The sequence below is a fragment of the Phoenix dactylifera genome, chromosome 12, assembly GCF_051530095.1.
Source record: "Phoenix dactylifera cultivar Ajwa chromosome 12, Ajwa_hap1_PhDact_Kaust_v1.1, whole genome shotgun sequence".
NCBI classification, from domain to species: Eukaryota; Viridiplantae; Streptophyta; class Magnoliopsida; order Arecales; family Arecaceae; genus Phoenix; species Phoenix dactylifera.
The window spans coordinates 18,565,100-18,804,407 of NC_143201.1; the positions used below are offsets into that span (position 1 = coordinate 18,565,100).

General features: G+C 37.9%; 10 protein-coding genes across 38 annotated transcripts; 5 read left to right on the top strand and 5 right to left on the bottom strand.

The window, feature by feature from the left end:
- Nucleotides 1-330: 330 nt before the first annotated feature.
- LOC103705755 (Tetratricopeptide repeat (TPR)-like superfamily protein) lies at nucleotides 331-33,321 on the bottom strand. 5 transcript variants are annotated; one of them, XM_039129991.2, is made up of 16 exons: nucleotides 33,053-33,321; nucleotides 31,821-31,967; nucleotides 30,699-30,751; nucleotides 29,322-29,359; nucleotides 28,453-28,543; nucleotides 26,644-26,749; nucleotides 26,467-26,537; nucleotides 21,589-21,658; nucleotides 19,272-19,334; nucleotides 14,278-14,349; nucleotides 14,056-14,157; nucleotides 13,634-13,708; nucleotides 9,188-9,310; nucleotides 4,261-4,377; nucleotides 2,623-2,679; nucleotides 331-934 (listed from the first exon to the last, which is right to left on the bottom strand). In XM_039129991.2, the coding sequence occupies exons 1-16, from the start codon at nucleotides 33,074-33,076 to the stop codon at nucleotides 875-877; spliced, it is 1,269 nt and encodes a 422-aa protein (XP_038985919.1). In that variant the 5' UTR covers nucleotides 33,077-33,321; the 3' UTR covers nucleotides 331-874. The 5 variants fall into 5 exon arrangements, with proteins under 5 accessions (XP_038985919.1, XP_038985918.1, XP_088564892.1 ...); XM_039129990.2 differs by having other exon boundaries at nucleotides 13,634-13,711; nucleotides 33,053-33,212; XM_088708766.2 differs by having other exon boundaries at nucleotides 13,634-13,711; nucleotides 31,821-32,954; nucleotides 33,053-33,183.
- Nucleotides 33,322-39,744: 6,423 nt separating this feature from the next.
- Nucleotides 39,745-83,302, bottom strand: LOC103705692 (uncharacterized). 8 transcript variants are annotated; one of them, XM_008789506.5, is made up of 19 exons: nucleotides 83,101-83,294; nucleotides 82,915-82,976; nucleotides 81,545-81,706; nucleotides 81,013-81,154; nucleotides 76,567-76,718; nucleotides 70,637-70,720; nucleotides 70,463-70,525; nucleotides 62,088-62,219; nucleotides 61,788-61,991; nucleotides 59,893-60,009; nucleotides 59,143-59,192; nucleotides 55,873-56,032; nucleotides 55,638-55,760; nucleotides 44,177-44,305; nucleotides 43,969-44,067; nucleotides 41,929-42,018; nucleotides 41,684-41,768; nucleotides 40,388-40,518; nucleotides 39,745-40,308 (listed from the first exon to the last, which is right to left on the bottom strand). In XM_008789506.5, the coding sequence occupies exons 3-19, from the start codon at nucleotides 81,671-81,673 to the stop codon at nucleotides 40,180-40,182; spliced, it is 2,019 nt and encodes a 672-aa protein (XP_008787728.1). In that variant the 5' UTR covers nucleotides 81,674-81,706; nucleotides 82,915-82,976; nucleotides 83,101-83,294; the 3' UTR covers nucleotides 39,745-40,179. The 8 variants fall into 8 exon arrangements, with proteins under 8 accessions (XP_008787728.1, XP_026659910.1, XP_008787727.1 ...); XM_026804109.3 differs by having other exon boundaries at nucleotides 82,915-82,979; nucleotides 83,101-83,245; XM_008789505.5 differs by lacking the exon at nucleotides 82,915-82,976 and having other exon boundaries at nucleotides 83,101-83,302.
- A 21,295-nt stretch (nucleotides 83,303-104,597) lies between these two features.
- Nucleotides 104,598-113,548, bottom strand: LOC103705690 (isopentenyl-diphosphate Delta-isomerase I). The gene is made up of 6 exons (XM_039129994.2): nucleotides 113,370-113,548; nucleotides 108,877-108,932; nucleotides 107,529-107,620; nucleotides 105,347-105,449; nucleotides 105,119-105,256; nucleotides 104,598-105,035 (listed from the first exon to the last, which is right to left on the bottom strand). The coding sequence occupies exons 1-6, from the start codon at nucleotides 113,456-113,458 to the stop codon at nucleotides 104,782-104,784; spliced, it is 732 nt and encodes a 243-aa protein (XP_038985922.1). The 5' UTR covers nucleotides 113,459-113,548; the 3' UTR covers nucleotides 104,598-104,781.
- A 3,795-nt stretch (nucleotides 113,549-117,343) lies between these two features.
- On the top strand, nucleotides 117,344-141,091 carry B73 (molybdopterin biosynthesis CNX1 protein / molybdenum cofactor biosynthesis enzyme CNX1 (CNX1)). The gene is made up of 13 exons (XM_008789497.5): nucleotides 117,344-117,767; nucleotides 118,557-118,683; nucleotides 121,761-121,891; nucleotides 125,808-125,909; nucleotides 125,992-126,075; nucleotides 126,242-126,469; nucleotides 126,901-127,091; nucleotides 132,994-133,098; nucleotides 133,186-133,509; nucleotides 139,062-139,219; nucleotides 139,319-139,425; nucleotides 140,306-140,362; nucleotides 140,539-141,091. Exons 1-13 carry the CDS (start codon nucleotides 117,576-117,578, stop codon nucleotides 140,746-140,748), a joined length of 2,016 nt encoding a protein of 671 aa, XP_008787719.2. The 5' UTR covers nucleotides 117,344-117,575; the 3' UTR covers nucleotides 140,749-141,091.
- Nucleotides 141,092-146,610: 5,519 nt separating this feature from the next.
- ABI3 (AP2/B3-like transcriptional factor family protein) lies at nucleotides 146,611-151,096 on the top strand. 5 transcript variants are annotated; one of them, XM_088708772.1, is made up of 7 exons: nucleotides 146,611-147,498; nucleotides 147,700-149,718; nucleotides 149,823-149,934; nucleotides 150,049-150,149; nucleotides 150,391-150,437; nucleotides 150,542-150,605; nucleotides 150,720-151,096. In XM_088708772.1, exons 2-7 carry the CDS (start codon nucleotides 147,847-147,849, stop codon nucleotides 150,930-150,932), a joined length of 2,409 nt encoding a protein of 802 aa, XP_088564898.1. In that variant the 5' UTR covers nucleotides 146,611-147,498; nucleotides 147,700-147,846; the 3' UTR covers nucleotides 150,933-151,096. The 5 variants fall into 5 exon arrangements, with proteins under 5 accessions (XP_088564898.1, XP_088564897.1, XP_088564900.1 ...); XM_088708771.1 differs by having other exon boundaries at nucleotides 146,611-149,718; XM_088708774.1 differs by having other exon boundaries at nucleotides 146,611-149,718; nucleotides 149,823-149,915; nucleotides 150,720-150,848.
- Nucleotides 151,097-161,943: 10,847 nt separating this feature from the next.
- LOC103705689 (NADH dehydrogenase ubiquinone complex I, assembly factor-like protein (DUF185)) lies at nucleotides 161,944-192,207 on the bottom strand. Of its 4 annotated transcripts, none has more exons than XR_015972095.1 (15): nucleotides 192,053-192,206; nucleotides 191,896-191,972; nucleotides 191,681-191,793; nucleotides 190,526-190,607; nucleotides 184,716-184,781; nucleotides 182,192-182,292; nucleotides 179,421-179,539; nucleotides 177,421-177,461; nucleotides 177,050-177,138; nucleotides 174,063-174,243; nucleotides 173,839-173,955; nucleotides 166,336-166,380; nucleotides 163,319-163,450; nucleotides 162,301-162,508; nucleotides 161,944-162,227 (listed from the first exon to the last, which is right to left on the bottom strand). XR_015972095.1 is itself a non-coding variant. In XM_088708775.1 (14 exons), the coding sequence occupies exons 1-14, from the start codon at nucleotides 192,108-192,110 to the stop codon at nucleotides 162,374-162,376; spliced, it is 1,383 nt and encodes a 460-aa protein (XP_088564901.1). In that variant the 5' UTR covers nucleotides 192,111-192,207; the 3' UTR covers nucleotides 161,944-162,373. The 4 variants fall into 4 exon arrangements, 2 of the variants coding, with proteins under 2 accessions (XP_088564901.1, XP_088564903.1); XR_015972094.1 differs by having other exon boundaries at nucleotides 162,000-162,227; nucleotides 173,839-173,982; nucleotides 192,053-192,207; XM_088708775.1 differs by having other exon boundaries at nucleotides 161,944-162,508; nucleotides 173,839-173,982; nucleotides 192,053-192,207.
- Nucleotides 192,208-195,112: 2,905 nt separating this feature from the next.
- LOC103705686 (4-coumarate--CoA ligase-like 5) lies at nucleotides 195,113-202,272 on the top strand. 3 transcript variants are annotated; one of them, XM_026804106.3, is made up of 7 exons: nucleotides 195,113-196,594; nucleotides 196,702-196,891; nucleotides 199,662-199,807; nucleotides 199,893-199,960; nucleotides 201,253-201,355; nucleotides 201,622-201,720; nucleotides 201,860-202,272. In XM_026804106.3, exons 1-7 carry the CDS (start codon nucleotides 195,566-195,568, stop codon nucleotides 201,983-201,985), a joined length of 1,761 nt encoding a protein of 586 aa, XP_026659907.3. In that variant the 5' UTR covers nucleotides 195,113-195,565; the 3' UTR covers nucleotides 201,986-202,272. The 3 variants fall into 3 exon arrangements, with proteins under 3 accessions (XP_026659907.3, XP_008787716.3, XP_088564904.1); XM_008789494.5 differs by lacking the exon at nucleotides 201,622-201,720; XM_088708778.1 differs by lacking the exon at nucleotides 201,860-202,272 and having other exon boundaries at nucleotides 201,668-201,720.
- Nucleotides 202,273-205,467: 3,195 nt separating this feature from the next.
- Nucleotides 205,468-213,472, top strand: LOC103705753 (zinc finger CONSTANS-like protein (DUF3537)). The gene is made up of 5 exons (XM_088708782.2): nucleotides 205,468-206,018; nucleotides 208,372-208,647; nucleotides 208,753-208,803; nucleotides 208,905-209,208; nucleotides 213,189-213,472. The coding sequence occupies exons 1-5, from the start codon at nucleotides 205,545-205,547 to the stop codon at nucleotides 213,332-213,334; spliced, it is 1,251 nt and encodes a 416-aa protein (XP_088564908.1). The 5' UTR covers nucleotides 205,468-205,544; the 3' UTR covers nucleotides 213,335-213,472.
- Nucleotides 213,473-217,689: 4,217 nt separating this feature from the next.
- Nucleotides 217,690-227,756, top strand: EMB2421 (FAD/NAD(P)-binding oxidoreductase family protein). 6 transcript variants are annotated; one of them, XM_017842396.4, is made up of 12 exons: nucleotides 217,690-218,113; nucleotides 219,380-219,430; nucleotides 220,668-220,750; nucleotides 221,027-221,162; nucleotides 221,266-221,759; nucleotides 221,937-221,984; nucleotides 222,668-222,842; nucleotides 225,126-225,238; nucleotides 225,349-225,445; nucleotides 225,587-225,806; nucleotides 226,583-226,745; nucleotides 226,852-227,756. In XM_017842396.4, the coding sequence occupies exons 3-12, from the start codon at nucleotides 220,745-220,747 to the stop codon at nucleotides 227,263-227,265; spliced, it is 1,866 nt and encodes a 621-aa protein (XP_017697885.1). In that variant the 5' UTR covers nucleotides 217,690-218,113; nucleotides 219,380-219,430; nucleotides 220,668-220,744; the 3' UTR covers nucleotides 227,266-227,756. The 6 variants fall into 6 exon arrangements, with proteins under 6 accessions (XP_017697885.1, XP_008787713.1, XP_088564905.1 ...); XM_008789491.4 differs by having other exon boundaries at nucleotides 217,707-218,113; nucleotides 219,373-219,430; XM_088708779.1 differs by having other exon boundaries at nucleotides 217,707-218,113; nucleotides 221,027-221,175.
- Nucleotides 227,757-228,542: 786 nt separating this feature from the next.
- LOC103705683 (Acid phosphatase/vanadium-dependent haloperoxidase-related protein) lies at nucleotides 228,543-236,235 on the bottom strand. Of its 4 annotated transcripts, XM_088708784.1 has the most exons (6): nucleotides 235,866-236,235; nucleotides 234,032-234,188; nucleotides 231,893-231,943; nucleotides 230,944-231,036; nucleotides 230,790-230,860; nucleotides 228,997-229,127 (listed from the first exon to the last, which is right to left on the bottom strand). In XM_088708784.1, exons 1-5 carry the CDS (start codon nucleotides 236,006-236,008, stop codon nucleotides 230,831-230,833), a joined length of 474 nt encoding a protein of 157 aa, XP_088564910.1. In that variant the 5' UTR covers nucleotides 236,009-236,235; the 3' UTR covers nucleotides 228,997-229,127; nucleotides 230,790-230,830. The 4 variants fall into 4 exon arrangements, 2 of the variants coding, with proteins under 2 accessions (XP_008787710.1, XP_088564910.1); XR_003385391.3 differs by lacking the exon at nucleotides 230,790-230,860 and having other exon boundaries at nucleotides 228,543-229,127; nucleotides 230,944-231,104; XM_008789488.4 differs by lacking the exon at nucleotides 230,790-230,860 and having other exon boundaries at nucleotides 228,543-229,127.
- Nucleotides 236,236-239,308: the final 3,073 nt, after the last annotated feature.

The window sequence follows — 239,308 nt, forward strand, 5'->3', positions numbered from 1 at the left end:
GCTAACTTGGCATTTGGATGATTTGCCCAATACCTGAGTTGCACATATCTCCTCCTACGATATTAACATATAGGGCTCGATGCCATCCATTGGTGGATTATATCCTGTCCGAGGAGCTAGTGAACATCTGAATTGAGCATAGGTTAGAAGATTTCCATCAGCCTGCTAGCACCTATGGAATACAAATAGGAAACCATCTCTTAACTTGCCAATTCTTTGTGCCAATGGCTATGCAATATTTGTCTTGATCTGCGGGCACAATGATCTTCGCAGTTGAGGAGAAGCCTCGCAACTAAATAGATCAAACATGGAGGGGAAAATGACTATTAATTTGATAAAAAAGTTCTTCATGATGAGGCAGTTGAGGAGAAGCCTCACAAGGATGTAGATTTCTTAGAAAACATGTCCATATGATACATTGAACCTGTGATTTCAGATAAAATGCACAAAATAGAATAACTAAAAAAATCTTACTACATGGAATGAAAGAGGCATACATCATTACTAGCACATCCAGCAATAAGAAAGTACATATTTTACAATCATTTGGCAGGTGACTGAATGTACCGCAAGAGCATTTTTCACATCCCTTCAGAAATCAACTCCATATCCATTCAGAAAACAATTCTGATTTTCAATTAAGCTTTGTAAATTGGCCTCTTGCTTCTGATATTAACCTGTTCCATTTTCCTATACAACCATTGATTCCATGAAATTACACCTACCAAACAGAGAGAGCCATAAGATACTGTACTTGATGCTGTCCGAGATGGTGCTTAGGCAGTGATGAAACCATGCAGTCATGACACAGACAGAGCCTCGACTAGCATGCATGCCTTTGTCCATCTTGTGGAATAAGAGGCTTTATAATCCATCATTTTCTTGAATATTGATCAACAAGTGCCTTTGCATTGTCTGGTGCAAAGAACCTTGCCTGCAGGAAGCATAAAAATGACATCAGACCACAACATACAATTATGTATGATGGTAAGGGCATTTGGATTGTCATTTTTTGCCCATGTTGGGAAAATAATCAATAAGCATGGTAAACTTTATTTTATGGATAATTTTTGCATGGGAAAGAACATGGATTGGAATAACATGCTCCCGATTTGGTCTTATTGGTAAAATTCGCAGCCCAAGCCAATCCCCTTTCTTTCTTATGGTCTGATCCAATTAGTGTGTTCTCTCTTCCTATCCCAGACCTATTCTTCCTTCGCTCCCTTTTCTAAAACTGAACAGACACTGCTATACCTTCCTCATTACCAAAATTTAAGAATTTAAATTATATCCAACAGTCACATGGAAAATGCACTTGGGTACATACCCATATTAATAAATATGCTACAGTTACAAAATCTATTTTTTTTTCCATGCCAACTTGCTAGAACTATCTGCTACTTCTCCCTAAAAGATCATGCAATTTATTCATGCTTAAACCACAATATTTAAGATTAAGAAATATAAAATCTAGTCACTCAATTTTACAGATGGTTCCCGATTTTTTCTACCACCCAGAGTAATATTACCATGCTTTTTTTTAACTCCACAAAAAAAGTATACTCGGTATAGTACCCAATTCATTGTCATATATTGCAGCCTGGCTCCCATAACTGCTTAGTTCGCTAGCTTGTCTTGGTATGGCAGTGCACTAGAATACACAAAGGCACAGTTTGGTTATGTCTGCACTGTCATCATTGAACCTATTTGGTCAGTGCAAAACAAAACCAAACCAAAACTGTACCCTCATGTATTCTAGCCTCAGAAGATTATACTACCTGCTGATACATCTAGCTAGAACTACCAAGCTTTACCTATTTGGTTAGGGACAATCTAATTCATTCACATTCACCTGCAGACCATATTTCACAACTGAAAATAATTGTAAAGTCAAATTCTCATTCTTAATGGCTGCATCTTGCTTTATCATAGTTGTCATGTGTAATACCGGCTCAAGAGAGTTGGAGAATATAAGAAATAGGTACTAATCCTACAATATCGACCATCAAAACTATTATATATTTGTAAATACAATTTTATAACCATAAGGCACCACCAGCAGAGGTTATTCCATGGACATCTCTCTCACTCTCTCATGCATATCGCATCCTTTTCTTGCTTTCTCCTTCACACTTCTTTTTTGAAACGTTACTGCACTATGTTTACTAATGAATAAAATTGAACTCACGACCAAAATATAAACAAGGCTTACTCATCATAGGTTGATATATTTAAATTTTTCTTTCATAGATAAAACTATTTGTCCATGCTAACATGACACGGTGGATTAAACCTTCTGTTTTGTTACTGAATTATAAGATATCCCTCATAAAATCCTTGTTTGAATACTAATAATAATTTTATCCCATTTCACAAAAGAATATAAATATCCTGTTCAACAAGGAGAAAACTCATAACGAATAAATGGCTATTTAAATAATAATTAAATATAGTCTTTCCATGTTTGTGATATGTCATCATCTTTCAATTCAAGTTTTTGTGACATATCTCCTCCTCACCCTCCGCATTCCCCCTGCACCCATCCACTCCTTTCATTTTTTGTTCTTTTCAGATAATAAATAATGAGAATATGCAAGAAGCAATGAGAAGACTTATACATACTTGAATAAACATCCTTTCGGCATCTCCAACTTTACCATTTTCTTTCAATATGATCCCCTGGCAAAGTATCAAAGAAAAAAATTCACTCTCATGTAGGAAGTTTGCTCCATAAAAGATCATTTTGCCTCAATCATCTTTCAAACATTTAAAGTAGAATCTGATTCATAATAGAAGATCGAGGAATATAGACTCATAGAGAATGGAACTGAATATTGGAATAGCAACACAAAAATATTGAACAAAGATTCACATTATGAAATTCATAACAAAAGGAGAAAAAAAAAGAACACTACACATCTTATTTTATTTGTGTAGTTACATGAATCACTAATTTGTTTTAACATGCATAGCAAGTATGATGCTCAGTTTCCTTAAGCTATTTATGGTCTCTCTTCCAAAGACGCTTTTGATCAGACTAACAGTTCAATGTCCATCGTAACGCCAATACCGCATTATATCGATAAGGCACTAGTATGATACTGAGGTTTGGATCGATATATGAGTCGAACCAATCCGACCCCAACGGAACTACTCCGTACCACTTGATACTGATCCGTATTGACTAGTTTCAGACAGAACCATAGTTGGGAGTGAGAAAAAGCATTGGAAGTATGTCTTGGTATAGGGTGCATACCGTACCATAACGAATCAATAATATACTATACGGTTCTTGCCACCTATTTGTTAATATATTCTTCCCTTTTTAAAATGGGTTTCTTAAAGTTTTGTCTTGCATGCAAAGTTGTATAACTATTGCTGAGTGTGTGAATTGTATTCCATGAAAGACAATACTTGAGTCCCACAATCGGGTTGCACCAAACCAGTCAAGGATCGGCATGATTCAAGCTATTTATTCGAGATGGAGCCCGTTCACTTATTAAACCCTCCTCCCCTTCCTTGCTCGCGATGTTAGAAAAAAAATGATTCAACATCCAAGTTTAATTCTTGATAAACATAGATCTTTTCAATCTGTGCATGCAAATAGGAGTGAGACCAACACATAAAGAAGAGATAGACTTTCAGGTCATAAATCACCGCTTGTCAAAAATTTAGCAACTGAAACATGCTTTTGAATTACAGCTGGTGATTCTTGAGCACGTTCAGATTAATGTGAAGGGGAATGGCATTTCTTTTGTCCTAGAATTAAATAAAAAATACCATTTATAAATGCGATAAAATATAGTTTCTAATAATTGCTAGTCACCAAGAACAAAATAAAAAAGAAGATCATTGCCTAGCTTCTAAATTACCAAAAGAAAAGCCACGTAATGCAGTATACTTCTTAACCACCCACACTGACTCTGATTTGATAACTTTCTGGAGGTTTTAGGAAACAAGCAGTAATATAGGACACACACCAACACAGCCTTTTGAATGATCTTCTTGATAAAAGAAAATTTATTTACTTTAGCAATAAATTTATATTCTTAGTTGCATTCAATTCTACTGGCTAAAAATTCTGTCAAGGGTTCTCTTTTACATAATTAAATACATAAAAATTTAATTACATTGCACTTAAGTGTTTCCTGCCTTCCATAATATAAACACGACTCTGCAAAATGTTGCAGAAACTATATTTAGAGGAAACAAAATGAGAATGTAGAAGATAACCATATGTAAAGCAAATCTGAAATGCACCTTTGCCAAGTAACCTCGGAAGTCATTCGGATGCTCAGAGATGAGTTGATCATAAACAGCCACAGCATCACTTATATGACCCCAATCAGAATAAGCTTTTCCCAGAAGCAAGTCAACCTGTATATTGCATCTCATGCATATTTTTTTGGAATAAAAAAAAGAAAGTAAACACCAGATAGAGAAAAATCTTTTAGACAAATAATTTTCATCTACACCTATAGCAGCAATACTATGGAGATTATAGTGAATTAAGGGGATATGCCCTACACAGCTCTATAAAGCATATATGATATTGACAGAATAATTCAAAAGGACATGGTTCTCATCTGCCAAAAGTAATGAACCCCTATAGTTTCAGAGAGACAGCAATTGATTACAGACTGCCGTGTTAACTAATAGAAAAATGGCTGACCATTCATAACTAGAAGAAAACCAAGAGATTTTACCCAGACTACATGAGATCTTCTTTATTGCAACAACACATTGAACTGCATAAAATAGCAACAACTTCTAAAATTTCCAGCTTTATTCCATTAACATGGTGTTAGCTATGAACTGCAATCGTATTCCTGGCTGTCCTGTAGGCATTGACCCTCCCATGAGTTGGCACAGACAATTGGCAAATAGCAGGGGCTATCAGAAAGGATGAAAGTGAGACAAAAGCAATGTTCTAATTATCCCTCCACCTGCTACCTTATTAGAAATTTTTTTAGAGACATGCTTCCCTAAATCCACACAGAATCTATTCCCACACCCACAACCCACCTGTTTCTAGTAATTAAGCCCCATACCTATCAGTACCGTGTTGGTGACAATGTTTTAAAAGGCAGCTGTTGTATGTGGATGGTCAAGGGACCGGATAGTGCCTATGCATTATGTGGGCCACATATGAGGACCCATATAATAACTAGAAACTTCTTAGTAGTTAATTCTTGCAGTAATGACCATAGCATAATTAGCATATTGACGTTACTAATAGACACGTATCTTGAATCCCTATCTAGCCAATTATATCCACATCCTCCCCAACCATTAGCTCGACCACCTTGTTTTCATGGGCCTACATGAGATTAGCTATAGCATAATTAGCATATTGACATTGCTAATAGACACGTATCTAGCCAATTGAATCTACATCGTACCGAACCATTAGCTCGAGCATGCCTTGTTTTCATAGGCCTACATGAGAATGGCTAAATAAGCGGTTGCATAATGCTAAAAGGGCCACAAATGCGATCACACAATGATAAGTAGGCTGCACGTGTAACAGGACAATGCTAATCCTGCTGTGGATGTGTTAGCAACATGCTTAAGCAAACCTTTTAGGCCCATGTGCGACCCAACGACATATAGAAGACACATATAAGGTATATGGTGCGGTCAATAGACCATATACGCATAAATGGACGCACATGTGGCCTTATGCACCATTTTAAAATACTAGTTGGTGAGGTATTTTCCCAACACTGTTCATGTACCAGCTAGCACTGATACACTGAAAACTGTTTTTCACTTTTTGTTTCTTTTATTGTTTCTACGTTTCTGAAGTTGCTTTCCAGATTTAACAGTTTTTGGGGTTCTAGGCATAGAACATAGAAAAGACCCAGGAACATATAGTTAAGGCTCCAATCGCTATTATTTGAAATTTGAAAAGGTTGAAGACAATGATAATTTGAGGAGAGCAAAGAAGTCGTGCCTAGGTCTCCCATGCTAGCTCTATGCCCTGGTATTGGTTATTTCCATTGTGGAACACAAGTAGCAAGAGGAGATTGGTCTCTTTGACCTCCTGAGAAAGAAACAAAATATTTCTGTTGTGCCCTACCTATTTACCCTCTCTTCTCTATGTGCATCTCTCCCTCTTCCCCTCCCATTATGGTGCTTCCCAAGATCCGCCCCATAACCCAACTTCCTCTACCTCACATCTACCCATCTCTATCCTTATATTTTATCCTCCTAATCTTCGAATCTTGAAAGAGATGAAGGCAGGCATATAACAGATGCTAGAGAATCTCATCTCATGCCAAAATCATAAACTGAGAATTAAGATCAATCTTTATTATCTTATGAAAAGAACAAATGGATGTGAGGGAAATATAAGAAAAGTCCTCTTTGTACTCTTCATTGTCTTCTATCTCCTCTCTTCTTACTTCCCTTCCCACAAATAGTTAGGCCCTTATCTACCCTTTTCAATTATTTGGATGAAATAGTAGTAAAGGGCCGGTACCGGCCGGTACATACCGGTATCGGATCCTACCGGTACGGTACAGCTACATATTTCGGTACCGAACCGTACCGGCCCGTACCGACCGGTACCGACGCATACCGGCCCGTACCGATCGGTACCGACCCATACCGACTCGGTACTGGCCCGTACCGAACCGGTACCGGCCCGAACCGACCAGTCCATACCGGCTCCAATTTTTTTTGGCTTTTAGCCCCATCGGTACAGTACCGGTTCGACTCGGTTTGGTTCGGTACCGTACCGGTACCGATGCCCACCGGTACGTCGGTACAATCGGTACCGCGTACCTTGGTCCTAAGGGTCTTAACCCCACAAATCACAGGCTCAAACATCAAAAAGTAGAGCAAGTTTCTTGTTAGTTCTATTGCTAAAACATTATAACAGAGCTTCCTTAAACCCCACCCATGCAAAAGAAGTGAAATAGAAGTTTTAATCGCGATCAAGAGTTCTGGGTTCAGTTGGCATCATTTTCCTACGTGAGGAAGCATAAGGAAGCACCAACCTTAGTTCTCCACCTAACACATTTTATTTGTTTCTACTCTTTTTTCCCATTGATATTACTCCTTCCTTGAAATCTTAATAAAATCGGTATAGTCTTCTAGGTCTCCTCATGATGAGTGATGATTGTGAAGGGTAGATGCATATAATGGCAATCGTTTTTCTCGCTAGGTCAAAATTGTTAAGGGAAAGAGGCAAGGTGGAACGATGCTTCAAAAGGTATATTTGGAATATTGTTTTCTTTACTAGCACAATTGGGAAAGCGTCAGATTCACTGTACGTGGAAAGCTTGGAAAGAAAGCCAACGTGGCTTCCAAGCTTTTTTCCCCAATAGATCTTAAATAAAACTTGACTTCCAATCATAACCTGAACAAGAAAGTCTTAAACATTTTTTAAAAAGCAACTAAAGATCATTCAACATTCTAGTTTCATTTAGAGTGTGCATGGAACATTCAAGTCACGTTCATAGTCAGGGCGTTGGTTAGGATGCCAATCTAGATGCTATCCTTCCTACTATTGTTACTGTGGTTGATACTGCCTATGATAGTACCTGATATCTGATAGTATATGGCCATCTTAGCTCGGGGAAATAGGAGATAAAACTGTAGTGTGATTTTGGAAGACATCCTCATTGATGCTAAGACCATGAAGAAACATATTCCCTAAAATATAATGACTGGGAGTATGTGGGTTATACATTGGAATAGGGCCATAATGCCCACTCTAGTTATTTGACGCACCACTGGATCCAATGTATCCAATGCACGATGAAGAGAAGTGCTGCTTAGATCCTCATACATCCAAAAGTTCCTTGGCATGCGAAATCATCGGTACCATCAGATTGGTTGCATGCTCAAACAATCCTGGATCCCCACAGATCGACTCAATGTGCGACATCATTAGTAGATAAATAAACAAAAAGGTTTTATGTGATACACTGTAAGAAAGGAAGAAGAATTAAAAAATAAAAGTATAGATAAATCCTTCAATATATACTCATTTTCGAACCTAGCTAGCATTCTAAACCAAAAGCCTCAAATAATTCAGCGTAGGTATTTTAGTTTCTTCTGATCATCTACACAGGAACTATGCCTATTGTAAGATCAAGTCCCAAATTCTTTTATTCTCATCCACATAATCTAAACACATGCTTCCTGAACCATCTACTTGCAATTACATGCCTTTCTTTATGATGCTTTTTGGGTCTATAAGGCATGATGTAACCATCTCAGTTTGTATTCTAAAATTTTATCCTCTTCAGCACATGGCCCTAATCCTAGATGAAAAAGTTTGGTAAAGTCACATATATTAACTTCCCAAAATATTTCATCCAATATGGTGCTTATAAATGTATAGTGCTTCAACAGAATGACTAATTTTCAGTTTCTAAAAAGACATTAATTTCTGAGTATAGGTTGAGCTCTGACATCTGGAAGCTCTAAGATAGTAAGATAATATATTCTTCTCCAACATGATGACCATTGGGTTCTTATTTAACTTGAATAATGTTCTACTTCACCACCACGAGATTTGATGGCCACATGTTATTTATGATCATCAAGGATATAAGTGCTGACTGCTGACCATGGTGGTCCCCGACAAACCATGGTTTGTTGTGCCATGCCAACATGGTGCCAGCACCGGGCACACATGCGTCTTGTGATACGCTTATCATAAAGCATTCACTCAGCAAGCATCTCTATCAACCTTAGTAATTTGGCAATGGTTGAAAAAACATGGTATCCCTCGGTACTGAGACTTCATTTTTTTTCTCTTTTCCTACCCATTTAACACCACCAGCTGAAATATCCATCAGCATCGTTGCTTGGATTCTTAATCTCTATTTTTTTATAACCAGGATTCTTTGTTATCTAAAAAAAAAGAGTATGCTTCTAGGCTCCCCCCCCCCCCCCCCCCCACACACACACACACCGGGCAGAAAAAAAAAAGGCATGTGAAAATCCTATTCATGCTCGGAAACATTAGACCAATGGTATCTGTGTTGTCCGCAATGTAACTATTGTAAGGATGACTTACAAGATAAATGTACATTAAATGAGACCCAAACTAAGAAGTGTTGATTATTTTTTTTAAGCGCCCTGAGTCTGTAGATGCAAATACCAGACAAAAAGATACATCTTCAATAACTGAACATAAAGTTATCCATTAGTAAGACAAACAACTCACTTGGATTGGATCAATCTTCTGTGTTTTCTTTTCCAGGTTACCATTTGCATCCACAGAAATATCAGATCCTTTAAAGCTTTCTCTATTCAATTGTTCCCGGGATGATAAAAGTATCTGAACTGCCTGTATGAATAGAATTTCTAAAATACTTGCTAAAATAACATACTTCAGGAAATTACCATTGCATAAGGACAAACTATGAACGAAAGTTGTCCCAAGATAAAAGAATGGGCCAAATATCATGTCACATTAATATGTATAACACACTTTCCACAAGAAGAATGCTTAATCAGTTAAGAAATGAAATTTATATGCAATAAGGAAATTCTAGCATCGAAATCTATCATTGCATATTAATCCCTTGCTATTTTTTATGTACTTGGGACATACTATGGAATTTAGAGTCTTCTACAATACCAGTATAATTGATAGCCCTTTGTCGCAAATTGGGTAGAGTCTTTCAAAACTTGCTGGCACTGAGTGGTCCTTGGACTCAGAGATAATTATCGAAGAGAAAAAATAATGATACTCTCTAAACTTTATGTATTATGTAATGTTCTTAAATGATATATGAGGTACAATAAAGTATATAGCTGTCCAATGCTTTCTTTCATGTATGTTTCCATAATCTACCAAAGAGTCAAAATATAGACTCCATAGTCCATACAATTAAATCCAGTGTTTCCTATTTGATTGATGGATGTTTGCAAGTCTGGGAACATTGTATAGACTAAATTGTTGCCAGGTCTTAAGCTAATAAGCACCTTACAAAATCAATACACAAGACTGCATGGTCAATTTCAATGTAAAAGCATTTGAAGCATATGAATTTAGGGTCATCAATATGATTCAAGCAAATGGTAACACATGATTGACAATGATGGATGCTCTTGATGCTTTATCATAACATGATTTGCCTCGGTATCGGACCAAAGGTTTGAAATATCGAGGTGTGGTAGCATATCAAGTTATCAACTACCCATGGGCATGGTACATGCCATGTCGAGGGTCGCGACAGCAAAAGGTATTGATGGGTAATTGTTTATGCAGAGATACAGGAGTACACTACATTTGTGTGAATTTTATTAGCCTACAAGCTTTGGTTTTGGGCCTTGTAATATTTTCTTATCTAAATGCTATGTTTCTGTAGAAGAAAAAAGCTGGATTAATGAGTGGTGCCCTACTCAAGGTTTTTTTTGTTTGTTTAAGTCATTAACATGCATAAATATCCCACAACATCACATAACTTGCAATTAAAAATGCATTTAAAAGATGTGTTAGAGTAAGTAATTAAAATATAAATAAATAGAAAATATATTTATAATATCATTTAACAATAGTATCACCAAGAATCCAAAATCATTCAAGTAATTGCTACTATCATCAATGATATGTGCTAGACACTAGCTTATCCAAACTTTTTAACAATTTTTAAATTTTTCAAATTTATTTAGCATGGCCTGAAATGCAAAGTTCATTGTATGCACTTTCTTAGAGCATTCACCTTTTTTTGGTGCATTAATTTATCTTTTTTTTTTGGGTAACTTAACAATAGTTTTAAACATATATATTTTCAATTAATTAAAAATATATGATGAACATAAATTTATAAAAAATGCATTGTTGTTTAATCATTTAGACTAAACCTATATTTTCAATATATTTGTTTTTAAAATATCTTTCTATAAATAATTAGTTCAAGAAACAATAATTAAAAATCAAAATAATTTCATAATTATTTCTAATTGAGGGATTTTGCAGATTGGCCCCATGCCTTATTTTAAAAAATGCTCTGGCCCCTCTAGTAGTTTTGGTCCGAAACTACCATGCTAAGCTTCATTACAGCACCATGTGGTGCTTAAGTACAAGGCACCTGATCAATTTGTGTGCAACTTCACTTATCATTTGCAGGATTGTAAAGCTACTTGGCATGTGATCAATTTGCACTTGTTCTTGGGGATTCCATTAGTGGGTCTAGTTTAAGCATATCCAAAATTATTAACAGGATCAACCCTGTGCAGACTGCCAATTGTTTAGGAAGTTTTGAGCACCAGATGCTATGTTTAATGAGTAGAGAAAGAACCAATCTATGGTCCACATGACCCCTAAATGGTGGTTGTGCATGGATAGCATAGTTGTTTAGTACTAGTGTTTGGCACATGCTATATTGAAAAAAAATATTATGATTGTAAACGTCATCTGTTTTAAATATTCTAGGTTCGACTTTTAGATACTCCACTTTGGGCCATGTCACCAAGTAATCTAAATATCTGCTAGTTATAATGCCCCAATTTTCTATCAAAATGCACTCAAAATACTCATTTACTCCATAATCCTTATCATGGCATCAATAGGGATTTCGTAGGCTCCTTTTTGGACACCGATTCACATGCCCTGACCAAACCGGTTCACTTGACACTTACAATATACTTCCAAATTTTTCAATTTTTTTACGAATCTAAATATCGGCATAGTGATATTTGTTGGAAAGAACATCAAGGGAGAAGTCCATCACATTTTATGGAACTCAATTCTGAGTTCCGGGGAGAGAGTTTTGGTCATTTAACTAGAATTGCAGAGAATAACAGTATTTTTGTCAAATAGTCTCTAGTTCGAATGAGCCAATGAGAAGTGACCCAAAGTGACTTGGACTGGTTTCTAGAGGTGTTTTAGGTTTTTTGAAGTCTTCTTTGGACTTTAGAATCAATCCAAATATATGTTTTGCTCTTTTTCAGCGTCACATCAGATATGAACATAGTCTAACAAACCCCAGGTACCTATAAATAAACCCCCACTCCCCAAGGCTCAAACCATGCATAGCAAGCCCCAAGGGTCTCACCTAGAGCACGGATAGCTTGACTCCCAAGAAGGGCCATATTAAAATCTTATTCTGTTTGGCAGAGAATGGGCCCATGCAGGAGCCCTGAAGCCTAGAAGGCTGAAAGCTCATTCATTCAAGGAAGTTTATTATTCTTTTTCTTTTTTCTTAGATTAGTTTATTATTTTAGATTTTTTTTTGCTGCAGAGGTTAATTCATCTAGCTTATTCTTGTCTACTCCCTTCCCAAATTCTTGTCGATCGCTTGGGACACCACCCCGTTGGGCCATCGATTTGGTGGGAGTAGTTCTACTTCTCTTTTCCTACGGCACCTCGTTAGCATTGCAACAACACGAATAGAAAGCGAGATACTGGAATACTCGGGGAAGGAGGCATCCAGTTCGGTTGTCGATCTTCCCCAGTTTTTTTGGGGGGGCAGGTCCAGCCCGAAATGAGGGTTTTATTTTGGAGAAGGGGTGACATCCTTCACCTTCTTCCTTTCCCATCATCCTCCCAGGATAGTTTAGTCAAGCTTAGTCTCTTGATTTCTCTTAGTTCAAACTCTATGACTATACAAATTGTCCTACTCCATTAGTCTCTCTCTCTTCTTGTAGGGCACCTTGGCATCAGTAACACCATTGGATAAGGCTTACCCTATTCCAAAGAGGCAGAAACCATGACTCGAATCTCTCAAAGGTGGTGTCTCAGCAGCCAACAATAGCAAGATGTCAGGTGGTGATCCCAGGCTCAAGAACAACGGTAAGATCTTACAAAGAAGATGAATATCAACAACTAACGGCAATCCTCTAATGATTGGAGAGCAGCGCAACTGATCTTATACCATGCTCAATAAATATCATTTAATCCTCCTATCTAAAATCTTTAGATTGGTGGAAACCAAAGAAAAGAAAAAGGAAGAAAAGGGGAAAGGCATTGGAGTCGTACATTAATGTTGGACTGGGAACTTTGTTGATTAGGGTCTGCCAGGGCTTCCATGCACATCTTTTTTTTTTATTTGACGCTGGCTCTAAATGAGTAAAGAAGTGGAAAATATCAGCAAAAAATTGCTTTGGGAGACCATTGGTAGTATTTACTCCTCACTGGGAAAGGCTCAAGAACTTCCACATCGACTTTCATTATTTTTTTTTTTAAAAGGCCCAAACTTCAGATGAGCAACAAGTGGGAAACATAATTAAAAGAGTTGCTCAGGAAACCATGAATAGGAAAAACAAATAAATATGATAGTTGGAGTCCAGCTATAGAAGGCTACTTGGGTTACAAAATCAAATTTGGACACAAAATCCTTCTCTCATTAAAATAGTAGAGATATGTTGCTTGTGCAAGCTCCTACAACCATGATACAAGTAGTAACCCAAGTAAATGTTCATACATGAGTTCTGCCTCCCATTAGATGTTGTCACTGGATTCTATATAACATCTTAACACCTTAAGTTTAAGCATTAAGAATACAAAATTGAAATGCCTGATATAAAATTCAGAAACCTATATAGGGCTATTTACAAGAACATAACTTATATAAGTAGATGAAACACCTTGTAAAAGATAATAAATTAGACTATCAAGAACAATTATGCACGCTCAATTAATAGCTACAGCTTAAAGACAAACCTCATTAGGTCTTTTAGCAGCAAGCAATGAATTTGTGAGCCCACGAAGAACTTCGAAATCAATACCATTAGAGGCCTGCTGAAAAAGCACAAGATGAAGATAAAGATAATAAATCATAAAAAAGAAAAAAGGAAATTTTTACCTAGTTTGTAAGGCAATTTTTATGTTTTAGGAAATACGTTACAAGAATTTCTTTGCCGGGTGGGAGGAACTATTCATAGTCCACAATTTCTACAGGCTACTAGTTCTAATACATCCACCTACACAAGTCTAGGTTATAATAGTCAGTCTAAAGTAGATGAAAAATATCGTAATCATGTTAAATAAATAGTTTCTGCTGTAATTGCTGATAAAACAGATATAACTGCTGATGACATATAACAATTGACTAATTGCAGAACAAGTTTTTGATCCATACTAACAGATAATGAGCTCCTGTACGCTGAAGCACTCCCTTCATAATCCTTGAGTTCATATTTCACTTCCCCTAGTAAACGATATGCATCAGCATTATTAGGCCTTTCCTGGATATCAAGGTTTTGAAAAGAAAAAATAATCAGGTCAAACATTTCTCAATATATTAATGCAAGAAGAATTCTACAACAATTCTCTTGGCTTTGATAGTAGGATAACGCATATTATACCTTGGTCAGCTTATCAAGAAGCGATGATGCTCGTTCATATTTTCCTAGTTCTACCAATGTCACTGTGGCTCCCTGCAACATACTTCAAGCAATCATGAGGAGAAAAACAAAGACTAACAAAGGAAAGATGCAGTCCCAAAATTACTTTCTTAATGAAGAATTGATATCTAAGCACCTAGGGCCTATCCTACTGGAGATGAGCATTACATAAAAATTATATTATTCAATAGAAAAATGTTACTTTTCTTGTACAAGATCGATTTAGGATATAAATGTAATTTATATGAACTAATTGGTGGAAGGTCAAATGACAAGAAGTAACTTCAAAATATTGCTAATTCATGTACCTTGTGGAGGTATCAAAATATCAAATTCTCTATGTTACTTGTTACTAACTGAAAGGTCAATGTTGGAGGCATGTAATAATTAGATGTACTAACAATTACCATTCATCCACCCCACAAGATGGACTGAGGAAAAGCCTTATAACATCATCAAGGTTATTGATAGATGTGAAACCCCAATATTTTGTTAACAATAATAGTAAACATGACAAATATAAAATAAAGACTTTATATAATAGATTGGGTTGGGCTTGGTTGTTGAACGTCATTGCGATAGTCCTAATTATATAGAAATTGTATGAGTGCCTTTTTTTGGATGAATTTGAGTTCTGTTAGGAATTTTAATTATAATAGGCTATGTCTCTAAGTATTGGACTACAATAACCTAAGTTGTGTCCTATTACAAATATTTTAGGGTATTAAAGAGGGTTATTACCAAATAAAAAGTGAGGCTTGTAGTACATTTTGAAATGAAGAGCGAAAACTATATGAGGCGTGAGTTTATGCCAATATTCTAGAACTCAAGGCCCGGTCAAGAACTTAAATCATAGTGAGGTCAGGATTCAAAAAATTGGAGGGAAATATGAGGGTTAAAGAGGGTTATTACCAAATAAGATGTGTGGCTTCTAGTACATTTTGAATTGGAGAGCAAAAAGCTGAAAACTATATGAGGCATGAGTTTATGCCAGTATGTCAGAGCTCAAGCTTCATTAGGAACTTAAATCATAGTGAGGCCAGGATTCAAAAAATTGGAGGGAAAAGGAGGGAAGTCCTATCAAACTAGGATGATTGTGTAGACAAAGCAAATATTTGGTGCAAGCGAGACCTAAGTTTGAGTTTTGGTGGTAAACTCTTGTAGTGTGAGGTTTTGGATAGCAGTCATGTTGTTCGAGTAGCTATTAATAACCGAGTTAAAGTATGAAGTTGAGAAGAATTGAACTCTTCAAATTAGTTTCTAGGGGTGTTTCTGTCATAGAGTGCTATGTTCTTAGTGGTGCTTGGTTATTAAGCCTTGTGGTATTTGGAAAGAGAGTGTGAGTCAAGAGTAGCAGCTCAACTATTTGAAGGTTTGGCAAGTTTTTATTATAAAATAACTTTTCTTCTCTCCAAAATTATTTTAAATATTTAGAGAATTTTCTAAACATGTTATTTTTTATTTTAAAAATATAATTCTGCATAAAAAAGGAGATTTTTGCACTTCGTACCAAATAATTTCTAAAGTGCAAAAATCTCACGTGCTTCAATACAATGCATGCAAGCCTCGCTAACTTATGAACCACTAAGTAGCTTGACTATCAAAATGACCATAACTCATAAAAGATTACATGGATCCCTAAGGTCGGGAGCATGGTCGGCGAAACCGTCCCGAACTGCTTGGTTCGAGGCGTTCCGAGCCGTATCGGCGGCGGACCAGGATGGTTCCGGCGGCGAAATCGAGACCAACGATGGAGGGAGAGAAGGAGAAGGAAAAAGAGAAAAAGAGAGAGAGAGTGCGGAAAGGAGGAAGAGGGAAAGGAAGGAAGAGAGGCCAGTCAGGGCTGGCCGACGGAGGTCGGAAAGCCACGGAGGCAGGGCTCCGTCTCCCGTCCCCTATTTTGTTCGAAACAGGGTCTCGGAGGCAGAGCCCTACTTCTGCGAATCCCCGACCTTCGCCTTCTCCGTGCGGCGGCTCTCCGGCGCTCTGCCGGCCTCCTCCTTCTCTCTCTTTTATTCTCCCCCGTTCTCCCTCTTTTCTGCCTCTACTGTGTTGGTGCAGGGCCGACATGGCACGATGTGGGGCTGTACCGACCCGTGCCGCCGAGCATCCGGTCCGGGGGCCCGATACTGGTACAACAGACGTTGATTAGGAGTAATATAAATGCTACCAAATTGTAGGATACAAGCTGTTCTGAAAATGCAGTTTCAATCATATGTGTCTCGTGTGAGCAAATCAATGTGAAATAACATAGATAAGCATTAATGTGGAGTCTTTACTATAGCAATTGAAATGGTTGCCACCTTATGATCATCATCATAGTTGGCGGTGATATGAATGAGATCTCTTGCCTAGACAATATTTTAAAAGACAAATGCCTTGGCTACATTGACATTCTACCTAAGTGGGTCCTACATTAACATTTTGCTTTGTGTTCAAGTATGGCGGTGAAGATTGAATTATAAATTAGTATTAAATGTTTCCAAGCGGATATATCCCATTTAGTAATTACAATTTATTTGGTAAGTGATGTTTCACTTATTGGCTATAAATATTTTTTTAGGTTTCTCTTTATATTTACTAGATATTATCAATCTATTACCTTTTCGTCCATCTTCACCTCTGATCACCTACCTAGCACTTAGGTGGCCCCTTGGTTATCCATCTGCCACCTATAATCTTTCATATTGGCATCAATGCATTCTCAAAGATGAGTGAGGTAGTGATGAGAATGATAAAAGACTATGGGATCAAGATATTTAGGTTCCTCTTACAATATTGCAGATCCAAAAATGAACAAAATATGGTGACAAAAATAAACCTTACCCGACACAAATTCCTAAATCCAGATAAAATAAAATAAAGGCTATATCTCAACACATGAATATTCAAATATGCAATATAGTCAATAAATTTATGCTTATTTTAATTTCCTAATGTCTCCATATGACATGGATGTGTGTTAGACATGCATGTGAAACACTATGATATGGACATATGTTCACCAAACCATTGCTTTCACGAGAAAGAAAAACCTTTGAATTAAACATTTTGGATATTTTAAAAGAATCAGAGCATTTATATACTTTGAGCTCACATCAGCCATATCTCAAGTCCTCTTTCCCTGAACATAGCTGTTCACCCAAAACATTACTATAGTTGCCTAAAATATCAGTAATTTAAACTAAACAATAGTAAGCATAATCGTTAAAGAATTTATTTGCTTCTAAATCACTAACTTGAACCTTGTTTTGGAGAAAGGAAGGAGAAAACAGAATAAGGGGCTGTATCCATAACAATGATGTTTTCAAGTTTGATCTAGAGATTGGATATGATTACCTAGTTGTCTTGGAGAAGCATGGTAAGGGTGGCATCTTTTTTAATACAAATAAAGATACTAAGATAAAGATCACAATTGTTGTGGGCACTAGAGCCTAACCAATCAATGTGAGGTGCCAAACAGTAATTATATCATGCTAGTACTAACTATGAACATGAGATCCCTTACCCTTAATACAGTAGTAGGATTAGCATTTATCATTACCTATCTCGAATCTATAGAAACATGGTGCACTGTTACATACTACGTAGACATGATATGCATGTTAATTATGTTCAAGAATCAACATGGTGGCAACATACACCCATCTAGCCATATATTTAATTTTCAAACCTGCAATATCTATACCCATGTCTATGTTATGCATGCTTCGCATTTATCAGATTAGTTTTGATAATCTTTCATGAGATTAATAATCCAGAGCATAGGTTTGTAACATACAGTCGATGAAGTATGAACTAAATGGTACCTACAAATTTAAATTATTTGTAGATTTTTTTAAAAAAAAATGTTTTGGATTTATACTAACTTTAGATTTTTTTTGATCTTTAAGTTTTCCGATTTTAAAAAATTATAATAAGTTTATATTAGTTTTGCCTGAAAGTACTTAAATGTTTTGGTTCTGGGTGAAAAATATTTATTCAAGGCAATGCACTAAGTGAAACCAATATTCTCAGATTGTTTATACTGGGCTTGTACCACTCAGTACACACCATACCAGTTGTGGACCAGTATAGAACACCCCTCAGGACAGTTCCCCAAGTGGATCAACCTCATTGCCACCTGAACCTGACTGAGCAACCATGCACTGCCTTGCACTACTTAACACACTTGCTTTTAGCTCATATAAATCGGCCTTGTACTTCCATGTTGACATCATATCATAGTATGTACCTTATTGGACGGTGATGAGTTGGAGGCTGTACCTTGATTTTTTAAACCCTTGCTTTTATTTAAAATTTTCAACTTTGCAAAGGAAATATATGTTTGAAGTTTAAAAAAACAACTAGATGTGAGATTCATGGAAACCTTGTATTATAACAGAAGGGGATGGTAAAACTCTTTTTGTTAATGAAGTTGTTTCCATGCTTTAAAATTACCACAATTGGACCATGCAACCAAAGTCAATTAAATCTCCTAGATGTGAGAAACATAACTATTTTCATCTTGTTTGCTTGAAAACTGAAATCTCTTTCTTTAAAAAAAATTGAATTATGATCCTCCGTAGTTCATTGTTTTCTTCAAAACCTCTGACATGTATAGTTTGAAAAGGATATCGTAAAGCACAATGTTCATACATAGATCTACTTTACCCGTGACATACATGCTTCTAATGCATGTATTTATGTATTCTTCATAACCTTTGCTAGCACAAAAATCATGCCATGACCCATACTTTCTAAAAGTTAACTTGAATTTTGAATTAGGAAATTTTCCTTTTAGACACTACAAGATGGAGTTCAAGTTTAGTATTAGAAAGGATATATATAATCCAAACATTAATATATACTGCATATAGATGATAGATATATGAATATCAAGAATAGGATAGCACAAAGTAGTATGTCAAGTTATTGTCATATACTATCATGTCAAAGAACTCTTAATTACTCACTTCGAGAGCGGTAGGATCTTCCGGTGACTTGCCAAGCATTGCCTCGTATTCTTGAAGTTTTGTCTAGCAAGTAATAAAAACATCAATAAGCTTTTCATGAAACTTACAACAACTTACCTCTCGCTACAATGTGAAACAATTCAAACTGCAAAAGCTAACACAAGGTAAATGGTATATGTGAAACCTGACAAGATATGAGCATACAAGAAATAAAATGAATACAAAATTCCAGAAAACTGATGGCTGAATAACAATAAAAAATAGAATTACACAAATAGTTCATAAAAGTCTTAAGAAACTCAAATCAAGGAGGCCTGAGGCCTTTATGGAAGACATATGGTGAGCTATAACTTATAAATTAAAATTTAAGCAATATATGTGCATATTAGAATCAGTAATTCTATTTATAAAAAGGAAGATAAGTCCAAAAATCCATACCACAATTGTGATCTATAACATATAAACAAATGTTTGAAATACCGAAAACCGATACAAAATCGATCAAAGGTGGGTACAATATGTGCACCGTATCAAGGATCATGCTAATAAAAGGTATTAATGGGTATGCATAGCCGTGCCTTCAAACATACTTGGTATGCCCTTTATTGGTCTCTCAACTCCATTTCTGGATTTTTTTTTCTATCATGATTTCTTGTCTAAATTATGTTGTCATAAGAAATAAGGTGGGAGCATTGACTTAAATTACCCTAGTCAAGGTTTTCCGCATGCTGAAGTCAGTAACATGCATAAATATCGCATAACATCACATAGCTTGCAATCTGAAATACATATAAAACATGTGTATTAAAATTAGCAACTGAAATTTAAATGAACAAAAAATATGCTTATAATATCACTTAACAACAGTCGCACCTATAATCCAAAATCATTCAAATAATCACAACTATCATCAGTGATCACATGCCAGGCACTAGCTTCTTGTCAATTCTTAATTTTGAAAGCATTGACTTTATTTTTTTTTTGTGCAGCAATTTATACTCTTTTTGGGTGATTCAGCAATATTTTTTCAATGTAAATACATTTAATTCTTTAAAACAGATAAGTTGTAAAAATAACTTTTTATGAAAATGCAGCACCTATCTCAATGTGTGTACTTATCTGACAGCATAACTATATTTCTTCACCATATTTATTTTTTAATATTTTAATGTTTAATTCAAAAATATAAACTTCAAAATAATTTTAGAAATATTTGATTGAGGGCCTTTATAGATTGACTGCATGTGCATGAATGTGAAAAAATCAACCTGGATAGAGAAGTTTCTGTCAAGTTGATTTGAAATTTACAACAGTTTTGGGCCTTAGCTTGGGTGGACCCTCTTTCTAACCAATTGTAGGTCGAATTTTGGTAGCATCAGCGCATCACTGCAAACAAGCTATCTTTCTTTTGGAACTAATAATTTTTATTTTTATTAACTATGCATCAGGAAAATTGACTTTTTAAAAATCAATAGCTCAAAAAAGCTATTCCGGTGGGATTGTAGGTAGGCCCCTTTTTGATAATATATTCGAAAATCATCTCGAGAAAACCAATTCTCGGGTTATTTCATATTTACATAAATTTTAGTATAGGATTTGGGGATGCAAAAAACCTAAATTTTGTTAATTTTGATCTTGGATTCGTGCTCTAAGGCATGAATTCAATGATCAAATAAGTTTTAATCTTAATTTATGGAACTTCTCCTTAATTTTGCCAATTATTCACAAATTGGTGATCAGATTATTAACAAAAATAATTAAAAAAGATATATTGGAAGAAAATTATCCAGCTGGAATGAAATTTCTAGCTCAAAATAATAGACTTAGCCTGGTTGATTCAGTGTAAAAATTCTTGTAGTACATTGTGCCCTCTTCCTTCCTATCATTTTTACATTCAAATAGTTGGAAGCAAGAGAGAATCGCCCCTTAACCCACTTCCTGAGTGGTATCTAGGAGTACCATTTGGTAAAAGTGTTCCAGGATTCATTAGGGGCAGCCTTAGTATTGTATGTATCTAGCAGTACACACTACACATCAAACTGCTTGGTGTTCAAACCTTGATCTAAATTGCCTAGAAACAAAAAGCATGTGATTTGGAGGTTTTTACTTATGCATCAACTTAAGGTTACATTATGAAATGATTTCTAATTAAATAATCTTCTAGTTTTGTCAAATAAAAAGAGAATCAACAAGACGTCTTTTATTATTATTTTTATATTGTAAGAGAGTACAACGATGTTAGGCTTTGGTAAATAGGTCCCCGTAAGTATTTCAATGAAATTCTACATATGCCTGCATATCAAATCAAAGTTTATACCTCAAGTGTTGCTTTCTGTTTTTCTGTAAGTTTTTTCTCAACTACAGGAGCATCCTCACTAGGGCCAACACTGCAACAAGCAAACTAAACCGATAAGAGGTTCTCAAACCTTGTTGAAAGATAATATCTCGAATACAATTATTATAAAGGCAAGCATGAATTTCTTGAAAATTGTGAAAAGATTAAGTTGTTATTATGAAGATAATGATATGAAGACCATGATGATTATTTTCCTTCAATTTAAAAATATATGTAAAGACTTCTGATAGCTACAGATATTATTGAAAGTTTGAAACGCATGATATTATAAGAATTTGAAAAAACAAAGTTAAAACATGCCAGAAATTTTGAACCAAATGTAGATAGTCCAAATAGCAAGCTAAGAGAACACCTATACAATGTGCTTGAAACCATAGTCTGCCGTACCGGTCCGTACCGGCCGGTATGGGCCGGTACGTACCGGTCCGGCCTGGGACCGGTACCGGATCAGCGTGAAATCCGGTACCGGTAATTTATTGTTGAAGAACCGGTACGGAACCGGTACGGAACCGGTACAGGACCGGTTCGGACCGGTACGCCACCAGTACGGGACCGGTTTCGTACCGGTCCGGGACGCCACCGGTACGCCGACCGGTACCGGTACAACGGACCTTGCTTGAAACTACTTAGTTTATCACTTCTGCTCATGGAAATGTATGCAACAATAATGCAATGTCTCATGATCATATTAGTCAATTAATATGGTTATGAAGGATTCAAACACTGTGAGTAGAGTAATGACAAAAAATTGGCCACGCCAAATAACTGATAAAGTGTTAGTGCACATAGCCCACAATGTTTGATGCATATATAAGGCGATAAATTCTGAAACTTATAAGAGACATCATGTTCTTGAAACAATTGTCGCACAATATCTTATTTTATTGAAATACTATGGTATGAACTGTAGTGGAATAGGTTCATACAATGTAATCTAATCATATATGCAACAGAACCTTCCCAGATTCACCTAAATGGAATTTGGATAGATTCATGGCTATTCTTTTTCTATCAAACGAACTCCCCTCCCTTTATCAACAAAACTTGAATATAATCAAATCAAATGTAAGAGAAATATAGTTTAGAAGCAATAGATGTAGTACACCTTTCGAAACAGGTGAAGAAATTTATTAATATTAACTCGCAGAATGTACTTTAATAATCACAGATCACTAGAATTTTCAACTTGAGGCCAGTTTGCATGCTAATATGTTCCCCCCAAAACATTTCCTACACTTTCATTTAATGAGGTTTTGTGTGAATCTGATTCAATTTATAGCAGAGAAGATCAAGCTAGTATCACAGCTTGGACAAAAAACTGCATCACAGCTTAAACAATTTGAAAGTTACATACTCTTTAACAAATCCAGTAGTCTATAATTGATCCCAACAGAGATTGAACGAAGTCAAGTGAGTTTATTTTCTCTAATTTTTTTCTGTAAAACTTAATAGGTTCAGTAAACAACCCAACAGAATGCATCACAAGGTGTTCATGTTTTAATATCTCTTTAGAATATGGCAACTGACAAATATCAGAGTTGAAGACTGTCTTTACCTTTCAACCATCCATTTAAAAAACCCTTAATGTTATAGTCTTTGTTGATATTTTGCACAGAAAATATTTGAACTCATTTATTACATATGGCAAATATGATGAACCGTGTGTTGTCAAGCGAATTTTAAAATAATCATCACCAACATCATACATGTATGACTCGAGAATGTAATTTCGTTGATGAGTTAGACAACTCATTCATATATTAAAAAATCACCATTAGTCAATACAAAGCAATGAAAAGCAGTTCAAACAGTAAATTTTTCAATATCAAATATTGGTAACAATCGCCACCAAGGTGGTAGCTCAGTTAGAACAGGGCACTTACTCCCAACCAAGCGGTTCTAGGTTCGAAACGCGCGGGCGTCGATTAAATTTGAGGACCGGATGCCTCACGCCTGGACGCGGGGTCTGGGAGCGCTACTGGTCGGCTGATACCAAGGTGGCACCAGGATGACGTACTCACCTAATGAGGTGGGGAAGGGATGAGTAAACATGGGTGCCCCCTATTCCTGAGTCATGATGATGGGTAGGGGGTGGTCTCTCCCTGTATCGGACATGTCCTGGTGGGAGAGGGGCCCAGTGTGGGGTTGCTACGCGGGGGTGGTTCGCCTCCCCCCCTCTCACCCTTTTATTCAGCAAAAAAAATATTGGTAACAATCTATGTAGCATATCCATTTGTTCTAGATGTGCTACAAGCACTCAGCAAGAATGTCACATAGATTAATGGTGGTCATGAACCTGCCTTGTTATTTTTCAGAAATTGGAGCCCGTACATAAGCATTATGCATAGATTAAACACAGGCACACAACATGAAAAATGAAGGAAGATCAAAAAAAAAAAAAACATATATCTACTATAATGCGTATAACTACCACATGCCTATACACAAATTATACACGTTAAGTCTGCTATACATCATAGTCATTGAACCCAAGCCAGAAACTGACTTCACTGAGGGGCCGGGTCACTGAGTGACTAATCCGACCACCACATCCATCAGTTAGACTCTTTTATAATTAGAATACATTTAAATTTTCAAAAATATAGAAAAGTATTTATAGTATAAGAAAAATATCCATAAATATTGATAATTTTTCTGCTTTATATATTACTCTTTAAATCGCATGGATCTAAAGTCTACACTATATTTTAGTTTAGCAAAAATAGAAAGTATCTATGAATCATCTATTTTTTTATAAGGAACACCATACGTAGGAAAATATGTGGGATTCATACTTCTAATTCTTTTAAATAATAAAGTTTTGAAATATCCAAAAGAATAAAATGAACTATACTTATTTTTTGATTTTCAACCAAAGAAAAGGAATTGATAAACTTTTTTTGATGGGAGAATTGGCTATTAAAAGAATATCACAATCTAATTGAAACAACTCTTTCTAGTGGCATAGATATAAAGTATAATGAATCATCATAAGTCATAACTGAACAATCATGAAGTGTACCCTGCTGGTTTGAGTTCATGGTCATGTAGAAAGTTGGGGTCAAATCTGTCTTCAAGCATTATCCTCAAATTATTTTCCTAAATTCATTCCACTCACCAACCTGCTTCTCCACCCACACAGATTACCAATTTTTCTGAAAACAGTCCAATTCAAACCGGTTTTACAGGGTCAAATGCATTTCCTGTCAGATTGCAAAAGCTGACCATATCGGGGGCAGATTCACTGATTTTCTGGTCCAACTGGCCAGTCCAGTCCAGGTTTAATAAATATGATATACATTGGTGATCCGTTCTCTAATAGCTAAGTTTTGGGGGTCAACTTGAAAGAAAATAAAGCGACTAAAGATAAACATGAATCTGCTACAATGCTAATAACAACGGCATGCCTCTGCAAGTAACTACCATATGCCTCCACAGAAATCATACGTGTTAAACCTTGCATACATTGTTGACCCGTTTTTAACAACTTTCAGGACCCAGCATGATATATCAATGAACTGCTTGATCCCAAAAGTTTAAGCTGTTTGGGAATAGATCAACAATATATATCAGACTTAATCCCCCCTCCCCCGAGGACACCCTCAATGCAACACATGAACCATGCATGTGGAGGATAAATGAGTCAAGATGTGAGATTAGTCAAGATGGCAACCTGCCTAATAAATAATTTATTTTAGAGGGATTTAAGTCCACGACCTTCAGCAACATCATCCCTGATACCATAATGGTTTTTGACTAAATAAGTGTAACAATATCCAATCTCCAAGATCACTGACTTTAGGGGCCCGCTGTAGCTTGCTTATTATACAATTAACAAATGAAATCTCGATATTGTTGTATTGAAAGGATAAGAAAGAATGGTAGACAGAAAGTATAATAAAGAACAGAAGAAGAAATGGTTGAAAGAAAGAAGGGAGATGGCCAGACAGGTAAGTTCGGTCATCCAACCTTGCCAAATATCCTTCTCATTTTCTCAATATATTATCAAGTTAGGGCGGGCATAGTTGCATTTTACAGATGTCCCAGTTTGATATAAACATAAAAAAATACCAATCAGCTTGGACCGCATATACATAATTCATGAGAAATTTAACATGAAGCAGGCTGCAACCAGGTAATTATGGTGTAAGAGTTCAAAAGTTATGAGGTTAGCGGTAAACGTGGCAAAGGTGTTGAGCCCAAAGGGCAAGTTCAGACTGCTTAAAGACATATAATAATATAACCAACGACAAAGTACTGTAAGCAATGGAAAGACATTGGTGATCAACAGAAGTTCAGATCTTACAACTGAGATAATGATCTGTAGTCAAGTTGTTGCATAGCGTGGCCAAACAAAGCATGTTAGCAACAATAGAAAGTAGAAACTATGACATTGATGAAAAAAACTTATCGAGTCACTGATGTGGTCCATCCTTTGATGAATATTGCAAGAGACAGCATGAGCAACCAAGTCATTTTTTGTATGACTTGGAGAATGCAGAATTCTGGAGGTTTGGAAATTGTCACTCTGCAATAGATTTCAACTTCTACTAATAGACTCTAATTTTATGATCATTACTGTATTGCTCCCATTTTTCTTTTTAAGAAGAGGAGCAACTCCACAAATAAATGAGAAAACTATACTCAAAAGGATAAAGTATGATTTTTCGTTTTCTTAGGCAGGCTCCTTACTAATGGCTATATGCCAGACAAAAGATGACCATTTAAAAGCATAGCGTGAGTCCAAAACAAATTTGGTGTGTCTCAGTTACTGTATTATAGAAATTAATGTTCTTTGGGAAAGAATGACATCATGAAATGGTATATGAATTTCATTACCTTCCATATGGAAGAAAGTCCCCGAAAGCAAAAACCAAACCAAAAACCAGAACAGCTGCTCCAACTCCCAACTATCTTGCATTCAAAGTCCAATCAGATGATGTAGCTGGCCTGTAGCCTATATACTGATGATTTTTCAATTAGAAAAATGAAAAACATTGAGAAGATGCCCTTTACCTTGGTACCAAGACCAATTGTATTCTGTTCTGATTCAATAGGTGCATCATAATCTATTGCTTGATTAAGTTTGTCCTCCTCAGCTTTTTTCTGCTCAAGTGCAGACCTGAGTATATTTTAAAAAGCCATGATATGTGTAATTCAAGGAGTGATGAATACGTAGGATATTTTCATGAAGTAAAAACTTGTCATGATTCAGCCTGTAGAGGTTAATAAAAAGAAATAAAAATGTACAGGAGCAAGACTGCATATCAAAAAACTTCAAATCGAGATTCATGTTTTGTTTTAGAAGAATAAGTGCCATAGATAGTATAGGTTTTTTCCAGCAACTCTTTCATTAGCCAAAACCTTATAATCATATAATAAAGAGCATTCTAACAAATAAGCCACATATTTCTCTCACACAGAATGTTTTTTTGGTAAAAACTCACACATAATGTTCAAGAAGCAAAAACATAGTCTATATTAAAGTACTTAAAAAACCATGGACAGGTGGCAGAAAACACAATCACTAATTTGTTGCAACTGCATGAACTAAGAAAAGTTTTCCCCTCCACTCTTGCCTATTACTCGAGTAAAAAGTAGCAGTTGCCAACATGGCATTGATTACATCAGTTTGCAGATTTCTATATTGCTATATGGATCCTACTTCTGGTTCTAGTTCAATGTCAAATGTACCACTAATCTAGTCCAACTCCTTGGACACCCGATCCTCTTCTAGTTCTTCACAAGTATCTGGACCATGGATTGGAATATGTACTGGACTAGTCCATGTTGGACATTCCGTAATATGTCATACTAGCAAGGTACCTAATATCTATACCAGTACACACTTTGATATCATACTGTTCTAACGTATGACACTACACTTTTGCTGTGTTGGCACCAACAAGTGTACTGTGTGTCATTATGGTACCGTATCTATCATACTGGTCCATACCTTATCGGTACCAGCATCAAGATTATAAAGTTTAAACCTTGTTCTAGACCCTCCTAACTAATGGCATCTCTAGCCAATGATGCACATGTTCAAACCATCCTCGAGAGTGTTTGGATGACCATACAAGTTATCCGATGATTTTCCACCAAATATTCACTACATGCACTTGTGAAATCTTGTGGATAACCTTTTCTTTCCATCGATTGGATTCACGTTTATCATGTGGATGATCCTAGGGAATTTTTTTAAAAAAGAAAAATATCATGGAATATGATTCAATTTAAGCAAACCTTTCAAGGAGCATTATCTTCCTTTCTTCTCCTGATACAATCAAACATCATAAAACATGGTACCATCATCACTACATTTTATGTTCTTAGCACTCATAAAATGTTGCTACCTTCCCATCACGCATAAATGAAATGATCTATAAAATGCAAAATTAACCATGTAAAGTTATTCTAAGACAAGGGTTCCAGCGCCTATGCCCATGGGCGAGGCTTGCACATGCTCTGCCAAAATAAAGGAAAATATTTAAAACAAAATTGGAGTGGTACAGGTCAATACCCTGAAATATACAAGCATGCATGTTCTGTGCCGACACAATGTCGACATAGCATGACGTGATACATGTCCAACATGGTCAAATGTTTGAATCCTTGTCCTCAGAGAAGCTTCGTTTTGAAATGACTACCTCCAGCATGGAGGAACTCATATCCAGAATCACCAGTTTGAAACATTAATAGAACTAACAGTAGTAAGTAGAGAAAACACAATATAACATATAACCAAGATGTTTTAAACCTAAGAATGCTGATTAAGCATATCTATATGTACTCAGAAGCAAAATCGAGAAGTAATGTTTTTACCTTCTGACAGTCTCCACTTTCTCCAAGAATTGCCGATCAAAGACTGCATCACTTGATTTTAGATCCATACCACTAGTTAATTGAGGTGCCCCTACAAGAAAGAAGTATTTTTAAGAAACACTAAGCCATATCCAGAGTAACATTAAGAAATGAATACAGATATGATAAACCAATAAACAAATCAAAGAAAAGAACAATTAAATAGTGATCTGGTACCTCATAAACAACAAAAGTGAGATAGTTTTCTTGAACACGCAAGTGAATAAAACCCAGATACTTAAGCACATAGAGAAATTAGTTTCAAATTACAGAATTGGAATTTGCATATGTTGCTAGAAAGGTGACTGAGAGAATGCTCAACTTGTATGGAACCCACTAAAGTACGGCAAATACTCACCAAACACACTGAACAGCACTCTTTTAGCAGCTATAGCAGCTATACTTGCATGCAAGACAGGACAAGATGTAAAACCCAGCAAGATGGTCTCCATGACCAGGCTGCTAGTGAGCTGGTCAAGGAAGATGTGCAATTGTGCACAAATTGAATAATACACTGAACAACAAGAGCTTCAGTTGATAATTTAACATCTGTTCCATCCAGCCCATCCGAGCTGTGAAAAATAATTTTATAGGAAAAAACAAACAAATATCTTGAGCCCAACTCAAGATTGACACCTGGAAATAGATACATGAGAGCAAATAATGAGATGCTTAAAAGTAGAAAATAAGAACCAAAAGTAGTGCAGATACCCTAAATTCAAAGTTTGATGGCATGTCTATATGAGAGGAAAAGAAAATCAATAACATCAAATACAACAGAATGAGATGGCAGGAAATCATGGTATTTAGAACAGACATAAAGAACTTACGCTGAATTCTCGATTTAGGCTTTCCAGAAAATGATTTGCTGCATCAAGAAGACACAACTTTCAATGAATACTTGAGAGAAAAGAATCAGAATGCTAACAAGAAAAATAAAAACAGTTCTAGCAAAGAGAAAAGCTAAAGTACAACTAAATCAGCAACCATTGACAGTGAAAAAAATATGAATCGCAAATTTGTCGAGTGTAAACTCATATTCTTAAGATACAAATCACTAACTTATTAATTACTAATAAAGTTAAAGGTTGTTGAACTTTCTGAAACAACAGGTTTATGGATAATATTAAAATTTGAGGAAATTCATAACACATAGATTTTTTCAAAATATATAATAAAATTAAAATATTCAATGTTCTGATAATAATTGTTCAAAACTTTGGGGAAAAGTACCAAGATTTTGCATTGCATGTATGTATATTAATGTCCGAGAAAACTACATTTCCTTTTTTTTATTTTGAACTAAAAATAGAGAACAGTTGAAATTTGACTTTTATTTTTTTATCGCAATTTGTGCCCTAAAGATCGAGACTTCCACAAAAAATAAGATAGTCACTATAACTTAACTGCTAATAAATAAATGGTTGAACAACATTTACCCAGTATTGACTCTCTTGGGACCAGACACCAAAATATTTCAAATTTTCTTCAAACTCACAAATAGGAGCGTAATCTAAATAAAATGCTCCTCAAAGATTCAATCTATCATGGGAAACTAAGTCCATCTCCCCAATCTCAAGAGTAAAAAATAAAAGAAGAAGAACCCAACAAGAATCATAGGCCTACAGATGTTGATTACTTAATTTCTATTTCAGCTAGAAGACTTCAAACCTGATCACAGCATGCCAATTACACATATTCTATTAAAGTTCCATATCGTCATTTTCCATGCATATCAAGTGTTGAAAATGCATAATATTTTTGTGTGCATACCTTGCCAAAACTTGAGCAGCACAAGTGCAAAAAATAACACTTCATTCCACAAGATATGTAAATAATCTATCCAAGAGTCTAGCTTATACACAGTGAAAATGAACTGCAATACTTACCATGAAGGGATTGGAGGATGTAGGAGATAACTCATGGTTTGTATGCACGTACACTTAACTGCAGATTTCCTACTTTCAAGGAATGACTATATAAAGTTTGGTTTAATGACTCCATAATTTTTCCACTTACTCCAACACTTGCTGCTTAAGCTCATGAGCTAAACAAGTAATCAGCAGAAACAAATGCAAATGACTAGTTTTCAAGCAGTATAAAAGGATGAAACCAAAAGGGACCAAAAGCATGCCAAAAAGAGACCATAGGCAAATAAATCGTTCAAAATAAAACATGCATAAACATAAGGCATAAACATAGTATACCTTGATTCTGATGAAGAAGGCATGCTCTCCTTCAATTTCTTCGTATCATTATTCTACAGGGAGAAAACAAATAAAAGACACTCAAAAAGATAAATATAGAAATATGATGCAATGTAAAGATGGGTTATAATCTATAATATTGTAAGCTGAAACTTAAAATTAAGGATATTATGTAATGCCACTTAAAAAAGAATCTTCGCTCAATGTCTAAGAAGAGGCAACTAAGTCGTATCCCAGTTTGGGTCCGTTTAGAAATATTTTGAGTTAAACTAGGCAGAAGAGAGAGTGTCTTTCATTGGAATGTGGAAGATATAACGACTAGATAACTTAAAGAAGCACAATATATTAAAACAAAATATTCTAATCTTTTATCATTGAAGAGTTAAAGAGCAGTTCTGCATGGACATGGACATATCCAAGTGTATGATGTGGCAAGCAGAAAAAAAAGGAGATAATGGAACAAAATTAAAGAAACAATTTTAACTAAGATGATAACATTAAAAGAAACTATATGTCAAGTTCTTTTCTCATCCAAATATCAGTATTAGCAAGGATATAAGAAAAACAGATGGCATTCCGCCACATTATTTTAGTACCTACATGATCTCTAAAAATAACAAAAGCCCACTTCCAAATGTAATTATAGTAATTCAAACTCATTATTTTTTTAAGGAGTTCAACTCTCTAACAATCTTTAAGTGCTACAACCAAAGATTTTGATAAGTATCCAAAGTATAGGACATGTATTGAATCTGGATATGTATCTTATAGGGATTCTTCGAGGTGGAAGCAAGTTTCCAGGTAAGACAATTGCAGAGGCCCGGTCAAGCAATATAGTACTTTTTTTTCAAACATATTTAGAACGGGATAAGATATTCTTAAACAAAATGAATCGTAAAATTATCCTATTAGAGAATTTTCATTATTTATATCCTGATCAAAAGACACTTTGTGCAGGAGAATCAATGAAAGTAGATGTATTATAAGGTAATAAATTTTCTCGAAATGTTAAGCAGCACAATTTCTAAAATGTGAATAAATTGCACAAACATGCAAATATATATATATATATATATATATATATATCTTCTTCTATATATAATCAAACTGCAAAAAAGTTACCTTTTCTTTCTTCATAGGTTCAGTCCCAAAACCACGTCTCTTTGAAGCCAAACAGAGTATATTTTTAGTCTCACAAATTTCACGATTCTTCTTGTTTGACATACATCTCCTGACACGAATGCTACTTCCAGAACCTGGAACGTATGCCTACAATTTCCAATGTTCAGTTATGAGAAGAAATGTAGACTCTTTCAAAGAAATATCAATTTGTTTGTCAGTGGGCTTGCTCAGTTATGAGAAGAAATGTAGACCCTTTCAAAGAAATATCAATTTGTTTGTCGGTGTGCTTGGGAAAACGAATTGCATGCAAGCAAATTAAAATGTTGAAAGTGTATTACCTTTCTCCTGTTGAGAGGATCCTAGACGTTGTTAATCCATCAGTGAGAAACTTTCTCTAAGAACATCAGTTAGAAATGATCTTATTTTCATCAAAAATAATTTTATCAAGCCCATCTATCAACCACCAACATTGAACTTAACTATCAAATTCATACCCGATGTAGTTATTCTACAATAACAGATAGTGCATGCCTTGTTTGGTTTCACAAGTCCTCAAAAGTAATCATCTACACCTAATGGAATATGCAACATAACCTCATACTTGGTTTACATACTGAACGCCAAAAATGTCAATGAACAATACAGGTACGTATGGATCCCTCAAGCCATAACAGCAAATATAGAGGCTTTCTTTGGTCCCCCTATTGCTTCTTCAGCTCTACCTACTACCTGACCTTCCCAGGGTCAGGAACAAACTCTCTGCACTGATCATAAACTTAATAAATTCTGCTGGCTTCTTTGACACCTTTTCTTCGAGAAAAATGGGCCATGCCCGATAACTACACAATAAAAGCAGTCTCTCCTGACAGCATGATTTCAAGCAAACTCTCGGGTAGTTTATCGATGTCTAGTTAAACCCAAAGCGTTGATGCAGTTTCATCAGTTCTGCAACTGAGAATGGTCGCCACCATCTTGCGACACCCGCACAAAATTAGTAGCCGTATGAACAAGTAAAAGGAAACAGCCTTTGCTATTCCCCTTGAATAGAATCATTTCCTTCCACAAGCTGAAAGTAATTCAATCAGCATCCTCTTCTATAAATTTTAATAAATTAAATTCTTCGGAGCAGTTCCGCTGTTTAGCAATATTTCACTAATTCAGCACAAGAAAGAGGTGAAAAAGAAAAGCAGCAGGTAAAGGGGAAAGAGAGAGCAGAATGGTGGATCGCTTACCGCTGCGGGCAGGCAGAAATCCATAGCCGGAGGGCGGATGCAAGGCGCGGCGTTGGCCAAGGAGATAACGGGAGCACGGGAAGTCGAGAGGTCTGGTTCCAGGAGAGGAAATGGGTCGCATCATACTGCGACCGCTTTCACTTGCCCACGCCACCGTGGATGCCTGGATGGGGGCGCCTGATAGCATCCAGCGCCCAATTGCATCGCCGGACGGGGTCGCCACAAATTGCGGTCGCAGCGATCTCAATCATATTGGACACGGACACCACAAAGTTTGGAATAAGAGAAACCAAAAAAATAAAAAAAAAACAGCGCTCTACCCTTGGATTATATTTTGTTTTCTGATATACACATATATATATATATATATATATATATATATATATATATATATATATATATATATATATATATATATATATATATATATATATATATGTAAGAAAAGAAAGGAAGGAGCCATTCTACCCATTAAAAAAAGCATTTAACTATTTAAGTAAGATTGTTATCCCATTATCATGGTTCCTGCATAACAAAAATTATAGCTGTTATTTACATTTATAGTATGTGTAAATAAACTTATATTTCATTTTAAAGTATAAGTTATTGTCAATTTTTTTCCTCCAAAAGAAATTGTACCATCTCAAAAATAGTAAATTTTATTGGGTTCTGGTTTGGATAATACCACTGATATTATAATGGTCACTATGTTAATGCTGAATAATTTCATCACTCGTTGCAAGCTTTAAAAAAAAGGCTATTTATGGATCAACAGTCCTGTAAAATGGGTTATTATTGTTACTAAAATCTTGGTTCTCGTTTGGTAGATGAGATATGCATAGTCACTATTAGATAGCTTAGCATATACATATATATATATATATATATATATATATATATATATATATACTCTTCCATGTGCATCTGTCTATTGGATAATCATGGACAACGGGTTATACAAAGATTGGATTTTCAATCAACCATCCCTAATCCTGTTTTAAAAGAGAAGGGTTTTTTTTTTTTTTTGCTAGAACGGATGTATCATGCATAATTGGTCCGGATACAACCAAAAAAATCAAAAGATAACAAGTCTCGGAGTGCACCAGATAGGTCCCTCTCCCTCACCCACAGTGTATCTCCAAAGTGGTTGGCCACATATGAAGCCACCCAATCTGCTGCCACGTTAGTCTCTCTATACACATGCTTTGCCTATAGGGCCATCCTACCACGGACCATAGCCCGAATGTTCCTAAGTAACGGGTGGTAGTTGCCCACCCCACCGGTGCACTGCTGGATCCAGCCAATGACAGTCGTCGAGTCGCCCTCGAGCAGAACTACTCTAGCTTGCAGAGCCCACTGAGCATAATTTACACTAGCCCACACCGCCCTCAGTTCTATCCCTGGAACCAAGGTGTCGAAGATCGGGAACCACCAGCCGCCATCACTCTGAACTTCGGACCTCTGATAATAAAGTCGGCACCTTCCCTTCTCCTACCATCCAGCATACAACTGTCAAAATTGACCTTAAGAAAACTCAGGGATGGGGGGTAAAAAATACTATACGAAACGTTCCACGAGCAGAAGTGAAGCCTTAGGTATCCCAAGCTATCAAGGGTCCATCCAACAGCTATGCCTGCGTAGCCTCTGCCACCTAGATCCGAGCCCGCTCAACCACAAACCCCGGTAGGGGACAGCTCTCATCGAAGGTCCAGGCATGCCTGGACAACCAAATTTGATAAGTTATATAGGTCGCCACAACATCCGCCTGTTGGGATCACGGGGCGACGGCCTAATGTCTGATCATCTGCAAAAAAGACGATGAACGACACCACACCTCCTGTGGGATCCTAGCGAGGTCCGATCCTCCTCGCACGCTAATACTGGAACAAGGCGCGGTCCACCAACTCGTCCACGTGCCAAGGAGACATTGAGGGTGAATATCCAAAATCCTACCACTCAGGACGAGTCTTGTCGGGAGCCGACCACAGGCGACCTTCCAAAGGAATAAAACCCCTCTCGGGTGCAGGCTGAAGCATCAGATCCAGGCATCGCCACCCCCGGGCGCTGCACACTCTGAAGGACACTATAGACATCGACCATCCCGACTCTAGCACAGCAAGTCAAGCTCCACACTCACGTCGGGGCTGGCACAACCTGGAACAGACATTGATCGAATCCTCTTCGCAAGCTGATCTCTGAAAAACTGGGCAATCCGGTCAGTATCCCATCAGCACCTTCGGGGCGAAGAAGGTCACAGACCCGTGGTCCTCCAAGGACCTCGACGCTAACCATAGTTGGCCACTGCCTAACTAAGAGTGAGTCCATCTAGGGGTCTTCCACTGCATCTACACTCTACCTATCTCCGATAAGCCATCTACAGTTGAACAAAACCAAAGGCACATACCTACGTATCTCTCGCCATATAGGGGCACAGCATCGGCCCTTGGCCGAAACCTCAACCATCCGAGCAAGGTCATACCGGGCTGCCATCACCTGACTCCAAAGACAATGCAGCTCCAAGATAAATCTGGCTGCGTGCCGGGCGATCAATGTTTCTCACCTCATCAGGAGGGATTGCACCCCTAGTCCAACTGCACGGGTCGGCGAACTCCCAGGCCACCATGTGCACCCCGTGGCCACCGCCATGGAACCCTCAGAGGAAATCCCGAAGAAGCTGTTTGATCCTCACCAGCATCGTCTTTGGGACCACAGTGTTTGACATGAGGTAGACTAGCATCAAACACAGCACCATCCTAACTAGGGTCACTATGCCCATCATAGACAGCAAGGCCACCCTCCAGCCCTCTGGCCGTTTCTGGACACGCTGCACCATACTGAGGCACTCTGACACCCGAAACCTCTTTCTGGAAATAGGAACTCCCAAGTAGCACCAGGGGCCCTCATGTTTCCTCTCCCAAATAGCCCTCTAATGTCCTGTCGCACATGCAACACCATACTAGGACTGAAGCAGATAGTGGATTTGTGGAAGTTAACCCTCAGACCTAAAGCATCACAGTAATAATCCAAAATTTCTTTGAGAGTTCGAGCATCCCTCATCCTTGCCCTGGCTAAGAGAAAACAATCATCTACAAACAAAAGGTGAGAGATTGGACGGGCCCCGAGGGCTAGAATATAAGCCTCCATCTCCCGCTCCCTACACACAGCCCACAAAGTGCGGAAGAGAACATCAGCACAAATGATAAATAAGTACGGGGACAAGGAATAACCCTGGCGGAGCCTGATGGAAGACCGAAAGAAGGGTGACGGCGTGCCGTTGACTAGGATCGAGAAGGATGGCCCCAGCACCCAGGCAATTCACGTTTCATGGAATCCAAAAATCTCCAATGCCCACCGAAGGAAGCACCATTGAATTATCATTAGCCCGCCCCAAGTCAAGCTTCACCACCATGAAGCAACGCTACCTCGGAGCTCACTGCAGATCCCACATTATCTCCTAAGCAATCATAATGTTGTCGGTGATGCTCCACCCTCCAACAAAAGCTTCCTGCTCCTGACTGATGAGACCGAGCAGTAGGGCTTCATTCTTCCAACCAGAATATTGGCTACCACCTTGTAGAGGGTGGTACACAGATTGATAGGCATGTAGTAGCTAAGTTCCGCCGCATCACGCCGCTTCAAAATTAGGGTAACTAGAGTGGCTTTCCAGTCGTCCGCCATGGCTGTCGTGCTAAAGAATAACTGGACCGCCTCCTTCGGGAAGAAGAAGGGTGGAAGCCGTCAGGTTTAGGGGCTTTGTCCTCCCGTAGGGCCCAAATCGCCCTCTAACCTCAGCCTCTAAGACTGCTCTGACCAATACAGCATTCTCCTCCGCCCCTACCGTAGTGTCCGACGGCGGGAGCGGGGTGTCGCCCTCAGAACCACCATCCTCTGTCCACCTGGATCTGGAGAAGTCCACTAGCACTGGGGGGGATCGAGCTCTCCTCCAACCTCTACTCAGCTCCATCCCTCAAGGACCGAATCATACTCCTCTGCCTCCTAATAATAGTTAACCCGTGGAACAAGCGAGTATTTCTGTCGCCCTCCTTCATCCACTGGATCTACGACTTCTGCCTCCAAAACATCTCCTATTGTCTTAGAAGGGAATGGTGCATGACGAGCTTCTGCCTCAAGACACTCAAGTCGGCCTCCGGCAGCCCTCCCAAATGGTCCTCCCTCTCCTGAAGCTCAGCAATAGATTCCTCGACCTTCAACCTCCTGAATGTATCTTCTTCTACTACGACACGATTCTACCTTCGGAGGCTCTGCTTCGTAAGCTCCAACCTGCACGACACCCTCTGCATGTTGTCACCCCGCACCGGCATCGCCCAAGCCTCCCGGACGATGTCCGAGGATTGGGGGTACGACAACCACAACTTCTCGAAACGGAATGGGGGGCGGTGGCTTACGCAATCTGCTATGGAGATCAGGAGAGGACAATAGTCAAATGCAATCCTGGCTAGATGACGCACCTAGTATGCCAGGAAGCACTGAATCCAACACGAGGATGCAACTAGCCTATCGATACTCTCCCAAATTCTGGCTCGGCCCTCGCAGTTATTGCACCAGGTGAACCGCGAACTGAATAAGACGAGGTCCACCAGCCCGTTCCTTGCCAAGAACTCGCGAAACTCCCTCCTCTCTACCTTGTCAGTATAGGCGCTACCACCTCGTTTCTCACACAGTCCCAGAATACAGTTGAAATCCCCTGCCACCACAGTCGGGACCTCCTAGGACATAATGCCAGTGGCCTTCCACAGCAGTCTACTCGATCTGTAATCAGTACTAGCATACACACCACACAAGACCCAAGGACAATGACTCGGGCGTGGACCCGATCGTCTTCCTCGGTCATGGTGGCCCTTTCGCAGCTTGCAGTGGTCGGATCTGGGTGGCCACCAACCACGAATCGAAGATCGGTCATCGGATCTCCTCACCAGAGCTAAAGTCCGGCTCCTCACGACCTACACCCATCTCCACGACCATCAGTATCCTTTGCCCCTCCTCCTCCTCTAGAGCCGACGTCATATGCTGACACAACCCCACTTCATGCCCTATACGGCCACACTGGTAACAAAACCCAGATGCATCCTCATAGACAAAGTGCTGCCAGAAAGTCCTTGTCTGACCTCGGATATTGATGCCAAGGAGCAACGGGGCGGTGGCATCAATGGGCACCCTCGCCCGCACAAACCCCATCACCCTTCGTTGCTCAGTGAAGCCATTCACAGCCCGGCATCGACCCGCCGCCGCCACAATATGGAGGATCATCTGGCTCAACCAGTACTCGACTGGGAGCCAAGGCAACCGGATCCGGACCACCATCGTTTTGACGATGTCCGGTTCCAGCACAAAAATCCAGCCTCCATGGTTCCACGGCGAGCAGCTGACCCGCTACCACCCATGGGCCACCTGTGAGCACCTTATCCCGATCCCCCTTTGTTTTGAATCGGCACCGCTGTCACCTCGGCCTTCGTCTTCGCCCTAGCTCCCAGGTCTTTCGCTGCCCAATCCGCTGGCACCCGACGGCCCAACCTTTGGACCAGATCTGCCCACTCCCTCCACGACGCCTCAATCGGCTCCTTCGACAACTCGAGGACCACCGAGAAGAGAAGTTGGAGTTTATCCACATCCGCCTCGGATATGTCATCCACCCGCCACCTCGGCCGACCACTCGAATCTCTCCCCTCGCCGGTGAGGCCCGGCGCGCCTCTCCAGCAGCACTAACACCCTTCTTCCGTAACTGGATCTTCTCTATCATTGCCGCTCATGCACGATTCTTAGCACAATCGCCGGAGCAAAACTAGCCATTAGACTTTTCCCCCTCTACAAGAGAAGGGTTTTAACCAACGTCATTGAATTAACAAGTTGAACTCAACTGAGCCGGAGACAGTTCAGTAACTAACAACCCTTACGGATTTCTAAACAAAAAAAAAAAGTCGAAGTAGAGATTAGCCGATCTTTATCCGCCTATGGGCATTCACCAAAAAGATAAAAGAAAAAAGACGAAAAAAAAAGAGAAAAAAGGCACTTGTTTATAAAATTCTTGGGATATCCAGCTCAAACTCAACTGATACAGATGAAGATGATTCAGAGTTTCAATTCCATCGCTTTAATCCTCAGGCAACGGGATCAAAGAGATGAGCGGGAGAAATAACCGAGCATAGCTCAGCTCAATGACAAAAGAATGTTGAGCAAGCATAAGCAAGTTCGTCAGGAGTGGCTCCGCTAGCAATTCATATGGAAAGAGGAACAAAACAGACCCCCTCCATCATGGCAGCTTTTTGTTTCAACGACCACAGCTTGCTACTGGTAGCAAGATTAGAGGCTCCCGGCAAAGTTATTTTTTTTCTTTTTTCTTTGCTTTTTCTTTGCCCCCTTTCTTTTTCAATATTATCTCCCCTCCCCTTTTGTTCGTGGAATTCTTCCACCATTTGATTGATTTCTAACGGCCTACAGACTTCCCTGTACTAATATAGTATTAGCAACATAACATCTATTTAATAAAACCAATATATAAATATAAATATTATTCATACAAATAACGCTGAACATGAACAGAAAACAAGCTGCGGATAGCTCATTCGTCTGAGAGCCAATTTATGAAACAACTATTAATTACGTAGTAAACGGCTTGGAGATCAACACGAGATAAGTAACATTTATAAATTGATGAGGCAGAAAGCACACAAACAAGAAACCAATACAAACATCTACTATTAATTATTTCAGCACGTATTAACAATAAATGGTCAAGAAATGCAAAGGCTGGATGAGCACGGTGCACAGAATCCATGCTCCTGCTGGTTATCTTCCCTTTTTCCCTTTATATCTTATTGAAGCTCTTCGATGTTCTTGACTATTGAAGCTCTACTATGTTCTTGACTAACCATGAACAAAAAATATAATTAACCGATTTACATGGGGCCTAAAATTTTATACAGGGCGGAGGCTTGTACAGGATTCAGACTGGACAGCAACAATTAGCACCATCCAAGGCTCACGGAACACTAGCAACCACTAGTAATTACACATGAACTACTGGAAACCAGACACTAGCAACAGGCGAATACCACTTTTATAAGAAGGCTGTAGTGTCCTCAGCGAACTAAACCACCATAGAATCACTCTCACCTTCTCCGATGCTGAAACTGCTGCGCCCGTAATATTCTATCTGCATACATTGGGAGGCGAACAATCTCTGCAATCTCATCTAGAAGCACTTCTTCTGTGATGTTGTCATTAATGCTCCGCATCACCTGTGAAGAAAGCAGCATTATTTGAAGAGCCTGCTACATTCTTGACAATCGTCCGGCAAAGCAAGGTCAGATTGAGTACCTTCCGATAAGTGTTAATATCGTTTGGTGTTGCTTTATCAGTTCTGATTCTCATGCACACCCAACAGCCTTCATCCGCATCCCAGGAGCACTCAATGATCTTTCCTGAATGGGACGAGACATCCTCCTCGCCTACACAAATAAGGATATAGCTTCCAATGAAGAGAATTCAAAGAAATTATAATATACTCGTGTTAATTTGACAATGACAATGAAAAAGACAGAAGATGGTGAAAATATCAACGACATAAACCTTACATCAAAAGGTCAATTAATGGTCAATAACTCTGAGCCTAAATAATATAACCACTATGCTACTTCAGCCAAGGTTGATGGAGGAGATTCTCTTTTAAGGATCCATCTGGATGCAGCAAGGTCAAGGTAGATGGAAAGAAGAATATGGGGTACTGACAGATTAAGAGACGATTATGCCTATGTAGCCTGTACCTAGACCTAACTTTCAATTTCTTCACTGGCACTAAACAAAGATTTTCAATAACCCAAAAATAGAATAGTGCCACCTCAAACCATGAACTCCCTGGTACTGACAGATTAAGAGATGATTATGCCTATGTAGCCTGTACCTAGACCTAACTTCTATTTCTTCACTGGCACTAAACAAAGATTTTCAATAACCCAAAAATAGAATATTGCCAGTTGCCTTCAATTTTTCGATGATAACATAGAATTAGGTTGCCCGATTTTTCCATGATAAGACAGAAGAAAGCTACTTTAAGCAGTTCTATGCAATGAAAATGTTAAATTCTTGTTCTTCCAACAGTCAAAATACACAACAACTACAAACTGACTTCAGAGGATTTGGAAGTTTCAGCGTGGAGGCAAACTTGACGATCAACATTGACAACATGAGATCCTAGCAAGGATTCATTTCAGTTTTCAATGGGCAGTGTTTTCCACACACACACATAATATTTTCAAATTTATTCACTGTTGGAGGATCAATTTTATTTCCAGAAATTATCATCCACTATATAAGCCCCCAATATGGTAGTGAATAGAGGTGAATGGGGCAAGCCTAGAGTTATTCGCTACATATTTCTTGATCTACATATAGAATTATGCATTCCATTAATCAATAAGAACCACAGATTCAATACAAAACAGTATCTATGTAACACAACATTAAACAATATATTAGATACACTAACAGCATAGTTTAATAACCTAAACAAACATTAGGCAACTGGACATGAGAGAGAATGGAAGAGATATCAGCGAACATCATAGAAAAGGATGTACAAGAGAAGAAGGATGAATCACCAAAATAATTACCCACCTTTAAATAAAACTTGTGCCCCATCCATGAGTTTCTTTTTACCTCTCTCAAAAAGAAAAAGTATTTGGCGGCCCTCACTCGCCACCTGCAAACATGAAACAAATATTGCAAGTTCTCTATTACCTATATCCAACAAAGAATTTAGAATCTTAAGTGCAGAGAACAGTATGCATCAACTTAAAATTTAAACCAAAGAAGAAATCATAGTATCGATTATTTTGCAGATTAAGAAGTCATGAACAAACCTCAAACAGAAAGTCCACTGAGTTCAGCTCTGGATATTTCCACTTTAGAAGACCTTCATGGGTACGAGGCACATAAGGATCATCCCAACCCTAGAAAAAGGAAGTAAAAATCATCATATTATGTGTTTAGTACAACAGTCAATATTGAAGCTCGTCAAATTAAAAATGCATCACGCTTCTTAGAGACTACATGGAGAACTTTTGAAAATACACATAAAATTCACTAATGCTTCGCGCTTCTTAGAGACTACATGCATCACGCTTCTTGAGCCCAACATTTTGTTCGTAACTTGCACCTCAAGTTTCACTAATGCACATCAGTTTGCCAAACATATAAACTCAGATTACCATGCTATTTTTTCTTATTATTTTTATAAATACTGAATAAACAGGAAGAGATTTAGAATACAGAAACAATTGGGACATTCCACTCACAGCTCAACCAGAATTCTTCAAAAAATCCTTTATGACAAAACAAACTTGATGATGTTGCTGAGTTTCCCTGAACTTACAATTGAACATTAGAAATTATTAGATCATTAAATGCACTATTTTTCAAGATGTTCATAAGAAGCTTTGATTGTTTTACATAAACAAATTGTGATAGATGTTGCCAACCATACTCAGCTATTGAAAGGTCACGACCATTCAACCTCACCTGACATTCAAGACATGCCAACTCACAAAGCGAGCTGCTCCCACTCAAGATGTTAAATTCAACACAACTTATTTTTCTCAAGAAAGTGATCAGGAATATAGTTGGCCTTGCTAAACGCTATTTTTTCAGTTCTACCTTTTGATTCTACTATTGTGGGCTGTCATAGCCTCCTAAGGTTTTCTTCAAACTGATGACAAGGTAACATTGGAAGGGGAGGATGCATGCTTTCGAAGAGTTGTAGTAATCAAAGATATCTCTTTACTAAACTCGTGGTATTCTAAAATGATAGGATGGTTTGATAAAAAGTGTCGAAGTAATTCTATTTAACAGATAGTAAATAAAAGCGGGTATATCTGCAAGGCCAGGAACCAAAATATGGGTATAAGTGTACTAGAGTAACAAAGCCAAAATTAATAAAAAAAAAGGTTGCTTCCTATACTTGAAAATGATTATTTCCTAAAAGAAGGCATGACTGTGTCATCCCAAGATGAAAGACATTAGGTTTCTTGATTGTTTGCATGAGATTCACATGTTTTGGAAAAGGGTAAGCTGAGTGATGCACCAGCCTTTAGTTAGTTATGGTACCTACTACCTAGGAAAATGGCCAATCGCGAAGGAAAGACAGAATGGAATAGGCATCCGATGCCAGTTCAGGTTATGTATGTCCCATATTGCATGCCCTCTTCTCCTCTTCTATTAGAAGAGGCCAGCGCCTTTGAACATTGATTAAAGAAATTGGTAACCCAAAAAATGAATAAACAAAAGGCTATTTTCTTCCTCTGGATACTGCCCAACTCCTCTCATTAGTCTCTTTTCTGGACAGCATCTTCTGATTTAATTTTTCATCTTGCACAATTTACTTGCTCGAAGTCTATTTAATTGCTTAATATCTTTTTCTACAACTTTTCATTGAGTTTTTGATTATTGCTCATATTTACATCAGTTGTTTTAAAAGTTTTCTTATGCATGCTCACTCTTTTGTTCAACCTGCCTAATTCTGTTGGCATTGAGATTGCCTGGTGAATCTTAGTTATTGCACGCACGTTAAATCCTTTTTAGCACATAAAAGTAAGTCCCAGATCATTGCCTTCTGGTACTTTTTCTGGCTTTCACATTCCTAAACTGTTTGAAGTATTTATTCTTCGTCAAAAATCATATGTATCTGTCGCCAGATTTTCAGGACAATAACCAAAATTTTTTGTAGAACATATTTAAGCTTCGAAAGGACCTTTACAACCCTATCTAATGCCTTCATTACATTAGGCTGAATCAAATGTGAGACAATTAAAATGTACTTGTGAAAGCAAAGCACTTGATAAGACAGCATGGTTTGTTTTCTTAGACATAAAAAAACTACAAAACAACCTTTTATGATCAAATACCTGAAATATAAGGCCATCAGCTGCATGTGAAAGCTTCGGAATGAACTCCTTCAGAAGCTTTACAACAGTAGATAACAACCAAAAGTCCTTCCTCCTAACCTGGTTAATTTTTCAAAAAATAAAATAATGGTATAAATAAAAAAGACATGGAGTATATGTAAATACTGAAGAAAACACGAACCAGCTGCACGGTTTTACATTTACTTACACTAAACGGTTCCATGTCGTATCTATAACTTGAATTGCATTTTCCTTCACATTCAAACTGCTTTCTCTCATGGTTCCGGGGCCGAACTACTTCCTCCTCCAGTAATTTCCACCTATCGGCAAAGGGCAGCTGCACCAAGAAATGATAATATAGCATCATGACCTGGTTATGCAACATCTTGATAACAATTTTAAAAAACAAAAAGTATATAACTCTTCATAGGGTAGCCAAAATCATGAATGCACTCTAGTTGTCAAAAATTTCAGAGCAACAGAGGTCACTAATAATTTATAAGTATAGTGAGAAAAAAAATGTCTGAAGTTTCAGCAGAAACCCTCAACCAAAACAGAGGTTGACTTCAGACTTTTGAATGAAAAGGCCTACACACACATATGAAAAGGCCTACACACAGAGAGAGGTAGATATATGCAACTAAACCATCAAGCCTTGTCCCAACTATTTGGCATTGGTTTTAAGGATCCTCATTCACCAAGCATTTCTATTCAAGCCTTGATGTTCCTTCAATGAGCAATTTCATGCATCTCCTTTATTCTTATTTTCACATGATTGCCAATCTAACATCAACCCTCTAACCTTTTCATAATCCAGAAAACAGATCAGCATGACCAGCTTTTACATATATGGCTTCTGTCAAAACTACCGTCATTTTCTTGACACTTTGAGATCGATTAAGCATCTTGTCATAATTAAACAAAAGATTTGTAAGAGTAGAATTTTGGAATCATTAGGTACTAGGTTTAAGAGAAGTTTAGAGAAATAAATTTGTTGCCAGATTTGATCACCCTCCAGAAACATAGATATTCAGATAGCCAACTACTACACAGTCACCAAACAAAAGAATGTCTATTATTCTTTAATATAACATCAAACATGATTAGCATCTTTTACAATTTAAACAAAAATTACAATATTTAGATCATTTCAGCATGAAATTGCTGATAAAAATGCAGTCAAATGTCTTCACCAGCATAGCATAAGTTTTATGGTTTGAAGTTTTGCCCTGAACTTTGAAATCAAATCAAAACCCTTCAGCCTTATCTAGGAATATAGTTGAGCCAAGCTTTGATTGAGCCTAGGTCGGCTCAAATCAGTTTTGAAATTATTTCAAGCTTGAATTGCAGAATCAAACTTGATTTGTTTATTGTTTATCAAGCCATTTGAGCTTATTTTCAGATCAAGCCAAATACCAGCCTAACAGATCAGTTTGATAGTTCCAATCGAGCTGAATTATTTCAAGATCAGAATCAAACATGGTTCAAACTTGAACTGAAGCTTTCTCCAGCTTGTATTATCATTTTAACATTTAAATGACTCCAACACTAAAACTTACAAGACAAATAAAATTTAATCACAAAAGACAGATTTAGAAAAAAAATATTAAATATACTATAGCATATATTGTGAGGACCGGTGTGGACGTGCGTTTAGGCCTACACTGGCCGTGCATTGAGTAGATCTTGGGAACTTATAAAGGATTAAGGAATCTAAATAATGCCTTCTAGCTAGTCTTTTTGGGTGACGTCCTAAGTCATTACAAATAGTATCAGGGAGATAATAGCATAGGCCCATTTTGGGTTAACCATGGGCTGATCGTGGTATTTATGATTGGATTTGGACCTTTAGCTAGGCAAGGACGACAAAGCTTAAACAAGGAGTATATGAGATGCCATACGAGCGTGTTTAGTTCCACATCGACTTGTGCATTGGGGAGATCTTGGATACTTATATAGGGCCAAAGAATCCAAATAATACCATCCAACTAGCCTTTTTGGGTGAGGTCTCAGGCCATTACATATATTGTCATGACATAAAAGATAAGAAGTTTGTAACTAAGTAATCAGTTAAAATTTTCATGTGATAGTCTATATTTATATACATGAAATATACCATCATATACATAAAAATTATAGTATGTACTATTTATGAGCCTTATCGAGGTGCAACCGATCAAGACGGGTTCATTTCAAGCTTGGTTTGTGATTAGTTTGAGCTTGAGAACCAGGTTCGAGCTTAATTCAACCTTGACATAGGCTCACACATCTTAGATCAATTGACAATCCTAGTTTTACCTAGAGCCAATCGGGAAGGCTCAATGGCGGAGTTTCAGCTGAAACTAAATTATGAAGCCCAATTTACTATATATATGCAGCATGAAGTGTATCTTATCATTCTAGGAAGGTACTGGTACCAACACACCCCTCAGTACCAATACCATAATGACAAACATTATTACATCTTCAATTTTGCTGCTTCAGCATACCAATAGACAAACCATGTTTCGGTACAATACAGCCCATTCCGGTAATGTACCCATACTAGACTTCAAACCCTGAAATTTACTGTTGTCAAAGGCATGCCAAGGCGCTTCCACATTCATCCTTCATGCCTCATCTCATTGGCTTAATCAAAAAGGACACCCTATCAAGTCTCATTTAGGCATCAACTCACAGAAAAGGTGTACCATCATGACTGTCTTGCTTGTCATGGTGGATGAGTGCAAGTTTGTCAATGACCATCCTTCTGTGTACGTGAATTCTGTGTGCATCAACTGTGATAGGTATGTTTGTCCGGTCACTTGTTGCCATAACTAAATTATTTATTATGTTTGTATGCGGATTTGTGTGTTTTCTGTTTGTTTTTTTATTGTAAAATATGTTTAGCATCTTAATTTCATATTGTTAATATGTGCATATATCTATATCGATGCAACAAATATTTCACAAACCTACGCATATACACATAAAAACATATACATATATACACATTAGTTATAGTGCATGTGTTTATGCACATATACTCAATTAAGTTAAATCACAAAATGACTTAAGCATACTAATTTATAAATGAACAAACTCAAGGTCGAGAATCCTCAGGGTTCGCTTTGATATGTTGTATCATATTGGAGTTTTTAAGAACATAGATGCATAGAGAAATTTTGGTAGTGTTTAAAAAGCAAATGCGATATGCAAGCAATTAAGGGACCGCATAATGCATATGCAGTGCTGGCTGTGTATGCGGATGAATATACGGTTACTATTTTTTTAACTATTTAAAAATAAATATAACAAGTGCAATAAAAGCAACAATAGTGACAGTAATTTTTATGGATAGATAATAGCAATATTAATAAGAAGATAGCTTAGTGCTTATTGCTTAGTATCTAATACCAAATAGCAACAATAACATAATTAAGATTTTTGCACTATTAATACCCATACCAAGACCACCAACATCTCATATGAAGTCTAACCCTCAGATGAACCTGCTTCACTTACATGAACCCACATAAGAGTGGGCTGTATATGCAACTCTAGAATGCTAAGTAGGTTTACATATGCAGCTGTAAGATACTAAATAGGCAGCATATGCAGCCCTTCAATGCTAAGTTGACCATCTTTTTGTCCATATATAGTATGATCGCACAAAATACTGTGCATAGGCAATGTGATACGGTCAAGGGACCACATAAGCATATGCATGCGCGTATGCAGAGATATGCGATGCATTTTAAAAAAACTGCATTTCAACAATGTGAAAATGTTCACATGGAAGCAATATTGATGCTTTTATATCACTGAAAGGATATATAATGCATACATACATACATACATACATACATACATACATACATATATATATATATATAATGTGTATATATATATATAATATGTATAATACGTATAAATATGTGTGTATATCCTTAAACTATATTAGAATGGCTCATTTTCTCAATTTTTAAATTTCAGAACTAACCCTAATCAGATTACTCTATTAAAATTTAAAACCTTTGTATGATAACTCTAGTTAGATCTCTTTCTTGAAAGTTTCTAATAATGTTGGACTCTGAGAAGAATAATAACTACAACTAAATTTCTTTCTTGAACAGTTTAAAACATGCTAAACTTCTACATAATAACACAACTTTGAGAACAAAAAATAATGTAGGAAAAAACCCACTCTCACTAACTTCTAAACTAACAGTTAAGAGAAAATATGAAGAGGCAAGGGTAAGATATAATGCATAAGAAGAAAAAGTCAATTATAAATGAATTATTCCAGATCTTTTTAAAATTTAGACTTCATTAAATTGTTCCAAAACCAAAATCCAAGGTGTGCCGTCTCAGCAACAGACCCTATACCAGCACCATCCTATTACAGTATCAGTATGCAGTATGGTATCGTAAGGTTCGGCGTACTGAGTGTCGGTACAGTATGGTACAACGCACGAATATGGTATAATACACCCAGTATGGTACGACGCCGATCAGTACAGCAAACCTTGCTAAAATATTCAGCAACTACTTGCATCCATACCTGCATTATAACTAGTATACATAAATATTGCCTCGATTTATGCCTTGTGCCTAGGAATCAAGAGACTGTGGAGCCTTGGCATACCTTGGGACTTCGATAACTTTATGTATATGAGCTATCTACAATTTTGTATCATCACTTATATCTTTCTGCATGGGGTATCTCACCAAATTATTTTACACGTTTTGGCAGGATTTGGATACATTGAAAGATTAAGTTTCAATCATACATTAGGTTTGGAAGGTTTTAAGCTAAACTGCCATCAATACTACTTGGCATTTTACTCTCTAGATTTTTTTTGAATGTCATATATTAAAAAACATAACAATATTGTGATTGTCTTAGTGCGATGTCAGAGGAGATACATCAAAAGGTTCAAACCCAATTTACATCCTTCACATCATATTTGAATAAACATGTTGATTTATTTTCATTTCTTTTCTTTTTTTTTGAAAGTTTAACTGAGCTCTTTTCCTTTTTATCTAATCTTTAATTGCATTTACCAACAAGGACCAAAACCACAGAGATCAAAACTCAAATGTCTCAACGAACACTGGGACAAAGTTCAAAGCTTGCTCAATATGATGTCCTGTTAATCTTTCTAATTGTTTTATTGTTCTGTTTTACTAAAGTTGCATACGTTTCTGACATTTATAATTTTTGGGGATAAAACAACTGAAAGTAGAATCAAAACTTTAGAAACGGCCAAAACTATTAAAAAGACTCCCATTGGTGGTCATGTAATTACACTTTCAAGCCTTAGACACTAAAGATGCAAAATAATGGTAATTATTGTTGTATTCAGGGCCTGCCAAACCAGCCCGAACCGCCCAATTCAGGCCGTACCGAGTCGAATTGGCACGGGACCAAGCGGTTCAATGGTGAGATTCAGAACCGGCCCCAAACCGCTCGAAATTGCGCCAATTCGAACTAGTCCGAATTCGTTCTCCCCTCTCCTATCTCATTTCCTCTTCTTTTTTTTTAATGCCAAAAGATGCCGAGAAATTTTCTAAATTAGGGAAGATCATGCCAAAATTTTTGATTTTGGAATAATTTCATGATATGTTGTAGATCCATAGATAATCTACACAATCCCACAAAAAATTTTAATTTTCAGATTACATAATTTTTCACATTAAAAAATATATTTTCGTATTAAAATTTAAAAAATAAAATAAAATTCAAAAAATGACTGTAAAATTAGAAGCTTCTTTAGAGGCATGCAAGCTACTCTCCAATTAAAATTGGTGTCCATTTATTCAAATATTGATGAGATCATGCGCACATTGGCTTAGGCCTAAATTAAAAAATATGAAAAATAAGTAACCTTTGATGCATGGCCATGAGCTTAGAAAAATAAATATAGCATCCACGGTGGTTATACATGGATCTGAGGGCAAATTAATTTTCTCACATATTTACAATTAAAAATTTTAATTTAAAAAATAATTAAAAATATATAATTAATACAAAAAATATGAAAAATTAATAGTGTGTATTACATAATTCAAAAGTATATTCTGAAGTAGAAATATATTTTTCAATATTTATGATACTTAAACATATTTTTAAACATTATTATAAATATATAAAAAAATAAAAAAAAAATATGAAAAATTAATATTATGTATATGTTAAGTCGGAAGTAGAAAATATTTTTTCATCGCAATGAAATTTTACAATTTTAAATAGCTAATAAATTGACGGATTTGAGAAACCGACAGAAATAGAACCATCCAGGAAAAAGGACCAGAGTGTGACATCGCTTGGGATCATGGGCAGCTCTCGAGTCGGCAGCACTAGAAGTACAACTAGTGCAACATAAAGTTCGAGAGAAAGGTAACCAATTTGAAGCACCATCAAACTGGTGGTTATCCCGACGTATCTATATACCGAAAATGTCTGTTGGAGGTCCGACAACTAATGAAGAAACACTTCGCTGATTTCAGAGCGGCGAAGGAGACAATTGCCAAGGAGGTGGTCCGCCGAGCGACAGAGCCCCTCCAGGAAGTCAGAGGCGTCCGCTCTAGAAAACGAGGCACAAACAAGGTTTGCTGTCTCAGTACCGAACCCCATACCGGTGTAACACTAGCACCGTCGGTATGGTACGGTACAGTATTTTCCGCATACCGAGTGTCAGCATGCCACCTGTACCGGATACCAGTACCAAATTGGTACAGTACGGCCCGTACGATCCAATTCAAGCCGATACGGCGAACCATGGGCACAAATCCAAACGACCATTCAAGCAAGCCTGGATGATCAGTGGCAACAAGATGAGGTGGCCAGACATACGGCTCAATTTGGGCCCTCACTACGAGTCGAGCTCTGGTTCTGCAATCAGCAGGGCAGATCCAGAGTTCAAAAGAACCTCCTTAGTTAAAAAGGCCGTCAGTAGAGGTTGTGGTCGTATTGCATCTATGCGAGGAGCTTTTGGTAGCAGAAAGAAGTCCTCCAGGAAGATTTCACCAAAAGCTACCATCCATGATTTAGATCCACATACCTTTTCCAGCAAAAATTCGAAGCAGCAGATGGTTGACACCATGCTAACAAAGGATAAGAAGAAGTATATGTGGCGAGCTAATGGATTTCGATTCCACTTCAGCCACACCCCACCGAATGTAGCAGACAACACGTACTATAAGTGATTTCCTCCATACAAGCTGTCGGTCTCAGTGTAGATCCTCCAGGATCGAATGACATATATGGTGAGATTCTCAGCAATAATGAGCTAGAAAAGTGAATAAACTCATACAAGATGAAGTGGCCCATATATGGACTGACGGTGATGTGTGATGATTGAACCGGTCCTACCAGACAAAGCATCATCAACTTCTTGAGATACTGTAATCTGAAAACTTTCTTTCAGAAATTCATTAATGCTTTCGATCAGGTGCACAACGCCATGTACATCCTTAGATTGATGAAAATTATCAAAGTAGAAAAAAAGAATGTTGTACAGAACATCACCGATAATAGGTCACAATATAAGGCCGCCGAAGAGATTTTGATGGAGCGACAACCAAATATTTTCTGGAGCCCATATGCTGTAAATTGTATTGGCCTCACGCTGATGGACATTACGAAGATTCGTAGGGTGCAGCAAACAGTAGAGAGCCCAAACCATCACCATATATATATTTATAGGTATATATGGGTCCTATCACTGATAAGAAGGTATGTAGAGGGAGAGATCTTCAGACCATGTATGACAGTTTGTTACTAACTATGGTGTACTTGATAACCACCTTGACAAGAAAACAACCCTATGTCAAATGTTTGTAATACCGAATGGTAGAAAAGCATATTTGCGAAGGTCGACACTGAGAGCATTGTGGAGGACTTGATGACGAGGCAGACATTCTAGTAGCATGACGAGAAGATGTTTAAGGCTATCAAACCATTGTACGAAGTGCTTCAGGTCATGGACGGCGAGAGATACCCCCCAGATGGACTTTTTGTATCATATGATAGAGAGGGCAAAGAATCAGATCAGGGAGGCAAATTCCATGCATACCCAGGAGTATATCGACATCATTGAGTGACAGTGAAAATACTAGATGGGTAGGGACTTGCATCTAGCAAATAAGCAAGAACATTAAAAATTAGACGGCTCCTGCTTGTACAATTTTACTAAAATAATTACGAACTCTATTTGTAGCTTACTACCTGAACCCAAGGTTCCGATACACAGCATCTGGAATCTATATGAACGACGAACTTCTGACCGTTCTACATAATGTGATTTACAAGATGGAGCCTAATCTAAAAGTCACGTCCCTATGTCTAAAAGAGGTAAGTTAACTTGAGCAACATGCGCAAGTTAACTCGTGTTTTCAACGATTAACATATTACAACACGATTCTTTTTTACAGACAAATATTTAGGAAAAACACTATCAGCTTTAGAGTCTCAGTAGCTATCATAAACAAGAAAAGTATGAATCCAAGTATATTACATATCAATATGACTATTACCTAATGTTAAATGGTTACTAATATAATACTATCTTATATATAATTTTCTTTGATATTTTTGCAACTAAATGGTGGATTCATTTTGGTTTGTCCATGAGAAATCTTAAGCAGCTAGCTATCCGGATCCTCCCAAACAATCTCCTCAAGTGGCTATAAGAGCAACTGGTTCACCTTCGCCCTCATCCATAGCAAGCAAAAGAACTGTCAGACATAGAAGCACCTCAACGACCTTGTATATGTTCACTACAATATAAATTTGAGGTTAAAGTGCATTCAGGAGGAAATAGAGCTAAAGTACACAGATTCGATCCGCAACGCTTTCGTTGACGATGAGGATGATCCTATGATCGATGGACTTGTGGGCCAGCAGCAAGAGTCGAAACTTGATGAGCCGAATCGCCTCCACGACTAGCCAGTTTTGTAGCCAGCTAGGGGCGGATGCAAGGCAATGGGCAGATTGCAACATTCAACGCATCCTTCCAACTGACCCGCAACAGCCATAGAGGTCACTAGAGAGCCAGTCATCACATGACTCCGTGCCTAAGACATACTTCCAGAGATATGATCAAGAGTTGCTTAGACGAGGCCACCACACTACCTAGTCAACTCAATCAAGAGGTCGACATCCATCCTCCCAGCGTAGCCAAGTAGAGGGGGGCACGAAGAGTAAGCAAGCAGCTGCTCAGCGCAACAAAAAAAGAAAAAGAAAGGTAGTTGCAGCCCTGATGGAGATTGTCGAGAAGGCAATTCACTCGGATTCAGAGACCAAAAAGAGCAGAAATGACAGTTCTGGTGATTATAGATTTGCGGGCTAGAGAGAATGGAGGACATGAGACCATTTATGAGACAACCGTAGGGTGGTCTTCGATTCACTGGTGAATCTCAATTTACGTATGCTACACAGAATAGGAACTACGGTGCACGATCTGGTAAAGCTCGCAAAGATACGATTGTATACAGGAGACGGGCTCCTCGAAGTCATTCAGGAGGACACGATGCAGATGCAGATGACCACGCACGTGAGGTAGAATCTATAGACGTATCAGGCATAGTATTCTGAACTGGCCCATACCGATTGGTTCAGCACGTACAATATCAGTCTGGTCCCTGACTGGTATGGTACGGGGATGGAAAACAGTACCGGCAGAGGCCTCTCCTTTTTCCTCCCCGCTCGCTCTCTTCTTTTCCGGCTTCGGCTAGGTTCTCTCAGTACGGGCCCGATACTGAAGCAGTACCCGAATACATTGAAGCAGTACCGATACGGCATACCTTAGTATCAGGTTTCGAATTATATACTAGATCCTATTACCCACAGCCACAAGCAGCCTATAACCCATATAGATACAGTATGGATATGGTACGTTTGACGCATCGTCTTCTGGTGGCTACTATCCTAAATAGGTTGGATTTTACTGTCGGCATATTTGGATGGGGCCCTCCACAGTCGTATTATCAGTCAGAGGATATTTTTCATAGCCAAAGCATCAGTAAGAGATCCAAAAGTGGTTAGAACCCAGAGCGCGTTCCTTATGGAATGACCATACAAGACTTACGCCGCCACTTGGTTATAGGGACAGGCTAAGGTGCCTCCTGATTATGCTAATGATCGAAATATCTACGAGAGGCATCACCACCCGGCGAAATTTTAGATATCAGTATGTATGTTGTACTTTAAATATACGTAATTGATTGTATCATTTTATATTTTGTATCTCACTAATTGATTTTAAAATATTTTATATTATGTCTTATAGTATGCAACATCTCACTAATCATTTCATGTTTTGCATCACTCTAAATATCAAAAGGTATCATTTAAGTTGTATCGAGATCATAGAAACATCAAGAAACATCAAATTATACTTAAAATCATTAAAAAAGTTTAAAAAAATGATTACCAATAATTCAAACCTAAAAATATTGAAAAAAAATGGCATGTCGATTCACCTCTATGTACCATGTGTCCATACGGTACCGAACTAGCCGCCGACTGACACGTCCCAGTATCGGTTCGGCGGACCTTGCATACCATGTCTAGGCAGGAACCTCTTTTTGCAATACTCTCCCACAGGGTACGCGGAACCGACCGAATCGACGTACCGGTTAAGACAGGTACCGGTTCGTTCATAAAAAAAATGAGCGAACGCATGCGCATCCGCGTTATGCTAAATGCCACTCTGTGGCATTAGAAACCCGCGCAGGGCAGCGCATGGGCTTGCGAGCCAGTGCTGGGAATCACGCGCGCGCGGTTTGCACCACGTGGAACGCACTCGCACCCGCGGTTCGCACCACGTGGAACGCGTGCGGGCGCGAGTTCCCCACTCGCGCCCACGCCCCTTCACGCGGGCGCTATTCCTCTAGCCTCTTTTTTTTATTTTCTTTTTTTTTCCAATCTCTTCTTCCTGAGCCTCTGTCTTCTTCCTCTCTCTTCCTCTCTCTCCTCTCTTTCCCCCATTCTCCCGCGAGCAAGAGAGGTTTTCTTCCCCGCGAGGTGCTCGGAAGGAAGAAAGGGGCCCGATAGCGCAAGAGAGGTCTTCTTCCCCTCTCTCCTCTCTTCCCCCCTTCTTCCCCGTGAGTATCGGTGCCAACCGCACCGGTACGGGCAAGGAACCGTTCGGTCCCGACCCCAAAGAGGTCGGAACCGAATTCCATGGCTATACCGTACTAGTGGGGCCGGTACCGGTACAGTACGGGCTGAACCGGTCAGTTCCGACCGATTCAGCAGACCTTGCTCTCCTACTAGGATTCACAAAGTTGCACCTCAAAAGAAATCTTGGCGGTAAGACGGCATGCAAAGTATTAAATGCACCTAAAAGTGCATTCCCCTATACTTGTAGTTCATGTGAAGCGAAAAGAATTTCAGCTTCAAGGAGAGTTCAGTCTTAGCAAAATACCACCATGGAAAGATAAGAATTTCAGCTAAATTCATACAGAATTTTTTACTTGCATATACCCCTCCCCCCACAAAAAAAATATAAATAAATTAAACAAAAAAATATTATAAATAGAAAGAAAAGCAATGGACAAGATTATTAACATTTAACTAGTTGTGGCATACAAATTGGAAAAGCAAACAAATGGTTTAAGAATACCAAAATAAAATATAACAAATTGTTAACAATTGACAAATTCCTGGTTTTGAATCTTACCTTTACAACAGAATTAGAATTAAGTGCCACCAAATCATATGCTAAATATCTTCTCTTCAGTCCTGTATCAGGTAGTGTGTCGATAATCATTTCCCCATCAATCAAAGTCAGGTTATGAGAACCCTTGCACATGATAATAAAAACAGGTTTTATGTTGTGCATAGAAGTCAAAACAAATACGCTACTAAAAGTACAGCATAGCTTATTTAAGAACTAAAATTTTGTACAAACTAACCTCATTATTCTTCAAAGGAAAACGCATTTGAACCCTTCGAAAGCAAAAATTTCGGTCGATTAAGTAACAACCATGTGTGGTAATAAGCATCATATACCGGGTCCCATCAGCTTTCCATGTAGCATAATAATACCTCTGTCTTAATAATTGCAGATTATCCCTGCAAAGATAATGTTGATCAAGTATGAGCTGAGAATAAAAAATCACAATTAAACATGGAGCAATAAGTACACAATAAACAATCAACTCAACAAACCAAATCGATACATTTAGTATTTTATATTAATGCATTCATTAATCCATCTGATGAAGATGCCTCTTGGATTGATAAGCAGTGAAAATATCACATAATTAGCATGGATTTGCAGGAGTTTATTCAAATTCATCTTAATCATCTATCTCGAGAAGCTTTTCTTCAGTTGAAATTTCATAGGTGATTTCAGAAGTCCATTTTTCCCACTGTGCAGCTAGGAGTTTAAGGTGAGAAAAATAGTATAGGGTTTCAAACATGTTTGGAATTTAACCAAAGTGATGACATGTCATGTTGCTTATAGATGAGTAAAATCGACTTGACTTGTCATCCAACAATGAGGAGAAAGATAATCTGCTCCAGAAAACCAAAAAAAGAATTTAAACATGGAGAAAAACAGAGACAAGACGGTTGGACACTCTAATCAAGAGTCAGGCAGATTAGGGACCTTCTGAAGATGAACAACATGAACCAACATGGATTGGGAAATAGATGGTACTTCAAAGTAAAACAGAACAAAACTCAATCCCTGGAGATCAGTTTTGCTCAAAGTACAGCCCTTACCACCGGCCCCCCTCTTCCCAAGAAGAAAATGCCACAAAACAACTCTTCTATTATCTCATATTACCTTCATGGACAGTGACCACTGTAGTGGCAAAATGTGTTTGACCTAACATATCATTCCTTTTCCATATTTCTCCTGAGAAAATGGACAGAAAACAAGATGTTGCCTTTAAATTGCCCAGTGATAAAAATCACACATGCAAACCATTTCAGTATCATAAGCCTTTCCAGTCAGTCTAGCAAATAATTATAGCTTATTTTCCATTAAGGAATACAGAGTGACAAACAACACTAAAATCATTTCACCATAGTTTTGCTATCCACCAAAGCTCTCGACCTCACGGACCCTGCTCCCCCTCCCCCCCCCCCCCCCCCAACAAAAAAAAAAAAAAAAACCCAATGGCTTATACCAAACATACATGCCCTCTCCTACAGCCCCCACCATGAACAGCCGTCCCCTTCTACCATTCACAACCCAAGGTCCCAAGCCACTCCTCACCAGCCACCAGCCTACAGCCCATGCACCATCATAATCATGCAGTCATATTCCATCGAACACCCTCACAACTTTGCAAGCTTCCCCCATTCCACTTAGTTTTTTATGTTTTTTAACATACTATTTGTTTCTCCATATTTATTTCATTTTTCCAACAGCCATAATTTGATTAGCTGACCCAATAGTTAACTTGCAAACCTGGTGACCTGGCCAAGCCCTCGCTCAGGTCAATGTCCAGTTCAGGTCTAATAACAGTCACCTTGAAAATTCCAGCTCCAAAATCCAAGCATATAAAAAAAACTACCTCATGCAATTCAGATGGAGCTTCGAAAAGAAGAAAAGTCTTTAAAAAAATTTTGATTCTCCCGATAGGCCACAATTACCGTGAGCAAACATATTAATGACAAGGATAACCAATTGCGTAAGAAAACTACATAAACAATGTAGTTAGAGAAGCTGCACTAGCTTGGGAAAAAAAGTCTTGAGACCTTTATTGGTTACAACAATATTCTGTTTAATAAACTCAATTATGTATTTAGTGCAAAAGCTTACTACTCATACAAGCTACTAGATCAATGAATTTATTCTAGTACTTAGATAAAGGATAACAAGTCTCATGATTTTGTTTGAAATCAAGAGATAATATCAAGCTTAGCCAAACCAAACTGTCCAGGAACCAAGATAGCTCAAGCTCCCAAAATGGGATAAGGTCGAAACCAAAGTTTGCAATCTCGATACCAAGCACCATACCAACACATTACCGGTTCGGTATGGTACGGATCGATACGATACGCACCCAATACCAAAACAGCTCTCAAGCCATTTTTCTTACTTTTTATCTCAATATGCTTCAATACACCTTGGTACGAGGCTAGTACCGAACATGAGTTTTGTACCGGTTCAAACCCGATATGGTACGATACACCCCATACCAGGTAGTTCGAGGCGGTATAAAAGTCCATGGTCAAAACAGTTAGAACCTTGCTGAATTGACCGATTCCACCCGATCTCAAACAGTTATAACTTTGGTCGTGCAAGTTGACCCAACCACCTTTTAGTAAAATACCGTGAACCCTAGACCCACACCTCATCTCTAGCTTCACTACAAGCAGCACAACGCTCACTTCCTCCGATTGATCCCCCTCTCTCCGATCTTGATGGCAAGCCGCACCATTCCTATTGCTCTAATTGACCCTTCCAACCAAAATTGATGCTGCCACTACTCCGGCCATCCTTTGCCATCCAATATGAAATCGTGATCCAACCCAATGGCCCCTCCAAATTTGTTCTCCACTCCCTCTAGCCCTCTTCTCCCTCTCAAAAAAAATAAAAAAAAATCAAAAAACAAAACTAGGTTACTAGTACCTCACTACATACCATGCGTCGGGGTATAGTACAGTACCCTACCATGTTGACCCGACCCGATAGTAACTAGCATGTGTCATGGTAGTGATTCGGCCAACCTTGCTAGGTATGATCCATATTTTATCAACTAACTTACCACTGTCTACGCTTTTATTGGTAAACTGATGACAGGAAGATAATTTTATTGCAAATCTAAATTGCCTATTTAAAAAATAGAGATGTCAAGAGTCCTTGGCACCTGCTACACAGCAGGGAGAACATTAGCCACAGCAAGGAATCATAAAAATGCAAATTAAGATGGTAGCTTGCATAAACATTAACCTAACGAAGACCCAAGAAGAGGAAAATATCGGAAAATGCCCAAGGTCTCAAAGGTCATGCCTTTACAAGATAACTAATTACATTGGTTTTAGCAAGTTTCTAAAGCTCATGAAAATCATAAACAGGAAGACAAAGGTAGAGTAGAATAAAGGATCGACATAAAGTGGCTACAGAAAGCATGATATGGTCCTTAACAATAACATACACCACAAACACCCTTTGCTATCTACAAAATATTAATAAGAAGGATTTTGAATTGAAAAAAGGAATAGACCTGTTGAGAGAAACAGGGTGCGATCCTGGAAATTGTGCATTACCCCTTACCTGAAGACCAATAAAAACAGGCACAGAATATGAGATAATCAATCAACATTGATTGTGAAAAGCAAAGTATTAGAAAAACTCAACTCATATGCACCAGTTAGTAGCATGAAATAAAAATATTTTGACAACATTGCAAAAAAAATACTTAATATTGCAGCAAGGTGTACCAATGACAGCATGATTAAAGTTGGTGATATGTAAGGCTACATTTTGCAATGTTCAATTAATATATAATTACTCAGGTAAAAAAATAAATTATGTTTGTATCACAATGTCAAAGTCAGGATCTAGGACCAAACTGACGTGCAACAGTTCACAACTTAAAAATTTTAAAACAATTTGCAAGAAATTGGAGAAGATGGAGATGGAGCTTCACAAATATTGCAAACATCTTGATAGAAAAGCAGAGTACAAAAAAGTTCAGAGTAAACCCAGAATACATTCACAAAAGTCACAAACTATTCTAAGGAAATTAACAAAAAAAATCCAAAATAGTGCATTCTGACATCAATATTAAGCTTGGGAAATCCCGTAAAGGAAAACTTCAAAAAACTTACAGTTACTCAAAGATTCAGACAATTATTTTACTATGGTATATTAAATGGTGAACATAATATACAGATACAGCAATTTTGAATGGATAACTAAATAGAAAAGCATGAATATTGAAAAAGTAGAAGACAGGTAACAGATTTCTTACTGAAGGAGTTAAATCAAGTAACTGGTAACAAATCTGACGCATAGAGTCTTGCTGATCATACGGTATTGCATCCCCCAAAACATCATCATTTGTTATAATTTTGTTTTCCATATGCACCTACCAGTATTATAGGATTCCCAAAGTCAAAAAACTTACCCGAGATAATTAGTAATAGTTAGAATTGTAAGAAGATAAAAGTTAAAACAATCAGAAGCAGGATAAAATAAATGGAAGTCATGAATGTTGTCAGAGTTTATATCAGAATTCTAACGCCTTTCAAACTGTTTTTCAATTGTTATTTTTACAACTGCTGCTATAAAGAAGCCTCAAATCCATGATCTGCCACAACTGTTTTTCCATTCCTTTTCTTCCAACTGCTGGTATAAAGAAGCCTCAAATTCATGATCTACTGTACTGCCCCATACCACTTGGTACGGGGCATGCCATACCATACCAAGTGGAACCGGTACGAAACTCAAATTTGGGTCAATACAGGCCCCATTCAGCCTGATACAGAGGTGTACTGACCCCTACCAAGACGTGTCAAGATGTGTCATGACCTGTATCGACATATACTGAGATAAAATGTAAGAAAAATGGTTAAAATGTTGTTTCGGTACAAGATACATATCGTATTGTACGGTCGTATCATACCAAACCGGTAAGGTACCGGTATGGTACCCGATACCAAGATTGTGGTCCTTGCTCAAATCTAATCTCAGATTTCTTTATAAGCAAGATCACTGCTGTTAAAGTAGTGTTTAAGCAAGGAGAGAAGACGTTGAGAATTGAACAGAATAGGGGAGGAGAATAGAATAAAACGGAAAAAAAGGGAGAAGAAAGAGAAATGTAGCCACTCCTAGTCTCCAAATGAATTTACATACGGATTTCCCAGACACAAACATATCTCTTTTAATAGCCTAGCCTAATCTCCTAGCAAAAACTAATTAAAAGAATAAAAAAACAAAAAAAGACTACATCCCACCCAGGTAATTCTGGTCAGATCCCTTTCTTGGAACCCTGTTATGACTCCTAAAATGCAAAGATATCAGCCAAATCCTTTCAATTTTAAGAGAACCAACAGGCTGTTTTAGTTCCCCGATTTTTGACTCCCACTAGGACTCTTCAAACTAAGTAAACTGACACCCATGGGGTGCCTAATTACAACCTATTTCGACAACAAAAAAAAGACTTCTAAAATGATCCCAAAAATCAGCAAAATAGATTCTATCACTACCTGCAATGCAGGCACTAATCTTAAGTACAGTATTTAATTCTAGACTCCGGTCTCAAGGAAGATAAGAACGCAAGAAACCAGGAAATGCTTTCAATAGATGGAGCATCTGAAGCAGAAGAAAAATAGTATCAAAGAATAAAAAATTTAAATAAAAGAAATTAACCAGTAATCAGAAAAAGTTGCTTGAACATTACTAACTCTTATTCCCTTGCCTTTCTTTCACTTCAAATTGCAATAGCTGATCTAAGCACATTAACAAATGTCACAGTTATATTTCAGCAGTCCACAATTTCCTTCACAACATAGGCAAACCTCCATTATCAGAAAATAAGTAACTTCAGATGAATCAGGAAGGCATGTCACGAAGCTCACCATAAACTGGATAATAGGGAAACAAGAAATAATCATGAAGAGATTTATCATCTCATCACAAATTTTGCACGACCGAAATCTCAAGACTGTGTGGTGATCAATCAGTTCTTTAAGTTAATTCAGTTCCAATTAATGATGTGATACAAAAGAGATCAGGTGTGATCCTGTGCCACAGGAATCAGGGAGCTACGACGAAAGTTTAGATGTTAAAGCTCAACAAATAGAGGCAACAAAGGAAATAAAAACGAATTTAATACGACAATTCTACTTTCTGCGCAACACCTACATTCGAGAAAGTTGCAGGGTCCCCATCATCATCATCATCCTGCACAGCTTCACCATTCAGATCAAGATCAGAAGACCTTTTCCACTCTGGAGTGGGAGGGCAGACCAAATTTTCAGGACTTTCATGGTAAAACAAATACAGGGATTCAATATAATCCTGCTTATAGATCCCTGGAGGACGTGCTTGAGCAAATATATGTAATGCCTGGCCAGTAGAAAATCAAAATACAATGTTGAGGAAAAATAAGAAGCTAACAGGAGACAAACAAGGGGAAAGCTAGGAATATACGAACATACATACATCAGAGACATGCAACAACTGTGTGCGCATGAGGAAATGAATAATCATAAACCCTGTACGATTATGCCCATGAGTACAGTGAACGAGAATATGCTTCTTTGAATGCTTTTGGCGGGACAGAAACTGCATAACCTGAAATAAGAGCATCATGGCAAAATAATTGCATAACCATGGATTAAATTCTTCCAAAAAGGATCTTCAAGAGAAATTTAGCAAAATTAGAAAATATATAATAAGCTCTAAAAAAAAGCAGCTATACAATTATCCATGATAAACAAAATTTAAGATTGCAAAATTTAAAAGCAACAATTTTGATGTATACAGCTCTGAGATAGCATCCAAGAACTGTGAGAACATATATTCACACAAAAATTTAAATACACGATTAAGTTTCTGTTCAAAAGCCAAAATAGTTGCTGGATTTAGTTATGTTATCCAAGTCGAACAACCATTTAGCATAAATCATGAAACGTGTGTGGATGCCCACAATCTTAAGGCCCGCCAATATTCAAAAACCATCATTTAAAATCCCCAAGGAAAAAACCATTCATTGAACCCAAACTTCTTGGGAAGAAAGTATGCAGCTGAGCTCTCTGATAATGAAGTTGAAGTTTGCAGTGGGCTCGAAAGTTGTTATCTAATTCTGAATTGTGCTTTCTCCCTTCCTTTTGCTTGGAAGCTTCTGTCTCAGTAGATATAAGAGTGGTGGATCTCTTCTCAATATTCGCATATCACAGTCACGGGCACTTCAGATCTTGAGATGTCTTGTTTTGTTAGCTATAGTCATGTATTAGGTTTTGTCTGGCCTTCTTCTTTCTTCCAGTACTTGGTTAAACTCCATTCTCATATGACTAATGTTCTGTTGTAAGCAGTTAGTAGGTTTCCATGAACAGATCCCATTATCTGGAGACATAAACAGATAAAACCATTTGACAATATGCAAATTTTATGATTTTTAAGATTAGACCTATTTGGTTCCCACTGCATTATTTAGTTTTCGAACTATGCATAGTTTATAATTCATGAAACTTACAGATAAATATAATGGATATTTAACTGGATTAGAAGCTCTATACGCAGTACTCATAAGGAAGTTAAATAGGTAAGCATACACAACCTCACACTTTTAAGTTATATGAGTGTGAGGTTCTTATCATCGATATTGGTTATGGGCATTTCAGATGTCTTGCTTCATTAGCCAGTAATTTCTTAATGAGTTGTGTTCAGCCTTCCTTCTTCCGCCCAATACTTCGTTGGCTTTCTATATCGTCAGTAAATTATCTCCTGACTGATATTGGGTTATAAGCAGTTCTGCAGGTTTTCATGGACAGGTCTCATTGTCTGAAAACATAAAATGAACATTTTTAGTTTAGACCTATTTAGGTTTGACAGGATAATTTATTTCTCAAATAATGCAAGGGTTTTAGCCCATGAAATTACCAAAATTGCATCAGATGTTTGATTGCATCAAAAGTTCTGTAAGCAGTATTGACTGTTCAACAGCACCCAGATGATCTGATCTCACTCTTTCAAGAACAAGTATTTAATTGTAAGGACTTGTTACGGAACAGACAGTAGTGCAAGGAGGCTAAGTTCGTAAATCATTCTGCAAAAGCTACAAAGATAACCTAAACAAAGCTCAAATTAGTAATCAATTAAGATCTGTCATATAACTTCAATAATCTTGTGGGTTTATCATTGAACACATCAGAACACTATAGCATAGATCCACAAATCAAGTATTATGGTAACAGGGGTTAAGATCTCTCTTGAGATCTGCCTTAAGGCTCTACCTCCAAGGCATGTGCCACAACACTGTCCATTGCACCAACACTCCTGAATTTTATTCAATATACCTCATACAGGAGGAGGTCCAGAGCTTTCCGCAAGACTGTTTGTAACACATTCTCACAAAGATGAATATGGTGTGGCTGCAACAGCTGAGGATTCAAACATTGGGAAGGTCAAAGCCCTCAAAAAGAAAAGCTTCTATGCCAAATGGAATCTTGGCATATCCCTGGAAGTCATGTTTCATTAGCTTTCATGGTGGGAGCTTACAGATTTTTGTAGTACTTAGGTTACTTATTCTTAACAAAAACTAGATCAGAAGTGCCATTCACTGGGACATCTGCTATTACATTCTTAAGAAGCCAGGATCAATTCTGTTTTCATTGAGTGATTACTACATACACTATTTTACTGATCCTCTCTATCACAATAGGTCATCAGCTGTTGTATGTCTATGCCAAAAAATTCACTGAGGACTTTGTTTCTTATTTGCACAATACATACACAGAGCATGATTGTTCAGGGGTGATAAATTCCATTATTCTCCATGATATCTAAGCAATAAATAAAAAAGATCCAAGTGATAAGTGGGTTTTAGGCAACAACTTGATCATGTTGTAGCAATGTTTTCAAATCTACACCAGGATGTCCTGTCTCATAACCTAAATAGGAATTTTATTAGTTGCCTTGTGGTGGCTACTGAGATATGTCAGATAGATATATTAGAAAGGTTCATAAATTGATTTTGGAAAATCCAGACAAAGTGGCATTGACTAGACAGGACATAACAACCACTAAAATGGAAACTGCATAGCAGTGACACGATCCAAGAAAAGACTTCAAAGCACCAAGGAAAACTTTATTTCCTAACAGAAGGCAAATCAATATAAAAAAAGATTGTTATCACCAAGGTTTGTCATGCTGGTGCGTACCACCCCATACCAGGCATGCGGGTACTAAACCAAGACTCTATACGAAGTGCGTACAGAACCAAGCTCCATGCCAAACGTATCAACACTGTATCAGCATGGAACGATACAGGGTCCAGAACCGAGATCACCAGGGAAATGATCTATGCAAAGAAAATTTTCATATGGAAACATTAGGAGGCCTATCTTCAAAATGATTATTAGAGCGAGGCAGGTGATTCAGGAAGGTGCTCTTCAGAAGGCAAAAGAAGCCTTTGCATTGCTAGACTGTTTCTTTGAGTTCAAACATGATGATAAAAGGTCCATACAACATTTGACTTGTTTCCTAGACATAAAACATGGTGCTACAAGGTTCATTATTAATCTAATCAAATTATTAGGTCAAGAATGTCGTGGTTTTCATATTTTGGTTTTGACACGACTTGTAGGGCTTCTTGATCTGGACATGGAAATTTACAAAATTTTAATGAATGAATTAATACATAATACAATTTAATTTGTATGCCACCATTTTCCAACCAAAAGGACTAATCAGCCAACTATTATGACCCATCTCAAAAGTAACTAAAAACATACCCATATCATTATCAAAGATTTAGTTCAAAGCACTAAAGCCAAAACTAGAACTTCTCAGTTTTTCTCCAAATTGATCCAAAGTCTGAACCATTTGGAGTGGAGATTCAGCCTATACTAGCTCGGGCCAAATATAGTAGACATGGTCGATTCCAGGAATCATATTTGCAAGATGGCGTTCCAACATGAAATGATTGGGAAACATTTTGAAGCACTAATATTGGGTGCCAAACAATTTTAGTGAATTACAGGAGGATAATCGTGTATGCATTAGTTATTAAAATACAAAGAGTCGCCATAGTCTCTAGCTGATAACCCTAGTTTATTCCTGGACAAATAAATATTGCAATCCTCCCATGTCAAGATAACTTCATATACTAGTTCATGGTTTTAAATTTAAATTATTGCGATGTTATGGTGGTGTCAATGATAATTTATTTCTTTTGTGGGGTTGCAACTAAATCAAGATGACTAATAATTTGCTTCAAGCAAGTGCCACCAATCATGACAGTTTTTGAGTTACTTTAGCAATGTTGAGAAATGAATTTAAGTAGGTTGTGATAAGAGCCAGACCATGTCAAATTGGATGAGACTAACAAGTGATATATGACAAGGTTGCTTAGGTGTAGAAATCTGCAGTCAAGGTCAAATGAATCAACCAAGGACCCAAGTACCAACCAACATGATCTGTACTTATCATAACAAATCAACTAATGAAGAACCCGCATTTATGACCTCCATATAGGATTTTGGGCAAACCAAGCTAAACCAAGGGTTACCACTCACTATCAAGCAATATGATCTGTACTTATCATAACAAATCAACTAATGAAGAACCCGCATTTCTGACCTCCATATAGGATTTTGGTAAAACCAAGCTAAACCAAGGTTACCACTCAGTATCAAGCAATAACAGGCCTTGCTGACCAGCATGTGATGGTATTGCTGGGTAGCAGTCAGTACTTAGTCAAAAAGCGATTTTGATCCTTTTTTCCGTTTTCTTTCCATTTCACACACTTCTCTTCATGTCAAGCAGGAGAAAGAGAATAAGGGAGGGGAGGGAACTCTTGCTTCAATCTGATGGATTCAATGAAGTTTTGGTTGGATTGAAACCTAGAAACACAACCCACAAGCTAAGAAACTCTCTTTAATCACTCTTTTTTAGAGTCTTCCATAAAAGAAGGTCAAATAACACCAGATGCAAAAAGGCAAAATTGTCAAATTTTGTCCATTCAGGTCTATTTTCAGATATCTTGTAGGTTGCGCATCAACCTCAAACATTGCATATGTGCTTATTCTACTGTATTTTCTGTTTTTATATTAATTTTGTGTAAAATAATTATTCAAAAATAGCCTTAAGTTATTTCTAGCAAAAAATGGTAGCATTTTGCACTATAGATTTGCAGATGCTACCCTAATATTACTCCCATGCTGGGATGAGGTAAAATCATCACCATACATTTTTGTTTTTTTTTTTGTCCAAGTAGAAATTAGATTATAGATTAAGTTGATGTTGATGTTTAGATGTAAAAGTTTGCATCTTTCACTCTTAATAGGAACCATTGCTCCCATTGTTCTGTCAGCACCAATTACTGTGCTGTGTATCAGCATTGTACGTACCGATACCATACAAGACCAATGCCCAGTACACACTGATGTCGATACCAAGATTCTAAACCTTGGTATTGGCCATTCAGGTCAAACTTTATGTTAGCTCTGATTATTAGATTTTGATTGTTCTTCTATATGCAACCAATCCACTTGCAACCATATGATCTCCATCCATTGACAGTTTTCAAATTGAGCTGCCACACTATCTCCAAAGAATCAAGCAAATGGCATCTGCTTCATGTCCACCATCGAAAGTAGGATGCATAAAATAACACAAACTATCTCCAACCAACTAGAGCCTAATCACCACTAGGGTTTGCAACAGGCTGCATCAATCAATCTCTTGAAACAGTATCTTGTACCTTGACCACCCAATGCAACCTGCTGGAGGGTCACAAGCTTATTGACAGACCATATCCTAAACCAAATAGGCAAATACAATTCTGAATCCGAATCAATAAACTGAATCTATTGCAAATTAGTTTTTGACTAATAGCCCGGTGAAGTCACGAATATGTTTGACCTGAAAACTGATCGTATTTAGATTAAGTGTTGATCCGATTCAATAATAGCCAAGTCAGGCCCAACTAAGATAAAATTTAGAATAATATAACTATATAAAATAATATAAATATGCAGCTGATCAACCCCTTGACCACCAACATATCCTCTCTCCTGAACCCCACTTCATCCCAGTTCCCCTTCACCTCCAGTCTGCACCCACCATGTGAAACCTAACAGCTCCTACCCCCACCAGCAATGCCACTGCTCGTGGGTAAGAGAGATACAGTTCCAACAAGGAAAAGTTCCCCACCTCTTTCTAACCACCCTAACCTATCACATCCCACCTCTTTCTAACCATCCTAACCTCTCATATCCTCCACCACCACCCTCCTCCATCCTTCCCATCAATATTTCCACACACTTCCCACACTATCATCCCCCCCCCAAACCAAGAAAAAAATAAAATTCCACCACCACTCTCTTACCCCCTTTCTTAATCCTCCCCCCTGCACTCCCTCCTCCACCTTCCCTGACTACCCTCCTCCACCCCCTTTATCCTCCCACCGCCAACCCACGCCACAACCCTAATGCCTTTTCCTTCTCCACCAACAACCTCAGCATATGCCATTATCCGCCAACAACATGCCTCTCACACCTTCTCAAATAAATAATATAGCTGACCCCCAAGTATTGGATTGAAGGAGGTCATTCAATTGAAAGATTAAATTGCTAGCAAATCCAGATCTGGAGCATATGTTTAACGATGCATTCAATGGTCCCATTAGACAATATCAATGTTTCCTCATTAAAGGATCAGATAAAGATTACTATCAGACTGACCAAAATCAGCTCCGCCCGTAAGCCTGCGCTGCGAGGATAAGAGAAAAAGGTATCAATATCCAACTGGATTTACAGCACATTCCAACCAGCCTAACCCAACAGACAAATCACGTCATCAACAAATCTAACTACTAATACAATCACAAACTAAAACAACGAAAAACAAGATACCCCAAAGTTGTGCTTTTTTGCCTAATTTTACTCCCAAAAATAAATCTTAGCATAGGCTAGAGAAAGTGAGCGGTAGAAGGAAGAAAGCAACCCATCCTTACACATGTCCAACGAGCTTAAAGAGCTTGTTTCAATTTGACACTGACTGGAAATATTTTGTATTACCCTTTCTTTTTCCTTGACTTCTTTTACTTAGAATTGAAGACCGGATCCATAGTAGGGAACAACAATCATTAGAAAAACATAATTCTACATCAGAACAAAAGATCACCAAACACAGTTTTATGATATTATTTTATAATGGCAAATTACTTGAATAGCGTACATGATAAACAGCAATCAGTAGAAATATCTAAGATGGACAATGATCTTAAATATCTATGCACTAGTTAAAAACTGTGTTCATTTGCGTATACTTTTACACATGTATAAAGCAGTTAAAATCGGGCTGTGGTTTAAAAAAAATAAAAGAAGTGTAATAGTGTTATCTTAATATGCTAGTTGATAATCTGAAACTAATATATACAAGCCTCAAATTTTCCCAATCGTTTACACTTCTAGTCCAATAATTTCAGTATCCTTAAAATACCCTCTTAATTTATCCCTATTCGAAATTTATAAAATTCACACTTTCCTATTTTCAAAATGCCTCTTTGTTAACTTATCTGTAAAGTTACACAAAACACTGTTCCATCTCCGATTCTGTTGCTCCTCAAGCATTCCAGTCTCCTTTAGTTATAAGAATTTCATGACCCAGTTGCTCCAAAATCTTTCCTATTATGGACTACTCCAAGTCAAACACCATTTTTTTCCTTATCGAGGATCCCAATTTCACTTCTGTCCTGCTTCTTCCTTCTATGTTGCTATAGGCATGCATATAATTTTTTAAATTTTATTTAGTTTTATTTTTTAGGAGTACATAAAGTCTTCTTATTTCAATAAATAATTTTTTTTGCTAGGCTTAGGTACTAAATTGGTATTTGCCAAATTGCCATTGCAGTATAGTATTATTGTTTCTGATTGTTGTTGTTGTTGTGGTTGTCACTGTTGTCATCATCGCACATGCATGCGCATGTTATAACTAGTATTTTTATAGAACTCTGCATCTTTCCGTACTAGTGTGTATCAGTGTCATGACAAGGAAAACATGCCTGCTCTTATCTGGTACGTGCACAATACACAATATTTAATCATTGCTCCACAACCACAACGAACAGCATAGTGGAAGCTCACATTATGTCCAAGAGAACTGTACTAGCTGTATATTAAACTAAATCCATGCAAATGAAAACCAAATGGGGACCAATATGTCACACATAAAGCATCTAAATTTTCTCAAGTATGTTTTGATTTTGACACCTTGATGTACTTCAAGCAATAGATATGATATTCTATAAAGAAAATGCTAAAATTATATGTTGCTCAAAAGTTCTGAGTGGCACAAGGTATGATACTGAGAAAAGGGATGGGATGCATACTTGGCATTAAGTACCATAACAATATCCATTATCTTAAAACTTTAAATGGTTACCATCTTTATCATCATTAGCCTCTCGACCTTCCAGCTTAACATGACTAATTGGTGACTAATTACATGGGTACGAGAAAAAACAAGTCTAATTACATGACTAATTGGTCACAAGTCTGCCTTCTCAATTTTGATAGTCCAATAATTATCTTCAGTGTGTTATGGCATCAAGCGAATCACCAACTCATTAACAATTGGTTGCTCCTTCCGCTGATGGTAATAAATCTAAAGAAAACATATATCTGTCATGATACAAGCCATAAGATGATTTCATATGTCACAGAATATCTGAACCATTTGTCAATGCTAGTCTGATAACAACGATTAAAGAATGGCATAACATGATGGGGATAATCAGAAAATATGCAAATATTGCTTAAAATATTATAAAGAAACTGATAAATTAGGAAGGGGCATTATAGTAAAACTACCTCATAAACAAATGTGTTTACAGACTCGTTATCTGGTACAGCATCACGTCCCTTACACGGGATCTATAACAGTAGGAGAAGATCAAATTATATAAGACCTGAAAGTTACATAGATGACAACGACAACAGCAATAAAAATAACAACAGTGACAACAAGACAAAAAAGTTTCTCACCTTAACATGCTTTATACCTTGATTTGTCCATTCTGATGGCGAATAATAGCGAGTAGTATTTGTCAAATCAATTACCAACCCAAGCTGGAGAAAGAAACAGAAAAGATCTTAAATAGAAACATCATAGACAACTTCAAAAAAAAAAGAGCATCAGGTATCAAACATAGATGACCTCATAACAGTATTCAACCATAAACTGCAGCTCATAATGCTGCTAAGTGTTCAGAAATATTGAATTGTGTTCTAAACATTGTCAAGGATAGTTCAAGCCTTCAAGGGATAGTGCTTTATACAAGATTAAAAACATGAACAGGTGCTTGCTTAATTTAGTCAAAAAAAAGATCATCCATCAGTACTGGAAGTTCAAGTTCTCTGCTTAATTCAAGTTCTCTGCTCTAAAAACATGTTTCTCTAAAGCATCTTGCGAACTTCAGGGCATTGAGTAGTTCCTAACTGTGACACTTTACCTGTAATTCTGAAACCAAAACAGTTTAAACTTTAAACTGAGATGTTTATCCTAAAAAATATGGATTTTTTAAGGGGTTAAGAGAAAAACTGCTACAGTTGAGATTTGACTACTTGCAAAGCAGTGCTGGGATTTGGAGATTTATGCCGAAACTGTTTTTAAGAATATCTAGTAGGTTTTAGTGTTGGGACTTTAAGAAAATTTTTTTATTAAAGAGAGATTAAGCAGCATTAGAACTCTAAGAAAGGGATTATAATTAAAGAGAGTAAATTTTCTTACAAGCTTGTCACACGAGGAAACCATGGAGCGTGCAAGCAACACATACATAGATATCAAGACAGAAAGGGATGACTAAGCTAAGTCGACTATAATAAGGGATTGCCTAACCTAATGTAGACATAGACAAGATTCCCAATGTAGATCCTACACAAAATAAAACTTTTATTAAATGTTTGCATTAGTTTTAAATTATTAGAAGAATCTAAAGAGTCCTAAGTGTTTATGTTTAAATATTTCAAGAAAATGAAATCGTCTCTTTAGTGCCACTGGCACCTATTTTTGAAAAGATTATGATATAGAAGGTAAAAAGATCCATTAGTACCTACCCATAGAAACAATGCTTAAGGAGATGTGCAACCAGGATAGGTCCATCCAAATCTATCTTGACCCAAACCCAGTCTGATATCCTTTCGGATCAAGACTTTAAACACAAACCCACCCATTGGCCAAATAGGACAAATTAGTTTTGGTACCTAGCAAAATAATTTAGATAGGAGTGACAACTTATGACCTAACCCACCAACCCACTCCACAACTGACCCAATATAAACAAAGCTAGGCATAAGTGAGTCCTGGTCATAAACAGGTCAACCTGCCTTAACTTTTTTGTTAAATGGGTCAAGTACAGGATTAGAGCCCTGATCTATATGACCTGTTTCAACCCATTTAAATTGGGATGGGTTGACACAATTACAACCTTGCCCATTTAAGACTTCTTTAACCCACTCAAATCATTTAAAACCCATTTAAACCATTTCGGAACTGTCTAACGGTTAACCTACTATCACAAACCTAACCCGATCTTACATGCTTATTATATGGTTGGGTTGGGTTGGGTTGGGTTACCTATTTAGTAAATAGGTTGGGTTCAGATTTCTAACCCATTAAATAAACGAGTTAAATTAACAAGTTTTCTATAATATCGATGTCTCAACATGACCCAAACCAGATCCGGCCTAACCCACTGCCACCCCTAATTTTAGATCTGTTGGATCTTTCGAGCTAATCCAGGTCAAACATGATCCAACCCAACCTAATGCATTGGATCCAGGTTTGCTCATGTCTGGGCTCAAATCCAATGCAAAGTACACTGTTCACTCTATGTCTAAACTTTAAAGCAAAATTTCTAATAAGATTGATGACAAGTAGAGAAAACCAAAAAAGGGTGCAGGAGCGGAAGGGTTACACTAATGTTTGCTCAAACAACAGTGCACTTCAATCCTAATCAAGACTTCCACCTTATATGAATAAGGTTAATATGAACCTACAAATCCAACAAAAGTGATATAGAGATTACGAATTTCAAATTCACTCGAATTTTGGTTGAGCTGGATTGAAGCAGGCCAGATTAAGCTGGGTCACTTAATATCAGATCCATTTTGAAGCAATCACGTAGGAGAATACATGAGCCCGACCCAACCTAGTTTTTAAAACAACTCATATTTCAGATATCTAACCAGCCCACGGGTATTAAAAAAATCATGTCCAAGCCTAATCAGGTAAGGACAAAGTCGAGTCATGGGTTCTGTGAGGGCTTGGTCCATTGACCGGCCTGCACACTTATTGGGCTTGGGCCGGCCCGAAGAGGCTAGCCCAGCAGTTGCACGTGCGTCGCAGATGACAAAACGGGAGAGGAGGACTCCGGCTAGGAGTCTCCTTCCTCCCCATTTTTGGTCGCGCTCACGATCGGAAAAGCAGTGGTTCAAGCTAATCCGAACACCGAAAAGCTCGAATTTTTGCCTATTTAAGCTTCCCCATCCTTCCCATTTGAGATCCATCAAAGAATAGGGATAGTTTTTCTCTCTATCTCAAACTTTCGTCTCAAGAGTCTTCCTCCGTTCCGCTGAGAAAGATCGCCGGAGAGCCTCGCCAGACCTAGGTACAGGATGTCCATCTTCTCCACTTCCTTCCTTTGTGTTTTGGGCCTTCATTCCCCCCATGGATTTGAGCCGATAATCGCTGGAGTCTCTTCCGAAACAGAGCACCCCTGTTCCAGTTTCCTCCATGTGATTTGACACCATCGGCCGCCAGGTTTGGCCGGGGTTTGCGGCCACTTGAGGTCGTCATCGGGTGGGCAGTTGGGCCACCACTGCTGCCACCTGTTATCGGTGAGGGGAAGGAAGAAGAGAGACGGAAAGAAGAATTCTTTCCTCTTCTCTCTACTTTCTCTCTCTAGAAGATCTATGGAACTCGGTATCAGATCCTGTCAACCTGAACTACGAACCCAAGTTGATCCCTAAAAAGAAGCCCTAAACTGCCCTGGTGCCCGGGGCGCCTACTAGACCGATCACTCGGCCTTGTCAAGTATCCATGGAACCCACTGATGATAAACTATGTTAAACGACCTTAGCGCTGATCGAGTCCATACCCTATGATTTATTAATCGAATCGCTCAGGCCTGATCCACCCGGAATCGTCGAACGCTATCAGCTAGCTAATCGTCCCTATTTCTTATTATTTTAATTTGATTAAAAATCGTCAAACAGAAATTAATTTCGCTTTTAATGCTTTTAATAGGGTTAACTGAATTGTCTAGTAAAGTTTGATGATCTAAGATGAAAGAGGTAAGTATATCTTACACTCATTATTTTCAAATTATCATATTTTCCATGCATATGATTTCCCAGTGAAAATATCATGTTTTTCTTAAAATTATAGATCGGCATATATATTATGAAAATCATGCTTTATTATGAAAAATAGTTCCATGAATGTTTAAATGAAAATAGGTTTATTATAAAACATGAATCCGATCATACCATTTAGTATTTTTCATCTATTTATATGAATATTTTAAAAAAAAATATAAATTTTCTAAAGGCTGAGAGCCCTAGAATTGGAAAAATCGACACCGTGGAGCTAGCATCCAACGAAAATGACCCTCTGCCAACGGGTTAAAGTTGGTAATGAATACAAATTATGATATTTTCTCGATTACGAAGATGCCACTATCATGGGTTATAGTGACCATGGCACGAATATCTGTGAGGAATATTTTGATCCATGATAGGATTAAATGACGTGAACAATGATTTATGAATTTATTTGCAATATAAACTTGGAACTATATTTATGAGAAATGGATGATTTGTTCATGCATGATTTGCTTTATGACTTGTTTTAATATACTGTACTCTAAAATACTTATTTTGGAATATCTATTATTTTTCTTAAATGATGCATTGACATGGAAAAACTTATGTTTCATCCGATAAAGTAGAGTAAGATTTGCTTACTAAGATATGTCGCTCATATATCTCTATTTTATTTTTCTCTCCAGACGATTAGGGTCGATAGGAATGAAGGATGGTCCAGGCTTGGAGTTCGCATTAGCAAGCTTGGCGATTTTGTAGAAGAATTTTAGTATTTTAAATTGACTATAAATTTGTAGTTCATGATTTTTTGAATGTTGAGGATTACAGGTTTGGTATTTATGTTTGGATTTAGACGCTCTGAACCAGTGTTGGTTGCATTTAATGGATAATGAAATTAGACGTTTATTTATCATATTTTGTTTAAGATAGATTTGAAAGCTCAATATAATGTTGGCTTCGTGTTATCTTGGGTTGTACCCCTCGATAGCACGGCCATGTCATGCTCCAAATTTGGGGCATGATAGGTTCACCCAAGTACTCGAGCCATTTTCAGTCCTATGCTTAAGTCATTGTAGCCATATCAAGATGACTGCCAGTCATGGTACCAATTGCCAAAAGCAGTGGCATTTTTCTAGAAGCGGGAGTTTAACACAAGTATGAATTCTCAGAGCAGGTGCAGTACTACTAGTGGAATGTGAATGTAACGAAGACTCAAACATTTGTCTATTTTGTTTGCTAACAGCATTTCCAGACATCAAGATGAGACTAAAAAACTTGTGCATGAGTATCAGTACCCAAAGAATTCATCTTTTTACTGTAATTTTAAAAAACTCTAATTTGCTTGTTTATTAAAAGTTCCTGGATAGAAAGAATGGTAGGCAAGGTCCATCAATGAAGTCAATGAATTTTCTTTTCTCTATTCATCCCTCGATATCTCTTTCAAATTAACACCACCACCTATCAAATCCCTGTTGCATGGTTTCTGAAAAATACTTGGCATGAACTTTTTGACTATCCTTGTTTACAGGCCTTCTCCTACACTATAGAGCACTTTGTCTAGACTAGAATGCTAAGGTAAATGTAGTAAATCCATGATGGATAAGGATCAGATGCGAATGTATGATGTATATGAGATGCACTAATTGCAGAAATTATGGAAGAGAAATTAAGATGGGCATGTGAATCGAAGATCTGAGCCCTAGTGTGGAGAGGAGCTCAAATTGCTAGAGGGTCAAGATAAGTAAAGAAGCGAACATGGATATAGAATACGGAGAAGGGTCTTGAAAAGGCTGCAATCGAAAAATGAAAATGGGTATAAATGTTACTGAAATAAATAATGACAAATCCATAAATCAATATACCTGGGACTAGCGTTCATGGCTAATGTAATATTTGCACATAAATCATATGAATTAGTGATGTCAACAAATCGACACTTTCCATCAAAATAATTTAAAATCTTCAACCAAAGATCTAGTGTCTCTGTCGTAACCTAATTAGGATAATGGTTATCAATTAATTTTGTAACTACACTTGATGTCTAAATCTTATGAATCAGTTATGCAAAGATCCCAAACTCTTCCCATCTAATAGTCCAAATTTATTTCATCTTCAACCAAAATTCCAGTGTCTTCAGCACCCCCACCCACCCGCATTCACATGCATGCATGCAGACACAGACTTGTACGATGCCTCCCTTATGTTTCTTATTAACACATTTAGCTCTAGCCAACTATGTTGGGCCTAAACTGTAATCAATGAATTAAAATCAAATCTTGTCTAGGTCTAATCCAAGATATGGTAACCCAAATATTCTGACATTCAACTCTCAGTTCACAAATACAGGATAATTGACAAGAGAGCAAATACATTATGTTCTAGGATGACAGCCAAAAAATCATTTTAAATTGTCAGTTCATAAGTTAAAAGATCCTTTCAAAAAGGTTAAAATTCATAGTCCAAACAAACTCAAGAACATCAATAACAAAGGATAAAGAACAATCTTATAAACTTCCCAATCACCAAAAAATTAAGTAGATAAGTATAACAATTATATAAACAGCATTTCCAAAATTATATGGTATACTTACTTCCCGACCCGCTCTTCTGTGTTTATTAATCACTTGTCTCGAAGAATATCTTTTGCCGGGCACCACAGAGTCATTATATGTCTCATCTAGAGGAACTTTAGAAGGAATAATATAACCTATGCACTGACCATATGAGGGGCAATCCAACCAACCTATAATATCGACAATGAACAAAACTCTTGTAAACAACATGGACTAGCATGTTCTTCATAGAAGTGCATATAACCAAAGTAATAACTTTCTAACCAATAAGAAAGCAATGAATGATATAAACTAAAATTATATACAAAAAAAAGAGCAATAAGCATCAAGAATAAAATGAAAGGACAAAGTAAAGCAAGCGTCCAGTATACAAAATCTAGAAAGTAACACTATCCAGATCAAAGGCAACAGAAAAATTGGAAGCCAAGATGAAGAGAAACATCTTAATGAAAAACACCAGATAGAACAAGTAAAACAAATTCCCTAAATTTATTGCCCAAAAGAAATGCAAACATTCTATAATATCTGAATTCCAAAAGACTTTTTCTAATCAAAATTTGTAGCAAGCAATGCTAAAAAAATCAACATTCAAAATTTAAGGAGATAATCATGTCTCACAAAAAAGTTGATTTTTAATGCTTCACTGCACAAATTTGCTCAACTGAAGTTCGAGTACATGCAGAAGACAAAAATAAGGCTTCAAAAAATATTCGCATGTGATGCTTGTTCCCACAATTTTTAAGGTTACAATTTTGGTTTCTAAGGATGTCTTAAGACAACCTTAGGCCAAAACATTTAAATGATTAGTTTTAGACTGGCTGTGGTGGAAATGAGATTAAGCCGAAAAATCAACTGATAAAGTTGACAGCAAAATAATATCAGAAAGCAAAAATAAAGAAAAAATTTTAATGTGCAAAACAAATGATTTTAGATAGCTCAAGTGAACTCCAGTTATTGTCCAAGTTCATCACCCAAACAATCAACAAGGTAAGTGACTTAGTATTGCACCATTCGATCATTCTTCGGTTCATCTATCATCTACAATATTCATATTTGAACTATTTTCAGAAAAAAATAGTGCATTAGAATGCCCTAACATAAATATGGTGAACACCTTGTAAGAAAACTCATTAGCAAATAATATAGCATTTTCCAAGATGTATCCACCAACTTCATTTATAAACTTAACTTTTTTTGGTTCACTTGCACCCATGTGTTGTTCATCAAAAAAAAAAGCGAAAGTAATACTTGTTATGCATGCAAATATGAATATGTTCATTCGCATGCTAGAATATTCGATCATCCTTCAGTTCATCTATCATCTACAAAATTCATACTTGTACTATTTTCAGAAAAAATAGTGTATTAGAATGCCCCAACATAAATATGGTGAACATTTTGTATGAGTATTAGCAAATAGTATAGCACTTCCAAGATGTATCTACCAACATCATTTCTAAACTTGATACAAGTTGTTTCTTGTTCACTTGCACCCATCTGTTGTTCATTTTAAAAAAACGAAAAATAATACCTGTTATACATGCATATATGAATATGTTCATTTGCATGATAGAATATATGCATATTCATATGTCAACATAAATACATATCTGCATGAATATAGATAAGGATCCATATATAATAAATGAAGGCATACCTGTATGCATATATGAAAACTAGAATGTGGCATGATCGCACGTATTTTTTATTTTTAATAAAAAAATAAAACTTGTATAAAGAGCCACTAAATGCTAGAGAAAGAATTAGAATCTTTGACCCTGCGGGCTAAAGCCATTAGGAGATGAGAAAACACACAGGATGGGAAAAGTGGGTTAGAGAAATGAGGACAGTCAGCCATGCCTCATTCATGGACACATTCAAGGAGTTGGCATTATATAGTAGAATAGATAATACACACATATAGACTTGCCAAAATATGTGCATTTATACAATGATTTAAGAGGAAACCTACTACGCATTTAGATATTTCAATTGACCAGGTTCGTCCTCAATTCTGTGTTTTTCCTTAGAAAAAAGATCACCAATAAGTCTCAGCTTTTTGAAGAAATTAGCTAGTTGGCATGCTTAATATATATATTCAAACTTTAAAGCGCTTCAATGTGATCCCACACTATCAGTTCTCTGTATCATGTTCATTAACAACTACAACATCAGGATCATGAAACTTTGGTTCTACGATCCATAACTAAGTTGTCCCACTCTGAGATACGGGGCTGAAGTCGGCAGCCCTCGCCGACTTCAGCCCCGATTCGATTCGGGAGGAACCGGAACAGAGGATCGCGATTGCGATCCTCTCCGGCTCCTCCGGGGGACAAACGGGGCAAGGGCGCCGCGGGTATCCCGCGGCACCCCTCCCAGTCCATCCACGGCCAATTCACGGCCGCGGATCTCGCTTGACCGCCGCGAAAATCCCGCCGGATCCACCACCATCACCACCCGTGCCTTCCCCTGTTTTGGAGATTCGCATCCCTCGGTTCCGAGCAACGCCGCCACCGCTTGACCGCCGGATCGAGCCTCCCTCGGCCGAGATCCGCCACTTCCGTCGACTGCTGGTAAGCCCTCTTCCCTTTGTGCTCTCCGATCTTAGCCGATGCATGCTTTCCTCCCTTAGTTTTGGCCCCATGAACCGAGACCATTCTCGGTTGTTTCTTCACGCCGAGAGCCGCAGCGGCCGCCAGCCGCCACCGTGATCGGCTGGCTGTCGATCGGGCGACGGCCCCCAGCCGCCTAGGCCGGCCACCCAGGCCGACCACCCCGCCGTTTCCCCCTTCCTCTCTCGGTTTCCATCTCCCCTGTCCATGGGGAGTTTGGGGGAAGAAGGAGGCCCATCACGGGCCAAACTGGGCCCGTTGGGCCCTGTCCATTTCAGGCCCAACTTAGGCCCAGTCCAGCCCGGTTAGGCCCAGCTGGGCCATACCCTATATGGGCCCAATTTGGGTCTATTTGAAATCCGAACCTGAAATCCAGTTCAACGCCGAACTCGAACCCGAACCCGAACCGGAAACCCAATAGTATTATTTTTGGATTTTCGCTTAGCTCTGAAATTTACGAAGAAATTAATTAAATATTAACAGGTGAACCTGATCCGCCTGCCTGAAGTAGGAATTAAGCGAGAAGAAGTAAGTAACTTAATACTTCAAGTGTGATTTATAAATTATTTGATAAACTGATTAAGTTTTGACATATGTTTTGTATTCAGTAAATTGGGTCAGGCATGTTAAATTTTATTTAAAAATCGTGTTATATGCTCTGAAATCCGTGAAATATGACTGGATAATTTATGAAATCTATTTTTATATATATGCATTCTCAGCATGGCTATGATCTGTTCTGTTCTGGCTCCGCCAATGGAGATTATACGTTGGACCTGTCGACTTGTCATCTGTGAGGAACCGGTTTCGACACCGCGCCACCGGTGATTAGAATAGTAGTTTTTGGACACCGTTTCCACCGGTGACTAACAATAGTGGTTTCTGGCACTCTGTGCAACCCATGCCACTGGGTTACGTGGCCGTAGCCTATCATGTTGAGATTCTGATATCATATTTTGGAAAAATGATAATAAGTTTTGAAAACAGTAAAACGATGTTATTTATGATTTATTCCACTCATCATCCTGTATTTTGATCTGATATGCTCTGACCCCACTTTGGGGTATTTTGTTGCTTACTGGGCTAGTGGCGCTCATTATTTTATTTTCTCTATTTTTCAGATCCAGAGGCTTGATCGCACAAGATTGGGGAGTGCGTTAGATTTTTCGATGATTTTTCAGTTATTGGCATTTTAGTTAGTTTAGTTTGGACATTTGAATTATGTTAGCAAATGTTATTTTGAAACTCTGTAAGACTGCTTCTGAATAAATTTAAATAATTATGTCATCTTTAAATATTTGTGATTGCTTTGATATGATCCGATGCCTTGCACGCCTGTGCGGCCTGCCGTGCGGACGTGCGGTGTCTGCCGCGCCTCGAGCTCGGGGCGTGACACCCACAATGAGTTGACAGCTAGAAAGAAATTATTAAGGAACTTTTTAGGTTATTCCATTTTTTTAATAGTCTTTACAAAGACATAATTAATTTATCTATAGTCCGCTTGCATACTTGTCTTCCTGGAGAACACTACTGGACTTGATATTGGACTCAAATGTTGTTCCCCTTGAAGCAATTTATTACCTTTGCGCGCAACTCGCCTTAAATGTGGTTTTCTAACCCTAGATTCCATAAGCGAATAGGACTTGTCTTTTGCACCATCACCACAAAGGTAGGCGTCTTAGTCTTCTTTATTCAATTGATTGTATTTCTATCAAACAAAAAAACAGCAGCAATAGTAGTTAGCAGTGCCATCTCCAATGAATTCCTTCAAAGTAAAGATGACAGCACAAAGAAAAGCAAGCAATAGCAATGTAAGTCCAGCATTAAGCAAGTATGAGGATGAAACACATACCTCGAGGGACTTCCTTGACTCTTCCATAGGATCTTCCACTTCTATTTTGAGGCATGAAATCACTTCTCAATGGTTGTGAAAATCGCTTTATGCCTTCATCTTGGCTTTCTCTTTTCAGCCTTCGTTTCCTTTCTTCTCGTTCCTATTAACACACAGCAGAAAGAAATGCATACATTCACACATAAAGGTATGTATGTAGTCGATGAAATCTACCACTAATACAACTAAAAACCAATATTAACAAGAACTATAAAGCATCAAACTTAGAAGAAGATGAATTACAACTAAAAGAGGTAAAATGAGGTGAACTTAGGAATATCGTCCCAAGAGTTGTTCACAATCTCAAAAGGTTCAGAATATACCCAAGAACAAAAAGTCTATAATACATGAGAGAGTATATGCTTGAAAAAAGAGGCATGCATAGCAGTAAATTGGATATAAGCTCTTTCTCTGAAATGGTCGCCAACTTGATATCATGTTAGAGATGATTTACTGATGTAGCCAGTTATCTTGCATAAAGAGCATTGCATACCCTGCGCATGGTTGCCACAGCAGACTCTGCACGCTCTTCATGTATGATTTCACCCTCAACCTGCTCTCCATAAGGCTCATCATCTTCTTCAGGTATAGGGGATGCATTTAAGTCCATCGAAAGGATCATTCAACATCCACCAGTGCATAAACCTTATGGTCCCTTGGTGAAAACAAAGAACACATTTTAGCTGAAGGCCAACTGAGAAGTAACAAAAAAAACTGAATACAAGTCCAAATGTACGATCATTAACAATTGAAAGTACATAAATAAATGACAAGACATAAAACTAGCAAGGCAATGGCAAGCATCCGCACGAAAGAAGTAATAACATATCCCTAGCAAAACACAGTCCATGATCAAAACTCTCAACAAGAAGAAGGTAATCAAGAATGCATTACCTTTGATTATTCTTGCACTTTCTTTGATTTTCTCTCTTGAACATTTTTCAGATGGTGCAACTTAATAACTATAAACTTAAAATAAGAATAAAAAGAAGAAGAAGATTGTTTTTCCCTCTTAAACATTTTTCACATGGTGCAACTTAATAAATACAAATTTAAAAGAAGAAGTTGGTTATGAGTCCAACACAGTTTGCATGACGCTGGAGAGTCAAAGATTTGATAATTTATCAAGTGCATTCATTGTGTAATTTTAACACCAAAGATGATATATTTATTCACGTTGCCTTGAGTTTCCCAATTATATAAGATCAGAAATTATATAAGAAAAGTTAACAAATCGGAGTAACATATGTACAAAACCCTCAAAACGTGTTGCAAGTGAAGACTGTAAGTAACTGGATAGTAACAGACGATAGAAGTTCATCCTCAGATCAAAGAAAAAGACACAGCGGAAGGACTCAAAGAGATTAAAGCGGTCATGGAAAAGCAAAGACTTTTCCATAAAGCAGCAATCAAAAGAAAACATGCTCTGTAAAATCTGAAAACTTCATGACTTTTTCAAAATTGGTAGAAGAATTGCGAATCATTCTTGAAATTTCAAGAAAGCAAGCTGATTCCCCCCTAGAGGTCCAAGACCAACACATACAACATACTTCAATCACATACATGTTATCAAAAGAAGGATGCAGAGATCATGGTCCCAGAAAAATTCAAGAAACCACAAGAATCGCACGATGAATTCGTCTTAATGTCAGCAGGTTAATTCCCACTCTGATTACACGTTATCAAAACAAAAATCAAGAAATGTTCTTGAATTTTTAACGGCAGTGTGCCAATTTCCCGTAAAGATTCAAGACGAGCCCATATTACATCGAGACAAGAAAAACGAGAATGGAAAAATCAACAAATTCGAAGAAGACAAAAAAGGCCGTAGCAGCAGAAGAAAAGGAGGCGTCGTTTTCTTACTCGCAGAGGCCGAGCGATAGCAGCAGCAACCACCGCAGTGGCCGCTTCCGGTTGGCTGCTGTCTGCTGTAAACAATCGAGCAAAAAAAAAGGGAAACAAAGAGGAGGAAGGAAGAAGAGGACGAAGATGGAGGAGAAGATGATAAAAATTATCAAAAAAAAGAGAGAAAAGAAATGGAAAACCTACCGGCCACCGCGTGCCGACGCCGGCGGCTATGGCTGCCGTCGAGTGTTACCGCTTTTTTTTTTTTTCTTTTGCCTTCTCTCGCTCCCTTTCCTCTTCTTCTCACGCTCTTCTACTCGCTTTACCTCGCTCTCAAGATTTGGGGCCTAGGGCACGGGGGATGGGCTTGGGAGGTTTAAAAAGACATCGTGCCCGACACGGAATGATGTGAAGCTTACGCCCGTCCCGCTTTATACGCTGACCCGAACCTGATCGGCCGTTTCTAATCTTGATGCCTGCCCACACCCGTTCTCCGCTCGCCCGACCCGGGCCGACCGTCGTTAGAAAGATTAAAAAAAAAAAATTAATGTATATCCCACTAAATATTTAAAAATAATTATATATTTTTTAAAAAAAATATTTATAATTTTCAATTCCTATCTAAATTTTAATTTAGTACAACCAAACCATTAAGTTTTTAAGTTCTTTTAATCCTCTCTTCAACCGGGAAGTCACAAATACTTTTTCTTGACAAGATTTATATTAAATTGTGGCACCTGCAATGCACGTGGCCTAAGGAAAATATGGATCTAAAGAGAAAAAAATATAGACAATTACATATGCTTCGTATGTGGTTCAAGGAGAAGGAGAGAGAAAATTACATATTTTTTCTCAAAAATTAAATCCTAAAAGCTATATAAGTGTGCTGAGGTCCCATGTTCTTTCTTGTTCTCAAAACACCTTTCTTATGGAGTGGCTTTATTAAAATTTTAAATGGTTTAAACTTATTTTCCATTGTCAAAATAGTGCTCTCAAAATGCCCTTATCACTTTTTAAATATACCAATTGAAACTCTTGATGAGATCTCCATTAAGCCTGATGTTCATTTTTGACTCTTTCTCTAAGCCTAGACTTTTGGTTTAGTAGTTAGTTAAAACTCTCTCTTGATTACCTACGATGGACCTTCTGTTAGGATTTTTTTATAAATCTCTTTGAGGCAATTCTGAAAATTAAGTAAATCTACATATCTGACTAGTGAAATGAATACTTAGTATTGAATAGAACCCTATTTTCCTCTTTTCTTATTGTGAAATAACCGAGATAAATAAATATTTAACTGTAAGATATGTTTCTATCGATCCAAAGTTACTAGCTGCTCATAGTACCTTAAGAGCATCTTGAAACTAATCTCCTATCTCATGCTTAGGATTGGTTGGTCTAACCCAAGGCTCATCAGGGCGAGCCCACTTTGGTGTGTACTAGGTATAGGACCAAATCAATTCTAATTGATTTTGGGTTTAAAATTAGAGCCCGTAGATATTTCGAACTGAGCTCGGGTAGATATTTGGCTTGGATCGAGCTTGAGCATGAAGCATGCCTAAAAACCGAGCCTGAATTCAAGCTTGGAGCCAATACGATATTAGCTTTGATGTTTGTGAACTTGGAGAAGTGGTCTTGGCCACTAGGTTCAATCCAGTCTTGGAGAAGATCACCGTGAAGCTTCATGGACATGCCTCTACCTTATGATCCAATTCTAACAACAATAAATTGGAGCCATCTGTAATAACCCCAAAATATTTTTTTTATATATAAAAAGGGATAGAATAGTCCTTTAAAATTGATATAAGGGGTAAAATTGGAAGGAATCAAAAGTTAATGGCATAACTGTAGTCCGTTGAAGTGGCAAGGGCAAAATGAAAATTTTCAGAGTTTGATTTGACTTAAATGGGGGTTTGTCTGGCGGTGGGTTGGCTGAGAAGAGAGAGTTGAGACAGAGAGGGAGAGGAGGTCTCAGGCGTGGAAACACAGAGAGAAAAAAAAAGAGAAGAAGAAGAAGAAGAAAGAAGAAGAGAAAGGGGATTCGAGGAGGAGAGGGATCCCGGTTGCACTTCCAGCTGAAGGAAAAAACGTAGATCTCCTTCCCCTCTACGCAAGGACCTCGATTTCCAAAAAGAAAAAGGTAAATATCCGTCCCTATCTAGTCTTTTGATGACATTAGGCTATACAAAGGGTGAATATAGTCTAGAGGGGTCGAATAAGGGTTGTAGAGGCGGTTAAAAGAGGAAGAATCGGATTTTGACAAATTTTTCCGGCACTACGGAAAAACTGTGTCGAAGTTTCAATTTCGGCGAATTATTTTGGGGGTCAAACGGCCTCCGATAGTGATGCATGTTACCTTTTTTGAATCCTCTATGAGTGTAGAATGTTAGGTAAAAATTTCATCAAATTTGGAGTTTGGAAAGTAGATCAAACCCGGGATGAAGTAACCGGCTGTCGGCCCGGGTTATTGTTCATCCGGGAAGAAAAATAGGGGATTTCATGCCAAAATAGGGTATTAAGCCTAGATTAGGCTAAGGGAGACCTTGTACTCATGCAAGGGAATCCCTAGTATACATAAATGATGAGTTAATTAATAGAAAAAGAAAAAGAGAAAGAAAATAAAAGATTTAGGGAACGGGGGAGTTGAATCAATTAAAGTTCCCTATATTATAATTGGCACGTAGATTATGGCTCTTGATACAAACCTAAATGTATTGTAAATGCATGTATCAGTTGGGCAAGAAGCTAGGGAACAAGAGGAAGAAGTTCCCCACTGCCTGCTGTAGATTTTTGGAGGCGTATCAGGCTGTGCCGGATTGACAGGTGAGTGGGAGTTTGTACTTTGCACCATAAGCACATTCCTTATTCATTTTCATGAATGTTGCCAAGTGTGACTTGATTCCATCTGAGCTTATTGATTAATTGTTGTAGTAGATTCCTCTATAATCTTGATTCTCCATGCTTGATTATTCTGTACATGCATTTGAGGGAACATTGAGAGGAATTACGAGGGGTTGATGAGTAATCAAATTGATTCCGAATTGTGAAATGATTTCTTTTGTAAATTGATTTCATTTCCTCTATTTCAAAGATTTGTAGAGCCTTTTTAGTGGTATATTGAGTTGTATTGCACTTCCTTGACCCTCACTTCTAACCCTGATGTTAGTTTATGATTGGGTCATGATCAAGTGAGTGGTAGTCTTGATTATACTCCTTTTTAGTAGAGTATTGGGAGGGTGCATTATGGCATTTATGCATGGCTTGGCAGTATCTGCAGGACACCTATAGTCGATGGGGGTTGAACATCGGCCTTTGTGCACATAGTAGCCTTCTGGGTGGGCGGAGCCCAGTCCCTTCCTAGGGGGGGACACGACCCTAGGCGTAGGATCGGCCGGTCCTACGACTTATATTCTGCTTGCCGCCGGGCATAGTAAGACCCCGCGAGGTGCAGTACGGCTTTCCGCGGATGTAGAATTTCCGCGAGGTACCGTTTAGTATATAGATGTGAGATGGATTTCTGTTCTGGATACTGGCCAGCATTTACATGATCAGTGTGGTATCTTATCCTGCATATGCATGTGACAGTGGGGAGTTGTTGCTGGTTCGCCTGGGGCGTAAAACCCACCTCCCGATAGCTGTCTAGCATTTACATTATCGATATGGTGTCTTATCCTGCATATGCATGTGACAGTGGGAAGTTGTTGCTGGTTCGCCTGGGGCGTAAAACCCACCTCCCGACAGCTGTCTAGTGATGATTTACATATTGGTGTGGTGTCATATTCGATATATGCATATGGCAGTAGGGAGTTGTTGCTGGTTCGCCTGGGGCGTAAAACCCACCTCCCGATAACTGTCTTGTTGATGATTCAGCCTATTGACACCTGATTTATATGATTCAGTACTATGACCTGTTGAGCATATTCATGTTATCATACATACTTATTTGATTATTCTATATATGCTTCAGATGAGTTGATTGGGATTGTGATGATTTACTTCTTATTTCTTATGTTGAGTTATGTGTATCCTGTTCTTGACAACTGCTCATATGCTCTTGAGATTTCACCTCGAGCCATGATTATATCTTGTCTCATGTGCATAGTACTCTCTACTCCACTCACTGAGTATTTATATACTCACTCCCCAGTTTGGTGTTTTTGATTGCAGGGCAGGTATTGTATAGAGAGGAGCAGGATTAGTGGTTGCCTGCTAGCTGTGCCGCTCCATAGTATAGTATAATGTAGATAGAGGTTTATACCCTTTTGGTGTATTATAAACCTTCTGTTGTATATAGTGTATAGTTACAGTCATAGATTCTGTTGTGGATATGGGTTTGACCATGGATGGAATGGGAACCAGATTTTTATACAGATAAGTTATATGCCTGTGATGATGTATTGATATATATTGTCCAGGTTCATTATGTGACATATTATGTGATTGCTGCTCTGACAGGTAGTGTTGTTGTATGTAATGAGATAATCCTGACAGGTCACCATAGGAAAAGTGATCATTTTGTGCATGTATCATGCCAAATTTTTCAAGATTTATTGATGATTGATAGGTAGTAGGGTTCTACGTGGTGGCTGGTGGCCTTATGCCTACCCGCACCCTAGGACCGTCGCGGCGGCCCGCCGGGAACGGGGCGGGGGTCGTGACACCATCCATGTCATTCGTGAAGGCCAAGATCTATCGCCTCTTTGGGTAGGAGAAGTCGTCCACAAGGTCCTTGAAGACCAAGTAGTTCTCCCCTTTTTTTTTTGTTTGGATAACCCCCCCCCCCCCCCCCCCCCCCAGTGATTTGTTAAGAAAACTATATAATTTTAGAATTTTGCTATAATGCTTCCTAAAATACTATGTAGAATCAATTTTCAATTTTTGGTGAGATGCAACTAGAATCATACCAAATACTTTGCCATACAGTCTAATTCTATGTTTATGCCAATAGTCGAAATTGAGCAACCATATCAGGCAATCGATATAAATAGATAAGAAAATAATTCACGTCATAGATCCCGATTTGAAGCAAATCAATAAACCTAGCCAAGTCGGCCAGATAGGCTAGGTCGGGTCGGCCTGGTTGAGCTTCAGGTCGGACCTGACTCTTGAATCTTATAAAAATTTCGGTCAGTGCCCGTGTAAAAAGTTTAGGTTGGCCTCAAGTAGGATGGCCTGGCCCAGCCTATTTCAAGCCCTACTTATGCTTGCTCCATCAAGAAAAGAGCTTCTCTACCTAATGAGGAGCTCACAAATGGTGGCCATGTACCTCCTTGCCATCTTTGATTGCAGACCCCTCTATGAGAGGATCTCAAGGCCATTCTCAAATTAGTGGGAAAGTAGGCCAAAAAGTAGAAAATAGTTTGTTAGTCCAGGTTCAAGGAAAATATGTCATCAAGATTGTGGCTAATATAAATAGTTTGCCTCAATGCCTTGTAGAGGTGAAGGAGGAGAAAGTTGTAGAAGAGGTTCATTCATCATGCCATTGTAGGATCTAAAAGACTATTTTCAAAGTAATCATTATCTTTGCTCGAGAAAGATTCATCGTTAGCTTAAATGGTAGAATGCATGCCTTTTTTCCTTTTTTGTTTTTTTTGGAGTTATTGAAAATTTTGATCATGGTTTAACTTTTAGTTTGAATCTAAGATTAAAACATGATCTTTTAAGTTTATACCGTTGGTTATCGGATATTTTCTAGTAAAAAATAAAGGTGAAAAATAGCATTACATCCAACTTGTCATAGATGCTACATCACCTATGTTAATTGACCAATTGACCTTAAAAGCTTAAGCTAACGAGGAAAAGGTCAATGATGTATATCAGGCTTGACACCTCCTTATGTGCAGCCAAGATCATGCATACAAATAAGATAATAGTTGGGTGCATTTGCATGATTCATGTACAATATGGAAATAACTTAAACTTGTGACCTCCAACAAACCTGACCTTTAATGCTATGTTAATTAACCAATTGACCTCAAAAGCTTAAGCTAATAGAGAAATGGTCAACAATATATATTAGGCCTGACAATGCATATTTATCCTTTATGATTGAATGATGAAGAAGATTCAAAGAAGTAACCATTGGTGTTTCCAAACGAGTGTAAGTAATTTCACTCATCAATTACATGTATAAGTAATTTCATGCTCATCAATCAAGTTTTATAGGCTTTCCATCTTCTCATCTCTAGGCATCCAGCTTCACAATCCAGAATTTTAACTCTATAGCAACCTTAGCATCCCATCTACCCCACCTTATCCTGGAATCTAAACTTTGCCTCTCTCTTCTTTAATGTTTGCTCTATCTCCATCTAGTGCACGAGTTTCATTAGTTTCAAAAATTTGGCGTCAACAATTTCACCTTATCCATAAATCCAAAAATACACGAGTGCATCAATCGCTTTACCCCTTTTCCCTTTTTTATGAACCTTGCTTTTCACTCTATATACATCTTATTAGGATTTTGTAATTACAATAATTAGGTATCCCTCGTCTTTACTAGTCTGTGTTACTAACTTTTATTTTTTTTATCGCATAGATATTCTTAGTTTTATATCTCATACGCAAACTTTTACATCATGTATTTATTGATGAACATTTATCTTATTTAGCGCATCAAAGACCATTAAGATAATGGTTTTTCTTTTATTATTTTTTAGATATATGTGACAAGAAAATTTATATGAAGATAAAGCCATTGATGTCATCGTGACCTTCGGAACCAGCCCAACTGCAATCACAAAAAGAAGATCTAGACTGCCCACGAGCATCACCTTAATTTTTCAAACCTAACGCCGCAACTCTAAGTATTTCCGATGGGGAAGACCTAACAAGCACTCTCAGATGAGTAGAGGACCAAGTTTCTAGGATGTCCTTCTATGACGTACCTCATCCATTAGAGGTAGTATCAAAGACAGTTACATAGATTAAAATGGGCATGATCTCCACTACCGTATCGAAGGCTTATTTTGAATCAGAGTTCGGGTCAAATTAAAATAACTAAAATAAATTTTAATGTATATTAGTATGGGGCACATCCGGATGGGCTGAATCGGATAAATTCCAGCAGGACATGGTTAAGCAATATAAAATAAACCAAATTTGATACCTGAATATTCGGTTTGATAACCTGCTACTAATTCCTCCTCTGCTTCCGGTAAATCAAATGGCAATCTCTCACATTCGGCTAGAGAAGAAATTAGAAAAACAATAAACCCTATAGGTTGACGCCACAGATTCCACCCCCAAAAACCATATACTCGAGGGCCAATCTCCGTCCGACCCGAGGAAACCTTTGCACGCCTCCGTTACCTTTTGGGAGGCCTACGCCCCATAGGAATTATTTTTGAATTTGAATAAATCTTAGGCGAGAATGCCAAGATTGAACATCATAAACTAAAATCACCATCCTCTCAATGAATTCTTCCAAACATACAATGTAGCCGGTCTCCTTGTTGCCTTCAGCTCCTTCAAAGCTAATATCACCAACAGTCTATGCAATCTATGATGTTGCCCAGATAGACAACCCAAGAGGGGGGGGGGGGGTGAATTGGGTTTTTAAAATAATTTGGCTAATTAAAACGTTAAGGATGATTAATTAAATCTAGAGCAAGTTATTTAATTAAACCTAAGTGCTGTGAGTAATGAGTGAGGAAGAGGAAAAGAGCCAATCAAACACAAACACAAGGTTTATAGTGGTTCGGAGCTAACCCTTGCTCCTACGTCCACTCCCCAAGTCTCACTTGGGTATTTCACTATAATCCCCTTGGATTACAGCCGGTTGTTTTGCAAGCTCACAACCAAACTTGTTGTTTTACGAGCTCACAACGAACTCGGTCGGTTTTCCCAGGCTCACCGACTAGAACCAACCCCGATTATTTTCCCGGGCTCACAATCAAACCCTTACACACGTTGGTTTTAACTTGGCTCACCAACCAACCTTGATCCCCTTGATTCAATCCCCCGATTGAATCAAGTACATACAAGAAATAGAAGAAAACAGAAAATAGCTTCTCAATAAGCAGATTTAAACAATATAAACGTAAAGGAGTTTAGAAGCCCTCAAATGCTTTTAAATTGGTGAAGAGGTATGGCTTCTGGAACTCCGGTCTCCTCTTGAGGGAGTGGCCGACTTGAATGCAGGAGGAGGAAGCTTTGAATGCTGGGAAGAAGTTGTTGAAGCAGTAAATGCAGTTCTTCCCTTTTTCTCGTTGAAGAGCACTTGGAGAGCTTGGAAACTTGAATGCTTGGAGTGGAATCTCTATTCTCTGCCTTGCTACAGTCTTCTGTGGCTATTTAAGCCAACCCCCACGGAAACTAGCCGTTACTCTACTTTTTCTGGCCGTTCTGCACACTCTGCGCAGCCTGACAATGTGACCGTTGGTGGGTTGGAGTCGACTCGCGCGATCAGGAGTCGACTCGGCTGTAGCAGGAGTCGACTCGAGCTTTTCCGGAGTCGACTCGGCAACTGTTCCAAGTTTGAATTAAAGTTGCCGTCTTGACTGGGAGTCGGCTCGTCTTGACCTGGAGTCGACTCGCCAACTTCTGAAGCTGACCTGGCAATTTTGGAGTCGGCTCATCCACTGAAGTCCGTGGATCCAAATTTGAATTTTGTCCTCTCGAGTCGACTCGACTGTCCTGGGAGTCGACTCGAATCTCAGAGCTCGAACTCCCGATTCTCTGTCTTTTGGCTCATCCAGTCTTGGGGTCGACTCGAACTTCCTTGGAGTCGACTCGACTCTCAGTTTCCGAAAGTTGGTCTTCTGCCTTTTGACGTGAAGCTTGTCTTGGAGTCGACTCGAGCTGTCTGGGAGTCGACTCGAATCTCAGAAGCAGTAACATGGTCTTCTGTCTGTCGATGGTCGCACAGTCTCGGAGTCGACTCGCGTACTGCGGGAGTCGACTCGAATCTCAGAGTCCATAAAACGCTCTCTGACTTTTTCTTTGTGCACCGCTGGGAGTCGACTCGCGTTCCACTGGAGTCGACTCGAATCTCAGACCCGAAAACTGCTCTTCTGTCCTTCTGTCTGTTTTCAGTCGGAGTCGGCTCGTACTGATCTGGAGTCGACTCGAGCTCGTGCCAGTGACCTTGATACGCTTGGAGTCGACTCGTGAAACTCGGGAGTCGACTCGAGTCTCAGACATTGGTTCATGCAGACTTCTTAACTTATCCAAAATACTATGAACCAAGTCTAGAGACACTTAGACAGGATTTTCACTGAAACACTTAATTGAATTCATTAGTAATCACAAGATATACTCAAATGCTTTGAGCTCATCAAAATCAAACGGGGTTTTAATCAATCACTTCACAATCTCCCCCTTTTTGATGATGACAAAACTTTGAGTATATGTAAAATGAATTGCTCAATAACTAATGAGATGAGATCCATAAATGAATTCAAATGTCTGAGAATTTAATTTATCCAAGTTTGAAAGGAGTGAAACAATAAATTTCGGAGTTAAAGCTCCCCCTTTCATTTGGAATTATATAAGCCTTCATATTATGCAATCAATTGTTTGGCTTATATGTCATTAATGATTTAGTTTGATTAAAATTCAGATTCTCCCCCTCAACATATGCATTCAACTATGTTTTGATTTTCTGAATTTTCTTTTCATGTTTTGAAGTTTTTGAACTGAATTTTTTATTTTTAGAGGGAAAATCTGTCAATTTGTTCTTGAGTAAGATTCAGCTAATCTCCGAATATTCCTTGAATAGATTCTGGAGATTACTCCATTGGGAGCCCCAAAAGAGAGATAATGAGCCTCGAGGTACCGAGTCCACTTAGAACAAATTTGTGTGTGTTTTTAAGAGTTCTTTTACATATTTTATCCATATTTCTCCCCTTGTTTTTTTTTACATGTTTATACATATTTCTCCCCCTTTTTGTCATCATATCAAAAAGGAGGTGATCACACACAATCAATGGCACAAACAATCATCAAATGGCACAGAAGTGAAGATAAGATGTCTGCTCATTGTATTGATATGAATGTAAGTACATCTGAGCATACAATAAGTAAAGTAAGAACAATACAAAAGAAGACAAAACACAACTCAAAATCGTCTATGTCCTCCTCGAGGATGTAGCTCCTCCTCTCGAGGATGCGGCTCCTCCTCTCGAGGATGCGGCTCCTCCTCTCGAGGATGCGGCTCCTCCTCTCGAGGATGCATCTCCCCCTCTGGAGGATGTGGCTCCTCCTCCCAATCGGCTCCGCTCCATGAGGAGGGCGACTGCCTCTGTGACATGGCCAAGCTGTGTGATGATAGACGTGGTGGCTCTGCTGTGCATAGTGGAGTGCTCAGTCACCGACGTCTGAAGCCCAGTCACCGAGGTCTGAAGCCCAGTCACCGAGGTCTGAAGTGCGTCCAGCTTGTCGATGAGCACATTCGACAAACGCTCGGCCCCCTCGGTGGTGGTGTGCATGTCACGACCTATGTCCTCTCGAAACTGTCGAGTGGTGCTCGTGATTTCACTCATGTTGCGGAACAGGGCCTGCATCAAGTCCCTCATGTTATATATCTCTTGCCGCACCTCAGCCGTCATGTCTGTCACGGCTGTCAAGGATGGGACCAATGCTGAGGATGGAGTGGGTGCAGGAGTGGGAGCTGGCACGGAACCTCGGAGCTCTCGGAGCAGCTCGTCCCTCAAATCTCGGACGATCTCCTGCCGCAGCTCCCGGAGCTGCTCTGGATCAATACGGACCTCCATGGATGGTGGAGCTGAGGAGGAAGGTCCGGCAGAGGTGGTAGGAGCAGGAGGAGTGGATGGAAGGTCTGGATGGTCTGGGAAGTCTGGGTAGTCAGAGTCTGGCTCAGGACTGGGTGATGGTCTGGTGGTCTGAGCGGTGAGAGTGGACTTCCTAACCCAGATCCCTTCTCTCTTCCGAAATCCCATCCTGTGCATGGTCCCCGTACCCAAGCGATCAGTCCATCGCAAGGCACGAGAGGGTTCCCTCTCAGGAATGGAAATTTCGTACTGCCTAAAGAGAAGAGTGAATATCATCCCGTATGGGAGGGAGAGCCTAGGTCTATCCAGGGGCTCACACATATACCTATAAATGAGCTTGGGGAAGTTGACCGGGGTGTCCTGAAGAATGTAAGACATAATAGCTAGGTCCCTCTCATTCACAAAATCAAATCTCCCCGTCTTAGGGAAGATGGACCTGGACAGAATGCTCAAAAGGATTCTCACTTCAATAGGAAGTGAGCTAGCATATACCTCATCTAGGGGAGACTGAGGTGGATGCCCTAAGACGATCGTAAGGGCCTCGAATCTATCCTCAGGATGTGCAGGAGCCATCCCTACTAATGGAAGGTGGAGGATATGGGCAATGAGGTCCTCTGTGACTCGCAACGGGACACCTAGTACCGTGCCCTCAATACCTCCATCTCCCCGATGGACGGTACTGTAAAACTCTTGAACCAGGCCAGGATAGGTGGGAAGGTCCAAGGTGAGGAAGTACTCTAGGCCCTGGGCTCTAAGCCTATCGCCTATGGTGAACCCTTCCCGGGAGAGATAGTCGAAAGTGACATATCTCCCGGTCGTGACAGCCTTCCCAGCCAACGGCCTAATGCGAACCACCCTAGGCGGGGAACGATCCGGAGGAGGTTGCCTCGCGGGATCGTGCCGCGCCTTGGAGCGCCGCTCGGGACCGGCCTCGGGACGGGACCTCTTTCTAACAACTCCCTTGCGAGGCATCTTGACCTAAACGAGATGAAAAACCTAGAGAAGGAAGAAGGATCGACAGAGGAAGCTCGGGACTGACCTGAAAAGACCTAGGAACGGACGGAAACTCAATGTCCGGCGAAGAATCGACGGGAAAAGGGCTTGGAGACGATCGAGGATGACCTAGGAGTCGGCTCTAGGGCTTTGTGAACAGTGGCGGCTCGAGGAATAGTGTTTGCGAAACGACAAACCTAGGGTTAAAAAGTCGGATCTCGACTGCGAGTCGACTCCCCTGAGTCACGAGTCGACTCGATCTCGAGTCGACTCCAGAAAATGCGCGAGTCGACTCACCTTATGCGCCTGTATATTTCCCCCTCAGCTGCCATCTTTGCGAGTCGACTCCCGCAAATGTGCGAGTCGACTCCCCCTTAGGAGCCGGCTCTGAAACTTACTCGAGTCGTCTCTAACCTTGGCACACACCTAAAAACCATGCCATAATCGTGCCAAATGAGGAAAAATCACCTAATTGGGACCTGATTTGATGATCATTGAATACAAACTCTATTTTAACCTCATTCTAATCATCAAAATCAATTAATCTAGTGGAAACTCCCACTAGGATGGATCAATCACTCCTAGTCCCCTTCTAAGTACACTAAACCTCTCTTCACTTAGGGGTTTTGTAAAAATGTCTGCTAATTGATTATCAGTACACACAAATTGGAGTGACACATCACCATTCAATACATGATCTCTTATGAAGTGATGTCTTATCTCAATGTGTTTAGTTCTTGAGTGTTGAATTGGATATTTAGTGAGATTTATGGCACTTGTGTTATCACAATTAATGGGGATTTTATCTTGTTTAATGCCATAATCTTCTAATTGTTGTTTAATCCATAAGATTTGAGCACAACAACTCCCGGCTGCAACATATTCAGCTTCTGCAGTGGATAATGCAACCGAGTTTTGTTTCTTGCTAAACCATGAGATTAGGTTTTCTCCTAGAAATTGACAAGACCCGCTGGTACTTTTTCTATCAAGTTTACATCCAGCGAAGTCTGAATCTGTGTACCTCATTAAGTTTAGGCTAGATTCTTTAGAGTACCACAGCCCTATGTTCTTAGTTCCTATTAAGTATTTAAAGATTCTTTTAACTACAGCTAGGTGTGATTCTTTAGGATTAGCCTGATATCTAGCACACATGCACACACTGAACATAATGTCAGGTCTACTTGCAGTAAGATACAGTAAAGAACCTATCATACCTCTATAAAGTTTTTGATCTACAGATTTACCTGATTCATCTTGGTCTAACTTGCACGATGAGCTCATGGGGGTGCTGATTGATTTGTTTCCCTCCATATCAAACTTCTTGAGCATCTCCTTGATATATTTGGCTTGATTGATGAAGATGCCTCCTTCAGATTGTTTGATTTGAAGCCCGAGGAAGTAGTTCAGCTCTTCCATCATGCTCATCTCAAACTCACTCTGCATCAAATCAGCAAACTCTTTGCAGAGGCAATTGTTAGTAGCACCGAAAATGATATCATCAACATAAATCTGTACTAATAACATATCCTTATTTTTCTTTTTCAGAAATAATGTAGTATCTACATTTCTCCTAGAGAATTCATGTTCTAATAGGAATTTACTAAGTCTCTCATACCATGCTCTAGGTGCTTGTTTTAGTCCATAAAGTGCTTTGTTCAGTTTATACACATGATTAGGGTATTGATGATTTTCAAAACCAGGAGGTTGTTCTACATACACCTCCTCATTAATAAACCCATTTAGAAAAGCACTTTTTACATCCATTTGATATAGCTTGAAGTCCTTAGAGCATGCATATGCTAATAATAGTCTAATTGCCTCAAGTCTAGCTACGGGAGCAAAGGTTTCATCAAAATCTATGCCTTCTTCTTGATTATAACCCTTTGCTACTAGTCTAGCCTTATTCCTTATAACAATTTCATTTTCATCTAGCTTATTTTTATATATCCATTTAGTACCTATAATTGGATATTCAGAAGGTCTCTCCACTAGATCCCAAACCTTGTTTCTAGTAAATTGATTTAGTTCTTCTTGCATTGCATTTATCCAATTTACATCATTTTCGGCTTCTTCTATATGTTTGGGCTCAAAGTGTGAAACAAAAGCTAGATGGTTGTTTAAATTCCTAAGGGATGCTCTAGTCCTAACCGGTTGAGATGGATCATCTAGAATGAGTTCCTTAGGATGCCCGTGAGCATACCTCCAAGCTTTTGTTAACCCATGATCTACAATAGGCTCTTGGCTTGATGATTCTCCTTCAATCAACTTTTGATTATTATCTTGTAATTCCATCTCATCTATCTTTTCTTCAAGTATTTCAATATCATCATCAAGATTATCCTTCTTACTAGATGAGATGTCACTAGAGTCATCAAAAACTACATGTATAGATTCTTCTATAACTAGGGTTCTTTTATTAAAGACTCTGTAGGCTTTACTAGTTGTAGAATATCCTAAAAATATTCCTTCATCTGATTTAGGATCAAATTTCCCTAGATTATCTTTCCCATTATTATGTATAAAACATCTACATCCAAAAACATGAAAGTAATTAACTTTTGGTCTTCTGTTTTTCCAATGTTCATAAGGTGTTTTCTTTATAATGGGTCTTAATAGAACTCTATTTAATATGTGGCAAGAAGTATTAATGGCTTCTCCCCAAAAGTACTTAGGAAGGTTACTTTCACATAACATCGTTCTAGCCATTTCTTCTAGTGTTCTATTTTTCCTCTCCACAACTCCATTTTGTTGTGGTGTCCTAGGTGCAGAAAAATTATGGGTTATTCCCTTTTTACTACAAAATTCGTCAAATAATTGATTTTCGAATTCGGTACCATGGTCACTTCTAATGGCTATGACTGAAGACTCTCTAGCATTTGTTACTTCCTTATGGAACTTTTTAAACATAGAAAATGCTTGGTCCTTATGTGCTAGAAACATAACCCATGTGTACCTAGAGTAATCATCTACTATGACTAGACCATATTTATTTCCACCTATGCTTGTTGTTCTAGTTGGACCAAATAAGTCCATATGTAACAGTTCTAATGGCCTAGAGGTAGAGACACATTTTATAGATTTAAACGAGTTCCCAGATTGTTTGCCAAATTGACATGCTTCACAAATTTTGTTCTTTTCAAATTTTAATTTTGGCAAACCTATCACAGAATCTCTTTTAACAAGTTTAGTTATTGTGTCCATGCTTGCATGACCTAACTTACGGTGCCATAACCAACTAGCCTCATTATCTTTGGTTTCATTTACAACTAAGCATTGGTTATGTTTTGCAAGATCTTCTAGGTCTACAACATAAACATTTCCACGTCTAATTCCTTTAAAGACTAAGCTATTATCATTAGGATTTGTTATGATGCATAGTGATGGCTTAAACATAATATCATATCCTTTATCACATAATTGACTAATGCTTAACAAGTTATGTTTAAGACCATCAACATATCTAACATTATCTATAAAAGTAGAAGGGGTGATTTGAACTTTACCAATACCAATGATGTGACCTTGGTTGTTGTCTCCAAACGTCACAGCACCTCCCTTCTTAGCTTCAAGGGTGAAAAACTGATCTTTATCACCCGTCATGTGCCTTGAGCAGCCACTATCCAAATACCAGCAGTTCTTGTTGACTTTGGCTGCAAGACACTCCTACACAAGCAAATTATGTCATCTTAGGTACCCAAGTTTTCTTGGGTCCTTCATGGTTAGTCAAGTTGGTTCCTTTTGGAACCCATACCCTTTTAATTTTTCTTTTGGTTTTACTTTTCCTAAAATTACATACATTTGCTTTATGTCCTACTATTCCACAACAAAAGCAAGTTATTTTCTTAACTTTAGCTTCCCCAGCTTTAACAAAGAAATTACTAAGTAGTTTTTGTTTATTTCTTGGTTTATATCCTAAACCCGCTTTATTAAACACGGCTCGTTGATTATTAAGTATCATGTTTAACTTTTCAGAACTATATGTGAATCTTTCAACTAAGGGTTTGTATTTGTTTAGTTCTTCAGTTAATGTTTGATTTTCGGCTTTTAGATCACTTAGTTCTTTAGTTAGTTTTTCATTATCTTTGGTTAAGGTGTGAGTTTTCTTAATTAAGAGTTGGTTGCTTGTCTTAACTTCTAGATTTTCTTTGGTAAGATTATCTTTATCCTTAATTAATGAATCATGCTTATGAGTATAAGTTTGGTTAGTTACTTTTAGTTCTCTGTTTTTAACATTTATGTTCTTATACTCAATCATTAATTCATTGAACGCATCATAAAGTTCATCAAATGTAAAATCAAGATGCGTATCGGAGATTACCTCGTTTTCGTTGGCCATGAAACAAACATTGGCCTTCTCTTCTTGTTCTTCATCCGATGATGAAGATGATGCGTCAGAGTCCGATAGGGTGGTGACAAGGGCTTTCTTCTTCTTCTTGTACTTGCTTCCCTTCTTTAGTAGGGGACACTCAGCTCGGATGTGCCCCGGCTTTTTGCACTCATAGCACCCGATCCCCTCACCTTCCCTCTCCTTACCTTTGTCCTTGCGGTAGGAAATTGAGGGGCCTCTCCTTTGATGGTAGGACTTCTTGTGGTTGATGAATTTTTTAAACTTGCGCACAAGAAGAGCCTCACCACCATCTTCCTCATCTTCTTCTTCTTCACTGCTGCTGCTGCAAGACAAATCCTTGTTAGAAGAAGTAGATTTTAAAGCGATTACCTTTTTCTTATGCGAGGACTCTTCCTCGTTGTGTTGTTTCATGGTAAGCTCATGCGTCATCAGGGATCCAAGGAGCTCTTCAAGTGGAAGCTTGTTCAAGTCTTTAGCTTCTTGGATTGCCGTCACTTTGGCTTCCCATGACCTTGGTAGACACCGAAGGATTTTCCTGACAAGTTCACTGTTAGTATAGTTCTTGCCAAGGCTTTTTAGGCCATTGACAATATCTGTAAACCTAGTGAACATGCTTGTGATTGTTTCATTTGAATCCATTTTAAATAGTTCATATTTATGAACCAAGATGTTTATTTTGGATTCCTTGACTTGATTCGTGCCCTCATGGGTCACTTCAAGTCTATCCCAGATCTCTTTTGCAGAGTTGCAAGTAGAGATCCTATTGAATTCATTTCGGTCCAAGGCACAATAAAACACATTCATGGCTTTAGAGTTTAATTGTGCCTTCCTAATATCATGCTCATCCCAATCCATTTCTAGTTTGGGTACCTTAACACCCTCTACAAGTGTGGATGGGATGTATGGACCATTTACTACAATGGTCCACATCTCATAGTCTTGGGCTTGGATGAATATTCTCATCCTAGCCTTCCAGTATGAGTAATCGGATCCATTAAAGAAAGGGGGTCTTTGGGTGGACTGACCCTCAATGTGAGAAGATCCAAATGGGGTTGTCATTTTGATCTTTTAACTCTTGAGTGGAAGAGTTTTTGGCTCTGATACCACTTGTTGCCCAGATAGACAACCCAAGAGGGGGGGGTGAATTGGGTTTTTAAAATAATTTGGCTAATTAAAACGTTAAGGATGATTAATTAAATCTAGAGCAAGTTATTTAATTAAACCTAAGTGCTGTGAGTAATGAGTGAGGAAGAGGAAAAGAGCCAATCAAACACAAACACAAGGTTTATAGTGGTTCGGAGCTAACCCTTGCTCCTACGTCCGCTCCCCAAGTCTCACTTGGGTATTTCACTATAACCCCCTTGGATTACAGCCGGTTGTTTTGCAAGCTCACAACCAAACTTGTTGTTTTACGAGCTCACAACGAACTCGGTCGGTTTTTCCAGGCTCACCGACTAGAACCAACCCCGATTATTTTCTCGGGCTCACAATCAAACCCTTACACACGTTGGTTTTAACTTGGCTCACCAACCAACCTTGATCCCCTTGATTCAATCCCCCGATTGAATCAAGTACATACAAGAAATAGAAGAAAACAGAAAATAGCTTCTCAATAAGCAGATTTAAACAATATAAACGTAAAGGAGTTTAGAAGCCCTCAAATGCTTTTAAATTGGTGAAGAGGTATGGCTTCTGGAACTCCGGTCTCCTCTTGAGGGAGTGGCCGACTTGAATGCAGGAGGAGGAAGCTTTGAATGCTGGGAAGAAGTTGTTGAAGCAGTAAATGCAGTTCTTCCCTTTTTCTCGTTGAAGAGCACTTGGAGAGCTTGGAAACTTGAATGCTTGGAGTGGAATCTCTATTCTCTGCCTTGCTACAGTCTTCTGTGGCTATTTAAGCCAACCCCCACGGAAACTAGCCGTTACTCTACTTTTTCTGGCCGTTCTGCACACTCTGCGCAGCCTGACAATGTGACCGTTGGTGGGTTGGAGTCGACTCGCGCGATCAGGAGTCGACTCGGCTGTAGCAGGAGTCGACTCGAGCTTTTCCGGAGTCGACTCGGCAACTGTTCCAAGTTTGAATTAAAGTTGCCGTCTTGACTGGGAGTCGACTCGTCTTGACCTGGAGTCGACTCGCCAACTTCTGAAGCTGACCTGGCAATTTTGGAGTCGGCTCATCCACTGAAGTCCGTGGATCCAAATTTGAATTTTGTCCTCTCGAGTCGACTCGACTGTCCTGGGAGTCGACTCGAATCTCAGAGCTCGAACTCCCGATTCTCTGTCTTTTGGCTCATCCAGTCTTGGGGTCGACTCGAACTTCCTTGGAGTCGACTCGACTCTCAGTTTCCGAAAGTTGGTCTTCTGCCTTTTGACGTGAAGCTTGTCTTGGAGTCGACTCGAGCTGTCTGGGAGTCGACTCGAATCTCAGAAGCAGTAACATGGTCTTCTGTCTGTCGATGGTCGCACAGTCTCGGAGTCGACTCGCGTACTGCGGGAGTCGACTCGAATCTCAGAGTCCATAAAACGCTCTCTGACTTTTTCTTTGTGCACCGCTGGGAGTCGACTCGCGTTCCACTGGAGTCGACTCGAATCTCAGACCCGAAAACTGCTCTTCTGTCCTTCTGTCTGTTTTCAGTCGGAGTCGGCTCGTACTGATCTGGAGTCGACTCGAGCTCGTGCCAGTGACCTTGATACGCTTGGAGTCGACTCGTGAAACTCGGGAGTCGACTCGAGTCTCAGACATTGGTTCATGCAGACTTCTTAACTTATCCAAAATACTATGAACCAAGTCTAGAGACACTTAGACAGGATTTTCACTGAAACACTTAATTGAATTCATTAGTAATCACAAGATATACTCAAATGCTTTGAGCTCATCAAAATCAAACGGGGTTTTAATCAATCACTTCACATATGATAAAGTACTGTAGCCACAAAAGCGTAGTTCATGATAACATTAGTGAAGATGGCAATCGCATGTCTATCAGAGTTTTCTTGGTGAGCAAACATCCACTTGGTTGTCGACATGGATTATCACCATCCTCTCGACGATAATTTCTTCCGCGCTGGAATAATATTATTTGGTTTGGTGGAACAATGGATTGCTTTGCAGCAATAGGAAAAAGGGTTTGGAAGTGTGATGATGGCTGGAGAAATATGGGGCCCCCAGTCTGCTCTTGCAGCGGCGAGGTTTGTGCTCGTCTCCTGGGTATCTCCACCCCTGGTTTATCTCAAGGTAAACTTTGATAGTAGCGTCGGTAATAATGGGAGATGTGGTGGCATAAACTTCATCATCAGAGACCATAGAGCCAGACTGGTGGCGGCCGGAGGTAGGTGCATCTTCGACACGACTGCCGTCTGTGCCGAGCTCAGAGCTGCTTGGAAGGGTATCACTTTCGCGAGGCGCGTCTTAGGTGCCGACTGTCTCCTCCTTGAGGGTGTCTCGGCCGTGGTGATCGAGTGGATCAGGGGTCGGAGAGGTGCTGCGAAGGGAAGACTGATGCTCCACGGCATCTGCAGACTACTGGAAGAGTGTGGTTCCTACACAACCACACATGTCTACAGGGAGGCAATTCATGTAGTGTGCAAGGTTTGCTAGTGGCATGGTTCAAATTTTTTAGATAAATCAGGTAATTAGGAAGTACATAAATATTTTCAAACATTTGAGAGAACAATATAAACAAATTGCTTTAGAATTTAAACGAATAAAATTTCATTGAACATTCTCATTTACCCGCATTCCATGAATTAGAGCCAAACATATTTGAAATTTTATATGACGTAACTTAAAAATTTTATGTATCGCAGATGCGTATCCAATGCTGATGTAGCCATTCGTGTCTTAATTTAGGAGTTTCATCTCGTAGTAACGTCTAATGCTATAGATAAGGTGATTAATTGGTCTTCTTGTTTTGAAGCTTAGTAAACATGACTCACATGTAGTTCTACCAGTTTCAATATATTGAAGACTAAAAACTCATGGGCCAGTAAGCAGAATTGTATTCAAAAAATATTAAGATATAGAACTCGAAGCATAATAATAATAATAGCATAAAGAATATCATTTTTCAAAAATCAATGGCAGCTTGCACTAATACTTAGGTATGAATTTATGATAAGTGGTCAACAAGCTGTTAATTCATATGTGGGAAAGCAAAAGATGCAAGCTTACCAAGTTGGTAATGTGAAGATTTAGATTCAAATATTGTCGTACCGAGATTTGAATGGTTATGGAGAGATGTTCCCTCCATTGTGTGCGCGCGCGTGCATATAACACCAGATTATTTGGCTAAGTTAGCAAATTAGCTTCTAAGTAGGTGCAGCACTCATAGTAGGTTCTTAATATACTTGCTTGGAAGCCAATCCAAAATGCAGGGGTACTAAGTATCTCCTTTTATTCTTGTGATGGGAACCCTACAGTATGCAACTCACCTCTAGTTAGATGCTAACATTCAAGTATATATATGTATGTGATAAATTAATTGTCAGGATGTGACCATATATCTTCACCACAAGGGGTTCAAGTCCACCTTTTCTTTTCATTCCAAAACTACTCTTCTATGCCACAAACTATAAAGGTGGACCATGCGTCTCCCCCAGTATGGTTCAACTCTACGTTTTCTTCTCATTCCAAAAGTTCTTCTGTGCCTCTTTTATCCTTGGAGAGCACTCCTTCCTGGTTGTTATTGAATACAAGACTCCAAATGCATGATTCTATATGGGTCCCATGCTGCCTTTCACAGGTAACAGTAGTAATATATAAGGGAAATTATAATCTTTTTCAGATCTGTTTGGATGCCGGAAGATCTTATTGGTTGAACATATAATGAAAGCTACAGTGGTTAAAAGAGATTGAGTTACAGGACAGTCAACTAATCTTCAGTGTTAGAGATGGTACATCTTGGAACAGGGAACCAAAACAAGGAATGAGATGCTTCTCAGGCTCCCACACTCGCTTTTGACCACCCTAGTTTCCACCATAAATTTATGAAGAGGTATCCTGTGGGGAAATCTTATTGGACCAATAAGATCCTGCAGCATTCAAACAAGGTTCAATCCACCCCGAGCATTCCCTTCTCTCTATTTAATCACATGCATCACATGGACCAAACACCACCAAAAACTACTTAGAGTAGACTCCTTGATCTCCATTGACAGCTATTTATACACAAACAGACATTTCTTTGTGCTATTTCGATTGGATTAGTAACTAGGATGAACACAGAATTGAAGCACCAAAAAGCAGACAAGTCACGGAGTTATTAGATGGCTAGTAAGAGGGAACTATCAAATGAAAAGAACCATATCAGTGCCATTGAAAAATTCAAATTATTGTTTGGATGGATCTATTTCATTGTGATATGTGCCGGGCAAACTTCTTCAGACTAGATAAGTTCTTTTGATAACAGGCCAAACAGAGTTTATCTGGTTGTTGCCACCCCTCTCCCCAGTGCAAGCACTGGGGAGAGTTTTCAGGTTTTGAAACTGAATGTGACACTCCCACTATCAATCTCAGAGGAAAGAAGGGAAAAAAAAGGAGGGTCTTGAATAAAAGATCGAGAACATGAGAGGATACAGAAAGCACAAAATCATATGCCACATCAAAAAGCTAGCGCATACATGACAGCCAATCATGTTGTATAGGTCTCTCACTAAATCTAAAAACACCACCATGAAATCTAACATCACAAATCCATAACAGAATACCTTGAGTTAATTCTTATTTTAGCATATATCATAGTAAAAGTCATAAGCGAAAACATTATGCAGGAGTAGCTTCCTTAATTAAACCAACGTCAGACACCAGCAATACTGCTTTTATGTCAGCTTATGAATGGTCTTCATGTCAGCTGCCTCCTGAAGTCTCCCCTTTTCAACATGATCCCACCATTTAAGCAGGAAATTATCCACAACCAGCCTGAACCAAGGGGACAGTTTTGCCCCATCTTCACCGGTTTCTGCTTTCCTGAGCAGTTCTTTCAATTGATCCCGATTGACATACTTCACATCAGCAACTTCATCGGGGTTTGGATGCAAGTTAACATCACGAACAATGAAGAGCAGATAATCAACTGGCATGAGAAAATCTGATCCAGTTAGAAATACAGATATTTAAGCATAGAGCTAATGGAACAAGTCATGTGCAAGGACATACGCTCATGTTCCCCCCACTTTCCATCAGATGGGGCCTTGTATAGCATGCGTCCAAGAGGAATGAACTGATCAACAGGCAACTCTTCAGGAGGTATGCCCAATTCATCCAATAATTTCCTTTGTGCAGCGTTTCTGACTCCTGTTTCAGAAACAGTGAAATTTTATTACCAAGTACTCCAAAGCATAAAGCAGAGAAGACTAGCTCGGTTATACTGCCAACATGACAGACCAAGGAAGTTCTCTTCTGTAAGCTCTGAATCACGATAAAGAGGATGACTGCAGCAGGTATTTGTCCACACTAAAGGAAAAGTAACCTTTGTTGCAGACCTTTGCTGTCAAAAAAAAAAAAACTGAGGCATCTATGAATACAAAAAAAATTAGCCAGGTGATGACATAAGAAATAAGAACCAGTTTACACAATAGTTTAAAATATAATAGAAAGTCATGGCTGGTCAACATCAACCAAACAACAAAACAATTAAGCCAAACAAATGAGATGCAGTAAGTTGCATATTGTAAATGATATCGATACAACTTTATCAGGGATGTCTTTTAAATGAGCTAACCAAAACTAACCAGATATGCTCCATGCCTAGCTTGCCAAAGAAAACTGCAACTTTCCTCAAACTAACAAACAGAAAGTTCCAGCGAACAAGACTGACCTTTTCGCAACACATATATAGCAGAGCGAGATGAAAGGTAAGGAAAAAAAATACAAGATATATTGTACTTTCAGTTCTCAAGTAAAGGTAGTTCTGATCACAAAAGTGGCAAAGTAGAATCCATTTTAAAAGCAGCAACACAAACATTGAACTTCAACAAGAGCTAACAATCAAAGATAACATCATGAGTTTCATCAAACTAGCTGCCAGCATAAAAATCAAAAGAGAAAAAACAGCATGAGTTTCATTAAACTGATTCCCAGAGTAATATCAGAAAGACAAAACAGAGTTTGACTTTACATTTATTAGAACAAATTATCCATAAAGGTGGAAGGATCATGAAAAGAATATTTCTTACCAAAAAAACTCAAGACTTGTGCTTAAATCATAAATCAAGATTTCGTACAATGACATTCATATAAAGTACACCTTCAGGTTGCTATTATATATATAAAAAAAAACTGAATTTTCATTCTGAAGATAACATATAAGCAAAACTGAGTATCTCAATAGTCATGACAAAGCCAAAAATGTCCATGCAACTGTCAGCCTTGTGACCTTTTTGGTTCCAAACAAAATGGCTTTGTTGCAAGACCCATGGACGCTCTCAATCAAATTCTGACTTATTTCACACATCAAAATTTTGTGGGATCAACATGCGAAGAAACGTTCTGCTTAAAATTTAGTTTTCTGTCAAAGTTTTCTTGTGGGTTTTTTTTGCCCATGGTTCACCAGGGTATTCTGCCTGGGTCTAAAGTTACTTCAGAATATTGTTTCCATCTCACACCAACGTCTGACACCTCTTCATCTTCTGTTATGCCATACTAGATTAAGATCACACATAGATTGACTAAAAATCTTGATGTTTATTCTTTTATCATCTCATAAATCCCTGAAATATGCAATTCTTTAAACTGCAACATCCAGAAAAAGGTAGTCCATGTAGAAGTGTGCCATTAATGGGCAAATGGATTCAACACGAATGAACAAATTGCCAATAAGAATGATAGTTCACACATCCACGGCTCGGTCAGGCCAGGTTAGGGCCATGCATATCTAGTATGTCGAAAACAAGCAAACTCCAATATTCTAAGCCTGAATCTACTTGGACAAGCCTAGATTTGAACATTTGGAAATCAAGAAAGATTTGAAAAGAGTAACTCTAAGGTCTCAAGCAGGGTAGCCATGAATCTTACATAAAATATTTCATAAGTAAGTTTTACATCCTAAGAGATAGGGGAGGCCTGTAAGGGGAAGGTTCCATGTGAATGATACTTGCACATGGGCTAGCCGATCCTAAGAGATGGGGGAGGCCCATGAGGGGAAAGGTTCCATGTGGACAGCACTTGCACACGGGCTAGCCAATGCTAAGAGATGAGGGAGGCCCATAACGGGAAAGGTTCCATGTGGATGACGCCCGCGTGTGGGTTAGCCGATCCTAAGCGATAGGGGAGGCCCTCGAGGAAAAGGTTCTGTGTGCATGGCACTTGAACATGGGTTAGCCGGTCCTAAGTAAGTTTTACATCACAAAACAAATGTCTTCCTCAAGTAAGACTAGAATGATGTAATTGAAAAATTGATGTTCCAGAAACACTATTTGATATTGAACATAGGAAACACTGCTAACAATCATCTAAACTGAACAAGGATGAAAAAATCATTTCAATATGATCGGATCTTATTCAAATTGATACATAACAACATGTTTAAAGGTAGTTTTTTTTGCCTTTAATCCTATAAATCACATACCTGGAGTAGCAATTCATAATTTGAGTTGAAGAGAAAAACACTGAAGGCCCTGTGGAGCAGATTCTCGGATTCTATTTTCTCCATCAGATGGCCTACACAATAGAAAGAGGGTTCAGGGACCAATCAACAACTAAATAATCTGTCCTTAAATATTTAATGTGTAAACCTCAAGGAATTTAAAAAAATAGTTTTAATGAAAATAATAATTAAGATAAACATCATATGAGAAACATATGCTAGATTGTAAAGTAAATAATTCAGAATGTTGGTTCTCAATCCGTTCATCAAATCGAATGTGTTTGAACAACAAATCGCATTATGCTGTAAAATTCATGAATCTACAGAACTTTATAGTACATATGCATGCAGAAAAGTATTCTGCATCATATTGAATATGTTCAACCTTTATAGGATGAATGTCTTGTTTTAGGAATGTAATTAGCTAACAGCTTAAAAGATATAATTATATTGTTTTAGCAAGGTCGGTCCTCAGAAAAGCAGAGCATAAAAGATATAATTTGGTAAAGAATCTCATCCACATATTTAAGTGCTGGCTTCAAATATAATTGAACAATAATTACCTAACGGGTTACTAATCTGTTGCTAAACCAAGCACAGTTCATTGATTGGTTAGGTTGGTCCAACCTTTCTAATTCGTAAACCAAGCACAGTTCATGGAACGGTCAGATCAGTATGATTTAAACCAATTCCCAACAATTAACTAACATGCTCTTGCTAATAACAAGTTTTGAAGATTAGTTCAGGCTAAGCTCGAGGTCTTGTCGCCATTACTTGTATAACATGGGTTATAACTAGCCGAAGTTATGAGAATTTCTCATAATCAAGTTTAACAAGGAGATCAAGGAGAACCAATGGACAAAGGTGGCAAGAAAACTTCCCATTTGGAAGAATTTGGCTACTGAAAAGGAACAAAGGATTATATTTATATTATTCTAAAATTATTTACTATAAACTGCAATTTTATACATTAAAAAGATAGAGCACTTTTCACTCACTTAACAAGACCATGACAACAAATATTGCATGTAAGCATGAAAAACCAAAACAATCTTCGAAATAAAATTGCAATGCCAGAAGCAGCATAGCTCAAATTCAATGAACTTTAAAAGGAAATGAGTGCATTAAGATCATGAAGGATAAGAACATGGAAAGCATTAAAGGATCCAAAAACAGTGGAAAGAAAGGATATTCCATATATCTCTTGGCCTAATTAAACAGATATCATATTTGTAGCATCAAGAACTAAATCTGAAAGAGTATACTATTTAGTGCATGAAATATAATGTCATACAAGCATCACAGGCTTTTAGGGATCTTTGCTTCTTACAATTGTATTTCGAATCATGCCCAATAACATTGTCATGCTCATCCACCAAGATACACCTGTACATCATTGGAAGCCGCGCTTTAATTCTTCCATGAAGGTTGAAGTCAGTAATAAAGGTTAAGGGAAAAATAATGCCATAAAGAACTTAGCCTCCTATAGACAAAGTCTTAATGAACTTGTAACTTCAAATCCACTTATTAGTACTAGAATCCTAGCTCTTTGAACAAAAATCCACAACAGATGTGTCTACTTATAAGTCATGCAAATTTAAGAAAGATTTAAAAGTTCAATAACATGATGAAAATGCATGAACAGAGAATAACTTGATAATAAGGAGGACGAACCCAAAACACTAGTCCAAGAAGATGGAGCTTGTGATGTGAAATTTTCAAAAAGCGGGATCATCATATCATGAGTCAACCAAGTATTTTGATCCAAGCAAGAAATTCAACTTTAACATTTGAAACTATGGCTGGTTGCAGATGTTAACAATTCACAATACTGCCAACTTTATGACATCTAATGATAGCAAACATTTTCATATGTGCTATAGATTGACCGAGGCATACTTCAATAGTATGCAGGTTTGTAAGTGGAGCAAGTTCTTATGCTCAATAACTAAGATAATGTACCTTTAGTAAGTTATCCATGTTTTCCTCATCTAACAACAATAGTGGGAGTGCCACCAACCATTTATGTCTCACTTTCTTTTTTCCCATTTGAGAACTAAGACGGGTGGGAGTCTGGCCCCATATTGTAGTGACGGCAGGACCGAATCTGGGTCACCTATACTAACAAAAGAGACTTTATAAACTTGGCTAGTTGGCACCCTTGGTGCAACCAATCATTTCAAATACATAATGTAGTAGCTAACCACATCCAACTCTTCGAAAACACCTCTAGAGTTTTGAACAATCTCCTCCTCCATCTGGAGGAGAGAGTGCATCCGCTTGGTTGCAGCCCACTTTGTAACCAAAATATTCATGTATTTAGCAAGTTAACAGTAATCCTCAATAATCATATTCATACATATGTTTCCTATATTATCAATTGCCACAAACGTGAATCCCTAAGATGGCCAAACCAAGATATACGACAGATTTGCAACTAGCAACTAAGATTGTATTAGAACCGGTATACATATCACATTGTCCTCATTTTTGTCCAATTAAACAAACAATGCAATCAACATTATCATTCACAACTACGTGGACCAGGGGTAAAGTGTTTCCAGGACAAGCTCTCATGTGAACAAATTGTGGTACATACTTTTAAGTTTTAACGTTCCCTATATCTCATCTGCAACTTCTATCCCTTCATTTCCATGATCACAATTGGTAATTTGTCATAAGTTTTATCAAAATTTTGGGTATAATCCTCTTTTTAATCTGTTAACATATGGACTAAAGTCTAAATAGTTCAGTTTTTTCTAGAATTGATACAAAATAGTTTTGAATTACCTTGTCACTTTCTTGTAAACGTTTCTCTCACATTCTCCTATAATCTCATACATTCACATATATCTATTCCAACGATAGCTGATCCAAATTGTATAGCATAAGCCCAGCAGTAAACAGTCATGAGTTTACCTTAATGGGATAATTTGAAGTTATTATATATTTCCTTGTAACTTGCACATTTTGTAATTCATGACCCTCATTTATAACTTAAGTGTGGCTTGATAAATTAATTCATGATAATCAATGCAGATTTTGCTATATTCATGATTTTGTAAAATTTACAGTATCCTATCCTTTTGTCTGAATGGTTCTATTTCCTTTTTTTGAAAAAAACGCAATCATTCTATCACTTTCTTTCCTTTGTTATTTTGAAAAATTTAAAACATCATCACATCTCATTATTTTCCAAATCTTTTGATGAACAAGATTTTTTGTCATCATGACCTAATCCAAAACCGACTTTGTGGGTATAAGAAGGCATACAAACTGCTGCCATGTTTTGTCTACAACATGGTATGAAAACATGACACTTGAAACGACAGTTGGAAACTAGGAATAGATGCCAATGTATCAAACTATTATTAGCAGTAACAATGACATATATATCAGGTCTAGGGCAGCCTCGAAGAAAGGCAAGCAACTCCATACAATTTACTGCTAAATTCCTGAACACCAGAAGTCTTGACTGATTTAGCAAAGAAAACAACAAAATTAGGGAGAAAAAAGAGAACATTTGTATAATAAACCAAAGTCAAAAATTGCTTGTTAAAAGGAGGGAGGAAAAAGGAATAGTCAGGAATTATGACAAAAGAAAATGTCACTACAACGATACCCAGATTCAGATTCTTAAATAGAACTTAAAAAATATAAAAGAAAGAAAAATAGCTATAAATGGATGCCCCAAGGCATTTATCAAGAACAATGCCCTTGCTATCCTATATGACAGATAGGTCAGAATTTTATTTGTGGATCAAAGTGTATATAAGGGAATATATTCCCTAGATTTTCTTCAACACCTTAAATTTTCTAATGTATATCATCCCTACCCTATATAGCCTAAAATCAATTATTTCTAGTCTATGATCCAAGTTTTATTAAAACAAATCTATGCAGCGAGAATCGTAACAACCTAGGGCCTCACCTAAAAAGACTAGCTAGAAGATATTATTTGGATTGGTTGACCCTGTATATGTACCCATGATCCACCCAATGCATAGCCAATGTGAGACCAAATATACGCCTGCATATGTCCTTTCATGCTCCCCTCGTTTAAGCCTTGACATCCTCATCAAGCTAAGGATCCAAGTCTATTCAAATCCATTCATAAGTACCACAAATCCAATCACAAATACTACGATCAATCCATGGTAGGCCCAAATGGGCCCGTGCTACAGTACCCCTAGTCCACATGGGTCACAGGCAGGGTCTGCTTTGATACCATTTCTAATGACCTGGGACCTCATCCAAAAAGGCTAACCAAAAGGTGTTATTTGGTTTCCTTGGCTTTGCATAAGTATCCAAGATATGCCTAGTGCACAACCAATGTGAGACTAAATATACGCCAGGACGGTCCTCACATGACAACATCCTACCTTATATAATCCCTACCCTATATAGCCTAGTATCAATTATTTCTAACCTATGATCCATACCTCGTAAAAACATGTCTCAGCAATGAGAATGATAATAGGAAGGGATAAGTGCAACATACAATTCCGATTAGCAATTATGATGAAAAGGTTACAGGATATTTTTTTTCCAAGAAAGTTAGAAATTCAGATAACTAGTTTCTACGAACTACAACTATTTTAGACTTGATCATACAAACAAAGGGGAAAATATAGAACCAATGATACTCATCTTTTGGTCAAATAAAAAAGTCCAACTGTCATTATCTAATCACTAAAAGACCAGCATGAATTAGATGAGGAGCCACCTTAAAAGGGAGGTCTCCATGGAGCACAATGCATGTACACGGATTTCACGTACACAAGCATAGGTCTAGACTCTTCTAATGTATAATTGTTGTCTGTATTCTTAATCTGAAACATCACAACAGTTACAAATATAGCATAGAACTACAAAATGTCATGTTCTGTGATGTGTACGGTGCTGTTTTTATATTAGTTGTTGGACCAAAAGCCCATTGCAAAGGGCCTAACAAAAGATGTTAGACATCTTCCCATAGTGTTGCCAACACTGATCCCAATATCCACTTGGCTATCGTGGCTTAGGCAAAACTTGTAGGAATCGAGGGTATTTGAATGTATGAATATAACAAATAGAGATGTCATTGTGTGTGTTTATTCTGAAAACAAATGTCAAGGTGGGACTGATCCACCAATTCTATAGACTCATGTGGTCCACTAATCCAATTCCAATAGCCAAGACCTAATAATAGTATATGGGCAATTTTTTTACAATTTAATCCATACAAACTTATGGTTGGCTTTTTGGCAATTTAAACTAACTCGATGAAAATTTAGACTTGGGCCAACAAGTTCTGAAACCACAATGATCGAGGCAAAAATGACAAAAAAGAAAAAACTAAAAGAAATGTGTGATCTTGTGACAGATTACCAGAACATTGAAATTAACCTCAGTAATCAAACTTATGGATGCTAAAATAGGTTCTAAAGACATCCTCGCAAAACTACATGCAAGATCCAATCTTTCGCACAACATGCAGACAATTGGAATTGGAATAATCCATTTAAAGTAGTTTATCACCACCAATCAACAAAAAACCCGATTCAGCGCAACTATAGTATAGCCACATATAATCATCGACAACATCCAAGTCTTTTCCTATCAAATAAGGAATAAGATACGGATCATGACTCAAACTTGAAGGCCCTACAAAGAATTGAGAATATAATACTAGATCAAAGCTCTAAAATTGTTACAGCAGTCTTGTTTAGCCAAGGCCACTACCTGGCAAATAGGAGAGTCTAATGTTAAGACAGATCAAGGAAATGAAGGGGAAAGCAAGAAAATAAAATGAGAGTAAGAGTTAGAAACCGAGGGGCTTACTCATCTTCGAACATGAGGCGCCTCTGGACGGCGTCCATGGCTGCATCGTTGATGGCAGCGGTTGCAGCGGTAGCCTCTTCTTTTGCCATGGGAAAGAGGAATCGAGAGAGAAAGCAGATGCGGAAAAGGGCACAACAGCAAGGGCAGAGGGGAGAGAGTGAAAAGGGTGGCTCTCATTGGGACCGGTGGAGATATAAATGGAGTGGCCCCCGCTGCTGCCACTCGCCCTCGAGCAGCAGGCATGGCTCCAACGAGAGAGGCGGAGAACGTGGACATGGGCATGGCGATTCGTCACCATCACCGAGGACAGCATATGGAGTAAATTATTATGAAGGGAACTTAACACCTGCTAATATTAAGAGAAAATCTATTTGGTTTGTGAATAAAATCAAAATTGAAATATAGATATTAGGCAAGAATAAAAATTAGATTTTGAGAATTTTCTTTTTAGCTAAAACAAAGTATAGATCAAACTCTCTAGACGGAACGGTTGAAATAGAAGTTACTTATTTTTATATTTTATTCTGAAAAAAATATTCATTTAGTATAAATTATAAATAGGTCCCTTTCAACATTTAGCATTTATTACACTATTAATATTTAATTTTTAATCCTGAATATATTTAAATGGAAGTTTATACGTGCTTATACTTATATTGCATACACTTATCTTATTTTGATCGGTCAAGTCAAAATGAACTTTGGATATAGATAAACTCGTATCATTCTCTCTTGTTGATAAGGATTGTAACCTTATCTTTTGGTTTATAAATACTTGATATAAAGAGGCATGAACAAAATAACAATCCTTTCCTCTCAAACACCTTCCGGCTATTTTGCATCTCTTCCATATTATTAGAGCCAACATTGGCTCCATATCATATTTTATTTATGCCCATGCACCATTAGCCAAAGTTTCTCGTTCATACCAAACTAAGACCGCCTTGGTTAAAACCCATTTGATTCGGCAGTGATTTTAATCGAGTTGTAGATGTCACGCCTCCAACTCGAGTAGATGTCGTGCCCCTAATTCGAGATCGTGAGCCGAAAGTCGCAACAACCGCCGCACACTCATAGGAAGCTTTCTCCACGAGCATGTAAGTCATCTCAACACAATATCATCAATATGCAGCAGAACAATTTAAACTAATAGTATACAATCTTTATTTTATTAACTAACTCAACTTACAATGTCTCACAATTCTAATATTAATCTAAGGTAATGCGTCAATTTAAATAAATTTTAATCGAAGATAACTTGTGTCATAGTTCTTCTAGTCGCTCTTCCATATTAAAAAAATCATGGTCGAGCTAATTCTTCGGATCTGTAAAAATAGTAAGAAATTGTATAATGAGTTAGACATCCCAGTAAGTAATGAATATCTTAACTAGATAGTTCATATAATAACATAAAATATAAATACAAATTATGATGTATCAGTATAAAGATATAATCAATTCCATCTCAAAATACAAATTCATTAAAATTCATATCTTTCAAATATTTGTATATATAATCATAAATCTGATTCGAAGCAAATCATATTCAACTCAACAGTCTTTAATTATGGCTATACTTATACTCTAGGGCTAGGCCATACTTATACCTTACAAGATGGGCCAAAATACCATACTTATATCCTCGCGAGTAGGCTAGAATATCATATTTATACCCTATGGTTGGGCCAGAATCAATAATAGTCAGAGTGTCAATGCTTAACTCCCAATTGACAGGGTTCAGAACATAGCCAGATCGAAAATTCAAATTTGATGCACATCAAGTTCTTTTTATAAAATAATGGATATATTTAATCCAATCAAAATATGCAAATGCAATGTAAGAATAGTAAATAATTTAACAATAGTCCGAAAAATATTACTCCAATTTATATATCTATTTTTCATTCAATTCATCATCTCGTAAAATTCATAAATTACATATAAATTCATTAACAATTTATTTGATGTAACAATAATATTATATGAATGAAGAATCTAGGAAAGGCATATCATTATTTATCTTGCAAATGCAATCCAACTAATAGTCTCGATTGGTCCGATCAAAGTAAAATTCATTAAATTATGCTCGAACTAGGACACAAATAGTTTAACAAGCATCGAGACAATCAAATCTAACAGTATTTGGCAAGGATCAAGATGGGGCCGACATACCGCCCGACGACCTTAGATCACAACCCTTCACTAGGGTTAATTCAAAATTATTGCGAAGAGTCCCTTTAGATCCAACTAAAGTCTGATAGAGAGAGAAAGTTCAGTGGTGAGAAAGTCTAATAGAGAGAAAGTCTAACAAAAGAGAGAATCTCAGTCCGAGTTCAATTAGGGGTCTAGGTTTGGTTGTTAATAGTACAATCAACCTAAATCAATTAACATGTATGGCTATGAATCAAGAGAGAGAAACTTTGTAGAGAGATAAATAAGAGACAGAGTAAGAGAGAGAAAATATGGGGAAGAGAGAGAAAAGAGAACCAACTTCTCTCTCTAACCAAGAAAGAGGAAGGAAGAGAAAAAGAGTGGCGGTGGTGCTGCCTGGGGTCAGGGGACCCACGATCGGCCAATAGCCGGTCGGCGATGACTGGCGGCTGGCAGCACCAAAATAGATCAAAACACGGGTTTTGACTCCTTAAATCATGAAACAGGGCAAACCCGGCGGCCGGACTCTTGCCAAGGCGATAAGCCATTGTGGAGAAACAGAAGGAGGTCTCATCAACAAACACCAGCAATGAAGCCCACCGGAAATAAGAATAAACATAGTTTGTTTCTGAAAACAGAGGAAAACAAGACATTTCCCTTCTTGGCCAAATTTAGGTGAGCACTGACTGGAATCTAAGGTTCAAAAGGTCTGGAAGGAAGAGGAGGGAGGTAGCTTGATGGTGGCACGTTCCTTACCAATCTCTCAACAGTGATTAGCTACGGTGATGGTGCAAAGGCAATCGGTGCTCGGTGAGAAAAATCAAGGAAGATGCCAGCGGTGAACTATGATTGAGGCCGGTTCCCCAATGGGGGATAGGGAGGATAGAGAGGAGTTTAAATAGATCGGAGACTAGGGAACCATGTTTTCCGGTAGGGTCCGAGGAGGAGGAATCGTCCTCCTTCGCCGTGCTCAACTAGGGCTCTGCCTTAATTCTAGTTTGGATGGGCTTTTGGGCCGCGTTCAGACATTGGGCCAAGCCAATAGGCCGACCCAATAAGGCTGGGCTTCATAGTTGATGAACTTAGGGAACTCGCTTTGCACCGAATCTGAGGTTGAATGGCCCGATTCAGAGTTGTTCAGGAGCAGTACAACTTGAGACTACTCAGGAGGGCTTAGGAAGAGGAATTCCAGCCTCCTTTTGGCCTACTCACCCTCCAAACGTGGTGTTCTTATCACTGTAAAGTTTAATCCTTCTTGTATTGAATTCAGTTCTAGATGAGTTTTATCTTTTTTTCTTTATTATGTCTCTTGGTTTTGATTGATTGTTCTGGATTTTGAGGAGTTAAGCCCTTCAATATCCCAGTCTTGATTTGTTGCTTCAGAGTCGATCCTTCTTGCATTGGATTCATTTTCAGTTTTATGCTTGATTTAAATCACTAGCTCTATAATACCAAAATTACTTCTGACATATTTTATACATTTTACAATTATTAAACAAAATTCTTAAATAAATTATAAGAAAATATACACAAACATAAATCAAATTATCAAAACCTGCCATCCAATGCGACAATGTCAAGAATTAATCAAAACCTATTAAAATAATTTCAGGGGATCATCACAACTTTCTAAGTATAAAAAAATATTTTATGAGATTATCAAATCTCTCTTACCTAAAAGAATTTTTTAAAGATTAGTAATTTTGAAAAAAATATATATTTTTGTCGAACTGAAGAATATTTTTATTTTTAAATTTCAGTCCAAAATTACTGTTTTGGAATAATTTTAAAATTCTATCCCACAGGATGGGTTCAACGTTCCTAGGCTAGGCGGTGATTTTAGACGTCAAGGTAATTTGAGATTAGTGGTACCAGTCTCAGCGAAACAGAGTTCGCTGTCGAAACGTTCAGCCCGCCGCCCTCAAAGAAAAGGACGTCAAATCTCGAAGAAAAGCTGCAAGACACCACACCGCGACGCTCATCGCAAAGTCAAAACTTTACTGTTTTAGCCTCTTATCCGAGGAGGCGCCGCCGCCGCCACGGTCCGTCCCCAGGATGAGCCTGCCCCCACCGCCGTCGTCAACCTCCTCCGCCATGATCTCCGCCGAGGAAGCGCTCCGCATCGTCCTCAGCGTCGCCGAGCGCCTGCCGGCGGTCACCGTCCCGCTCCACGAAGCCTTCGGGCTGGTCTTGGCCGAGGACGTCCGCGCCCCCGATCCTTTACCACCGTATCGAGCATCCATCAAGGTTTGGAGATCCACTTTCTGCCTCACTCCAATTCTTAAATCTCTCGACTCGTTGGTTTCAATACTTCTTCGTAAAGATTGGATGCTTTTTCTTGTCATTTTGTTGGAAATTGATGCTTAGATTAAGTTGTTAAGAAGTCCGATTAGAAGATTGCGTGCAATTAGAAGGAATATCAATGGGATTTTGAGCATTCAATTTCGCTATAGAAAAGTTCTATTTGATCGATACAAATGGTCGAGCACCTTTAATGCTAATGCCAATACAACCAAACTTCCACTTAAAAAATAAATCAAGTTTCAAAATTGAAAAGTTGTAAATTAAAGAAGTAGATAAGATCATGATTTTTAAATTTAAGTTGTCTAAATGCACCCTAAATGGATGAAGCTTTTCAGATTTATCGCAGCATATATTTGTCAGATGAATTACCTGCTACATATAGGAAACAAGAGATAAAGAAACTGTCATAAGGGCATAGGCGTTATGATAATTCATTTTGGTCATCAACAATGGTAACACCTTAAATTTCAAATATCACAACATGGTTTTATGGGTATGCTACTAGGTTAATTGTTTTAATCTATGTAATTTTACTTTTGACATGCTTTGTTATCATTTCTCCTATCCAATTATATTTTTCTTCTCCATATATATATATATATATATATATATAATATTTTAGGGCTTGCCGTTTGTATTGGATTTTATTCCTTTCTTCTTGTGTAATTATGAAGAAACTGTCTTTGATCTTTTTGAAGTCAACAACTATTGAAAATGATACTTTTGTTGCAGGATGGTTATGCCGTAGTGGCTTCAGATGGGCCTGGTGAATATCCAGTAATTACTGAATCAAGAGCTGGAAATGATGGCATTGGCGTGACAGTCACTCCTGGAACTGTTGCATATGTGACAACTGGAGGTGATTATATTTTATTATGATCTTTATCTTTTCAGCATTATATAGTTCTGATTTCAGAAAATTTAGGTGGCTAGACAGATGCCTTTTTCTATGCAAATTGCGCAGATTTCAACACATTAATCTGTTTACAGCGGAAAAAATTGAATTGTAACTTTCATTCACAATTCCTGTCAACACAAAATTTAAAACCATTTCATTGCCATATTGATGATAAACAATCTCTTTCTCAGTAAAGATTTTTCATTAGTGATCAATTAATGTAAAACATTTGCTTTTCAAAGGAGCATGAAGAAAAAAATAACATCCTTCGTGTGTCAGTTTAAGAAATTTTAACAGAAGATTCTAAAATGTTTTGTGAGACTCTAGATATTTAACAAATGTAGGTTTCTGATTCTAGAATCAGAATCAACATTTATAAAAGAAATCAAACTTTCTATCTTTGCTTCTGAGCGTGAGATCGTAAAATCACACTGTTTTACATTGTTAGATCATGAATTGGCAAAAGGTATATTAAGGATGCTTTCTTGTTAGTTGTCTTACTAAAGAAACCTTGGCGATACTTCTTTTTTGACCTTAGTCCATGTAGTTCGTGTTCACGCAACCTTCATTTTCCCTTGAGTAATCAATGGACCAAGATTTTTGAACATCTTTTCATATTGAATACAATATTCTGTAAAGGTTAACAATGGAACTATATTACGAAAATAATTTTCCTTTTATTAACAAATCAATAAATTTCTTGGCAAGCATATTTTTGAAGGCCAATGAATTGATTTTTCAGGAATCTTTACTATGTTTATGCAAAATCTATCATAGACCGGAAATGAAGCCTTATGGTGCTTGCTTCTTATCTCTTTGATAGAAATACTCCCATTTTTTATGAGGCAAACTCCTTTTTGTCTCATTGATTAAAGTGCAATTTGGCATACACGATATGACAAGGTGAATACCGCACATCGGCACGTAGCATTCGCAAGATACTGGCCGGGTGCCAATGCTTGGTATGCAGCCGAGTTCCAGTGCGTGCAAAACAATGGCTCAGCACAACATAGCATGGTACATATGGAGCTGTGTCAAAATGGCGTGCCAATGACATGTGATATGCCAATCTATGATTTGGTCTCTTTACTTTTTTTAAAATAAAGTAAGATAGATGTCTGGGATTGTAAGTGCACGACAATTCTCAACTTTGGCTTGTGCATTGCATGTGCTTGCTCTTAAAGATGTTGGTTGACTTGATTCCTATTCCTTATTGATCTTAATATTGTTTTTGGTAGGTGAACTTAGAAGAGAATGATTGACATATTTTAATGATCATTTGTGGGAAGATATTCTTCGATATATGTTATTATAATAAACCGGAACTCCTCCTTAAGGAGACTAAATTGCTACAATTGCAAATAGGGCGTGAATTTATTTTGGTTTCCCTCTATCTTGTGCATTAGAACTTATCTAGTGAATGGCAGGATATTTTATAGTTTTATCAAATCAATTTAACACATTTTATACTCCAGTATCAATGATATCAAGATTTGAGAGTCTCAGCTAATGTCTGGTATCAAGATTCGAAAGAATGAACACTTAGAAATCTTGGATCTCATTCTTTGGCAGGACAAGAACAAAAACAAATGTCTTTGGGGATGAAAATGCACGACCAACTTTTAATTAGAATTGTATTTGGAGGCTCAATTCAAAACTATGATGTCTTCTTATAGTTGTGGAAAGCTTAAAAAAGGGCAGCTCGGTGTATAAGGCTTCCACCACTGTAGGGTTTGGGGAGGATCAGATGTACGCAGCTTTACACTCGTGCACGGAGAGGTTGTTTCCATATTTTGAACCTATGGCACCCACATGTCAATGCAGCAACCTTTCTTGCTGTGCCAATGCTCACCCTCTTATAGTTGTAGAAAGCATGCGCTCTTCAAATACTCTCTTTATTGCTTCATGGAGTTTAAAATTATGTAAAGTAGATCTATTTCTAATTAGGGCACTTTGAGTAGAACTGCTAGTGGGTTTGAAGCTTTTATTGATTTTGTAACTTCTTTGCTAAACTACTCCTTTTTTTCCATAGACTTCATGAGTAATGCAATCACAAGTAATATTCTTACTTTTTAAAATGCCTTCACATCTAGAAATTAAACTTCTAAAAAAGTTGCTGTGCCCTTGATATTGCTGTTATCCTCTTCTTTTCCTTGACATTGTTTTGACCAAGGTTCGCCGTCTAGGTTCTTGACCCTGTAACGGTATCATCCTATTACAGTGTCAGTATACGGTATGGTATGAGACAATAAAGCATACTGAGTGTCGGTATGGTATGAGATTACATACTAGTTCGGTATCGGTACGGTACGGTACGTCCAGTACAGTATGGTATTGACCGGTATGGCAAACCTTGGTTTTGACAGTTCTCACTATTCTGAAGCTCCATCTTGAGTCTACCTTATTCTTTATTCTCGTATTGAATGATGGGTTGGAATCTTCTTTCAATTCTGGTGTTTAAATTTTCTCTGTTATAGCATGACTAGTGCAAACTTAAGGAGACACTATCAATTCAGAAGCATAAAATAGTTTTGTTAAATTAACCTAGGAATTTTATATGTTGTCACTCAACCACATCTTGAAAGTTATATGCCAGATTATAGGTCTTATAGTTGTATATTATAGTGCAATGGTTGTGACGTGTGTCATCAGCTTGGTCATTTTTGCTGAGAGGTGTGCAACTATCAAATTCGTTGCACATTTTTCTGCAAATTCCAACACAAAACTCTAGCTGGTCCCTTTATTCCATTTTTTCTGTTTGAAATATTTCTTTCCAGAACATTTAAGACCTAAAATATGATACAGTTCGTTAGCAATTTGTGGTTGATATAAGTTGTTTGAGAATATTGGTAATATTTATTAAGAATATAAGATCAGTAAATTAGTTTTAAAAGAGAAGTATAACAGTTGTACATGACACAAAAATGTTCTATCCCTTCCACTTAAATAAGATACCTTTTTCACTCTCGTATCAACATATTACTTATGTTTCCCTCTCTCTTGTCCTTTATCTATTTATTTATTTATTTACCTTTCAGGACCGATACCCGATGGTGCTGACTCTGTTGTGCAAGTTGAGGATACTGAAAAAGTGACTGACAGTGCAGATGGCTCAAAGAGGGTCAAGATATTGGTTAAAGTACCCACAGGACATGATATCCGTAATGTGGTATATTATTGTAACTCATTTAAGTTTTTTTTATATTATGGTCAAAATTTATCTTGCAGTAAAAGCAACACATCTGATCCACACTTATTTGTAACTGAATTTTTCTCTCTCATTTTATAAATATATTTGCTATTGTGAGATTATAAGTCACTGCAAAATTAAGTATTGAATCCCCCATCAGATTCCTAACACCAAACCCACCATATACCTGCCTTTTTTCGCATATCACACATTGTTTCTTCTGAAAGGAATGTGTAATGCACAGCCTATTGACGTCCTTTCTTACACTGTAATTCTCAAATCAATCCCGTTTCTTCCCAAAATTGCTTCAGATTATCCTTAAGTTTAAAGCTACTTATGGTGCTCTGACAATCTAGAACAAACATCATATATACCAGTCTATTACTTATTTTCTACCATCAATAGTTTCATCTAAACTTTTTCTCATTTGATATTCCAACTTGATTTATAGAATTATTCTGCATTGTATATGTAAGCTCCTAGCTGTTTAGTTTCTTGTAAGCATGCAGTGTTCACACTCCACATATCTTTTTCCTAGTTCTTCACTCTTAGATTCCAAAGAGTCCATGTCTTCTTTTATGGGACTAAATTTTTGCCTGCCACTGGTCCATTTGATCAGGAGACTTTTGATTTCATTCTAATTGCGCATTGTTGCAAAAGCATTGTTTCTAAGTGAGCTACTAACTTCAGCCAAATTCATAGATTGTTCATCATTATTAATATTAGTAAGGGCTTATCACTATTGGTTGATGACTTAGTTATCCCTTATCCATTTTTCTCAGTATAATTAGGGCAAGATTGTAGTGTTTGCTGACGGATGATAACCTGTCCGACTCTTAAGTCATTTCCTACCGTAAGCAGATTATGTTGTCATGCATTGCCTGTAGACATTGACCTACCAAACCTTTGTCCACTTCTCAACAACTTTTTGGTTATGCTGGTATGTTGCTTATCTAGCAATACATTCACAGCAACTACTGGATAAACATTACTTTGTGATTTAAAATTCTTCTATAATTTTCCATTGACTTATAGTCAGCCTTCCATATTTTTCATTGGCTCATGGGATAGGGGTATACTCAATCTGATCATGATGGGTCTTCCATTGATAATAAAATTCTCTTCTATAAGACAGCAAGTTGGCATTTGTTATGAATCATAACTAAATGAGAATCTATACCATAATATTATGCGTAGTTATATGACCAGCAAACTCGAACTTAGCCTCCTTTTGGTTTTCTGATGTGCCTAGCAAACAATAGTTGGTAATTGGTATACATGGGCCTTGGAAATGGGGGAGAGGGCGAGAAAGATATGATAAAATGAATACTAAAACATTAAACAAGAACTCAATAATAAAGATAAAAATTTATTAGTAAATATAACATATTATCAAGATTATAGATGGGCAATGCAATATATGTATCATGCATATCCTTCTTAAATATTTTCAAGTGTCTTGCTGATTGTCATTTAGATGGCAAGTAAGGTTGAGCCCGAAATTTTTATTGTAGTTAGTTTGTGTAGATGGTTGCATCAACAAGTTTCAAAAAGTAACTTCATGCTAAAAAATGTCTGCTATTTTTGCTTAGCAAAGGATCCATTTTAAACATTGAGATGGTGTAACATCATGTTCTTCATGGTTTAGAGGTGGAACTGTCAATTTTATTGCCACCAGGATTTGGGTCCAGTGTATGTCAGTGCATCATGCTGGTACTATACCATTCTGATAAGATAAAAATGCTTGAGAGTTGAGGCACACTTAGGACATTGCTTTCCTCATGGACTGGGACATCCTAACATCTTGGTAACTGGGATGGACCGGGACGATTGCATCCTGACACAGGATGACTTGTTATCTTTGGACAATTTCTTTTAGCTTTTCCCCCCCTCTTCCTTCTTACTGTGAATGGTCATTCAGCTTTTAGTTTTAGACTGGCAGGATACCGTACCAACCCAGGACCAGATCAGATGGGTACAGGGATTTTATCCTTGATTGCCACCTTTCTAAGCTTAGATTAGGAATGATTTTCCTGTTGTTTATGGATCATCCTATAGGTGTAGAGGTTCTTTGTTTGCATGTCAGCCATGGGCTCAAGTTTTTTTGCCCCATTAAATTTTGAACTGCTGATCAACAGTTCTCTGTCATCAGCTTTCAAGCATGATGATCCATTTATTTAGGTTTTGTTGTAAAAACCATGTCCTATTGGAGTCTTGGACTTGTTGTTTCCTTCTAAAAGCTTAGCCACTTTAGCGGTAGAGTAAAATCTCATGAATTTTTTAATTATTCTTTGTGAGAAAGACTTTTTTTCTTGACACATACTGCACAATTCCGAAAACATTCTAAGCTTACAAAGTTTCCACTCTGGTAAAGAAGAGGGGTTGAGTTTAATGATCAGTTTATGTCCAATCAAGATCCGTCGTACCAACCGTACCGGTGGACGTCGGTACCGGTACAGTACCGTTACCATATCAAACTGAATCGATACGGTACCGGTTTGGTTGGTTTGGGCCAAAAGACAAAAAAAAATTGGAGCTGGTACGGGCCGGTGGGTTCGGGCCGGTACCGGCCGGTGCGGATTGCGAATGGTCGGAACTGAAAAATGTAGCTATACCATACCAGTTCTATCCGGTATCGGTATGTACCGGCCCGTACCGACCGGTACGACAGATCATGTGTCCAATAATAGGAATTCAAAGTTGCCTTAAGGTTTCATGGTTGCATCTCTAGTAGTGCAACTTTGGAATGTTAGTGGTGGTGTGAGAGAAAGCAATCATGATTTATATTTTTCTGGTTATGGTTTGTCGGACTCTGTCCTATATTCCTCACATTTCTTACTTGAAGTCAGTTCATCCTTCCTTTCTTCCCTCGAACTTTTTTTACCTGTTTGAGCCATGACACTTTTGTAATTAGGATTTGAGGATGATGTTGGAAAATGAATTGTTGATATGTTTTGGGGGTGCACTAAGTATTTGTGTTATAAACAACGAAGTCAAGAAGTTCAACTGTCCTCTTCATTGCTGGAAATGTTCCCTAAAAAAGCCAAGATTTTTGTATGAGACACATTAATTTAGGCATAAATGAAATTATCTTTACTTCTTTCATACATATTTAGATGTATTTCTTTTTGCATGAGATGTTTAGATGTTATTAGATTAACGAGGTCCATAAGAATCTTGTACAAGACTCAGGTCAATGGAGTAAAGCAATTGAGGGAGAATCAACACCTTGGTTCCTTACTTCTTAAATATGTCAAAGCTAAGGCCCAACCTGGTGGCAATATTTCTCACTTGCTTGAGTAGGCTCCATGCAAGCATTTGGGTGTGTCATGTCACACTGACAGGTTGACATGAGAATGTGTCTAGTTGAAATCACATTATCAGGATTGATGATGCTTTTATTCTGTGATAGTCTTTGCATGTATCTGGACATGAGGGATCTCTATGAGATAGTGTGTATCAAGTCATATTGATGACCAGGCTGCGTATAACAAAATAAGAGTTTACGTAGTGGCTTACCGGATTGTGTGAGGCTACATCCATGATCTGAAATAGGAGAATAACTTGTTTTGGATGGTTGACCTCAGATATGACAAAACCTTCAGATAATTGGATTAGCTAGTGTATTATCTTGTTACATGGAAATTTTATATAAGTAGTATTTTGCTTTGTCGATATATTTGATCATGTTAAATAACACATGATTTTCCGTTCTTGGAAATTATGGTACAGTTAGTAAAAGCACATATTCAGACATTTTACTGCAAATAAGATTTTTAGAGTTAGAACTTGAAAAAAGTAATCAGTTTCTAGTAAACAAGTTGAGGTTAATTGTTGTTTAGAATTTGCTGAATAAACAAACTGTTCCAAATTCTGTTGTTAAATGACTAAACAGGGATTTGACATTGAGAAAAATGCCACAGTATTGAAGTTGGGAGAGCAAATAGGCAGTCCTGAGATTGGTCTGCTTGCTACTGTTGGAGTCACAATGGTGAAGGTATTCATGATCATTTGGCTTTCACATAAGTCTACCTGGATGAATGGATAAACTGGTGCTAGACTGAGCTTCTTGCATGCAGGTGTACCCTAGACCAACTGTTGCAGTGCTTTCTACAGGTGATGAGCTCATAGAGCCAGCAACTCAAACTCTAAGCCGTGGCCAGGTTGTACTTTATTGCTACTCTATAATTATGTAAGCTTCATAGCTTTGCAAAGTCAGAGTATGTGCTGTTCCTTCAGTTTATGTGTTGTTGTATTGTAAGGGTCATCAGTCATCCGAGCCTTAAATATGCTGCAAATTTCTGATGGCCGTATTGTTTCATTTTGCAGATTAGAGATTCTAACCGTGCTATGCTACTAGCAGCTGCTATGCAGCAGCAATGCAAAACCGTTGATCTTGGTATTGCTAGAGACAATGAAGAAAATATAAATAAGATTCTAAATGTGGCTGTTGATTCTGGTATCGATATACTTTTAACTTCTGGTGGTGTTTCCATGGGAGATAGGGATTTTGTTAAGCCTTGTTTGGCAAAAAGGGGAATCATTCATTTTGAAAAGGTATATTGGTGACTTATCTATGTTCTTTTCTTCTCCTGCTGAAACATCCTTTACATTCCAAAAATGTAAAGGTAAACTTGCCATATATTAAGAGGAAACTTGATCAGGTGGGATCTTAGATTGTAAAATTCTTCTTGATTTTCTATGGATATTAAATAGGGTAAAACCAATATGAAAAGTAAGAAGCATGATTAAATTGTAATTTGACTGGGCAGGAAAACACAACAAAAGGGCTTAAGAAGCTCGCTTTCCAATAACCATAAGTTCATATATGTCATGTCCAAGAAATAGACATCATGATTAATTATTCCATGTACATACATGCCACCATACAATGTTCATGTAGGTTTGAAAACCACCAGTTCTTAATTAGCACTCTAAACAGTTGGCGAGCTTTTACCAATAGTGTTGCTTTTTGTGAAATTCTGCAGGTACTTATGAAACCTGGGAAGCCCCTGATGTTCGCACAGATTACTATTAAGTCAAAAGAGAACAAACTTGCTAAGACAGTCCTTGCATTTGGTTTGCCAGGAAATCCTGTGAGCTGTTTGGTTTGCTTCAATCTTTTTGTGGTCCCTGCAATTCGGCATCTTTCTGGTTGGTCAAATCCACAGCTGCAGAGGTTGCTGTCATTCTATGTTATACACTTATACCTTTAAACTTTTTTTTCTTTTTTCTTTTTGCATTACATCAAGTTGTTTTAGATGAAACATAAGGTCAGTTGATGCATGATTTGAAGCCATCATGATATGCACACACATATGCACTATATCAGCTAGTAACTGATGCTCATCAACCCCTCGGGACTGATTTGTGAGCCAAATTGCCCAGGCCAGCCCGAAATGGCCCAAGACCAACTGCCTACTTCTAGGTATTGCTTGTTGGTACAATGATGGCTAGTACCTTGTATCAGTATCGTATCTACTATAGTTTGTACCACACCGGCCAATGACCGGTGTGGGGCCATATCTCAATTTTTAAAGCCTTGTATAGACCATTCCATAAAATATTTGAGCTATATAATCTCCAGAAAAACATTCCACCATTGTGTTGATGCATTTTTTACCCACCACACAGTAATTCCATAGATGAAATGTCCAAAACGATTGGGCAACTCATGTATCCATCTAGCCAAATGTGTTACCTTCTCATTCATTAGAACATAATTCAAATAAAATAGGCTCTTCGATTCCTATTGTTCAAGTCCAGCCTTTACAGTATGTAGCAATCGCTTATTTGTAATCTATGTGCTAATTCTTTCTAGTTTCTATCAATTGGTGCTATACTAAGATGATACAACATGCTTCTGTTATTATATGCAAGATATTAATGTTTATCACGCAATTCTTATATAATTTCTTTTTGTATGAGTCAATAAATTGATAGTATTCTCGATGTAGCCAGGACAAAGGAGGCTTAGGGTCACTTATGATCAATGCTAGACCACAAGGGTTGACACTCGTTAGGGTTTTGAAGAATCTAGGATTTGCTGTCGTACAACAAACTTCTGGATAGACTAGATTAATGTAAGTATGAGGACCCATGAGGGTATGCATTTAGTCCCACATCGTTTATTTGCTGGGAGCCTGGGAGATCTTGGATACTTATATATAGGGCCATGGAGTCTAAATAATATATTATGATTAGCCTTTTTGGATGAGGTTCTGGATTATTACAAATAGTGTCGGAGTGGGCCCGGCCTATGACACATGGACTAGGGGATGTTGCAGCATAGGCCTATTAGAGCCGAATATGGGCTAATTGTGGTGTTCGTGATCGGATTTGACTGGATTTAGACCCTTAGCCTGGCGAGAATGCAGGGCTTAAAAGAAGGTGAGTATGCAAGGATTCATGAGGGTATGTCTAGTTCTAAATTAGTTACTCACCGGGGCCGAGGAATCCAAATAACATATTATGGCTAGACTTTTTGGATGAGGTCATACGTCATCACTGTAAGTTTATGGTTTATAATGGGGAGAGGATAAACAAAGTCTCCATGGGTTTCTAGGGTTTGTAACTAATGAGAGAGATTAGTTTTTGGGATTTTATAATAAGGCCTAAAAAGATTTCTTAGGGATTTATAATGAGAAACCAGTGGAATGGTGCACGGATCTTCTAGGTTTGGGTGATGAAGAGGTGCGACCAACGCCAAAGGCTTCTTAGGTCTGAACTAGACATAAAGGGCTTGTAGGGGGTGCTGTAGGATCAAGAATCGGTTATAAAAGAAACAGTGATGCCAGAATGTGATAACCATATTAGAAAATGCTGCTTATATCTGATCAGTGATGCAGTAAATCAATGGTAATAGGTGATAAAGAAACTGTAAAAATAGAAGGAGAAATAGGAATAGAAATAAAAAATGGTTAGAGATCAAATAACTATGCTGGAATGATAGCCGTACTAGTCCTTTCTACTTCATTTTAGTCTAAAAAATTCAAAATCAGTCCCTAGCCACCAGTTATACCCTTTATGTGGACTAGTATCTGCCCCTTCAGTATTGTTTTTTGGTGTCCTAGATTAACTACAAATTTGTAAATAAAGAATCAAACTGTTAATGTTTTTATTAGTAAGAATAGTGCATGCTACAGTGTTCTTTTCTATTATTGATTAATCTACTAAAAAAGGCCATTACCCACTTATGGTCCCAACTATCCAGGATCCTGGGAGGGGCAAATTGAGGATATATCTAACCTTCAAATGGGAAAAAAAATCTGGCATCAAATAGCTCCTATAAAACCTTATGAATGCACCCTATAATATCCCTAGACTCGCTTCAAATGACCATATACAGGACTCTAAACATTAAGTTTTGTTGGCAACTTGGTTTTGAAATTGCACCCGATTGCCAACAAAAATTACTCTTTGAAGTCCTGTATATAGTCATAGATCTGTATTCAAGTAACCATACTCTAGTTTAACTACAAATTTCAATTGAACTACAAACAATAACCCCTCTAATCTCTATATCGCTTTTCTGGGTCCAAGTATAACTACAAATTTTTAAATAAAGAATCAAAACCAATCCTGTTTTTGAGGCATAAATAATGCATGCTATAGTGTCAAGATATCTATATTCTTTCTTATTATTGACTAACCTACCAGGGTGGTTTTTTTTTTTTTGGGGGGGGGAGGGGGGGCATCTGACGTCAAAAGCTCCTAGAGGACATCTTGAATATGCCCTCGAATATCCCTAGACCCTCTTCAAATGACCAAATACAAAATTCAAAATTCTAAACATTAATATTTTGTTGAGAACTTGGCTTCGAAATTACACCCAATTGCCAGATCTGTCTTCAAGTAACCGTACTCGATATCTATACATGATTATTTGTGTGACACTTGGGTAAAATTCCTTGAGAAGAATATATAGATATTGGACAGGTCAAATGTAAATGTATTCATGTTACATGCCATCATGCATAGGCAAGGGGATCTCCAAATATATGATTTTTTTTTCTAAGAGCATCTGGACCTTGTAGATCATATCTAAAAATTTCATGTTGTCACTAACATCTTTGAACTAGTAATGTTTGTGAACTCTTTGTATACACAGACAAAACGATTTACGTGTTTGATTGCCTAGAAATTATGCCTTAAATATTACAATACAAAAAATTTAATGATAGCCTTGCTAAAGTGGATTTGTGCATACACTGATTAATTTCCTAGAAACCGAAAATCATGTTTTGGAAGTTTCATTGCTATGTGTTAGTGTTTGTAAGCAATATAGTTAGTGAGCTAAAATATATTTAGGCCATAATATAGTTTGAGATTCTAAACCATTGATCAGTAGACATCTTAAAACACATAGAAACCAAGAGTCTATTTGATTTGTATTTTTCTAAACTATAAATCAGATAAAAGTTTGGTATTGTACTATTAAAATTATCGATTACTGTATCAAGTTGATAGATAGGCAAGAAACCTCCAAGATACACGGTTTTGAGGGTCTAGGCGATTTAAACTTTGTAGATAATGATCAACAATCTGAGCTTGCATTGTTTTATTTATTTATTTATTTATTTTTTGCATAGGATGTATTTAAGGCCATATACTTTCATAGCGTCTCAGCCAAGGTTTGCAAAACCAGCCCAAATCGTCCTGTTTGGAGCATACCAAATTAAACTAGTGTGGAACTAGGTCAATTTGCTGGTTTGGCTTAGGCCTTGGTCCGAACTAAGTGGAGCTGCCTGCTTTCGCTTAGTACGGCTTGGTTCGAGTTGGTTCATGGCCCTCCCATAATTGAAAAGAGAGAAGGCATCCTGATGGCTTCTCCTCTCCTTTTTCCTAAAAATGTGAAGGGAAGGGTGGGAAAATGAGGAAAATTGGGGGAGAAGGGATATTTTGTGGTTCTAAGCCCTAATCCAAGACATGATTAGGTATAATCCCCACCTCCTCTTCATTATTCTCTCTTTTTTTTTGTCTTTTTATGTCTAAAATAGACTGAAAAATAGTAAAATAAGGAGACATCAGGCCAAAATTTTATATTGTGGCTTGATTTTGTGATATGATGTAGATCTAAGGGTCACTTATGCATGAAGAAGAAATCATAATTTTTCTTTGATCATGTAATTGTTTAGATTAAAAATATATTTTTGGTTTAAATAGTAGTAGTAATAATAATAATAATAATGTAATGTTTAAAAATTAAAGAAAAATGGTAGCATGTTTATGGGCTTGCAGGGTACATGCTTTCTTTTTTGCGGAAGTAATTTGCTTAAGTTTTGTTATGGTATGGCTGCCTGAACCTAAGCCCAAATTCAAATAAATTTCAAAAAATAAGTAGTAATTACGGCAAATCTATAGGTTGTAAAAAATATATGTAAAATATATGCGATACCCTTTTAAGGTTCTAAGTTAATCCATATTTTATAATTAATATATTTTAAAAATTAAAAAATACTAAAATTAGGATTCTATATAGATAATTTAGAAATATTTTCTAAAGTATTCAGCTATTTTTTGATAAAACATATAAGTTATCAAGTTTTTTTAAGTATTTAATAACTTAAGAATTATTAATTCAACTAAAAATCTCAAGAGATATGGCAATGTGTATTGTTAATTTAGGACAGCATGCATAGTTTTTATATTATTTTATAAATTACAGAATGTATTAAGTAAAATTAAATTATAAAAGTCACTGATATGTTTAAAAATTACTACTTTTATTTTCTAAAAAGGTGTAGATCCACTTTATGTAATTCATGGTAGTGAATGAGGTGGTTTGATGTGTAGTCATCAAGCAATCATACAATCTCTAGGACCAATATGTAATAAAATAACATTGAAACAACCTTAAAATCATATTTTCAAGATCCCTAAAACTTAAAAAATCCATAATAATTAAAAAAATAAAAAAATAGGGAACAGGTGCCATACCAGTATGCTTTTGCAAGTAAAATGTCAGTATGGTATGATATTGTACCATCTGGATATTGGACCATTATGGTAACTAGTACCAAGATTGCGAACCTTTATTTTAGCTTTACTCTCTATTTGTATATGTAACATGTACCTAATTGTTATTTAGAGGCCTTCCTGCTTCAACCATTACATAATGGGAATAACAGTCACTGCTTGAGATTTTCGTTATTCACATGAATAAACTAATATAAATTTAAAAATCTCAATTTCAGCATTAGGAAAATATAGTTTGTGAATGGTCATTGTTATTTGACTGTTATTTTCCATTAGTTTTCATTATGACAAGTTGACAACTAATAATGGCTGTTATAACTAAGGTTTTTAGTCTTGGTATCGGACCCCATACCGGTGACTTACCGGTGTGGGTTGGTTGGTATGGTGCACTCCTGTTGAGATGTGATATATTGCTGGAGTCAGCATAGCAGCTATACCATGTGCTGGTATGGCCCATACTAAGCCTTTGTGCTGACATTGTACCAGCTCAGCAGGGAACATCTCATACCATCTGTGAGGGGTTGCTAACCAGAAAACCTTGGTTATAACAGTTTGTATTTCTGAAATTTCAGTCCAGGGTAGTATAACAGATGCCATTTCCTTTATAACAATAAATAATGACTTCATAAGGGGTCTGCTATTAGGGTATATCAACATTATTCAAACCTTGTCATAATAAGTATAACAATAAATAACGAAAACATTTTTAGTAGGCATATAATTTCAGTATTTTTCATTTTTTTGTCACTGATTTAATAAATTAACAACTTTTGTCAGTCTTGATATAATGAAATTAAACATCTGGCTTTGGTGAATAGTTTTCCCCCTTTTCTTTTACACTTGATGGCTATGTTAAATAAGATCCATTGCATTAAAACTTAAATTTTGCCACTTGGTTTTTCTTATTTTTTAGTTTATTTTGTTGTCTCCCCATTGAAACCAACATACTTAACCATTACTTATCTGGAAAAAATATGGAAATAAATTTTTTTGTAAGATTGATCTTGTAATATTAGTGCCTATGCTTCGACTCCTCATAGTCTATGTTGTTTAGAGCATCCTCTTGGGACATAACTTTGAATATCATGGACCTGTTTGTCCAGAGTGTCTGCACGCCTTGCACAGCCTATAAGGACAGACCCTCATCGTCCTGAGCATCACCGTGCCATAATAAGATGGGAGCTTGATGATGGATCTGGTGGGCCTGGGTAAGAAATATGATTGGTATAGGGTTTGAAGAGTGAAACTCAAGTTTTGTATCTTAAAAGACATACATATGTTTTTGTTTCTTGCAGTTTTGTTGCTGAGAGCACTGGCCAACAAATGAGCAGCCGTCTTCTTAGCATGAAGTCTGCAAATGCCTTGTTAGAGTTGCCTGCAACTGGGAAGATACTCGCAGCTGGAACTTCTGTTAGAGCTATTCTGATTTCAGATATAAGCAGTTTTCCTCAGAGTAAGATGGCTGATGGCATGACATCTGTATCACTTCATCAAGGATATAGTATTCAAAGTAATATCACAACTACACAACCAGCTTCCACATCTCAAGAATTGAAGGTTAAAGTAGCAATTCTTACTGTGAGTGACACTGTTGCATCAGGTGGTGGCCCTGATAGGAGGTAATTGTATATTGCTTTTATTATCGAGAACTTACTGGAATCGTTACTTTCCGTGGTTGTGAGCCATGAGAATGATCTGTATTTTAGATCTCTCTCATCTACATACAAAGCCACCATTACTGCTCTCTTTAATTCCTGCAACCGTTTAGCTAGCCTGGTTGACTATGTACAAGATTATTCTTGTGACCATACTTTTATCATCTGGTATAAAAACATGGATGTTCAGGACCCATCGCAAACAGGCCATTTCCAATATAAAATTATCAGCTTCTTACTGGTTGATGAAAGTTCTCAAGTACATAATAGCAACAATTGTCTTTTGATTGGACAAGGTCAACCATAAGAGTCTATACTTTGAAATGCTATTGGGGTTGTGATTGAGTCATAATGCTCTAGGTAGCATTGCTTTTGGAGGGCCAAAAAAGTACTGTTTGGAGAGCCAAAAGTGCTTTTGGTTGATTTTGAGATGTTTGGTAAAAATTTTGAAATAGATTTTTGTCTCCTCTAAAAGCTGAAAAAAGTCTACTGGGGAGCAGAGCTCTACTTAGATTCGTCAGGAAGCTGCTTTTATTTTAATAAAAATTCTCCAATATAAAATTATCATTTATTTTATTATTTAGATTAAATGTCAAAATAAATACTTTATAACTTAGAAATACTTTATAATAACAGTATTTGATGGTAAAAACAATTAGACAACTGAAAGTACAATATCCTTTATTGTCATCTATTGTTGCTAAAAGCACTTTCTCGATTTGGTTATCAAATTGATGTTGAAGTTCCACAATGCTTTAGAAATATAGTTACCAAATAGAAAAACTTTTATTAAAAGCTGTGCTACTTAAAGCTATAGAGTTGAAAGTTCTACTACCTATAGCAATGCCAAACGGGGTCTAAATCAAGGGGGTTAGGAGATGGATCAGTTCATGGACTCACTTCATGGATTGCAAGATTCTTTTTTTCTTAATTACTTAGAAAATTTTAAAATATAAAAATGTGAAAACTGAAAAATGGTCAATTATAAAGTAGATGAGTGAAGAATACAGTGCAATACATATGATAATTCTAGCTTCACCATCATAGCATGTCTAATGAGACAAGCATCGTTAATAATTATTTAGGATATTTGTATACAATTTACAACTTCAATTATCCATGTAAGCAGAATATTTTTAGGAGAAAAGAACCAGATTTTAACAGATGATTGTAAAAGTATGAGAATTTTACCTCTTGATTTTAATTCTATAAACTCTGCATTTTTTAAAAAAAATACTTTTTAGAAGTCAAAAACCCTAAATGAGATAGCTAATTTTACATGCTTGGACTTCTTAGATACAAGTAGTGCTTCTCAAATCCATATATATATAGTTCAATTAGTCATATAAAATGGACTTTCAGATGCATGATATAGATCTTCATCAAGTTGGTTCTCATGATCCAAGGGGTTGTATGATGCATGATATAGATCTTGATCTTATTTGCCCAGCCGATCCTGATCCAAGGATGAGATCCTGATAGTTTAGGGTGATTTTGATCTGATTGTGGTATCATAAGATTTTTACAAGAATATACCTGTCAACAGTCTCTGCCACATTTTAGCATTTTCTAAAATGTAAGAAACTTCCTGGCAGCTAGAAATTTAGTTCTGTCCTGGTGAAATTTGTTTAATTATCAATCAATGTGTCAAACTATGAGCAATCCGTCAAATTGTATCTTTCCCTTTGTGTTTGGTTGAGAGATTAGGTAAATCATGATTTTTTTCAATCTCCTGTTTGGCTAAATACCATGGTCTTTATTTGTTTTCCATGTTTCTGGTTGCCACAGTCATCATTTGGGATCCATTAGAGTCATTCTTATATCATGCTTTTCTTCTGCCTCTCCTACCAACCCTATGTTCGGGTAAAATTTCCAAGCTTCTCCTAAACAATATAATAAATATCACATTATTTTCAGATATAACTGAGTTATTAACTCCATATTTTAATTTTATTCATGAATAATGGACTTTGGCTTCATTACACAAGGAATTATAGTCAAGAACTTTGAGATTAGCTTATAGGCTACCCAGAAAGAAGATACAGAAGTTATTTACTAATATGAATGTCATGATTGAAATGGTTCCATCATGGTGTACTACTCTCAGGAGCCGCATTCTGCTCCTGGTTTTCCTCATATCCATACCGCCACTCTTCACTGGGAAAGAAATGAACTTTTTTCCATAAGTCAAACATATGTCCTTCTACTCAGCTGGGAAAGAAAAGAACCTTTTGTCCATTTCTCCGCCATTTCTATTGACATCTTCCATGTTTACAATAAAAAATGACCTTTCTTTAGAGGTGCACTTTCATTTCTTTCTCCGCCATTTCTATTGACATCTTCCATGTTTACAATAAAAAATGACCTTTCTTTAGAGGTGCACTTTAATTTCTTTCTGCGCAATTGGTTCTTTCACACACTAGCTCAAACATTACTTAGTATTCTTCTATATTTAATATTTAAATTTTTTTGTATCTTGTCATCTTGTGATAGGTACAAGCTTTGATGTATATGTAAATGTTTCTCCTATACCATGATCCAGTGCATCTTGATATTAACAGATTTGGCAAGACATGCATTTACTCAGCATGTTTCAATGATTTGAATAAGATTATGTGTGTGTGATACATTGTCCCTTAAATTTTTTGATCTTGTTTTTTATGTTTTGCAAATTATGTTAAATGGTGAGTAATGGAAGCATAATTATTGCAGATTGCCAAGAAAAGGTACCATCTTGCATTTCATTACTTGAAGTTCCATAAGCTCCAAATTTAAATATTTTAGTATGAGGATTGATGACCATAAAAAATGAACTTTTATGAATTATTGAACAATTGTGACTAGTCTTGGCATCTAAGGTGAAGTGTAGATAGTTGTGGTGCATCCATGGTATGCCGTACCGGACGGTACCGAGTGTACCTTATCGTACCGGTTATCGGTACAGGCGGCGTACCGACCCTCGGTAAGCTAAAAAAATTTCATACCGTACCGTACTGATACTATACTAGTGCGGCACTGGTACGGGGTCCGGTATCGGTATGGCGAACCTTGGGTGCTTCTGAGATGAAATTTGGATGCTTATGTTTTTTTCCATCTGGTTAACAAATGTATATCTTATTATTTATGTAAATTGATAAACATACTCTTTAACTCTTGGGAGATGCACGTCCTGTTTCTTTCCCTAAAGTGAACCATATTGATGAAAAGATAGGAGTGGTTAGGATGGTAGAGTCTGCGGGATTTCTGCTCAGTGCCTTGCATTTATATAAAAAATAATATTTGGCAAATAGGAGTCACACTACCATTGTCATGACAGATGACTCAAGGAAGTCAATGATAAGATTGTCCTGATATAATAAGAACCTCTTGCATTGATATTCTGCGCACTCCAAATACTTGTCCTTGATCTTGAACTCTTGGAAGCTTTCTTGTGTCTCTAGCATTAGCTTTTGCCTGATAGGGTTTTGCCCATCTTTCCCTCAAAATTTAAAACAAAAGGGAAAATCAGATTATCTTTAGATTTCATCATTGATAACTTCCATTTTTGATTATTTGGTGTGCTTAATATTTCTTTTTGTGTTTCAAGTTACGCACGATTCTAGGTCTTCTTACCTTTAAATTTGTGATACCAATGTTGAAGTATCTCAAGTGCCTCATGCATTTTTTGAGTGCCTGTTTAGAGATGCCTCCTCCGGATTGAGGTGAGGTACTATGCTGGCCCTTAGTAGCAGGCATCTACAACCTAGGATGGCGCACCAGCTTCGAAATCTTCGTCTAAACACCCACCTCTTAAGCATTATTGCTGCACCATGCATCTTATGTGTGCCTTCAACAAGGGTACCATTTTGAAGATTATCCAATAACATGGTAGAGGTCAAGGTCCGCCGTACCGGTACCGGTGGCGGACCGGTCCGAAACCGGTGGCGTACCGGTCCGTACCGGTGGCGTACCGGTCCCGTACCGGTTCTTCAACAATAAATTACCGGTACCGGATTTCACGCTGATCCGGTACCGGTCTCAGGCCGGACCGGTACGTACCGGCCCGTACCGGCCGATACGGACCGGTACGGCAGACCATGGTAGAGGTACTGGCAAAATGTGGATCATTTTACTACAAATCATAGTAAAGCTTTGTTGAGACATGAATTAATATAGTCTATTTGATTGAGATGCATCTTCAAGTTACACTACCAGTAAAATGATTTCATGGTAACTGGGCTATGGTTTATGAATCTGTGTTTCATGAGAGGAGCAAGCATGCAGACCTTATCTTACTTGAGAGAAGTTTTGGAAGTATAAAAGTCCGCACTTGTGATATAGTATCTTGTGATATGATATCTTTGAATCAAGCTGTTGACCTATTCTTTATGTACCTTTACGGCTTTACCAGTGAAGTTATTGAAATTATTCAATGGACTAGAACGCTTCACTATCTATGTTTTGACTTGAGGTGGAGTTGATGATGAGATGGTTAGATCATTGATGGTGGTGGTTGGTTGATTCATAAAGCTAACCAAGGCCTTCCCCAGCTAAAATTTGGTAAATGGACTTTGTCTGGACTCACATTCCAGAAGAATTGAATGAGGACTTATATTTAGTTAGCCACCTTCTCTCTCTCAAAAAAAAAAAAATCATCCACCATAGGGGCAGTATGGTAAATTGATGCCCAAATAGTGAATACCCTGTTCACCAGGAGCTGTAAAGTAGTGCCAGCCTGTTTTGACAAGGTCCTTTGCCCTCTTTCCTGTCTTTCTTATTCCTCCTTCCTTCTGTACTGTGTTTTCAGACTTAGAAGCAAGAAGTGTTAAAAGCATCTACTCCTTTTCCAAGAGGTTGGAAGATTTGATCTTAAAAGCTAATGTAGTAATATTGGATCCAAAGAAGCTAGCGATTGAAAATTTGGGGACGTGTAAAGGTGGGAGATCTCCTTAGAAATTGGCATATATCTTTTGAAAATTAAGAGACACCACAAGTTTCCGGTATTTCCTTTATTGTTTTGGATTGCATTGAATTGGAGGACTGCATTGCTGTGGACAAGTTGGCATGTTCGCTTTTTTTTGTAAGAACTTTGTTGTTTTTGAGGCATAACATCTTATTATAGTTAGTAATCCTTAATGTATTTTTCTTTCTTTTTTCTATTTTAAAGGGAAAGGATTCTTCACTTCTACAAAATATGCATATCTTGATAAGCCTCTTTGGATCGTTATCTCAAAGGGGTCACATACATGATGCAAAATGAAGTGCAGTTGAGTTACTGTTGCTCTTTGCAGATGATGGCAACATAGCACCAGTGACTACAAATTTCGTTGTCATAGGATCCACTGGGAGCTTTATATAATTCTGTTTGGCATTATTATGACTTATAAATAATGCAGGAAACATGGTCCCACTTTTGTTTCGTTGCTCCACTAGCTTGTCCGCTCAAAAAAACACATGTATTTGTAGTAAACCCTATCTGCTTTTGAAAACTATTAGGCTAGGGTTATTTCATGCACATCAACTCTTTGTGTCTGCAGTGGCCCAAGAGCGATCTCTGTTGTGAACTCTTCTTCAGAGAGTCTGGGAGGAGCACATGTGGTTGCTACAGCTGTAGTTCCTGATGAAGTAGATAAAATCAAGGATGTGCTACAAAAATGGAGTGATATTGATAAAGTTGACCTCATTCTAACTTTAGGTGACATTTTCCTTTTAATTCTGAAATAAATCCATGTTCTTATTCATGCTTTTTCATTCTATGTAGTTGACTATTTCTTATTATATTGTTGTCTAAAAGGTGGAACTGGCTTTTCACCAAGAGATGTTACACCTGAAGCTACAAAGGCTTCAATAGAGAAAGAGTCGCCTGGTCTTGTGCTTGTGATGCTCCAAGAGGGTCTCAAGGTATCATCATGTTTCATGACAATTTGTCAGTGGAAGTTTGAAAAGAACATGTTTTGTAATGCATTTATGCTCCCTAAACCCTAGTAATAGAATCCTAGAATTATTCTCTAACATTGCATTTGTCCCAGTCTATTCCAACTTAATCAAAAGAGAATCTAACTTTACGAGTGATGATTTTTTGTGACAATAGCTTTTTTTTCTCTCACAATTTATGCCAAAATATTTCCAATGTTTTCAGTACTTTACTCTGTTCCTTTATTTACTCACTTAATCTAAGTATTCCCAAATTTTCATGGAATTACATATATCTGCAAATGGTGGCGTAACTTCTTATTTTGAATTTGTTACTATGTTCTGTATAATATTTCACATGCAACAAACTTGGTGAATGTCCATATTCTTGGGCCACCGTAGAAAAATGTATATGGTTGATGACTGAACAAACTAAATTGCAGCTTTTGCTACATGTTCTCTTTGGTCGAGTTTGTAGGTTTTTATACTTCTCTTGAAATGTTTGCCCCCAAATATACAATTTTTTTTTTGATAAATAAATGTTGTGGATCATAATTTGGTAGTCAACTACAAAAATCTTGAATTTGTTGATCAAAATCAAAGTCTTACATGCTAAATCATTTGGTATATTGTATTGTACTGGTATGGTAAATAGGCTCGACATGGTACAATACTAAGTGCCATACCATATCTTGCCATACTATACCGGTAAGGTATTGGTATAGGACCCGGTATTGAGACATAGAAGCCTTGATTCAAATTACATAGAAGATGCATATTTTTATTATTTACATTATCTCTTTATTTTGCTAAGCTTATAGTCAGACCGCTAATCCATGCGAAAATGTGTTGATTTATGTGGGAACAGGTAACACCATTTGCAATGCTCTCTCGGGCTGCAGCTGGGATCAGAGGATCGACATTGGTAATGACATTGATCTGATCCTAGTAGTTATTCTTCCATTTGCACTTTTTTTTTGACTGCATCACTTTCCGCATTCTTTCCACGTTTCCTATCTTGTGCTTTATTTTCTTGACTTCAGTTTTTGGACTATTGTAATTACCATCTTAACACTTAATTTTTCTCTTTGAAATACTTAGATTATCAACATGCCTGGTAATCCAAATGCTGTTGCTGAGTGCATGGAGGCCTTGTTGCCGGCACTTAAACATGCCTTAAAGCAGATAAAAGGGGATAAAAGAGAGAAGCATCCTCGCCATATTCCACATGCTGAAGCACAACCAGTGGACCAATGGGAGCGTAGCTTTAAGGCTGCAACTGCTGGTTCAGAATGCTCATGCTCCCATTGACACTCATCAGGCAGATCGACTGCATAGAATTTTGCCGCCATTTCTTGTTAAAGACTTCTGTTGAAGGGGCAAATCAATGATGATGGAGGAGCAAAACATTGATGTGTAGGCCATGTAATTACCAGTTGCATGGAGAGATCCTTTGATGGCAAGTAATCCTGCATAGTAAACAAATGTACTTATGTGACTTGAGGCCATATCTTGGAGGACCCCTTCATTGTATTTAATGGAAAGGGGCAATGGTTTCATGTTGGTTGACACCCTTCTGGAGGGTCTTGTGTTGCTTGGTCTTTTGTATGTTGATCAATTTAAGGAAATGCTTGCAGTAACTTTTGCCAGAGCATCCCTTTCTCCGAGTTGATTTGTGGTTGGACCGGTCTACCAGCTCAGCAGTAGATCTGATTCAACTAAAAATTTCTCCTATATAACCTGCATTACATATGTTATATATTAAGCTATCAACTTTGACTTTGACTAGGGATGTTCTTACAAAACCTAAAATTAGATTTGAACTTGTTTAGGTATTTAAGTTTGGGTGACACTAAAGACCTCAAAGACCGAATCAGGTTTAGATAGGTTATTCCGCACAATTTATTCTGCTTTCTAGTGATTTTCATTCCTAGCAGTATTCCTTATTTAGAAAAAGGAACATCACCCGCTTCACGTTCATACGAGCGGGTGGAGGGCCATTTAGATCGCCACCCCCATGGGGCTTACGCTATGGCAGTTGTATCTTTCGCATGAAAGGAGGTATCTTTCTTCACACGATTCCGCTATTGGATCACCCACTGTATAGCTTTTAAAGTGTTGTTGATATTCTCTCTCTCTTGTATCATTTTCTTACTTTTGATTTGTCTGGCTATACTCATGTGAGATCTATATGAAATACCGTTTTTACCAAAAAAAAAAAAAAACAACGGTGGATTTGCACGAAAGATTCAACCCTGATCCATGGATTAGATACGACACCTAGTGTACTGCACCGTGTGTGCCGAGTGAAGGGGGCGAAGAGTGATACACGTGGGAGCATTGGATAACCTAGCGAGGGGTGATAGAACTTATCCATACAGTGGAGTCATAAGGAGACGGTTTAAAAATACAATGCACCGTCCAGGGGGAACGAATTGCGATCTTTTTATTTGCCTTCATCTATTACTACCCATCCTTGTCCGTATAATTTATTTCTGCAACCTACCGTAACAATTTTTTTGCTTTCTATTTTTAGTTTTTGGTAAGGAATTAAAACTTTCCTTTCGGCGGTCGTGGTGGGAATATGCGCACGTACTTAATCATTTTTATGCGGGCACATGATCGGTGGTCTTTTTGGCTCTGAAAATACATCTGATCCATCCATGAATCCATGCGCTCCAATGGAGGCTAGAGAGCTAAGAAAGGAGTGGACGGATGACTTCACATTGCCGAGATGGATGCTGGATACGGCACACGCATAGAAAGTCATATACGTATAGGTTGGAGTTTGGGTTGCGACTCGCCAAGAGAACCACTATTTGTTTTTTTTTTTTTTTTAATTCTTTGGGGACGATACTGTCCTTCCCAAAATGGTGTGGATGGAGGAAGGAAAATGCTATAAATTTCAAAGACTTCCCATCTTTTCTTGTGCCACCAATTTGATCTCTCTCCTTCCTTTCTCGCCCCTCTCTTCTCTCTCTCTCTCTCTCCTTGCTGTCATCTTGCTCGATCACTTGCTTGCCCCCTCGTTAATTAGTTTGTCGAAGAATGGCAACCATGAACCGAAGCAATCTTGCTCATGGCAACACGCTGATGAACCTCAGTGCGACATTTCCCTTCCGGAACGGTAGACCTGCCACAACTCCAAGCTCAGAAGTCCCAATGGTCGTGGATCTTCGAGTCACATGGTCCCGCTTCTCGAATGAGAGCTCGGAGATTATGCACAGGTCCGAAGAGTTTATCTTTAGTTCGACCCTTGGCACCATTTTGCTCCCGCAAGCTCGACGTAGGGAAGTCTCCTACATGCTCTCTCACGTCCAGCATTCAGATCCCAGAGACAACGATTTCTGGATCAACCAGATATGCTCGTTCGCTTCTCAAGCAGCCCCAGAAGCAGTGCAAAACCATGGTCTCGTGCTCGATGCGGATATTATTATCGACTATACCGACTTTCATGCATTTTTTGAAGGAATCCAGGAGATTAGCGAGCCGCTTACTTTAGGAGAAATATTTGAAGGCAAAGAATGGTTCGGCAACACACCGGACGGCAGGTCTTCCGGCAGGAAACTCGAGAAAGCTATCTATACAGCTGATGGTTTCCAAGAGAGTGAGTGCGTCATTTGTTTAGAGAAATTTGATCCAGGGAAGGAAGTTGCCAAGATGCCATGCTCTCATATCTTTGATAAGCATTGTATCGTTGGGTGGCTGGAGCGGAGCCCTCTCTGTCCTCTTTGCCGTTTTGAAATGCCATCTGGAACCGGGAAGGGAAACTGATGAGACTCATCGGCGTTGCTTTTGCACCTCCCTTCTTTGTTGTTTTGGTTTTTATCTTTTGAACTGATGCAGCATCCTATAGCTTTATGTTTAGCTTTAATTTCGGATGTCGATCTAAGGTTTGATCTTATCGTAAATTTAGCTAGATCTTGTTTTTGACTCTGCTTTTCGTTTTTTCTCTTGGGTTTATTATTTGCTCTTTTGGAAATTAGAGTAGATCTTTTTACATCGAAAGTTAATTATTTTGGTGTCCATTTCTTGAGATGAGATTAACGTCAACCGGATCAGTTCATTCCATTCTAGTTTGCAGTCCATCCATCTCGCAAGAATATATCTAGGTAGGTTCATTCACCTGTTAATTATCAGGTTATAGATCTAAATATTCTTGGAAAATTATTGTCTCACCCCCCCTCCACGTACTCACGTAGAGGAATGCATGAATATGATCACGAATTTTCAAGAAAATCAACTCCATCACGTATGCGGCGAAGCAAATGAAGCCATAGACTGAATTACTGCCAACCGTACATGCAGTCTGGAGCTTAGGGTTTCTGTTGATGTATTTGTGGTGCATGGTGCAAGAATGTAACTATGGCGAGTTTTCCCGTTCTATAATATACCAAAGAGATATTTAAATACATAGAAAATGCGGCCGCTCTTGATCGGGATTCGGATTCTCATGAGCTTTCTGAACACTCCATCGTTGTTACGTTATTGTTTTTACACGTACGCTTGTAAAGGGGACAATGCTATCTCATGGACTCATGATCTAAACGCACGATCCATCTGTTCGCCTTTCTTATGTCGCTCGCTACAACCCAATCATTCGTGCGTCGAGCGACAACGATGACTCGAGAGAAGCAAACAAAAGTACAGTACTTTCCCATAAGGTCACCAAGATGGCAACGTACGTGCACAAATCAGACCAAACTAACTTGCTCCGCGGATCAAAGTCGTATCAACCTACAGGATCAAGCCAAATTGCTATCAAGTATGATACATCATCTTGGTGGCCATGCTATCAAACAAAAAAATAATAATAAAGAGAAGAAAAGAAAAAAACTGAGCTAACCACAATTAAACTCGATCAACCATCCTTGATTCAATTATTATTCAGAATAAATTATATATATACATATACATACATACATACATATAACATATATACATGTGTGTATGTATCAAGGTTCGCCCTCTCGATATCAAACTTCGTACTAGTGCCATACTAGCATAGTGTAGGTATGAAATTCTTTTAACGTACTAAGCGTCAGGGGCGGCTCAATACATTCTGGGGCCTAAGGCGAATCCAATGAACGAGGCCTTTTTTTTTAATAATTTTTTAATAAATATAAAATACTTAAAAAAATATATAAAAATAGATAGCTATCAAGTACACTATTTTAACAAAAATACATGAACCTAACAAAGATAGACAAGAAGCCTTTTTAAATTAATATAATTCTTGAATGGAAGCACGTAAAAGTAATTATACTAAATGAAGGGCCATGAAACTGATTAAATAACTGAGATAATGCTTGGCAATACTGTTTACCATGTCAAGCAAGAGCCAAATAGGAAAAGGTCATCCTATGGCACTTCATGGTCAAGGTAAAGAAAATAATTTTTTCATAAAGAAACCTCTCTATAAGAGAAAGCAGGGTCATTATGGGAAATTCACCCCATCCCACCATCTCCCCTTCAAGTAAGTACCCAAGCGGCAACTGCAACATCCCAGCACAGCAGCCATTAAACCCCCTCCCTCCTTTTCTCTCTCTACCACCCAAGAGGGGAGAAGAAACCGAGAGGAGAAAACTAAAAGAATCTCCACCCTCGAAGAAGTCCATCTCCAATCCCCCTATCTTTCTTCCGGATGGCCCAGCTGGATCAGGAGTAATGTGAGGGAAGGAAAACCAAGACCAAAACCAAAAAAGAGAAGCGATGAAAGATAAGAGTGGCTTCAGGCGTCTATCAAGCCAACCAAATCCCTCCTCTCTCTCTCTCTCTCTCTCTCGCTCTCCCCACCCAAAACAAAACTACCGTCCCCAACATCAAATTGCCCCTTTGCAGGCCAGAAAACTCTCCACCTCCTTTCCATCAAGGGAGAAGACTCGTAGCCAGCCCCAGATCGGGGCCTTTGCTTCCTTTTGGTCAACCTCCCGGAGGCCTTCCATTGGCCCGGGGCCTTAGGCGACCGCCTCAGTCGCCTAGGGCTCGGGCCGGCCTTGCTAAGCGTCAATACACCACCGTACCGAATATTGTACAGTATGGTATGCTCCGTAGTGTCCGATTCAGATCAGTACGACATACATACATACATAAGTCTTGGTTGCCTGTTGCTCTTTCAGCCTATTCCCCATAAGGTGAAATCCATATCCCCATATCCCGAGCCTTGCTTATACAGTTGAACTACCCCCGACCTATATATATATATATATATATATATATACACACACACATATATATACATACATATACACACATATACATACATACATACATACATACATATATACACACACACACATATATACACACACATACATACATACATATATACATAGATATGTACCTTATCCCTGAGCCTGTTTAAGCTAACTGCGGTGGGTTCGGCAAGTTGGGTCTAACCGGGTAGGATCCGGATCCGAAAAGAGGGAAAGGCGAAGCCAGAGGGTCCGTTAGATAAACATCCGGCGGAACACATGGCACGAAGCGGAATAGCACAGCTAATATGAACAGTAAGAGACTGGGAGCTGATGCAAGGCCTGATGACGTCATTCGGTGGGTGGACACGTAGCACCAGATATGTGGACCCGCCGTTTAAAGGACGAATCGAGACAAAACGTGTGAAGCCATCCCACTCGGTACGCTACCTTAAGACCCAACATAAAAACAAAATTAAAGCACAAAAAAATAAAAAGTTAAAAAAGAAAAAAAAAAGAAAACTTTAATCAGGTGCACCCCGGGACGAAACCACGTGTCTCCGAATTGGGTCCCACACCAACAAACGAGCGAGCCAAAATACACACGAAAAAAATAAAAAGCACTCCGATTCCGGTGTGCCGCCTCGAACAGCGTGCAGCGCCGCTTGCAAGGGTGGTCATTCAGTCGGTTTGTTTTTGCGGTGGGATTCGGGTTCCGTGAAATCCTCCTGGAACACCCCACACAGAGAAACATACAGAGATGACGTGGAACTACTAGGGAGTGACAGGTCATCCGTGTAATTTTTCCTCTGCGGGAGATTTTTTTTTTGTGTGTGGGGGTACAGGGGGGCCTAGCATCTCGAGGGTTCGGCCCGGGTCTGACGGCCAATGGAAGGGGGACACGACATGGCCGGAGGGGGATGCTGTTGGGGGCGGTACAGCGAGGGCGGATCGGGAGCGCCGCGTTGGGTACCATTCAGCTTGCAACGGATGGCCACCGCTGGGTGGGCGCAAAATACGGAGGGAGGAGAGACTTGTGAGCCACCGCATTTACTTTCACCCACTTCTCCACCCTCGTTGTAACTTCCCCTCCTCCCCCACTCTCGTCCAAAACTATTATTATTGTTATAACTTGTAAAGAAGGAGAAGAATATCTTCGAGAGGCAAAAGGAAGCCCAGATATAATATAAAAAGGGAGAGCCCCCGGTATGGTGGTACTCATCCATGGTTTGGAGTTGGGTCTCTGAGAGGGGGAGAGAGAGAGAGAGAGAGAGAGCAAGAAAGAAAAGAGAGAGAGAGAGTGTGTGTGAACTGAGGTTAGATAGATAGATAGATAGATAGATAGATAGATAGAGAGAGAGAGAGAGAGAGGGTGGGGGAAGTGGTTGGGGTTGAGGGCGTTGTTGACGCTTTCGGTAACGGCAGCGGTGCCGGTTCTCGGAATCTCCGGGAGGTGCTCGATCGTCGACGTAACGATCGGCCCACTTCCGATTCCTGCTGGCCGGGGAAGGGAGCGGGGCTGCTGTTCTCAGCCATCTTTTTTTTTTGGCGGTTGCTCTTCTTTCTATTTTTTCCCTTCCTGTTCTGGCTTTTTTCTTTATCAGTTTCCCGTTTTTAATATATTTTCTTTCTTCGTTATCCGTCGTACTTCCTTAGCACCGCTTTGGTCTTGATTTTTTAGTATTTCAATATAGTATATTGTTTGTAGAATAGAAAAATTATATAATATATATTTCTTATCTCTTTCCATAGAAGGGAAGGGAGAAGAGGCAGGAGAAGAGAGAGGTCGGTGGCTTTCGCTGCTTCCTCGTAGAAGGGGAGCCAGTGGGTCCTGCATGCACTGCTTCTTTCCCTCACCCTCTGTCTAGTATGGTTTTGTTGAATCCCTCTCCCTTTTTTTTGTTTAATTTCTTCTTTTTATAGTATCTTCTTGTTTTGTTCTTCCATCGTACCACCTCTTTCCTTATATGGTCGTCCAGGTTTTTCTTTCTAGTACTATTTTGTATATAATTTTTTTTTAAATAAGTCGATGAAAAAAATGAAGTCCTTCTTTACTTCCTACCTGCAGATAGTTTTTCCGTGTTGTGATTCCCCCCGGTAGGAAAGTAGGAATTTGAGAGGAGAGGAAGGGGAAAAAAAGGAAAAATACCAGAGAGAGTGAGAGAGAGAGAGCACTAAGAGTTCAGTGTTGGGGGAAGGCTTCGTTGGACGGAAAATGGAGTCCGAGAGTAACCAGCAGCAGCATGCAGAGGCTGCGGAGGAAGCAATGGCGATGGCTGCCGCCGCGGCGACGTCGGCGGTAGGAACGCCAGAGAACAAAGACAAGGGCAAGAGGATTTGGATTCCAGACGAGGGACCAAGCAATCCGACGGACGATCTCATGCTAGATATCGATGGAGACGATCTCATCTTCTCCGACGAGGCCTTCTCCTGCCTCCCCGACTTCCCGTGCCTCGCCGCACCGGCGGGGTCGCCTTCGTCATCATCCGCTTGCAATCTTTTCAACAACACAAGCCTCGCTTCATCCTCCTCGTCTTCTTCATCTTTTCTCTTCGCCCCGGACGGCGGTGGGAGCGGCGGGGGCGACCTGCAGGCGGTCGCTTCCTCCTCCAACTGTGGGAGAATGATGAGGTCGGAGGTGGCGTCCGATCTGTTGAGCATGGAGTTGGAGGGGCTCGACATTCTCGGCGACATCGGCCTTTTCGACCTCTCGGAGCAGTGGGACCCGGCGTCGCTGATTCCCGATAACATGACGATGAACGGAGCTGCGACAGCCAGCGCGAGTGGTCAGGAGCCGTCACTACCATTGCATGCTATGGCCGGAGAAGAAAGGCCACCCGGGGAGGCCGGAGTAGTAGGAGGAGCTGCCACGGGGGCGCCGTTCGCTGGACCGGAGGAGGATCCGGAGGAAATGGCGAGGGTGTTCTTCGAATGGATGAGGATCAACAGGGACGCCATCTCTCCCCAGGATCTGAGACAAATCAGGATGAAGAGAGCCACCATAGACTGCGCCGTACGCCACCTTGGCGGAAACAGGCAAGCCAAAGTACAGCTGCTGAAGCTCGTCCTCACCTGGGTCCAGGCCAACCATCTCCAGAAGAAGAAACGCCGCAGAGGCGAGAACGAGCAGCAAGATCGGCCAGAAGGGGTCGCGCAACCGCCGTACCCTTACAACCAGCAGCAGCCATTTGCTCCTCCCAATCACCATGTGCCTGTAATGTCCTCCGACGTCACAGCGAACCCTAACCCTAATCTCGACTACAGCTACGACGCCGATTCCCAGCGCAATGGTTGGATTCCGTATCACCTTGATCCAACGACCGGCGCCGCATTCCCAGTAATGATGCCGGTCTATGTCGGTGGCGGCGGCGGCAGCACTTCCGGCGGTGAGCCGGCATATCCTGGTGTGGCGGCGGCGGCGGCGGCTCCTTTCTCTTATCACCAAGGCAGCACCAGCAGCATTGTCCTCAACGGCCAGCCATTTTCTCCATCGCCTGACTTGCATGCAGCGGACCACACTGCTGCGGCGTGGCCCTCACAATATACTGCAGCTCCGGCACAGTACGTGCCATTCCCGGGCGCCGCCGGTTCCCATCCAGCTCCAATGCCGCAGGCACAGTACCCCGGGGGTTTTGTCAACCAGTACCCGGGCCATCCACTGTACCAGCAAGGACAGCAGGTCGGTGGGATGGCTTCGGCCACGAAGGAGGCTCGGAAGAAGAGGATGGCTCGGCAGCGGCGCGCATCTTCCCTCCACCACCACCGCAGCCAGCAGCAGCAGCTGCAGAACCATCACCAGGCCGAGTCGAGCTCCTCGAGAGCTCCCGCTGAAGGAGGGAGTAGCAGCTCCTCAAATGCTAATGCTAATAATAATAATAATAATAACAACAACAATAATAGGACCTGGGGTTTTTGGTCTTCTTCTTCCTCATCTCGTCAAAAGAATCCGATGATGGAGGCGCCGCCACCCCCTAAGTCCTCCATGCAACAGCCACAGCTGTCGCCATCCATGCCTCCACAGCAGCAGCAGCAGCAGCAGCAGAATTCGCACCGAGACGACGCAGCATCGACGGCTGACAGGCGGCAGGTGGGCTTCGAGTAATTTTCCATTCTTTCGTTGCATCGCTGTATGACCATCGAGTTGGTGGGACTAGTGGATTCAAGGAAAATGGTGAAATTGTTTGGATGTAGGGTTTGAAAGGAGAGAAGAATTTGAGGTTCTTGCTTCAGAAGGTGTTGAAGCAGAGTGACGTGGGTAGCCTGGGAAGGATCGTGCTACCCAAAGTGAGCGAAACCCGACACGGTTTGAATTAATAGTTGTTTCCATCCTTTCTCTGCTCTCAAGTTTTGCACCATGGAAGGGTTTCTTCTTTCTTCGCACAATGGGTTGAAGTATTTGATGTTGCTGTATCACCAGAAGGAAGCGGAGATCCATCTACCGGAGCTCGACACCAGGGACGGGATATCAATTCCAATGGAGGACATAGGAACCTCCCAAGTATGGAACATGCGGTACAGGTACTTGACGTGACAATACCGTTCTTTTGATTTGAGTAACGCCTCCCAAAAGAAGGAAGAACAAAAGTTTTTTCATTTAAAGAATGGTCTTCGTGACTAGTTTTCATTAAATCAACTATAAAGAATACATGGAAGTTCGATTATATTGATGCTATATATCTACTTCCTGCATGCATCACAAGTTGTTTTTGCTAATAATTTTCTTTTAAAAAAGAGAGCAAATAATCATCTGGTGCTACAGATTTTGGCCCAACAACAAGAGCCGCATGTATCTCCTGGAGAACACAGGTAAATTAAGTTAATTGAGAAGGAAGGCTTCTTCTTGTTCGATGTTTGTTCTGTTGATCCTTCATTGTTGCTTTTTGTCTCATGTTTGTGTTTGGGGGATTCAGGGGAGTTTGTTCGATCCAACGGCCTGCAGGAAGGGGACTTCATCGTCATTTACTCCGACATCAAGTGCGGAAAATACGTAATGGATAGATTCTCTACAGCTCTTTCTTCATGTTAAGCTTTTTACTCATGATAGGATGAATTCTGAAATTTTCAAGCGTTATGCATGCAAACGGACAGATGATAAGGGGAGTGAAAGTTCGTCCCCAGACCGAGAAGGGTCAGGCCAGCAGGAGCGTGGCTAGGAGTCATCTGAAGAGAAGCAACTGGGAGAGAGGCAGCACGTCGAGGATGAGGGGGAGCAGCGGCCACGATGGCATCAATGATGATCTGGGCATGCCCTCCTCTAGTACTGCTTCGCCCTTTGTGATCAAGAGGGAATCCAGCCCATGAAAAGTCCCTCGTTCCAGTCTCTACTTTGGTCTTTGTTTACAAGGACAGTGTTTTGTTGTAACTATTACAGGTTATATGCAAGTAGCTATCGACAATGATGTTATAAAGAGTTCCTGTGCTCTAACTGCTTAATAATGGAAGTTGATCAAGGGAAAATGCCATAATACCTGTTTTTCATAAAGATGGTTTTCCAGTGAGTGGATGGAGGACCTAATTGTCGAGTTAACAGTAATATTCAAAGGCCCTACTGCTATCATGGTTGGAAAAAAGTATGATCATATGCCCTGGTCTGTACTGTTCACGTAGAGTCACTGTTGGATAGTTAAGTCTTAGCAAAGATGATTCACAGTGTTTGAGTCTAAACCAGCAAGTATGAAAGGATTTTTGTGCGAGCAGTGACTCAAACGTCCATGAATGATCCTTCGGTTGGCAGCGAAAGAATGTATGAAGATGGGGGAAATCTTTAATTGGTTCTAAGCTGCAAGATCTGTTAGCCTCTCCTAGGAGATGCTTATATATCTCGTTGGTTTCCTTTCATAAAATATATAATCACTACCAATAGGAGATCACCATGAAGGTCTGATCATAACCATCATGCATGATCTGTCTGTCATTGAAGTATCGGAATGATTAACTATTTCAGATTTGTTCGATTTGCTTCTCTTGGTTAATTTCTACTTATTTTTTTTTATCAACCGTTCAACCCAACCAAAAAGTCACATCGAACCATGAAGGGGCAATCTCATGCTCGTACTCAATTAGATGGAGCTACTTTCAAAGTTTACCGTCCTGATGCAAATTTGCAAGCTTGTATACGTTTGATTAAATTGTCTGAAAATCCTCATCATATATGTACACCTCGGACAGAATATACCAGAATTCCTCAACAAAAATTTCTCTTATGTAAACAACAAATCAAGAAGGATAGAATGTCGATTAGCAAATGACAATAACACATTTTTTCCACTTGTCAGTTTCATAATTTCTTTAAAAAGTTTCAAGAAAAATTTTCTAAGCTTGAAGAAATATTCAATGGAACCACCTTATGCTTGCTCGGTTAATACCACCCAAGTGGCAAGAGGCAGGGGTTTAATTGGTAGGTATGGGATAGAAAGGATATATAGGGATCAATTCCTCCTAATCATTAAAAAAGAAAAAAAGAGAAAATATTCAATAAAGAGAATTTTTCATCATTTATCTTATGATTCTTCAGAAATCATATCAAACCATGGAGGAGAAAGCCTATGCGCTTACTCAAGTAGATAGAGATATTTTGAAAAGAATTTTTCATCATTTATCTTATGAATCTTCAGAAATCATATCAAACCATGGAGGAGAAAGCCTATGCGCTTGCTCAAGTAGATAGAAAGATTTAAAAAATCCTCTCTATCAAAAAAAAAAAAAAAAGATTTTGGAAATCCTCGCAATCTATGTGCACCTCTTGCGGAGGATACTAAAAATCTCCAAGAAACTTTTTTCTACATAAACGACAAATTAAAAAATGATAGACGACCATAACACCCTGTCTTGTTCAATTGTCAATTTCCTTGTTTTTTTTGGACCTGAGCGTTAGCTCAGTTGCACACGCTCTCATCTCAAACAATATGTCAAGATTTGATTTTGAAATGGTGTTATCCGTCAAGATTTTTGACTCTACCAACCCAAAGATTTTCAGAAGTACAAACTCCTAGTCCCATAAGCAATAGCACTTGGACAATCAATGTATCAAATAGGTTATAAGTTGGGAAGCCTAGGCCTCGTTGTTATCAAATATTATATATATATATATATATATATATATATATATATAATATTGTTTTTGATATCTTAAAATTCAGAATTTCAAAAGTTTAAAAATATATGAATGGAGAAAGTTCTAATCATTTATCTCATGGTTCTCAGGAAGACAAATCAAACTAGGAATTGGTGAACCCATACCCTTACTCAACTAGATGAATCTACCTTCAAAATTTACCATGCTAATTCAAATCTCTCTTTCTCTCTCTTTATATGTGTGTATATATGTGTATGTATGTATGTATATGTAAAGGTTTCAAAAGTCGTCATGATATTTGGGCACATCTAACAGAGGATTCCAATTTTGCATGGACAGAAAATTAAAAGGAGAGAATATTTATTAGTAAACGACAATAACACACTCTTTTTCTTAATTGTTAGTTACTAACAATTTCGACAGCTATCATATTTTTTAGGTGTCAAAAATGTTGCAAATGAGCCGAAAGATTTTCCTTTTATGGCGGGCATATCCCTTTACCTTTTAAAAATTTCCAATTTCAATAAAACAATTTTTTAAAATTAGGGCAAATGCCAATTGTAAAGTATCGTTACTAATTTGCTTTTGTAATTTACTAATTTAGCAAGTATAATTTAGCACGATGCTTGTTGAGATTAGCCACAAGGGTGGCCAACTAAATACTCGAACTTAGGGTTCTAGGAGTGAAGGGTCAATAAATAGTTTTGAGTGGATAAAAATCTAGTTTGAATCATAATCGGAGACAACAACTATAATCTGCTCACACTTTAAATCGGCAATGTCGCTACTAGATTCTTGAAGTCAAAGTAAACCAAGAATGAGTGAACCAACACCTTTAAACAAAAAGCTGAAGTTACCTTCAAAATTTACCATGCTAATTCAATCTTTATGATTACATATAATTTAATTAATTAAAAATTTTGAAATTTCTCATGATATTTGTGCAAATCTAAAAGAGGGCACAAAAAATCTCAAGAAAAGTTTCTTTTGCATATATGACAAATTAAAAGGATAGAATATTTATCAATAAACGACAATAATACATTACTCTTTTAATTGACGGTTACAAATATTTTTGACAATTAACATACGTTTACGTGTCAGAAACGTTACAAATGCATTATAGATATTTGTTTCCTAGCATACCTATCTCTTTAAATTTCTAACTTCTATACAATAATTTTAGTAACGATTTTGCAAATTAGAGTAAATGCCAAATCCTAGAGTGTACTCACAAATTTGCTTTATTATTTACTAATTTAGCAAGTCTAGTTTAGCATGACACAGTTTAGGGATGATAAATCATGAGATCAACAAGAAGAGGGGAAAACTAAATTCTCATGTTTAGGGTTATGGAACTGAAGGAACAATGAATAATTGCAAGCAGAACAGAAGCCAGTTTTAATCATAGTTGGAGCCAGCAAGTCTGTTGTTGTCCATTAAGGGAAACTAGGGTTTTTAATGCAAAAATCTATATGTGATAATAAAAACAAAATACTAAAATAATTAACAAAATAAAGGTAAGAGATAAATGGCAAACTGGTGTGCTAAAGATCACTTTATGAAATGGCCACCACAAAGTTGTTAGAGGAAGAAAACACTTGGAACACTCAAAAATCAAAACCAATATTGAGTTACAAGGAGATGTAAAGTCCTTGAACCTACCTTTTAGACTCTACCGTCAATTTTAGACATCAATTAATTATAAAATTCTCTTTTAATAGAGTGTGAGTGTTTATGTGCTCTTTATTAGGTGGATTCTCCGCAAACCAGAACTAATAGATACTAAGGTGCTGGAAGGCAACCGATGCCTCTCAAGGAGCCAAAAGGCATTCCTTCAGAGGTTTGGTGATTTTCAACCATCAGCAAAGATTACAATAGGTGTTTTTAGATTTAGTACAACAATGAGCAAAGATTTACTACTAGATGATTTTAAATTTTTTTGTTTGCTGGTTATTTCGATACCGAGCAAATACAAATTTGTAATTTTAGGAACGAATTGCTTGTTACAACACAAGTTGAAGGTTTGATGGTGTTGCTTTGCCTTTGAAAAAAAATGCTTCGTCACACCAATCCCATCCTGCCGAGAGCGGGATTAGCTTATATCTTTCACGCAAAAGAATGATCGATCTTCTCTTGCAACGTTGACCTTTTGATTGCATATTGTATAGATCTCAAAGCACTCCAAGCTTTTTATTCATCCATCTGCACAGAGCTCAAAGCGACTATTGTACGATCCAACCATGGACTTGGTTGAAGGAAGGTGAAACCTTCCTTGGCGCATAAAATACAACTCCCATCTGTTGAGACCACGAGCATGCACTGATTGGTGCGATAGAATGGGTACCGTATGTCATCCACACGAATACCACACCAATTCTTGGTACCATGCAAGAAGCAGCACTCTTATTTATTTATTTATTTATCTATTTTTTAGTAGTCAGAAACTAGGGTATTCAAGCAACTAATATCGCAAATCCGCAAGCTAATTAGTGGTACAAACATTCTTATGTTGTGCACCCTAACTCTCGAAGGCAATCAAACCCAAGAAAAGCCTATGCCCATATCCTTTCCATCCAATATATCCAAGTTCTTCAATTTGGGCTAGCATTTGGCAGTGGATGTCCGATTTTTTTTTTTGTCCACATTGGATATATTGGATGGCGAACTTTTTACATTAAATGATACCATACGTCACAATGTATCAGCAACTAACGTCCTTCGGGCAGACATGTTGGCTGCTTTCTAAGACCCTAGCTAGATATGATCTTGCCTGATTGTCCAGACAAAACACCCTTTCCTATGCGATGAAGAAAGTAATCTCGGGGATTTAACTCATGTTGCATATGGGCCTAGTTCTATCCCCCTTAAAACTAGCTTTAATTGAGTTAAGCCATTAAATTTAATTTAGGTTAGTTTAAGCTATTTTTGTTGATTTCCAACGACACTGCAGTCGCTGGTTCTGAACTAAAGAGGGTCAAAATTTATAATTTGATAAAGCTGACATCATGGAGGTGAAATTAAAGAAACAAATGGAACCACACGAGAAGTAGATTTTCTCCGTTAACTTCAGTATTCTAGGAACTTAAAAAAGCAAAAGAAGTGACATCAGTGCAAAATGGAAAATGAAACAATTCATAACAGAAGCGATAAAACAACATTGGAACAAGTCTCTCATTATTTGCGTGCGGCAATTTGAATTAGCACAGATAACAAGAATTAATGAATTTGCTCATAGCCACTCAGCCACACGGCGCCCATGAAAGATATCGTAACAAGATAATTTGCTCACCCCAATCCTCAAGGAATAGGTATTTTCCCCCTAGTTTCTTGTCGCAAGATGCACCTACCAATGTTCTGCCAAATCTGCTCTATTGCCAAATATTTCTTATCAAATATTGTTATTGTTGCACTCCTTTAAAAAAACTTCTTCTTTTTTTTTTTGTTGAAGAGGAAAGAGACTAGTGGGTGTAATCCCCATCAGTCACCAAATTTTATTCAGTCACAAAAGAAGGGAAGCGAGTATAGAAAAAATATAATAAGAGAAGCAATGTAGATAATACAAGAAGAGATCAAGTAGCAGCATTGAAGTAGATGATACAAGAATATACAGGATTGTAAGAGAAACTGAAACTGTTTTTTCTAAGAGATTTCAAAAGAAAAACACTTCTTCATAGGTTGCAGACAGAAAGGAGACTCAGAAGAAAACATCTGGGTGCAATCAAAATGCAGCAAGTAAAATGATCCCATGGATGATCAGAAGGCTGAAGAATTCTCCATCATAGTCTCCAGCGGAGATAAAGACCGAAGGCAACAGCATAAAAATCCCAAAAGTGATGCGAAGGAAGAAGCTTCCCGATCATCGCATCATCATAGTGGAGCAGCAGCGTGAAAACCTGGAAGTTCTTTCAGCAAGAGTCCAGCCACTCTTCAAAAAACCTTCTTAAAATATAGTGGATAATTATCTACAATCCTTCAAAATTATGTTGCTCACTATTTCTTGAGCAACTTGAGAATGAGCATATTTGGTTAATCTAGAGGTCAAGATCATTGGGTTCTGAGTGCTCAATATGGGAGGGCAAATAGAAGATCTTCTGATGTTAAACCTGGGGAAGCAGTATTGCCTAGAGCAAAACCATTGAATAAATGCTTCTGCCTTCTTTGAGCTTCCACTCTAAGAAGTAATTAGACCATGTCTTAAAGGTCCACCAGCTCAAGGACTTCTTTTTGCTAGATTGCTCCATGTGGAAACTAATGCACTAAAATGCAGCAGCATGCTGCTGTGAGTTAGATTGCTCCACTTAAAGGTAGCAAGCCATTGTTCAGATATGGATAAGGAAGAGCAAAGAGATGGAATGAAACTTTTCCCAAGTCTAGCAACTTAATTTCTAACCTATTCATTCATGCATCTACGTCATTTAGACAAGGATTAGTTTAAAGAGAACACGTGTAGGAATTACTAGCATCGGACACGTTGAATGGCTACCTTTAAAATATGAATCCTTCTCATTTGTTCGTAGTTCGTAATGGCTCCTTTCTTGTTGGTGACTCTATTGATTAACAAACGGTACGTGCTGCAGAGACAAAAAGGATGCAGTTCAAGTGCTTACATAGAAATTTCATCCACAAAAGAAAAAAGTCCGTAAACAGAAATTTCTACGTGCATGCATGGAAGAAAGCTTAAGGGGAGTGGTTATCCAATAGGCCTAATGATGTTTGTCTTTTTCCCATAGGTCAAATGTAAATCTTTAGGACAAGCTTCAACCAACCGACTTCCCATCATTTCTAAAGTATCAGGTGATCGAATAAAGTAAGAAATATATAGCAGATTGCTAGAAGATGGATGAATTATTTTTTGGGGGTAGTGTAATTATAATATATATTTAATAGTGAATAAGGAAACCCCCGCATCTCTTCCTGCCTGAAAGGAAACATCGCAATCTAAAGTGCATGGGCTAATACCTTTGACCAAATTTGGGACAGTCATGCAGCTCAAGGTGGGTTACTCAGGATTGATGCAGCTTGTCAAGTTGTTGCAATTGAAGTGGTTTTAGTTTGGACTCTGGGTAAAATTGAACCAAACCTACAAAATCTGACAAGTATAAATTAGGTCGGGTGCTAATGAGGTGAAAAAAAAAAATCAAAATAATAGTGATAAGACAAAGTACACTTAAAAGAAGCTCCGCAACAAAACCGCAGTAGCCTATAAGCATCCACATTAAGAATGAAGAATACAGTTGCTTGATTTTTCTTTCCAATTTTATTCATTTCGTTCTGGTGGAAGGTCCTTGTCCTGTATTACTGAAAACACTGCTAAATGCAATAATTCCGACGAGCGATAGCTGGTGATAGAGGTTGGAAAATACCTGACAGTCTAATTAATGCTCTATTTAGGTTCTTCAGTCCAACTCTATGGCTGCTATTTTGTCAACTCCAGCCATGCTGAAAAACCCAACTGCATTTTTCTCTTCTTCTGACTGCAGGTTACTTAGGTGAACCATTCCAAATTGTTGAAAAGCACTGAAGACATGATGTTTCCTTGTTTGGATCTTGACTGGCATGGGATAGTTAAGCTATACACTCAGTGGTTTCAGAATCACATCGAAGGAGAATCATTTATAGGAGCCATGGAGGCCATCAATGGGAATCTGTCAATTTGAATTTTTTTTCTTTTTTACTGTTAAAATCTTATCTAAAAACAAGCATCGCAAGAGTTCTTAATTTATCCGATCTGGGACTACTATCCCTGAACATTTTCCTAGGACCCCTCAGAATATAATGAAATCTAACACTACCATCTACTGCCATGGGGAGACTCAGGATCCCTTTGTCCTCAATTAGGAATCAATGGAAGTTATCCTCCACATATAAATTCTCCAGCCAAACTTCTTGGGAATAAAGTTCACCTGGTGGATGCTTCATGGTACGTCGACATGACTGAAGGAGGATTTGTAGGCGAAATTTGAAGGGCTAAAAACGCTAAAGCGGAACTCTTAAAGTCCTCTGATGCTCCTTGATGCGTAAGACTCAGCAACAAGCCTCATTAAGGCTGCAGATCGAGTCAGTCGCAAGGTCCTTCCTTATGTCATGGCATAGGGCAGCACTTAACCATATATCTCAACTGCAGAACAAGTCTCAACAAAATTATTGCAGATAGGCATCAAATTTGCTGGGTATTGTTTGGATTGTTGTGCGACCCTACTCCAAATAAAGCATATATACATGACAAAAAAAAAAGACCTAAATGCTTTTAACTTGTTTTCATATGATTTGGTACATGGGTGCAAAGAGAGGGCCAACAAGCTTACCTCACTGGTTCGTAGTTAATATGAATAATATCCCCTTGCCATCTCTTTAGGATCAACTCTAGCATCGATAAATTGGTTAGTCACATGGATCAAATTCGATTCAGTGGGATCCTTCGCTCACATTTTTTTCCACCAGGAATGTTTGTATTAATTCTTTAAACAACTCTTCCAGAAGATACCGTAACCTAAACTTTGATTGCTACGCCATCGCCATTGCCCCATTTAAGGTAGTGATGATGAAGTCTTCCGCAAGGATTGTTTGTTATATGGTCAGCCATAAAAACATTGCTTCTTTCTTGAAGATATTAATGTGAACTTATTTATGAGTTTTCAAGAGGTTTGTGGTTTGTAGGGCTTGTGGCTGACGAAAGCAAAGCTACCCTTTCAGTGCACATTTGGATATTTGCATGCTATATTTGTTTCTAGATGATGCTCAACTTTGATATATCCTCTCCTTGAGCCCCTTCACCATGAACTTAAAATTTGAGTCCCTTTTTTTAATCTTTCCGAAAATTGTTAGTTAAATAGGAAATCAGTTATGGACAGGAAAAAAGTTTGGTCCAAGAAAAGGATAAGGATTAGCCAAATGAGAAATCTTGTCCTTAGTTGCAGAGGATATATCCAACAGACGGCTCCAAAAGGTGGTTTGAGCATGGACCACGCCGGATATGGGCAGGAAAATTCATACAATTCAAGTTGGATTTCGTTTCAACTGACCTGAACTCAGTTCACATGAACTCAAACCAACCCAACACTTCCCCCTAACCTTCCTAACTAATGCAGCATATTCCTTCTTTTGTTATCATTGTCGGCAATAATGGTGGCTAGAAGAAGCTTTTTATGTCTTGATGGCAAAAAGAACCTATATTTGCGCACCATTAGAGGGATCTCAGATCGATCGATATGCCACTACTCATATTGGACACAAGCATATAACCATTCAGCCATGCTCTATGAAGTTGCTAAACAATGACTAATGACCAATCTAATAAGCTTCTATTGAAGTTTGCACAGATTTATAATTAGGTAAGAGACCCCTAACTGCATCATTTCTGGCTTCTAGGTAGTTTAGATATCGCAGGTTATGATACAAGATATATATGAAGGTTTATTTCAAAAAGTCTATTTTGATATTATGTGGACGATAGGTGTTGCATAGGCAATGACATGATAAGTAAATTTAGATACGTATCTAAGTATATGACACAACTAGATGAAAAGATAAAAGATACAGGAATATATTAAAAAAATTAACTAAAACAATATATGCACATATTTGGAAAAGAAAATATGCAAAAATTATTTGATAAAGTATATCAATATACATACTTTACATCCAAACTTTCTAAATTATTTTAAAAATATTGAAAATTTTTTGAATTTACTTTAATAACTACATGTTTGACCAATATATAGAAAAAAACAAAATCTTAAGAGTTCAACTACTTGTTGGAAGAGTTCAAGGCAGCAACTCTTACCTACATATGCGACTTGGTTACATATTCATACACGGATTTTAAGAGTTGGACAATATCTAGATGGCATTACAAAATGCCAATCAAATTTAGCTTAGCTAGTGGGTGTTCGCATAGCAAGCATCCAATGAATTCAAACCCTAATGGTGTCATCCTTGTCATGTTTCTCAACAAATATATAAAATAAAATTCTCTCTCTCTCTCTCTCTCCCCCCCCCCCCCCCCCCCCCCCCCCTCCTCCCCACACCCCACCCCTCCGCCGCTCTTCCTAACTCTCTTAAGTCCCTTCATAAGGACCACCTCTCCTCTTCTAGAGCCAACCTTCTCTTCCTTTCTGCTTAGCTTTCTCCTTCTCCCACCGCATCCGAGTTTATTTTTGACCTTGAGACCTTAACAGGGACCCGTTCAAACTTTTATGCCGAATGGTAGGCGCCCACTTTATTCTCCTTGTAGATTTTTACTCTCTTTTATTTGCCTCCTTTATAGGTGGCTGTTTTTTCTTTTATTTTATCTTAATAAATTTTGGCAAGTCACAATCCGGCCTTCCTTTCTTCTCGAAAACTCTTTTTTCCAATTATTTTGAGAAAAAAAAAAATCAAGCCTGATTCTAGCTTTATTTGGGCTTGAGCCCCAACTTAACTCGTTTAAAATCATCAGACCTCTTATTTGACTGAACTGAGCACCAGGTTCTATCAAGCTTATCTTAGTGGAAAAAGATGAGCCAAGTTTGATATTAAGTTTGATTAGGTCTAGTGGCAATCAAGCTTCGCACCACATTTTCAGTTTTGAAAAGGTTTTCAAATGCATTAGATTAATACCAACAGTCTGAACCCTTCTATTGTTGGCCTAAACCCGCTAACTAATATTGCAGCCATCTATTTCTTGCAGCCATATGGTTTTTAGTTTTAGCTAATTTAACGATCATTAATATGTATTTTCGTATTAAAATGTCACTATAGCTTCAAGCTCAAGCCGAGTCCAATTGAGGTTTTGGAACCAAATTTGAGCTTAATACCCAGGATCAAGCCTGATTTGTTTAAGATCTCAGGCTCTATCCTGACTGCACCGCAGCGAGATGTTGTTGTTGGCAAGTCGAAGCAATTGCGAGCCCTTACTAGACATATGAAAACTTCTCTGGCCAGGCTAAGCCAAGTCTATTGGGATTAAACCTGAGCCTGGTTTACGAGTTGATCTTCCCTCAAAAATTAAGACTGGACCAAGCATCCTGATGCATTCATTCTGTGAGCTCACTGGGGTTATTGTACTGTTCAAGTTTCATCTGTGTCAAAGCCTTGGCAATATGTGCCAAATTTTCTGTCAAAGAACCTGTAAAAAGGGGCCACCTTCCATGACTTTCAGAGATAAACTGGTGTGTTGTCGAGTATTCCACCTTATCTACAACACTGAAAATCAAGTAAAAGTGACAGAAGCCCTCTTCAGGCTAGGAAGAAGTCTAAATGGAACAGACAGAATATAGGATTTGCATTTATTTGTGAGCACAAGTTAAAAATCAGTGAAAATTGTACAAATATATAAATGGCGTTAAAAATAGTTAAATGCAAACAGCGTTTAAACTGATAAAAATAGTTGTAGCTGGTCTCATTGAGGAACCATGACATGCCTCCGCAGCAAAAAATGCAATTTTCAATTTGCAGTTCTATCTTTGGAAGAACACAACAATAATATCTTCTGTGAAGTACCAAACCCGCAATAAAGAAAGCACGTTTCAACTTTGGACCTAACCAGTGCAAAAAATAGTTTCACCAGCAGACAAGAAATGATTAAATGCATGAAATGCTTTAGATACTCACTTGTCCGAGGTTCAACCTTAAAAATTTCACTAAGCCCTCCTGCAGCTTGTCTTCAGCAACGACTTTAGACTGGCTATGTAATGTTATGTGTTGGTACACTTATATAAAATTTAGTATTCCTGAAGTCATCCAGAAGTGGATTATATCCATCGTTTGTCCTTGTCTTTGTTGGCAAACCAAATTCTTCCATAAAGGCCGCGGTATCAAGCTACATAGAAAGAACAGATCAACGACACTGAGGGAGAAAGGAACTTAGTTAAGAGTAAAAATGGGGAAAATAACTCTTGATGCAAAATATTCACCCCCCCCCCCCCCCCCCCCCCCCCGACCCCACCCCTTCTTTTCTTCTCTCTCAAGTCAAGTGCTTAGGTTTAAACTTTAAAACAAACAGTTGGAACAAGAATTGGAGGGACTCAAAAGAACAACAAATTTATTTTGGCCACAACACAAAATATCTCAGGCAATATGATAAGGGAGAAAAGGCACATTTTCCAGACCAGGATGGGACGATAATTTAGCAAGGCCCGCTTCTGAACAATTGAATATTCAGAAAAGAAGGAAGCATACCATTGCTATTCTTCTACATGGTTTTATTGGTGGCTAACAAAGTAACAGATCAATCTGCTGCATGAAGGAATCAATTAGGATGCAAGGATCTTTTGATGAGCAAGACAAGTAATACGGCAGTGTCCTGACCATGGTACACCATAACAATCAGTACTAGTGCATACTAGGCATACCGTACCAATACCAGTATCGAACCAGTACACGGTACAAGGGGCGTACTGAGTGTTGGTACTCCAAATCGACCTCGTATCAAGCGTACCGACACTACACCAAGTTGTTAACAATACAAGGTGTGATACCAAAGACAACAAACCTCGGTCCTCACACACACACCTAGACAATCCATGACATTCAACAGATCTTACATGACAATCTAATGCAACTAGCGTTAAACTTATCTCTACAAAACAACAATAGGCGCTTATAATGCCAACAGAATAACAAAACTTACTGTGAGAGTTCTTCTCTTCTTTACTCTCTTCAAGGATTTAGATTCTGTCTGTTCATTCAACCAACCAGAGCAGTGATGATCAATTCTCTCCAAGAACCGGAAGTCTGTTGGGAAGAAGATATCAGCATCACCCTGACAAGGGAGACAATTGCCTCATGTTAAGTTGGGTAGCAACAGCAGTACAGTTTTATCACTACAAAAGGTGGAATCTTTGAAGTTCTACTGTTACAGATGTTCTAAACAGAGGCGAGCAACTTTCAGCCTATAGATTAATGTGGTCCAAAAATTTCATTACTCAAAAATGTGAATGTAATGTGTTAGAAATATTCCAGCAGGGGCTCTCATGGGGAAGACTGCTGTCTACATCAATCATTACAGAGGTCAGATAACCATATAAAACCATAAAGTCCTTATCCTAACAATTATTTACATACATAAACAAAAATTTTGCAAGACATAATATTTGCTTAGAGGACTTGTTTAGTAGACCTCAATTACACGCCCATTAGAAAGGAAATATGGAATAATAAGTTGATGTGCTAATGTCATTGGAAAAAACAGAAAAATATGCAATCGCGCATGACAAAAAGAATGAAAATATGAGGAAATTTAAGGCACATTTGTTACTGTTTTCGCTTTCAAAAACCCAAGAAGAAAAATGAATTAGATCGAACAACATGTATGAAGAAATCCTTTTGTTTTTTGATATTGCTTGTAAAATCTTCACAGTTTTTGAAAGCACATATTACTACTTTCAAAAAGAGTGAAAATAAAAGAAATAGCAGAAGTTTTGTGCAAACACCATCTTCCACATCAATCTTCATTTGCTATTTAACTAATTTGTATAACACAAAAAACAGCAAAGGTGCCAAACAAGCCCTCAGAATTTTCATAAGTGCTCCATAGAAATGACAACTCTAAAAATCAAGGACACAACAAAATGTATTAAAATATAATTACTAAACCAAGATGCATGAAAGAAAATAAAATGTCTTTTAACTCATCTCACGATGTGATTATGTTTTGAGGTGAAAGAGTAAAGATACATCTATAAATAGAGAGATAAAGAAGAAAGCACGAGGTGTTCATAGTTTCTGGAAGGAACCTAAAGAGCATTAATGGAATACCTCATCTATTATACGAGTGACAAGCCCCACGTAAAATATCAAACTCGAATTCCTATAGTTGAGGTAAGTTATTAAGAAAAAATAATTCGCACTCATGCTCCATTTCAGTATCTCTAATTCAAGGGTGTTCAGTATTATAGAAAGATTCTAACCAAGTCATTTATGATAGAAATGCAGAACAAAAAAAACTCCTTTCAAAATTGAATAGTCAAATAGTGAAAATTCTTTAGTGGCAGAACTGAAAAAGAACTGCCACCAGGACTAAGGTCTTTGTTGGCAGTTTCATTATGGAAGCCTAACTCCCTAAAGAACATTTAGACAAATGCTATCTTATTCTCCTCTTTGCCAAGGACTTTATGACAGTAGATAAGGTGAGCAAGAGAGATTTGTAGATTGGGAAAAACTTTCTCTTCGACTTTAGAATTTAAATTGGAGATATCTATACTCAATTGCTACTGAACTTTGACAGTTCTGGTATTTATCAGAAGAATACTTAGAGGTAAATGATTGAGATCCATGTTTTGCTTCTTTCTTTTCAGAATGGAGAAGTTCAAGAATAAGCAAGAGCTGAGAGAATCCAAGGGTCTGATAGTCATCAATATTTGCCAGTAGATCTAGCTTGAGAGAATAGTTAGAGTTCCCCAAGTTCTCAAGCAAGCAGTTCATTGATGACTTAGAAAGGGTTCTTTCCAGATCAAGGTGAAGAAGACTGACGCGTGTTCTATCTCTGTTTCCTTGGAGGCCAAGGCCCTAGCCTTATCATGGATCTTGATTTTAGATATTTAAGTAATTGAGGGGGGCCTTTTCCATGGTTGGTGGCTGCAAGACATCGATATAAGAAAACAAGTTCTTGTCAATTAATGAGCGGAATTGCTTGACTGTTTACTTCTCCTTCCTTGTTTGTTTGCATGTAATTGGAGTAAGCTTGTATATTTTGAAGTTTGGAGAATGAGTGCCATTCTTGATGCCTTGGCAGATAAGAATCACGTTGTTGTCCTGCTATAAAACTTCACTCTAGCTGTCATGGTTCACCGTATCGGTTCGGTACTGGTATACGGTACGGAAGACGTATCGACACTCGATACGCCGGAAGATCCCATACTGTACCGTACCGACACAGTGCTAGTGTGGCACTAATACGAAGTCCGGTACCTAGATGGCAAACCTTGTTGGCTGCTGTCCTTTCTCCAGCCACTGTATAAAGAGCTTTGGCTAGAGATCTTTCAGTCTTAAATCTATTTTTTGTTGTTGGATAGAATAATCGCCATTTTGGTAGTCCTCCACCTTTATGATTTAGAAAATTATATAGGTTATAATGAAGGCATTCAGAAAACTGATACTAACATGACTTGAGCCTAGCAGAGATTTGAAAAATAAGACAGCCTGTGCTAGCACTTCAATATCATGATTCACCCCAATAAGTTATTTTCGAAAGACATATTACTTATAATACATTTAACTAAGGTTTTGTATTATTGCAATTTCCTGAAGATTATTTAGTCCTTGAGATTAAGGTTTTGTATGATTGCAATTTCCTGAAGATTATTTAGTCCTTGAGATTATTGAACATGAGAGTGCCCGGCACATGCACACTACATGGTAAAGCTATGGTGAACCGTGGAAATACTTAAATGCACCTTCTATTTATATCTACAAATAGTTAAATGCACTGTCATTGTTGTTATATCTAAAAAACATTTTGGACAGAAAAAAATCAGGAAAATTAGTAAAATAAAATTATTTGGACAACAATGATGATCTGATGTTGCACTGCTGTGACCCACCTGTAGTTTGCAATATATTCTATAGTATTAGTTGCTGCACGTTACACAATCTAGAATCTATGTCTCTTCAGATAAAAGAAGGAAACCAGAGAGAGAAATTGCATACCTTTGCATCAAGGTAGTTGCTATGATCCACAGTGCTCCCATGTATCTACAAAGTCAAAATAGCAATTATTCAACACAGTCAGATATATTATATCTGTTAGATGGAACTACATGAACATTTAAATTGCAGTAAAGGCAAAAATATGGTTGATGTAAGTACACATCAATCTGTAATGATATGATGGTCCCTACTTATTCTTTTGCATTATTCCAGGGTGATATATGTCACAAACTTTTAGTTATAAAGGGCTTTTGTTTTTTATGCCCGCAATTTAAGTGCATGCAATTCAAATATAAGCTGCAATTGAAAATGCTACAATTAGAATTGCAGTCGCAAAAATTGTTTATTGTTTGGTTGCCTATAATTGAAAACTGCAAATATAACTGCAACTGTTTGATTGTATGATGCTGCAAATACCCATAGTAAACTAGAATATTTAAATATATAATATTGTATTTTTATATTATAACAAAAAATAATAAAAAAAATATTATAAAGCTTGTTATATAGTAATTATATCACAATAAAATACCTTGATATTATAAAAATTAGATATATTATTATAATCATAAATATATCATATATATTGCTATAATCAAGGCTCGCCGGACCAACCGGACCGACCGTACCGACATACCGGTGAGCACCGGTACCGGTCGAAACCGGTACCGGACCGGAGATGCGCACGCGACCGCACGTGGACGTCAAAAAAAAAAGCAAAAAAATTACATAAAAAAAATGCCTCCCGCGCGTCCGCGCGCGGATGCGTTAAATGCCACTACGTGGCATTCAATGGCCCACACGGGGAACCGCGCGCGGGCGCGATTTCTTGCAGGAGAATCAGCCACAGGCGCGGTTCCTATGCAGGGAATCACTATGCGTCCGCGCGCGTCCTCGGACACGCGGGGACATGTTAAATGCCACTCTGTGGCATTAAGTAGCCGACACGGGCTGGAGCCCGCATGGGCGCTTTTTCCGCTCGTGGGCGCGTGAAAAAAATGCATTTGGGCCGGTGCAAACCAGCCCGATTCGCACCAGTATAAGTATGGAACTATTTTTATATGCTGTACGATACCGGTGCCTATCAGCACGGGTTCGGTTCGGCATACCTTGGCTATAATAACTAACGCTTATTATATAATAGATATCACAACATAATTATGATTATTGATATTATATTATACACATTATAATAAGAATCATTATGAAACAATAATAAGAATAATTACATAATTATATTATGATCATAATAACAAGAGTTATACGCTAATATTTTAAATAATTTTTATACTACTATAAAATTACATTGTATAACATTACAAAATTTGTTCGATATTATAGTAATTATATATTATTCACAATAATAAGTTATATTTGTAATACTTTTTGAATAAATAATTTATATTAGTATGCTAAAATTATATGATATTACATTCCAATGGTTGGAGAGTGCTAAGGAGGCTCCTTTAAAAAGGTTGCTTCCAACTGCAACAAATCTTGTACTTGGAACCACGGCCAATTTTGCTTGCGATGCCAATTACAAGATTTAAACCCTTTTTACAGTTCAAATGCAGCATGCAGTTGCAATCACAGGTGTCCAAAAGTTTTAGACAACACCTAGATGTTACACATTTGGTTTTATAACAAGTTCATAAATAAACTAGATTATACTTGGAATCACAAAAAAGAAGTTGCCAAGAACCGTGCAAAAACTCCCTCTGAAAAGCTTTAAAAAACAACAAATGGCAAAGAAATAAGGCAAAAATAATAATCAAACAAACATTATAAAGTATACAACACTAGAATGAAGAGTAGAGTCGTAAAGGACAAGGTAGTAGTTGAAGACAATCTGTTAAGATTGTTCGATCCATGATCTGAATTATACAATCTGGATCAAAAAGTGATCAGATCAACAGATCGAATTCAAGAAAGATTGGATGATTCAAATTGGATCGTCTAATCCACAGGATCGTCCAATCCATTCAAACAGCCTTTTGTCTCCTGTTCACACACTGAACCAGGGCAGGCATTCCTATTTTTGTGGTGAGGGAACTAGCACTCTAAAGCTGATGCTGGAACGAACTCTCTCTCTCACACACACAAACAATCTGATGGAAGAACTTGAGTGATGAAGTTTAATGCTAGGACTCTCTAATGTCCTCCCTTAACTAACTTCCTAGATCAAATATCACATCTCAAAGTTTATCCAAATTAGCCATGAAACCCAACGAGTTCTCATCTTTACCCAATCCTAAGCCCATCTTGCTCTGACCGTCTCCTCACATCCAAGCCATCACCTGATACTGAGTACCTAACCAACCTCATTAGCTGAACAAGGCCAGCACATCAGATACAAATACGACATCAAGGCATGGATTTGTTATATCAAGATATAGTGATATAAGTAAGTTCTACACTTCTCATTGGTAGAGGTGTTCAAGATTTGTAGTCACAGTGGTATTCAAAAACCTGTCCTTCAGCTTTTGGCCATTGCTCCAACAGAGCTAGGGAAACTTAAAACCTAATGCTTAATTGTGTATCATAGCTATTTAGTTGACAATTTTCTCAGCAATACCATGATTGCTGATTTTTACACATCCACATTTGATTGATTATAAATAGGATTTCCAGAAGGATCCTCAAACATATAATTTTTAATCAAGATCAGGTGCATAAGTAGCTTCAAGTTATGCGAGTATGCGACCTCTTTGTTCCCCCCGGGGGGGGGGGGAGGCCACGTTGCATCAGCTCTTTGGGATGCACCTTGCCAAGAGGGTCCTGTCCCTGCCAGTTTCAGGGTGTGCAGGTCCAGATATCCGGGTTCGGAGTACTTCACACAGGACTGGCATCAGGGTAGGGGAGATCTCTCGCTAGGGCTGTTAATGAGCCGAGCTGCTCGGGCTCGGCTCGGTAAAAGCCCGGCTCGGGCTTGGCTCGTTAGTCAAACGAGCCCGAGCCCGAGCCCAATATGAGGCTCGTTTACACCCGAGCCCGAGCCCGAGCTCGAGCCCGAGCAGCTCATGAGCCCAAACGAGCTCTAGTCTCCCACTGAAAAATTTTATTTCAGCACTATAATTCATAAAAATCTGACCACATAGAGAAAAATAGCCTGTTATCAAGCCCGAGCCCGAGCTCGAGCCCGCGAGCCCGAGCTCGAGCTCGTTCTGGAGCTTGTAATTGAAACGAGCTTTACGAGCTCAAGCCCGAGCCTTTGCTTTGCCAAGCGAGCCCGAGCTCGAGCCCAATATAGAGCTCGTTACCGAGCTCGAGCCCGAGCCCGAGCCCGAGCTTCTGTGAAACGAGCCGAGCCGAGCTCTCCCAGGCTCGGGCTCGGCTCGGCTCGTTAACAGCCCTATCTCTCGCGTCCTTCGGCCGGAGCACGAGCCAGGACCAGACTGTGCTTGGATCTGTTGCCTGGGCCTTCATCTGAGGGTAGCATTGTGCTTATGGAAGATGGTCTGGGATCGCCTACCAACGAGAGCAGTGCTCAATGGACGTGGATTACGGATTCCCTCAGAGTGCGGGTTGTGTGGTATTGACGAGATAGTAGACCATGCGGTGTTTCAGTGCACATGAGCGAGAGCGACTTGGTGGTTGGCAGGGATCCCGAGGCATGGAGCCAAAGGGACCAGTTCTTGCAGGCCGTCTGTCGATGGTCGGGTACTCCACTGTTACGTCCAGAGGTTGTTAAAGCGACTTGCATAGCTTACCAGATCTAGCTGGCAAGAAATGCTCGAACTTTTGGTGGGTACAGTATGTCGTCGAGGCTCGTGGTGGAGAGCGCCCGGGCATAGGCAGCGAAAATCAGTCAGATTACATCCTCATAAGGGCCTTTGATAGCTCGGGATATCTGGAGTTCCCATTCTACTCAGGCAGTACCCCGTACGGTATTCTTCACCTGGGAGCTCCCACCCTCGAGCTTCCTTAAGATCAACTTTGATGGGTCTATCTCGGACGGAGGTACGAGGGGAGGCGCGGGGTTTGTTATCAGGAACCCGAATGCCAGGGTGGTGGCAGCAGGTGGCTGTCAGCTATTCAACGTCTCGATTTCTGGTGATGAGTTGAAGGCTGCTTGGGCAGGCCTATGACATGCCTGGCTATGGTTGCAAACCCGCTGAGTCATCCTTCAGCTGGATCCGGAGGGGTTCAAGGGGTGCCGACGGTGACCACCCTCTGCTTCAAGACATCTGGGCCATGATGAGGGATGAATACGCATGTATTCTCTGAAGCTAATGGTGTTGTGGATTGGGTGGTCGCCTATGTGGCCAGCCATGCTGGTAGTACCTTGTGGGCTGGGGATGGGGAGCTGCCCTGGGCGCTCCGAGATATTCTTTTTTCTGACTTTATTGGGTGCATTCATACTCGTCAGGTATAAATCACCCGGTCTAGAAAAAAAAGAAGAATGGCTTTCAAAAATAATTTGATAATGTCTAGATAATATAATTTGACTTTCATGAAAATATAAAAATCTAGACACCAAGAGTGAAATTAGGTAGTTATTTCAAAATAATAAATATTACAACTTTTATAGAACTAGCATTTTGAGAAAACATATAAAACTTATTTATGCTGAATACAATACAGGTTATGTTAAATAGTAAATACAATACAGAGCGTAAGCATTAGAAAGTCGACCAGGAAGCAAAAATGAACTACTAAAGTGGGCATAAATAGATTTGGGCTACTACGAATAGCATCCTTTTACACCAAGAAACATTTTCAGTGACTATGCCCAGGTTAATTCCTCAGTTGTGTTCAACAGATGCAATTGGCATGACAACAAATTCAATTAAAGAAAACTTTCTTTTAAATCAGTTATTGCAACATCAGCACAATCTAATAGGTACAAGGGAAGATAATGATGAAAAAGAAAAATTCAATATGGATCTTATGGGTTCCCAGCATAAAACTAGCTACAGATCCAACAATGGGAAGGGCAAGCAACCAATGATATTTTACAATAAGACATTAAATAAGCTGAAACCCTGGCTCAGTTTGCAGTAGATGGAATGCTGCTGTACTTGGATCATAAGATTTGATATAAAGGACCTAACATGGACCAATCTTACTTTTGTGAAGGTTATGCGTTGGTTACATTACCCTTCTTCCAGCCTGGTTGATTTGACATATTTCATTACATCAATGAGCTACACATGCCAGTTTTTATCGTTTCTTTACTTCTTTTAATATTATCTAAGATATGCTTAGATTTTACAAGTTCTGAAAATATTTGGATGCATTGCATGAAATTTGAAGGAAAATAAAGTGTTTGGCATAGGGTTGATATTCTAAATCTCAACTTCTTTAAAAATTTAGATTTTATTTTCTTGGGTTGCCATGAAGTAGTAAATTATATATTTGATTCTGACAGCATATCTTTACATAATTTTTTTTTATTCTCTCAATGCCAATATGGTGAATGATACATCCGAAAGTTCAAAACAATATCTTTTAATTCAAAAATAATGTCTAAAGAGTAAATTATACATTAGATTCTGACCGCAATTTTAGTACAGCATATCTTTACATAATATTTTTTATTCTCTCAATGCTAATTAGGTGAATGATGATCCAAAAGTTCAAAACAAGATATTTTAATTCAAATATAATGTCTAAACAGTACTGTGCGAGCCCAAAGAAGATGGCCTGAACCATGATAACATATCTGAGATCCTAGATAAGTATGGTACTTATAATAGAGGTGCAGTATAATTCATAGTGACCCACAAGTTAGCTTGCAGAATACACAGTTGCAAATCATGTACCGGCCTCAATTAGCGGACAATGATTTATATCAGCTTGTGTCATGATGCATCGCAGCAATACACATATATGGGTTAATACAGGTCAAGTATCTGCCATCTTGAACTTAGAAAAACTGCTTTACTTCAATATGGATCTTTCACTATGAAATCTTTACTTCCCCAAGCCTCTTCCAAATCCATTTTGCAAGCAAAACGGGTCAGATTCATCTTTACTTTTAATTAGGAGTGACAATCAAGTGAGGTCGAACAAGATACGGGTCAAGTCAGATACATAACAGATCAAAAATCTATCAATCCAAACGTAGCTTGTTTATTAAATAGGTCAAAAACCCAGATCCAAACCTGACCATTTTATTAAACAGTTGATCTAGCTTGATCTATAACAGATTGAAATAAGTTAAATGGGTTAAAAGGTTAGGCATTGCCATAACTACTTTTAATGCTAGAAGAGTTGTACATCTGGACTGCCAGCTTTATGGCTGAGATGTCCCTGTAGTTAGGCTCCAAAGAATAAAAGATAATCTTTAGTGGACCGCACCATAACTACTTTAGTGAATCCAACTATAATTGAAGAAAAGGAAACATTGTGGCCAAGGCTAGATGTTCTTTGCATAAGCATGGGACCCATTCAAAATTAGGAAGCTGAATTTAGAACTTCAGTAGCGCAGGGAGATAGGATTTCCAAGTCCTTAGTATTTCTTTTATTGTGTTAGGGCACAGTTGTTGCACAAAACTTTACTTCTGATGGAAGGCTTCCCAACAAAATATCTACTTTATCTATTACTTATTTCTTACTACATCTAAGATATGTTTTCCTTTAAGATGTTAATACATTTTTAGAATCTCATCTTTTATATATTAAGCAACTTAAGAATGGGTGAATATTTTTTTATAATTTTTTCAGGTAATTTTGTGTAATTTCATTTTGTAAATTATAACATCACAACCGTCTATCATATTGTTGAAGACTTTTTCCATTCAAATCAAATTTTTGTTAGAGCTCATTTTATGGGCAACACGTGCATCTCACATGCCAAGGTTCTAGTGGGATCAAAGGTACAAAATATCAAGATTGATCCAACATCTTAGATGTAAGCATGGGCTTTATAATATTTTGGCTTTCCTTTTACTCTGACATGAAAATTTGGCTTCATTTCTTTTAGTTAATTAGTGAATTATGATTTAGAAATTTGAATCTTCAATAAATTCACAGATTTATACTTGAATCAAAAAATGGAAGGATTTTTGTATATTTTTTCAGTTTTCTTCCTCACAGAATTAAACCCAAAAATCTTGAGAATTAACCTCTTCAATTGAATTCAACTTTCAATTTATTAATTTTTTGTGGCATAGATATGCATTCCCTAAACATGTAGTAATTTTAGAAAGTTGATTACTAAAGTTGATTACTGACATGATCTTTTGATCAAAAAATAAAAGAAAGAGGAAAAATAAATTAAGTCTTTAACACATAGTCTGTTCTGTCATATCAAATTTTTCTGACTCATAATCATTTAAATAATGTATGTATCCTTTTCTTGAAGACAAAAGTGAGTGTGCCACAAATCATTTTAGAGAAGACAAAAGAATCCCCAGGTTGTCAAAAGCAAAAAGCGATAGGATAAAATGTAATTTTTATACACATTAAATTTACGAAGAAACTAGAAAACACAACAAACTCAACATAAGACTTCTATAAGCAAAAAATAATCCAATAGTTACCAGTAGAAGAGGTCACCTTACTAGAAACCAGGGGAGCCCTATCACCAGGTATACTGACATCAGGGAGATAGCTGAAGTCAGAAGCAATAAGGGACATCTTCGGTAAAGCCCAATGCAGAACCTCCAATAGTTTCTGCGAGTTCAAGGTCATAAGCAACTTCTTTAAGTACATATATTTTTCGTCTGTGCATGAAGCAAGAAACTCATGTAAAAGTAAGAGTTATTAGGACATCTGCCTACCAAGCAACTAGTTGGCATCCAAGCTCTTCGGGGCTTTGGAAGAACTTTAGACAAAATGCGCCTAGATGCTGAAACTACTCTGCTCCACCCACCAGAATGGTCTTTATCCATCCCAATTATCTTCACACACTGAGTAATTAATGGATCTTGTAATGGCTTGTACACTTCTGAGATTTGCAAGCTTTCTTGAGAAAGGGATAGGTAAAATGATATCAAGAAACTCATCAATGCGTAAATCTAACATCTAATAATTATTCAACATGACCCTCCAATGATATGCATTATTTAGCATACCAATCATAATCAAGTAAAAAAACAAATTGATAACAATTCTATCAACACTTGACTTCAGTTGATATACTTAATCCAGAACAAAAGCAGAATTAATTGAACAGCAATTGCTGCTAAGCTGATGCTTATGGAAAACAAGAAAATCCGTGCAGGAATACTAAAACACAAGCAGAGATCTGTAGATAAACTCTCTCCAAAATAATCAGAGAAATACATACAAATAACAGCAATCAAATGATACTTGACATTTTAGCTGCCACATGATGAATAAGCTACTTCATAAATGATACAATTTCAGCTTTCCTGTAGATGAAGATTCCTGACTAAGCCAATCTTCATTGTTTTCAAAGTCAACAACATTCAAATCCGACAATTTTGATGGCTGAAGATGATTAACCATTGAAGACACAACACGTAAGTTCTATAAAAGAAGATGAGGTTTTGAGCTTGAAAGAATAATGTCTTGTAAAATAATCTCAATGAATATGGAAGTGTACTGAAGATTTCTAGAGAAAAGAATTAGAAAAATCTAAAAAAAAAAACATAGGACACCAATACAGTGAACATGGGATAAGAAATAACAAGGTTTAATCAACTAATCAGAATGCATAGGATAAGAGCTTGATCTACAACCATGCGCAAGAAGCCTCATAGCAACAGGTCCACCAAACCTCCTAGGAAACAGAATGTTGCTTGACGTAGAAAGTATATACCATGATGTTGGAAAGTATACCAAGATTGAATGAAAAAAACTCACATGTTTACTCCTTGATGCATGGAATTTCAAGAATTTCAAATTTTTTAAGGCACATCGACACTTTTAAAGAAACTAGCTTCAATGGTATAGACTTGTCGACTAAATATAATCAACGATAATTATTCTCCATAATTTTTATGGAACTTTTAATGCCTACATTATTCAAAATGAAGGATACGCCTTGAAACGATGGAAAAGGATTAATCAACATGGGATGCAATCCTCCATCAGAGCTGGCACATTTCCTCACTTCCTCTTAAAGGTTTCACATAAAGGTAAGAGCCTAGAAGAGGACATTTCACCTTCGTCCATGAAATTAAAAGACCATAAAGGTAAGAGCCTAGAAGAGGACATTTCACCTTCGTCCATGAAATTAAAAGACCATGGCAACTCGAAGGAAGACTATTTTTTAAGACTTCTAACTACAGGTTTAGATCTCCATGATAGTTGACTTAAACTTCTATTATGAAATCATCAAAAGACCTTGCTATCCAACAGAGCAAACAATTTGACTACTTACTCACCTAAATATTCTCTCCTTGATGGAACCAATAATTTGATCCAAGGATCACAATGTTGGTACCAGATTGCACACTTGTGGGTGAACGCACGGTACAATACTGTTAAACAAAAAAAGCCCAATTATTGAGATGGAGGGGTTGTAAGGACCCCAACCAAACCCTTACTGAGCTAAACTGCCTGAAACTGCTCGATTTTGAGCGATTCAGCCCAACAAGGATCGGAACCAATAAGTGATTCGGGCTCCATTTCGTACTGAGACCACGAATCATCTCAATTCATGGTCAGTACGGTAGGATACCATTTGAACTGGGTGGTTAGGTCCAATATCACATACCATGACTTGATCTATAGCCTAGGCTTGTATCATGATGATGCTTGCAGATTTGAAATTGCTTAGCCTAAACAATCAAGCATACTTTGACACCAAATTGATGAAGGCACTTTGATACTCAATTATCAAATATTTTGCTGGGTCTAAAGGATAGAAAACAGAGAAGGGAGCAGGAGAAGCGAGCAGGAGAGAGAAGAACAATATGGTAATAATACAATACGGACAATTTCTGCACATACCCTAAGCTCTATTAAACACCAAAACTTTCAATAGTCAAGTCTACTATCAGAAACTCAACACAAGGTTATATTTAAGAGAGAGGGTGAAGAGTCTAAATTAAACAATTCATTTAAAAGCTTTGGAACTTGCAATTGAAAGCATCTAATGTACACTTGTCCCTAGAAATTAGGTAATTGAAACAAAAACACAACAAATTACACTTTAAATAGTGCAAAATGATACTCCAATTGACAGTTGCACAACCAAGAGAAATGCAGGATGTAACCACAGATGTCTCTTAGATGCTCTTTCCCTATGTCCCATTTTTATTGCACGCATCAAGTTCTATATAAAAAGGAACATAGATTTTCTATCAGATCTGGCCAGTCTGCTCATTTAGAAAGAGAAAAGGTACATTATACCTCAAAAGAAGAAGACTACATTTCTCCAGTTTCACCAACATATGTTACGACAAAAGTATAAAAGAGAAGAATCAAGAAAATCAAATAAGGAAAATAAGAAAAAGTTAGAGAAAAAGAGAAGAAAGGATTCTGTAAGGTTCCATACTTATTTTGATTCTTTTTCACTAATCTTAAGTCTATGCAGTGAACCATATATTTTGTTTTATAATATTTAGCCACACACAAAGCAATACCCAAATTATTTTGCATATAATAATACCAAGAAAATTAAATCTGTCTTCTAGTAACTGTAGTACGTTTGTCCTAATACAACAGACCTTAAGAAGAAAAGAAATAGTAGTTGTAGGTGGTACCCATCTCCATCATAGAACAAGAAGAAATAATCCCATTATACCATGCAATAAAAATAAACTAACTGTGGATGAAACTTCAGAAAGTAACAAACCTGTCTTGTACTTTCTCAAGCCAAACCTCCATCCATGGTGAAACTTGATTTGGAGAATAGACAAGATCATGTGGAAGATTATCAAGTACCTAAAATTGAACAGATAGGCAAAAAATAGAAAGGTGAACACTACATATTTGAATCAAAAAATTGATTTTAAGCTTGTTATTCCCCACAGACCACTTCCATTGTTACCATGGTAATGTATAACAAGACTCAAGGTCTCAATGCCAATACCATACTGGTACCCTTATCCATAGGCAAATTGTTTGAGATAATATCCCATCAATGCCTTATGAGAGTAACACTAAACAAAAGCAGTAGTACCTTTTCACCTTCTATTATAATTATAGCAATATTAGAACAAGTACCTCAAGCATTATAACCCAGCATGGTTGGGGGTCTATGTGCCCTGTATAGCATAGAAAAGACAACAATTTTTAGGTCCTAATTTAATGATAAATATTAACTGAAACGTTTCGAGCTATCTCTACCCAAAAAAGGAAACATTTTCAGGTATCAATATTCCAAACACATCAAAAAGCACTATTGCAAATTTCTGCATATGATATGCCAGCAATAATCATGTAACTTAAAAACATAAAGCATATCGATTCATCAGCAAAATGCTACATAGTAAAGACAATTTCCTAGAAATATGTTTAGAGTAGATGTAGATACAATTGCACATGTATTCATGCTGCACCGTGCTAGTCTTAGCAGAACATGACACAGCACAAACACCATGCTAACAAAAGACAAATAAAAGAAAGTTTTGCTTTCAAAACTAATGTTACATATTCACTTTAAGATGCTATTCCAACAAAAATCTGCTAGATCCCAAATTAAGGTTTTTTTTTAAGGAGTAAACTAAATGAAGGTTTAAAAACTCAGTTTCCGTCCGAATTGGGCTTGTACAGTTTCATTTTAAGCAGTGTGGCTGTTTAGCCAGTTCTAGTCTAATATTTGGAAATTCAGTGGGGAAAAAATACATAGAAAGTATAATAGCAATAACCAGATGCCTCTCTAACAAATGAATCGCTGAATGATTTAGACTCCCTCCCAGACCTTGCTATAACAGATATTTCAGTTCCTTCTTCTTTATTCCTTCTTCCCTGCATTGATGTTGCACTTCATCAACCAAAATTCTCCCTGAAATAGTGTAATTTTCTTTTATTGCCTAGATAGCCTAAGTGCAGCATTTGTTTTCTTGATGTTCATAGAATCATAGGCATCACAATTCTTGCAGGTTGCAGGACAAAAGAAAAGAAAAAAATCTAGGACATTTTTTCCTAATTTAAATTAACTGCAACATAAAAAGATACCACGGCATTACATTCAAAGAACGAAATATCAATCAAACAATTGATGTTTTAGTGCTCTATTGCACATTATATGTAGGACTATCACCACTACCTTGCCAATTTCCAAATAATTCTCTTTCTTCTTTGTTCTAATATTATTTGTTGTTTCATTCAACTGCTAGGAAGTGTTTTTACCATGGTATGGAACCGGTACGGAACCGGTACAGGATCGGTACGTATTGGTCCGGGCCGCCACCGGTACGGTGGACCTTGGTTTTTACCGTACCATCTCAGGAAGCACGGGGCAATATCATACAGGCCCAACAAGATACCAATACCGCTACAAGGCTTGATCACCTCCTGAACCAACACATGGTACTTTGTTGTGTTGACTCCAAGAATATAGATTCAGGGATTTATATATTGGTGCACATCAATTTGTACTAGCCGTGCCCGATCATAAAGCTAAGATACCAATATCGATACCCTCCCATATTGGTATCATACTAGCAGCTGGCTTTTGCCTCTCTTCTTTTTTTTTATTTTTACTATCCCAAAACCAAGAGGTACCATGTGCCGGTACTTACTATACCATGTATTGGTATGATACCATACCATAGCAGCAAGGTAACAGCACAAGTACCAGTACCAATACTTTAAACCTTGGCACCATCTGTTTGTTGTTTGCATCACAGCATATTGCACCATACCAGTAAGGTACCGATATGGGACTAATACCGAGACTTAAAATTGTTACTGGCAGAAAAGAAAAATTAATGAAAACACAAGTTGATCATGATAATATGGATACTGCAACTAAAGAAAATGACTCTAAAGAGTGATAATATCAACATATGATCTATTATCCAATCACAAATAGAGTATATGATTTGGAAAGAAACCATGGACATGGACATCAAACTAGTGGGAAACTTATTCTAATTTTATGAAGTAAAAAGGCATTATATAAGTAAACAGATGTATGACAAGAAACAATATATGTGCATAAAATAGGACCAGTCAAGCTAACTGAACAATAACAATAATGCACAAACACTCCAGCTTACCCCATCCACTTCTATCCGTTGCATCACGGCATTGTACTTTATACCTTGACAAATGACTTTGAACTTCTCCAACAGTTTCTAACTGCCTTTCGGCAAGAGATGGACTAATTTCTATAGAGCTATAAAAAGAAGGAGAAACGTACTTTAGCATAAATACTTGAATTTCGAGCAAAGGAAAGGGAAAAATAATTAATCACATAGCTTTTTCTGCTATTTGATAACCAAAATCAAAATACGCTTACAGAGGAAAATATTTGTAACAAAATTTGATGGTTCCTAGCATTCAGCAACATATAGGCATGACTAAAGTAGACAGTAAAAATATTATATTACCAATATAGTGGAGTGTTTTAGTTAAGAAATTAATATATATCAGTTATTAATAGCATCAGGAAGTAAATGAATAGTGTCAACCCCACTTGAGTTTTATTCTTATTCCATATTGCCTCATTTGTACATTGTGACAACTTATTTTTATCCAATATCATCAACATCTGAACCTTTTCCCGTCATAATGGTCAACTATGGAGCAGAGCCTAAAGCTGAGAAGGTTCAAAAAAAAGATGGAAGAAATTCTTAGGACAATAAACAAGAGGGGGACATACAAGGTTCGACAGACTGGTGTCAAGGGTCATACTGGCTGAAAACCGGCTCGACACTGTACTGATCTGAGGCATAGCAAACTAAGGGGAGGGAGAGGAAGAAGGAAAGGAAGAGCGAGAGGGGCTCCCCAAGAGGGGGAGATGGAGAAGGAGAGGGAGGGAGGGGCAAGGGAGAGAGAGGGGGGGAGGGCTTACAGAGATAGGGAGAGGGAGAAGAAGAGGGAGGAAGAGAGAGGGAGGGAGTGGAGAAGAGAGAAAAAGAGGGGTTACCTCGGCGGTGGCGGTGGTGATGGAAGCCCCAAACCTAACCCTAAACATTGATCGGGGCCCAAGATGTTGGCAAGGGCACCCATGGCATAGATCAAGGGTAATGACATCATCTTTGACATTGATCGAGGACAACAACTTTGTCTTCAATATGATACAAGAGTGACGGCATCAGTTGACATCGAAAGGAGAGAGCAGTCTAAGCGACCGAAGGAAGGATCGAGGGGGTTTATAAACTAAACCGATTTCGTGTCAATTCAGTTTGGTACAGGCCAAACTGCCTGGTTCGGGTTAGTTCGGCAAATGTTGGGGGCACACAGTGAAACTAAAATGTTAGTGAATAGGCAATGAAAAACGATCTTATTAGTAAAATTTTGAGCATATGAAAACAAGGAGCATCTGCTTGTTTGAAAAAGTCCTAGGAAAATGACAAATATAAGGATTTGCATTATTTAGGAGTTAGGACACAATAATAAACCAAAAGCAAAAATGAAATGCAATCCAACTTTCAATTTCAAATAAAATTTGAAATCATGTAATTCACCAATACCGATTTTTGTACACGTACCAATACAATGTTGGTACAGTGTCGATGGGGATAAGTTCAACATATCAACACTCGATACATCCTCCGTACTAAGTATCGATTTGTTATTAGTACAATAAAGCAATTCCATTATGGGGTGGTACGCATTGGTATTGCTAACCTTACCATTGAGACAACCTATTAGCAACAAACTTCAAGAATAAATAGTTACATAACTATTAGTGCAATAGTGAAGATCAACTACATATTACTTAGTTTGTCACTGTATAATTCTCATAAGACTCTCAATGACTCTAAGAAGATGAACTCCCTGATCTAATACAGTGAAGCTAGAAAAAAAGGCAAGAATCAAAGTCTCTATATGTACCAAAAAAATTACAATGCCTATTGTGCTAGGAATATATTGGCAAAGTCACACTATTGTATGGTTCATCTATATCTCTATCAACAAGACATAACTTTATATTGATGCATGTCAAAACAAATAAAACGCACCATCTGACAGATTCATCGCTATATGGCCTTCTACCCACTTTCCAAAACTAAACCCATGTCCAACCGCCTACTACATGCTGATTACTATTCAAGACAGCCTGGAACTATTTCCTGCCAATTTAATTTTCCCCTTTTCTTGGAGAGTTTTAAGGCCCAATCTAGAGTTTGGAAAGGTAACGACAACAATTCACCATGCAATATCAAACCAATGGTTAGTAATGCATCCAATCCATAATAATATAAGCTTCTTGCATCATGGATTAATTTGTATATAAGCTTCCCATAGTACATCATTATGTGTGCGATGCCAATAATTTGATGCTAAACATAGTTACTAGCTTACTATTAGTTTATACCAACATATATCTCAAAACTATGTAATGAACATGTTAAACAAGAAGCAGCACAAATATCTAGGATGATTTATAATCCTAGATTTCTATAGATTATATTAAAAGTTTAGAATTGTAGGTTAGCATGTTATGATTTGAACTAATGTGTCTTTCCATGCCTGCAGATGCCAAGTAACAACATATAACACCTATCACAACAATCCCTAAATGACAAAAGCATGATATATAAATATCATGCATGACAATACCACATGAAATTATAATGAAGAATGCGTACAAATATATGTTTTGTAGACATCTATATGTGTGGGTATGTGTGTATATCCATATATATAGATAGGTGCATGTATACATCAATCCTCTCCAACAATTTTCTAGATCCTCTTTAGTTTTTTTTTAATTGTTTTCATTTGAAGTAAATTACGATGATGCCCCAATATCATGTTAGTGAGATACAACTATAATTAAAGAACATCAAAGCAAACTCAACAAAGAGTATGGTCATACGTATATGTCATATTATTGTAAACCTTTGCTGGTGCATTCAACATCATGTAATCCAATATACACTTTGCACATGTTCCAGAGCCACCCCCAATTTCAAATATCTGGATCAATATAAAGCAAATTTCACTTGAATTAGTCAATATCCCCACAAAAAGAAAGGGATTGATTAGTCATGAAGTATTATTGATAATATTAAACACAACAAAAATTCAGACTAGGAGAAACAAAATCTTAGAGAGATTAAACTTCAAAAGCATCAAATAACTGAAAAGGATAATTGGATATCATTACCCTCGCTCACAAACCTTATACCAAATATACAAGACTAGCAAGTCAAAATTACCTGAAATATTAAATATACGAATACCCAAGAAGTAGAACATTGTTACCAAAAGAAAGGCATAACCAATTCTTCTCAAATAATTATTAAAATTTATTTAGATTCGTTTCTTGTGCACAAAGGTAGGTCCAGTACCAGAAATTTTATTCCTAAGCCAAAATTAGTACAGCATACACTCAAAATCTTGATGGAAGAGCATAACAAATTTTCAAGTGTCTGTGTCTCTAAAGAAAGATATGGCTTAAGGGATAAGAATAAGCACCTAAGCCTGGAATTTTTTAAGATTTTGATTCAGTACTAGGTTTTCACCCTTTATTGAGTTTAATTTATATATAGGCCTGCATGAACTTTATAGCTGTGACTACCTTATACACCTCATACCAAAGACATATATTAATACCTCAACTAAGTGTCAACATCTTGATTGTCGAATATAATGAGTCAAAATTGAAATGGTACTTGAATTAGTTCATCTCTCAAGTCTCTCTCTCATCTTTTCTTCCATCCCACCATCCATCAACCTCATTCCATGTTATGAAACTCACCTAGACACCAGCTTGTTCGGCTGGCCAAGTCATAGGTCAAGGATCCAAGCATGGGTCAACCCAATAACTGAACCTTCCTGATCATTCTTCTTCCGCCACCCTCACCTTTCTTCCCTTTCCCACACATGAAGCAGCCCTTTTCTAACAGAATCTCTCTATCAATGTTCCATGCTGGCACTTCACCAATCTTCTTTGTAAAAGGATCTGTAGACTTTTTAGCCTAGATCTAGCCAAAGAAGCTCCAATCCTCCACCCCTGAATCTCACCCAATCTCTCTTCACATTAAAGAGAAGGTGGGGTTTTCTCTGGCAATATTGACCTATATCAAGGTAATGTTACTGGGAAACAAAAAATGAAATAGGGTCTTAGTTGTTATATAGAGGGGAAAGACAGCAAGAAAGCCTCAGATGCCAAGGATCACAAATTGGCTACCATTGAAGACTTTTAGGCAGTTGATTTCCATGTTGTTAACAATGATATTGACAACGATAATGGCAGCAAAGAAGTGGGAGCAGTAGAAGTAACCAAGTAGCGGTTGGGTTTAGCAATCAAAAGCGTAATGCCATAAGGAATGGTGGCTATAGATGGGAAGGAAAAGATGCCATCATAGAGGGTATAGTGGTTGGGAAACAAAGATTAAATAGAGAGCAGATTAAGTGAGATGACTAAGGATTTCTAAGGCCTTAGGAGCAACATAGTGTCCATAAGTTGTAATTACTTGAATTGTAAGTTAGACCTATATGCCTAGATATATGCTAAATGCTTTTGACTAATCAACTCTAGCAACACAAATTGCAATCTGCTCATGGAATCTTACAATATAAAGCACAATAAGTGAGCATTTAATTTGTTTATGTAATTTGTGGGACTCAAAAAATTTTGAGATAAAATTGGTGAAATCACTTCTGATGTTCCACAAGCTTACAAAATCTAGCTAGAAGACTGTCAAATATGATCCTTCCAATTCACTTGATACATTTCACATTCATGTAAAAGAGTTGAAAAAGAAAGGGTGGGCTATGACACAATGGTAAGGTTGCTCCATTGAAACCTGAGTGTCACAGTTTTAAAACATAGAAACAGCCTCTCTGCACATGGGATATGACTGCGTACATCTAACCCTCTTAAAACCCCAAAGTGGTTGGAGCTTCATGCATGGGTTTAAAAGAGTTTAAAAAAGAAATATTATTTACATTATCTTTCACCTCCTCCTAATTTACAACATAATTTCCATCATCTTTTTAACATGTCTAACCATGATCTATAAAAGCGACACATGGGTGGTGTACGGCTAGTATAACATTGATCAAGGTAGATATTGGTGTCTGAAATGGATTAGTTCCAAACCGCTCGCTACATTTTGATAACGGCAATCATAAAAAGCATGTACTATTTATGTCTGCTTTAAGAGTTTATGCATCTATTCTTATATTTTATTGATCAAACCAACAAAACTCAGTGTAATGCAAATTGAATATAGGCATCTATAAATGGCGGTTAAAAAGGTATTATAAATGAGTGCAGGTATATGGAAACAGATAAGTGTGGCCATGAGCAATATCCATTATAAATGGAGGTTGAAAAGACATGCACATCGCGGTTGTAATAGTGGTGCCGGTGGGACAAATAGAAATCATACCTTTAATGGAATTGAAAGGTTAGCTGTACGCATTATTGCTTCTGCAATACCATATGCATACCATGGCTGCAGGGATAGAAAAACAGAAACCAAAATTAACTATTAATGCAGTTAGATTGACTAAGACACAATTTCCAAAACATTGCCGAGTAAAATATAATGACACGCGCTCAGATCAAATAAGACTCACTTTACATAAAACATTCGAATCACAAATCAAATTACTTTGGGCTTCAAGCCCCCAACAAAAGGAAAAAGAAATGCACTTCCATCTCCAAAAATTTAGAAGCTGACAGTCTCTCCTTAATGATTTAAAATGATAACAACCATAATCATTTTGAAGGCCCTCGTAACAACAATCAAATTGCCTATCATTTAAATAATGGTCATTATGCAGTCATTTTATTTCTACAACTGCTACATACTAGGTGGACCTTAAATTAATCTTGATTATTTGGTAACAACTAACACGGGATTTGATGTCCATCTAAAAGAGAGTGGTTTTAGTTATAAATGTTGCTACTTTTATTACAAGAGTAAATTATGGTTCTAAAGGATGTCCATTATTTGGGAATTTTGTCGTTATTAAGACCCTTGTGAAAATGGTGAAGATTGGAATCGAATGATAAGGTTTACATCAAGATCATTCTAAGGTCATTCAAATAAAGATTCAAGTCAATGAATGTGATCCAACCTAGCACATTTACCGGGTAGAGATAGCCTTTGCAACCTGATTGCTTACCTCCATCTGATCCAAGTAAATCTAAAACTTACATTCTTTCCCCTTTACTACTTCGATCCACCAACCATCTTTGTTGCCAAATGGTAAATATATACCCCATTATTAACTAATCAATAAGCAGTATGTGCTTGATTTCCTAATATGTATCAATGCATCAAGGTCACCTTGGCCGTTAAAGCCACCACTATATAAAACCATGGTTGGCAGCATAAAGTGTGAACTCATTAGCACATAGACCAATGTTACTCGGACATGCAGCATTGGTGCCAAAGTTTCCAAGTGCCCAAAAGTATCAGACATGGGGGCACATCTATATATTATATATGTTTGTGTAAATATGCATTAATTATGTCAACATTAGCTAACAAGTTGGACTTTTTGCTCTTTTAGTTCACAAAATTGATAAAAAGTTTGCTAACTAATGTGTTAGACTTAATAACTTTCATGTAGAATTGCCAAAAGTAGATATATGATGATGATGACATTATGATTTAATAGTATGAAGTGTCAAGAAGCAAGATTCGCCGTGTTGGTATCGGAGCCTGTATCGGTCGGCTGGCGACACGCTTTGGTATGCCTTTGTGCCGTTCCATGCCAGGCTCGTACCGACACGGCAGAGAGGGAGGGGAGAATAGGAGAGAGGAAGAGAAAGAGGGGGGAGAGGGAAGAAGGGAGGGAGAGAGAATGGGCACCGAAGGGCCGGAGCAAGGGCTTCTTGCCGACTTCACTTAAAATTTCTAAAATAAAAAAAATGGACCCCAACGGACTTAAAATTTTCAAATAAAAAAATGGACCCTGACGGACGAGAGCAGAGTTACTGCTCGGGCCCTCCGGCACCCCTCCCTCGCTCTCACTCTCCCTGCCTCCCTTGCTCTCTCTCTCTCTCTCTCTTTCTTCCTCTCTTTCCTTCCCTTTCTCCCCTTCCATTGCCTGTTTTTTATTTTGGTTGCCGGAACCATCCCGGTCTGCTGCCGGTACGGCTCGGTGGTACGCCCTAAATCGGATGGTTCGAGATAGTTCCGCAAACCATGCCAAGGAGTGTCATGAAGTGTCCCCAAGTGTCTAAGCGTCCAACACAATAAAAATTCTAAAATTTGGATGTGCGGATAAGAGAGGTGATGTATGTTTTCCAAGAACAAGTATGTCCATTTTCAATTTCCACCAAAGGCGCACATCCTTACCATCTTGCTTGAAATTTCTGAAAGCAAATGACAAATTGTGCCACAAATATGGGTTACATAATGTATTTTCTTTTTTGCAACATAGTGCAAATTTATTATCATCGGGGTAAGATCTCAGTATACCATCAACTTTCGTTCTTCGCCCATCAAATAAACCCTACAATCCATAAACAAGAATAAATAGACAAAAATTGAAATTCCAAGATTCAGGCCTTAGTTCACTTCACCTAACTTCCTAACACTTTTCTAGCTTCCATTCTATTTCACTAGAAGAAAAGATGCAAAGACTTTTTTAACATGCCTAGGAATCACATGCCCACGAGTTGAACATCATAGTTGGTTGAGCCAAGCACTCCTCTAATAAGCTCGATCCTACCCCCATTCCAATGCCCTCCATAAGATCCTCAATTATCTTCCCCCCACTAAGCCCTTGCATGCCATCTATCTGTTGCCTCTTCTGCAATGCCCTGTGTAGCACCGCCCTTCCTCACTATCATCCTATCACTCCATCTCCTCTCTCTCCATCACCCACTTGGCACCATTTTACTCTCCTCCAAATTCTTAACCTATGTGCTTGGCTATTGATTCCACCTTCCCGATCTCCTTCCTCCCCTTCCCCTCCTCTTCCCCCATCACCAACTTTCCCTCCCTTACATGATGGGCACTTGGCAACGACGGTCCTCCATTTCATGAACCACCATTGATCATAGCCTTGCAAAAGAAGGTGGATGGAGAAAAAGGTAATAATGACTGGTTATAACTTTTGAGTTCTTGTTGTCATGGACAATAAGATGGATCATTGATGGGGAACAAAAAGGAACAGAACGAGGTCTTGGAACAACAGATGGTTGTAGTCATATCTTTACTCTTAGCAATGACGGTACATAATGAATTATATCGATAACTTTAAGCTAAAATATAAGTATTGGAAAAATTCAACAAAAGATTTACGAACTATAGCAATTATCTCAATTTATGTGGAGCCTAATAGAGGTATTAGAAATTTCTCACTCTTTTGGAGTCATGAAATTTAAGCGCATGGTTGGTTGCATGTTTGATGCTCATGTACTATTGATTTCCATAAGTCGTATATACTATATTGCGCTTCTATGTAGCCTAACATTATTCCAGTCTTCTGATCTTGAGTAATGCATAAAAGCTACAAAATCAAGTATCTTGCAGCCACCCAAATTCAGCTTAATAATCAAATATTTATCTATGGATTTGAATTTGTATAAAGAACAACTTGTGTATGCTAGAATTTCATCTTTAATCCAAGCAAGCATAGCCTATCCACCACCAAGAACAAAGCTGGAAAAAAATCAACACAATCAAGGAACATCATATAAAATTGTAAGATATCAGAGTAAACCAATCTAGAACTCCGGAATTCCACAATAATGTGCATATACAGTCAATTCTGACAAGCTAAAAATAATATGAAAAACAAGTAAACCTGCTGGTAGTAGTATTTTAGGGCATTGCTATGTATGATCATAGACGATGAAATGGCTAAACAACAACAACAGTAGGATGGCACACATTGAAGAAAACTTGAGAGAATAGAAATGAAACAAAGAATGATTAAAAGAATGGTGGAATGGTTGAAAGAATAGCAAGAAAAAAAGGTGGGGATGAGGGAAGCTGGAAACACTAGAAGATATCCAATCAAGTGGATAGAATGCAACTCCAACCATGAACATTGTCTAGATGAGTGCAAAGATTGAGGTATTAATTTAGCATAACATATCATATAATGCATACATTGGTGATAACTATAAGCAAAGAAGCATAACGCTGAAAATATGCACATGCACATTATTGGTACAAGTCCATCACTTCGTATTCCCTATACATCAAAATTTGAAACATTAGTTTCCATTTTAGCTATTATGAAGTTTTAGTTTTGGCAATTTTTATGATTTTAAAAGTTTCAATCCAAGTTTCAAAGTAGTAATCAAAAAAATAAAGAATATTTTAAAAATAAAAATAAGAAAATAAAATAATCCAAGAAAAGTTATTATATGGCATTTTAAGGTTTTTTATGTTATATAGTTTCTTTATCTGTGTAATTGTCAATAATCTTAAGATGAATTTAACACTATATATAAGTGAAATTGCCAAGTATACTGATACTTTGTACTTTAAAGATATATATTATTTACTCAAGCTTTAATTATTTAAATATCCATAATATTTCCCAATTATGAACCTTTTTTGGTGCCAGGCACATTCTTTTTTTTAATTTTTTAGTAGCAGTCACCAAAATATCGAAGTAAGGCATTTCTTTCTCATATATTTGAGGTTAGGAGGCTGTTTAATCAAATGCATAAAGCTTTAGACTGTTACATTTGTTTTGTATAAGAAATATTTTTCTGTGAAATGCATTATATTAGTTGTTTGCAATAATCTTTTAGAGTGCTATAGTAAGAGTCATTTCAGAGGCTTCCATCAAGGATTAACTTTATTACGCTTCCTCTCTTTGAACTCCAGAAAAGGAAAGAAAAACCACTAAAGTTTGGTATTATATAGACTACATGATTATATAAATAAAAAATGACTATAAATATGATAACAAACAACGCAAAATTTAAAAGAAAACTAGTTTCGGTCAGTTTCCAGTGAAACTAGGGATCAGTTTTGGTTCATTCTATCCCAAAATTGATCAGTTTTACCAAAGCTTGAAACCTTGCAAAAAATGGTATTATACTTTTATATTCCTCTTCCATTTTGTAGCTAACCACCTGCATAGTCTTGTTTCTGTTTAGGATAGTACATAGTTATTTCTATTTTGAAGGCCCAATGCATACATGGAAAGACATGGTACCAAGGTGAACTTCTGACTCTACATATTACCAAAGGTTAAAATTCAAGATGAGCCACGGTATACAAGCCTTATGCTATACCATTACTAATATAGGCTCCTCACAATACTGACAGAACTTGTAGATATTTATGTGACAAGTTAGTGTAAGAATATAATTATGTGACATTTTTTGTCATGAAATTTGAATAAAAAAACTAGTTATTGACGCAATTTTATGCATTACGTTTTGCAGTAGATTGGTTAAAAATGCAACACACATGTCAAAACATGTATGCTTACATCATTAACCAGTATAGAGACATTTAATTGACTATAATTAAAAATATTGAACAAAGTAGCACGTATTAGCATTCTAATTGTAATTATTTTGGCAAACCAGTTTATTTTTCTGAACAAATGCATGTTAAGTGTCAACATCATTCAACATGGAATGCATATCGGTTACCATCTAGCATGCACAGCACACTATGCAAATACTTTAACCCCTATATTTAGAGCAAATGAGGGAGACAAGGTGGAGAGTTCTTTGATCCAAACCATCTAGCACATTGGAGGGGTGAAAGGAACATATGGGAAGAAAAAGAGGAAAAGTAAAGAGTGATGGAGTAAAATCAAAAGAATTGTGATATGATATCTAGCATCCTGAAATCCAAACAATGCACAAACAACTACTTATGGGTTTGAGAAAGCTAATTGCTTTTGATGTTTATATGCAGCACATAAGGCCTTGATTCAGACTTCAACTCTAAACCCAAAAATGGGTTTATGTAGTTCTCGAAGGTGCCTATCAGTCACCATTCACTGCTTCTAGGCATCTTCATGAACAGGACATACTATCAAATAATGAAGTGGATATTGCCATTAGCTGCCTCTCGTAACCTAATGAATTCCTTTTCTTATTATAATAAAATCAGCCTCATCAGATTAACTATCAGACATATTCAGCATTGAAATGTATAACTGACTCTGGAATGAAAACTGCACAATAAATTGATTTGAAACTATCAAAATCTCCTACGTACACATTTGAAGAGCCAACACATACCCAAGGAGACCTTACCTTAAAAAGTTCCACTGGAGTAAACCAAGCAATATCATGCTGCTTGTAAAGGTTATTCAAATGCCGTATATAGGCACTCCTGCCAAGAAGATAAAAACATGCCCATAAGAGAAACTCGAAACAGAGTGTCAAAAGCATAATTAACGTTTGATTTGATGGAAGACATTTGACAGAATAGGAGATTATAAGCACAAACCAATTGCAGTTTTGATTTAAACACTAAGGTCATTATATATCTAAGATGGACCTTGGTTCCAGAAATTGAATCAAAAGGTAAAATAGAAAAATCTCAAATATAATAGGCATGGGAATGCAGGTTATGTAAATCAAAGCTAAGGCAAAATAAAGAAAATAACCAATGGCAGCACGTGGCTTAAGCTAAGATGCAGAAACTGGCTGAGCTTTTGAACAAGCCCCTGATATATTTGCACCACTAAAGTTTCTTGAACTTGGACCAGAATTTTCCAAAGAGCAGAGTTTTTTAGCAAAGATTCTACAATCTTGTATTTATATATCCGTACATAGACTTACATGGCATTCTAGGATTTGGATAGATTCAATGCCAGCAGCCATTAAAATCTTTCACGAAGCCCTAAAGGATAAAAAAAATGAAGCATAAACCACCAATATGGGACCAGTCGAGCGGGCACATATCTGATGTATGGCCAGAATTCTAGCACCAAAGTAAGTCACCTCAATTTAGCACTGGTTGCACATCAAGTTGGATGTGAAGGTACCACTATGGAACCTTTTTCCCTTCCACACGCCCTTAAAGAAGCTCCGCAAAAACTGGAGCCTGCCCCTATCCTGGTATGCCCAGGCCTACTCTTGGATGATTTTGATTCTCCATCACCTGCTCATAGCTTCAAGAACCTGGATTCTATGTGGTTCTCAACTGATTATCTCGTGTAATTTGAATGAAGACTGTCTCACTATGATGAATTTTCCCATGGAATTTATGAAAACTTGCCGTAACCCTAAACCCTTCGTCCCCAAGCTACCCAAGAAATAGACTTGTGAGAAACTATACCGCTTTCTGATTCCAGGATCCTAGGAAGCTAATTGCGAAACGTAATTAAGGAGAAGTATTCCTTCCTGCCCTATATATGGGAAAAGAAGGGAGAGAGAAGTGGCAAAGATAGTTCGAGGGATGTACCTTCGAGCTGATTGAACCGAATGCTTCTATCGAGCACTCCAACCGGCCCGGATCGCTTGGAGAAATATCCGTGGTTCGGATCATACAATGCAGAGCGGATGAAGTCGCGGACCTGAACATCGAATCACGAATGATGAATGGGAGGAGAAAGAAATAAAGAGGAAAAAAATTGAATGTTATGGCTTTGAATAAAGAGCTCAAAAGGAGATCTAACCAGAATGGGCTTCTCACCAACGATGTCCGTCGAGAAGAAAGCCAGACGTATCCTCTGGAACTGCGCCCTACAAAGAACTAAGCAGGGGAAAAGAATTAAAGGAGAACGGACTCAAGAAGAAATGAGAGAGAGAGAGAGAGAGGATGAGAAGGCGAACGTTTGGCTGCTCGGAACGCGAGAGGCGGTGGGGCTCCCCTGGAGCGGCACACCATCATGGAGCTGAAGGTCGCCAACGCCGACTCGGGCCGGGGAAATGGTAGGGGACTCGGCTGGCCCGTGACGCCGGGCTTCCTAAATAGTCGCAATCGCCGCGTGCAATGCATGTGACTGCATCCGGTTTGGCTGGAGCCCAACCCGATCCAAACCCTATCTGCTTACAACGCTCCCAACGAAATTGATCGATTACCCACGGCTGTTGAACGAGAGAAGATGCAGAACGGTCTGGTAGCCAAGGCAACCGAAGATGAGATTGCAGCAGCTCTCTACTCTATGCCATGAGACAAAAATCAAATGGGATTAGCACCGAGAAAGAAAATTTGGGGTGGGCCTTTTTATTGTACCATAGTTTTCTTTGTGCCAATCTTAAAAGAAGAAATCCAAAAGTTAGGAAATTTCTCTTACTAATGGAGTTGCCCAATACACCAAACATGCTATTCATCAGTATACAGTATACGGTTACATGATACATGCTTAGCAAATTAGTCATCTAGCAGTCCAATACATAACTTCAAATGAATTGATACAGAGTTTTCAAAGCATCATGTTCATTAGTATCCACTATATGGCCAAGTGATGCATACTCGTCGATATTCTAATATATACTCGTTGATTTTGTAATATATACTGGAAGCTTTTTTGATACACACCAGCGGCAATCCAATACACACATCGAGGCAAATCGATATATAATTTTCAGAACATGCTTTTTACTAGTACACACTACATAGCCAGGAGATATACACCAAACAAATTAGTTATCTAGCAAGTCATACATACCTATAGGTAGATCGATATATAGTTTTCAGAATACTACGTTCATCAATACTAGTACACAGTATATAATTTTCTGACTTTGTTTAATATAAGAAATTATATACATATTGTCATGCCCCGAACCAACACCCGAGTCGGGACACGTAACACGGCCGCACAAAGGCAAAGTTCTAGAGAATATGCTAAGCCTGAGATGAACAAAATTCACACAACACCAACAATAATAATTAAATATTCCACAAACATTAAATCATCAACTAGTTCAATTACAAATTTTTCAATGTCCATTGGTATCAGTAAAATAAGAGAAATAACTAACTAACTAATGACTAACTATATGAACTCTACTTCCCTCCTATTCAAAACTATACCTCCTGTGACTCTAAAAAAAAATTAAGAAGGTATGAGTATTTCCAGCCCCGTAAGAATTCCAATCCGCTACATTATAAGCAATAAGAAAATAATTAATTAACAATACCAGATAAATGAGTATCGTAGCGATAGTCAAAAAGCTCGTAAATAACATACATATAAGCTTTTATTATCATGTTTTCAAAGAAGCATATATATATATATATATATATATATATATATATATATATATATAATTCAAATATAACCAATTTTTCAATAATAGTTTCTTATGTCATGTCATCAGTTGCTCATTAACTTGATTTTCAAGTTTCTCATTAATTAATATCTAGCTTTAGACAAACCAAGATCATGACTCAGTCCAATACTAATACCGTATTACGTTATATCTCGTGGGGACTCTCTAGCCCACATTATAGCCTGTGAGGGCTCTCCGGCCAATGTTATAGCCCGTGGGGGCTTTTTGGCCCATGTTATAGCCTGTGGGGGCTTTCTAGCCCACATTATAGCCCGTAGGGGCTTCCCACACATAGCTCGTGGAGGCTTCTTATGTATCAACCCATAGACGCTATGACGAGATTAGTCCAAACCATATCTTCTCTGAATGATTTATCTGTTACTGTTGCAAGACTTAATAACCAGATATGCAAGGACCAACTCCCTTTGTTGGATTCTCAGACTTCAAAGGTGCTTCGTAATGGGTTGCTCAAACACTGAAACGCAACACTATCTTTTTGTATTGAGTAATCATGGGGAATGAATGTTTTTGGTTTTATAGATCTTGAACTGAGTTACTGAGATTGCACAAGTGCAAAGATAGGTCATAACAACAAAATGATGCTTTAGTGGAGGCTGTATTACCTGGTCCTTTTTGTTTAACCCAAAGTACCCCGACATGACTTTTAGGTATAATTATGGGTATGACATCTAAGCTTAATTCATTTTACTTAACAGTTAATATATTCCTATAAGCAATAATAACATGGGCTCTTCAACACTTCCATTTGCTTAATAAATAAAACAAGCATCGGGTGGGAACCGACCAGCCTTCTGTTTTATACCTCCCACCTTTCTTCTGTTGGAAGGTCAATGAAGTGGGAAATCCATCGATCTTCTCTAAGTCCCTTCCATTCTTTCTTTGTGGACAAGATGGGTTGATGAATCATGATATTGAAGTTTGGATTTTTTCCCTTATATTATTTTATTTATTTTAGTAGGATTATGTATGGTGATATAATTTGCATCCTGTGTAAGTTTTTTTTGAATAAGTTTTATCTTTACCGTTTTTGAATAGTTTGCATTCTGGACGTTCTCGAATCTTGACTGTTGCGACTTCAGCCTTTTTTTAACTCCATCCATCAGTCCGTGACACTGCTTCTCGCTGTTGAATTTGGCACCGCTTATTGGAACTTGAGTTCGTTTCTCTTGACATGATCAAGTTTTATCATTTTCAACTTTTTTATATTTGGATTTGTTTGTGGTGATTGTCTTAATTGCTTTGTTTGATAATATTATTTTTAGATTTAAATATCTAATAGAAAATATGAATATGAGTATGAAAAAAATTAAAAAAAAAGAAAAATCAAAAAACTGATTCAATCTCAAAAGAGAACTCTAGATAGATTTATTATGACAAACAAACAATTATTTAAAACTAAACGAATTATTTTTAAATAATTTTTTAAAGTATTTTGTACTTATTAAAATTTTTTCATTATTTTTTTATATTTTTTTAAATGAGCTCGTTTTAGGCCGCTAAATGCATTGGGCCGCCATGTAAAGACCTAAAAAAACTTTCTTTTTCTTGGATTTCACGAGTTTTTATAGGCTCACGGTGCGGAAGAGTTGGAATGGGTTTTGCTCATCATTGGCAACTCCCTCTCAAACTTGCCGACGTCGTGTTCCACCGTAAACCGTTCCTTCCTGCCGCATCCTAAACCCAGATGCCTGAGAACAGCCAGGCATCCTCGCTTAGCCTTCGTTTGAGGGTATCTCAGTTCATATGATCGCCACATGATGGGATTTATTAGCCTTCTTCCTCTTGTTCGATGTTTTCTCTAGTCTACGTCACTCGTATGCGAACCAAAGTCCGCAACAAAATCTCTCTTAATTATGATCTTCCGTTCAAAGACGTCCTTGATCATCTTCTAGCAAATATTGAACGGCAGATCCCATCTCCCGCATATAAAATTTCAAAAATAAAGCACAATGTACGGACTCGTCTTGTCTCAATTAAATAGACCCTCTGCTTCTCCGTCGCCACAAACTTCTCTCGCGCCACGCTGACCCTCATCTCCTAATTCCGATGGCGGTGGAAACCTCTCTGCCTCCAGCGTCGCCGTCGGTCGACCCGAGGAGCGGCTTCTGCCACGAGACCAAGACCTTCCATAGCCTCCGCCCGGCGGCGCCTCTTCCAGACGAAAACCTCCCCCTCTCCGCCGTCGCCTACACCCTTTCCTTCCTCCCTTCCCCCCTCCCCTCCAACTCCGCCCTCATCGACGCCGGCACTGGCGCCGCCATCTCGTACCCGGAGTTCGTCTCCCGTGTCCGGACCCTCGCCGCCTCCCTCCGCTCGCGTGCGGGCCTTTCCAAGGGCGACGTCGCCTTCGTCCTCTCCCCCACCCGCCTCGACGTCCCCCTACTCTACTTCGCCCTCCTCTCCCTCGGCGTCGTCGTCTCTCCGGCGAACCCCCTCAGCACCGCCGCCGAGATCTCCCACCAGATCCGCCTCTCCAAGCCCTCAGTCGCCTTCGCCACCGCAGCCACCGCCGACAAGCTCCCCAGCGACTTACCGATCATCCTCCTCGACTCCCCTCGCTTCCGATCCTTCCTCTCCACCGCAGCCCCGGCGGCGGCGCCGCCGCCGGCGGAGGTCTCGCAGTCGGACACGGCGGCGATCCTCTACTCGTCGGGGACGACGGGGCGGGTGAAGGGGGTGGTTCTGACCCACCGAAACTTCGTCGCCCTGATCGCGGGGTTCCATGCCGCCCGGGAGGCGGCGGAGGCGCCGACGGAGGGACCGTCGGTGGCGCTATTCACGATCCCGCTGTTCCACGTGTTCGGTTTCTTCATGGCGCTCCGGACGGTGGCACTGGGGGAGACGACGGTGATGATGGAGCGGTTCGAGTTCGGGGCCATGCTCCGAGCAGTGGAACGGCACCGGGTGACCTACATCCCGGTGTCGCCGCCTCTGGTGGTGGCGATGGCCAAGTCCGACGAGGTCGACCGCTACGACCTCTCCTCGCTCCGCCTTGTGGCGTGCGGTGGCGCGCCGCTTGGCCGGGAGGTGGCGGAGCGTTTCACGGCGCGCTTCCCCAACATCGAGGTCGTCCAGGTAGGGAGAAAGAAGGGTAATTAATAATTCAAATCGCACTAATTACTAACGCGACGTAATTGAAATGGACTGAAGTTAATGTACCAACCGACGATTTTTACTGCTAGGGGTATGGTTTGACGGAGTCGACGGGAGGGGCGTCGGCGACGATGGGGCCGGAAGAGTCACAGAAGTATGGGTCGGCGGGGCGACTAAGCGCATGTTTGGAGGCGAAGATAGTGGACCCCACCACGGGGGAGGCCCTGCCTCCCGGACGGCGAGGGGAGCTCTGGCTCCGAGGGCCTATCATCATGAAAGGTAATTTAATACTTGAAAACGCCTGATATAATCTTCTCATATCTCGTGATTGTCGTTCGTGGTTATAATGAAATATACTAATTAGCATTAGGAAAATGATAGCTGTCCAATAGTTTTTTTTACTAGCTTAGATTAAAAAAATATTTATTTCATTAGAACCGTGTAAGTGTTAAGTAACGGTTGTTATCTCGATATCTAATGTCTGCTATTTAAAACTTCTGCCATTTATATAATAGTTATAATGGTGATTGTAACAATGTAATGGCTGCTATAGCATTGTAAGTGCTATTGTTTTAACCATGGTCAGACTTCAACGAAGGGCTCCTAAACGTCATACATCACTTCGCCTCTTCAATGAATAGCGTACCTTATCGATGGATCTCCTCCTTTTTCTTGGTTGGCGGCCGACTTTCCTGAACTAGTTTTTTCGTCTGTAGGCATTCACTTGGGAAGCAAAAACCAAGTAAAAAACCACTATGCATGACTTTTTCTTCTCGGACAGCATAAGGAAGGCCACCTTGTGGATCGGTCGTGGGCCCAGAACCCACGTCGTGACTATTTAGGACTCTCAGACTCGACTGGTTTGCAGGGGGAAAAAAAAAAAGGCCAACAAAAAAATAAAAAAAAAAATTTGGTTGGAGTTTTTTTTTTTTTTTTTTTTTGAAGAAGAAAGATAGAAAAGTAGCATTTTTATAGAAATAAAATTTTCATCTTTCATAGAAAAGAAAAACAAACCCACGAAGAATATGGAAAACTATTTTTCCACCTGTTGGAAATTGAGATTTTTTTTTTTAAAACTATTTTTAAGCCATCAAAACTCATGAATAAAGTATTTTTTATTAAGAATATAACAAATATTACTCAACCAAATATAAGCTACGTACTTTTTTTTTATAACCAATTAAATATGCCAAAATTATTTTTTTCAAGCATCATATTTTCAGAAATCAACTTTTTAGAAAAAAATATTTTGGTAAAAAAATTCTTCCGAATCAAACGTTTTCTGTCACGTAAGTCCAAAAAAAAGTGCTGTCCAGAATGGTGCCTCGATCACATGGTCCATAGGTGAGTGAAATGGACGCAGCAGCGAAAGGAAAACAAATTTCATATGAAATGCATTAAATTGATGATATATTATATATTTGTGGTCGGGTGGTTGGTGTTTCTGTTTGTTTTGGTCTCGTGGATCAACCATGGCCTGATTTAATAGGTAACTTTGTTTTATAAATGGCCACAGCCCAAAAAGTGGGCACCGTGCACTATAAGTGGGCACCATACACTATTTGCTTTTTTGTCTGCATCATCATCTCTGCCTACAGTTAAATGAGTGGGTCACAACAATAACACATGGGAGAAACATCCCAAATGGGCTATCAACGAACTTGCTTTTTGGATATTGGTGTGACACACGATGGCATTGTGCTTTAATTGGGCCATTCGCACGACATCATGCTGGATAGGGTCACCAGTGGTTACTTGGTTGGACCTCATAGCTTTTTTCTGGTGGATAGCACGTCATCAACGCGTGCGCCACGTAGCACAGTATCGTCCAACAAAATTGTCGGCATGCGCAAGCACGGATCATCTGTTTCTAATCTCAGTTGGTGGTTTAAAATAAGTTATAATCTCATAGTTGTCAAGGCTTTCACTGCATTATATACGCATGAAGTGGGATTTAAAAAATGACTGCAATTTACCAATTACCCTGTTATTGCGCTCTTCATCTTATATTGGAAATTTTGTGAGTTTTCAACTTTTCACTGTTTATCCTACTATGTTATATTTTGGAATTCCAATCTCCATTTGACTAACAGCACTAAAACTGAAAGAATCTAATAACACAGTCGATTTGCTGTTAAGGTGTTTTGTTTTTTAATTTTTTAAGTGTTAAGGATCTGTTTCTGATTATAATTGCTGGTAACAGTTGTTATAACAGTCATTGCTTTATTTCAAGTACATTTAGTAGAAACATTTTACTTGGCAAATAACAGCCTTTATACCCAACATATTAATCTGGATATTGGTATTTATGGAACTAACTGTCAAAATAATCAGCTGACCAGGAGTAGATAGCTGAACTAATGACACCAGAGCAGAATAAAAAAAGAAAACAAAAATAATATTAAGATATGCATTAACTGATGATAGATGTGAGGTAGAGATGTTGGTTTTCATATTTCTTGTGTCCAAAGTTACAAGTGGGACAACTGTGACCTGATAAAAAATTGGTTGGATCATTTGTTTGTCAGCTTAGTTACCATCACATGAAGGCGAGTTATTTCCTTCTTAAAACATCCAGCAAATTGCGGCCCACCTTGTCTGATCTATTTAAGGATTTGACTGTTCCCTGATCTTCATCTTTGACTCAGTGGATTAGTTGGGACAATAGAAGATTTGGTTCCTGTAACTGTGGAAGTGCAGCTTCTCTCCTGACTTGATGCCCTTGAGGAGAGAAAAGCAAGTAGTTGGTGATGGGGTATGCATCTCATTTGAACAAAATGCTGCCAAAGGGATCACACTTAACCCACTTTTAAGTATTATAAAAAGTTAAGTGTGTGTCAGTGGACATGCGACATGTCATGTAAAGATTGATTCTTGTGTTTGGAGCAGCTGCAGAATGCAGATGCACTAGTAATGCCTAATATAAGAGACAAATTTTAGTTGGAGCGTAATTTTACATGCATGAAAACCTTCTGAAATATGCATTATACAGGTGTATTTTGTGAATTCTGTAGAGTTCTGGTTGACATCTTTGATGTAATTGGTGCAGGTTACATAGGTGATGCTGAGGCAACTGCATCTACCTTGGATTCAGAAGGTTGGTTAAAGACAGGTGATCTTTGCTACTTTGACCAGGATGGCTTTATCTTTGTCGTGGATAGATTAAAAGAGTTGATTAAGTACAAGGCATACCAGGTGCTTAAAACTAGGTTTTGCAAATTTTATTGTTACGCAACAGTTGTTTAGCTTCATTTTATCTAATTTTGTATGCATTTTCCAGGTCCCCCCTGCTGAATTGGAGCATCTGCTTCAATCCCATCCTGAAATTGCTGATGCTGCTGTAATTCCGTATGCATCTACTGCCTTAATTTTCTACCTTCTGTATAAAACAAGAGAAAAGAGGACAATTCTTAAACTCATCTTTGCATGACTTTCATAATTCACAAGACTTGCACTATGTTTTATCTATGATCTTCTATAAGTATAAGCTTGTATTTTCAAATGACAAGTTTACAAAATCAAAAATTGCATACTTTCAAGACATTAGAACAAAAGTTATAGAACATTTTTGGCAGTTAAGATTTCTATGGATTAAAATATCAGCAACTAAATGATGGTTAAATCGAAAGCTTCGTCTAAGTGCTACTGATTAATGCCATTTTGCTGGTTAAAGCTGAAGCCTTAAGTCAAGATTTTAATTTCGTGATTAACCATCAGAGTGGGTCTATATTTTGTGGATATGCTTGCATAAAATAAGAATGTTACTGGCTGGAAAAAGAACTAGATCCTAGCTTTGGGTGCTATGGGAATTAGTGAGTTTGTCGTCCATAGCCACCAAAAGGTACTCAGGTTAAAGACAGATATAGACCAGTAATGCCCAAACACCTACATAAGGCTTGGAACACAGTGTGCTAAAGAACAGCTAACTCTGATGTAGAGTGAGAAGCTCCGACACCTCAAACGAGAGAAGGTGTAGATCAGTTCAACAATCACAAGTTTTGCAGCTGATTAGATTCCGGGCATCAAATAAATTGAAAATTGATAAAGGAACTAAGTTAGAAGCAACAGTCCATAATTAAAGAACATTTTAGATGTCAACCCAACGCACATGGAGGGAACAAAGCATGAGGATGACAAACCAAATGCAGAAAAGGGAGAGCAAATTTTTGGAAAAATTTGTTTAGGTGTCGTATAATAGCGCTTGACAAAATTTCATAGGAACTATATTGAATAAATTAAAATCCTAGCGCAGTCAACTTAGACATGTATACACTCAGGTTAAGAGTTCCAAGATGTAGAAGAGATGAATTCTTATTTTGTACTTTGTGCATAGGGTTCCCTATAGAACAGTATGCAGGGTTGTAGAAATGCACTATAAGAACCTTACGAAGGTAGATAACAGTAATGCCAGATCTCCTGTTTGGATTGCTTAGATAATAGAGTAGTGAATTAGTGGTGTTATGTGGCAAAACAGTAAAAAATGCAATCAGAAAATCTTAGTTCTGAGGAAGCATCAATAGGGAAGGCTGCCATCACTGGAGTACAGCATGCTATGTGCATGCTTGTGTCTTTTTGTCTGCTTGTTAGCTGAATGCTAGTTATTGCAGTGACGGATTTCTGTATGTTTGCTATCATGACAGGCTCCCAGATGAAGAAGCAGGACAGATACCCATGGCATTCATTGTTAGACAACCTGGAAGCTCTCTCAGTGAGGAACAAGTAATGAATTTTGTTGCAAAACAGGTATTTGTTGTTCCTTCAATGTTATCTCATTGTGTTAGCCCTGAAAAGTATAATTTCAAACTTACCTTGTTATGAGTTAAGGTATCTCCGATTAGATCAAAAAAACTAAAGATCATGCTTTACTCCTATAGAACCAAATTGATGTTTCATCCTTTTTCTAGTGATAGGTTGCTATCTTTAGAAAACTATATTTTACCTTGAAACAAAATGCCTGCCTCCTGAAATGTATATACCTGATGACTTGAGTCTCCATGGGAACTATCTAGGTTCTTTGTGTGGGGTGCTCTACCTTAACAATTGATTTATTTCCAGAACTGAAGTTTTTACATGCAACAGCGCCCCCTTTCCGAAGTCTAGAAAATAATGTAATTTCCCATCCAAGTCTGTCTAATCAGTTCCATCTAATTCTTTCTCAGCACGTAGCATTATGTATCGGTCAACGCTTGGAGATCTTTTAATTAAATTTCTTGAAAATTTTATATCAGCCTTTGATTCTTGTTGCAGGTTGCACCATACAAGAAAGTTCGCCGGGTTGCTTTTGTCAGCTCAATACCAAAATCAGCTGCTGGAAAGATATTGAGAAGGGAGCTCATAAATCATGCTTCGACTATTCCTGCATCTAAGCTATGAATGCCGCATCTTTGCTCTTCAAGGGAAGTAAACACGAATGCTTTTTTAGATGTTATCAGTGACTTCCCCAGCTGCAGGACCAAGGGAAGCTGACCCGGGAGGGCGTGCCTACTGGGGCAACCGGAGTCTAATTTAATGCCATTATTGCCATTACCATGTGGCTGATATTAAAAAAGATTATGACACTAATTCTCTCCAAGTATCGGTTGCTTTTCTCCATGAAATCAGAGGCGTTATATTTATATTGCATGAACGAGATGCGAAGGAAAATAATTAATTCCTGATCACTGTCTGTTAACTTTATGCAAATAGAAATGCTATCAACCAGTCAACCAATTTTATATGGAACCTTGGGGCTTAGACCGACAGAGGTGCTATTTAGCAGAAAAAGATGAAAATCTATGGATCATAAACATTATTGATGGGAGATAGCTAATCCCTTCAATAATTAGATTAACTGTTGAAGATGTTGACCGCTAGACCAACTGGTGGCCTAGATTAGGTTAAGCATAGTAAGGCCCGTTTGGTAGAGATTTTGGAAGGCTAAAAAGTACTTTCTGTCTTTTGTTATTTGGTAAAAATTTCGAAAAATTGTTTTAGTTTTTCTAAAAAGCTAAAAATAGTTTTTTTTGAAAGAAGTTTCATTTTTGAAGCTTTCTAAAAAAAAAGTATTTTTAGGCTCTATCGGAAGGCTTTTTTTTGTCCAAAATATTCATGATAAAATATAATAATTACATAAAATATTTCTTTATAATTCTTAAAATTTGTAGCAGGGTGGAAAATTAATTTACACTAATAATTATAATATTTTTATACTTTTTTATTGTATTGTACTATAAATATAATATAATATAATATAATATTATAATATATTGATATGTTATGTTAATTAATTTAATATTATATTAAATTATTATGCTATATTATATAATATTATATTTTTATATTATAATAATATTATATTATATTATAGTAATTTTATACTATATCATATATTTATGTATTAATACATATTATATTTTATTATGTTCTATTGTATAATACTATGTAATGTTTTTTATGATCATTTTGTCATACCAAAAGTACTTATTCAATTTATTTACCAAACATACGTTAAAATGCTATTTACAAATATAATTACCAACAGCAAACAACTTTTTATAAAAAATATATTTTAGAAAATTCTACTTCCAAAAGTTTTACTTCTAAAAGCCCTACTATCAGCAGCTCTTAAGTCAATGTAACTGATGCTTGCCATTGTCAATGCCGAGTTGCTGGAGAATTTTGTCGCTTGATGATTGATGGAGAGGAGCTGAAACACGTTTATTCGGCGACGGCCTTGCAAGCACAGTGCTCTCCACTTCTATTTCTAGTTGTGATACTCTTGATCAGAGGCGATGCATGGGTGTGGAAAGCGGGGATTCACCCCAAAGTTGCCTTATTATTTTGGAAGATGGTTTGGCACATTTTCTTGTCAAAGCACTCAGGCAAGCAGCGAGTTGAGTTTACCTCCATTCTGTAATATCTGTTCGGAGATGGAGGAGACTCTTTCCTATGTGCTTTTTTCCTTCCCTAGAGTTGCTAAAGGGTGGCATGAACCGGAACTGCTCTAGGATGAATCGGAATGATTGTATATTTGAAGGTAAACATCTGTCGTCTAGATTTATTCTTTTGAAAACACTGATACATGCTTCAGAGATCTTACGGAGGATCTATGGCTATTGGGGACCGACATTAATTACATAATCATAAGGGATGGGAATGAAATATACTAATCAGATCAAATATTATGCATGGTGACTAAGTAAGAGATTGAGGCATAATTATTAAGTACTTGCAAGAATCGACTTTGGTCAAAATTCTGAGCCATTGGTTTTACTAGATTTGTATGAAATACTAAAAATTAAAAATTATATAAATAACATTTTTTATCAAAGCCATCATTATGTTTTAGTTGCAAGTGTAAATAATGATAATCATGAAAGATCTAATTTCAAAAATCTTGTAAGAAAAATTATATAAATGTTGGAATACAAAAAAATTATTAATGTTCTTAAATTCTTTTAACAATGAAGTTCTAAAAATGTCACAAAGAATAATATAAATTATGTTAATTTTTCATTTTTTATCAAAGAGAAAGCATTTTATTTTTTAAAAAATAAATGGTTAAAACACGAAATATTATGATATACATCATTTCTTATGAAAATACCACATTATATATCAAATGATGGTTTAACGATGTGAATAGATTATAAGTAAGTTGAAAGATCACTAGTTCAATTCTGGGTTTAAGATTGTATTTTATAATTTTTTTTACTAGAATTTGAATTTTCATAATTCATATATTTATATAAAAAAATCATATCTAGAGTGATTTTAAAATTTTTCTTCTTGACTTGTCAATAAATCTGCTGCCACTATACAGTAATTTTATTTCATATAATAAATTAATTTATCCTTTTCTTTTGCTATATGAATATGGTTTAATTGAGTTTATGTTTTTATTTTGAACCATAGAATGTCGGTCGATTCTATTTCACGATTTTTGTAGTACTGATTGAGATCATATTGTTTATGGTAAATTATATTGATAATGATCATTTCACCAATTTTTCCATTCATCATCCGTTCTAGAGTTAAGATTTTCCTTTTGCTTTGATTTGGAATCACATGTTCCTTGTATCATACAATAATCAAATATGAATCCAGATCCAAAACCCAATGCGAAAACGTTTTCAGCCCTAGCTGCTGTATAAAACAGGTCTCAAATTCTTTTTCATTATATATATTAGTGGATATTTAATTCAAATATGATTGTGCTAAATTAAACCCAACCTGAAGTTGAGTTAATATTTCTTAAGCTGGAGTTAAACTAAACTGATGTTAGTGGCACGAGGAGAACTCAAAAGGAACTTTGGATTGAGATTTGAGCTGTCCAGGTAGCACACTTATTAAATTAAATATATATCTTGGCAATGCAATGCAAGCAAGTGTGATTGAGAGCAATGATTGAGAGGGATGAAGTGGACAAGCAACTTGCCAGCGAGTCCTTCCCTCCACTTAAAAAAAACGATCACTCCAACCACACTTAAAAAAAAAGCTAAAGCCGTCAAACATTCACGGGAATGAGCCCGAAATGATGATGTCAAAACCACTACGCGTCCTCCATCCTTTCCTCCACTTAAGCTGTCTGTGTCATAACCTAGACAGCCGATAAACAAAGAGGAACCGACCGTTGCGATCCCCTCCACGTCGCGCAGGACCCTTTTCCCTTTCGCGGCCTCCTTTTGTACTACGCTTTGCTTGCAACTCGTCCAACCACCATTCCAGTGCCCAAACCGTCCGCTGGATGTTATCGGCCAATAGGAAGCTGCGACATGGATCGTTGCATGGAGGCGATGCAAGGAAAGGGTGGCAAATTCCATCGGACTCTGCCCTCCAGCTCCCGCCCCTTTTCTGGGCTCCGTCCCAGCTTTAAAAAATTATAAAAAGCATCGGCTCGTCCAAATCCTGGGCTTTGTCTGCTCCCCACTCTCCGATTTCTCCTCTCTCCTCCATGGGCGAGAATTCCGAAACCCCAACGCTAGCAGAGGACCCGCCGCCGCCGCCGCCGCTGCTGCGGCCGCCGTCGCTGCCGCGGCCGCCGTCGCGAGTGCCGCTTCTCGAACCGGACGAGACGCTCCTCGGCCCCGCCCTCTGCCGCCTCGTGTCCTTCCTCGCCGCCCTCGGATTCCACCACCGCTCCTCCCTGATGGCCCTTGTCCTCTCCGGCTTCGCCTTCGCCCTCCTCGGCATCGCCGTCCCCGTCGCCTCGATCTGCCTCTCCCGCTGCTCCGGCGAGAGCTGCGAGGAGTACCAGGTCGAGCGGTTCGAGATCTGCGTCTTTGTGTCCGACTCGTCTCTGGCCGCCATCTCCCTCATTTGTATCTCCAGGAATCTGTTCAAGTATGGGATACGGAGGTTTCTCTTTGTGGATCAGCATCACGGCCAGACCGAGAGGTTCCAGAAGGAGTACTTCCGCAAGATCCAGGTGGGGAGATGCTCATTCTCTTTAAATTCTTCTTCTTCTTCTTAAAATTCTAGTTATGGAGTGGTTTGATTGAGGTGATTTGGGAAATAAATGAGAAAATTAGGCCTAGGTGTTTGAATTGGTAGTAAATTGCATAATTTGGAAAAAATTAACCTGTAAAGATCCGAGTTTTGATTTTTTTTTTTTTTGTGGATTTGATTGAAAAGGTCAATAATCTTTGTCGTGGTTGGAAAATGATCTGCACTCGCAATGTTTCTTTGAAAAAATTGATATTGTTTCTGGTGTATGGAGAATGACTTGATGTTCGAGAAACAAAGCAGAAATATGATTTCTGGTGTTTGCTTTTATGAAGTTATGTCCGTTGGATTAAGAAGAAACTGGAAAAGGTTTGCTGTTCTTAGGAATTTGTTAGTATCCATTGGCTGTGTTGCAGGTTATAACTTTGGTGGATATGTTTCCAGTGCTTGATACACGAAACCAATTAGGATCTGCAAGAAGAAATAAGACAAGTTTTCCTGCTACCTATGTGGGTGTGATTTCAATGACAATCCTTGTTCCAACATGCATTCTCCACCTAAACAAGTTACTGGATGATAGTGGAACAAACTTTTTTCATATACCTCTTTAATAGGCTTTAGGCTAGCACATTTGTTGCTAGTAATCCTACTCCCTTTTCATAGAGTTTACAATCCCTGTCTTCGCACTTGGTGCCCTTACTTGACCAATAAACACCTTAAGACTAGATCATTTCTGTCACATGTTTAGTTATTTATTTGGAAATATCCAAGGTATTTAACCTTTCACAGTAGCAGCAATTGGCTCCATTCGTTCTTTCTATCCTTGTTGTTCTAAGAGTCTGGTGATATTTTAATCTCACTCAATTACACTTGCTTCTTAAAGTTCGGAAGTTTGGCATTAGTTACCTTGAAAAACATATGCAGCTGTAAGATTGCTTATTGCTAATGCATCACCATCTTGTGTCTTAACCTTCTTTTTTTTGGACTTGCAATCTTGTCTCAATTTCTTGCCATGGAACTGTTCTAGCTTTTTGGCCATGTATGGCATCTATTGCTGGTTCAGAACCCAATCGAGGCTTGAAAACTCAGTTTTGGTTTTAGTTTCAGCCATTGGAGTGAGCTTTGCATGGGGGAGTTTTGGCAACTGTTGCCGCTGGAATTTTGGAAATTTTGGTGTTTCAACTTCAATTTCTGCAGAGAATTAATGAGAATGGTTCTTATGTCTTTTAAAATATCTAGATCAAAATCAGTGATTTATATTATGGGTAAGAATGCATTTGAGCATTAACTCTAATTGTATTGGTATAATCTGTTTCTTATTAGTACACTGGAAGTTTGATTTGAGGGGCATTTGCTTTGTGCAATGGTAAAAGGCTTAGGCTAACAAGTGCAATGACACTGTTCGAGTACTGGTTTAGCCACTTTGTGCAAAAAAAATGTTTGCCCTTCTTGGATCACCGTACGATAACTAGGTAATATGATTTTACAAGGTGATGTAGCTCAAATGGTAGAGCGCTCGTTTAGCATGTGAGATGTACGGGGATTGATTCTCCACATCTCCACTTTTTTAGCATTGAGCCTTGGTGCAATGGTTAGGTTGCTAGATTATGAGCCAGGTGTTATGGGTTCAAAACTTGAAAACAACCTCTTCACATATAGGAGTGAGACGATGTGCATCAGACCCTCGCTTGACCCGGTGGTGGTGGGAGCCTCGCCTACTAGGCCATCTTTTTTAACATTAAAGTTTGATAATACATACATACATACCTACCTACATACGTACATACATACTAACAATCAAATACAGATATTTGCATTGTACACTTGCATTATGCATTGTTATCATATTTATCTTGATGGCTCTCTGTTTTTGTCAGGTTTACATAAACACAAGATTATGTGCTTTGAAAGCTGTAAGCATGCTGTGTTGTGATTTTTTCTTTATTTGGAAGTTTCAGATGCACAAATACAGCTTAGATAGTCATTAGATCTGTTTAAAATGTTTGAGGAAAGTGGAAACTAGTTTAACAGAATGTTCTTCAAGTTTTTTTTGGGCAAAATTGCATTCGATAGCCAAGAATTTGTAGTTTACTTTGGTTTTAAGGTAAACTGTTCCAAAATTCAAAATTACCCACCTTTTGTTAGCGATTACTTATGTGGCACGTTCTCTTATATTCTCTACAGTAGTTAAAAGATTTTTACTGATGGAATTACAATGCACGTCTGGATTTTTACAGTTTCATGCTATTAAAATAATACAATTTGTTTTCATTAGATGAATGCAGATTTTATATACTCCCATCTATATTGAAAATTTCACTTATACTTTATGGCAGGATTTCTTTTGTCTGCTCCTTTGGTGGATATTGCCATGCCTTGTTGTGAAGATTACCCGTGAAATCTTTCGCTTTGTATACATCTTCCATGAGTCAATATGGAAATCCATTGTGGTTTTGTTAGCTTCTATTATCTCATGGGCATATTTGATCATAATTTTTTTATCTGCTTGTACTTTGTTCAATTTGGTTTGCAATTTACAAGTTATTCACTTTGAGGACTATAGTAAACTTTTGGAAAGAGATGCGGATGCTTTGGTATATTTGGAAGAACATGTACGCCTTCGTTATAATCTCTCCAAGATCAGCCATAGATTCCGCATATTTCTTCTATTGCTCTTCTTATTTGTCACGGCAAGTCAGTTTGTGATTCTTTTTCAGACCACAGGATATGGTGGGAAAGTGAATTTCACGAATGCTGGGGGATTAGCTGTAAGTTTCTTTTTGTCAATCATACAAGTGACTTATAGATTTCTTTTGTTTTTTTAAATAATATTAGGAGCTACCCTTAAACTTTTTCTTGAAACTGGCAGGTATCTTCAGTTGTTCAAGTTGTTGGTGTAGTCCTTTGTTTGCATGCAGCTGCTAAAATTTCACATAGGGCTCAAGGCGTTGCATCAGTAGCCAGTAGATGGCATGCATTGATAACATGCAGTTCCTGTGATTCTTCTCAAATGAGAACTACAAACAGCTCTGCTAACTTGGAGGTCATTCCGGCAAATTTATTGTTGGCAGATTATTCGGAAAGCGACTTGGAATCATTAGACAGTGCTGCAGTGCAAAGCAATTCTCAATTGGTTTCTTATATGTCCTCGTACCACAAGAGGCAAGCCCTTGGTATGTAAACTTTCCAGACCTAATTTTTTTTTTGATGCTTCTCAGTTTGGATGTTCTTAGTAGTTAGGAAAACCAAGAAAGCTTGTCCAACAAGTTTCACTTAGCTGTGGTCTATTTGATTTTTCCCCTCTTAATATCAGCACAACTGTTCCATAATTGTAGTAGATTGTTGCATTTGGCTTTTAGTTAGTTCTGTTTAACCAAACTTGGCATTAATTCTTTGAGTTTTAACATACTACCAATTTGTGGGAACTTATTCTGACATGAAGCATAGTGCTCTTAATAGACACGAGCTGCCGAGCCCTTATTCTACTAATAGCATAATTTGAATATCGTATTGACTTAAAATGCTCATTGCCTGTTCTTGTGATTACATCACTGCAAGTAAATAATTACATAAAGTCAGAAAGGAACCATTGAAGTTATTTTCCTTCTTTCAGACATTATTTTTTAAGACATTTTCATGATATCATCCTAGCATGTGTCATTTTTTTTTTCTTTTTTATGTTTTAACCTAGGGCCCAATCATAATCTTGATGGTGCAATTAATTTCATGGAATTTAAGTGATGAGCTTCTTAGACATTACTAGATCAAGTGAATCTATATGATATTCTGCACTGACCTTAGCTGTATCAAACTCGTAAATGATTTATTCCTTCTTAATATCATGCTATTTAGGTGATGGAAACTATCTGCTGCAGAGATACTAACAGCCACATGGTATTTGAGATGATGACATGTTCAATTGACCATAACTGTAGTTGTCATCCTCTGCAGTAAATCACAAACTCTTTAAGTGCCCATTAGGTCATTCTCTGCTCATCATGCATCACCAGCCTTAGAGTCATCATTGGAGAAATTGCTTTGCCCTTCTCCCCAACTTCCATTTGGTTGGCTACAAGTCTCATCCTTCAAGAATGCTCTGGAACTTGTATAAGCTTCATCAGTAGAAAAGCAGTTTTTCAACTTTTGCTAATAATTTTTCTAGAGGACATTTCTTAATAAATTATACAAGGCAAAACTGACAATATGAGAATCAATTTATGTTGAACTTGATAAAACAAGTTAATTTGAGCATCTGTGTAGGCTTAACTTGGACTTTTTTAACACTTATGAGCAATGCCTTGATTTTTGTCCTTTGTTGTATAAAATTTTGAAAAACATGATGGAAATTTTAAAAAATACTAGATAATTCTAGTTTAAACATTGCGCAAGTATTATAACATGCTTAAACATTTTAGTGTTTCAGGCAAATGACTGCACAACCTTCATTTCTGAAAAATTTGATGATCCAAATCATGTTAAGAGTTGATATATACGTAAAAAAAAGTTGAATAGTTCATATTACGTAATCAAATCATAATGTTTATTGCTTGAACTAATTTCATGTCTCTAGCAGAAGATTTAATTTTCATTCTTATTTTTCTAAGATATTTATAATTTTGAACATGCTATAGGTTATAATAGATGTGTCTAAACTAATTCATTGTTTAGACTTTAGAGGCAAAAGCTCTATTTTTTAATCTTTATATTTTACAAAATATTTGGGCAATAGGTAATAAAGTTTGTAATATTTATGTTCTAGTCTTTAAAAATTGTAGAGTATAGGTATCCCTGAAAATTGTAGAGCATAGGGGAAACGACTCCAATTTTTCTTTAATTTTGAAGAAAATCTTTAAAAAGTTTATAAATTTTGAGTTAAAGAAATCCAATCTTTCCATTTCTTTATGCTTGTTTGAGAATAATCTAGTGCCAAAATAAGCTCGTCGAAACAATGTAACAAATTGAAGTGAAGTTGGAAGAAGAAGTTATAGAGAAACAGGAGATGTGCATAAATACATGTTGCAATCCTAAGGTGAATCAAGGAATAGGAACTTTTGGCTGCGCAAGGAGTTTGTGCTACACAGGAACAATGCAGCAATATGTACTTGGTTAATGGGATACAATAGTTAAGACAATTTTCTAAAGGCAACACAAATACCCTCTCCCTCCTTTCTTCTCTCTTTATATTAATATTAGGAAAAATTATATGAAAACCCCCTCAACTTAGGGTTATTTTTACCTAGTATTCGTCGAGTTTAAAAGTTTTAATGTGGTTATTGAAGTTAGTTAAGTGGTTCAATGTGACAACTTAGGGTTATTTTTACCTAATATTTTTCGAGTTTAAAAGTTTTAATATGGTTACTGAAGTTAGTTAAGTGGTTCAATGTGACCCAAGCCCCACTTGGTGCCCAATGCCATTAAGATGTCGTGTAAAAGGACATAATTACCGCCCTCTCCAGTCCTTTTCTTTGTTTCTTCCCAAGATACACCCCTTCTCCAAAACTCTTCTCTCTCTTCCCCCTTTTCCGTCACCTCTTGTTGGTAGAGACCATGAGATAAGATCCTATTCCCCATCTCCACTGGGTCCTAAGAGTTGGTGGCATTAAATGCAGTCCAATTGAGCTCGAACCTGTCACGTTCTTTCCATCTGTTGTTGAATTACCATTCCTCTTCCTCCACTTGTCCTTTGCCGCTGACGAAGAGGACCTCCTCTCCTTGTCCCGGGTCCAGAAGCTCTTGGACATCTTTCTCATAAGAAAAGTTCCACATGATCCTCTTCAATAGTAAGGGATCCTCTCTTGTTCCCTGGTCATCGACCTCATATCCGACTTCTTTGAGCATGGTGTCAAAGCCCTCAATAATTGCAATGCTATTAGGGATGGGATTGACTATATCTAGTAGTGGAAGAAGCACCTCGCGGTCTCGTAGCCCTCAATCCTTCCCATAAGACCCTCAATGAGGGCTAGCTCCGCGGCTCCGCCACACCCTCAAGGCCCTCGCTAACCTCACCATTCCCATGCTTAATGAGGAGGCTGGCTGCATCTTTAACCATTGCAACCCACTTGCAGCATTAGATGGAAAGAAAAAGACAATGATGAGGAAGGCATATTTTCCCCAGGTTAGCTTCTAGTTTTCTTTCTCAAGATTGGCTGGCGTTCTCTTGTTCTTCTTCTTGATATTCTGCTTTTGCTGTCTTTCTCCTTGGATTTTTAGGTGTTTTAATGGAGGCTGCCTTGTGATGTTCTCCTTCTCCTCCTCCTCCTTCTTCTCTTCCAAGTGGGAACTATTTTCCTTATTTTGTTGCAGTTTATTGATTCCTTGAATGTCATAGGAAATCTTCTAAGTCTTGAACATCTCAATTATGCAGGGAGTGAGGAAATCAAAACTCCTTTATCCATGGCTTAGGCTGATGGTGTCTTCTTTTTCTTCTTGTTATAACATCATGATTATTCAGTAATAGAAGGAGATATCTCTTCGCAAAAAGGGCTAGTAGCTTGAGTCTTTTTCCTTTTCTTTTTCTTTTCCTTCTAATAGTTTGATTAGGTGAAAATTGAAATGTCTGTTTATGCCTTAGGTAATAGCATTGTTTTTGTAGTTTCAAGTATAAGGGCAGCCAAGCATCAAGCGACTGTTATTCTCGGAAAGTTAGCTTATTCCAAAATCAAAATGTGCTGAAGGGCCATGTCAGAGGGAGCAGAATGGTAGAAAATGCAGTCCTTTCAGCTAATACCTGGTGATAGTTCACATGTATCACCATACTAAGTTTTTGAGAGTGGAGTTCGCAGTCATCTAGAGAACAGGATGCTTCAAGGTCCCTCTCATATCGTTGTAATTTTTATTCTTTTCTTGTGCGTGCAATGGACAAAGGACAGTAACATTAAAATCTAATTTATAGCAACGCATTAAGGGAGTCAAATTCCTTTTTTTTGTTACTTTTCTCCCCTTTCTTTATCATTATACATGCCTTTTGAGTGATTATTTTGCTTTTACATAAGAAGTCTCTAGAAATCTCTGACATCTGGTTCCCCATTTCTTCTATTTAGTTCATTTTTTGTAAAATTATCTATATATGCAATTCACTTGTATGACTGCTAATCAGCTTATGCTTTAGTCTTATTTTTTTTCCCTTCATTCTCTCATTGTTGTATTGCTCCAGCAGTTATGTATTTGCAATCCAACCCTGGCGGAATCACCATTTTTGGATGGACGGTCGACCGTGCATTGATAAATACAATCTTCTTCCTTGAGCTGACGCTGGTTTTATTTGTGCTTGGCATAACCATAGTCTTTCCTTCCAAGTGATGTATGATTATTCAAAAGCTTCGTCATAGTATTGATGCTAGTTATCAATTCACATACACATTTTAAGAAAGAACCATGAGAGAGGATACATCTCATCTTCTGGAGGGGACTTATGTTGCAACATTTTTGCATGTAGTTTATGTGTCACACTAGCACTCCTTGTATAATAGACTAGCAGTGGGGTACGTGTACAACGATAATGCTCGGCACCGGAACAGAGTCCATTTTTGGCAGACAGAGACAGGTAATACAGGCTTCTTCCTCATGTGCATGCATGCAAAAGCTCTGGTCCATGCTGTAAATATATGATTTGTAAACCAATCGACATCCCTTTTTATTTAGTAATAATAAAATCTCCGGGTTGTAAATTCTTGCAAAATTACTCATCATCTTTGCACTAAATATATGATCAACAAACACATGGACATTCTTTTTCCTTGCAATGCCAACAATTCTTTTATTTTCCAGACATCCGTTGAGATCATGTTGGCTAAACACTATTTATTTGTTAACTTTTTTTTTCTTCAGTCATCAAATATATAAGCTTATTTGACAATGCTACAAGGTTGCTTGGCATTCTGGGAGAGGTTAAGGCACCAAACATCTGTTTCGTAAAGTAGATCATGCCAATGGAGCTAGAGTACCTTGGACCCTTGGAAGATCTTCTCTTTTTTGGCAGAATCGGACCATTGAGCAACCATAACATGATTTTTCAGGGGAAATTGACTTAGCAGCAAAAATTTAAAATATATATGTATATATATTCTAATTGGTTGATTCCAGACCCTCCAGTAGAATACCAGAATGCGGATGACCTTTTATTCAGCAAAATTAGCTGAACCAGGATAAGGATGCATGCAATCAATGTTTCTTCAGGAGATGTGGACGAACCGAGCTTAGAGTTCATCGTAATGCTGCACCAGATCAGATTATGCTAGCAGATCTTCTTATGTTACTCATTGTTTCAGAAGAGAAGAGTTACTTGAGGGTTTAATTATTGTTCAAACCACACATTTTGACAACAAGAACAGGTTTGACTGATCTTGATATCTTATAGAATCTGGATGATTATAAAAGGAAGCCATGCAACCTGCGATTTATTTACTTATTTATTTTTTTTAAGTTTGAACACAAGAATAACACATTTAGTTCTAAGTAGGTCAAAACAAAAATAGATCCAGGGAGCTAAAAGAATCATTATTTTCTCACTGGCATTATGAGTTTCAAGGTCATATGCACTACCACCAAAATTTTGTAGACAAAAAAGAATCTTCTATTGTGAGCTCTCAATGTTCTCTTGCAAATAATATATGACTTGCTCTTGCTATTGCTTTCTAATTTTTGCGACTGACTGTTGGTTTTATGTAGCTATGATTCGGACATTAAAATAACAACTTTCGTAGAAATAAAATATCTTTCAAAACCTTCAAGTTTATCCGATTTGCCTATAGATTCTCTCAACTATCAAAATTTCCAATTAAATCCTTTAAGTTACTTGAGCTGTCCAACATGGCCCTGGCATCCATCTCCATTAGTTAGAACTTAAGAGACCGTGTTGTGTGACAAATGTAACTTAAGAGGATCTATTTGTTCTCTGCTCGATAAAATGCTACTCTGACCTCGCTTGTACTTCATCCGCAACGTTCTCTCAAATTTTTTTTGGCTAGATTTGCTCAAGTGGATCTTTACAAAGAAGGTGCGACCTCTAATTTTTATGTTCTTTGCTGCTTTTGCTTGGATGTGCTCGGAGAGAAACGTCCAATTATTCCTTAACAAGAGATGCTCGATCGTCTCTGTAGACGACTGCCCTTGTTCAATGCCTAATCCTACTTCTTTCATCTCTGAGAAGAGACTAAGGACAGCTGCACCATCCCCATGCATCCCAAATTTATTTATCATCACACTCCATGTGTCTGGATCCTTTATCCCTTTGTCTCAAGACACCAAATAATTTTCTTGCAATTAATATGCTCCCACATGTTGCAAACATGTCCATAAGAGAGTTGCTCAAAGACTAGCTTTACCCTACTTTGGAGGTTGCCGGGATCACTTTGGAGCTTGCCTATTCCTCTTAACATCAAATGTTTCTTATGGCTCTTTTGGAAGTAAAAATTGAACACAGGAGAACTAATTGGTAAATACTTGGAAGGAATCTAAGTGGATGCATGATTTGCAATCAAGCTTCGGAGACTATCGACCACTTATTCTCCTCCTCAGTTTGGAAGACTGTCTGCTTAGCTCTGGGTGTACGTACTTCATCCTCAAGCTTCTCTCAAATTCCTGTGGCTAGATTTGCTCAAGAGGAACTTTACAAAGAAGGTGCGACCTCTAATTCTAATTCTTACGTTGTTTGCTGCTTTTTGCTTGGGTGTGCTGGAAGGAGAGAAACGTCCAATTATTCCTTAACAAGAGACGCTCGATCGCCTCTGTGGACTGCACTTGTTCAATGCCTTCTTTCTGAGTTTGGTGGAGTATGGTTAAGAGCTAGAAAGGTAACCTCTAGTCTCCTTGTTGATGATGTATCGGCCATGTGGCTTCTTAAATATATCTCTTTCTTCCGCTTGTTGTCAAAATTTGGCTCCGTAGCTTAACTATAAGATTTTCTTACGAATAAATGATGGGCTCTCTGTCACCTACCTCCCCGTTTCCTCAAAAAAAAAAAAAAAAAAAAAAAAAGGAAAAAAAAACATTTACCCTTTCTCATCATCTCCCTTCTCTACCTCTTCCCCTAATTCTCTCGCCATCGCTGACCATCACCTTTTGTGGCAAGAGTAGCTGGTTAGAGGTGAATGCTTATTGCTTAGTAAATTTCACCCTCGTAGGAAGCTATTTGGCCAGCATAGTTTAAGCAAAATTTGCAAGAGATTCGCAATATCAGACCTGCTTGATAGATGGAACTGTGTGCGACTTACTGTAAATGTTTTGGCCATGCACCTGACGAAGGTTCAGCTAATAGAGTTCGTGGGACTCAAGAAAGAAAAAAATACTCAGGATCAGTCTAAGATGATTCGCCTCGCCAAGCACTTCGCTGCCGTCGCCAAGCACACCATCCTACCCTGCATAGAGCTTCGATCAATCCAAAGATTACTTGGAATATGGAGACGGAGAGGAAACCAGGACGAAGATGGGGAGAAGCCGAGAAGGATTAAGAAAGATCAGTGGGAGGGCATTTTCGTTATTTGCACATAGCCGTTGACAACGTAGGAACAAAAAACATATGGGGCGGGCATCGTAGTAGATCATATACGCCCCAAAAGCCAAATAAAGATAACCTACGCACCAAATCCATCAATTCTATAATTTCAAAAAAAAAAAATATTTACATGCCAATAGAGATCATGATTGGAGAAAAACTATCGCATCTTCTTCCTTTTTCATCAAATAATTTATACACATTGACTTCATGATACATGTTGTAAATTTCTTTGATATACTTCTAGTAGCAACACAATACATACTTTCAGATAAATTGATATATAATTTGCAAAATATGATGTTTACCAGTACAATAGTATATGATTAGTTGATATATACATAGTAATATAGATATCCAACATTCTAATATATATTTACAGATAAATCGATACATAGTTTTTATGATGTGATACTCACCAATACATATTATATAGCCAAGTAATATACACTCGTCGGTTTTCTGATATATATTGTAAGCTTTTCTGATACACACCCAGTAACAATCCAATATATATCTTCAGGTAAATCGATATATAGTTTTTAGAACATAATATTTATTAGATATACTGCATGCTTAGATGATATACATCTAGCAAAATAATTATTCAATATTCCAATTTACATCTGTGGGTAAATCGATGCATAATTTCTAAAAAAAAAAGAAAGAAAGAAACTTGGGAGGAGAAGATCGATCTCGTGAATGAGAGAGACGGCTTGATGAGAAAGAGAATAAAAGGAGAGACTTGATAAGAAAGAAAAATGATGAAGATGGTCTTTCTTGGCCGATGGTCTCTCTCAGCGTGTGTAATTTTTTTTTTTTTTAAAAGTTTGGGACTGGCGGGCTCTGTTAGTAAAAATTCTCTTATTCTTATTTAACTTCTGTTTCAATCGATGCAAAAAAATAAATATATTAAAAAAGTCCCGCCTAATATTTTTTTTGTACGGTGCCGCCTTATATGATTTTTGTTCCCAAAAATAGAGAGAAGGATCAGATTTAAACAAAAAGTAACGTCAAGGGATTGGATTAGAAATTTTTAGAACGGAGGAGCAGTGCGGGCGTGGCAGACGAATAAACTTGAGAAGGTAAAAGGGCAATTTTGTCTACATATTATTTGCACTCCAAAATCTAATAAACACACCTCCTCATTAAAGGACTAGGTAGAGAAGTGCACCAGCCAAATATTGGTGTATACTTATCATCCACATAAATCTACAGTAGAAATTTACGGAGCAGCGTGGAATCCTCCCAGCACCATTTTATTCTCCAATTTTCTCCATCACACCGCCTCTCTCGGCGGCCGTCGCCGCCTCCACCAACGCCACCGCCCGCCGGCCGCTTCAAGGTACTGCCTTTCGACTGCTTCTCTCTGTGGGCCATGGCGGGGATGGCCGCTATAGCTCTCAGGAGATGGATGAACTCTCGTTCGGCTTATCATTGGAGAAGAAAGGGCCGAAGCTTCTCATCCTTTTCATGCACCGTTGACTCTAACAAGGATGGCGGGCGGGAAGTGCTTCATTTTCCGGTGTTGATCGTCGGCGCCGGTCCCGTCGGTCTCTTCCTCTCTATACTTCTCACAAATTTAGGTATGACCCTTTCCCTTAACCCAAACTACTTTTTCTTTTAATATTTTCCTTATATGAATTCTCAACACTGAATACTTTGTACCGATTGATGACTTTTATGATTGAAAAGAATCCAGTAAACTTAGAAATCCCTGAATTTATATCAGATGTGCTTGAATCTTTTAAAAGAAATTGAGATTATTTGACAAAAATGATAACTTTATTACAAGGTTGACTGCTAATGTGCTATGATGATTTGTTACCTACCTTGGCACTTAGGAAATCTTGAATTTTAGGAACAAGCTGTTTATAAAACAGGTATACGTGCATATCTTATGTAAGAAATCTACTCGTATTAACAAGAGGGGCTTATACTTCTCAGGCATGAAGAGAAGTTTCAATTTTCAAAATGTCCCTATAGGCTAAGGCAGAAGGGTTATTTTTCGATGTGAATACAGAACTAGGTAATCTCAATTGATTTGTCTACAAATTTGTGAAAACAGGACTTATATTTTCTGCATTAAATATGGTTGAAAATTTAGATACCAGAAGTAGCTTGGGTTGGTTGTAGGACATATATAATATATATATATATATATATATATATATATATATATATATTATACGTGTATTAAATGTAATGCAGTATCACAGGTATGGTAGAGGTTTGTCTTGCCCTAGGTTTTTTAAACCTGTTATGCTATCTTTATTCCTTGATGTTCAACAAGGGCTTCCTCCCCGCTATTTGTTCAGAAAGGACTGTAGTAAAGCTCAGCTTATAGCCTTATACAAGATGTTGGTTGTACTGCCATGCCTATTGACCAATGTTTTCAGTTTGTGTCTTCCTGGGGTGGTCCATTGTTCATGGAAGAACAAGAAGTAAAATATTGTCTTTCATCTAGTTAAGAATGAATACTGGATGATGCCTCATATTTCTACAGAAATTGCTTGGTTTTAACATCTTCCTTACAGATAAGGTGTTTTCTTCACTGCTCTTGACTGCTTAGCTTATGATGATTAGAGTACAATATAGATATCATATCTAGTAGTTGAATATTCTTGTGAATGGACAGAAACAATAGAATTGACAGTTCTGTTATTACATCCATATATCATGCTTGCTAAGTAAATTATACAGGGATTTTCTCCACCATTTCAAACTCATAGTTTAAGACCTAGTATTTGAACCTTTTAAAGAAGTTTATGTTATATGTCAGAAATGACAATTTTATAATAAGTTTGATTGTGACTGTGTTATGATGGGGTTTTAACTACCTCAGCATGCAGGAAATCTTTGAATCTTGGCAACAAGCAATATTGTGGCTGTTCATCAAATAGGTATACAGGCTATGCTTCTTTTTGAATATCTTGTGTAAGAAATCTATTCGCATTAACAATATGGGTTTGTGCTTCTTAGGAATGAAGAAAAAAGTTTCCAGTTTTTTAAAATCTGGTTATAGGCTAAGGCAGCATAGTTATTTGATGATGTGAATTCAAACCTTGGTGATTTTAATTGATTAGTCTACAAGTTTGTAACAATAGGACATACATTTTCTGCATTAAAACGGACGATAGTTTAGATATCAAAATTTCCTTGGGTTGCTTGTGGGACAAAAATAACTTTTTTATGAAAGATGGTATCAAGATATAGGAGAGGTTTCTCTTGCCTTGGTTTTTTTGAGCCCGTTATGCTATCTTTGCTCATTGATGTTCATTAAGGACTCTCTCCACTGTTTGCTCATAAAGGACTTTCTTAAAAGTTAAGCGTATAGACTTTGCACTAGATGCTGATTGTACTGGCATGCCTATTATCAATGTTCTTAGTTTATATCCTTCCTCGGGCAGTCCATTATTCGTGGAAGTGCAATTTTTAAAGTAAAATATTTCCTTCACTCTAGTTAAGGCTGAATCCTGGATGATGCCTTATATTGCTTCAGAAATTGCTAGGTTTCAACATCTGTACATATAAGGTGTTTCCTTCACTGCCCTTGACTGCTTAGCATATGATGATCAGAGTACAATACAGATCTCATATCTGATAGTTGACTTTTCTCGTGAATGGATGGAAACATGGAAATTGATCGGGACGTTGTCTCCCACTTCTGTATTTATATTTTATTCATCACATTGATATATTATGTTTGCTAAGCGTCTTATACAGGGATTTTTATCAAGCCCAGATCCAACAAAATCTTAGTTGATCCAGTATTAATTTGCCATAATTGTAGAAGTTGCTTCATATATTTTTTGTATGTTTATTTATGGTGCATTGTAAAAAAATTTCTTCAGAAATATATGAGTGATTACGGCATATTAGGATTATTTGCATGTCTGCCCCTTCAGTGAATATATAGTGCCATGCATAGTTACCCACTTCCAACATAAAAATTAAAAAGAAAACAAATCACTGGGTGTCACAATCTTCCAACAGTTTTGTCCATAGAATCAGTAGAACCATAGTCAAAATTTGTCTTTTTTGATGCCTTTGGTAATCTCTTTTTTCTTTTGTTTATTATTCATTGACTATAGGTGGAAATACTGCTGAAGACTGTTTTTTTACGTCGATTTTTTGCAGGGGTCGATTGTGCAGTTTTAGAGAAAAGAACAGTTTTTTCTCAACACCCACAAGCTCACTTTATCAACAATCGATCCATGGAGGTTTTTTTCTTCCCTGCAATATTCATACTTTAATGGTCATGGTAGCTTCAGAATGTGGTTAACTTGTCAATATAGATCATTATATTCTTTTTTAGTACATTTGTTTTACGTGCTGAAAATAGGAGTTCTGCAATTCACATCAGTATTAGGATGATTAGCATTCTCTATAATTGACTGATTTGTTGCTAAATGATAATCCTTCAAAGTAAATGCTTTCAACTGCAAGATTCTATATATTTCATCATTGGCTATGTTGTAATTGAGGGACTTTTACAGCTATTTCGCAAGGTGGATGGTCTGGCGGAGGACATCCAAAAGCTGCAGCCAGCAGTGGACTTGTGGAGGAAGTTCATATATTGCACTTCTCTCTCTGGTTCTATTCTTGGGTCGGTGGATCACATGCAACCTCAAGGTAGTCTTGCCATGTATGTTGCCCATCTCTGTGAAAAGCCTGATTTTTTTTCTTTCAGTTGTAAAATAAAAACTTTAGTTGACTTACTACATGTTTGTTACAGATTTTGACAAGATAGTTAGCCCTGTATCTGTTGCCCACTTCTCACAGTACAAATTGGTAAGGTTGCTGCTTAAGAGGCTAGAAAATCTTGGCTTTCATACTTGTACTCCTGATATGTTGCAAAGCTTGAACCAAGATATGCTATGGGAAAAGAAGATTTTGATGGGTCATGAGTGCATATCCCTCCATCCCACGGATCAAGGTGTCATGGTGGGAGCTTCTTTTCAAAAAGAAGGGAAGATGGAAGAGAGAAAATTCCATTGCAGCATCCTTGTTGCGTCAGATGGTGCCAGAAGTACAGTTCGAAATCTGGTTGGCATAAATATGAAAGGTGAACATGACTTGCAAAAACTTGTTAGTATCCACTTCATGAGCAAAGATCTTGGCCAATACCTGCTACAGCAGAGACCTGGAATGCTCTTCTTTATTTTTAATCCAGAGGCTATTGGTGTTCTTGTTGCACATGATCTCAATCAAGGGGAGTTTGTTCTGCAGGTAACGCAGTTAATGGGTAGCACCACTTCAATTTGAAAATTGCGTTTGAAGAAAGATTATCCATCACCATGATATACACTGACCATTATATGGATCATCTTGTTTCAGCTGGCAACTTAATTATTGCTTCTTTCACAATTGAAGCTCTGACATTTTTTTCTCCTTTTCTTAATTTAGGTACCTTACTATCCACCTCAGCAAAAATTTGAGGATTTCAGCTCCAAGGTAATTCATAATTAGTTCTTTTGTTCATTTGCTTGTATATGTATGTGCTGGGAGATTCTCTAGACTCGGAATGCTTATGCTCCTTTCCTGTTCATATGGAGTTATATTGAACTTAGCGAAAAGATTATTTTTATTATTCATAATTTAGTGGAAGATTTTGTGCCGTTCGAGGTTAATGCTTAACAATGAACAATTATGTGATTTCGGCCTGTCTGTCTTCAGCATTTATTGTAAATTGATGCAGTCTAGTTGTCAGTAGTTTGCTCGAGATATATAAGGCTTACTGAATTTAAATTACTGTCCATACTGTCCCATTTCTTCGATTCTTTGAATGTTTCCATACTCTTGAATGCAGATATCTTTGTTAAAGAGTTGTACTTACCTATGCCCAGTTTGCTTTAGGCTTTATTAGTCAAATATTCACGTTATGGTGTTTAAAATTTGATCCTCAACTTGGTTGCAACTTTAATTTCTAATCTTCCATTGTTTCGTGAGGATACCCTAAGTTCACAGTTCTATTTCCTTTTCACATTACTGTCTCCAATGATGTTAAATTTTTGTATCCACTTTTCTTCATCATGCATTCAGATGTTCCATGAGGAACATTGCTTAACAGTTACTACTTTATAATGTTCGGGGTCTTTTCTTTTCTTTGTTTCTTTAACATATTTCACCTAATGTAGGTATGCAAGCAAATTATTTTCAAGTTGGTTGGGTGGGAGCCTGTGGATGTAGAAGTTGTAGACATAAAACCATGGGCCATGCATGCGGAAGTTGCTGAGAAGTTTGTTTCATGCAATAACCGGGTGATACTTGTGGGTGATGCTGCTCATCGCTTCCCCCCAGCTGGTGGTTTTGGTAAATGACAGACACATATATTGCTTTTAATTAATTATTTTTCTTTGATCTGTGTTTTGGCCTTCATTGAGCTATCTATATCCTGAACTAAAGATATTGAAGAACTTCTGCCTTTTATGCATCACTCGTTTGTTAATTTTTTTAAATCTTAGTCATCCTAGTATTGCTTCCCATCACATTCCTTGATAATTATGTGTACTAGAAAAGCGAAGCACCTCACTCTGATGATGTACTAAATCTGCCAATTGCTTGCAATAGGAAACTCATGCATTTGTCTTTACATACTTGATGCTTGGATAGCCACACATCTTTTTTTGGAGAAACAAGAAATTTGTTGGAGAAATGCGATTCTTGATCCCCCCTCCCCAAAAAAAAACATAAAGCAAGGAATTGTGAAGCAACAAAGTCATGGGTGCAAGCAGTCAAGCATACTTAATGACAGAGAGAAAGCACAACACACCAAAGTGCATGGAACATCAAGAACAAAATTAAGCAATTTTGACCAACATCAAGGGATCCAGTCCAGAATTCTCTCCAATTAGATTATATAAAGAATACCAAATTCAGTTTTTACACGTTGTAACTAGTGTCTGTTTAAGAAAAGAATTGTATCAACATTCTTTCATGCTCTAACTAGGCCCTAGTCAGATTTTATACATCTAAGATTCATAGGAGCATAGTAACAATCATAGTTTAGGGATGAGTTTGATTGATGACTCATTGACATTGCTTGCAATGGTGGAGCGAATATAAAATGGTGAGCCTCTTTCTCGTTCACAGGTGTACTGACTTTGCACCAATACCTATATGTATTATCAAACACTGGCAGGGTGATGAAAGAGTATTTTCTAGTTGAAATAATGCTTCTGAGAGGAGTTGTATTTTCATTTCTAGTGGTTATTTTCTCCCTGCCTGAAACATCTAAATTTGCTAGTTTCAGTCATTGACACTTTAATTGTCGAGCTGTGTAGAACTAAGGTATGAATTAATGCTAGATTTTATTGGCATTCATACTTTTTACCACGAACTTACAATATTTCCAACTAGAAATCCACGATCCATTTATTAGCACGATTAGGTGCAGAAGATTGATCAAACAGAACACGGAGCACTAATGATATGTTAAAAAAGTACCATAGTTTAATAAAATAATCATTGGTATTTTAATTTAACAAACTTTTTTATATGGAGAAACTTTCTTTGGTGTCTGATTGGAACCGAGATGCCATTATATATGATTCATCTTAATTATGGGTTAGATAATTTAAATATATTTCTACTAAGGACTAACATGGGATAATGGAGGTAATTGGGTGAATGGTCTGATCAGTTTTTTAATGATGATCATTTAGAGGAAGTTATGTCACAATTTTCTGAATTCAGGGAGCTTGTTGTAAGACTTTTCCAGATCAGCTACAACTTGTGTTCAAGGGTCATAAGAAATGTGATGAGTTTGATTAACTAATGCTTAATTGGCTTTAAACCTAATAGCCATTTATTTGGAATCCCAATGTTATCGTACATAGCAATCTTGTGAGGTTCTAGGATCAGCCAACTTATTTTGCTCCTTTTGGATGAAAGGGATATTAAGTGATGTTTATGGCCTTGAATTTGAAAGAGAGCTCATTGTGCGAAGTTATAGCTCTGAGGCAGTCCTTGCTAGGCCCATAGCCTAGTATAGGTGCTGGCCCTACCCTTGTCAACCTTGCACAAGAAGACCACCCACTAGTATTTGATTGAAAAGGAATCTTACAGGCAGGCCTCATCTTTTGCTCCTTTGTATATTGTTGAACAACCCAGGGGAGACTCGCCTATTCTCTCTTCTCTCCTTTTGGGAACCTGAGAGAAATCATAGTGAGTTTTTGCATGGCTAACTTTTGTTTGAGCAGGAATATAGCATGAATACAAGCTTTGGAGGATGGGCCTTGTGCAATAGGTGTTTGGCTGTAAAGAGATGTTCCTTAATGGGCAAGATATAACCTTGAAACACTTTATGCATTATTGTTCCTTGTGAGAAAATGCTGCCACATGCATTCAAAAGTCACGTACATAGTACTTTCTGCTTCATATTCTACTGTTGTGCTTTCATGGATGGTTGGTTGGGCCAAAAGGGCTGACTTAAGAAAGGTATCTGCCCCATTCAGGTCTAGTTAGTCTTACACATGTATTTGTTGAAGTGAAAACCTGTAGTTTGACCTAAATATGTTACGTTTTTATTGCTGTCAGCTTTGGTTTCACTCCTTTAAAAAGGAATGCCTGTTGATAAGCACATTTTATGTCCAGGAATGAATACTGGCATTCAAGATGCACATAATTTAGCATGGAAAATAAGCTCCCTACTAAATAATATAGCCTCACCTTCTATCATTCAGACGTATGAAGTGGAGCGTAGGCCGGTATGACTTCTTTCACATACTTTTCTTAGTTTCTTCAGTTATCCTTTTGAAAAGGAAATCTTTTTCCTAATTCTGGAACAATATCTGACATCCATCATTGACTGTTTCAGATAGCCATTTCTAATACAAATTTAAGTGTGCAAAATTTTAAGGCAGCCATGTCAGTTCCAACTGCACTTGGCCTTGACCCAACTATGGCAAACTCAGGTAAAAGATCATCCTTTGTCACAAGTAGAGTTAGCATTTTTGCTTCTAACGCAGTTTTTTACTTAGCATTTGCTTTTGCATCTTGTGAGCAGTTTATATTTGTAAACTTTACCTTTTCTTTCCACTCCTTGTTTTTTGCAGTGCATCAAGTAATAAATAGCAGCATTGGATCAATTCTGCCTTCTAGCATGCAGAAGGCAGTCTTGGAAGGAATTTTTTCCATAGGCCGGTCCCAACTCTCAGAGTTCTTTCTGAATGAGGACAACCCGATTGGGTCTATGAGGCTGGCAAGATTGAGGAGTATTTTTCATGAGGGAAAGAGTCTTCAACTCCAATTTCCTGCTGAGGATCTTGGTTTCTGGTCTGTATAACAATACTATTTAGCCTTAGTTATCTTTTTCATTCCATTAAGAGGACGTAGATGGAGTATCCTCATCCTGGAGTCATGCTCCATTGCCGACCCATTTTGGTTGGAAAAAGGCTAGGATGCTGGCAATACTAGTCTGATTAGATATTTTAGGAAAGAATTTTGTTTAAACTAATTCTTTCCTGATAAGCAGAAGCAACAATTGTTACATTTCTCATATAAAGGCAACATTACATTCCATTAGATGTGATGGAGTCTACTCAGCCTGGAGTTGTGCCCTACCTCTGACCCATTTTGGTGGGAAAAAGGCTAGGATGATGGCAGCATTAAGTTCTTTAGCAGACAAGTCTTGTTAGATATGTTAGGATAGAATTTTGTTTAAACTAAGTTTTTCCTGCTGGGTGATTTAGTATTGATAACCAGCAGAAACACTATATTTCTCCACAGTAGGCAACTTATTGCATGTGTCTGGGCTCAGGTTCATGGCAACCCTTCACTCGATATTACTATAAAATCAAGATCAGATGGTGATATTTTGACCATCCAAAAGTATAACATGACCATAGCACCAAGCCTTGTCCCTCCCAACTATTTGGGTTGGCTTTAAGAATCCTTATTCATCAACTATTCCTGTGTTTAGGGCTAAAGTGATATAATTACATTGCTTTCATACTCTGTACAAAAATATATATCCTTTAGAATTCTTTCACTTGTTCTTGTCTTAATTTGCACAATGCATGTTTTATGTAAGCTAAGCGATATATCTTCAGTTATCTTGAAGGAGCTCTAGTTGCTGATGGTGGGAATAGAACTCTTGAAACAGAAGCAGCTAGTGGTCACAGGAGTGGGCCAAGGGACTACATCCCCTCTGCTAAACCAGGGTCACGGTTACCACATATGCAAGTTAGAGCACTAAATGCATCATTTAGCAAGGTATGCTAACTCCTTTAGCCTTCTTTGCATATATTGGTGTGTGCTTGCAATCATGCCTGCCTGCCTGCTTTTCCTGTTTCCTTGGTAACCTGGTACTCCTAAGCAGGATATCTTCTCCACTTTGGACCTGATACCTGGAGATAAGCTCGAATTCCTTCTCATTATAGCCCCAGTGGAAAAGTCATATGACCTTGCACGTTCTACTCTTAAGGTTGCAGAAGAATTCAAAGTATCTCTTAAGGTATGCATTATTTGGCCCGAAGGTTCATCTGATAAGCAGGAAACTGGCAGTGGAACGAAGTTAGACCCCTGGACAAATCATATAGATGTTGAGGAAATTAAAAGGTCAAGTTCAAAGTCATGGTGGGAGTTGTGTCATATGACAAGCAAGGGGTTCATCTTGGTTCGGCCTGATGAGCACATAGCATGGAGGTCGGACTCTGACACTCTGGACAATATTGTTCCAGAAGTGGAAAGAGTCCTCTCTTTAATATTAGGAGTTGAAAAGAGCTGTGTATAGAAATGTGCCTGTCATGTGTTCTCAGAATCAAATTGGAATGTTGCCAGCTTTACCCACTCAGTCTCTTCTTCGCCTTGTCATAGAAGTGATAGTGTTGCCTTTTTACAATTGTAACTTCATGGTTCACAGAGAGCATTCTGGCAAACTGGTTTTTAGACAAGAATACCTGATGAAGTCACAGGCTGAATGCAGTGTGAGAAGAGATCGGGTTCCTGACGGTTTCTCATTTTCACTCATACAGCATTGTTGAGGAAAGTAAGGGGGTGCTTGCAATCTCACTCCTTTGTGGAAATCATGCTACCATATATCTTTAATATTTTTTTTAAGTTATATTTTTTGCTCTATTTATTTGGTGGGAGGAGTCATGCTCCAAATTGCAGTGATCAAAACAATGGTTCTGACAAGCAATGTTTTTTGCCATAATAGTGTTCTATTGCTATTATGAGCACTATAACTGTTAAAGAGAAAAATGAGCTATAAACTTATGCAAATACCTGTCTGAAGTTTCCCACAGCAGATATTCAAAGTTGTCTACTTCTTCTTCTTTTCTGCATTTACTTATGGTATAAGATATACTGGAAAATAAGTCAGGTGGAAATATTGGTCATATTATATACTATAATTTGGCTGGCACACTGTCCAATCTAGTAATTACTAGTTCTAGTATTCTCATCTTTTGCCAATCATTCCAACATTCCACCTTAATATTTGTTCAAAGACTTGGGAGCCTCACATGAATGGGCCTAGCAATTAATTGACTAGAACAGGTAGGCACTCCACAAAGTTCATGGACATCTTAGCAATAAATAATAATTTTAAAAAATGGTTTTGGCATATGGATAGAGTTGTTGACTTGTTTCTGCAAGGGAGGGCTATAAGATATCGACCTGGCAATATAGAACTTTATTTGATGGATAATCTCCTGAGTTGGATGCTGACAAAAAAACAAAGGCCACAATCATCTTCAATGCTAGAAGTCAGGACATGTGCCTATAAGTTATCAGTAATTAGAGGTCAGAAACTTCTTGCTAATTATGTGAATTATATTGTATAAAAAAGATTTGTTTAGTCAGATGCATTTATTAATTCAGCTACATTTCATCTCTAAATACAATCCTCTCTGTCCTGTAAATATCAAGCGTGGGTGCAAACGGCCAGTATAGGAGAATAACAGTATCTACCCTTCAAGTCTCTCTCTCTCTCTCTCTCTCTCTCATATGCTACGTAGATGCGCACATATTTGATGTTTGTCTCAACGAGCAGTAGAAGCATGCATATTGAAACATCTATTAACAAGAAGAAACAGTACTTAAGCGTATCCAGATCCTAAGATTGTTCAGATTGTTAATTTTTAAGCAGTACGAAGAGGCAAAACAATTGACAAACCACCGGTGACTTTGCTAAACTACAATAATGCACCTTTCAGATTTCAGGGCTGCCAAAATAGAATATAAATGGCCTCTGAAGAACAAGCTCTGTATGGAGCAACGATGTAAGATATGAATGCTACAACCATTCAAACGATTAAAGATCCTTTCGCATGAGATGAGGCAACATCGGTCATTGAAGATGCATGCACTCACAAAAAGAATTGCAGTATCAACGGCACGTATTCTGAGCATAAGCAATCATAACCATGCGGAGTTATGCCCACCATCAAGCAACTTTGTATGAGTTCGATCCACAAATTTCAGCAACTAACTCTAATTGCAGGTTTGGAATATATTTCCTTCACCGTAAGTGATTAGCGGCCCTAGTTGGTGGCCAAGAGTTGTTCTCCTGTGTCAAACTTGACTCCCAGCTTTGTTGATCAAGTGCCCCGTAATAGCTATAAAAACCCCCAACACCGCACCAGCAAAAACCTGAGTAATGTTTAGCAATATGATAGCTGAATTCAGCACTAGTTTCTCCAAACAATGTATCATATTAAAATATCAAGGTCACAATATATGAAATGCTTACTAAACATATCAAACTTCTGACCAGTTTTTTCAAACTTGGGTCATCGTTGAAGGCATGCATCGTAGAATAACCTGAGCTACTTCTCAACAATCTACCCAAAGCAATGCTACCATATCAGAGTTTTTAGGTTATGGTATTCAAAATCCTTGATACACATATTCAAACTTTCTAATTAGTTTTCAAACGCATATGTTATTGAGCAGCCCAAACTCTTTCTACTTTAAAAGGAGAGTTTACCAACAGTCTACCCAATCAACGAGATTCAAACAGTGAGAAGCAACATAAATATGAATTGTTGGGAAAAAACATACAGGCTGCAGAAAAGAAGCCCAAGAATGCAAGTTACTCTTTCAATAAGAAGTTACTTTTAGGCAAACAGTAAATAATGAACAAATGCCAGATGCATGAATCACAGTCCAAGTACTAGCTTTAAATAGCCTCACATTTCTCTCCATGATTCCCATCACATGAGGAACTCATATTCGGAAATTCTCAAGCATTACATTTCCTTAGGCCCAGAACTCTGGGCCAAGATCCAAGAAAAGCCGGACTCAAAAACAGAATCAGGTGCCCAAGAACACCATAATGCTATCCAGTACAGACATGTAAAACTCAGAATGCAAAAGATCTATGCCAACATTTTATCCTAGATGAAGCACAACACTTGCACTTCCACCAAAATCCCTATTTCATTATTTATACAAACTGCTTAGAATAATAATCTAGAAATTGATTTATTATATCTAGCAGCGGAAAAAAAAGGATTGCAACTTATATATGCAAGAATGCTTGGGAATGGGATAGACACTTCGGTACCTAAACATATCATCACTTGCTAGCACTCCTGCTTATGTTTAGCGAGTATCATGCCTATGCTAGGCTATGTGACACTTGTGTGCCTATGATGGCACTTTAACCATAAAAAAGTTACAAAAAGATTAATCTGATGCATGATTCAAAGAATGCCCTCAAGACCAGTACCTTGACAACAATTTCATAATGACTAATGATGAAGGCATCTGGTTTCGACTTGGTAAGACTATGGAGACTATAGAATGCTCCTTGGTACCTTTGATTCTGATAGTGTATAAAAACATACTGCAAGCACTATGAAATCATATGATTTGTTTGATTGGATCAAATTCCGGGTGGGCGAGTGAGTGATACAATCTATTTTGTGGAGGTTAGAATATCTCATTTCCTTGGATTAAGTTCAGATTCTCTTGATTTTGTATCGAATCTTTGTTATTGGTTCAGCTTAATCTCTTTGACAATTGCTGGCTCATGGGGCCCCTGGTACCATATTAAAACATAATCTATACACTAGGTAAGAGACAGGCATTTTGAATTTTGAAATTATTTTGTCAAACTTTCCTTCGAAAAGTGCCCTTAGACTTTTGCCAAACTTATCAATCTTTCTCCCATCAAATCTTAGCAAAGACAGAAAGCTAGCCAATTGGAAAACTCAGATTTTCTGTCTACATACACTGATTTTTAAATAGATGTGTCAATATTTTCGGGCCAGAGAAAGAAGAAAATGACCAAAGAGGAATATTACTTACAAAATTTGTGTGCTTAATTCTGTCACAATGCACTCCTAGTCTCAAAAAAAAAAGCGTGCATGTATCGATGTCTGTGCAAATGTGAACTAGATATGAGCCTATGGTGCATCATTAGATAATCTTCAGAAAGAAAGCTTAAGGCATAAGATCAAACCTGAGGAGGGGTATGGCCTAGAAGTTCCCGCAATGGTCTGGTGTCAGCAAGAGGATGTTCAGCTGGAAGTTCATATACAATTTGATTCAGCACCTGAAACTACTAGGGTGAGGATGATGGCCATGGAGTAAAGAACCAGCATACTTGGCACTCACTGGAAACTGCCATTATAATTGACTTACAAAACTTTCATAGTATAGAAACAGAAGTAAAATATAAGAAGCTGAAGCCAAAAAGGTCTGGTTGTTGGAGCATCACTCAAAAATTTATAAGTAGAAATCTTAGTTAGTTGTTCCATGGTTATCCTACTTGTTATATATTAATCACTTAATGAAGAACAGCAGACATGTCTTTAATCTAATAAAATCACGTTTTTCCTACTGAAATTATGAGGATTCATTAAAAATCACAACCCTCCACTAAATAGCTGAAACATAAATTAAAATATTGAGAAATTATTTCCTTATTTGTCATGTTGCCTCATTTGTATTTTCCTTACAAATGTTTCATAAAACGTAGCTGCCTATTATTTGTATATTATATGTTGCCACTATTCTAGGGAAACTTTGTCTTTTGATGATGTTCAACCAATAGAATCTAAAAAATTGGCATGAAAAGGCCAACCAAGAGTTGGTTTATGCCTTTTACAAGTTAACATGCAAGAGGAATCATCATTAAACCCTATGTGGAAACATTATCTGGGATAAAAAGGTATTAGTATTTGATTGCCATTGAAATTCATCATAACTTTTCTAGTATTCACATACTTTACAGCTCAGTTTTGCCCTTGTCATTTTCCAAACTGGATGTGACAGATGGTTAGCGCAATCAATCAACTTATATTAAGCTATGACTGTTATGATGACAATTAATTTATAAGAGCGATGTGTCTTTCCAATAATGGTCAAATTCATGAAAGACTACCGAAGGTGAGATGCAAAAAGCAAACCTCTGCCTGCCTTCCAGCATGTAATCTAACACCCAAAGCATCGTACATCACCTGCCAAAGAGTGTTCTGTTAGAAATCTTTATTGTGGAAATGTGTTACTAGCAAGACAGCAAGTAACCAAATATAATCATGATATAATACTTTTAGCATCACATGAACAATATAAAATTTCAGAGCACAAATGCCAAGATATCAGATAATCATCTTTGCATCCTCATCCTTCTATCCTTTTGGCTGAGGCAGGGAGATGGTGACAGTTCACTCTTTTGCAGAAGGCTGGACTGTACGGCATGGAGAAGCAGGGAACAAAAAGGAAAGAGGAGGAAAAGAATGATAAAAGAGAAGGAAAGACTTAAAGAAGGATCAGCCAACCATGCCCGCCAACCCCTTCCTACATCCTAATTGACCAAAGAGTTATCACGTTTTTAATTATTTATCTTATCCAGTTGGATTTTTATGAATATGTTCGATGACTGTAGAATTAGTTTTTGAATCTTATCATGTTATAGAATAAGAAAATGCAAGGTGCAAAATGAGATTTTGTTGAAATTGCACGGAAGTTTCTAAGTTTTCTACCCTTCTTCCTTCTCCCACTACTGGAATATTTGGCAATCTTTGTTGACCCAGGGTTCATTTTTCCAGATCACCGCGGCATTCCCAATTGCTAGAATTTCAAGCAAACAGATGAGAATTTTCAGCCATTTATAAAGAAACTCGTATCTGTCTTAAATATTCAGACGTATGGGTTCCATGTAAAATCCAACAAAGAGCTCTACCACATCAAAAAATGGCACTATGATCTACCTGAATATGAAATATGAGATAACTTAACTAAAAATACCAAGTAAAGAAAACAAGAGCATGAACAACAAATGCTCACTAACTGATTTTCTGCAAATAAACTGAATTTAGAAGAACCTATGAATGTTAGCTTATGATAAGACAAATTAGCAATCACTGCTAATAACTTGTGCCACACCCTTGTGAATTTCAAATGCCATCAATGGCATCTACTATCAATGAAAACGATCGAAACATTGGACTGCAAATAGTCCCAGGGAACCAAATCCTCAGAACCTGTAGAGGTTGCTAGCAGTCCATTACACCAAATGCCAAACATACACTGTAGAATGCATTCTACACAGGTCCAGGCTGCCAAATAGGTTGTGTCAACCAAAGATTGCCCCAATCTAGATCAACACAATTTTGCTGAGTTAATATATGAATCATTGCATGCCTATGATACATTTCTTTACTTCTATCAACCCTAAAATTAGATACGTCTTAATTAATCACTTGATTTCAGCTTCTAGTTTTTGCCCTCAAAAAAAAAAATCAGCTTCTAGTTTCAAATCTAAACCTATTATTGAATATTCTCACTATTTTCTACCAGACCCTTATTCGAATGATCTCTTCCTTACCTAAAAGAACATCATATATGTTTTTTCCATTAGAAACTTCCATGTCCCACTAGCTCCTCCTCCCTCAAAAGTTGCTAATTCTCTACCCTCCCAATTCCCTTCAAAATTTTAATTATTTAACCTTGATCAATTACTTGCCTAGTAATAGGTGGCCTGACTTATACCAATCAATGACAAAATTACTTTGTACAAGCAAATTATAAGTTTATGACTACAATTTCCTTAATATCATGCAAACCTGTTATTTTAAGAATAGGTCGATAAAAGCAAAGTAAAAGCAAGGGATGAGGTTTCTTAAAGATTCCAATAATATCATGCCAAAAGCATGCCATACCCACTGAGTTAGGAAACAAATGGCATGCCACTGTCTGTTATCTATGCTGCTGTATGAAAAAAAGCAGTCATATATCTTACCAACTCTCCAACTCCAACTTACAGAGTGTGCTTTCACCTTGTCCTTTCTCTTTCCTCTACCACATCCATCAGATGTTCCCTTTTAGTTAGACACGTTGCATGTCATGGAATCATGGCAACCAATAAAATCATCCATGAGCCTTGCACATGCCTAACTCTCAAATTAATCAACATGTTTACTATCGATAGATGCTCATGATGAGCTTCAGAATCAGAATTAGGAAAGAGAATAGGCTGCTAGTAAAAAGCTGCATAGGTGATCGTGAAGATTTGAGACACAAATAAGAAGAAGTAAGTGGCTTACAACACCCGCTAATATCATGGCAGTTGCAAATGTAGAAGCACCAAAGCCCTCTTGGAAACCAATAGCGGCAGCAAGTGCGGTGACTGTGGCTGAATGGGAAGATGGCATCCCACCGGATCCAACGAGTTGCTTAGCATCCCATCGGTTTTCCTTGTACCTGCAGATTTAAGACAAAATAAATTGTTAGCACAGTTGGCTTATCATCAATATGCAATTGGCGACACCTAGAAAACCCAAACCCTCATCTCAAGATGCACACAGAGAGAGAGAGAGAGGAGAAAAACGTACTATCATCTCCCAATGATGCAACAAGTTGAGCTATCTGCTTTAATATTCAAGTTTCAGAAGGAAGACGGAAAGCAAACAATGCCCAAGAGAAATTTGTTTACCATTTTATTGTACCATATTTTTGTTCTTTGCTCTCTCTGTGCACAAAGGCTATGATCAAAGACAATTAAGAATTGAAGCATGTATAAATATACTAGGTGTAAACAGCGAAGAAGCAAACTGCACGAAAACAGGAGCATCCTTAATCCTGTAGGTAGCAGCAAGCTAAAGAACACCACAAACCTCCACATTTTTTCCTTTAAATATCTTTTGTTTTACTTCAGAATACTTGGAATTCTTGAATGTCTTCATTTGCCAACAATTTTTAAGCTTAATTGCACGAATTCTTGAATGTCTTTCACTTGCCAATGATTTTTAAGCTAATTCAAGATTCCAGTTCCCATAATTAGTTTAGATTGCTTGAGATAATTATGGGATTCTAGATCCCGTGACTAGTTCCGATGGGATTTGTTCTACTTAAGTTAGGGATGGCAACGAGTCAGATAGGCCATTACCTATACCCATCTTGTACTTGCCTCGGGGCGGGGCGGTGTAGGTTGAACATATCGGGTTGGGTATAGCTTAAAAATCATTTTCTTTTTTGCATGTGTGTGTATATATATATATATATATATATATATATATATATATATATATATATATATATATATATATATATATATATATATATATATATTTGCCTTGGAGAGGGATTTTTTGTGAAGAGTTATATATATCCATGTCGGGTTTGGGCGGGGGTTGTACTATTACCCGCACCTGCCTACAAATCTGCTGTGGGATGGGTATAACCCACCTCACTAGGGTCGGTCAAGTCGTAATTAGTGGAGACTATTTGAGCAAACTACAGAATTTGGGACCTCTTTATATAATGACTCCCGGTTTTAATCAATCACCCCAGTTAGCTCATACCTTGCTCACAGAGAAGCAAATAGGAAGACTGGAAAATTTATGAGGGAATTGTCCCCAACAAAAATTCAGGGTAGAAAAATTCCAACAAAGAAAATGAGTCCAACTGAATAGCGTTCATTAAGATGTCAGAGGGTTCATATCCACGATGAGAATAATTACAAGAAAACAAAACAATGTTCTAAAAAAAAATAAAATGATTCCCATCAAAAAAATAACAAGCAGCCCAAAGATTCAATTTTTCTTTCAAGAATCATTACTTCGGTACGAGATATGCAAGCAAGCCAAAGGTCAAAAAAGATTTTTTTCATTCGCTTTCTATGTTTCTCTTCTTCAAATAAACAAATACGTGATCGACATGTCGTGACTAAAAAAAAATCGAATATGGATGCAAGGTTTCTCAACAAAAACAAATCCGCAAGTAGTGCCACAACAAAATATGAACAAAGATTCAAACTTTACGTTCGGATCAAACAAAATTCGGAGATCTTGGGCCAATTCCGACGATTTCTAAAAGGCATTACAAAAAAGAGAAAATTTTCTCATGGACATGGGGGAGTGAAGGGAAGGGAAGGGGTACCAGGTGGTAAGGAGCTTGGCGGACTGAGCGACAGCGAAGGCGACGACAGCCGAGACAAGAGGATAATTGTGGAAGGCGGAATAGAAGGAGAAGGTGGGAGAAGAGGAGGCGGCGTCCGAGGTGGAAGCCCTGGCGGCGTCCATCCCCTTCTGCTCTTCTCTTCCGATCCTCTCTCTCACTCTCGCTCTCCAATCTCTCTCCCCACCTCCCTTCCTCCCCTGTTCTTCCTCTGTCTCTCTCGCTCTCTCCTCTGCTTTGTTTTCCCTACAAAATCTTAATCAAGATCGAGAGAGAGGGAGTGAGGGAGAGAAGGGGCGGGAGGGGACTCATTCTTCAACGAAATGGCCAAACTTTCGGCGCTTGGCTAAACGGTATCATACTGGTCAACGGGAATATTTATCACTTCTTGTCGGGATCTATTTTGTCACTCCTAAGTTATTTTGCTTACGAGCGGTAATAGGATCGGATTGAATTGGATACAGGTGAAATTAAAAATTCATCAATCAACGCTCGACCTATTTATTAAATATACTAAAAATTTATATCTAAATTTGATCTATTTATTAAATAAAATATTATTTATTTATTAAATAGATCAAATCAGGCTATTAAACATGTTAGTTGAATTTTAAACTAATTAAATGGATTTAAATGAGTTAAACAGATTAAATAGATCCAATTAAATAGAACGAAATAGATTATACAGGTTTTAAATAAGTTAAATAGATCTTAAATGAGTTAAATAGGCCAGATCATAATTCGATCTAATTATTAACTAGATTAAAATAAATTAAATAGGTCAAATATCTAAACTAAAATTTAATAAATATGTTTAAATAACTTAACTTGTTTATAATCTAAATTCATTTATATCAAATTCAAACTTACATAAAATGAATCATTTGCGAGTTCGGTTGACAAATCGAGTTATAAATTACCACTTTTAATTTTCAGTAAAAATTTAAATTATAATTTAAAATAATGACCATTATAACATTATAATGTTATCATAATAGTAGGGCAGAAGAAGCCATTGAAATTACTTATTTAGTATTACAGATACAATATAGTTGTTATTGATATTTACATTGCTGGTTCAATAACATATTTTCAAAATTTAAAAGTTTTCAAAATTTTTCTTTTAATTTTTTTGGTACCATCCAAAAATAATTCTCTATGAAGCAAACAGTGTTTGGACAGTAGCTCTACAATTGCTCATTATATTCTACTAGAAAACAGTATAATGGTGATTAACTCCATCTCATGCACACATTGCTAGAAGTTTCTTGATCATCAAAATGCTTAAAATTAGTAGGTAAATAACCTTCTAATCTTCTAACATTTCTTGTAGAACTATCCAATCTTCAAAACAGAAGAATTTAAATGGATTGTAATTAAATACAATTATAATATTTGACCAACTATTTTTGTAAAATATACATCATCTAGTCTATTTGAGTATAATATAACCATGCACACTGAGGATGATAGTGTTATTTTGATGATTAACAAGTAATTATCAAGAGTATGTTATAAGTTAAATTGATACTTCATTTATAAGTTCATTACTCTCAGTATATTTGTGTGATTGATAATAGATACATGCTTTGTTCATTTGAATGAATTTAACCTTGAGAATGCAGCAAAGTGTGGATTGAGTCGACCCAAAGATTGTTTGAGTCGACCCCGGCACATCAAGAAATCATTTGGCACACTCCTGCAAATATGGCACAGATGAACAGTTGGTTGGGTCGACCCAAGGTAAGCATGAGTCGACCCAAACTTCAAGAACCTCAAAACATGAAGGAAATATGTTCTCTGGATTTACTGAGAGGGTCGACCCAAACAGTGGTTGAGTCGACCCAAGCTTGAGTCGACCCAAACTCTGAGAGGGTCGACCCAAAGGCAAGACAGAAAGACAGACAGAAAATGGTTCTCTGAAATTACTGAGAGGGTCGACCCAAGAAGAAGTTGAGTCGACCCAAGTGAACTTTGAGTCGACCCAAAGAAAGGATGGGTCGACCCAAGTGAAGGAAGGCTGAAATCAAAGTTTCTGTGTTCTCTGAGAGGGTCGACCCAAGGAATGTTTGAGTCGACCCAAGGCAAAGTTGGGTCGACCCAAGGACAGGTTGAGCCGACCCAAACACGGGCTGAACAGTAACGGCTAGTTCTGCAGATGTACTTTTTGTCCTTCCCAAGGTCAGTAACGGCTAGTTTTTGAATTCTAACCATTGGGGCTTGACCAAAGAAGGTGGGAAGCTATTTAAAGGGGCACTATTCATCAGAGAGAACAACTTTTGAAAGATATATCAAAGAGTACTCAAGAACAAAAAAAGTGCCCTAATCTTCTTCATCAAGAGCTTCATTCAAGAATCAAAGAAAGGGATTGAGCAGATTCAAAGAGGCATCAAGAGCTTCATCCCCCCTTGAAGAGTGAAGCATCCTTGACAAAGAAGAGCAAAGCCACTTCAAAGCGATAAATACTTTCTAACTCTTCTTTGTAGTTTATATTGTTTCATATGCTCATTTAGGAGTTTGAATCTTTTCTTTTTGTTTGTCAAACACTTTGTAAAGGTTCGTTGGTTAGCCCGCAAAACCAACAAAGGTTTTTGGTGAACCCGGAAAACTAAAGTGTAAAGGTTCGTTGGTGAGCCCGCAAAACCAACAAAGGTTTTTGGTGAACCCGGAAAACCAAAGTGTATAGGTTCGTTGGTGAGCCCGTAAAACCAACAAAGGTTTTTGGATTGTGAGCCCGGAAAACAATCCAACTGTAATCCGCGGAATTATAGTGAATTCCCAAGGGGACGCTTGGGGAGTGGACGTAGGTGCTAAGGAGAGCACCGAACCACTATATATTGTTGTGTTTGTGTTGTGCTTGTGCTTACGTTTATTCTTGCATCATCTTCTATCTTTGCACTAGTTTAAATCATTCAAATAGTTTAAGGAAGCATCCACCGCACTTAATTAAGAAAACGTTTAAAGCACCAAAATTTAGAAGAAACCAATTCACCCCCCCCCTCTTGGCTTGTCACCTTGGGCAACAAGTGGTATCAGAGCAAGGTGCTCTAATGGTACTCATTGATCTCACAATCAAGAGTTAAAGATCATGACAACCCAAGTGGGATGTGCAATGAGTGAGGGGCAATCCACAAATAGACCACCTCTATTTAATGGCACAAACTACACATATTGGAAAGCTAGAATGAGGATATTCATTCAAGCTTCGGACTATGAACTGTGGCAAATCATCACTAGAGGACCTCACACACCCACACTTAACATAGAGGGCACTATCATACCCAAACCAGAAATGGATTGGAATGAAAATGATAGAAGATTAGCACAGTTAAATGCAAAAGCTGTAAATATACTTTACTGCTCTTTAGATGTAAATGAATTTAATAGAATATCCACTTGCACCACTGCCAAAGAAATTTGGGATA

Coding starts and splice junctions, on each gene's coding strand:
- B73 (XM_008789497.5), top strand. CDS start 117,576: ATGAGCCTGCCCCCACCGCCGTCGTCAACCTCCTCCGCCATGATCTCC. Junction 126,076..126,241: donor AAACTCTAAGCCGTGGCCAG/GTTGTACTTTAT, acceptor TTCATTTTGCAG/ATTAGAGATTCTAACCGTGC. Junction 139,220..139,318: donor TGACCTCATTCTAACTTTAG/GTGACATTTTCC, acceptor GTTGTCTAAAAG/GTGGAACTGGCTTTTCACCA.
- EMB2421 (XM_008789490.5), top strand. CDS start 217,906: ATGGCGGGGATGGCCGCTATAGCTCTCAGGAGATGGATGAACTCTCGT. Junction 221,163..221,265: donor GGATCACATGCAACCTCAAG/GTAGTCTTGCCA, acceptor TGTTTGTTACAG/ATTTTGACAAGATAGTTAGC. Junction 222,843..225,125: donor CCCCCCAGCTGGTGGTTTTG/GTAAATGACAGA, acceptor TTTTATGTCCAG/GAATGAATACTGGCATTCAA.
- LOC103705753 (XM_088708782.2), top strand. CDS start 205,545: ATGGGCGAGAATTCCGAAACCCCAACGCTAGCAGAGGACCCGCCGCCG. Junction 208,648..208,752: donor TGGTATATTTGGAAGAACAT/GTACGCCTTCGT, acceptor ATTCTTTTTCAG/ACCACAGGATATGGTGGGAA. Junction 209,209..213,188: donor CCACAAGAGGCAAGCCCTTG/GTATGTAAACTT, acceptor GTATTGCTCCAG/CAGTTATGTATTTGCAATCC.
- LOC103705692 (XM_008789505.5), bottom strand. CDS start 81,673: ATGATCCTTTCGATGGACTTAAATGCATCCCCTATACCTGAAGAAGAT. Junction 81,155..81,544: donor CTGTGGCAACCATGCGCAGG/GTATGCAATGCT, acceptor GTGTGTTAATAG/GAACGAGAAGAAAGGAAACG. Junction 41,769..41,928: donor CAGTGGACTTTCTGTTTGAG/GTTTGTTCATGA, acceptor TCATGTTTGCAG/GTGGCGAGTGAGGGCCGCCA.
- LOC103705689 (XM_088708775.1), bottom strand. CDS start 192,110: ATGATGGTGTGCCGCTCCAGGGGAGCCCCACCGCCTCTCGCGTTCCGA. Junction 191,973..192,052: donor CGCGTTCCGAGCAGCCAAAC/GTTCGCCTTCTC, acceptor TCCCCTGCTTAG/TTCTTTGTAGGGCGCAGTTC. Junction 173,983..174,062: donor GGATGCCAACTAGTTGCTTG/GTAGGCAGATGT, acceptor ATGTACTTAAAG/AAGTTGCTTATGACCTTGAA.
- LOC103705690 (XM_039129994.2), bottom strand. CDS start 113,458: ATGGCAAAAGAAGAGGCTACCGCTGCAACCGCTGCCATCAACGATGCA. Junction 107,621..108,876: donor GCATGATTCGAAATACAATT/GTAAGAAGCAAA, acceptor TCTATTGTGTAG/GCCATCTGATGGAGAAAATA. Junction 105,450..107,528: donor ATTATGAATTGCTACTCCAG/GTATGTGATTTA, acceptor TTTTTTTGACAG/CAAAGGTCTGCAACAAAGGT.
- ABI3 (XM_088708771.1), top strand. CDS start 147,847: ATGGAGTCCGAGAGTAACCAGCAGCAGCATGCAGAGGCTGCGGAGGAA. Junction 149,719..149,822: donor CGACGGCTGACAGGCGGCAG/GTGGGCTTCGAG, acceptor GTTTGGATGTAG/GGTTTGAAAGGAGAGAAGAA. Junction 150,150..150,390: donor GTATGGAACATGCGGTACAG/GTACTTGACGTG, acceptor CTGGTGCTACAG/ATTTTGGCCCAACAACAAGA.
- LOC103705683 (XM_008789488.4), bottom strand. CDS start 236,008: ATGGACGCCGCCAGGGCTTCCACCTCGGACGCCGCCTCCTCTTCTCCC. Junction 231,944..234,031: donor CCATGATATTAGCGGGTGTT/GTAAGCCACTTA, acceptor ACTCTTTGGCAG/GTGATGTACGATGCTTTGGG. Junction 229,128..230,943: donor TAGGCCATACCCCTCCTCAG/GTTTGATCTTAT, acceptor AACATTACTCAG/GTTTTTGCTGGTGCGGTGTT.
- LOC103705755 (XM_039129990.2), bottom strand. CDS start 33,076: ATGGATTTCTGCCTGCCCGCAGCG. Junction 26,538..26,643: donor CAATTGGTCTTGGTACCAAG/GTAAAGGGCATC, acceptor AATGCAAGATAG/TTGGGAGTTGGAGCAGCTGT. Junction 14,158..14,277: donor TTCTTGATAAGCTGACCAAG/GTATAATATGCG, acceptor CTTGATATCCAG/GAAAGGCCTAATAATGCTGA.
- LOC103705686 (XM_026804106.3), top strand. CDS start 195,566: ATGGCGGTGGAAACCTCTCTGCCTCCAGCGTCGCCGTCGGTCGACCCG. Junction 199,961..201,252: donor GCTGATGCTGCTGTAATTCC/GTATGCATCTAC, acceptor CTATCATGACAG/GCTCCCAGATGAAGAAGCAG. Junction 201,721..201,859: donor TCCGAAGTCTAGAAAATAAT/GTAATTTCCCAT, acceptor TTCTTGTTGCAG/GTTGCACCATACAAGAAAGT.